General features: G+C 42.1%; 6 protein-coding genes and 1 long non-coding RNA gene across 16 annotated transcripts in view; 2 read left to right on the top strand and 5 right to left on the bottom strand.

The window, feature by feature from the left end:
- Window positions 1-15,863: 15,863 nt before the first annotated feature.
- LOC118780993 (protein phosphatase 1 regulatory subunit 12B) lies at window positions 15,864-35,735 on the top strand. Of its 4 annotated transcripts, none has more exons than XM_036533816.1 (7): window positions 15,864-16,471; window positions 26,646-26,662; window positions 27,096-27,234; window positions 27,653-27,757; window positions 28,173-28,223; window positions 28,904-28,954; window positions 34,665-35,735. In XM_036533816.1, exons 1-7 carry the CDS (start codon window positions 16,370-16,372, stop codon window positions 34,749-34,751), a joined length of 552 nt encoding a protein of 183 aa, XP_036389709.1. In that variant the 5' UTR covers window positions 15,864-16,369; the 3' UTR covers window positions 34,752-35,735. The 4 variants fall into 4 exon arrangements, with proteins under 4 accessions (XP_036389709.1, XP_036389708.1, XP_036389711.1 ...); XM_036533815.1 differs by lacking the exon at window positions 34,665-35,735 and adding an exon at window positions 32,658-32,817; XM_036533818.1 differs by lacking the exon at window positions 34,665-35,735 and adding an exon at window positions 30,478-31,480.
- A 3,883-nt stretch (window positions 35,736-39,618) lies between these two features.
- On the bottom strand, window positions 39,619-132,751 carry LOC118780474 (synaptotagmin-2-like). Of its 3 annotated transcripts, XM_036532978.1 has the most exons (10): window positions 132,380-132,751; window positions 82,385-82,421; window positions 53,924-54,152; window positions 53,386-53,546; window positions 48,997-49,131; window positions 47,701-47,868; window positions 45,158-45,325; window positions 44,082-44,199; window positions 43,097-43,230; window positions 39,619-42,616 (listed from the first exon to the last, which is right to left on the bottom strand). In XM_036532978.1, exons 3-10 carry the CDS (start codon window positions 54,123-54,125, stop codon window positions 42,401-42,403), a joined length of 1,302 nt encoding a protein of 433 aa, XP_036388871.1. In that variant the 5' UTR covers window positions 54,126-54,152; window positions 82,385-82,421; window positions 132,380-132,751; the 3' UTR covers window positions 39,619-42,400. The 3 variants fall into 3 exon arrangements, with proteins under 3 accessions (XP_036388871.1, XP_036388870.1, XP_036388872.1); XM_036532977.1 differs by lacking the exons at window positions 82,385-82,421; window positions 132,380-132,751 and adding an exon at window positions 72,235-72,420; XM_036532979.1 differs by lacking the exons at window positions 82,385-82,421; window positions 132,380-132,751 and adding an exon at window positions 72,235-72,420 and having other exon boundaries at window positions 48,997-49,122.
- Window positions 132,752-151,657: 18,906 nt separating this feature from the next.
- Window positions 151,658-154,025, bottom strand: LOC118780180. Its single transcript, XR_005005072.1, has 5 exons — window positions 153,781-154,025; window positions 152,749-152,844; window positions 152,390-152,458; window positions 151,829-151,888; window positions 151,658-151,677 (listed from the first exon to the last, which is right to left on the bottom strand). It is a non-coding gene; the product is annotated as an uncharacterized LOC118780180 (long non-coding RNA).
- Window positions 154,026-154,162: 137 nt separating this feature from the next.
- LOC118780405 lies at window positions 154,163-169,562 on the bottom strand. The gene is made up of 11 exons (XM_036532866.1): window positions 169,535-169,562; window positions 169,158-169,235; window positions 168,484-168,759; window positions 167,843-167,938; window positions 167,465-167,533; window positions 166,900-166,959; window positions 166,750-166,806; window positions 157,729-157,821; window positions 157,462-157,601; window positions 157,031-157,168; window positions 154,163-154,444 (listed from the first exon to the last, which is right to left on the bottom strand). The coding sequence occupies exons 1-11, from the start codon at window positions 169,560-169,562 to the stop codon at window positions 154,163-154,165; spliced, it is 1,317 nt and encodes a 438-aa protein (XP_036388759.1).
- Window positions 169,563-181,395: 11,833 nt separating this feature from the next.
- On the top strand, window positions 181,396-193,735 carry LOC118780404. Its single transcript, XM_036532865.1, has 11 exons — window positions 181,396-181,411; window positions 181,542-181,681; window positions 181,977-182,132; window positions 182,848-182,940; window positions 183,031-183,127; window positions 186,492-186,586; window positions 192,086-192,167; window positions 192,305-192,598; window positions 192,695-192,795; window positions 193,008-193,383; window positions 193,531-193,735. The coding sequence occupies exons 1-11, from the start codon at window positions 181,396-181,398 to the stop codon at window positions 193,692-193,694; spliced, it is 1,614 nt and encodes a 537-aa protein (XP_036388758.1). The 3' UTR covers window positions 193,695-193,735.
- Window positions 193,736-221,525: 27,790 nt separating this feature from the next.
- mybpha (myosin binding protein Ha) lies at window positions 221,526-242,388 on the bottom strand. 3 transcript variants are annotated; one of them, XM_036533798.1, is made up of 13 exons: window positions 242,039-242,388; window positions 238,315-238,377; window positions 238,025-238,159; window positions 236,469-236,636; window positions 233,402-233,490; window positions 233,028-233,223; window positions 232,459-232,598; window positions 230,543-230,702; window positions 229,471-229,607; window positions 225,436-225,622; window positions 224,813-224,865; window positions 222,097-222,144; window positions 221,526-221,895 (listed from the first exon to the last, which is right to left on the bottom strand). In XM_036533798.1, exons 1-11 carry the CDS (start codon window positions 242,289-242,291, stop codon window positions 224,834-224,836), a joined length of 1,560 nt encoding a protein of 519 aa, XP_036389691.1. In that variant the 5' UTR covers window positions 242,292-242,388; the 3' UTR covers window positions 221,526-221,895; window positions 222,097-222,144; window positions 224,813-224,833. The 3 variants fall into 3 exon arrangements, with proteins under 3 accessions (XP_036389691.1, XP_036389692.1, XP_036389693.1); XM_036533799.1 differs by having other exon boundaries at window positions 222,097-222,141; XM_036533800.1 differs by lacking the exon at window positions 238,315-238,377.
- A 9,035-nt stretch (window positions 242,389-251,423) lies between these two features.
- LOC118780533 (neuron navigator 1-like) overlaps window positions 251,424-282,336 on the bottom strand; it is a 125,770-nt gene continuing 94,857 nt past the window's right edge. Inside the window, exons 5-30 of one of the 3 annotated variants that reach the window (XM_036533079.1) lie at window positions 281,638-281,944; window positions 274,762-275,527; window positions 272,681-273,109; window positions 269,996-270,037; window positions 269,737-269,891; window positions 269,263-269,436; window positions 268,297-268,349; window positions 267,567-267,590; window positions 266,825-266,902; window positions 263,127-263,210; window positions 261,964-262,075; window positions 261,429-261,550; window positions 260,386-260,394; window positions 258,628-258,812; window positions 257,925-258,087; window positions 257,380-257,575; window positions 256,995-257,092; window positions 256,539-256,634; window positions 256,231-256,399; window positions 254,424-254,659; window positions 254,112-254,266; window positions 253,947-254,018; window positions 253,295-253,491; window positions 252,817-252,935; window positions 252,314-252,511; window positions 251,424-252,090 (exon numbers count right to left, since the gene is read on the bottom strand). In XM_036533079.1, the coding sequence (XP_036388972.1) occupies window positions 251,995-252,090; window positions 252,314-252,511; window positions 252,817-252,935; window positions 253,295-253,491; window positions 253,947-254,018; window positions 254,112-254,266; window positions 254,424-254,659; window positions 256,231-256,399; window positions 256,539-256,634; window positions 256,995-257,092; window positions 257,380-257,575; window positions 257,925-258,087; window positions 258,628-258,812; window positions 260,386-260,394; window positions 261,429-261,550; window positions 261,964-262,075; window positions 263,127-263,210; window positions 266,825-266,902; window positions 267,567-267,590; window positions 268,297-268,349; window positions 269,263-269,436; window positions 269,737-269,891; window positions 269,996-270,037; window positions 272,681-273,109; window positions 274,762-275,527; window positions 281,638-281,944 (4,335 nt within the window). In that variant the 3' untranslated portion in view covers window positions 251,424-251,994. The remainder of the gene's footprint in view (window positions 252,091-252,313; window positions 252,512-252,816; window positions 252,936-253,294; window positions 253,492-253,946; window positions 254,019-254,111; window positions 254,267-254,423; window positions 254,660-256,230; window positions 256,400-256,538; window positions 256,635-256,994; window positions 257,093-257,379; window positions 257,576-257,924; window positions 258,088-258,627; window positions 258,813-260,385; window positions 260,395-261,428; window positions 261,551-261,963; window positions 262,076-263,126; window positions 263,211-266,824; window positions 266,903-267,566; window positions 267,591-268,296; window positions 268,350-269,262; window positions 269,437-269,736; window positions 269,892-269,995; window positions 270,038-272,680; window positions 273,110-274,761; window positions 275,528-281,637; window positions 281,945-282,336) is intronic. The other 2 variants (XM_036533078.1, XM_036533081.1) reach the window with 2 other exon arrangements.

Genomic DNA, 282,336 nt, shown 5'->3' with positions numbered 1-282,336 from the left:
ATTTGTCTTAACCCACTTTTTTCTCCCCAATACCTCTGCAAACTGTACCGATTAAATTCCATTGCAGAGACTTTGCCAGCATGGGACATAAATGGCAAACGTACACGTATAAAAATGTCTGTTCTTGCGACCTAAAAGAGCTTGAAAAGTGTGCTGTTTTACAAGAGTGGATAGACTCTTATTTCCCAAGGGAGACAGATTCTCCATCTACAAGAGGTATGAAAGGACCAGAGGCTAAAAGAAGCAAAAGGAAACTCGAGACGAAGATGGATATCAAGGGAAGAGAGCCACGAGAAGGACGAAGTGCTTCTCAGAATCCTTTATCAATATCTGAAAAAGTGCGGTCTTATCCCTTGATATTTCACCCCATTCACATCTGAGTTTTGAAAGTATTTTATTTGTCATTCTTCATATTCCTCTCCACTTTGTGTCTGCTCTGTTCTGTTCCTGTGATTCTGAGGCAGCGAGTTGGTACAGTTGAGAACAAGGGGTAAAAGTGTCTCCAGAAGCCGGAGGGGGGAGCTAAGCCTGGCGGCTGTCAGAGTGCTGATCTGCCCTCCGGAGAGTATTAAATAGGCTGAAACACTTAGCGCTCCCCTGCGAGGAGAAGCTTACTTGACAGGGCTTTAATTCCGAGGAAGGGTGGAGAAGGAGGAGCAGGAGGAGCTGACGAGTGGCCCCTTTAAATACGCACAGGGCAGTGTGCATGGGACACTCGAAGATAGCGTATCAGTGCCCGGCGTCCCGTTCGCCAGTCTGGCTGTTGACTGCCTATGGAGGGGAGGGGAGGGGTGGGGCGGGGTGCTATGGGATGGGACAGGAGGTCCTTCTCCTTCTCTTCCTCCTCCCCGGGCGTCCCGCGCACACACACGGCCGCTCCCTCCTGCCGCTGCAGTCTCTCCCCGGCGCTCCTTCCTCAGCCCCCCCAGCCGCTGACCTTCAGCTGCGACCATGCAAGCCTGCCTGCCCAGGTACAGTGCTTCTCGCTGCCGCTCTTCCCTGCTCCCGCTGCATCGCTGCGCCCCGCAGCGGGGCCGGGAGCCGCGCAGCGCTCGGCCGTCGCATCTGGGGCGCTGAAGAACTCGCGCCTGGGTTTGCCAGGGCCCCCTGATGTACAGCGAGTGCTCGTCTGGGCTGTGCTAATTAATCAGGCCGGTACAGCGCTTATGTGTGTGTGACTGTGAGGTCTGTAACCGCACCTCTCTGCTGGAACAGTTGAGACAGTTAACAGAGGGTATGGGTTTGCTTTGTACCTTTGTTTCACCTGTTGTAATACCTGTTTGGGAGGATGGTATGGGGTCTTGCTTTACTTGTGGTGTGGGTCATTTGTAACTGACCTGTGCTTGTGACTGAAATAAAGGTGTCGGCATCGCACTGTTCTAAGTGGGGAATTATTGTTGCAGCACAGTTGTTCTCTTGCCTAGCTGAATTATTTTAGTGTTTTCTTCAGAGCAGCCTTAATGGATATTGAAGAAACTAAAATGCAAAGGGGGGGGGTCCATTTTTGATGGGATATTTTTTGGGGGAAAAAAAAACATGAGCTATAAGTCAGGATATTTTTTTTTTTACTTTTATAGGATTTATTTACAGTCCAAAGGATATAACTTTTAAGTATTTTCTCTTCCATTCAGGAGGTTGATTTTAAAAGATGAGAATGAGGAAATGTGTTTTCACTGTTATTTAGATTATTTGGTTTGGCATTTGTGTACATATGCAATATGACTTTGGAATTTAGACCAAATCTCAGTCAGCTTTGAGCAATTAAAGTTTCAGTTAAATTGTTCAAAGCCAACTGAGATTTGATCTAAATTCCTAAAGTTGTCAGTTATTAATAAAGAACTGTTTCCGCCATATTACTAATACTTCTTAAACATTGTTATTGTATACTCAGATGATTGTTTACAACTGTAGTATTATTAACACGTTTGCAGTAATAAATTGATTGTAATTTCATATTGTATCCCCTGATCCTTAGAAACGTTAGCAGCAAGTACCTTTATATGATCCCCCCCATTACTTATTATTGTCCTGTAGTATATTTTTTGTTTTATTTTGTATGTGTTTCTGCTGATTTCATTATTTGTGTGTGAGATACAAAAGTGTTCTGTTCTGATGTGTGTTGAGGGTGATAATCCGGAAGCTGTCCTTGAGATAAATGTGCCTTTGAAGTGATGCTTGCAGAGTGATATGGAGGAGGAAATGCACCTCGGGTCTCCTAAGCATGAATAATGCAGGAGAGTGATGGGCTGATTGTCAGCCGAGGCTCTCTTCTGGGAGGCCGGGTGCTGCGCTCCCAGCAGACGATCGATACCCCTGTAAAAGCCCGTCCGCGAGGAGAGCCACGCTAAGGACTTACAGGTGCCATTGGACTGAGTGCTCTAGCAGCCATTTCCTGTGTTCCAAGAGCCGACCGTTCCAACTGCAGGGGGCCGTCATCGAATATCTATTGATTATGTGCTGCGTTTGCTGATGAGGGGAATATCCAATTGGTCATAATGGAAAAATATGATTTCCGGTCCCACCGTAGGACCCGGTTTTAACTCTTAATATGCTGTGAAAGACTAGACCGTACATCATCTGTGATGTAATGGGGGGAATGTGCTGTGTTGTTAACGAATAGTTTGTCAAAAGCTGTTTTTGCTCAAATTTATGAGCTAGCTCCTAATAGAATTTTGGGATTTGTATTCAGTACGTACTGTAGCTAACTGTGACAGCAAGAGATCTATTCATTGAAAGAAACATGCAAAACTGCATCAGCCACTTTTGCCACGGCCAAACCTTATTTGAGAAAGGTATATCAGTAATGTTATTTCTGTGTTAAAAACAAAGGAAGAAGACAGAATAATATTGAGCTACCAATTCCCAACCTGATTGGATGTTTCCAGCCCTACTAGCTGATGTCACAGTCCTCATAGTTATTCACTATAATCTTGATCTGACTGGACTGCCATCCTGTCTATCACATTTGAAAATAAACTGCAGGGGAAGTTGTGGTCTCGCCTTCTGTTCGCTATAGAACTGAGCACTGGTGCATCCTCTTCGTGCTGCACACAGCAATACATTTTGTCAGAGCAAATTTGCACAGGATCAGCGGGGAGTATGCCTATTGTGGCATTTCTTTTCAAATGACAACCATAAGCTGATGCCTATATCAATATGAATGTCAATATCAGATCTTAGTATGAAAAACCAGTCTGCAAAAGAACAATGTCTGTATAACTTGATTTTATGGCAAATGTCAAATATCAGTCTGTTCAAACTTAATGTGAAGAATTTTGTTAATAGTTCTGTTAGGACCTTCATTCGAGGGGGAGAAAAAAAAACGTAAATGGGTGAAGTTTGTTGCTGCATATCAAACATTACTGATGCAATCTTGAAGGGAAACAATATCACATTAAAGCATTTTTTTCTACTTTCATGTAAAAACATTGATTCAGCAATATGCAGGTATCTTCAAAATATACATTACTATTTTGCAATTTCCAGAGTAAGTCATTAAATCCCACACACCTGCTGTACATGCATTACTTCAATATGCAATATTTTGTGAAATTCAGGCCTTTATAGGATAGTTAAGATGTACAAATCACTGCTTCCTTCTCTCATAGTTGACCTCAGCTTTTGCCAGTTATTGTCTTAGATCCAGTCAGGAAGCCTCTGTAGCAGAAAGCCTATAATCACAGTAGCATTGCTGGTTGTGCAGGTTTGTGTTCAATTGGTCTCGTTCTGCAGGGATCCCACCCTATAAGGGCATGACCTGGAGGCAGCATATCTGCCCTTTGGTCATGCTCCTGTCTACATACTTGCTTCACAGGGAACAAGAATCTCTGTGTTACATATAGACAGTTGCAATTTACTTTGAAGAAGTGATGTAAGAGATTCAAAGCTTACAATTTGATTGCATATTCTCATAAACCCAGAAAACATTCTTGTAAGTATACACCTGCACAGAATGACTTTTAAGTAATTGAAATGGTAGTCATTTTGTGATATGTGTATGGGTGGAACACTGTGTTCCAAAGGTTCGCTGTGCATAATCTGTTGATATGTGTTATTTGAAAGTACTAATGTTTTGAGGGGAAAAAATCACCAAATGTAGAAGTGCATACAGTGTCCAGATCCTGACATAAAAGCATTTTCTTTTTCCTTGAAGGGAAAAGACCTTAAAACAAATTCAGTTCCAGTTCAATTATGTATAACACTAGTTAAGAGATCTGTAATAACCCGGTCAACTAAATGACCATGGTTTAGAAACTGCTTTACCCATTGCCAAATTCATACAATAAATATAGTTGGGCTTTCATATATAGCAAGCAGGCTATGTGTTCAACTCTGAATTGGAAACGGTTGTGACCTCTGCAGACTCTGATACGCATTTGTCAGTTGTGTGAAATCAGTTATGTTTGAAAGACGAGATGGCTGTGTGTTTAGCGGAGTTGTGGCACGTATGCAGCTTCCTTTCAGAGCTCCGCCTCGTTCCAGTGGCCCTTTTGCCTCATCAGGCGCGCCTGACATTGCCTCGTGCCGCGGGTCATGTGTCATTCATGTGTCATCGCCTCAGCCAGTGCTGTGTAGAGGAGGTGTCAGGACCAGGCTGTCTGTGTCCAAACGGATATGCGCTCTAATCATATTTGCGATATGCCCTCTCCGTGCCATGAGCAAACTGCCAGGTCCTGGCAGCTAATTGTAAACCTTTACAGACGGTTCTGATTTGGGAAAGCTCTGTTGTTTGTGATGTCATGCTCAATAGCTCTGCCAAGACCCTCCTCTCTTGTCACCAGGTCATACCTAACGCCGGTGAGGGACGAGGAGGCTGAGTCTCTGAGAAAGGCGCGGTCTCGACAGGCGAGGCAGACCCGGCGATCCACGCAGGTAAAAGACCAGGGCTGACAGGAGGACATGGAGCATCAAAGCATAAGTAATGTGCAGGTGTAATGTACAATCCTTTTAGCAAAAGTCAAAGGACAAATGGGTCTAATGCAGATCAACAGTGTGCCGTGTGGGACGGCCCTGAAGCCTGGGGGTCACAGGGTGTCCGAGGGGTCGGTTCATTGTGAAACAGGCCACTGCATTACTGCCATGCAGTCTTACAACGCCTCGCTAAGCCCAGAACAAAAGACACTTATCAGTTAAACACAGCACAGAAGTGAATGGATATACTGATTCAAACTGACGCACACCAATAACAGTGCAGTTTTCGCTAATAAAAATAGACAGTGTGGATAGTTGTCTTCTACAAAAAGAGTGGTCTAAGTCTATGATGCATGGCTGCTTTTTTTTGTAAACAAAAATTCTTGTATTGAGACCATTTATCTTAATTAATTGTACACATTATTTTTTTTCTGATCATTATAAGAACTTTCCTTTATGACTCATTTGTCAAACACAGCATTTCTTAAAATTAATTTAGGAATATCTTAATGAGGAAAAAAATGGAACTGTGTTAAAAAGCACTCCATTGGAAATGCCCTCTTCATTTAATCAGGAAAATTATGAAAAGTCATGAAAAGATTTCCCCCACTAATGAAAAATAGCCTCTATGAGGCAAATTGCATTTTTACAGCACTCACATTGGACTGAATGGCTTTGAATTCCTGGTACTATTTTTGGGCAGCGCTTGAAGTGGTGCAGCAGTGAATAACTACATTATCGGCATTTAGCAACGCTCTCATCCAAAATAACTTGCATAGGTTATAGTTTTTACATGTTATCCATTTATACAGCTGGATATTTACTGAGGCATCTCTGGGAAGCTTAAGGGTATAGCAGCAGTGCTGCAGCAGGTAATCGAGCCAGCAGCCTTTCAGTTACAAGCTCCTCTGCTTACCGCTGTGCTACACTGCCACCCCGGAATCACTGGGATGTCTTACAGGGAGTGACGCTCGCTGAGCTGAAGGAGGCCCAGAGGACGTTCAGCCTGTCTCCCGCGGACAGACAGACACCCGAGACGCTGAGACAGCCAGACAGGACGGGCCTTGACAGAGGGGAGGTGAGAGGTGCCCCCGTCTGCTCGAGGGAGACGGAGGAGCGCAGCGCTCTGTGGAGCGGCGACATTGATGAGGTGAGCAGACAGACACTGGGTTTACCACACTAAAACCAAGGATGTTTAAAGAGGTAACTCTACATAAATGTGTCTGTTGAGCAAACGTTTAGTGTAATACTACAACTGAACCAAGGCACTATCATATTCCCATCTTATCTTCAGTAAGGTGCACTGATTCAATAATGAATACATAGGTGTCAGTGCAGTAAGCAGGATTGCCTCCAGCATTGCACTGACGCCATTCATTTATTTGAGCACAGATGCTAATTTGATCAAAGCTCTGTTTTTATGTTTCAAGCTTGGAAACCAAAGGCCCAGATCGGGGAGCCAGGCGGAGAGCCTCGCCACACCCCTCACGTCTCCCTCCGCCAGTGGTCCGGTCCTTTTTCCCTCCAGCGGCCTGACCAATCGGTTGTCCTCCAGGGGGCTTGACCGAAATGGTGAGGCCTCTTTTGAGCAATGATGTCCTGTACGAATGTTCTTGACATCTAAACCATTTGAAAAAATGGAAAATTTAAATAGGGTAGCAGGACATGTTATACATTACAAACTTTGTTTTATCAGAATTGTTGTCATTCATACAAAATAACAGCACCGTTCATATCTGTCAGAATCCTTTCTGCTGCTCCCTAACAAAAAGACGAACTCTCAATAACATTCTGTTCAGGTTTCAGACTGGCTCTAGATTGGTTCGGGATCCTGACAAAACACTGAAACACAAAAAAGGATTCAGAAGACCCACACTGAGCTATTTCATGATTCCTCCCCAGTGTTGCTAGCAATGTAGTATCATGGCTTCCACAGTTTCCTGCCCGGGGGAAGTGTTCAGGAGAATGCCAGGCAAAGACCCATACTGATCTGACATTTCTTTGCCATTTCCTTGCCATTTTGACACAGCAACTTCTCCCAGTATCCAGTGCATCATCAGAAAAGGAACCAATGTTTTTGAGTCTACTAAACTACTTTAGTAGTTTACTAGCTAAACTGCTAAGTTTTAAGGTCTGTTTACGTGTACTTAAATATTTCCTTGGAGTAAGGGTGTCCTGAAGGTACTGATATGGCAGCAACTCCCACAAAGCATCACTGTCCCTTGCTGTTCCTTTCTAGCTAATGAATGGAGAAATGAAAACCAAAGCACTCTTGACAATCCTTCCGAACTTGTCCTTGCTTTGAGGGAACGACGACAAGCACGAGACAGCACCCGAGGGCCAAGCACCTCCTACTGGACACAAGAGGTAACTGCATTTGTACTCTATCCTCAGTGCTGTGTATGAAAGTGTAATTTTAAAGATTAATTTTTGTGACAGGCACAAAAACAATGATGATTATATTGTTTGTTGATGATTATATGATTTTCTCAAGGTAGGAACACTTCCTTTTGAAAGAAGGAAGTTAGGAACATTTTGTTCCATTCTTAACAGTAACATCTTTGCATAAGAAAAATGACATTTTTAATCACAGAATTAATATAATTATTAGAATATTATTATTAGAAGACCACATAAGGTTCCAGAGCCACAGTTTGGCCACCACCGCTTTACAGAGACAGAACAATTACCTGATCTCCATAACTATTCATAATAGACTGGTACTTAACCGCACGCAGAGTGAGAGTTTTGAACCTCCATTCTTATTGCTGTCACCTTTGTGAGTCTGTCACTGAGTCTCCCATGGTGACAACGACGTTTAAGGCCGTTTCCGTTTCAGCTGAGCTCCACTGTAATTACGTGTGATTGAACTGCTAATTGAACACTGATATCATTTGACATCTGACATCATTTAGTAAGCATCTGCTCTTAGTGATTTGTTACAGATATGGTTTTATGAAATTGTTTTTTTTTTTCCTTTCTCAAAAGAGTGATTGTGTCTGTGATTTATCTGAAACTATTTGAGCTGCTCAAACAAATTGGCAATGCAGGCAGATACTCAACTTCAGTAAAGGTTATTAGTTACACAGTGCCTGTGATTATTGAACGACTAATTTATGGTGACAGCTGCCACATATTTGTTCATGAGGCAGACGTTATCAAGTATGGTGGGCTAAAAACGAGAGGTTTATCTTCACATTAGCACACACATACCTGCAAAAATGCATTTTTTCACCAAAAATTTGAAAGTGAAAGTGTTCACTACACTACATTAAAAGCAAGTGTTTTGTAGCTGATCAGCACTGACTGAGCAACAATGTAATGTGAATGCATAAAATGTTCAAAAACAAACAAAAAGAGCTGTTATTTGCATGCAGACTCTTGTAGATGTCCCAATATGGTTGATGTTTGTATTTGTCCAGAGTGAAGATAAATCCCTCTTCTCTGCACATGGGTGTCAGTTTATTTTGGAAAGTGCTGGGGACAACGACGGGTTGGACGTGTTCACACCTAGCTAATGGGCCACGACATGTCCCCAGCGTCCCCAGCGTCCCCAGCGTCCCCAGCGTAAAGACGTCTATGTCTCTGCATTTCTACCTTTAGCACCCATTTTGGGTCTTTTTTGCTTTCCCATGTAATTCAATGCAGTTGAAGATTTCAGATTTGTCCATTTGCCAGCAGATAGATGTCATTAAGAGTTTTCATTCCATATTTAATAATTATTTTTCCCAAAATGTCACTTATTCCCCTCTATTTCTCAACCCTCAGACATCCCAGCTCAGCTGTAATGTCAGCATGCGTGATGTGGCCCAAGGACACACTGGTCTGAAGAGTCAGGGTGTGATTGTGACCACATAGCCTATAGCACTTCCAGATCATACCACTAGATGGTGCTGACAGATAACGTTTGACTTCGAGGTCCGATTCACTCCACTCTATCCAAAAAAGATAATGTTTGGTAATATCAGTAGTTTCTGCACAGAGGAAATGATGGTACTTATCTGGTACCTTATCTGGTGGTAATATCTCACCAGAGAGTGCTTCACTGACACAATAGCAGTTGATAATTGCAGTGATATTATCACTTGTGGTAACATATTTGTGTGATTACAGCATACTCCTTTGATGTAGTTCACATTTTTTTCCAATAATAATTGACTTTTATTAGTATAGCATTTTCCTTAGGTTATTCCTAAGAGGTTCAATAAATGTTGGCAATATATTGCTTTCCGCAGTGATTCTTATCAGTAGAGTGCTATCTGCTGATAGAGGAAGCTCATTCGGATTTAACAAAAAACTAGATACAGATAAACCACAGATGATATTAGTAACACACAAGGCAAATAGCAAAGTAAAATAAACCACTTTAATTGTGTGCAGATCACTAGATTAGTATTGATTAGAGGTCCATGCAGGCTTGATCAGTAGTGACTGTACAGCTGCAGGTTCTGTGGCATTGTTTGCTAAAGAAAGTGGTGCTATGCATTATTTTGTGATGGAGGCAACTGACATTCACAAATGCACACAGACACACACACACACACACACACACACACACACACACTATATACACACAAGCATATGCACATACACAAATATAAACACACATGGAAATGTACGCACACAGGCACACATGCAAATACACGCAAGCATGAACGCACGCAAACACACACACACACATCCCCTGTGGTCTGGGTGTCCGTATGGATGAGCAGCCTGTTGCGGGGAGGCCTTGCTTGGGCATTCTGAGAGGCGTGTGGAGCCGGCGCTGTAACATCAAGCTTCTGTGGTCCCGCGTGCCGCGTTGTTCTGTGCTCTGTGTTCTGGGTCTCAGCGCCTGAACGGGCTGCCCTCCGCCTACACATTCCTCCAAGGGCAGAGCGGCCCGGCCCCTCGCAGGAGAATGTGTGGAATGGGCCGCCCGGGCCCGCGGTCTCTCCAGCTGAAATATCCAAAAAGAGTTTCCTTTAGGCTTACGCTGGGAGCTGCGGACGCTGTGGGAGCATGTGGGTTTATCTAACGATGGAGGTGGGAGTCAGGCTGGCGATGGTGCGGAGCTCCCATACTTGTTCTGCAATTTGTCTCAGTATCCGGTGCATCATCATCAGAAAAGGAACCAATGTTTTTGAATCTACTAAACTACTTTTTACTAGCAGTTTACTAGCTGAACTACTAAATTTAAAATTCTGTTTATATATACTTAAAGCTTTCCTTGGCGTGAGGGTGTACTGAAAGTACTGAAATGACAGCAACTCCCACACTACATCAATGTCCCTTGCTCCCACACTGTTCTGCATCAGAGCGAAGGGGTTAACCCTGTGTTTACCAAACACCACCGTGACACGCGTGGCAACCCAGGAACAGGTGCACAGGTGGCACAGGGAGAGGGTGCAGGAATAGACTGAATCCAGCTGTATGCATGTATCCGTGTGTGTGTTTGTGTTTGTGTGTATGCGGGTCTGTGTGTGTATGCGCATGTGCATGTGCGTGTGTGTGTGTGCGGTAGCGTGGTTCGCAGGGGCCGCGGAGGTCGCAGGTTGGGCTCAGCATGCCTGGGATGCCGTCTGGATGGTATAAGCTGGCTGTGCCTGGGTTTACGCTCTCAGCTGTGGAATTTCTGCCGCGGCTGTAACATGAGTGAGCCCCTAAGCCGCCTCGGCCTATATCTGTCCGCGATAATCTCTGTCTCCAGCTCCGCTTCCCCAGGAGGTCATTCGCCCGTTATCAGCAACGTCCTCAAAGTGTCAACAGCAGCCTAAGACAGGCTGTTTATTCAACAATAGAGGCGTTACGCTCTGTGATGTCGATTACAAGCGTTCACACGTCTCATCACCGCAGTAATATTTACCCTGGGTTTTCCTCTGTGTACCATTACAAGTTATTTAGACATGGTCTGTACGAGTGGTCTTTTCAGTATAGTTTCAGACTTCTCAAAACCTCAGTAATACTTAAGTTAGGGACATTTTGAACATTTTCGAACATTTTGAAATGTACTTAGAAACATACTTTTTTTCCTTCGCTCATAATGAGCTGAAATATAAATGCTGGAATAATTCATTCCCAATCCATCTATGTGTGTGTGTGTGTGTGTGTGTGTGTGTGTGTGTGTGTGTGTGTGTGTGTGTGTGTAATGAAACTAACAACAAAAAAATCAATTTAGAAATTTGGCCGTATGCCCAGTGACTGCGTGAAAGAAACTAAACTGAACTTAAACAGAAAGTCTAAACGTAAGTCGTCCGTCCACCTATTATCCCAGCAGATCTCGCTGTTTGAGGGCTGTAACAGCACTTCAGCAAGCATGCACACTGAAGTGCATGATTAGATTTTAGGCCGAGGGTCACAGCTTTGCAGGGGCCTACCCTGAGCGAATATCACCGATGCATGCACAGTAAATGATTGCAGATGTGCAAGAGTCCAGTGGAAAAATGAGTCCCTCTGCTCTTCTGAAATAAGTGTAAAAGCAGGTAATCTTTGGCCTTAGCCCGCTTGTGGATCCTTCAGAATGAACAGAATGCCAGTGTATTTTTTGTTGGTTCTGAGCTGAAAATGTTTTTTTTTCTCATTAAAATATATTGCGTGAAAATTCAGGAATTTCTCATTTTCCAGAAGTTCCTCAACATTGCTATTTTGTATTAGTGAATGTATTTTCAAATCCCTTTCTTATCTGCTGATATGATGTGAATCCATTTTTATTAAGAATTACTGACTCAGAATAAGATGGAGAGAGGGAGAGATGTGTCTGCGAGTTTGTGTGTGTCTGTGTGTGCGTGTGTGTGTGTGTGTGTGTGTGTGTGTGTGTGTGTGTGTGTGTGAGAGAGAGAGACTGTGAAAAGAGAGCATTTTTAGAGTGAGAGAGTGAGTGTGCCTGTGTTCCCCAAAAGCACTTGTGTGTGTGCGTGTGTTTGTGTGTGTGTGTGTGACGGAGTGCCATCACTACGGTTGAGTATGCGCTCTGACTACCATACCAAAGAGCCTGGCAAAGGTCGCATGTTTGGTACCCCCGTAGACCCGGGTTCGAGGCCGGGTGGTGTGACTGTGCTCACCCTTCGCTACAAATGGTGTCAGCAGTGGGATGGCTTGCCCCGAGGCCATCAGAGGCATGCCCGGTGTGTGAGCTGTACGAGGGACCCCCAGTTTCGGTTGACCCCGGTGTGTGAGGGACCCCAGAGATGGGTGAAGCACTGGTGAGTGGGGCACCCTGGGATGGGAGAAGTATGGCAAGGGAATGCGTGAGGGATGCCTTGGTGCGTGAAGCGCATGGGCGTGCTTCCTGAAGGGTAGGGCAGTATGACGGGAGTGCCGTCACTGCAGTTGAGTATGCGCTCTGACTGCCATACCAATGAGCCAAGCTCTTTGGCGTCGTGGTCAAAGTGGCATGGTTGGTACCCTGTAGACCCGGGTTCGAGGCCAGGTGGGGTGACTGCTCTCGCGCTTCGCTACAGTGTGTGTGTGTGTGTGCGTGTGTGGCATACAAGTATGAATGAAAGACAGAGTGTGTGTGCATTTGCGTGTGCATATGCAAGTTCTGTTTACACCTTGATAATTGTGTGCAGTCAGCAGCAGGTGTCAGCAGTCTATCTGTGCTGGCCTGGAAGTTCACGGCTCAGTGCGACAGATTCACGTGGTGAGAAGAGTGACTGATATTCCCCCTGACAGGGCAGCAGAGGCTGGGACATCAGAGTCCACCCTGCCTCAGCCAGGCCTCTGTGCTGAATTTACAGGGGGGTGACAGTTGATGAATCAGGGGTCGAGCACCTCCCGTCTCCTCTGACCTGACAGTTTGGCCCTGTTTATTTTTTCTCACTGCTGATAAGATTTAGAAGTCAAAGCTAACTTCCTGTCGCCTTTACTTCTGTCTTGACAAACCCACGCAAATGCGAACCCACTCTGTCTCTTGTTCACACTTGCACAACACACACACACTCACACACACACACACACACAGAAGGGCTCTTTCCACACAGGCACACTCTCTCAATCTCTTTCTCTCTCTCTCTCTCTCTCTCTCTCTCTCTCACACTCTCACACACACACACACACACACACACACACACACACACACACTTGCACACTTTTTTTCAGTCATTATCGCAGGCGTGAGTAAATGGATGGAAATGGAAATGCACTCAGTGTTGCAGAGACAGACGAGGGTGCTGGGGAGCCAGAACTGGGCCTGGACGCTGGGTCAGGGGCGTGTTGCAGAGTCCTGTCGGGCTGCAGTGAATCACACTTGAGCCCGTGGAGTTTACTGTCCTGGCCGGAGGCTTTGGGCCACGACGCCACCGGTACCTGTAAACGCATCAGACCGCTGGTCTCCCAGCCGAAACCCCCTGACAGGCACAGCTCATCCCCGTAAAGACGCTAAAGACCTTGACAGACCGGGAGAAGCAGGAAAAACAGATGGAGGAGCATTAGGGGGAGTTTAGGGCGTAACCTTCGGGAAAGAGGCCGTGCCAGCGAGCTTTCAGATGTTACTGTTGTCTATCTCACACACACCGGTGCGAGGCGTGTGCTGGCTATTCATTTAGGTGTGCCTGCTATCAGGAGCCGTGAGGAAGAGGTCCCTATAGACCCCCCCCACACTTTTGCAATAAATCAGCACAACTGGAGGACCACATATGTCTTTTCACAACATGTGTTCGATGTGAACATGTGGATGTCCTAACACGGTCTGTCCAGTTCATATCTTCTGAGGTATTCTGATAGTGGGGAGGAGCACTTTCAGACCACAGTCCATTCTGACTATGCCTATAGGAAAAGCACAAGATTTCTTTTTCACCCCTATTTTGTGCTGGATTCCCCTTTTCTCTGTCTGAACGAAGATGCACACTGGCTGTGATCAGAGCCGATCTGTAGCGTGCTCCAAGCTTAAGAGTTTCAACTTTGATTCTGTCATCAAAAAGCTGTTACTGTCTTTGGCCTTAGAGGGCCACTTGGTATCGTAGCTGTGTGTTTTTTTCTCATTGGCTGTCTGTGCTAAAAGAGTGAATGGAGTTTATTTTAAAGAGTCAGAGGAGAAGAGGCGCACGCCAAGCAATGTATAAAAATGTTCCATATGGAAAGTCATAAAAGAGGAACGATCCCTTCAAACTAACCCCCAGATGTGGTGTCGGAGAGGTCTGCTGAAAACCTCCCATTGACCCCGTCTCCCAAGGCCTGTCTTCGGAAGGGGGGTCACTGCCGGTCACCGCAAGAGAGAAGGCACTACTGGCCTGATGAAGTCTGAAAATATTAAAAAAGGAAAATGGTAAACAGACTTCTCATCAAAAAAAACACCTTGAGCAGAAGGGGAAAGGCTTTGATCATGCTATGAGGGCCATACTGGACCAGGGAGGAACCTCTTTTTAAAAACGCGCCCTTTTTACAGAGGAAACGGTATTTTTGTGGGTGTCATCCCTGTCATAGCACCATCGCACCTGGACCCAGGGCCACCGGCGCTGGCCTGGCATGCTTGCACAAGGTGTGTCGGCCACTGCGTCTGCTCGTGGAAGAATTGTCCATCTTTTGGCTGGAGCACCCCGTGACACAGCTCTTGGGGAGAACGCCAAGGCTCTTTTTTTTATTTGCGCTTCCACTGAGCAGATCTGAGCGGATAAGGGGTTTTCAGAGTGAGCACCGCGCAGAAAAACCTCACTATATAAGGCAGCGATCGCGGCCGACTCCGGGGGAGGAAGAGGGGGCGGGGGAGCGGGCCTCGCAGAAACAGGCGCATCACAGAGCCTTCTCTTTATTTTCGGCAGTATTTTTAACCTCCTTCCTCCACAGGTTGAGGTACTTTAGGCGGGATGGGTCCCACGCAGCGCTGGAAGCGGCCCAGGCTTCGGCAGAAGTGCTGTTGAAGCCCAACTAATGCGGCGAAGGCCTCAGTTTGGACTGGATGATGTCACCGCTGGCGTTTCACAGCTGCAACGCTTGAAAAAGGACTTGCCGGTTTGCCTGGAGAGTGGACAGAGAGTTCGCTCCTTTTTTAAATATCTGGTTTCACCGTTCCCTGACCCGGTGCGGCCAATGGAAAAGCCTGTTTCTGTGAGAGCTACAGACCTATTCAGTGATCCCGGCCAGCTCTCAGCCGACAGGGCAGGCTGGATTCTGCGTTAGTTATGAAACACTCTGCTGTCCGTTTCAATTTACAGACACATTGACTGCCGAGCTCCCTGACATTCTTCCCCTGTGCAATCTGCAACAGCGGCTTGTTAAAGTGACAGGTCAGAAACGGATTGCTCGGAGGGGGGACGAAGGCAGTGACAATGGGCACCCAATCAAAATCCCTGCACACAGAGAGATAGCGCAGCTCCCGAAGCATCATGGGTAGATGGGGCCAGTTAGGGAGGGCGCAGCCCATCTTAACCCCTGGAGTTAACCTCCAGCCCCCGAGGCAGCCGTTTCAGCCTCCTACATCTGCCTGTGGACATATAAGGCATTGTCCTTCCCCCTCCCCTCTCATTCCTATCAGTGGACAGCTTCAGCCTAGAGCCCAAGCGCTGCAAAAGCCCTGGCAACCTGCCATATAGAACTGCCAGAGTTGGAGCAGGGTTCCACTTAGCAGGGAGAGAGAGTGAGAGAGAGAGAGAGGAAGGAGAGAGAGAGAGAGAGAGAGAGAGAGAGAGAGAGAGAGAGAGGGAGAGAGAGAGGGAGAGAGAGAGGGAGAGAGAGAGGGAGAGAGAGGGAGAGAGAGAGAGAGAGAGAGAGAGAGGGAGAGAGAGAGGGAGAGAGAGAGAAAGGCAGCAACTGAGAGAGAGACAGCGAACAAGAGAGGGTGAGACAGTGTGAGTGAAGCAGAGAGAGAGAGAGAGAGAGGAAGAGAGACAAAGTGTTTGGGAGGAGCTTGTGTGCATTTGTTGATATGTAGAAAAAGCACTGAAGTCTTAGGGGGAGGGGGGGGGGGGGGGGAAGAAATCAACCCTCCCCTCTGTACGTGCGTGCGTGCGTGCATGTGTGTGTGTGTGTGTGTGTGTGTCTGTGCTTGCATGTGCGTGTGCGGGAGGGAGGTCTCGGAGTTTGGGGAAGGGAAGGGGTTAGAATACCTCAGAGGCTAAAACAGCCGATTCTTCTCATTTCCTCTCAGAGTAATGAACGCGTGAGCGGGTGTTTGTGGGAAAGTCAGAGAGAGAGAGAGAGTCATAGACGCAGGAGGACAGCAGCTTCGATTGTTTTTGCCTCCCGTTTAACGGCCAGACCAGCTGTCAGGAAGGAGCGCTCCTCGACCCGCCGTCCTCCCCATCGCTGCGGCCTCCCGCGGCTCTCCCTCCCTCCCTCCCTCTCTCTCCAGTGTGTAGTGGGACCGCGGTCTCCACTCACCTGTCGTTCGCGCTCAAAGTGACGGAGGGGTAGGGGGGCCACCTGCCCCGGCTCGCGCCGCCATGGGATCCCGCTCGGCCGCAGCCTAGCGCGCGTCAGGACCGCACACGCCCCAGCTGTCACCACCGCGGGGGGGGGGGACAGAGACAGAGAGAGAGCGATGTCATCTCTGTACCCCAGGACCAAGGAGCTCTCCCGTGCTCGGAAGTCGCTGTCCGACTCGCCGCCGTCCTCTCCCTCCCCGACCGCCAAGAGCTTCAGAGTAAGGCATGCTTTTTTCCTTCCCCAAACTCTCTGCACGTGCGGCTTTTAAAGAGCACAGCTGTGGCAGCTCTGGTCTGTCCGCTAGGTAGCCGGCTGGTAACGCAATGCATGTAAACATAGCCATGTGTCCGCGCTAAAGAGGCTGCAGAAATGTGGAACTGGGTAACTCCAACTCGAAATGTCATTCCTGTGAATGGCGATTACTTAGTGATTAGGCATAGTTAGGACTGCGGAGGTTAGTCAGTCAGCGCAGTCAGTAACTGTTGGTATACCGGACGCGCAAAGTTGCTCACAGCTGGCTCTGTTGATACAGATGCAAATGGCAGGATGTAACTGTACATGCCAAGAGAATAAGTTAAGGAGAGGGAGCTTTTCACAGTAGCCTGCGATGGGTTTTCAGCATGGTTTTCAGCATCTGCGAAGAAACAAGCTTTACTCCCTTTTGGTACTTTTTTAAATCAGTCACACAGAGGAGGTCGTCCAGAGAAGTGTGATTTGTGGATTTTGACGGTAGCCAGTGCCCGTTTTTCATTCTCGGCAAAGGCAAGGCACAGACATGACTCATAACATTTAGAGGACATAAAAGAGTTCCTAAAAGTCTGTGCAGAACTGAGCTCTCCATTAAAAAATGAATAAAAGCTGTGGAAAAAAGAGAACAGGGCAGAGTATAAATTTTGTCGATCATGAGTGAACAGTGCATTTTGGTGGCTGTGTTGTAACCATGGGGGTGGCTGTGTGTGATAAATATGATATGAGCCGAAATGAGCAAAAGAAGAAACCTGTTGTGTACACCTGTTTGACAGGAGTGAAGTAAAGAGCAAAGTTCTGTGTCTCAGGTGCAATTAGCATTTCTCTGCAGTATTACATACCCTTCAACCCTCTTTAACAATGTAATTTTTCCATTTTTTAATGCATGAATTACCATGCATCAAAGAGATGGCTTTAGCAAAGCCCTCTGAGGCACTGATATAAAAATAAATCCACTTCAATGATTTCAGTGGGAGGTGAAATTGTGGAGGAAATTGACTTGATGATCCTGAGATCATAACTTAAATCTCGCATCAGCGAGTGAGGCCTCTACTCTGTTAGTAACATTGAATGAAATTAGTGCTCCAAGGGTCACTTTGCACAGGTTAGGTTCAACCCATATTCTCAGTTCATCCCTTTTGTGGTAATGGCGGAGTATCCCTCCTCTTCTGCATTAAAATGTCAAGAACAGGACTGTCTCAACTTCATATCTCATGCTTTCCTAACAAGCACTCATACTGATGTATGACTTATGAGATTTATTATTAAAATACGTTATAAACGGCTGTAAGTGAATTGCGGGGCACTGACGTATATCTCAAGTGTGTTTGTATCATTCCTCTTCTCCTCTCACTTTAAAGATAAACTCAACTCAAAACTATTTCTAAACACGTTACATAACAAGGAAAACTATTTAAAGTGACGAAAGTACAAGACTTCAACCCCAATCATTCCATTTTCAGCTCCAAGGGCACAGAGAGTAGCTCTCTTAAAGCTGTAATGTTTTAAACGGTCATCTTTCAAAATATTATTGAGCGAGCTGTCTCCTTACTATTAATACTCATGTACTTGAAGAACAAAATTCAATTTGTCTAATAAAAATGTTACTTATTTGAGAATGGGAGAACCCAGGGAAAGCTTAAACCAAGTGCTTGTTTCTTAGACCAGTAAAAGATGGTCCTGAGCACTGGCTTTGTTTTGTTAGAGATCAGGCTCTTTAAAAATAAATGAAAGTATCAGCAGCTGTGTGCCATGGAGGTTAGAGTGGTAAACTCTCAGCCAGAAGGTCACAGGTTTAAATCCTTGGAAGTAAACTTACACATAGCTCAAGCTCTGTAAGATGTCCTTCATGAGGGCATAACATTAATAATAATAATAATAATAATAACTCAAACTAAGAATTACTGGGTTGAAGCCAGGCATTTTCCCCCTTACTGCTGTGTTTTTTTTTGTTGCTGTCAGACATGACACATGTACAACTGTCATTCCAGGAAATGATGCGACTGTCTGTGCTTTGGAGAATTCAGTGGTGAAGTTATGATAAGGAGTCTGCAGTCTTAAAAGACCCACAATTGTATTTGATTAAGCGTCCTGAGTCTTTGTGTTGAATTGAATGTATGGTTAAATGCTACCTAAAGACAACTGATATGCAGGTTTTTGTATTGAATGACCTTTCCCAGCACTCAACACAGATGCTTAAGATTAGTTTCTGAGTAGAACTACATTTCCCACAGCCCAAAGTGCTGCTCAGGATTGTGTAGTTCCTGCAATCAGCTCACAACAGTGTGCTTATTGTGTTAAAAAATGTTGCCACCACAACCCCAAAAAGTGTTACCACTAGGTCTTATTATAATCCTACATAAGCTAAGACAACTGTTGGGAGCCATAAACTAGTTCGATAGTGGCAAATCGTTTGAGACAACTGGAAAATATTGTAAAAATTGCCTATAGCTCTGACACAAAACTTGACAACTGTATGTATGTATGGATGGATGGATGTAGGTATGCATGAGCAAAATTGTTTTCAGGAAAGTATTTGAAAACAAATCCCAGCAGCAGTATTTTATTTGGACAAGCAAACCACACATACAGGCCCCTGATTTAAGCCCAAGTTTGTCTTGGACGTCGATTCGCAATATAAATGAAAGTTTAACTTTTGTCAAATCAAACACAATACTTTTTAAATGAACGTTGGCGACTGCTGAACTCAGTGAGCTGTGTTTCAAGATAAAAAGCAACACTTGTGTTTAGTTGTGAATAAAAGTCAAATGTTTATTGAATCCAGGCTATAACAGACCCTCACAAAACTGAATTATATATAGGCCTGGTACATTCAGCTGATATTTATTGGGTCATAGAATAGCTCTCATGCCTTTTAAACCGTGGACATCGGCATCAAGGCTTGTAGTCTGTTTAAGAATATTTGCAAAATGGTTTGTCTGGTTTTGCTAATTAGAGATTTGTATGTACGGAGCAAAACGTGTCCGAAGCTGGCATTGCCATTCTGTGGTAATCCAATATTTCTCCTGATTAATACCGAACAATACACCTTGTGTCTGCAAAAGTAGCAGATTTGCGGGCAGATTAATTTGATCTGTTTCCAATAAATGAAAGCCCCTCTGCCGTTTGGAAAAAGTCCTTTCCATTTCAAGAGCTCCCGTGGCTCCTAAGCACATGACTAGGCGCATTATTTGCCAAGCACCTAGGTGTCGGACTTGGAGTGACACAAAATACCTGGTTTAAAGCTCTTCTCAGCTCCTTTGCGTGACATTTTAATTGAATAAGCTGCTTGGATCAGCACTGACATTCCGTTACTGATTTCCTGTTTTTCTGGGTTTATCAACCACTGTATTTCAGGTGGTTTTTGATTTATTTATTTATTTTTTTGTACAGATTACTTGCCAGATTACTTGAGGATGGTTCTGTGTGCTGGGATTTTCCTGGACCTTAGCTATGTCACAGATAAATGCATACAGAGCTTTAGTTACGCACTGCGTGATAGTATACAGTGCCTCAGTTATGTAAAGGATACATGCATGCAGGGCCTTGGTCATGTACAGGATACGTGCACACCTGACACAGTCCTGGGAAGCCCAAAGGAAAGTAGAATTAAGAGCCTCAGTGAAAAACGTGGAGACCTCAGCCTGCAGACAGGTGGTGACCTTGTCGCTTGTTTATGCTCTCAAGAGCTGGCGGCTCCGGGAGCCATGGCGATGTGAGAGGGGGTAAAAGTGCTGGAAAGCCATCCCACTTTTCTCTCACAGAGCGTCCTTTTCCTGCGTCTCACTTACATCCACGCTTGAACTCGGGCGTGGAGTTTCCATGACGAAAGCGCTCCCATGGTGACTCTTTTTTTTTTTTCCTTCTCTTCTTAAGAACAGAGAGTCTACAATTGGATTATTTTTAGTCATTTCCTCATTGTTTAGAAAAGGGGACACGCAATCTCGGTTTAAAGGGACAGAGCGCTCAACTGCAGTAATGCACCAAAACAAAAGCAGCAGGGTTTTAACATCCTATGGCAGAATGCAGCGGCCAGCCGGTTCTTGCTGCACAGTCATGTACGTGCCGGGGATGACTGGATAACTGCACCAGAAAGGAGGGGGGGGGGGAGTTAATGAGAGGTTAATTTAGGCTGTTTACACTAGCGGCGATGCTCAAAAAAATAGGAGACAATGAAAATAGAAAAAAAAGAGCCAGAGCAGGAGTTGCCTGGGAAAGGAGCAGTGGCTTTTATGGTTATGTTTATCGACAGTCATTCCGGTGTGCTCATATTTTCCATTGGGGAGAGCTGGCAAGGAGGCCGGCCGGCTCCCGAGGGGGGGGCGGGGGGGGGGAGAGGGGAAACATGCCATTAAGCAGCCGGTTCACAAGCGTAACACTTCGCAGAGCTCAATAAAGCTTGGCCCATCGGACCTCGGAGTGGGGTTCCCACTGACCCAGAACCAGAGGGCAGAGGTGCGGGGGGGGGGGGGGGGGAGTCATTAATAGGGGGCCTGCTACTTGTTAACATGCCAAGGGCTTGCCCCTGTCACAAAACTGGAGCCCAGGCCAAACCCATTCGGCCTCAGAGGGGAGCTTGCTGTGACCATTGATTGATAATCCATTGTACGGGGCTTTTTTTGGCACCGGTGTCCACGCAGTAGAAGAACGTAGATTGAGGCCCACATCCAATTCAGGCATCGTTTTTTCTGTCGCTCTGATTCACTGTTATTTTTTTAACCACCACAGAACGTGCCGCTGTTCCACCACAACGCCTTACATGGCTTACTGAGCCTCAAGCTGAGGGCTGAGGTTTTTAATGGAGGAACGTCGGTCCGGGAGCAGAGCCAGCAGGTGCCAGTTTCTCAGCCTTGCTCCTCAAATGCTCTCAGAGGCCCTGAAACCGTGGAGAGGCCTGCCAGTTATTCCCAGCACTGAACCCAACTCTTCACCAGCCCGGTCTCTATTGGATTGGGTGTTGACAAACAATGTTCTGGCTTAAAAAAGGTTAGAAATTGACACTGCCCGCTGATGAAACAGACCCTTCTGTAGCCTGTCAGGGAAGGCCTCTCGGTTGATATCTTTAGATATTAATTATTGCAAAGGCTTCAGATGATCCTCAGCTGCTTTGCGGCTCATGTTGTTAGCGGAGTCAGCTGACTGAGGTGGTAGGGGGGCGTAGATGTGTGAGTTGGTCACGGGTAACGCCGTCCTTAGAGGTGGCGCTGAAAGGAGTTGCGTTTTTACAGAGGGAGGCCTGGACGACCGTTGTGGTGAGGGGGTTGTTCGGGCGCATGGACAGAATGGGAGGATAATTCGGAACAGCTGTGACCCGCTGCCACACCCGCCTGCCGCAAGCCACGAGGACCAGGAGGAAGGTGGGAGGAAGAAGTGAGGGAGCAAGGGAGAGACGAAAGGACAAGAAAGAGGGAGTGATGAAGGACGAGGGGGAGTGGGAGTGTCAGGAATGAGGGAGCTGGCGGGATAACGAAGTGCAGCAGCCAGTGAAGGGAATGCTAGGCCTCGGAGCTGCAAGCTCTCATCAAGACAAGCACCTCAGAGCGGGAAGGCGGAACGCACAACGATCGCTCTCAAGGCTGTGACCTCGGAAGGAGGTCGAGGGGGCGCGCTTACGCTTTCGGTTCCTGGGAGTGGGATCAATTACCCCGACTCAGGAGAGTGGAGATGGCCGGTTTGCTCGGAGCGCAGCGGACCACACACGGGCAGATATAAATAGTGCTGTGTCTTCATCAGAGGGGTCCCCAGCTGCAGCACTGAGCCAGACTCCAGCTCCCATGTATTGGGGGTGACAGGGGCGAGCGCTGGCGGGTGACTGGAAGCTGGAGTCTGGAGTATGACCACATAAGGGCAGGCAGCCCCAGAGGCCAGGCATAAATATTTAGAGAGGAGCAGCTCACTAGGTGCGGCTGCCTGAACTCAGGCCTGCCTCTCTCTCGCACTCAGTTAGGGGCTCTGAGCCACTGCACAACTGGACACACACACACACACACACACACACAGAGACACACACGCAGACATGCACATACTCTTGACAGACACACAAGAACACACGTCGTGCTCATACACACGCACGCACACACACACACACACACACACACACACACACACACACACACACACACACACACACAGAGCTCACATGCACATACACACAAACATAGAGAGCTCAGACGTGCACACACACGTGCATACAGACACGCAGACAGATATACACATGCTCGCACATATACACACACACACATTACAATATAAAATTTACACACATACACAATCATGTGTGTAAACATATACACACACACGCACACACACGCACACAGCTCTCGGCTCAGGCAGCGTAGCCCAGAACAGGGCCAGCAGTTCTGCGCTGGGTTTGGAGACTTAGGTGATTGTGGCGTGTTTAGGCGAGGATGACGACAAGGCTTTGAATTCCTGCTCAGTGAGACATCGGAGAGCGGCCTCTGAACTGGTGCTGCAACGGCAGCTGTGCTCTGTCATTTACACAGACGGACAACTGCTCCGTCACTTTCAATTAGACCCGGCCAAATACTTTCAGTCACGCTGGCGTGTGTGTGGGTCAGTTATATAAGAAGCTGATTGTTTTAAACCCTCTCCTACGCTGCAAGCGAGCCAATCAGTGTATTTCTTTTTCCATCCTGCACACACAGATATGTAAAACATGAATATGAAACAGCAGATTGATTTGATTGATCATCCACATTCACCATATTGATGGAGGTTTTTTTTTTTTTGTTTTTAAATTCATGACTAATCAGGACAGTTACCATTTATATGGAATACATCAGTCTTTCATTAACTAGTCTAACAATAGTACTCCCGTTGTGTGTAGTAATCTATCATTTTAATGAACAACAGTCTCCCAGAAGGCCATGCAGCCCAGTTCTAAAGTTCTAACCCCTATATATATATATATGGCTGTTAATATGCACAATGTCGGTCAGGCAAGGAAAGAGACATTGGTCCTGTGATTTAAAGCTCTTGACAGTGGATGAAACACTTAGCAAGCTTTTGTGCTGAGGCCTGTTTAGTAAAGAAATTAAAGAAAAACTGAATCGCAGCTTCAGATTATTTTTGGATGCGTTCCCTTCCCTTTTTGTAGTTTTTGGAGAAAGGTTTAGTCCTGTGAGAATTGCAGCTGAAGGGCTTTCCCAGTACAACACGTCATGGCGTTTCGGTGGGACGGAGCCGGGACCGGCATTAACGTATATTTCCTTCATAGTCAGGAACACACTGACTCATGTTATTTCAGTGACTTGGTAGTATTTCTGAAGCCTTACCACCTGAGAAAGTTTGAGAATTAGGCAATAAGGCCATAGAACCTATAGTTCAAGTTGTAAGAACCCAAAAAGAATTATGTTAAAATCAACCAATTCATGTCATTATATTGCATGTTTATAACTCCACTTTCTCTAATACACTCACATAATATATTGGATACTGTGTATGAGCTGTAGATGTATACACACACACTGTATATGGTATTCCCGCTGGACTGTTATATCTAGAGAGCAAAACTTTGCCATGCATTGCCATGCATGTCCTAGTTAATCCTGTTATCTTAGAAAAAAAACCAAACCAGTCCTGGGAAGCAGTGACCGTGTGACTAGGGGAATCATTCCAGAAGATTTCGCCTTTTTCGGTGTTGTTTTCTCAACTCTGATTTGAGTTTGTACATCCGACCGTTCCCCCCCCCCATTTTTGGACCGGAGTGAGCCGGGGGTCAGATTTCATCCAAAGCTCTTCCAGGATGAGTGCAATCTTTTTGGTGAGGAACGGGGGCGTCCCCCTGTATGTGTTTAGGACAGTAATCTCCTGGAATGTGGGGAACATTTGATCAGGACAGGCGGACGCGACGGAGAAACTCTCGCCCCCCTCACAAGCCCTGCCAGAGGTCACACCTTGGCCAGCTCTGGCTCCTGCTCGTGGGTACTTGGCCTGGCCCCAGTGCCACGCGCTCTCTGCAGACACAGGCCAGTTTATAGCCTGAGCAGGGCTGGACACCTGACTAGGCTTTCTGTGGAAAGAGTATAGAGCTGACTATGCCAGAAAAAACCTGGAGACTGGGGTCATATTTCTCCTCTGAAAACACTGTCTGGCTGCCTAAATGGGAACCTGCAACACTGCGGCACCTAACCACAGTGATGAAGTACTGATGTCTCTTAATTCCGATAAGGTGTCCCATTCTATAGTACTATGGCCTGCGTGTTGAGTAACTAGAAATGTGTTACTAGAAAACTGCTGATTCAGCTCCACCCTCTGGCAGCATATCTGAATCTCTTAAAAACTGTAACCTATTCAAGCTGCTCTGCGTAAGAGTGTCTGCTAAATGACAATAATGTAATTTAATGTAGGTTTTTCATATCATTCTCAGTCAATGTGAGTATGGTAGTGTCCCAACTTGAGCATGTGAGATAAGATGACCCAGAACCCACTAACCCCTGCCCCTATATTCAACTACAATGGATAATATGTAAACATGTATCGCATGTAAATAAATATAAATATAGATTCATGTGAATACATGCATGTAAACAAATAAATGAGATTATATAGCCAGCCGTGTAATGTCTTGCCTCATTGGTTATGAAGGTAAGGATCATATCTCTGATGTTTTCCTACTCAGAGCCAGACATTAGAGCTTCCAGAATGTGGCTTCTGCTTTTACTGAAAGTCATAACACAGTTCACTGTAATCTAGAAGGGGTTGGAAAACACACAGCTTTGTATAAACACAGATATAAGGAAAGTGTAAATGAGTTAATAAGTTGTAAATAAGTTACAGTTACAATCATAATGGGGAAGCCGCTGTTTTGTGCACCTTGGCATCGTTCGTATGGAGACTTTGCTGGGTTTGAAAGGTGGATGGCTTCCCCTGCAAAGCGAAGGCTCTTTCCTTTGTTTATGTGGATGGTGGTGACAGAGAGGAGTGGGGGTTTCCGTTCTGCGCTGGAGACAGGATGCCTGTCGCGGTGCAAGCAGGATTCGGGCTGCCGCAGTGGAGGAGAGGGATCCCATGTGCGGGGGGGGGCACCAGGGTCAGGATCGAAATAAACGCCAGTCAGAAAGCCACACGTTGTTGTTGCAGCCGAAGGGCAGACTCCTTCTGCAGGGAAAAAAAAACATCTCTGTGGGCAAAAAAATGCAGAGAGCAGAGGGGCACGCTGGCAGCAGTGTGGTGTCGTGCTGAGGAGCAGCACTTGTGGCACAGGAGGTCGTAGGGTTAATTTCAGTTTGGGGCTCTGCCATTGTGCCCTTTTACAAGGTTCTCTTCTTGTATTGCTTCAGTAAATATCCAGCTGTATAAATGGGTGATATGTAAGCATTATAAATCACTCTGGAGAAGGGCAGCTGCTAAGCAAATAATGTAATCTGACTTAACCATGCTCGGTTAGTCCCATCTGGGCCCCAACGAGAACCTAAAAGTCAGTCATAGTCAGTCAGCCATCCAGTTGTAGTCACGCAGAATTACTTAGACAGGGCCAGTGTGAGGCAGTTTGGGCGCAGTTGGCAAAACCGTTCTGTCTCAACGGGGGAACAGAAATGGCCAGGGTCCACACGCTTTGGGGCAGGATCAGTTTCCACATCTACTGAGAGCTCTGAAGTCACGCCGGTTCAGGCTGTCAAACAGAACAGTAGACATGGGGAGCGTTAAGTTCTTGCATAAACACAGCCTTTGAGCTCCATGATGTCATCTCCACACTGTTGGCTCATAGATGGCAAACACACAAAAAGACTAACGGGGCCTTACTGTGAAGGCTTGACCTGCTTGAACCCTGTCAGTCCTAGGCATGTGTGAAGTACATCACAAGGTCACTGGTGCGTACACGATTCCTTCTGCTGGGACACAAGTCGCCTGGATGCAATTTGGGTTGTCACATAAAGTTTTTTTACCATGATTTCCTTTTGGGAATAAAGTTCAGACCAGAACCTCCCATAAATACTTTCAACTTTGCATTCTTGTTGAGCCACTGCAACGGTATTGAAGAAGACTTCTAATACTTTTGTATTAAAATGTACTTAGATTGTATGGAGTCTTCATCATGTGTTATTTCTTGAATCTTAAATCTTTCTTGAATCATCTTGAATCGTGTTATTTCAGTGACATGGCATTTCTCTTTTTGTTTGCAGCATGACAGGGTGTCTAGGTAAGTGAATTTCCTGCCCTTTTTAACTCACTACCATCACCCCTTAAGTATTGTATTTAGCTTGATGTGTCTGTATGTCTGTCTGTTAGTCTGTCTGCATGTAAATCTCAGGGGGGCATTTTTACCTGAAGAGGTCATGATGATTGGAATAAGGACAAAGATTGCAGTCTGTGATTACGCTTCTGCACCTGTTTGAGTGTTTCCTCATTAGAAAAAAATCTGTTTGTTGTGCAGTCTTGCAATTCTCTTCATTCTAAGCATAACTGAAGACGCAATTCCTTGAGTGTGGCTGTTCTTATGAAAGTACGGCTTGACAGCGTACCCTGTATTTCAGTTATGCACTGATGATGCCGGGTTGATGCTATGTAGGAAACCTGGTCTGCACACGCAGTCAGGTCAATAACAGTTGCACTGCTTTCCTCCTGTCCCATAGGCTGGACTCTGGTTCTGGTTCAGGGGACAGTACTACAGACAGGCTTCTGGGCCGAACCAGTGCCTACACCCGCCGGGAGAACCGCCTTGCATCTCTGAACAAGTTGGACGATGAGTTCGGCTCTAGGGACTACAAGAAGGTAACCTTCTGATGCCTTCTGGTGCCTTCTGACATTCCTGTTGTGTTCCACATTAAATCTTCACTCCCTGCCCCCATCTCACATCCACCAATCAGATTGGACTGGCAGGCATGTTAAAGTTGAGGTTAAAATGCATGGCATGGGACCGTAGAGGATCCCTCGTCTACGTTTCATACACCTCCCAAGCTTGCTGGTTCTCTTTAAAGTGCAGGAACCTTACTTCCCAGGCAGAGGTCTCAAATAGAATAGAGTGCCTGTCTCAGAGAGTCTGGAAAGGCTGCTATGTACAGAGTATGTTGAAAAGCTCCCCTCGCAGTATTTTTAACGTCCCTGAGCTCTGCTCCAGTATGTGCTTTTCCTGTTTTCTGGTCGCCAGCAATCGTTCCCCCCCCAAGAGATTGCATTTGTTTTTTTGCAGATGTACGAGGACGCCTTGGCCGAGAATGAGAAGCTCAAGTCCAGGCTGGAAGACAGCAAGCAGGAGCTGGCCAAGATCCGGACGCAGCTGGAGAGAGTCACACAGGTGCCTCCCACCCACTGCGGGCTGGCTCTGATTTCTGACCCCCCTTGGCACCCCCTCTCCACCACCACCTGATACAACCAATCCCCTCCCCATGGTTTAACAGGCTACCAATGAGCCCAGCACTTGTGAGGCCCACTAACTGAGTCTGAGAGATCGAGAGAGAGAGAGAGAGCAAGAGACTCTGCCAAAAATGAGATCAGTGAATGACTTGATTGTCCATGCTGACTTATGGTTTAGGTATAGAGAGAAGCAGTATGACAACTGAATTTAGAGGTTTTCCTTTCTTTTTGTAAATAGGATTTGGATTATTTTACTCTCTACAGTACAACAATGCTGCATGCCTGTGTCAAGCTAGCAGGGCAAATGTCCTTTAAAGTGATTCTTTGTGTGATACCTGTGCACCTCTGTGTTTCAGAAACAGGATCGAATATCTGAAAGGTCCAGTGTGCTTGAGACAGAGAAAAGGGTACCCTTTACTCATTGTTAATATCTTCATGCTTTATATACCTTAAGAGAATTCTGTCTCTCGTGGTTAGCATGCATTCTCATCCCTTTTGGCATTGCCTCTATTAACTCTCAAATCATCACTTTCTTTACTTTTCTAACTCCTTCGCCTCTCATTCCATCCTTCCTTGAATAGCTTTCACTGTACATGTAGATTGTGCATCTCTCCCTTTCTCCTCCTACTTCCACCAGCTCATCGTATGTGTCCTTCAACAGACTTCATGATGTAGTTATTTATCCATCTCGGATGGATGCTTGGATTGTATCTCTGAAATAAGATACCACACCCCAGATTCAATCAAAACTGTCAAGTCATCTTTAAAGGAAAGTGCCAAAGTAGAAGAACAAACAAGCGAAAAAAATATCTAAAGAGTAACATGCACTTTATTGCAAGCAACTTGACTTTTTCCCTTAAACTCCAGGGGCAGCTTCACTGTAATACATTATCAGACTCATCTGGGAGATTTACAGAATACCATTTTCCCTTACCATGACTTGGCAGTTTTGATTGAACTCACGGGTTAGTTTCTTAAATCCAATTTGACATTGGCTGAGTCAGCCTGACTTTCTCTGGTGTAGCACTTATTTCGCTAAACACAGCATAGACTGACCCTTTTCCTCCTCTCTCCCCACTCTCTGAAGGAAAAGCGAGTCCTGGAGAAAAAGGTCTCAGAAATGGAGGAAGAACTCAAGGTAAGGTCCAATTAAATTTAACAAGCACCCTTGAGGCTGGCACTGGTAGCTGAGCGCTGGGGAGTTAAACGCCAGGTTCATTAAACCCCAGCCATGCTTATCCAACCCCCCTCTTGTTTCTCCAAAAAAAGGCAGTCCATAGCTGAGCTGCTGGACGCAGTGACCTACTTCTTGGCTCTCACCAGCTAGCTGTGCGTCTGACACTTCGTCTCAGAGTAAAGACAGGCCTGTCTTGAGGAGGAAGGGTAGAGGCTTGGAGTTTGTGTTAAGAGAGTACAGCCACAAACAAATTGAACATGAAGCGAGCCTTAGTTTGGACGGTCTCAGAAGTTGTGAGGTTTTTAGTACTGAATGAATAAATCAAAAGCTGTTGTCGTTGCCACAATGACCTGCTGCGCTGTGCTGAAATTTGGGGAGTAATTTGAGAGCTGTGAGGTGCTTTTGTACCAAAATCAGAATCCTTCTATCTTTAACACTTTATGGAACTGTGAGAAGCCTGTACCTCACCACTTTACCTAAGCTAATGCATTTCAGTCTCCATTCACATAAATATGACTAATCTACTCAAAGCCTCCTGGAGTTCCTCACATTTGGTGACTGCCAGGCTAAACTTAATTTATATGGAAGTCAAAAGCGCTTTAATTCCAGGTGTGTATAACCTACTTAAAAACTGTTAGAAACAGAATCATTCCTTGCCTGGTCAAGAAATTTTTAGACAGCGGCATGGATTCTTTTATGTTCTTTTAACAGATTCAGAAAAGTGCTACAGCTCTTTACTTTTGTAGAACAATGTATTGACAAACTCAGTGGAGTGCATGCATAAGCTTCCTGAGATGTTAAACCTGATGAAAACTCAGGTATGGTTATACGATAATGCATGTACTTGTATCACAGGAGTTTTTTCAACAGGGTGGCATTTGCCTACAAAGATGAAGGAAACACAGACCCAAATACCCCAGGACTGCGATTGCTCAGTACTGTAGTTGGCCTTCGTTTTGGATATTATTGAGCAATGAGAAAATGATGAGAAAAGGTTTAAAAAAAGAAATGAAAAATGATCATATTGCTGTGTAGTGTCTAGATAATAGCTTTGCTCCTGTAATATAACATGGGGCAGATGAGACTGTAGACTTTCTTTGAGTCCCTCTCCCCTTAACAGCATCTCCAAGCTGGTGCATGTCACTTAAATGACCATGACTTAAACTGACCATGTCATTTAAATTCTCCCTTTAATTGCAAACATCACTAAGTCCAGATGCCCCCATCGGATCTGGGATTTATGTATAGCTTTTTAATAAAGCAACCTCAAATTACAATTTAGACTGCATGTAGTTTTACACCTATACCCCAGAATTTCATGTATCAAAACACTAGCACAAAATTAGCACTGGTTAAAATGTCTACTTAAAGTTAAGCACGTTGCAGTTAGATGGAAATCAGGCTGATCTGGGGACAGCCCGCAGGGAAATGGGCACTGGGGAGGGACAGTGAGTGTTTGACCTGTGTTGTCACCGTTACCCCAGCAGGACGGCCCAGTGAGATTTCGCTGTGGCTATCAGCCCTGAGGGCGGGGCGGGGCAAGGCAGGCTGGAGAGGTGCAGGGCTCTGGTGAGTGGGCAAAGGGGGTGGGGCGCTGCGCCCCACAGCCAGGTCCCTCTGAAACACATGTGCCTCCTCACACATTTCTGTAAACACTGGGCACCGGGTACCCTCACGGCTTTCTTCCCACAGCTGCAGGTGCTGTTTTTTTTTCCTTTGCTCTGCCACTGTCCGGCATCTGGGACCTCTGCCCGCTCTGTCCATGGTGTCCTGATCTCACCCAGGCTTGGAGAACCAGGGGAGGGATCCTCACAAAAGAGGGATGTCACGAGGCAAATCATGGCACAGATTAGCCAGCAAACAGGAAAACAACAAGCTGCCTGGTCGAATTCTAAAATGCGGAGCTCCAGATTGACTAGAGCATAGTGCTAGGGGTGGATCCTCCAAGCAGAGTCACAGAGGTGGCTGCATGGTCTTTGGAGTTTCAGAAGCAGGATTATAGAGTCTGTATTTTTCCTGCAGGGCTGTCTGTTAAAATAGTAGTCACAATCATCATTGTCACCATCACAACCATTATAATCATCATCATCATCCTTTATTATTGCTATAATTATAAGTAATACTACTGCTACTACTATATTAAAAGTTGATTCAGAGGTGAATGTTATTGAACATATGTATTCATAAGCTGTACCCAAAAATGGTCAAATTACTTTCAAGTAGTAGGTTAGGCTGAATTGAGGAGCGTTTTTGTCCCTGCGCACAGAAGTATAAAAGAACAGAAGAGCACTTACTTTTTTTCCTCAGAATGGCAGGTTCATTCAAGTTTTCAGTTTTACTTGTTTGGCACTGGGTTTTTACCAAACAAAACGTCCGTCTGTGTTTCTGCATCTGCTTGCGTTTTACATGCTGAATCATTAGTGAATTCTTGCCAGCCCGGCTGAAACGGCTCATGCCCTCTTGCAAACCTTACATCTCGTTTATCCATCTCCCCTCTACGTGGCAGGGTTAGGGTGTTCTGCAGAGGTGTAATGATTCAGGTGATGTAAATTACCGCTAAGAGCAAACAGATGGAGCTGGCTCTCTTTCAGTCTTGTGGGCCGGGTCTATCTGATGTGGTTTCCTTCAGTAAGTGTGTCAAACCGCAGGGCTTTTGCATGTTGGTAAACCGCCCTTGGCTCAGGAGGTCTACCACAAAACCCTTCCTGTATGGTGTGCTGAGGCAGCCTGTTGCCGAAGAGGCATACTGCTTCGGTTGAATGCAACAAGCAGGCCGTAGTACGGAACCATCTCTTTCTCACTCACGCGAGTCACCTGCCGGATTAGTTCTGAGTGTATCCTCACGTGTGCTGTGGGTTGCAACATCTGGTCACTGATTACCGCAGTTGCACAAATTGATCTGTCTGGAGCCAATGTGAGGACATCAGTAAGTGTTTCTGTGGCCGCTCTTTAATGGGTATAAATGGAGTATAAGTGGAGGCTGAGCATGAGCCAATGGGCTGTACGAATTTCACAGAACACTGCAATCATGCCAGCCTGGAACTGTGGACATTCACATCACGCTGAGGGACAGTGCGTCCATTCCCTGAGCTTCACACTGCCACTGCTGGCCTTTCCTTCCTGTCTGCTTCTGTCTCTGTGTGGGCTGGTCTGTGTGTCTGCTGATCCACCCACACATTTTTTTGTGTGTTTGTGTGTGTGCGTGTGTTTTAATGTGTCATCAGTAGTTTCTTTTCTCCATTCCTCTGTTGTGTCTGTGCAGTGTACTGCTGTGAGCTGAGTAGACTGCACAGCCACTTTGCTGTGTGTGTGTGTGTGTGTGTGTGTGTGTGTGTGTGTGCACATGTGTGCGCGTGTGTGCGCGTGTGTGTGTGTGCGTGTGTGTGGGTGCATGTACTCTCCTCTCTGCTCTAGACTGTATATATATGCATGTGTGTGTGTGCATGTGCGTGTATACGTGTGTGCATATGCGTATATGAATGCCTGTTTTCTCCTCTTTGTTCTGGACTGTGTTTATATCTCTGTATGTACTCTGTGTGCGTGCATGCGTGTGTGCGTGTGTGTGTGTATGTGTGTATATGTGTGCGTGCGTGCGTGTGTGTGTGCGTGCGCCTGCTCTCTCCTCTCCGCTCTGTACTGTCCCCTCCCTGCACTCTCTCTGCAGGCCCTCCCTCAGCTGGCTCAGCTCCAGTCCCTGCGTTGGAGGAACGAGCGGCTGCTGGCTGAGAACAGGGCCATGCTGCGGGTCCTCGCTCGCCTCTCGGAGGTGGCCTCCATGCCCGAGACGGAGGACCTCTAACCCCCAACCCCCCCTCCCCGCCTCCACCTCCACCTCCACCTCTCTCTCCACCTTTTCCTCCTTCCACCTGTCTGCTCTCTGCTCTTCTGCTTCCAGGCAGGTCCCTCCCCCTCGTCTCTCACTCTCCCTCCCACTCCCTCACCGCACTGCGCACTCTCTCACTCCCCCTCGCCCTCCACCACCTCACACAGCTACTGTACACAGACCGCCTTTGATTCCGTTCACAGTGGGAGCCTTAGTGTAAGGATGTGGGCCCCAGCTTCTTAATCCAGGATTGTGGGTACTGTGTTATGAGGAGGGCTTTCTTCCTCTTCAGCGTTTAGCTGCCATCATGACCGTACCAACGTGAAGTCTGAGAGTTATAGTGGCTGTAGGAATGTTTAAGAAATAGTGGATTATAAAGGTAAAGCTCAGGGGAACCGGTGTGGAGAAAAATAACAGAACTGATTCCAATGTAAATGATGGATGGGATCACAGGGAAATGCATTTTAAAGTGAACGGATCCTCTTCAGTGATCTGACTGTGTGACTTCTACAGGTCTGTTTTTGGTGACCTTTTGGTGTTTTTCTCAGTTGGATGACTTTCCATTGGGTGTTGTCTGGTAGTACAGGACGGCATGTGCCTTTCCCTCATAAAATCAGTAAAACAATGTTTTTGCTCAATCCATCATTTAAAGAGTGTAGGCCTTACTAAAGGATCTGTTGCAAATACTGGCCTATAGCCAAATGTGCCCCTCAAGGATCTAAATCTCCACTGAAGGGAACGAGCATTCAGGGATATTAGGAATAGAGAAGCTGTAGTGTTGTTATCATAATATTCTAGCACTGTTTCCCCCGGTCTGTTTTGATTAACGCCATCGGTAGGCTGATGGCGAACGCAGTGGTGGCGCTCTCCCAGCGACCGGCAGTGTTCGTCTCGACTGCGCTCGAGTGGGCGAGGTATGCGGGCCGTTCCTGGTCTCCGGCAAGTGAGCGAGCCTCCACCACTGGCTCCAGGCCAAATCAGCTGTGAGGGCCCGGTCCGACCGACAGGAGGGAAGCGGAGACAAGCGGCCATTGTGCATTTCCCTGGGAGACGAGTCCCTCGGAAAGGCCCATCAGCCGTCACGCGGCCCATTTTCATCGGAACGGGGGGAGAGGCCTATAAGAAGGCATTGTGCCGTGTCCGATGCGGATCGGCGGAGGGGCACACGGGCGGTTAATAAGGGGAGCTGTCCACAGCGCCACGGGGTCCAACGGGGGCCGACCGGACAGAAGGCCGCTGTTATTTTTAATGGAGGCTCATCTCGGCAGAAACGACCCAGATTCTGGAAATAGATGCACGGTTTGGCCGTCTCGCTCACTGCTGTCCCCGCGCTCTCACGGCCCGCCGCGCTCTCTCCAGCATGCTGTCATCACTTCCCACCATCTGCAGCCACGCTCAGCCCCGCCCTGCGGTTGCTCATGCTCCTAAATGAAACGATTGTCCTCTCCATTGCTTTTGACATCACTTTGGTGCTCAGGCTTTTCCATTGTGAGTCACATTGGACGTACAGATACAGAAAAGTTTTGTATGAATCCGGAATGAAACAGGTGTCAGAGAGGAATCTCTGTGCACAGAGCCATCCGGCTTTCAAAGTCTGTGCAGACAAGGCCATTCTCCTGTCTGTAGTGTAATCCACAGAATTGAAATGCTGAGCCCATGTCCACTTGATTGATGCATTTAGGCACAGTAGTTCACCCTTCTTTCTGACCAAAAGCCAAGGAAAGAGAACCACTGCACGTGATATCAGTTTTATCAGTTTTCCTTTTTTTTTTTTCCCTCGGAGTGATGGTCCTAGAGGCAAGGGATCTGTTTGTATCTTGACTACATGTCCCATTTCCACCTCCTCAGGTACTGACAGAGCTCAAGTCTGACAACCAGAGGCTGAAGGACGAGAATGGAGCCTTGATCCGTGTCATCAGCAAGCTGTCCAAGTGAGGGAGCAGGGCGGGGGCTTCCCTTCCTGTACCCCCTCTCCTCTCCAAATACAGTGCTCCTCCCTGCATCCGCCCTCACCACGCCTGCCCTCTCACGCTGGGGAATTCTGGGAAGCCAGCAAGCCAACCTACTGAAAGGGTGTTTTTTGAGCAGACGAGCAGAGTCGCAGAGAGTCCCCTTTCCCACCTGCATGCTCTGCCACGCCCACACATTTAACATTCACCAACCTGCAGAACTTAGGTGCCGCTTTGTCTCTGTGTACAACGCCATAGTCCTTACCTTGGTTTGGAGAATCATTTGTGACAATCTCCCGCAAGGACAAAGCCATGGGGGAGGGTGGGATGATGTCAGCGTATCTACCGTCCAATGCACCAGCACTGGCCCTTAACACACCACTACACCATAGCCAATTATCTCCACTCCCCTGCATATTCAGCACTTCCTGTGTGAGGCATTGCAGGGACTTTGGGGAGGTGTAAAGACAATTTCTAACCACCACGTTTAGTGAATGTTTTATTTATTATCTTTTTTGGGGGGTTTTAGAAGTTGTGTATGTTTTCAGTATGTATTGTTTTCTGTATTTATCATTCAGAACTGTTCACCTGCACACTCTAAAAGAGTGCCCCTTTTAATGGGGCACGCAGCTTTGAAATGAAACATATTTTCACCTTTTGCATGGCTGATGTATGTTTTATATCATACATGTCGTAAATGCACCGCTGTCACTGAATCATGTTTGACATACGGTATATATTATTCTTTACATCAGTTAAGTGTGCTTTTCGTGTGGTCTCATTTTGTTAAATCGGTGCCCTGTAAACCCTACGTGCCTTCATTTGCAGATGGAGACCAATATGCCTCTGCAATATGAATATAGCTAAAAGTGACAATTACACCTCAGCACATTATATGAAGTGGGATTTATCTTTACTATTTGAAAGAATATGTGTTCCAAAAATATATTATATATATATATATAAGCATCAGGCCTTTTGAGTGCATTTTACAGTTTTAAATTTGACAGGAGTCCTGTATTATTCATTACAGTGGAGCTGTTTTAATTGAATGCCTAATAAATTACAAAGGTTTAAGATGTCGACAAGTGATTGTCCTCAGGGTTTTTTTCCTTTTTCAATTTTCAGCAGTGTGATATTGTAGTAAACTTGGCATACAGCACTATCTAGTGGTCATCCTAGGTAATGTATCCCAGATTCTGCTTGCAGGGGAAAAAAGTGATAGTGTGCCAGAGTGTTACTGTGGCTGAGTGTAAAATAGCTGCTTGTCTTTTAATGAATGTGTCAACATTTGACAAGTTTGGCAGAGCCGGTTTCATTGGCTGAATAGCCAAACAGACTTGACACATAATTTGCTGTCGTTACTGTGTTTAATTTGTGTATTTATAGCATGATGTCAGACACAGCCCTCGGCTCCAAATACGCCGACTCCCTCACCCAGCACTGTAATTATGGAAACACGAACAAATACTACTACAATTAATCAAAGCATAATTGATCTTGTCAAAAAAATATCATTACATCTTTGTTAGTCAGGGACTGTTAAAACTGAGCTGTTGAAAAGAACACGAAAGACAGAGATAGTTAAAAGGCCTTTATTTCCTATTGGTTTATTACAGAGATGGTAACAGGTATGATGTATTTGCATTGAGATATTCCATGATTGGTTCCCTTTGAAGTCTTAACCGGGATTGTCAGGGTGGGAGGAGTTGAGAGCAACGTCCCCTCAGGGGCCAAAGCATGCGATCCACAGAAGATACGATTACTGACATGAAAACACGCACCACAACACTGACACAGGAAGTAACCCAAGTAGAGGAAGGAAAGATGTCCTTTCAGTCATTTAAAAGAGGGTAAGCTGAAGGGAGCAGTTCTTTGGAATATTGATCTGTGGTGGCGGTGAGGGGGGGGGGGGGGGGGGCAGTGGGGCAGGATTGGAATGCCACTGGTGATTGGCAGAGAAGCCAGATTGCTCACCAGTGGCGTTGGCGGTATTGCATTGATGATGCAGCAATTCGATGCTCGAGAGTCAATAGCTGGGCGCTGGCGACGTCAAAGAAGCATACCAGGTGAGCCGGCCTCCCGCAGAGACTGTTCAAGTCTGCGCGTCAAGACAGAATCTGACCGTGTTCTTTTTGTGAGCGCGCATCAAAAGTTCAGACACCCTTTCCGTTAGTCCCGGTGCGCTCTGCACTCCAAGAATTAACACGAAAATGCTAACAGAATGAGACACAGACCGACCAAGAACAAGGACATGGATAATAAATCACAAACAGAAAAGCAAGGTCGAGCCACACCCCCATGCAGGATAGTGAAGAAATGCATATTTAATTAACTATGAGTTTGTAACAGCATGGGGGTCTTGATTTCCCTTTTCAAATCCCTGTTACTCTTATTATAATGATTGTATATTTGAAAAAAGAAAATGAAGATATGAGAAAGGAAATACTTTTAAGTTAGTCTTATGTAGCATTCCTTATACCTTACAAAGCTCTAAATAATGTGTCATAACTGCTGTCATAAGCATACATATGTATTATAAACAGCTTTTAACAACTTCATACCACACGATGTCAATAGTGTCATAATAGTTATCATTACATGCTTCATAATCTCATGTTGGTTGTTACAAGCTTGTCGTAATGATTATGTGTACTCATGACTGGGGATATGGCCACTATCTAGCCCTGATAAAGGCATTATGAGTGCTTCAGGAGAGCCAACAATACTGAAATATCACACTCAACACATTTAACCAGTGTACATGGTTTCTGATATACATGCATCAACTACTTGTTCTGATAATAATAATACTTCCATACAGCATGTATTGTTACCTCTTATATCAGAACATCCATTTAAAATGACACAAAACAAACATCTTCCAATTCACCCAACATAGAATTGAGAAATAAAAATGCTTGCATCAATGTCTGTGTACTGTAATTAGTCGCTGTAGGCTGCAAAATTCCAGCCTGTCTCTGTATGTACCTCGTAAAGGGCCTATGCATTTTATCTCCCAGCAAACACACCACACACTCCTTCCCTGGCACAGCTGTGTATGTTTACTCTCATAGCTGAAATAATCAACCTTGTGTATATTGAAATTGGTCTGTGGAACGTCAGACTCCATGTCATATCATTCAGTGCACATTCCACTTTACATTGAGATATCCACTGTGGAGGATATCTCAATGTAAACCTTTGGTATGCAAAAACATTGACCTCTGCTCATATGAATCATATACATATATACTTACACAGTGTATCATTGAAAAGCTCCTACCGGGTTATTCAAACTTGAACAAGTTCTCAGTGATTATTGTTGTTATAACGAGTAAATATTTCCTATTATTATTTTTCAATATCAAACTCTCCACATCTTAAATTATCGTTCTCATTGCCTCCCTACTTTTTTACTTAGAGGGTTGATTATTCTAGCTAAACATGTCCCAGTTCATAATAAAAACAGTGTACTGTGAAGAGGACATGAACATGAATTTGATCAAAACAATATTGCACTTGCAGAACAATTTTGCATTGTCATACAGTCACACTCATGAAGCCGGAGATTCGTTACCATCCCAGTAATTCTATTCCCACATGTGAACATTCATGGTGTCGCTCAACATTAAAAAGACCTGCCAAAAGAAAACTAACAGATCTGCATTGCTCTGTCTCTTTCTATTTCAACTTAAGCATCAAAAAAGGCATTTGCAAATTACAAAATTAATAACACAAGGAACAAATAATAAAGAATGAAGAAAGAAATTGTTAGATATCTTGATAAATGAGTAAAGCAAAAGGATGACTTTTACTGAAGACAAAACAGAATACAAAATGACTTTTACTGCAAATTAGCTTGCTTGGTTTTAGTTACCCTGATGATATGAAAGTGGATTAAGAAGGGACTCTTAATGCACTATGCTGAAGCTATTCACAGGGTTAAGCAAACAGAGTGATGTTCTTAGGAAATCACTCTCTACACTGCTGAGCTCTAAGGTGTTAGCGCTCGAGTCATATGGCTTTTTGAATTCGTTTAACAATCTGTATCCACGCATACACACATAGTTAATCTAGCCTGTAAAATTTGACTTTTAGCATAAGAAATATTGGAATACAGACAAAAATACAACTTTAAAAATGGTACAGAGAGGGAGCTCCAAGTTTTGAGGAAGTTAGTGTAGTGTTTTATTACTTTCAGCACTATTGTGTTCATATACATATATTATGTTCGTATCATCCAGGCTAGCTGACTGTGACGCTAAAAACATTAATATAATACATATATTTATCGCTGTGAATGACAAATATAAAGCATACTATTTTGTTCAGTTTCTCGAGCAAGAAGTTGTCCAGACAGCACTGAATGAAAATTGCCATTTAAATGGCGGAAAGTATGGCACTATCCTCGAGTCAAAGTTAGAGACAAACTATCCACTTAATGCTAGCATATACTTTGAATCATGAATTTATGAGAAGCAAGACATAAGACATAAGATGATTAAAGTTATATCTTCCTACTTTTCCTTGGAGCCCCCCCGTGTACAAGTGCATTTATGTGTTACGTGACCTCTACTGAAATAGGAGAACCAAACATTAAATCAAATGTACTTTAAAGAAAGAAATAAAATTAAAAAGACAACAAAATTTCACAAAAATACAGCAAGCATGCGGAAACATCATCATCCTACACAGATTCACACACAGCACTAACTGACACTCTTGTTCACATGTATTTCAGGCAGGGATAGAGTTTGAATATATTACTATTATTATTTTTGTACATTCTTTCCCGTACCCATTCATGGAAAATACATATTTATTTTATTTAGAAAATATACAGTCGGTGCATCTTTTTTTGTCCTCGTTTTATTATTAAAATGACAAATGACACGCACATACACAATAGATTTCTGCTTTGTTTCCAAAACATGCTGCTATTTACAGTATTGTATAGAAACATGCAGTATTAACAAATATGAACTATGTATATATAGGCAAAACTACACACCAATGGTTTGTTTGAATGCTTGCATGTTGTCTTTTATTGTTTAGTGTTGCTTTCCTGGGTCAACAGAGGTATGAGGTGACATGGAAATGTAATAACAAGCTCCAGAGCTTTGATGTGTTATTTTTGTGTCAGAACTTATCATATGTAGCAAGTGTTGGTGAAGTTACAGGGCAAAGCTCATGTTACATTTCATCAGCTATTAAAAAGAGGAGAAACATCCACCAATCATTAAGCTCAAGGGATAGCAAGGAAAATGTGAATATCTAAAGACCTTGATGAACCAATTTTAAAAGTCTGACAAACTTTTGGCCATTACAATCAAATCACAGTCTCCCATTATCCATTCTTGTGGTACTTTGCATTTGTGTGCAATGCCAGAAAGAATCCAAATGTGTTATATGAGAAGACATGCAGGCTTTTTAAGAAAATCAATGGGTATCAATTCACTGGCTTAAATTTTGATCTAGTTTGGTACGTGCATGGAGCAAAAATACCAAACGCACTTTGTTTTGCAATATCCATCCATATTTACATGGGAATGAAGCTTTTATTGCCAATTCATTTTCAAGGGCAATTCACATGAATCAAAGTAGCCTGTAACATTCTGCAGACAAGGTCTTTACAAACGTGTTACATGAATCAATTGTGTCAGTACAGTTCCTTGAACAGATCTTGTGTTCTGATCATGTGTTCTGTAATCATTATACAGAAGTATACAATCTGTGGAAAAGCTTCTTGCAAACAGATGGATTAAACAGTAGGGTCAATTGCAGTGTGGACGTGGACCAGGAAACAAACAAACAAACAAACAAACGAATAAATAAATAAATAAATAAATAATTTAAAAAGGGGTTTCAGCATGGAGGTGATATTTAGCTCTCTGTGAAATGCAAGGTGAGGTGAGCAGGAGCCTTTTACACTTTAAGCCCCCGTGACATTAAAGGGAGAATGAAATGTCCTATTCAGACCCAGACCAGTGCTCCCTGCGCGTAGTGAGTCCATTTAGCTGGTCGTTTAGCCACCTTGGGGGGGGGGTTTCGCATTCAAGGAGATGGCTGCTTTCATGCTGCAGGGCAGGTTTTGCTTGGTCCTCCAATGTAAATGCCATCACGTCCTGGGCTAGCTCTGGATTTTACATAACAGCACAAATTCAACCTGCTCCTGGATATTAAACAGCATATTGTATGCTATTACACCTCTTCCCTGAAACCCCAGATCTCAAATGGCTGCTGCACAGACCAGTGTGAATTAAGTCACAGGTCTGTAGAGAGGCATTTAAATGCATGTTCTAAAGGCAAAGGCATACATATGTCTCTGGCATCCTTTTGGTACACATTCGAAATAGATCAGGGATCTGTCGCTGGACCATTATTGGGTCCAGCCAACATAGATTAAAAATACTACAGTGCAAAACCAGGCAGACCAAGGAATAATGGCAATGCTGATCAAATAAAAATATCATCTAGTGCAATTTAATTCAGCAGTTTGGTAATTTATGCTTGAAACAAAGTTCACATAGCCAGGTGTACAGACTTAAAGCAGGGAAATACCCTGACAAACATCACATTTGCACTGTTCCTGAAATCCAGTCTTTAACACAGAGGTTATGATTGGCCGGAAGACATGGTTCTCCATAAAACATACCAAATCATAAACAATTCAGGCTATACAGTGGAAGCCTATGGGCTGATCAGTTGATCCACCTCAGGCTTTCATTTTGGCCAGTCTGGCTCAGCTGAATCCACTTAAAGAAACTGGAATCATGAAGTTTTACGCTTTGCAAACTTAGCGTTTTACAGTGCGCAGCCCCTACATCTATCACAAGCCACTCCTCTAGAGTGAGGGATTGGGGTTTCACTCCCAATCTTTCCCCCCAGACTGTACAGAACGCTCTGTTACTCTTCAGAAAGAATGGCATTTCTGAGCCCAGAGACATTTTCTCAACATTGTAGCTGAGATAGGTTGGATAGAAGAAACATAATAGAAAAAAAGTGACTGATTTATTGGTGGAATATTTTTCCCCTATCCCTCCTCTTTGCCCAGCCCTTGTAATGGACTGCAGTCATGAACCAGGTCTGCACAACAGCTGATTTATGTGTGGAGTTTGGGCAGGCACTTCATGAGTGAACCTGTCCTGACCAGGTCAAGCCCCAGACAGCAGTGTTGGCATGCTATTTCGGAAGGAAACAGAGCACACAGGCGAAGATGACACACGCACTGCTATACCCAGATCAATGCATGTTTTTCTCACTTTTCGGGCTGCAACCACATCCCCTATTTCCAAGCTTCAGTGCACCAGATCAGTTTCCCACCTCAGCTGCAAACAAACAATAATGTGACTTTCTACTTCCGAAGCAACATGCATTTTAAAGGATTACGAGTTGACCGGTACAGCCGCCTCCCCCCCTACTCTACACTCATTCTATGAATGGAAGTCGCTGAAGTCTATATAAAAAGGTTGTTCTTGTTAGTTGCTTAACATTTTTTTTGTTGTCATTTTTTTGTTCAGCTTTTACTTGAACATGTTTGCAGTGTTGGTAGCCCATGAATTTCATGCAGTGTAGGATATCGAGTAGGTTAGTCGGGGTGGGGGGCAGGGTGGGGGCGGGAGATGGGCGGGGTTACTTCTTGCCGGCCAGTGCTGCCAGGGTGGCGTCCACTTCCTCCTCTGGCTTGAGCGGGTGCCACTGGGCGATGGGGCGGCGCGGATTGGCCAGCATGTCGGACCAGTGCCTGAGCTCCGTGCCCGTCGCCTTGCTGCCCACAAAGATCTTCCCGATGGCGTCGTTCTTGCCGATCTTATCATAGTCCAGTACTGTGATCACGGCTTGGATTTTCTAGAGGGAAATTCGCATCAAAAACACATTTATCCTCAACCTCCCAGAACTAAGCAAAAGGAGCATATCATATCCTGTGGGAGCACATATGATGGCACATATCATTTCTGCCATGGCACCTGCTTTTATGATTCAGAAGACATAAGAAAATGACATTCTCTTTCCCAATGCTGGTGAATCTTTTATTGATGAGGCAAACTTTCTGATGCTCTAATGCATGGCTCCACTGGGAAAATGTCTTTGAAGTCTCTTTGAAAAAGGTATGATACTTCTGTATTGTACTGTACTATAGCTACAACTCTCAGTCTCCTTGGGGGGGGGGGGGTCTGTGTGTTCCATGTATGTATTTTCAGTCTGGTGTTTAAAATAGAATGAAATATAAATCTATCAATGTATGTATACAGTCTGTCAGATGGTGCTTAGGAGTGCCATAAGCATATAAACATGCAAGAGTTCACATTTGGCAGGAATGTGCTTTACCTGCATCTGCTCCAGAGGGATCTCAAAGCTGAACGATTCGTTGTAGTAGGGGTTCAGAGTGTTTTTCTTCACTGTGGTCTTCTTCTTCTTCAGCCTTTTGCCGTTCTGCAGAAGGTGGATCTTCACGTATGGATCTGCACAAAGGCAAGCCGACAAACACATTTACTGAAACAGCGTGAGAAGAATATGAAGGGTTAAAAGGTAATATTTAACTGACTAGAGCCAGTGTTTTTGATGGCCCCATGCAGACTCATTACATGAAAACAGTCCTTTTATCTTGCAAAGACAAGCATGTGCTGGCGACAGTTTGACTCAGTACCCTCCACTTAAAATGCAACTTCGTTATGTGCTTCATCTACGTTTAGTTCTGGCACTGTATATGATTCAGTTGAAAGCAATTCCCATTAACGGGTTTGCTGGAGTAGGCCATAGCTGGAATTTGCATAAAAAAATGTAGTCTAGACACAAAACACACAAGGCTAATTAGGCAAGTGTGTGGGGAGTGTTGGAACTTCACTGGTTTCAGTGAGGCAGTTTTGTTTTATTTATTTATTTATTTCCCTAAGCAACCAGCAGGTGGCGCCCAAAGGAAGCCTGCAGGGATTGCCTGTGGGAAGGACACAATGGAGGAAAGTGCTTGCAAAGCTACGCAGGCACCAGAACCACAGGGCAATCTGAGCATCCTTAGGGACATTATAATGCACACCGGCACACAAATCCTAACCAGTCAGTCTAATCATTTCCCTGCTCGCATCCGCCATTCATCTGAGGCAGCATTTTGAATTAGACACCCAGCAAAGCCCGCAATGATCCTCTCGGTGTAATTGGCTGCCTGCATGTCGGTAAGTGACGCTGTCGGTCTGTGTGTGTAGCATGTGTGATTGCGCTCGCTGCTCCTCACTCACTCTGTCTCCTGCGGCGCGGTGCAGTGTGCCCCAGCCTACCGCTTGTGTGGTTATGTACCTTGAAGCGAGCATTTGTTTACCTGACAGTCCACCCACGTCCATCTTCTTGAGATTTTTGGCTTCCAGAATGCAGATGGTGAGCTTCCCGGCGGTGGGGACGTAGCGGAGAGAGATGCAGATGTCCCCCAGCTTCTCGGGCTATTTCAATACAGTAGCACAGAGTGAGGGCGATACACACACATGCACACATGCGTATGCACATGTATAGCACCACCTACTCATAGAAGGGTTTTTGCTTTGTTTTTACTATCTTCCACATAGAAGAAAAATAGTAAATGTAGAGTAAAGACATCAAAACTATGAAATAACACAAATGGAATTATGCGTTGGCAAAAAAAAGTGTTGAACAAATCAAAACTATCTTATAAACAATTTGGAAAGAAATTCTTACACAGGCATCAACTTCAGTATTTATATTTGTCTAAGACACAAATTTCAAGCTTTTAAGCACAAGTCTTTAGATCAAATGTCTTTGAATGCATGCTTCTTATTATCTTAATCAGGCATGTCCAGACTATTTACTAGTACTGTACACACATGCACACATAGATGCAGCCATCATATAAACACACACACACACACACACACACACACACACACACACACACACACACACACACACACACACACACACACTTTTAGTTCCCCTGAAATTCCTTTTTTTGCCAGTGCTACCACTTCCATAAGTATTGTGGTAATATTTGTATTCATCATTTTCAGAGAAGGAGCTCATTAGAATGGGAATTGTTTATAAATTTGATGAAAGTGTTATGAGCAGAAGATCAATAGGAAACTCTCACCATGAATATTTGTATTTACCAAATCAATTTTAAACATCTAAATGGGTTTATAAACATAATGCAACAAAGGAGTTGAGACATACATTTGTCAATAATCAAATTAAGGTTCTTAATTTAGTTTAACTGGTTATTCATTATTGCAGAACAGTCATTATGTATTTCAGTTGCCTATAAACCATCTGGCTATCTTATCACTTCTTAATAAATCCATTAAATCCTCTAATTTGTTGCTCATTTTTCTAAATATTTGCAATCTGCTCTGATGATGGGAAATGAGAATGGGACTCAGGGTGTACCTCCTCTTTCTCTGCGCTTTCCAGGTCTCTCCACTCCTCGATGGGCTGACCGAGATCCACGGTGTTCATGGGCAGCTTCACCTCACCGATGATGTCGTGTTTGGAGAAGCGGTCAAAGTCATAGACAGACATCACAAGGGTCTTCCCACCAAGCTCCTGGTAGGGAACCTGGACGACAGCCAATCATAAGCAGTTAGATATGAGTATTATGAGTGAGTGCTATTTCTGAGTTTCACAGAATTATTAATGAATATATTTCTGACACAACAACATACAGCATATAACAAAAATGGCTAATCTAATGCTACCTCTCTAACCAAAATGTTTCGTTAGTCTGTTCATACTTTGTAATGATATTTAAGGTATCTTTTCTAGAAGAAATGAAGCATGGGTATTTCAGTGTTCAGCAGTTTGTTTAATTATGAGGAATCCTTGTCAGTTTAGTTCGCTAGTTAACAGTCTGTCAATGGTGCTTTATTGGTAAATAGCCAGCTGACTAGCAAACCACTAGCCACCTGAATAACTGGTCCATAAAGGGAAAACAATCTTGACAGCCATTGAATTTGTGGGGATCATTTACAATATTTAAGGATATTTGCCTTTGACTTGTTTCCCACAGTCCGCTCCTCTGCATTGTTCTTCTTCTTCAGATTAGAAGAGTTGTTGCTGGACTGGGATGATAGGTCATTCTGTTCCATGCAGAACAGTGGCTTTCTGCCCATGCATCTGCACCAGTGGGAGTTAGCAGGGCCAAGCTGAGCGCTCCACAGACAGTCGCCCCGGATGGCTGCTGGAAGGGGCTGCCCTGCGCCCCTCTGCCAGAGCTCTCCTGGCCGCCTGTCTGCAATCTGAATGGTGTGCTCAGCCTAAAGACCATCTCCCAGAGAATAGGGCTGCTTGATCTCCTCCTGATAGAAGGGCTGCATCAGCACACAGTTGTAGAGGGGGGTGGGGGGTGTTGGGGGAGGGTGTTTTGCAGCATTCTCCTCTAACTGGATTCCTTCTCCCCGGCACGAGCTTGAAAGGCATCGTTTTATTGCTGGCCAAGCATAGCTTTTCAATCAGACGTCGCTGCCAGCACCCGGCTGGACCTCAGCAATAATGAGCCCGGGAAACAGCCGCTTGCACACGCTTCGAAAAAGCTGCCAAGCCGGCCGCCTGCGGCTCATGTGTCCCCGCCACACACCGCAATCATATTAAAGTGAGCGTATGTATTATTCAGTCGCAAAATCAGCTATATGAAAGCTGTGGAGTTGCCCTAGAAGTGGTAGGGTTCCAAAGCAAACAAACAGGGATATATGTAGTTTCCTTCCTAATGGAGTGGTCTACTTCATTTTCAGGTCTGCAGGACAGGAATCATGCAGGCTGGAGGGTTCCGTACATCCAGACTGAAAAGGAAGCTTTTTATTCTATGATTTTTATGTTTTAAGTACGGGCATGCATGATTGAAAATTCCATCCTCCAGTTAAAGACATAAGCCAGCCCCAGCTTTTTTACCAGCCAGAGCAAATAAACAAAAAACAACCCAAGACCCTGTAGGCAAGGCTATACACTACACCATTATGTTACGCCATGTATACTGCATACATGTGTTGCACAATAAAATATTAGTTGATTTATTGCAATATGAATCATTGTACATTATGAAAATCCAGTTTGCCATAACACAATCTATATTATTCTTTAAAATATCACCTTACGTAAGAGGGGTGCTGCAGTGGTGAAATGGACAGTGCTGATGCATTAAATCTCATCATGGATATCAAATGTCACTTTTTTTCCCTTTTCGGAACATCTGATATTGACACATGATACAGTCCGGAATGTTTCATATTGATATTTCCCTCGACCAGGGAAAATGTGGGACCAGAAGAGAATTTTGTTAGCTGTTGTTGCACGGTGAGAAATTGAGGGAGATGTTCTTGGCTTACAGGATGCACTTCATAACGATCAACCATGCATGTAAGTGTGTGATATTTAGCCTATAATATGTTATTGAAATATATCACTTTTGTCAGGTATTCTCCTCTAAGAGAAAAGTTATTTCCTGAATTTACGTGACTGAACTTAAGAACCTCATCAAAACAGTTTCTTGACTTAATTTGGTCACAACTGAAGAGCAGCGATACCATATGACTATCGAAATGCAAGCATCCTGGGAGGGTGCAGAGGCCTGGGCTGTGATGTAATTGCAAGCTCACTATTCAGAGAGGTCCTTCCTGTGGTGGTATCGGTGACTCCCCAAGACAGATGGGAATCTCCGGTCAAATGTGTTATCTGAGCCTGTGGCTGAACAGGCTGTCGGAAGAATCGTAACGACGTAGCAGTGTAGCACACACAGACATGTGACACCTGTACAGGATGCTTCCCCTCCCATCAAGAAACATGGCCTCCTGACCCACAGGAGCCACCAGACTGGGTAGGATTGTATGGATTTTATAAGCACCAGACCAATGAAAAGGAAATAAAAGCTTATAAAAGGCTTTTTTACTGCACATGAAATACATGTTATAACACCCAGGCCAGTGAGTGAATTGGCTTACCTTGAAAACGAAGGACTCATTGAAGACAGGATTGAGGGTTTTCTTGTGCACCTTGGTGTCAAACTTTTTCTTCTTGTCGGGCAGGAGGAAGACCTTGACGTACGGGTCCGAGGTGCCGCCTGTATCCATGGAGATAAGGTCAGCCGCCTGAAGGATGCCCACCGTGAGCTGGAGAGAGAGGGGACAGAGGGGACATGGGTCAGTGCGCAGTCACACAGAAGACACGCAGCTGCTGTCTTGGACCACATCACGCACACAGGAGGCGTGGGGCATCTGTTGCCCTCAGATGCACTGTTACAATCTTTACGAATGACAGAGCCAACCTCCACTCATTCTCCCAGGCTGAAGTATGCATCTCGTAAACTGATAGATATAAATATAAAGGATTGTTTATAGCTCAGATTACTTGAGATACGCCTCTAAGCATTCACTTAGTGACAGTGTCATCATTCTTCCATCCCATTTATTTTTGTAAGCAAGGCTCACTATCAACTCCTTCTGCACAGATTTTACAGATTATCTCCAGTGCAAAATGCATTATCTTATTTTCATATTTGCTGAGATGTTTTATTGAGCAAGACTCACTGTTCCCCCATTCTATTAAAAGTTTATGCAAGTATTCATTCAACTAAATTCAATACTGTTTATCTGTATTGTGGTTAAATTCGTATTTGTATATGAATTTACTTTAGGTCTGTGGCCTTAAATTAGCCTTGATTTTCTTCTCCTTTCTTTAACTGCACCTCCAGTGTCCACAAATTATGGTCCATATAGATAACTATGGGTCTGTGGGAGTGTGTTTAAGGCAGAATTTCATTGCAATCTTGCTGTCTTTCCTCAATTTTACATGCAAATGTCCAGGTTTACGTTTCCTGTTAAAATGACTTACATACACACACACACACACACACACACATACACACACATATATATATATATATATATATATATATATATATATATATATATATATATATATATATATATATATATATATATATATATATATATATATATTCTCCTATATACACACACATATATAATTATATACATATAACATATATAATCGATTTTCAACCCGAATCGATTTTCAACCTGTCACTTGTAAAGTTTAGGACAGTCTCCACATTCCCTTTTTGTTGTTAGCTTTATCTCTAATGGCCTGGCATTCATAATAATTCATTCATCACATACCTGAAATAATATTTTAGCCTTCACACAATAACACTGAGGATGACAGACTTTCCCACACTTCAGGTTCATATGTAAACAAGGGTGATATTTCTTGGGACTGACCTTGTTGTCCTGGAAATCATAATCCAGTGAGTACTGCAGCTTTCCTAGCTTCTCCACCTCTTTCTCCTCTTCCTCCTTCTCGTCTCCAGTGAGGCCCGTCTCTGCATCATCATCATCGTCGTCATCCTGTTGTTTCTGCAGCGGAAAACCAGAGAGACGGAGCGTGGCGTCAGGACCGCACTTTGTCACGGCGCACTGAAGGAGCTCCTCTCCCTGATTAGACGCGCGGCGCCTTACCTGACTCCCACCCTGCTCGCCCGGTGCTAAAGCACCTGCTCATTGTCGCTAGCGCAATCATTCAGCAATGGATGTTTCAACATGACTTGATTTCACACTTTCCTCAGGTGACACATTTTTCGATACACACTGTGTGTAGGCTTTTTGTTAGGGCAGTGTGGAAAATATGTTTTGTGTAATATGGTAAAATGCTGATTGCTTTGATTTTTACACTGTGGTAGCAGCAACCAATTTTATTTTGTCACTGACTTGTATTCTCAGTATGCTAATGAAATCACCAACTTGAATTTCATTGGATGAGCCGTGCTTGGTGGGGAATCGACTATTGAAACAGCTGTAGCCTGTTGTATAACACTGCCTGGACTGAAGGGCCCATTTCATATTGATCAGATGGAGGCATTTCGATACGTAGGCAGGCACAAACGCACAACACAAGGCAGTGGACGGTTATGACCAGCCCTTCTGAGATCTGTCTCCACCGATCAGAAAACACATGACTAAAAGCAAAGACAAAGCACCAAGCCTGAACTCCATCTGTCTATAGAATATTAATCTCCCTCAGAGACTCTGGCTCAGACAGTTTGAGTTCAGAATGTACCAAAAAATCTCACACTCAGCTCTTCTAGCATGCTGGGAAGATATGGTGTAAAGCTGGCAGCAGTTTTGGCTGATCAAGGTGATAAAGTATAGAGGTTCATTTCTGAGCAGTTCAAACACCCTGGCAGAAGAGATATGTTTCCTCACCCTGTCCTCAATCATCTGAAACAATCTGCCACTTTACCACAGTCACAGCTTCAACATTAAATTTTGATTATTCTCATTGTTATTTGTTGCACATCTACTATATATATATATATATATATATATATATATATGCATAAAATGCGCATAGTGTACAGTATTTAACAAAATGCGGTACAAAAAAATTCCCATTACAGCCAATATTTAAATTGTTCACACTGACAAGAATGTTATCAATGCATAGCCTGCCTGAGCCATTTTTTCATCATTGTTACATCAGTATGCAAATTAAATTCAGGGACTGATTTGAGCCTGGATATACTAAATTCCAATATGTCTTCAATAAATTACATCCCACTGCAAAATATCAAATAGGCAAAGTCCAGCTGATAAGGCTCTCTTATTCTCCGACCTAGCTCGACTACCCTTGGGACATGAAACAAAACGAAACGTGCCATGACTGCAAGAGTCAGCAAAACATCGGGTGCTTGCCTCTCAATGCCTTTCTCAAAAACTATAATTTTTTTCTTTAAATAAAGGATTTCACAAAAACACAGGGGTCAATGACAATAACATTTTCAACCACAGTGTCAACCACAGCCACAGCCTCAAACAATACCTTGACTAAGGCGATATCCAACAGGATGAGCAATAGCTATTCTTTATGATAGTAGCAGCTACCTTCCTATCCAAATTTTGCACAACCATAGTACAGCAGCCGTTCACAGGCTTCTGATGACCAAAAAAGATGCCTGCATCTCAAAGCCACATCAGAAGAAAGGAGGAGCTAAGCATGCAAACTGAAAGTGAAATCTTCCTAATCAAGCCCCGACTCTCTTTAGTCAGCCACTTTTGTCCTTCTGTCCAACACTCTTGGCCACAGGTTCATAGACAGTCAGCTGTCTTACTGAATTCATTGGAGAGGACAGGAATGATGTCAGTGCCATAACCTATATCCTTAAACACAGTTCACTCACAGGCCATACTCACTGTGATACTGTACCTCATCCCGACAGCCATTTTCCTCATTGGCACATGCCAAGCTGCTGTACATTGAAATTAGAGCACTTCAGATATTTTGAAAATTCCCCTTTATCATGAAGCCATTCACAGAACTATCAGGCCAAATATACCGCTTTCCTTGATTTCTGAAGAAAGGAAGGCACAATGGTTCTCACTGGAGATATTGTACTTATTATAGTGTCAAACCTAAAAATATAAAGACCGTCTTATTAGTATGAAAACCATCACATCAGGCAGCATCTCTGATTTTGTTGCCTGTTTGTTGTTCCTTTACTAGCAGTTGGTAAATGCAGTGCACAAAAGCCTTAGAAAATTTGAAAGACATTAAAAATACTGTATTCACGTATGAGGCCTTTTTACATCATGGGTCAGCCAGGAAAGTTACTCTCAAGTCAGGTTGTGGTCATTCCTCAGCATCTACTTAAAGGGCAGATCTTGGGTTTTGTCAAGAGCATGGATGACTTTATCTGGCTGTGATCTCCAGACATGTGTCCAGCTGAGCTCACAGCTAATTTAATTTGTGAAAGAGAGATGCCAGCATTACTTTAACATATTCGCGACTTTAAAATATATCCACGGTATTTATAAATACCATTTTTTCTTCACAAAATGGTTTTACTGCTAAAACAACTTTCATCTTGTCATCCAGTTGCTGAAGAATTAAATTGCATCTGGCACATATTCCACAGATTGTTAAATAAGGTCATAAACATATGCCAGCAACATGTTCAGAGATCATTGTTAGGGTAGTACACCACAATTCTTGACAAACAGCCAATTGTGTCCTTTAAACATGCAGGTTAGTGAACACTCATGAGTTGCTTCTGTGCACTTTCATCCAAACCTTCAACGTCAGCATGACCTTAATGATTGACATTGTTTTGCATGTCTTTCAAAAAAAAAAAAAAAAGCTCAGAGTAAGGCATGTTTCCCCTGCCTTCAAGAGTCTCATTGTTCTCACAGCCCAAACTGTAGCCCAAACGGTCCTGGGAGACATGGCAATTTGTGCGGCATATCAGTCAGGTGGAATGAGAGGCAGTGTATTGCTCCTCTTGGTCCTGAGGAACCAGCAGTGGGTAAAGCTTGCAGGCGTAAAAAAGGAAGCCGTGGCTTTCATTCCCATCCAACCCCTTGCCTGAGCTTACACCCCCGCCGCCAGAGAGGGGCGCCGTGAGCTGTTCACCTACCGTAGAGCGGAGAGGTCCACGACAGTCAAGATACACGGCGCACACAAAAGACACAAAGCAGAAGGAGGGAGAACAGAGAGAGAGGGAGAGATTGAACTCACAGACACCAGCGAAGGAAAATTCCACAGAGACAGTCAGCGACATTGCGGGCCGCAGCTGAGAAACGACACACCGTTATGCCACCAGTACGAAGTACCCCCATTTGCTGCCTTTAAAAGCACTCTTTAAGTACTTGAGTCTCTGCCAAATAGTCAGTGTTTATTGTGATAAACTGTAGGGCTGATGCAGAAGATTGTTAATGATATCAGCAACAAAGAGCTGCAGCATTCAGGGCATTTTTTTTTCTTTTTTCAAGGGCAAGGACTTTAATTTTTTTCCTGCTGTCTACAAAATTACTTCATTTTACATTGTGTCAATGGTTTCTTTCTGATTCACTGGCATGGGGATGAGCTATTGTTCTAAGAGCAGTGCTCAGCTCACCAGAGCAATCTGACTTAATTGGTAAAAGTCCATTTGAAAGACATGTTATTTCCCCTCCATGCAGGAGTGTGTCATTTCTCTAACAGGTCCCAAAGCACATGGACATCCAGCGCTCACATTTCTCCAAATACGAGATTTCAGAGCAGAAGAAATTAACAGGGAAAAGCAGGGGGGAGAAGGAGATGGGGGGGGGGGGGGGCTTCCTTCCCTGAGCTCTCCTACTGAACCAAGTTTCAAATGACCTATTAAATCTTTTATATCACATGAGTTGTAAATCACTAAAAAAAAGCTTTGGTTCATGTACAGTGAATGCCAGGTGGAGGCCTATACCTACTCCAGTGAAGCTGCGGATGAACACGGCACCTCTACTGATACTCCAGCATATATACGAAGGCAAAGAGGTCCAGATCCAGCTGATTCAGCGTGGTGCTATTCACTTTGCTGTCCCTTTCTCCTTAACTACGCTCTGCTGGGTCATCTTATCTATCCATCATCATGTCAGGTTCAGCCACAGCTTTTCAGTCCAAACCCAGGTTACTGTTTCTGAGAGTAGGATTAAACTAAGTTTTGATTACTTTCTGTACGAGAGTTATGTAACCTCAGTCAGCTTTAAGATCTTTCTTAAGTTGGTGGCTATGCAAAGTGAGTAACTCAGAACGAGTCTGGAGGGACGCCCTACGGGGAGAGTGAGAGTGAGGGGATGGCCCCGGGTGTGCCATACCTCGCCCCCCTTCATGTTCTTCATGCTCATGTCGCCCTTGCCCTTCTTGCCCTTTTTGTTCTTCTTCTTCTTACAGCAGCACTTCTTGATAATGCAGAAACAGCAGGTGAGGATGAGGAGGCCGGCTACCACGGCGATGGCGATGAGGGCCCAGGGAGGTACTGACACACAAGGGAGACAAAGGGTTAAAAACCTCAGTGCAAAGGAGTCGCCCCACTGCATTGCAGAACGTGATCAGAGGAAGGATGCTAGGTGCCTCCAGGACAGAACAGACCTTTTTATTTGTACCAGGTGCTCCTTTCCTAAATAATGTTAGCACTGATTACAGAGGAAAACACAATCTTGTTATTTCGCCTGCCAAAGATCGATAGAAAAATCAGTGTGTATAATTTGAAAGTGACAGGTTCACAGCTGTGGGCAAATCATGCCATTTCTTCCATAAGGTCTCCGTGATCTTGACATGAGGGTACAACCTTTCAGTCCGGGGGCTATTCGCACCATGCAGAGTGAGATTAGTGAAAGCTAGCCAGGAACTCACGTGGGATCTTGTCGATCTCATTTAGGAACTTGTTTTTGATCTCCTCGAAGACGTCGTTCTTGTTGACGGGCCCCTCGGACTCGGTGGAGTTGTCGGCCACGGTGGAGACGGCAGGTGCCGGGGCCATCGTCATAGTGCTGGTGCCAGTGGGCTCAGGGCCCATAATGGCTGCCGGCTTGTTCTTGAATATGTTCCACTTCATCCTCGATGGCTAGGCCACACGTAGTCCCTGCAAGCAATGAGCACATACACAAAGCTGCTTTAAATGTCCACATATATTGTGTTATACACACTGTTACTCACTATTTATAAAGAGTGCTATTTAAGTAAGAAGTGTTAATGATTATATAATAACATATTACAGTGGAAAAAAGTCCTTCACACCCATGACTGTCTGTCTGAACTGAGCTCCAAAAGGCCAGATACCAAGCTGAAACTATTAGAAGTTTGACAATATGCATTCCATTGTGAAGGCTAAACTTTAAACTTTAGCTAAGTACACTCCCATGTCAAGGTTAACACTGATCAAAGCAAAGGGGAATTCAGTGTTCACGCTGAGACGCGGAGATTCTTCTGTAATTTTGGGAGTAGAGTGGACAGACAAAAGGATGTGTCATTGCTCTTCCTTTGATGTGACGGAGATCTGGCTTTTGTCTAATGAGGGGCATGAGTGAATAATTTAGGAAGTGGTGTTACACATAGATAATCTTTTTATCACTCACTTGGTGAGAGTGGTTATAGATGTACTGCCTTAGAATAACTTTAGACTGTGTTGTGCAAGCCCGGGATGCACAACACAAATGGCACATTGAAAATAACTGTAGTACAGGGAAAAACAAGAATGAAAACAATTTCAGGGAATGGAGCCTGTCTCTCACAGGCACACTAAATATTGGGGACACTCATAGGCACTTGCTCTCTAATGCTTTTTGTTTTCCTCCACCTTGCTCTGACCACTGTGAAACTCTCCCTCTTTCAGTTTGTCAAACTGAATAAAAGTTAACTTCCACATATTGTGAGCAGCATACACTTGTCCTAGTCTTGAAAAATGTTCAATGTTCATGTGAACAGTTAATACCCTGTTCACATGTTTTTTTTTTTTTTTTTCCAATTAGTGAACTGATTGCTGTGGACATTCCCCTGCTTGGCTGTTTTTGAAGCTGGAAGAAAATTTTGTCCCACTTGCTCTGATTACTAAGCTTTTATCCCGGTCTGAAGGCTGTTCTGCAGTGTCTCTTCACGGGGGTGTGGTTAAAGCATTGAGAGGATTCTGGTTTTAACCTGCCCAAATGATTTCTCCTGTCTGGAAGGGGTCATGCTTTTTTGTTTGTCCTTCCTCACGCCGCACTTACATTTACAGAAAGTGTCTAACTGGTTGCTGTCCTATCAGTCACATGCACCTCTTGGCAAGGGCATAGGTAGGCAGAAGCACAATGAAACTGCCGTTATGGTTGAGTTGAGCCTCAAAAAGGTGAGGTTATCATGACTTTTTTCCTGGGAATTCATGACACAATTGGCCTATTGAAGATAGGGCTAGACATTTCCACTCTCTATTCAATCCATTGTTAAATCCTTAAATTGAGCATTATTATTATTATTATTATGTATTCCCTGATAAGGTACCTGCACAAGAAAAAAGCTTTCTCATATACTGAGTAGATTTCAAATTAAGACAATTGCTTTGTCTTCTTTTGTTGTCCTTTTTTTCCTTCAGATATGGCAGCTACAGTCAATTATGCATGCCAAAGTAAAACAATGTTCATGTTGAGACAATTACTTCAACAACCATTCCCTTCAGGAGGGTTCACTGAATTGCCTACATTACAGCAATAATTGCTGCTTTGATTAATAGCATGTTAAGATTTTGTGGGCTGGGAATTTGCATGGGTTTAACAGGTGACATTATACCCCTACACATTATACCTCTGTTTGTTTGCTGCTGAAGTGCGAACCACTAGTGTCTACATATGTGCTCATTTGAGTTCAGCAGCTCTGTTGTGTGGGGGTCAAGCTGAGGGCTATAGCCTAATGATCAGATGTGATACTCACATTGCACAAGCAAAAAGAAAGCTCCATTTCAGAGAGAACAGGTCTCTTAGGCTGTTAGCCCCGGCACAAATTGCATTATGAGTTTTGTTTTTGTTTTTTTTTTGTTTTTTTTACAGAAAAAGTTCAATAGTTACATAAAAGACTTATTTACGTAAACACTTGTCTCATCCTCATTAAGACCCACAGCACAGAAGGGATATGCAGATATGTCTGAATTTTATCACATACGTTTCATAACTGTGAGGAGTACACGGAAGCTTTTAAAAATAGATAGGGGCATTAACACATCCCAACATCAAGCCAGGAAACATTTATGATTATTCCAGTTTCAGTTATGTCTTATTTATTCATTTTTAATCAGTCTCCCTTCACCGGTCAGGAAGGAAACAGCTTGTTGGTTCTGTTCTGATGTTCTGCACTGTCTGTTCAGAGACCTGCTGGGATATTTTGGTCACTGAAAATTGTTTTTTTTTTTTATTATTTTTTTTCCAGAGATAACCTGAAAGACCTTGAATCACATGGCCTGATGCGAAAGCGCTCGTCACGGCTGGACAGAGAAGTGCTCACCGCAGTGTAAAGCGAATGCTGGCCAGTGAAGCACGGATCACCGTCCCCTGCCGAGCATTGACAGCTGGGCCTATGGCTAATGTACGGTGTCACCAAAGCACTTTAGCAGAGGTTATGGCTGTCCTCATCTGCATTGGTGCATGTGTGAGTAGGGGTGAGTACCGGGGAACCACCTAGGTTCAATGTGATGGATATGTCCGGTAGAGTGCTCCATTCAACACATCCTACACAGTTTCTGTCTTTTCCTCAGAGACTACAAAGATCGAATAGCTTCCTTTAAAATCAATGACTGAATGCAAGCCTCAGACTTGCGCAGGGGTAGGTGTGCGTCACAGTATGTTAAACAACCGTGCTATGATTGCAGGGCTCTCTGGTGAGAGATTTATTTCTCTCTGCGACGCCCTACGTGAAAAGAGTGGGGGGGGGGGAATTGAATTGAAGTTTAGAGAGTTGTTGTGGCCACGCTTTTGATTTAATCTGCTTTCGGGTTGGCCGGTGGGTCCCCCGGACAAGAGGTGTTTGTGTTGCTTTATGGCCGCTATTATCCAGGCTTTTACGAGCTGCTCTTTCAGTTACTCTTAAAGAATTTTAAACAAAAAGGGAAGAATAGGCTATTAAATCGCATGAATAAAATACGCTGTTGTTTTTTTTTCCCTCCTGCCACTAGTCTTTGGCTTCCCTCTGTTTGTTGGGGACGCATTATCTCTGAGGCCACAAAAAAGTCCAGGATTGGTCAGCTTACAGACAATCCCGTCTGTTGAGCCTGACAATGCGAGAGAAGTTTGTAAAAGCCTCTGTTTTTGTTGGGCTCTGAGGGACATGGGTATGGAACGGTTCCTGGCTTCTGGATTTTTCATTATTTTCGCCGTCCCTTGCAAATCGTGGGATGGGAATCGTAGCCAGGATCCGGTGGTCATTAGTCAACATCATCTAACTGCTCTCTGCCGCGAGGGGCTACTCTGCCTCAGAATGTGCTGTGGAATTGGAAGCCACTGAAGTGTGTCTGTGGCTCAATTTGCTGAAAACAGCACACGAGCAAAGTGTTATTCATCCCTCTCAAGGAGTAAGTACACAAGAAAATGTGCTTGCAGTGACTCAATGGTGCAACAAAACAGTCCCTTAAAGAGAAATAAGTACACGGTTATCTCTACATAATGATGCGGTGTCCAGTCCCTTGGATAGAGAATCATTGAGCAAGCAAGGCCAACAAGGTGTTCTTTAACAAGCTCAGCTGATGACACTACCATGTATGGAATATATACTTCGTTTTTATAAACCCAACAAACACCATGACAAAGAGACACGTATAACCTACATTATAAGGCTCTCAGGAAGTAGTGTAGTTTTACTGAAGCTGATCACGAAGAGCATGAAATATTAATGGATGTGAATAATGTGAAATACTGATGGCCCAGACATCCAATCCGTTGAGGGGCGCCTTTTGGGCAGCCTCGGGTGGTGGGGACTGATTATGCGGCAGCACAAATCAATGTTCAATGAACGGCTGAGGCAGGGCCGAGTAACTGCGGGCTTGTAGGATGAGTTGTGCCGCAATGAGCGCTGGCTTCCTGAATGGTGCAGTGTGAGATCTGGGGATTTAATAGGCTCGTATATCCCCCGAGCTGTTTCTCACAGTGCCTGCATACACTGCTATTGCTCAAGGTGAGGCTGAGGCTGATTTTGGCTTCTCCTCTATACAGGCATAAGAAGATTTCACAAGCACACAAACACACACACACACACACACACAATGACTCAGATCTGTGAATCCTTAATAATATGTAAATATGCTCGAATTAATGATATTTTTCATCAAAGCCTTTATCTCGATCATCAGCGCGTAGGGTGCTGCGTATTGAGTCTCAGGATGCCAAGGTCATATTTGCATAGTTATAAACTGCTTTAAAAAAGGGGGGAGGCATATTTAATCAAACCTGAGTGCAGAACACTCTGTCCCAAAGTGGTGCTGCAAAACATTAGAGGGGACTGCCTTTCAACCCTGCCACTAAGTGGGGCCCAGGCGCCCCACCTGGCAGTCTTCAGAGGCGCCAGGTGAAATTAGGCCCGTTCCATAAAATATGCGTGGAGGTAAAATGAACAGGATCGGCTCTGGCTTAAGTGTGTGTGTGTGTGTGTGTGTGTGTGAGAGAGAGAGAATGAGTAGGAGAGAGAGGGGAGAAGATGTTGCAGTGTCTTGTGCTCAGCTGGACAAGGAGGTGATAGGAATCCTGAAAAGGATGTCTGATTTATTCATATGGAACAGAGGGAGCAGCTGGGAAGCCTGTGTAGAGTCATTGGGAACTGCGTGCTTTGTTTATTCGGGACAACCCCGTAGCAGTTTCTGCCACTAAATCAATATTGGCGTCTATTACGTACGACACAGGGCTGTCGAGCATGTCTGTCCAAACACCCAGGGCATTGTAGCGCCCGGGGCTGGATGTACTGTTGAACAGACAGCCCCAGTGACTCAGAGAGTTCCTCTGCCGTTTCCCCTTGCTGTGATGTCACAGTAAAACTACACGCAGGTTCTCCTGTCAATCATCCAGATATGCATAACAGACAGCACTGCTCATTTTGTCATAACTCAAAATTACTGATATGCATAATATGCATGTTCTCACTCGTGACAACCAATATTACATAGCCAGGATTTGAGAAAACTTCAATTTTACAAATTTGATTAAAGTATATTCCTTGAGAAAGGATATTGTTTCTATGGTTTATACAGAAAATGAGATATGCAGCTAAGAACAGTGAAGTACGGAAGGATGCAGATGTGTGATCCAACCATAAAGTCAATAGGACATTAGAAAAGAACAATGTAAATATTAAAAAGCAAAACAAATTTGCCTTCAGAATGTTTATGATAACTGTGATACCTGTCTTACAAGAGCATGCCTTTTTCAGCTCAAGATGATGTAAATGAAAACACTGTCATACCATATGATTGATTAATTTATTGATTAATTGTTTGCTTGACCTGAATGGCTTTGTTTTTGGTAGTGTGCCCAGCTTAAAACAGCAATGTCAGATGTCACTAATGACCAAACATGTGCCAATGTCTGACTATTTCATTGTTGAGAGGGGCTACCTGAGGCCCTTACTACAGTAATGGAAGATCATTGCTTTTTTTATCTGTTCTTTATGTGATTTATGGTGCTGAATACTTCCTTTTCAAAGGTGTACATTTGGGAGTACTTGACTGCTCCAATAAACTAAACATGCTCCTCCCTCCCCCAAAGTCTTTCACTCTCACTCTCCCTCTGTCTCACTGTCACTCTTTCTCATGCATTAGTAAGCAAACAGAAAAGACAATCTTGGCTCTACTGAATCAACAGAACACAAGTAGTCCAGCAATTCTGGAACTGTGTGACATTGTGCAAATACAACCAGTACTTACAAGACTTCTACATGTGAGTGAAATACAACTACTGCCACAGCCATCACTACTACTACTACTATTACTACTACTACTACTACTACTACTACTACTACTACTACTACTAATAATAATAATAATAATAATAATAATAATAATTCATTGTTTTGCGCTCAGTTATCAGCTATTACTGAGAGGTATGTGCTACTGCTACTGAATTTTGAACAAAAGCAGATGAGTTATTCTTGAAGGATTTCAGAAATGTATGAACAGCAACATAGACGATGAATATTAATAAAACCAAACTTACAGTAACTGCATTATTTTTCCCAGCACATAATAAATAGAAATATAAATATGATTGAAATGAGTAACTGATGTCACTGGCCTGGTTTATAGCTATTCAGAGGTATATTCAGAAGTATACTGCCTGCATCAATATGCTACGTTACCCGTATTTTTAAAACAAATTCAGTCCTAGAGATGCTAATAATCTAACCGATTTCATTTATCTATGTTATTTTAGTATTGAAATGGGGATGTCTTTTCTTTTGTATGCCCCTGGGTATATACCAAAAAGTAGTAAAACAAAGACATTTTTACTTGACAACAAATTCACTTCATTTGCCAGATTCAATCAGATGAGGCTGGTTGGTTCTAAAAGAAATGAATAAGGCATGAGAATGAGAATGGGTGTTTTTCCTCATTCTTTGCTTTTTAATGACCAAAGAAACTCTCCTCAGAATTTCCTAAGGTAAGAATTTACCAAATTCATAGCACCAACAGGAAGATAATAGAGTTGCTAATCATCAGAATGGGATTGGTTATAGCTGCTGACCTTCTTGTTCATTTTCCAAGGTGAAAGGAATGCATGTGATCCCCCCCCCGCACTGCAGGAGGCTTCTGTCCAGACCACCGCCGAACGTCAAACTTCACTATCAATGCAATCAAGCAGAATTTGAATCTCCTAATTAACCACGCTATGCTGGTCGAGGATGAGGAATTCACGAGAGAACTTTGAGAAGCCACTTGAAGATGCCTGTGGGTTGAACAAGCTTCCATAATTACTTTGCCACTGTCAGACAATCTCTGGCAAACTTGCTTATGGCTGCATACTGGATAATTGCATACTTCCTTTTATTAGGAGTCATTTGTCTAAAAAAAAAAAAAAGCCCATGCGCACACACACAGAAAAATGACACATTCTAGCAAAAAGCACAAAACTTTAAGAAATATAATATAATGAAAATAGAAGATAATAATATTGCAGGAGATGACAACCACTTTGCATGCCCTTGCACACTGGGTAATTGACAGCATGGAAGAAGGGAGCGTGGGTCGAAAAGAGATTTCCAATAACGGAGGTGCCGCTGCCTGGCAACTTTTCCGCAGTGCATTGTGGGAGGGGGGTCCTTTGGCCTGATTAGTACGCTGGTTAGTCTTTCCCGTTAATAAGCTTAGGAGAATGAACAATCACAGTGCAGCTGTTCCATTTCGCCACAACAAGTATCCTGACAATAGATAATTAAGGGGTCTGTGACCGATTGGCCAAGTCCTTTGTTTCTATCCATGGCCAGACAAACTTGCCTCCCCTTCCACTTGGTGCAGCTGTTCGCAGGGCCACTGCCAGCGATCCAGCGGCATCCAGACAAGCAGATTATTTCAATTCCCAGATTTCCTTCTGCGCTTTCTGTGAATCTCTGCTGCCAGAAGCCATGATTTAACTTAGCAAAGGGGGGACGATTGTTTACCCTCTATCTGTGCATCGATCGCACAACGCTCTGGCGCTTTGATGAAGAAACTGGTGACGTGCTTACATTGGCAGGGGGTTTAGCCAATTTGGCCGCGAGTATCCAGGCGGCAAATGAAAGAACTGGACCGTGCAGGCTGAGCAAAAAAGATTCCGCCCGATCCACTCGAGCTGTGCAGGGCCAGAAGAGGTAATGGGCTGCTGGGTTATGTGGCCAACTGGACTTCCATTTCAAGGGGTGACTCAGTTGATTTAATATGACCTTATGGAAGGGAGACTCCCTTAATGTCTACAGTTTAAATTAATGAGGGACAGGGGTATGTACTGGTGTTAGCTAGGACACTGTGGCCCAGACAGTGCTAAGCGCCAGCCAACAAGAGCATCTCTGGGGACGTGCGTGTGGCGGTGACTGTTTCTGAGTCACAGGAATAAAAGCAGGTAGCATGACATAAACTAACTTGGAACTGGCACATAAAATCAGAACAGCAGCAACCCAAGAAAGCATGTCAGGGCTTTATATTACCAAGTGAAAGCATGATATTGCTGGAAAATCTATTAATTGAGTTCAAGGGGCATCAGAAATTAAAAAAAAAATAAAAAATAGTCTTCAAATACCAAGCTGATCTGCAGGCAAATTAGTCTTGGGACACGTCCTTTGGTTGGAGCGCTTATCTTCTCTTCCAAAACTTTTTTGCAAATGATATATTATGTATTATAAGCTATCATTCTGAGTAGAAAACACATAGTGCTTAGTCACATCATCTTGCTTGGAAAACACGATGAGTGTGAATGTGTGATGTGAACTGTCAAAAGCAAACACAACTCCCGGGCTCAGCTTCTTGTACAGTGTTTATAACACCCCACTAAGTGTACGCTCAAGGTCTGCTGACACAGAAGTTAATTAAAAAACAAATAGCAATTATTTTGAGGTGTGACATTATGCATTTTACTACTCACAAACATTTTAAAAAGCTCAAACACAATGCACAAAGCACAATGGAAAACAACACAGTTCCTGTTTTTGAAAACTGGAATTCAAAGAGACCTTTCCACGAAGTTAGCCTTTAGCTATTGGTAATACGGTCATTGATAGAGCCACATTAGATTTCATTACAGGGCCAAAAGAGAGAGGCTGAACAGGTAAGATGCAGTCAAACATGATTCAGTAGTGTCATGAACTCCAAGCTGACCAAGGCAGATACCTGTAACTATGGGAACTCGTTAAATCTACAGAATGCAAAGGGGGTAAGAAGACACCATGTATCAACCGGTTCTCCTCCAAACTGTCATCAGAGAAAAAACATTTTCAATGAAACATTTTTTCCTCAATGAGGAGCCAAGCTATAGGTTTTCTGTCAGCTTTTCCTCTCAGAAAAAAATAATTGGATAATTTTTTTTTTATAATGGGATAAAAATAATAAAATGGGAAGCTCTTGTGTAGAGCTGTAATAGGATTACCATGGATATTACAGGTAAACGTTTTTCCCGTTTAACCTTTGAAGGTAAGATAGAGAGGCCGAGTTAGATTTGCCAATTTTATGTGCATGTAACTTTAAACGGAGTGGTTATGATTATTATTAAATATTGCTTGACATTGTATCAGGTGATTATTTTGGAAAATCTTTAATGTGTTTCTTGGCAGCAGTAATGTGCCTGAACAAATGCTCTGAGTGTTAAGTCAGCTTACAACTGCAGAGATGGCATTTTCACCAAATGCACAATGTCAATACCAGGAACAGTGTTGCGTGTGGCAAAAACTCTAGTGCAAAGGCTTTGCAGTTGGTTGTGGTTGTTTAAAATGTCAAACAATCTGCAATGCAAAATGACCCCATGCACGTAACACAACAGCTCCAAGACTACCCATCAGCCATGAGGATCATTAGCTCCATTGTGAGATTTCCTGTTTTACATAAGATCTAACAATCTGGCCATGATCAATGGCCTGAAAAACTGAAACACATTAAAGCACTATGCCTCCAACATTTGATTTCTGTCTGCAAATCCAATAGCTTGCCTGAGGCAAACCGGGTCCATTTCCCAGCCAGGCCTTTGCTTCCAGTTTGCGCTTGGTCCATGGTTACAATGTTCTTTGAATGAAGACAAACACATACAAATACAGACACACAGACACACACACACACACACATACACACACACACACACACACAGACATACACACACACACAGACAAACACTGTGGCAGAAAGTGCTGAGCAGTAGAGAGGTGAGAGGCATTGATGCCGAATGTGCTCTCCTTCAGTACTCTTCCTTTGTAACAGGACTGAAGGGTCATGCACTGTACGGCTGTTTGAACGATAGGAGGAATTGTGGCTTTTGAAGTTGAAAGTCCTCTTTGCGCATTGTTCCACATGAGGGGAGCGCAGCCAGGCTTTGGCTAATCCCTTCAGGCACCTGCACAACCCGAACTGGGGGGATTGCCTCTCTGGGTGGGGACAAATGTGGTCACTTGCCGGGATGTGAAAACACTGAACTGGCTATCACATCACCCATGGGGTGGGGGGGGTGGGGGGGGGCTGATGAAGAGAGCCAGGAAGGCATGCAATCGATCTGTCCAAATCCATCTCAACAATGAGGCACAAAGGAATCCACCCCCCACCCACCCCGCAACAGACTTTTTTTGACAAGGAGTTATAACCATGACTCAGGTTGCCCTCTCCTCACAAATCTAATGTTCCCATGGCAACACATGACAGCCACAGGGAAGAGGGCAGGCAGGGCCAATCAGAGACAGACAACCTCAAGAAGAGAGAGACTTTAGAGACCTGGGTCAATGAAGGCTATCATTTTCCAGGTTGACTGCATAATGACAGAATGGTTATATGTGAGAATCAATTTTCAGCATGTTTCTTTTTTTTTGTAAATGCATATAGCTTGCCAGTCTCATCCTTGAAAGTCTTTGATGTTTTGGAATCTAACACCAACTTTCACTGATTCTCATAACTATCACATTTGAGGGGTAATAGATATTATTTGTGTAGGTCACACACTAGGCTAAAGTTAATGAGGAGTGCTGAGAGCATGGTGACTCCCAGCCAGCCATGTTTAACGTCTTTATTTTGTGAAATGATTGATGAAAATGTGCAGATAGGTATTGCAGCACACACTGCAATATTTGCAAATGGTAAAAAAAGGACAAATGACAAGGATGATTGCAGATAATAAAGCCATAAGGGTTGAGAAGTAGAGTAAGAATGAAGTGCTGGCCTGAGAGCAGGAGTTTGATTCACAGTGCTGCTTTTTTTGGATCAAAAAGCAACCACATGATTATAATTTCTGCTAAAAAGACAAACAAAATGAATGGTCAATCTGTGGAGATTGGCTGGCAGATAAAATAATGCATTCATCTATCCAAAAAAAAAAAGAGTGGTCTATACAAACATGCTTGATGTGACAAAGGCAGGCTTTGGAACACTTGACCAAGGAGGAGGGCTGGAACAGTGCTTGTCCCCACACCATCGATGCAGGCATCATTTAAGTAAAAGCATTTGTTTAATCATGAAAGCACTTTCAGTTCATGGGGCGAGCTTTGACCTAGCTTAGATGTAGCCCCAAATGACAGGGATGTAGCAATGAGATGGAGTGCATCGCCTGACTAAGGCCTTTGCATCTTCTGCCACATGACAGCATGGGGCCTGGCTCACTGCTGCAGTCTCATAATTCTGTTTCATTAATTAAAGTCTGTAATTGAATTAATAGGCAGCCTCCAGCTGTCTCAGAGTAGTCACTGAGAGCAGTCCTTGCTCCGCCACCCAAACTAGTCGCCGCTCTGTCTGCTGTTGCGGGGCTGGCAATGACCTGGCCATGGCAGAACCAATTCTTTTCCGAAGGAGACGAAAGGCATAAAGAGAAATGATACACAGAAGATTATGCCATGGATCCTCATTTTGACATGTGTCAGACTACACAGTGGAGATCAGCAGACAAATCAGGTGGTAGGTTTGGACAGCCTGCCTGACTCACCTATGAAAACAGTGGATCAAACCCTTTCAGCTTACACTATTTCACACTCTGAGGCATTTGTCACAAAGTCCAGTCCGAGCCTACCACTAGCTCCATCCACCCGAACTGCCAAGTGAACTTCAGTGATGCAGAGCTGGTGAAATGTTTTTATTTTTCCCTTTGGTGTTGGACAACTTTTTCTGCCACCATTTATAAGTTTCCCAGCAATGTAGTAAAGGCCCTGTGACAGGGACTTGAGCAATGAATCTCTGGAATGCCTTAGGATGACTTTGCAGAGTTGTTACTCTCCAGTGTCCCACTGCAAACCCCTGCACCCCCATCATTACAGTGTCCACCTGCGTGACGCCTCGGGCGGGGCCAAGGTGACATTTGCACAGTCACAGAGCCATTGATCGACACCGCTCTGCCATTATCTCTGCTCCAGTGGCTCCCCCCGGGAGGGGACATTTGCAGTAACACAAGCACATATCCCCCCCCCCCCCCCCCCCAGCACTTTGTGTACACAGACTGCTAAGCCTTCACAAACACCGGCGACAAAAATCAATGCCCTGAGAGTGATGTGGCAGAAACCGATAGCCGACAGGAACAATGACAACCCATGTCTGAACTTTCATCAGACTTGTAATACAGTGAAATCCATTAATTAAGAGACATTCCTCACCAAAGTTGAAGTGATGATGTAATATGATCCTTAAAAATGCAACATGTGTTTCTGGAATGATCCTGTCATTCAAGGCATGGAGACCTAATTTATGTTGGGTAATAGAGAGAGGAATTATCCAAGATTTTACTTGGGGGGGGGTTGGGGCTGGGTGGAGGGCCTGATATCCCCAAAACATCACATCATGTCTCCAGCATAGCTCCAGATAGCAGACATATAAAGTTACTGGTTTTGTGAAAACTGTTATTTGGCCATTATCAGTGGAGCAAAGGCTTGGCATTAACATTGGAGGTGAAGGCTGAGGTGAGGTACAGTACGATCCATTTCAGCGTTAAATATGCTATCCACACCTTGTGGATCACACACTTGCAAAAAAAAAAAAAACAGTTGGGACTGTCTGAGTCTGAGTACCAACTCCATTATTATAAGATGTCAGCAGAGATTCTGAAGTAGACACAACTAGAATAGGAGCCCAGATGTTCTAATGGCTTCTGTTTCAATTCGGCTGACTAACAAGATCTGAAATCACGACTGTGTAACTAGACCTTCTCACGTTGTTGGCTAATGTCCCAAATCTTGGAGTTTTAGATGGGCATCAAGTTCTACTTTTCGTCTGTGGACCATAGATCCTTTTATATCCATTTTTGGCATTCTATCAGGAAATGTAACCCTCACTTTGGGAGTCTTGCCTTTGAATGTGGCACATCAAGTTTCACAACACTCAAGATATTAGACTGTGGTGACACATTGAGAAGGAATACCTCATTGCACACAAACTCCAATTTTTAACTCCAAAGATCAACCCCAAAAAACACATGTCTGTAATACATTCTAGTTTATTACAGCAACAGAATGTGTTACTGTACTTTCACTGCATTGTCCGGAGAACAACAGCACTGCGACCCATAACAACACGTCTCCACTATGGAGACCAATTGCCATGGTTTCTCTTGAAACAAGAAAAATGAAATTTGTAAAAATGTGCACATTTTTCTATTCTTAATTGCAATGGATTCTGGCCTCCTCATCCTGCTATGTCATCTGTTGACATTAACTGGTGTGATTGGGTGGTAAGCACAGAATATGTATGCTCAGATGTTTGATTTGTATGGGTTATGAGGATTGATGATATATTAGAACACAGGGCATATGCAGTCTCCCCTTTCGTGATGTATACTGTATCAGCCTGGAGTGGAACCGCATTCATTTAGAACCATTGTGGACAAAGAAGGTGACTTTCCTTCCCAGTAACTCTTTGCAGAAGTACTGTAGACAATTAATACAATTGTCATGTAGATGCAATTCGATGGAAGTGTGTCTCTTGGCCAAAGACTCTAGGACAAATCACGGTGCTCTACTACATAATAAATCTGGACTCAAGCCCTGTGCACTTTCCAAATGGTGAAGGAGACAAAGAAATATATATCCAGCTCCCTGTTAATGTCAGCAATGATGTTCTACATTATAAATAGAGAGACTTAAAATTCACCAAAATAACTTGGCATGGTTGAGTGGATGAAATACTGGATCTTTTTTCCACAAAGAGAACAAACACCGCTGGCATGTCTGTAGAACATTGCCGAGTCACATCTTGAATGCAGCTGCAATTGCTAAGCTCTCCAAACAAGCCTTTGTTTTTAGACTTAAATTATGACAAATGTGTACTGTCAACAGAGTGCTGCAGGACACAGTGGCTGACACCCCTGTCTGGCAGCTTGCAGAGGTTTCAGAGGGCGTAAAGTTTACTCACACTGACTAAACTTTGTGGTTTAAACTTTCTTTCAGTCCCAACTGCAAGCATACAATCAAAGGAAATAATCTACTCTAATCCCAGATAATAAAGACTGTTATGTAACCTCATAACTAGTATATGATCTGCAATATAATTATGATCCCAGCAGATAATGCACAAAAACTAAATCTGGTTTCCCACTTCATAAAGCTATCTCATTTCCCTTCAACGTGTCTAAAGTATCACCCAGGAGAATCAGATATCTTAAAATGTCAAAAAAAGAGAATGAATCTTTTGTTTTTTTTTGTTAGGTATTCTTGCTTTGATTTTCAGCATTACTTCTATCATGTTCAGCCAAAATACCTTTTAAGAAAGCATTTTAACAGTACAGTGCACTAATTTTTCACAGAATTACTCTGCATAGTAGCATGCAATTACACTGAATTGTATGCTTCATGAAGTTGTTCTCACAAGGATAAATGCAGGGAGAAACTAAACGAGTACTAAGGCGTCACAGACTTCATGGAAAAACAACAATATCCAAAAACAACCGGGCACAAGAGGACATGTGGCCACTGTCGGCAGGCTAGGCAGGGGGCAGTTGTTTACACACTGTTAAACTGCAGTTCCTGGAGCAGGCTGTGGAAAGCCTGCTCTCATCTACTGACACAGAGATGGAATATGACAAATGTACAGGAGCCAGTTCTTTAAAGGCTTGCGAAATAAATGCAGCGGGCTTTAAATCGCAGGCCGGGAGAAAGAAACCATCTGTCTCAGTTTAGAAGACAGGCAATTTTCAAGGTACCAATAGAATGGGCAGGCAAGACAATTGGACAGAATTGGGTTACATGGCTGGCGAAGGGCCGGCTTCACCTCAGTTTCATATGTATGCGCCAGAGGCCCGGGGCAGTCGCGTAATCCATTTCACTGGTCGATGGACAAACCGGACGTTTTGTACATTTTGAAACAGCAGTTCAAAGCCCTTTCAGAAACAGTGTTGAGCTCATAAAATAGGATAGTGTCATTTGTGTAGCTGTGGAACCAAGCAACTTCACACAGACCTATTTCTGCATATATTTTCTGGTCAAGTTACACCAAAAGATTAAAACTCTCCTGGTTATTTATTGTGTGCCAGCAATCCCATTGCAGTACACAGGACAAGTTGCATTAAATAAGTCATGTGGCTGTCAGTGACAGCCATTGAGTGCTGCTATGTTGTAGCTATACCCTCACTGGCCAGTGAGGTAGTGTTTTTCCTGGAATGACTCACCTGATACAGCACGCACCCATGTGAGTCACCATCAAGTTTTTTTGTTGACTAGCAGGTCACTTTAACCACTGTGACTCGAAAGGCCCAAAATTCTTCCTCTTTTCCCAGCATGCTTTGCCTCTGGCACCCAACTGATTTCCAAAGGCTTTGATTTCCCTTGTGCTTTCCCCCAATCCCAAAGCGCAGCAACACCAACTAGGTTGTTGGTCTCAGAGGCCCTTGTGTTCCTCCCCGCTTTGGCGATCGCATCAACCTTGAGGATTAATGTTATTAAACTGCTGTTATTAAAACTGTTATATTTTTCTCTTCCTCCGGGGATGGCAATTGTAGTCTCTCCATCTGATCCCTTTATCATGAAACAACTTGTGTGTAATTTTCTAAGCTGTGATAAGAAGCAGTTTTCATGTAGGCATATGACCAACAACCTGTGCATGAACATGGCAGGTAGTGATACTGTCACACATTATCTTGGACAGATTGATGATAGACAATGCAATCTGTTACTTTCTGTATGAGCTCACCAGAGCAACCAATGAAAAAAGGCAAGAATTGATATTTCAGCCTATCACATCCATTTTCCAAAGAGTGACACCTGCCTTTAAACCACATACAAATTTGGAAATTAGAAATGACAAGTACACAGTAATCCATATTGCCTTGCTTTTCTTCTCAACAAATTTGTCCTTAAGAAAAGCTTCACGAAACATTTAACAATAAGACTTAAAACACTCACTGCCATTTTATAGAACTGAAAGAGAAGGGGAGATGCTATTGAAAGCTCACCTAGCTGGACACTGTTTGGTTTAAACCTACACTGATGAAGTCACATGACCACCCACTGCTGGTGATTGATCGGCTCTGATTGCGCAACACAATGGGCAAGCTTCCCCAGGGACTGTGGCAGCCTGGATTCAATCTGCTTCCACTGCAAATTAATGTGTCACTTCAGCAAACAATGCCTGTTTCGCAAAAGCAAGTCATGCAAAACAGTTCATTTCAAATGGAAATGGATGTGGAAAGTACCTTGTCCACGAAAGAGCAATGAAACAAAAATGAGAAAATGATGGAATGTACATATCCGAAGGTGCAAAAATGTTTATGTTGCCCCATGCAGACGCAGAGCCATTAGTTCTCTCAGTTTTATGGGATCGCTAATCAAACAAATAATACCTGCCTCATTACTTACTAATTTGTTATTATGATAAGCCAATAGCTGGTAGTTAATAAGCAGAGAGTAATATTTCCATTTTGAAATAAGCAAGGTTGCAAAGTGAATTAATTACATTCATTCAGCAACATATATAAGTTATCCAATAATTCAGAACAACAAATTAAAGCATGAGACACCTATTTAAAAATGGTGATCAGGAAGCCTGTTGCAAGTTATGAATAGTACCCTTGTTTTAATTAAGCGCTTACTCTTTCATGATAGTTAGTATTTGCTATAGTGCTTAGAATGTATGGACCACAGATTACAGCCAATGACGGTTCATAGTTCATACTGAAGGTGTCTGTATGCCAATGGGGGCTCGTAAACTGGCAGTAAGAGGGGCTAAAACCTCTAAACTGTCTTGAACCTTAAAAGAGTGACAAGTCAAATCATTATCAGCAAATCAATACTGTAGATGAGTCACTCTGGATTTTCATCTAAAGTGGAGGTTTCACATCTGTAACCTATGCTCACTGCAAATGAAATTGTTCATTATAAATAAAGATCTCTTCCTCACAGTCACAATAATTTAATGTAACCCTGACCTCTTTGTTATAATTAGAATTATTTCTAACTTTTTGTTATAATAAATTGATTCAATCAAACGATACGGGGGCAACTCTTATATACATCGACATGCTTGCCTTTCAAATAAGACTGTCATAAAACAGGGTTTGGATGATAGACACTTCAAAGGTACACTCACTCACCCACTGCGCAGTGTTGTAAACACAACTCTATTAATAGTGTGTCAATTCTGTAAAGACGCCCTACCAGCATACGCTTCACTGTGTGACCCTCGCTCTCTTCGTGTCAAAAGGTGAGAGCAGCCTGAAACAATTTTGTCCTTGGACATGTCCTCGCAACCCCCTGTCAGAAGTGCAACTCCGATGAGTATCACAGAGAGGAGCTCCCCGAGTGTCGCTGCGCTTGAGTTTCTTTCCAAAGAGCCAGCTGTCTGTCGTCTATCCAACAGAGGAAATCCTACCAAAAGACACAGGAAACAGCTCTGCTTTCCTACAAGAGGGTTGAGCATTTTCCCTCTCAGATCATAAAGGGAGTCGATACGGGGAAACCCAGTGGGTGAGCATAGTGGCTGCTAACATGACAGGGGGAATAACTAAAGCACAATCACAGAACAAGCCAGTGTTAAACCCAAATAGAAGTGGCCATTCAGTAGCAACTCTTTCTTCCTCCCATATAAACTGATGGAAATTTACCTCATTGAAACAATTCTCAGTGATTTTTCTTTTCCCAGAGTTAAAAAAAAAGAAATAATCTTACCCAATATGCGTAGAAGGCCATAAAAATAAACCATTGGAACTCAGAGCTGGTACTTAAAGTAACTGACGACTGACAACAGTGTCCACCTACCCAAACCAATTAAAATCATATCCACCATCAAATCTTAACCATCATCCAAAATTAGGCTTCTTAAGCACAACTGCCTTATACATTCTTAATAGGAGCAAAAACCCAAACAAAATAAACCCTCGCATTCACAGAATGTAAAACTTTCTGTATGACCACGCAAATCTGCTGCCTCCGGTTTTGTGCAGTTCAGGACTGGAAAATAGCAATCTGTTACAAACTGCAAACCCACTTAAATTGATTTACCCCACTCAGGTCCTGAAAGAGTTAAATATGAGGGTTGGGAGGGATGGGGGTGGGGGTTTGGGGGGGGGGAGGGGGGTGGGCTGGCTTGGTCTTACCAGTGAGATCTCCTCGGTCCTGTTCTCTGCAATGGGCCAACCCATCCAATAGCGAGGCACTTAGAGTGAACGTTTTAGCGGCGTAGTAATGTCCCTCGATTGCGCTCCCATCAGCCTCACAAACTGCAGTCCTGTCCTTACTCCTCTTCACTGCAGCAGAACTCGCTCTCCCATGCTCTCTCTCTCTCTCTCTCCCTCTCTCTCTCTCTCGCTCTCTCCCACACCCCCTCCCTTTCTCCGTCCCTCAATCCCCTCCTCCCTTCCCCTGTCTCCCCTCTCTCTCTTCCACTCTGTCCCCTCACACAACCCCCCCTTGCCTCTCTCTCTCTCTCTTTCCCTCCCTCTCTCTCCTGATTTGGGATGCTGTTCACACACTGCAGCATGCAGCACTTTATGCCCCAAACCAAAATTCAAGGGCAATATCCTAAAGGATCAATATGCAAAACAGCCCCCCACCACCACCAGCACCACCACCTTACTCAAGGGAACTCACACTGGCTATATCCAAAACCTGTGTCAGAAAGCAGCAGAGTTAGGGGGGGGAGCAAAGATACACAAACATAAAGAAACACAACATGTAAAAAAAAAGCAAGCAGGAGAGTAGCACAACAGCTGCAAACACTGCAGCAAGCAGAGCTGTACTACCCTCAGGAAGTCAGTGCTCGAGCCGAACCGACGCACTTGTTTTCTGCTCAGTTCTGTGTGCTGCATGAAAACTGGGCTGGCCCACCTCTGTTTGGTTGCTCGTTTTCTACCTTACCAAGTGCCGCTTGCTGCACGCTCTCTGCAAACCTGGCGCAGGGCTGCATGGTTACTACATGTACATCTCCGGACATTGATGCTGTTGTTTATCACACCAGAAGCACGCCGGAGGAAGCTATTTGCTACACATGTATGGAAATAATCATTTAAGGCAATCTGAGGCCAAGGTGGTGCAATAAAATTGAGAACAGGAAAATAAAGGTCGCTCCTCACAACATGGAAACCTTGTTAAAAAAAGTCCCTGAAGTAGGTGGGAAAAGGTTGAGAAAAGCATCATCTTCAGCATTTTCCAGTCACATTATAAACACTGCCGAAACAATGTTGAGCACATTAGGCTGCTAGGTCAAGTTATTTTATGCACCCGCTACAAAATAATAAGAGGTTGAGGCCCTATTTCCTGTGATCTTGTTACAAACTAGACCTCTCTCCCTGACCCAATCCCGTTTATATTACCATGGCACCAAAAGCTGTTAACACACAAATGATCATATAACATAAGGTGCTAGAAGGTTGTCTCTGCATTGCATGGTTCCTTCTGGCACGCCGAGGAAGGGCAAAAGGCCGAAATATATTTGTGTCTTTCAGTATCTTTGCTCTGAGTCATAAAACAAGCACCATAATATGCTGAAGAAGTCACATCATCGCTACCCTTCATTCATGTGTGGGCAAAGAACTGATGTCATTTATCTACACATATTCATGCATGGTCTGCATACCAAGAAGACCAAGACAGTAAAACGGTTTTAAATGAAGAGCCAGTGAAAAACTGATCAACAAATCAAAAAGCTTTTTTCAACTTAATTATATTTTAAAATGGAAAAACATTCTATTTACATGCTGTTTTTCATCAACAAACCAACCAATCTCACTGATATTTGTGACCACCGTATTCTGACATACATCATGCTATCATGAAAAAAAGCACGGTTAAGCAGAACAATAAACTGACGTGGTTGCTTGGAGGTTCTCTCAGCACATTACTGCTGGGATCAGTCACACCCCCTCCCAACAGCACCCGCGGGCGTGTCAGTGCTTTATCCACTACCTGTCAGCGGCCCAGGTACACAGGAGATGGTATCAGCCCTGCAGGCTGGATGCAAAAGGCCAGGCCAGGCAGCTTGAAGCAAGAGCATTGCAAACTGCACATTAATCTTAGGCCAGCATCACTGGCATAACACATCATGGCATGTCCTGAGCGGAGGGCGGGCCCATTCAGACTCACATAAACACACACAAACACACACACACACACACACACACACACGCAAACTGCCGCCTACAACAAACACAGATGCTCGAGTCAATATTCCCTCTAGGAGACAATGCGTTTTTTAAGTGAAATTGAACTTGGACCACTGAGGTGGAAAAAGTGCTAGTTTGGTGTAAAACTGGGGTGGAGGAGGAAACACAAGATTCTGATTTAGTTCTTTTAAAAACTTTCCAGACCTTTCCCATCATTCTTTTCTGCACAGCAGTTGCAGACCTTTGGTTCAGCTAACTTTTCAGTAGTCCATACTGCAACCATTTCAATAGCGATTACACTAATCCAAGTCAGTGCTCATTGTCACTGACGAGGCAACATAGGGAAATCTTTGCTAATCCCTCTACTGTAACAGATTGGGAACGCAATAAGAAACAACCTATGTTGATGTTTGGAATTATTTTATTTCTTCACTTAGCATTGACTGAAAAAGCAAAAAGGCACACTAGCATCACCCCAGTAACACAAATTTACTTTTTTGTTACAGGAAACAGGATTAACTCATTTTCCTCAGATGCACATTTTTATCATTTTTGTGGTTTTTTCACTGTCGCTCAATAAATCTGACAAGTGTGTTTTTGGGAATTTTTTTTTACAAATTCCTCTCATTGATTCCAATAATGACAATAAAAAGGAAAATAAGTACAGTTGTTAGTTGTATTGTAGTATCCCCATTGTTATTAGTATTGGTATTGGTATTACAGTTAGCCATCGTGGTGATAATAATAGCAATAGAGGTAACTGGTTTTGCTCTTGCTTGAAATATCTGATGGATTAAATTTCATAGCTTTTACGTTCAAAGCTCTTATTCATCTTTCGTTGCTATTACGATGCCAAGGGGAAAAAAAGAAATAAAGTAGGAAATGGAGGAACACAATCTAAAAAAGCAACATTTTTTTCTTTAGGATGTTTTCACTCATACATCAGTTGTTCTATGAATCCCAAGGTAGAGAGCTGTGGGCCGCTTGGCTTTAACAGCATGTCACGACAAATGATCATCTTCCCTTAAGTGAAGCTGCCTCTTAAGTTCCTAGCAATGAGCACTTGAAAATGAAATCAATAGAACTTCAATCACTGTAAAGCGAAAGGGAAAGGGGTGGCCTTTTCGATTTCACAATCAGAACAATCTCTGGAAAACAACCACAGCAACAAAACAGAAACAATATATTTAACGTTTATACACTGGGTGTGTTGGTCATTTGTATAAGCGTGTAGAATTTTTGAATGCATATGCTTACAAGAGGATCACTTTCATAATTTGAATATGAACTATATAGTATATTAGTATCGACTCATTTATTTCAACACCATAGGCAATTGCTCCAGCGCTTTATCATGTTGCAGATTCATGCTGCATGTTATTGCAGGGCTGAAGCAGAAAAAAAAACATGTTAATGTTAGCGTATCAATTTCCCCAGTATTGGTGGTGCAAGACCTCTGTCAGACCCCATTCTGAGCAAGTAAACAGGCAGTTAGAATGAGTGACCCATGCTGATTTCTTAGTGAAAGCATACCATCACCACTGCCCTGACACGCCAAATGCAATTTTACACATTTGTGACTTTCCTAATGCCAGCCTTCTGAATAATGCATGTTGTGGTCTTTGTTAAGTGTACACATCAGTATCTGCACCTTCTAGCAATTTGTTCAGCCATTTGCATCATAGCCAATAATATTGTCCAGACAGGCAGTGTAAATGAAGAGCCTGCCTGATCAATGCATGCAAGTAAAGCAAACACCTTTTCTTTGAACGCAAAGGGAATACAAAATGAATAGAAACAGCGCCATATTTTCTTTTAATCTTTTATTTATTTCTTTTTATCTTCTTCCTTATTATTCTTTTAAACAGTAATAATAGCGGCTTCACAGGCCTCTGGTGCGGCACCATACGCGAATGTGACAGGCGGTGACATAGTGCCCCGATAAACGAGAGTGAATCAGCATCTCGTTGGCCCAGGCAATATTGATCACGCTGATATTTATGGTACACGTGGGGTGACCTCTGGTGTGCGTTAAAATGACATTTGTCCCTGTAGCGGAGAAATGAGGGAGGGGGCGATGTCGTGTCTGGTGCTTGACCTTTCCCCCGCCATAAGGGGTTTGACAAAGCAGAGAGGTTTTATGGAGCAGAGTCCCCCAACAACGTAGCTGCTGCCGCACTAAGAGCAAAGTGTCCGGTGGCGCATTCTTCAGCTGTTGTCACCATTGTAATAACGGAAGAACAGAGCATGGATGCCAGTCTTGGAATGCACTTTAACACTAGAAACAAAAACAAGGATGAGTCAATGATATATCTGTGTGTGTGTGTGTGTGTGTGTGTGTGTGTGTGTGTGGAGGGGGGGGGGGGGGGGGGGGGGGACAGACGGACGGACGGACTTCAAAGCAATGAAATTCTAATCATTATCTTGCAGCAATGCTACATATTCCAATACAATTCCTGTAGGTTTCTGAGACTTTTTTACACACAGATTTTTTTAATAATGAATAGCATGCCTTGGTATTCAATTATTTTTAAATGAGGCTGATAAACCCAAGTGATTCTACACTTTCAGCTCAAGCTCTAGTTTTAAAAGATAGGGCTTTATTGAACCAATGGACTTGAAAGTTAATTAGGCAGGACTATGTACATGGTATGTAGAACGATCAGGCCTTCTGCATCTCTAAAGGGAGAGATTCTGAGGCATGCCGGGAATGATTACTGCTCAAGCACGTCAAATTACTTCAATTTAGTAAAGTTAAACTGAACTAATGAGAGTCCACTTCTTTCAATTTTCCTAAATAGCTTACTTTCAGCTTATGTCTATAGAACTTAGAACATTATGGTGCCCTGAATGCTCACCCAAGGTGACAGACACCCATCGGTAACACAGCAAAGGTAAAACATTTAAAACAAACTACTACTAGTCTGGGTATACTCGTCTCTCCTTTCTTTGCATTTTTTGGCTCGCGTTAGTATCTAGGATGTGTGTTTGGGGCACAGATGGATGGCAAGGAACAGTGTGTTACTTTTCAGCTGTGTGCCGGCACTAGGGTGAATTCTGCAATAAGCTGTTTGACAAGCAGAATCCATTCAGTAAGGTGACAGCCATAACTCATACAAGCTGCTTGCGTCTGTGAAGTCAGGAGAGGACCAAACATTCCAAATGCATGCTGTTATGAATTGTAATTTTGAAAAAAAAAAAAAAAGACTGCGAGAGGAAAAGATTTCTATTGCCTGCAATCCATCCAACACCATCCTACCACTATTCACACACACACAGACACGCACGCACACACACACACACACCAAGCTGAGTACCACCATTCCGTATTTATTACAAAGTGCTCTGGAAAGTGCAAACAGCTCTGAATGCAGGCAGACAGCAGACAGACACCCACATGCAACTGAAATTCTAACAACAGAATCCTTCCTATTACGCTGACAGAATGGCTAAGTTGATGCTCAGATTGTTGAGGCTTGTTTAAACAGTACAGGTTCAGTACAGGTTTACACAAATCTGTGTGACTAGTCCCTCTAAATTTTCACACTGCATGTTTACGTCACAAAGAGTGGCATTGTGCAAGCCAGATCAAGTGGAAGATCCAACTGCTCTGTCTAGTTCACAGCATCAATACTGTTAGTCAATTGACAATTGTATAACTTCTTACAACATGTATGTGGCACATATGTGTACACCAACATATACATATACACGCACACACATACATTCACAAACAGACACACACACACAGACACATAAACACACACACGCACTCACACACACACATACACACACATACACACACTCAGACTGTGCATCCTGCACAATGTGAGATGAATTTCAGTTAGAATTGCAGTGAAGGCCTGCAATGTGTCTCTGCAGAGCAGTGTTTCAATTCTCCAGTCCAGCAATCTTTCATCAATCTGTGCAGGGAATACCTCCAGACAGGGCACCCAGCAAACAGCTTGTAGTCTGTAGGGGGGTGGGGGGGTGCACCACAAGGCTGTGACTGCAAAACAGGCATTTCCTGCTGTGGAGCGGTGCTGTCATGCCAGGGAAAACCTGGCTTTTTAGTCCCCATTGCGAACAGTACAGGTGTCCCAGTCACATTGTGTGGCTATGAAAGGTGGAGGGATAGTGACCCAGTGGTCATTTTCAGACTCAGGGAGGTGGGGAGCAGATATGTATGACCATGCCCATATGTAAATGAAGGAGCAGTAGACACTGGCAATGATGAGGAAGATGATGATGGTAAAATGCTGATTGTGATGATTGCAGTAATGAAGAATACAGGGTCAGGGAAAGTACCAGCCCTTTTCAGTACAATAAATATAATGGTGAAACAGTGAAAGCAGCTGCAAGCCGCATGAGCAATGTCTGCTAAGACTCCCCCACACTTTTAAACAATGTATTCAGCTTCAAAGTAAAGCGCTGTGCATAAGCACATACACAACAAAAGCACTGCAACTGGAAATGCAGTTCATGTTTGTCAAGCTGTTAAGCAAGCTGATCTTTTCATTAACAGCGCTTGATTCTTTTCATTTTATAATAAATGATTTAATGATAAATTCAGTGGTATCCATTTGCAGTCAGTAAGCACCTGCATGCCGCACTTGTTCTGAGAGCTCTGCGTAGGGCACTGGGTTTGGGGCAGGAACTCCCCCCACCCCAAACCCCCCACCCCCCCCCCCCCCCCCCACCCTGACGGTGCTGTTCCCTGAGTTTTATTGGTCTGGTTCCTGCCTGAGAGTTCCCAGCCCGTGATCAATCAGGGAAATTACTTAAATGAATCAGGTGAGCACTGGGGATCGGAGACTGGCTGCCGTTGGTGCCTGGCGCATAAAAAAGCCCCACTCCACGATAAATCAAGCTTTAGCATCGAGCTCAGGATCATTACTCCTGCCCACAGCTTGAGCTACTGCCTGGCTTCCCCCTTCCCCAGCAAGCCCCCCACACAAACACATACACACACACACACACACACACAAACACCCTGCACCATCCCATTGCCACCACTGGCATCCTACATTACATTATTATCATTTACCAGATCCTCTTATCCAGAGTGACTTACACAGTCTACAATTTTTGCATGTAATCAATACATACAGATGGATGTTTACTGAAGCTATTGTGTGTGTCTGTAGAAACAGTGCCCAAGGATACAACAGCAGTGTGCAACATACTAAGGATACCAATTTTTGCCCACAATTACACAGCCATTTCAACATCTCAAATGTATCAAACCTCAGCAAGTCTGTACTTCCACATGTAAACTAAAATACTTAGAGAACACTCTTTTATGGTTGCATCAGCCTGTGTCCGGAGGACGGTTGTTTTTCTCCTTAAAAGATTAAAAGAACTGAGATGGTGGAGCTGCAACACAACCAGGTACGCTGAGCCCAGACCAAATTAAAAGTGCTTTCAAATCAGTAAGTATGACTAGGTGTTGTCAGCCACAAAAACTCACAAATAATTCTTTGTGGCTCATCATTTAGTGTTAATTAGGCAACGACCACATTGATTTTATAGGGCAACCAACCAGGGTGTTTCTGTGCCATGCGTGCAACATGAACAGGCGTGTGACTTTTTTTTGTTTCCATTATGATTTTTTGGTTCCTGGTTGGAGCACATCAAGACAAGCAGTCTTATTGGTTGCCTGATGTGGCTAAGTGACAGAAGCAATATAGTCCAAAGGAAAGCAATTCCTAGTCTGATAACCATAAAAGTGGGTGGTCCAGAAATTGTCTGCACACTATGATTTTTGTTAGATGGTCAGGTGGTCAGTATATTCCTCTGGGGTTTGTACAGGATGCAAAATGACAGATGTCCTTTCATCACAGATGTTGTCCATGCAGCTCTTCTGAGAACCACTGAGAATGATCAAAACAAATGACCAGTCACACCACCCTTCATTCACATTTCACACAGAAACCCTAACCCAAGCCCTTTTCTCTCTCTCTGTCTCTCTCTCTCTCTCTAAAATGGAAGTTGGACTACTGTAGCATGTAGTGAGTAACTTATAAAATGAAAATGTATGATATTGTATTGTGTAAAGATTTTGCCTGAATGTGTAATGGACATGTGTGGTGGCTTGTCAAACAAAGATGCAATTAATGACCAAATCACAAAGGAGAAAAGTACTGTGAGCTAGAAACAGAAAACCTAACCTATCTAAAACTACTATGATGCGGGCATAGCTTTTGGGGTACAGTCAGAAGAACATTAGTGTCAAGTCTAATTAAAATCAATGCACAACTGGTTGAGTTAAACAGAAGATTAAAAGTTAATATGAGCTTGACCTCTGACTTTGTGTCCTGAAAATGGATAAGGGTTTGCAAAACTATGATATTTTATGAAAACCTATGCACAGTGAGCCAACTTGTGATGGATAATCTGTAAAAAATTATCAGGATCCTCTGTGATCTTGACCTTTGATCCTGTTACCAAACAAGTGATGGCGTCCTGGAACCAGTGAGAACAATGTTCAATACAATCAAATGTATTCAACCCCCATTAATAAAAATGGCAACTTAGAGACTGGAAACCACTTTTGACACAGAACCATAACAGCAGCATGACGGTCAAACAGCCTTTTCCACATCATCATAGAGGCAGAATGAAAGCAATCAGGACCAGAAAGACTCTGGATGCATGTGTTGAGCGCAAAAGGAGAGGAGAAAACTCAATGGAAGTGCATATTATTCTGTCCATTTCATGGGAACAAACAACACTATCTTTTTTTTTAACTTATGAAAAGGAGCCTTTGTAAATTTCAAAGGAGCACGGAAACTCGTTGGGATGCATTATGGATTTATTGATTCCCTGCATTTCAGATGATTCGCTTGGAATAGATTCGCAGGAGAAACATCTGCATTGAATACTAAGGATCCACACAGCTCTTGGAAGCCCCATATGTGTCCCGGCACCATTGATTTTGCGAATTAATGAGCTTTTCAATATGGAATCCCTGTAGAGTAAAAGCATTTTGAATCTGTTCATAGGCATAAAATACTACATGCAATAAAACTGTCCAATAATTCTCATAGGAAAAATGCATATTCATAGCAATAATAACAATAATAATAATAATAATAATAGTAATAATAGCCTAAGTGATAAAAGGACCCAGCAGGATTTTGAATTGCATTGAGCTTGTTATCTGCTCCCTTTTAAAAAAACCCTCCCATCTAGTGCAACTGCTACTTAATATACCAGACACATCTCTTAGTAACTATTAGCCAGTCCTGTGGAAACAAGCAGGCTGGGCCCTAGAGGGGTTTGGCTGTCCTTTCATGTGACACTGAGAATGAGAGAATAATAAGGAGAGGCAACTGCAAAAGCAAAGCCATGTGCTGTGGCTGATATATCTCTGTTTTTTAATCAATACTAAAAACTTACCTCATCCAGTTGGTAATTTAATGCACTTCTCCAAAGTGTGTGTGTGTGTGTGTGTGGAGGGGTAGCATTGTTTCAGAGGTTGGTTAGAAAATGCTGTAAGATAAGGACCCCTTGTTTTTTTTTTCCTTTTAGCCAATTGTGATGGGTGCAGTGGGGGTATAAAATGTGAGGTTAGACCACTAGACTACTGAAACCCCATTAGAGTTTAACTCTGTGGTCTTGTGCTCTAAACTTCAACTCTAACATCTTGCTAACCCTTGCTAACACTTTGGCATTTTTGTTATTAAAAAATCCTGTCAATTGGGATGAACCTACAATTTGCATGTCTTCATTGTATTTCTGAATAATAAGATGCAGTATCCAACAATAATGATTAAAATACTCATATCCCAAGCAGAGGGAATACAAATATCTGACATTTCCCCCATCAATAAACATGTTATTTTCGGATTAGTCCTCACTGTCAACATATGTGTAACATACATAATTTTACACTCTGAGAGTATTACTTAAGTATGCGAATAACGAATAACAGATTCACCTGATTTGGCCTGATCTAACAATACCCTTAGCCCTTTTACAAATGGCGAGCTCATTTAATTGCAATGTCCATTCTGGTAACATTTAGAAACCAAGAAAATCATAACATCAAATGTGACTACTGTAACTATAGGCATTATGAATAATATATTTTCAACAATGTAGCTGTGAAATAAGAGAGAGAACAGAGTTACAAAGTACTCACAGGAATGTCTTCTGGTCCGTGGTAATCACAGTGGTATCTGGAAAAGACCAACCAAACGTTTACCTCATGCAAATCACATAAGAACATATGATGACGAGAACGGGCCATTCGGCCCAACTAAGCTCGCCATTTCTTAATTAAAGAGTATCCAAAACTGCATCAAGTCTAGACTTGAACACAGCAAGGGTCTCTGCCTCAACTACATGACCTGGCAACCTATTCCATGTATTGATAACTCTTTGTGTAAAATAATATTTCCTTATATCAGTGCGGAACTTACTCTTAACTAGTTTCCATTTATGTCCTCTTGTTTTACAGACTGAACTCACCCTAAAGAATCTATTATAGTTAACATCACAATCAATCGCGCTTGCTTTTTTGCCCCATGGAATTAATTTATTTTGCTTGATGGAATTTTACACTGTACACTATATAAGATTTTAACATGAAAGATGATTGAGTATTAGATGTCAAACAACAGCTTGCCATTACACAGTCGATTTATAACTCAAAGCAGTTATGGGAAAATGATGCATATTATCCCAGATGCTTCAAAAACAATCTGGCCAAAAACACTTTTGAGCCAAAATGCAAGAGATTTTTCTTTTTTTCCCCAAAGTCATAGCCAGCAGTCCAGTACATAACATTGTCAAAACATCTCAGCAATGTTGTGATAATGTTGTGTGTTGTTTTCAACACAATGCATTTGTCTTACTGCAGCGTAGGACTTTTAATCACCAGTCTGAGGCCAGACATCACAGAGCCATGGTCACCCTTGAGTTGATGTCAAATGAACATCAGGCCCTGTGTTCTACAGAGAAAATATTGCTGGGGTACAGATTGTTACCTTCAACACTAATATGAAAGACACATCAAAGGCAAAAACATTGTTCTCAGTGGAGACTGTTTTTAAGGTCTTCCGCTTTATTAAAATGGCTCTTCATTTTTTTAATAATCTCAGATGGGCTCTGAGCCAGAAGAAATTTGCTGGGTCATGTATCTCAAACATGTCGCATTTAATTAGGAAAACACTACACAGACATGTCCAATTATAGAGTGGCCTTAATCTTGAATATTTTGAATCACTCAGACATAATGTGTCTACTTTGCACCCCCTTGTGTGAAACATCAATCACCTGGAGTGCATGGAAAGGTTGCACCACAGGGTAATTTGGTAACAGCATGCCATTTTGGATGAGCCCAAAGATTTTTAAAAATGGAGTCTACATTTACAGACTATTCAAACTGGTATGACAGCTAAGCACCAACTTCTCTTAGTTTAGTTCTGTTGTAGTTTATCCAAGTGTCCTTTGTATTAGAAGTAATGCTAAACAGTAATACCATAGGCCTTTTTGGAAAAAAAAAAATGCTGCGTCTTTGAAGTTGATGAGCAGTGTGACTGTGAGGGTGTGTCCCTGTACAAAAGCTGGCAAATCTGAACGCCGCAGCCAGCATGTCCATCATTAGCCCCACACTGCTTTGGCTTGTTACCCACTCTGTGTGGTATCTGCAAGGATGTCAAATATCTCTCTCTCTCTCTCCCTGTTTCACCTCCACAGCGCAGCCAAACACACCCTACATAGAGGACATCATTTCTGTTAACTGAAGAATTCAGTTTCACAAGTACTGTGGGTATTTACTGTATGTCTAAGTTGTGTGTATAAGCATTATTATCTGCATCTCTCACTTGCTCTCATAATTATTTGCTCATATGTCTATGTAGATGTATCATATGTGTGTAGCCATTTTTACAGGCTGCACAGCTAACTCTTTCACTGTAAAGGTAATGTCAATATGCTTCACTTTCTGCCTCACCCTTATTCTGCCATTGAATCAGCAAATCAGCTATATATATATATATATATGACAGAGGTTTAATGACTATCATAACTTGCATATTCCCAATTTGTAGCACCCAGCATGACAAGACCAAAATTACAAAAGATACAAAATTAATACTATTGAAATTTTAGAATTTTAGAATATTATTGTCGGTTATCGTCAGTGGCAGCACAAAGCAGCTCTTCTATAAGAAATATACTCATACTTTCTACCATTATAATACAAGCTACTGCAACTTTTTGCTAGTATGCATTTTGTCACATGCTACAGGCCAACTGGTATGATGCTACAGCTAAAGTTTTAAATTACTAATTTATTATTCATTTTATTATTTAAAAGCTGAATACATGGGGCATCAACAGATGACACACATCATTTCCTCGTACATGCTGGTCCATGACATTAAAATAAACTATTAAGCAAAGGCCTGTAAACTTTACCACCTATTAAAATTCATCAATTTCAACCAGGGATTTGAGAACATTAGCATCTGTGCAAAAGAGCATTGAATCATGTTTGATGACTTTGGAAAGTGAATGTCATATGTATCATACTGTGTTTGAGACAAACATTCAGACACTGCAAAGTGTTGCAAGCCTACAGGGAAAAGCTAGCAGTGGGAATCAAAAGTCGCAGGGTAGGGAAGTATGTCCCTGTATACGCATTTGTTCTGTAGTCACAGTGGCAAGACTCAATCTGTTAGCACTTTATAAGAGCTGACTCGTTGAGTGCGCATGGCTTAAGAGGCCTTTATCAAAGGCTGGTGTCAGCATTTTCAACTAGCATAGGTTAGGTTCTTATTTCTCTCTCTCCACAGCTTGCCCTCTGAAAGGATTTCCCTTTCCAATGGCTTGGGATTGCACACAGAGAAGAGTAACTAATCACAATATGCAGGACATTTGATGGTAAACAATGTCGATGTCAGCTGTTTATTGCCTTGTGCTTCAGATTGAATAGAAACATCAGCGTAGCCCCATAATAGCAACAAATTATTTATCATTTCTAGAGGGTTTTTTTTTTTTCTGCCAGACCCAATAGCAAGAATTTATATCTCGCAGCAATTATGAATTAAGTTTCTGGTGAATTATCTTTATAGTTATTGTTTTGACCTGTTTACATTGATTTTGTATATCTGAATTATGAATACACTCTTACATTGATTGAAGTTGTGTTTAATGTAATTATTCTCTAATATGTTCGATTGGGCCAGTCATAAAGGCCTGAGCAGAGGACAAGTTAGCCCTTAGCACTCTAAGTTGTGAAATCAAATACTGATAACATAGTGTCTTGTCCCAAGCCACCTATTTACAAATTATCTTCAGCTTCTCTAAGGATTAATAATTCATTTAGGTATAAACAGAAACAGAGAGATCCTTTTGTTGATAGTAATATTTCACAAAGAGTACTGTGTACAGTTTATATTTCACCACTCTTTAGAATCATACTCCCTGAAGAAGTCACTGGCTTTCTTGCCTTAGATACAACACAGATTGCTTTCTTTCACTCTATACCTCCCCTGTCTAATTTTAGAGCCATCGATTGGCTGTTGGACCTCTGCATTTTACATTTTACTTGCTTTAATGAAGGAGGTTTAGTATCCATAACCAACTTCAAAATCCCCAAAGAGCTGTTTGAAGCTCTAGCATGGTCACATATGGCCCTCTTGGCCCCTCTCATCCCTTCAAGCACAGACTTTAATTTACAGGCTGACCGGTGCGACTGCAGCAAATCACCCATGTACAACAAATGGTGTTTGAATGAAGGTTCCCCTTTCAGGTGGATATTTCCCTGAAGTGCCATTTAAAGATCTGCAAATCTATTCTGTGATCACTACGTAACAGTGTACACAGTGAAGCCTACATTATCAGGTAGGTGTGCTGTGATAGATATGGTAGGATAGATTCACACAGTTAATATGTTTAGAAATAAATTCATAGGACCTAATATCAGGCATCCATGTTGAGGACATGAAGTATCAAGTTAAAAGTGGTTTTGAGACAGCGTTCCCAGAGTACTAAAAATTGTCATTTGTGTTTCCAGGAAGGGCAATGGAATCTTGCTCTGTCAAACCGAGATATGAAGTAAATATGTCTGATAAACATATTCATGGCTGATGAACATTAGCATATTGCCCAGCATGCAGTTCTGTCAAAAACTGCAAAATAAGGTTTTCCCTGTTCTGTGTATGACTGAAATTATTCTTCATTACTGTTTTGTTTATTTGCCCACAATAGCCTTTCTGCACAACCTTGAAAGTTTGCTGCAGAGAGATGATTAGGCATAAGTCTGAGGAGTGAACATTCAGAAAAGAAGGTTGATTTAATAGTCTGGCACAATGGCACAGCCACTCCAGGGGAGGAAGGCCCACAGGCAATTAAGGCATTTCCTCCTAAATATTGACAGAAAAGAGAAAAGAAAAATCTATGGTTTAGAGGAAAGAAAACAAATCAAAGTACACTTCAACAGAATTCACTATTGCCTTTGCCTGAGAGATTGTGTAGTCATGTCATTATTGGAAAATCTCACTCAATGTAAGGGAAAATGTATTAGACGTTTCAATTTAACAACAGAAGAATTATTCCAAAGGAAAGTACGGTGAGGCATCTGCATATCTGCAGCTTGGCTTTTACAGCATGTTGACAAAAATAATATTTTGAAACACAGCCATAATCAATGCCACTTAAGAATTCTGAAAACTCCTTTAAATAACAGGAGTTGCTTTTAAGGGGAAAAAAAAACATCTGATAACCATAACCACTCCTGGGAAACTGATGTTTTATTCACTTCCAACACAAATCTTTACATTTTATAAAATCATTTTACAATGGTACATATGCATATGCATACCCAGGTGCAAAACATACAGGAAATGTAAAGACAAATTGCTGACTGTTAGTGAGGCTTTCAAGGAAGTCTTATAGAGGTCAGTAGTACATTGATTTAAGTCTCAACATAACTGTCAGTGTTGGTTTGACATCAAAATTAGAAATCTGGAGAAGCCTACATTGTGATTATTGGTGTGCAATATATTATACTATATATACTATATATAATATATTAGTTCAGTGACTCAGAGGATGAATAGAATATACCAAGTATGACTTAAACAACAGGCACAATGCATTAAGTGAGGTATTGTGTGTTCAGGAAGTGGTGGCCCCCAATCAATGGCCCAGGTCTGAGGGAAACATTGAGCTGAATATCACGTCTCCTGAAATGAGAAACAACCGTCTTATCCCAACAGCCTGCATTTATACCTTTCCAATTGTAGTCCTGTCTCTGGATACAGTTCCAAAATGAGAGAAGATCTTTCTATGTGGCTCACATTTGTAATCAGATGCTCCAGTACAAAATTACATCCACGTTTGATCTTCTGTCTTAACCCTCCTTCTTTATCAATTTTTTTTTGTGTGTTTTAATGCATAAGATTTTTTTTATTATTTCATATTTAAATAGCATTACAATTCAATGCAGATGCCAATTTGCAGATGGAGATTTTGAGTGACAAATATAGCTTTATGGTGCATATTGATAACTGCATTATAATTATTGGCAGCCTCCTCATTTAATCTCTGTGACACAGAGATTAACTGCCCTTGGATGCCTTCTGGATGACATTTGAACTGTTCTGATAGCCACTTTACTATAAACCTCATCAAAAAAAAAAAACAAAAAAAAAACAAACATGGAATGTTATCTTGTCAAGGAGTAGTGTGAACGCTAAACTGTCTAACTCATTATTCATGACAAGATCTCATCTCATTGTATCTGAGCATGGTTCAGTGGCGGCTTTTGAAACAGTATCAAAGTAGCTTTGCCGTTTTGTCTTTTGCAGAAGAGTGCCGCAGAAGCATTCCTCTGGGAGAAGTGAGGCCTGTGATATCAGGAAGCTCAGTGAATGCTGTGGTGAGTTTATTACCTCAATGTCTGCAGGAAATGTATAAATAAATATAGAGCATGGGCCAATTCGCCCAACTGCTGATAGAAAGACTGACCTGGGAAGCTATTTGTTCAGTTTGTTCCCGTTAACTTCTTATCACTTTTTTTTCTTCTGTCTCAATACTACATTTGCCCGAGGCTACAACCAGAGCAGGGTCAGCCAAACACGCCACAGACATAATTGGACTCAGATACTGTAAAAAGTGGTACAACATGAGACTACTTTTTTTTTCTTTCAGTTCAGATATGTTGCAATCTTATTTTTCAATAGCTTGACAACTGGAATTAAGTACCATAAGGATTTTCTTTTCTGGATATCATCCTTGATACTATGTAAATGTCAATCAAGATGAGATGTCTGAATGTTAGATTAGCTGTTAATCTAGGTTAGGTTAGTTGTTTCCTTTGCAATCTGAAAGACGTGGTGCCACTCTCTTTATTCAAGTCAGTGTTCAGATTAAATACGCAGCACCAGAAACATGTTAATGTTGATGTCAGGATTTGTGTCATAAGCTTTCATTAGTCTACAGTACACTCAGCTCATAACATTTCACTTCTTGTTGAGCCATTGCATTTCTGGTGCATGTAATCCAGCACAGCAGCACAGAGAGAGCATATAGCGTCATACTGAGTCTTTCTGTCTGATCTCTGAGGACTGGAATAATGCTGATGGTAATCATACTGTCATTCAGCAGCACATGATGAACATGCGACTTGAGAACATGTGACATGAGATATGCCCTTAACAATGGAAACTTAACAACACATTGTGCTGGTGTGTTTGATCACAGCAGTCACACCCTGGAGGCTTTGATGGTGTAAAGTGACTGATTGTTTCATCATTGACTCTGATGAGTGGGCTGAGCAGTTTCAGACGAGAGCAAAGGGTTAACCTGCATCCTTTCTGCCGCAGCCCTGCTGAGTCGTGACGTGAAGTGTTTCGGCTGCCTGTTCCCCACCTTCAGGAGAGGAGCTGATGGATGTCTAGATGCCATTTTGTGCTTGGGAAGGGGCCTGGCAATGAAACTCTGCCGGAAGCTTTCAATTCCTCTGATTACAGCCAGTCTTGTGCTGCTTAATTGAATTAACTTTAGATTATTTCTTTGCAGCCTCCCTGTGGAATGAACCCCCCCCCCCAACCCACCGCCCCTCCCGCTGACACCACAAGACAGGTGGTGGTGGTGGTGGTGGTGGTGGTGGTGGGGGAATGGGGGGGGGGGTTCCTGAAATGCACAGAATGCCCTGGAGAGGAACCCTATGCTTCCAATTGCAGGGGAGATGAGCCATATCAGAACTGGCATTGTGGAAGTCTGTTGCATCATGCATGTTGCCATGGCTGTTGACATGAGTTGCTCTAATGCATGCTTATCGCCATGCAGTGAACCCCATATTATAGTTCACTGCTCAAAAAATCTATTAATTATGCAATACTAATACAGTATTCTCCATATCCTCCTGCTTAACTTTGAAATCGCACCACAAACTGAACAAGTCAATATTTGCCACAGAAGGAAATTTAATTTACCAGCCAAGGGACCCAGGGACCCACACCGCCTCCTCGACCCAGGTCATGCCTAAGATGAAGACATATTGAGCAGCAATGATTGGATTTTCTGTGTAGAGGTGCACAAGGGTGAAGTGGGCACACCCTCCTCTCTAGACTTGAGCTCACTTCCTTCAGAGAGAAGAGGGGGGATTTTATTCAGCACACTGACCACTCTGCCAGTGGCTTTGCTGCAATGTTCGGAAGCCATTGAGTAATTAATGCCCACCCACTTTAAATGACTGGCCTGTGGGGAGGCTCTGAGTTTCTGCAGAATATGCTGACATTTAGCGTAGCTGGTATTATGCTAGGTATTATGCCTCCTGCAGCCCTTTCTGAGGGGTCAATTTACAGAGCGTTTTCATAATTAAGAACAAAATACATGTTCTCACTCTCCACAATGCTAACATTCGTGTGTACATCTGACTAATGAAAACACAGTGAGAGGAAGTTGTGCCATTAGCAGCCATGTCTTTGCTACATTTAAATTACATTTGTACTCATTAGTCATAACACAAACATACAGCATACCTACAAGACAGAACATATATTAAACATGTAACATATAAGTGGCATTGTTAGGAGTCTGAAATTGTACAGAAATTGTTTTTTTTTTTTTTTCTGCATTGGTATTTATCACCTTAGACAATTTTCCACTAACAATCAAAATAAAATGGTGAAGGCTGCTTACCATTTATTTACAACATATTTATGAATATTTCATAAATAATAATGATTAATCCCATTTAACTCACTTTTTTGTCTGAATGTTCAGAGCATTCATGACTCTAGACTCATTTGCTGACAGTGGTATCAAACCAATTACTGTTAATCGTCCAATATATAGACTTCATTGCTTACAATAAAATTGTATATCTAGTGAGAAAGTATATGTCAATGGAAACTCCTATTATTAAGTTTTTTGGGGAGCATACATGTTTAAGGCTTTTTTGTTCTAAAGCACAAGTTATGTGTGAAGTCAAAATTATACATACAAAAAAAATCCACTCTATTCATCAATGACATGATTTGTTTATTCAATCAATACATAAATGAAACAATGCAGATAGCTTATTATGATAAATTATTGGATGACAAAAATTAAATGAAATCAGTCATGCTTAAATGCATTACAGCTGCCTTGAGACTACGTTATGATGTGCTATGATATTACGTGCAAGGGAAATCCAATTCAGCTCACTGTCTCATTTACTCTGACCTTGGTGCTACCAATATAAAATGTACAAAATTGACTTAGTCACACAGGCTTTGTCACAGGCACAGAGCAATTTGAGAAAGTAAACAGGGGACAAAGGGGGGACAAGGAGACATTGGTTTCCAATTTCTAAATGATCCCTTTTCCATAGTTACTTTCTATCAAAGATATTTTAACCAAATTTTCGGTTCCGTAAATGAGGATTTTTACCTTGTCAGAGACCGACACTCTAGAGAATGTCATTTGAAGTCTATTTCCTTGTTCTTCTTTGGAGGGAACTTTTTTTTCACAGGATGTAATTGCTATCCGTGCATCATAAAGCAGTTTGCAGGGAGGGGAGAGATGTTTTTGGGTACATTCCTTGTTGGACTATAAGACAGAGCTGAAAAAAATTCAGTTCTCATTCAGAGCAGGTCTGTCACTGTTCCCTCATGACACAATGTTGCACTTGATTGATTGTGTGTCTGTGGGTGGACTGAGCTGCCACCGAAATTTACATACCTCGCTGTACTCAACCCAACCCAAGAACCAAGGCAGGACACGTCAAGTCCTAGGCCTCCTAAGGCCTCAGAAAAACACTGCCTGTGGGAACAGATCTAAAAGGCAATATAAAGACAATGGCTTAAAAGAATATTGTTTACTTGCCCTTCATTCCTAGAAATAATTGGATTCCCCCCCCCCACGCGTGCTGCCAAGGGCCTCTGAGGAACAAAAAAACAAAAAACGCGACTGGGACGGTCTGGAAACTTCCCTTAATTGGCTACCGGCAACTGGCGTAAGTTCAGCATGCCCTTGTCCAGTCTGCCTATGATTTACGAACCAATTTAGAAGGTGTAGAGCAAATAGAAACAAAGGGAATGTTGACGAGGAAGACGCTTTGCTTAATGGTCTGTCAAACTGCTGGTTCTACTTATCTTTTTCATTTTGGAAATGGAGTCTCACTGTTCTGTCTTGTTTAATAAGGACATGGGGTCAGAGCAGGTCCCTGAGATCAAATGTGCTGTATATTGCAGACAGACATTACTATTGATTCCTGTAGTGCTGAACTCAGGGATAGTGCAGAGGATCTAGCTTTTATGTGGCACTCTTGGCATCCTCTAGTGCAGAGTTTGTCCCTACAAATTGATGCAATGCGCTGTGGCCTTTGAATCCTTTAGGTGGTCTATAGCCTGTTTCTCCTTTGTTCTGGCCCAGTATGACTCCAGAATACACATCGATCCAGCTGAGAGGCCACTATTGTTGCTCGCACCCAGTGCCTATACACGGGGGAATGAGGTGACTACATATAGACCGCTGAGGACAGTGCATGCGTAAATCCAACAACAGAGGAGAACAACTCCAATGTCAGCATGGTTAACAACACTGTGGAGGTACACTCCAATCCGATGCTTACAGACACCACCTCCAAACATCTGCAACGGCAAAGAAAGCTTGCACCATGATAAGTATATAAAGTATACAAGGGTGACATGAATGCTACAGGAGGCACTCACTGGTAGGTGTTAGAAGTCCCATCAAGCCTTTCTAGGCCACATGAGGTGACCTGCTCCAGCTCAATGGAGCTGCAAAGACAGGGCCATGACATATACTGCTTACTTCTGCTGTCAGTCCCAAGCCTGCTCTCTGTCATGGATCATTCAACTGACCAATATGATCCAGGAGTATCAGTAACAGGCACTTAAAGATGGTTCCGTGAGAAAGCACACCCAAGGCAAAGTGTTTGGTGGTCATTTTACTTTATCATATGAAAATCCTATAAAAGCATGTGCTCTGTACCACTTCAATGATCAGCATGAACAATAAAGCTATGTGACATTCACATATGTCACATCCTCAGTTATGTTAATCTGAGCATCGAGATCAGTTTCATATCACATACAGAGCACTAGGTCAGAATAAAATAGACACAGTTTTCTGCTTCCCCACATGTGCTCATATTTCAAAACATGAGTAATTATATACATCAGGGCGATTCTACATATACCCGCTGTGTTAACTTGATAATGCTTTCCTTCCAGAAGTTCCAACACAATTCAAAGTGATACATACAACAATATGATTGCACCCAACAGGGATTATAGTATAGCAAGATTACCTAATAGGTGGCTTATGTATCACAGGTTTACCAAATATAGTAAGATTCCCACTCTTTTCCTGTTGGGATGGACAGAAAGCCAGATGCTTGACCCTACTAAAATGTGAGATGCCCCCTGGTAATTGCATTCAGCAGCTCCTCGTGGTGTTTGACATGGCACTTAAAACAAGGTCAGGATCCAGATGCAGCACCAGCCTCTAAATTATTGAGCACTGTGGATTCTCACTTCATCATGGGTAGTGCCTCCCCCCCCTGTCTGCCCAGCAGGGCTGCCATTATTACATGCAGTGAGAGGAACCGTAGTCGCCTGGAACAGAACAGGTGCTATTTTCCCACCACAATTTCCAGCTCCGCCTCTGAAATTATCATGGCCAATTGCAAAGGGGATCCCCACTTCCTTTAGCTGAGGGTTTGGGAGAGGGAGAGTAGATCACGGGGAGAGGGAGCTTTATGTTTGGTGCGATTTGGTGAGCAGGGTATTATGCGCAAATTATCTGGGGACCATACCTTATTGTAGATGTCATCTGGGGAGTGGGCTCTTACAGGATTGGATTTAGGGTGGGGGCTGTTCTTGAGAGTGATTTAGCGATTGGGTTTTTACACAGATGTGATACGGGGAGTGGGTTTTTACGGGATTGTGATTTCGGAAGTGAGTTTTACATGGTGGCAATTTGGGGAGTGTGCCTTTTCTCAGATATTATGTTATGTGGCACACTTTTATGTGGGTGTGATTTGGGGTGCAGGCTGTCATGTGGGTGCAATTTCGGGAACAGGCTGTTATGTGGGTATGATTTTGGCCAGGTTTATCCACTCAGTGCAAGAGTGGTGAGGGGCAGAGATGGACTGCAGCTGCTCAGCTCCTACTAACAGTACTGCAATGCAGGGGTTTAACACTGAGAGATGAAGCGAATAAGCATCAGAACCACTCAAGCAGCACCGCCAACCACCAGAACACCCTCACCCACACATAGTGCATGCACACACACACAACCGCACACATACAAACCCACACACACACACACACACACAGACTGGCCACATGAAGAGCTGTTCATTGTGTCCCTCATGACCATATAATTTCTCACGAGTGTATTCCCATGTTTCATTCCTACTGTAAGATTTACTCCGATATGCCTGCTGCCACATTTTATTGAGTAGACTTGTCTGCTACAATCATGTGTGAGAAACTGGATATGCCTGTGAAATGAGGCTGGTAGTAGTACCTGGAACCAGTCCAGGATCAAAACCATAGCTGCCGGGGAAGATGTAAACAACGTTAGGAGAAAACCAAAGACATGGGCCAGCAAATGTGTATGGAGAGATGGACAAAATGGGATGCTGATTGTAAATTCAACTTGACAGAAGAACAGTCTGGGCCAATGTTAAATTCACGCTGGTAAAAATCATATATCATGCTAATAAAGTTCATGCTTAAGATACAACTGGACTTATAAGGGGGTCCTGTACTGGCTAATGTATGGAATAATTACTATTGAAAGTGTCAGTCTCATTTATCGTTTCCTTCCCTCTACAAGAGTCTCACTTATGACCTCAAAATCAGCCTGCATGTTTCAGTGAAGATTGAAAATCATGCTTCAAAGTGAGCCTCACATAAAATATCCAAGAATACACCAGGGGCTGTACACCTGATTGGAACCGTAGCACACACGGTTATGAAGACTTATTATTATTGCTGTAATTATGCTGTTATCACCCTACAATGGAGTGACATTTACAAAATCTACACGACTATTTCATAATTGGAATCTTGCTCATCAATATCTGAAATGCATTGCATCTCTGTTAACCCAGACCCTTCGGGACAAAAGATGTTCGTTACAGGCTTCAAAGCAAAATTTTTAAACATGATTTAATAAGCCCAGTTTTTATTCCAAAGCACGGACAGTTCTTCAGCCTTTTCTTTGATATGAATTCAAAAACGCCTACAGGTGATTGAAGTTTTTTTGCCACAATTATTTTCCTGAACAGACACCTCCTCTCAGGCTACCTTTTCATGGTGATGTAAAAAAAAAATACAGCAGACATTCAGGTAACTTTCCAGTCTATGTACAGCATATAATGCAGCAATGGCACTTTGATTGCTTCGATTTCAGCAGAACTGCATAGTCAGCTGAGGCTAACACAGTAGCTGCCTCTGTCATTGAAATTGCAGGGAACAGGCGGGAAATGATGCGGAGATGTGACGTGGAACGGGCCGAGGGGGTGTTGGTGTGGCAGACCGCCAACCGCGAGGCGTCTGTCACAGTCAGCAGAAAGACTCCTGCACTGTAGGAGGCCCCCGATCAAGCGCTGATTGTCCATCAAGCACCACCAGATGTGGAACGAATAATTTCACATGACCTCCCAGCTGACTAGAGCCACCTGATCTATCCAGGGGCTGTTGGCCCTCAACAAGCAGTGTGGATTGTGGGATGCCTCTTTCTTGGTAGTCTTTTGACACTAACGTCAACGATTTGTTGCAGTTCCAGTTCTTGCATAAAGTGGCCGTTCTGTGATGTCAGGCAAACATTTCACATGAACCACATATCTCACACCTTATATTGTATCAAAATCCTTGATCGCCGCCTTTCAGCTTTTTTTAAATTATCATGCAGTCCATGCAGTGAGGGGAAATAAGCTTGCCTTGCAAGACATGTTTTTCTTACTATACATAAGTTGCCTATTTTTATTACTCATAATTATTTTCAACAGGGTTATTTTCAACAGCCGCACATGATTACATAATGGAAATTTCATAAAAGCTCAAAAATGTAGACTTGCATTTATGAGTAGAGCAGATCCAAGAAAGTGACTGCATTCAATGCATTCTTCACTGCCTTGCATTCAATCTAACATGCTGGCCATGGAAAATATAGTCAATATGCTTTTCTGTAAATGTACAGTGCAATTAGTCAGAATTACTAAAGTATTAGAGGTGTGTCCAATGGAAATACATTTATGTTTACACATTTTATTCATATTTAATAAAAATTGTGAAAATAATATGTTTAAGAATCCTGTGTAGGACTGAAGATACATGGGACCTGATTTTTTACCTACTGTATTTTAAGTCACTTTGAAAAAAAAATTCTAATTGTCTTCCCCTTCTCCATAACATATAATATCTTTATAAAGGGGAAAACGAGTGCATGGACATGTGCAAGGACACCATACAATATGAGCTTTTATTGTCAGGGTGGGTAAAATAAATTGCAAGACAGCAAGAACTCTCAGGATCTTTAAACAGATAGCCTAATCTACTCCCAAAACACTCCCATTGTTTGTTTTAATGAAAGGAAAGTGGCAAAATTTAACACCACCTACTGCAGGCCTTTCAAAATGTAGTCAGGCTCACATTTCAGGGTCCTGTAACAGGGTAAAGATTGAGAGATGACAATAGGGCAAACCTGCAAGCCTTCAGCAACCCACCAGGGTCTCCAATCAGAAAAGGAAGCCTGTGATCTATGTTCCCACTCATCGCAGAGGCTGCTGTCTTCAAGGTGGCATCTCTCTGAGGAGCGACGGTGAGTCACCCAAAATGTGTCACCCAGTGCAGATGACTGGCTGCCCTCCTACACCCCTCCCAGATCCATGCAACTTTTACAGGGGGGTGTGCCATTCTTGACAAATTGCTTGTCTCAGCCATTGTCAGGGATACATTACTAACGTAAGCCTATTTACTTAAGAGTATGGTATAGGTTTTTGATTCAGTAAAACTATGAACCTTTAGGTTTAATGTACTCTTTCCTTACCATTGCATTACACTGCTGTGTAACTGACATCTATCTATCTACCTATCTATCTATCTATCTATCTGTCTAGCTATTGGTCTGTCTGTCTGTCTATCTATCTATCTATCTAGCTATTAGTCTGTCTGTCTATCTGTCTGTTTGAATCCTGGAACAGGAACAATAAAAAAATAGCTCCAAATTACTGTTGATGGGACAGTGGCCAAATTAATTCCATTCATGACTTATTATGCTGAACATTCTTTGCCATGAGCTTTTACAAATGAGGTGAGGGGGGGTGACATTTCTCACAGCTTAATTTAGCTGTTCATTTTTATCCCGGTGACCTTTGATGACTTCAAAAAAGCAAGGAGAACACAACAGAACCCAAACAACAAAAAAGAGTAACTCCCAGGAACTGATGTAATGATCTTTCCAATTTGCATCACCCTCACAGGGGGCAGACCCTCCATCACTCTGAAGTGTGAATAGGTGTATCACTTCTATGAGTGTGCTGTGTATTGTTTTGCCAAGACACAATTAATTTACACATGCAGGTCCCCCCACTGGACAGATAAAAGAGCTCAATAAAAATGGTCTCCAAATGATTTAGTGGGGAGACCAGCTGTCTACCTAGGACAAAGCAAAAACTAAAAAAAGGAATGAAATAGTAAAATAAAACCTGTAATAGCATGGGACTCTAAAACCCAAGGAAAGTGTTTATTTGGACTATGTTTTCCTTCCAGGGAAGAACAAAACAGTAAGTTAGCAATACCTATTAAGAATAATCTTGCAGAATGAATGATGTTTTTCTAGCTAGAAATTTACAAATGTCGATTGCAATTTACAACAGTCAATTGCTAGCTAGAAAGATGTCAGAAGAAGATGTCAATTCTCTGTACAAAAGGGGCATACAGAGCCACATTCACTGCTGTGTGGGAAAGGTTGTGTATGTGTTTTATGGTGTGGCTAACTGGTCTTTTTAAATAGATATTTCCCTGCGCTTCAGCCCTGGAGACTGCAGGCATTTAATAATAACGTAGACTGACGACCCTCATTATCAAAGTGACCTGTCCTAAATGGTTCCAGGGACCCAGGGGGAAAAGACCTTCTCTGGCTCCTCTGGACTATTTTAACACATCTATGTGCCTTTAATGCCATGCATTTTGCAGATGTGCTACTCCATGTTCAGTACTTTTCCAAGGCGATGTTTGCTGTGGAGACAGTTTCTCACACCTGGTCCATTTCAACAGAAGCACTTTGTAGTTTTCAGGTGTGACAGGATGGATAAGTACTGCTGACAATGCCTCCGGCTGTTTAAAATGTCACTCGTCACGATTACATTATCTTGTCCTCTTCTAAAATAGAATATAGAGTTGGACAGATTCTCCACACTACTTCCCCTCTTGGACACTTGGACCTCCTTAACCAGAGAAGGAACAAAGTCTACTCCATGCCTACATTTGGTAGGTTGTATTTCACAATAATCTTCATTTCTGGTGCTGTCTTTTAACTGAATAATACAAGTCTGATCATTAGCATGCACTTTTGAATACAAAGACCCATTTTTCATGGTTTGATAAGAAGTCCAGGTGATAAATCTTCCTTGCCTAGCAACTGTTTCTCTGCACCTGTTTTAGCGACAGAAATGAGGACCTGTTTGTACAGAACTGACCACATCCATCAGCCACCTAGATCGAAATGAGCAATTAGGCACTTGAATTAATAAACATGAAATTCTAATTAATTGCCACACTTAGTCTAGATTGATGATTAATGTACCATACACACCGAGGAGTTGAATTAAACAGAAGTGCAGAAAAATATGAAAAATGAACAATGAAGGTGAATCCTGGTGCAAAATCCCACACCGTTCACATTAATATATCCATTAATAACTCAAATTCAGCTAGATACCTCCCAGACTTTATTGTGATTGAAGTTCCTGCTCCAGTTGGAATATATGACTGGATAGACTCATTACTATATTTGAGCATGTATATTTTTAGAAAAAATAAAGTATTGGATAAAGTATATGGATGTTTGACATTGACTCATCTTTTCTAGAATCTAGAGAATAAAGCTGTCATACAGACCTTCAAACTGTATGGGGGGGTATTCAGTGGATGCCATTGATTACATTAGTAATGCAAGGTCCTGTCATGCAGAGGAATCGATTTGGCCTGAACAATCAAACCAAAGCTGTGCAACAAGATTTAATGCAACAGGGTTATTCTGTAATGAGAAGAAGCACTCTCAACATTCTGAATAGCCCCAGAGATGATTTAAAATAGAGGAAGGCACCTGGAACAGAGGTTTTTTAGGGCAACATCTGATTTCAGAAATCTGATACTCGGTTGCCCACTGAAGGAGGAGAAGCATCCATCTCCTAGCCCCTCCCACTGCAATATCTCCAGGACAGCCCCCTGTCATCCTCTGACCTGCACAGATTGTCAAAACCAATGAAACGTGATTGCACTCCAAAGCCTCCATTGCCACTCCATTGATGGGGGCGGAGTTCTCGAGGTAGAAGGTTTACAGGACACACCAAAATTAGTGATTAATTAGAAGAGAATTTTAGAAACTCCCTCCATGAGTTAGGCACTCAAGATGAACGGGCCTGGCCCCACAAGAAAGAGCCATCGATCTTCTGGACTAATGGAAAAAAAAAAAAAAACATGCAGGAACTGAGCTCACTGATGTAAAGGGCCCTTTTACTCTCGGACATTAGGAAGCGTTCTGCAAATGAGGAAAGACAGCTGCAGCTCCCGTTACTGAGGAGCAGCAAACAAGCAAGACGTGAATTATTACATTTTTAATGAACCAAAGTGTGGTGTTTTGCTCAAGGCTAACTCAAGGCTTGAATAATGATTGCACTTCCTGCTCTCTCCCCTCCCCCAATGCTGAGTAGCCTTTTAAAATCCAGAATAAAGGCTCTTTGAAACAGATGATATGACCTCCTCATTCCTCAGAGAGTTTCCATGTGCATAGTCAGATTGTAACAGCTTTATCAGGCATCTGAGGAGAGTAAGTCTAGTGAGCACAATTAATGTGTATAAGTTAACAACCACGGTTCCACATACATAATAAAAATCCATATTAGGAGAGAACAATTGCACAAACTGACCATAATTGCTGCGCCAAGCTGATGAAATGATCAGTAGTTCAATTGCTAGCCCTGGGCCTCAAAGCATGGTTCTTCTGTGTCTGATTTTTTTCTTTTTCCATTTTCCCCCCAGTTTGGAATGGCAATTTCCCCGAATTCTGAAATGTCCAATTTGTCATCGTCGATGTTCAGTCCCATTGTACAACCCCCACTGTCAATCCAGGAGAGCGTGGACAAGCACGGGCCCTCCTCCGAGACACGTGATGTCAGCCGTTGCTTCTTTTCGCACTGCGGTCCACAAGCTAAGCTAGCACAGAGATGAGTCGGAGGAAGACATTTTGTATGCAGCTTTGGCACATGGACCACAGGTGCCCAATCGACCAGCAGGGGTCGCTGTTGTTAATGGGACCGAAGCCCCTGCCGATGTACCCGCCCCTATCCCCAGTGGAACAAAGCCAATGAGCTCCTGGTCACTGTCGGCTAGTGACACAGTCGGGTGTGAACCCGGGCCGTACTGTGTCTGATTCTTCTAGATGGACTGCACCATGTACAGATACTAAGCCAGGCAGAGGCCATGACTGGCTGCACCGGGGCCCGCTCTGTGGGATGCTGTAACATCCAGTAAAGCCTAATGAAGTGTGAATACATCAAGCTGCTCGGGTTCTCCCAATAAAATGCCCGTGGTTCTGAAAGCTGGTGGAAAACACAGCTTGCGTTTCAACACCGCGCCCCAGGCCCAGCAGTGGTGCCCCTGCTTGGCCAAGAAGAAAGCCACAGAGCCAAGCCGAGCTGAACCAAGCTGAGCCAGGCCTTTCTTTCTCTTCTCCATGCAGGTTACTACCTGCTGGGTGATGGGATAACAACACGTTTCTGACATTCACAACACGTAGCACAATCTCCACGTATGACAAAGGGTGCACAGTATAATCTCTTTAATATGAAACACAGACAGTGTCCTCTCCGACAATGAAAACAAAAATCATTCATCGTGCTACCTTTTGAACAGCAAGGCCAAATGCAGTAAATCACGACTCATAAATAGAGTACTTGGCAGATATCCACCTTTTTTTTTGGTCTGAAAGCCAGCAGTGACTCAGCAGTTCCTTCCTCCAAGGCTGGTTCTGCATACATCAGCGCCTGTGATTTCACCTCAGTAGGGTTTCATTAGGCCCGATTAGACTGAAGTCCGGGAGTCCGCGCTCGAAGGACAAAGACCTGCAGTTTACCAAATAGCTTTCACTCCGACTGGGGCGTAGCTCTGACTCCTTCCTCGCCCTCACCTCGCCATAGTTCACTGCGACAGATATCTGTCTTGAGCAAATGCACAGCCCCCTCACCTCGACTTTCACAACACCAGAGAGGTACGCCGCTCCTCCAACAACAAGGTACCATTTTTTTAAAGTTGCTGCCCCTGTTTTAGAGATGATCGGTGTCGTCTTCATCTCATTAGGTGCAGCATCTCCAGCTGTGATTAAATTTATTGACCTGAGAGCTTTGCGATAATTAACTGAGAGATGAATTGTAAAATAGAGGGAGTCATTTTCAATTACTCTTTCATTAAAACCTAAATTACAAACTGACCCCTGAAATATCCGAGTGATGGGAAGAACAGAGGAAGGTGAGGACGTGTGATTTAATATGCTGACTAATAATTAAAATTAGAACTATCCATACTATCATCAGTGTGCCTTTTTAATTTTTTCTGTGTTCTCTCACTCTCATTATGTATATTGTCCCTTTAATAAAGTAATCACATTAGGCAAAGGCAGCTTTGTATTCAGACTAACGCTAAGAGTGTAATGACAATATGTGCCAAGTTCCATCCAGACTTATGTGCCTCGTGAGACAGGACTGAAAACCATGGCAACACTATGGTTCTCTTACATTTACTTTACAAAGGTGCACCAGTTAATGAACTACAGTAACAATTAGGGAAATGAGACAACATCATTTATAATCACTGATAAATGGATTAACAAGTGCAAAGTAAACAGAGTATGTACACAGAACCAAAATGCAAATGAGAAAATGAAACTGGAATGATATCTGTTGGAATCAGACAAAAAATTGCTTCAAATGAATGAATAAGATGTCAGTGAAGGCAGATGAAGGTTAATGTAAAGATGAACGTACACTGTGTAAGACTTACATCTTTGTGACATGAGATCATTGTACTCATATGTGAGGTTAAAGTTATAAAAATAGGGATTTGTAGCTTTTACACCACTAAAATTCATAAACAGCATTGCATAGCTGCAAGACATTGTCTAGGAGTAATCAGGCCAATGACCTTTATGATGTATTTTATTTAGTTTCTGTGAAGGTTGTATGGATATAATGACAGTGTGCCACTCTACTCTATCAACATCATTTCCTAGCCATAACAAAGATGATATGCAGTAGCATTACTGGAATTCATAATTTTTACGTTATACCTATTTAAGACTGTTTATCTAGCTAGAGTTATGGTACATGGGCTTCTTGAAAAATATTCATCAAAATTTGAGTGAGGACATATTGTGGGTCCCAGTATGAGTCATATACCTGCTTTGAAGGCTGGTCTGAGGGTTGACTGGAGGCAGACAGATTTGCAAGCAGACAGATATCAAACTAGCTAGCTACTAACTGCACATCAGATTCATTGCACAACCCCACCAACATGTTGACTTGTCTAGTGTTGCAAACGTTGATAAATGATAAATGCCCCTTTAATGATTATGTAAATGACAATACAACAAGAATTAACTTTTTTTTGAATACATATTTATTGCAGATCAGTCTCATCTTTAACATAAACATTAAGTTATGATCACTCTAGTTCGAGTCTAATCATTCTAGCCTTAGATTTGTTGTGAGGCTCAGTCTAACCTGTAGATTGTATGATACAGCTGTAGATCTTCAGCTGTTGGACGAGTGAGGGCCTGGAGTGTTGGGGCTGGGTCCTTCGTTTAGCATGGAACCACATGGCCGTGCATTGTTGGATGCTCATGTTGATCACACTGATAAAGAAGCACTGATTGTTACTTTATCCATACAGTTTTTTTTTGTGGAAATGTTTATCATTGAACCTAACTCAGAAAATGCCACTCAGCCCTTGCAAAATGTAAATTCCATTGTGAAAATCCCAATAAAAAAATATATTTGCTTTGTATTCAACTTACTCAGAGCTCCTGCAACTACATTAACAATGAGTTGTTTACGTGTGTAATGTCCTTGAGTCACCATGCAGGTTTTTATTTCAAGTATTTCTTTTTTTTTTCCATAAAAGTATTTCATATAAACATGTACACTACACATTGATGCACATAAATAATAAACATTAGTGTATTAATTCTCTTGCAAACACTGACATTAAACTGATATTATCTTGCTAACTAAATACCCCTTTTAACTGAACATATCTATTCATAATTTGTAATAAATAAATAATAAAACTATTTGGATATTGTGCATCCCATCTTGATAAACATCTGTTCATTATGCGCGAGGAGTCTTACTGTACATTTTACACAAGTTCAGTTTAGTGCGTAAGAAATGTGATCCTGATTCTCTCTCCCTGGGATGGTGATGAAGCCAAATGCCACATAATGCTCTGAGTTGAACACATTGTTCCAAAAGCTGCTTGGTGAGGAATGTGCTGCAAACCCCCAAAAATCAAACAGTGAAACGGCAAATTTCACATTATTTATATTGTATTTCATTACATTGTTGTCATTAAGCTGACGTTCTTAACCAAAATGACTTACACAATGCATGTAATAAAGTGGAATAAAAACTAATAAAGTCATTAAAACGCAAAAAGCCTGGAGTCTGCATTCGAATAATGTTATGAAAGATGAATAGAAACATCACCATATATATATATATATATATATATACACACACACACACACACACACACACACACACACACACACACACACACACACACACACACACACAGGGTGCTGACTGCAGTTCCCCGTTCTTTCGTGGCAGGCTACTGCTCTGCCTCAGCGCCCGCTTTCAGCACCACCGACCGTGGACAGCTCCACAAACCTCAGCCAGCTGTTTGCTGTTGCCTGCCTCGGTGTTTCCCAACAGTGAGATGCGTAAATACCATAATGCGATCCAAGCATAACGACAGACCGTTTAATAATCTCTTTCGCAGGGGATATTCTCTGGCATGCAATCCCATCCAGTCACAAAGTATACAGGAATAACATGGTGCCGATTATCTATGTATTAGCCTGCGCAGGGTGAAGCCATGTTACACACTGTGGGAAAATACGTAACGAACCGTTAGAAGGAACTTGTGCTGCTACTTTTAAATAATATTTCGCTTTCTTGCTGGTAGAGCCCCAAAGCTCCGTAAATATCGGTGGTTTGCTGTTGGATGACCACGGAAGCAAATTGTCTCAGCACACTGCGACAAAACGTATTCCGGTCCGCAGCGGCTGCGATACTGACAGCTTTGATGGACGACGCTAGAAATCTGCATTGCATGCTGCAGTGCCTCGATTTGGCCGGAATTCCTTACCATCTGAATATTGCATGCCGCGTGTAACCCCGTGCCCGTCGCATCAAATCGTTCAGAAACTTTAATTACTGTCCGCTCGCATTGATGTTGATGAGCTGTTCAAATGGGGGAGAAAGGCAGAGGGCGATTTAGTGAGAGACGTTGCGTTTGCCTATGTTATTTTATTTAGTCTCGCTCGTATGCATGTTTTCCTCAACGTCGATTGAAATGGATGTTATAGTATGATCTGGTTGTTCGGACCTGCAGTGCAAATAGCGATTATGGTTCACAGTGATATACAGGTCATATGTTAAAGCTTGTGTATAAGTAGCATAAATTTGTTTTACTGGATTAGTTATCACTCTAGGTTTCATAATCTCCATTTTATGGTTTTAAATAGATACAAAGCATAGACTTCACATAGATCTGAGCCCCTGCTAATCCTAATGGTCATAACATTAACCTGATAAAGGACAAGCCCACGTTACTGATACATAAATTTAGCCATGAATAATTAAAATAGCAGAAGACATCACTGCATTAACTGCTGACATAATGCTCCACTTCTTTGTGAGAGGAGATTTTTTTGTGCAGATGCACAAGGCAGCGCATACAGCAACAAACCATGAGTTATCGCTTTGAGGGCACAGTGCATTCTCTGGTGCCGTATCTGAAATTGATCTCAACCAACCCTGTTGAGATGTGTCAGCTTACTAAGTGCCGGAGTTTCACTTTGGTGACAATGCACCCCTGTGGTGCGTTGGATCAAATCAGCAGCCGTCTCCCAGTGAGGGCTTTCCTTTCAGGAGCACGGCTCCACTGTGTCTGGGTAGCCTGTAGTCTGGAAAGCTTTGACATGATCCGAACATTGTAAAAGTACAGGGGACAGGGTGTAACTTCTGTCAACTCAATAGGAACCGGTGGCTAACCAACTTGGGAAGACGCAGCCAGGACGTAACGTGGCACTTCTAGGTCAGTCAGTCTTCGGGAAAGCTCATTATTTTTGCAAGCCCTGAGCAGCAGGGAATTTGTGTGATCAAAATGAAAGTGATAATGAATCCTGGCACTTCAGCTTTATTTAAAGTTTATTAAAATGTTGCTACATTGAGCTTGAGTTTTTTCAAAATTCATAGTATTTTAAATGTAACATCAATGTTAATATTTTCTCACTAAGTATCTAATTGTAGTATCTAAATATCTAATCTTAATAATAATTCCTGCTTTTTTTCTCAGATGCTTCCTATTGACTGTTAACATTTCTCTGCCTGGTATGACTTTAAAATGTGCAATATCACTGAAGAAGGGTTACACATGGAAATATATGGGAACTATACATGCTAATAATAGCAGTACTGGTGACAATCTCTCTCTCTCTCTCTCTTTCTTTCTCTCTTTCTCTCCCTGTCATACACACACATAATGTGCATACATATGCCGTGCCCAGGTCATAGTTCCAAATCCTTTCACTTTGCAGACTGTGGTTCATTATGGCTGGGCCTCACGCAGCCCCACAATCTCCGTGCCGCATCTAACAATCGATAAGGGCAGGGGGAGAAAAGGCAGGACAGATCAATTCCCAGTAAAGGAATGAACAGTAATTGTGGACTTATCTGCCTCCAGCAGGGAACTGCTGTGAACTTTAAGGTGTGCAAATTGGACAACCCTTTTGGAGACACTGTTGATAGCACTGGAAATCTTTAGATTTCCAGATAGGCTGTTATTAATACCTTGCCATTTGTCAAAGTGAAAAGCTTGTGTGTTCTGTTCAAGTTTACTGGAGACTTTGTTCTTGCACAACCATCACATGACATGTGACTTTAGAGGAAAGGTCATTAAAAATAAAGAGAATTCCAATCAAAATCTTCACAAACATTACGTCATTTAGCAGATGCTCTTACCGAGAGCAACTTACATAGGTTATGCTTTTTTTTTTATAATGTTATCCATTTATACAGCTGGATATTTATTGAGGTAATTGTGGGTTAAGTGCCTTGCCCAAGGGTACAACACCGGTGCCCCAGCAGGGAATTGGCAACCTTTCGTTCACGAGTCCTGCTCCTTAACCACCAACACGTAACAATTTGCTCAAAGTATTTTCCTAAATTCATTGAAAAGATACCTTAGCCAGGAGGAAATGTAGAACATTAGAAGATATAAGAGTAGAATACTGTAGAAAATACAAAGTAATAAGCTGAAGTTTAGCAGCCGGTGTATGTTTGAGAGGAACATAACTTTTTGTGTGTTCAGGTATCCAAACAGTTATTAAGTAATATTCTAAATATTTATATGTATTTTATATGTATATATATATATATATATATATATATATATATATGTATTTTATCATTCTATTGAAGCAATTTTGGTTAAGGACTAGGGTCACATGTGCAGGCTTTATATAAAAATATAAATACACTTGTATATTTGTATAAACTGGGGACTTGAATCTGCAATTTGCAATCACAGAAGCAATTTAGGTGTACATCAATTTGGTGACAATTCAGCCAAAGCCATTCCAAATGAACTAGTGATAAACTCCCTGAAAAAAAAGCTGATTATGTGGCACAAGTGCTATGCATCTAATTACAGTATGTGTTGTGAGTCTCAAAGTCTCAGATCAATTGCATAGTTTCAGACCTGATGCAAGTAAGGGGCCCCAGGAGCACTTTGAAGAGGTCAGTCTTCAAAAGGCGCTGGAAGCTTATAAGTGACTCCACAGGGAACGTAAAGCAAACAGACGACTTTCTCCCTTTAACTCATATGACCCAGCGGTAAAACAGCAGAAGGGTGAACAAAAAAGTGAGTCAGGCTTGTTGTTAAGTACTGCAATAGGAGGTACTGTGATTTTGATAAATGAGTGCTATCAGTTAAGAATGAGTCATAATCATAATGATTTAACCACCTAAACTCCAGGAACTGGCCTGCTGTGTGATCACACAAGGAAGAGCAGTGGCTAATAAACTCCAAATATAATGCAGAGCTTGTGTTGATAAGAACACACTTTCTGAAAGGTACTACTGTCTAAAAATCTCATTCAGTAATCGCACCTGAGGGGGAAAAATCTGGGAACATTTCAGCTGTAGGAATAATGCATTCCTGTGTAAATTTAAAACTGGATTAAGGCCCCATTTATGTGTGTGCTTACACAGCGCTGCTGCACACCGAAAGATTATTACATTTTCTTATGGCCACACTAATTCCATCAATTATTTATTCAATCATCAGAAGTCAAACTGACTAAAATTTCCCACAAGAATTTAGCAGCGTGGAATACGTGACAAAGTTCAGAGATATACTTCAAACAGAATGTTAAAACTTCCCATACTGACATATCAACAGGACCTCTGACATTCTTCATTTATTCCAAGTGCAGCTATCACTTTAGAATTAGACATATGTGTGTGTCAAAATGAATAGGGTAGTAACACACCCCACCCCACTGGAATGAAGCCCATTATGTTCCACTGTTGCGGACCCCCAGTCACTCGGCTAATGACACAGCCCAACTCAAACTTATATCTTGGGCCTTAGGGGCTGTATCCTGCGCTTCTTTCTGACTGAGCTCCTTTGGAGGTAAGAGAGCTCTTTCACTGAGCAAGAAGGCATTCATCCTACTTCAGCAAGCATTCTTTTGTATTTTTTTAACATTCAGCCATTGGGGAAGGCTGTATATGGCACAGCACTTACTGATTGCACATAAGGAGCAAGAAATCTTCACAGCTTAGCAGGAACAGTACAACAAGAGACAGACCCCAGAGATATGATGGAATCTAGATCTGCAGGACATGGGGTCAAAGCTCATGTGAAGGCTTGTTTTGCACTTGTGTGCATCCTGGAAATGTCTGCCCTGCACAATAATGATGATGATGATGATGATGAAAGATAATTGCTTCTGTCACAGAACCTAAGTTAATGCCTGCTGTCCTTTTAAAGAATGGGTCAGCCTGTTGGTCATAAAAAAGTTCAATTTAATCAACTAGAAATAAACATGCAGTAAGTCATCCAGAAGCAAAGGATACCGGAATCTCTGCCACCATCTGTTCAGCTTGTCCTTTTGTTCTGAAGCACAGGATCTGACTCACACAGGAAGGCTCAAGACAAGTACTTCTCTTAAAAAAAGCATTTCCAATTTTTCATGTTTGATCCCATTTTGGCATGGGGCCCGCTTTACTAGACTATAAAAGGCTTTTAAATCTAGAATTGATGTAATTTATTGTGTCCTGATGCTGCTTGCTAAATCATGATTTTTGTCTGACTGGCCAACAAAATACTGAATCAGCTACCCAGTGTCCATCCCAATGGTATTACTCTTACTATACATAACAATAATCTGAATAATCTTTTGCATTCCAAAAATATTTTCAGTATTATGTACAATACATAGTCAAAGCAAGAACATATGCATATCAGGTGAAATTGTGTGTGTGTAAAAATAGGGCTTTGAAATAATATGAATATAATATGAAAAAGATATGGGTCAGTTCATTGTAAAACTATAACATTATACACTGTAAATATATTACATTATGATAATATATGTGAAGAAATGGACATTATAGACATCACCACTATGAGTTCTTGTTTGAGTTTACAACATACTTACTACAAAACTATAACTGTATATAAAGATTACTGATATATAACTGTAGGAGGTGATATGTAGTGTTTGATAATCTGCAGTGCACATCCAGCTGTCTGGTGCACAAGTTGGAGGGAATACTCTGTATTCTTATGCGTCCTATATTATTGATATCGGCAAAGCCCTCTGGCAAGAAACCACTTAGCTTGAGGTTAAAGACCAGCTTCTCTGTGGTTTGTCTGCTCAGAAAGGGTCAGAGCCCAAGACCTTGTGGGTCTCATAAAGAGAAGTGCTCTAATCAGAAGGGCAGTCTTACTTTTTGAGTTTTTATTTTGCCTTAGTTATGCCTCCTGACTGAACTAAATCCTGGAGGTTACTCATGCTTCAGGCAAGCTGAAACAAACAAGATCCATGGACGTCCTGAGGGTTGGTGTGAATATTTTAGGCCCCGGAGAAGCATCTCATATCCTTTTAACCATTCTCAAGAAGGATAAAGAAGCGTATGCTGTCTCACAGTACTTTCTTGGCAATAATGCATTGTATCGCAAAATAATGCACCCACTTATGAATTCTCTATAAGGAAATCAGTGCATGCCCTGTGTGCATGTTTTATCTGTTTTGTTGAGGTCTTTTGAAGGTACCTTTAGAATAAACTGTGTCCAAGTTATTGAGGAAAGGGGTGTTCGCAGCCAGTGGTATCCAGCTGCACTCTAGAAGCAGCCACAATCAGGCAGGTAGCTAAGGTCCACATGATGTCACATCGCAGATGTTGAAGATATGCGCAACAAGGGGCTGTTTCGTGCGCTCAGATTTATCAAGTTAGATGCTGACTTTCATATGCAATATGCTGGAGGATAGGGTAAAAAAAGATTTGCTTCTCTGTTTTACTAAGCAAACTTGAGACAAGCCAGCCCAGTTTCCATGCAAGCACATGAGAAAAAGTTGTCCAGTGGGTAACACGTTTGGTTGAGATAATTATAGAATAAATCTGGGATTTCCTGCCGATTATTTCAAATACTCTTTCCCCTGCAAAAAGAATGTCATCTTAACCCATTGATAGTACAGATGAAGAACAGTGAGGGGAAATTTTAAGTGTGAGAAATATTTAAATATGTGGCTTTATATAAAAAATATAGATGAAGGACATTATTTGGATACTTTTTACAATAATGACACTACAGGCCATTCATATTCATATGTGTTGAGTGCTATGCCTTGCTTTAGGGGTGGGCTGTTTTGACCTTAAGGTCAGTCTCTGGTGAAACAGAAGAAAACATTCCCACTTATAGTGAGTAATAAATATTGACTCAAGTCGTGCAAAAGCTTCTGCTAGAACAAAGTGTGCTTTCCTGTACTGCAAAAGAGGTGCACGTTGAATAATAAACCCTGGAGTCATTTTCAAGGTGAGAACAGAATTTTCTATGGAGAGATGCATGAATTGATATTCAAATAGAAAAAAAAATACTTTGGTACAGTGAATAAGCGTTTATCTAGGAATTAATTCATATATTGGGTATACCTTCCATCAATACCGCAACCATACTGTCATTTCCATTAGGTAGTGTTCATTCATCTATCTGTACATACAGTACATTTACATATGCATCACAGAAAAGTTACCATATTCATTGAGTCATCCTGCTTCTCTTGTTACACTCATGGGTGATTTGGGAATTGCTGACTGAAAAGTCTGCATGACGTCCATGGTAATTTCACTGTTCATTTAACAATTCCCTGTGTAAAAACTCCACTCTGGAAGGCAGTAAAACTGAATACAGTCATAACCCAACTCACAACCTCTTGACGTATGACCACTGATACTTACAACCACCCTAACAAGTGTCTTGAGAACCATTTAAAATCATACATGTGTCCATCACAAACACGCCATGGCTGTAATGTGCAGCACTGTAACAAAGCCAGTCCCCTCCACTCTGCATCAGTGACAATGCAAGTTGTGTCTCCTTGGTTTCTGTTTACTCAACAAGGGCATATGACATTGTGATGTACAATAGTGATGAAAAAAAAAAGCCTTTTTTGATAAATGTTCCCTCTGCTCATACCGCTGGGTGCACAATGGCTGTTCACAATTGCATGCACCAGACAGTGAGCCACACATATATTTATGCAGGCTTAGTGCTGGCTGTATTGCCTCAGCACTTTCTCCTGTATCTAAATAATAGATGTGATGCAGCCATCACCATAGTGATTTCTCTCTATATATACAGTACACAGTAAATCATGTCAAACCATTGCAGATTTCTGATCTCCATCCTATAACAAAGACTTCTTCAAATATATAAAAGATGTAAGGGAACTAACAAACCATGGAGGAGGAGCACATTGCTTTCTAAGAACATATTCAATGTCAAATTCAGAGCGGTAATACAATACCTTTACTCACCACAAACATTGTGAGCCCTACAAGAATATATGCATTCCTGATTTGTAGACAAGCGTAGCTTATCATTGCAACTAACTATATTAACTTATATTAATTTTTTTACAGTGACAAAGGATACCCACGTACATTAGGAAACTCACCACATGTTATCTAATAAAAGTCTTTTAAAGCACACAGCATAAAATCAGCTCTATAAGGGTGCTAAAGTCTTTATTAATGTCAGAAAACACAACACAAAGACCTTTACTTGTTTATGTCAGACTCAAATTACTATTGGAATGTGAGAAATAACTACCTGTCACTTATCCATAAACAAAATATCCCTCAAGCCTGTCTGCCAATGGATATTCATGAGTACAGAGTGAGAGCTGTTTGCACTGGAACTCTTTATCAGAGACAGGAAGAAGCACAGTGCTACATCTTGCTCTGAAAAAATAAAAAAAAATCTTTCCCACAACTCTTCATATGCCTCAAGGGAAATCAGGAGAATGCATTTTAACTCATAGATAAGAATAATTGGGAAGAATAAGGCTGATTGAGCCATGCCAAACGTGAACTTGGATTACCTGCACTGAGAATTTACGAGAGCCATGATGAATTTACCGACAGTGCCATTTAGTGGACCTGACTTGACCTTCCTGTAAGCAAAGCAGTTTTGAAGATGAGCATTATGGTCTGTCAAATTAGGGTATATTCTCAAAGGGTTTATAGTGGAAATTGTATTTTATCTAATAAGTCTGATTTCATTAAAAATGAGGCACTGCTCATGTACTTTAAAGGCAGTTCTTTTGTAGGGCAAGAAATTATGACAGGTTTGCACATCAGCACAGCATTTCAACACTGGGAACAACAAATCCCCATTGGAGAACACTGCCAAATGCCACACGTGTCACTGGGAAAACTTCTGGGCCATGTTTTATTTTCCAACTCAGCAATTACTTTGTTGATGATGGCCCATTGAAGCTGTCATTTCCAATGCCGTCAGCTGCCACTTATTGGGGCAGAGGGAGCGGTGGATGCACTTTTTTAGCGAGAGGGGAGGTGCTGGTGCACCCGGCGCCGCCACGAGGTCGCGGCTTTGTCGTTCTTGATTTCGGTCAGGCGGGAGCCCCCTGGGATCTTCAGCCCCAGCTGATTACCGACTGAGAGGCAGCGCAATTAAATCACTCTGTGCCTGAATCCGTTTACGTCTGATCTTTTGACTTTTAAATCAGTTTGTATGTATAAAATGTCCCTTACAATGACATACTGTTTTATCTGTGAAGTGGAAGAAAAGCGAGGACATAAACCTGTGAAAACATTTCATTTAGACTGTATTTCAATTCTGATGCTTAATACAGTTTCGCCAAGCCAAGACTAGATTATCTAGGTCAGTTTGTACTTGAAAAATGTAAAAATATTTTGAGTGAAAATGTGGAACTGGGTTGTATAGCATCATTGAGTAGCTATTGCTTTAAGGTGCTTGCTAAGTAGTGCACTAGGTTCAGGTTCTGAGTGTCCCAGACACTGTACAAGCCAGCTACAGAAATGGAGACTCAAAACTGATATCCAGAAAATGGTCTGATTTTTCTTTTTTTTTTAGAGCTTTGCGTAAGCTCTAATTTTATGTTTTTTCAGCCAATATTTCTTCTGAAAGATATACACCTGTCCCAGTCCAAAAACAATGCTGCAAGCACCTGCAATGCATGACTAAAGTATAAATTAGTCTCTGTTTCCAATATTCCTAAAAATAGAAGTCCTTACAGGTATTGTACTGCTGGGCTGTATTGTGTAGTTAACAGTTTTGGCATTATTTTTTGGCAGGAGGATTTGGCAGTTATTACAGTCTTGTGATGCAGAATATCAATATCACACATGCTAAATAAATCTCTCATAGCCTTTTCAACTTTTGATCTTTACTAGAAAATCTTTAAGATGTTCTATATGATTCAGCAACCCCTCTGCAGTGAACTGTGGGATTGTAAAATCTGGTGAAGCCAAAAATAAAATAAATGATTGTTCATTGATAAGCTCCATCATATCTTCAGTCCTGAACTAGTATCTTAAGGTAGTTTCTTGTCTTACACTTCCAAAACAAGGTTGAAGTTGTTGGATTTAGTTGTAATCAGGGAACTGTAAGTGGCCAGAGAAGTATTTCATGCATTTAAACAAAAACTAGTGTGACCACCTCTGTCCTTCCTTTACATGTATAATCAAAAATGGGGTGCTTATTTCATACTGGTATTCAAAATTTGACAGGTCCTACGATAGGCAAGTTTGTTGATCAATGAAGAATTGCAGTGCAGTGAAGAAGTGAAGTGCAAACATAGACCACATCCTACATCTACTTAAGAGTCTGAAGTCCAAAAAATAAAGATGTCTGTGCATTAGTGCCCATATGTGTGTGTGTGTGTGTGTGTGTGTGTGCGTGTGTGTGTGTGTATGTGGGGGAGGGAGATGTACAAACATATCCAAATATATACATATGCATGCACTTTCTCGTCGCTCACCCTCTTTCTCACTCTTTATCTGTACCCTGGCACCCAAAATAATCTGTCTATCGAGGGATAGTGGGGCGATGAAATATCTACTGTCCAATTTGGGAGAAAACCAAGCACCTCACTGAACAGATTTGGGTTAGTTTGAAGGAACACCATGGAAACAGGCTGGCTACGAAAATGGGGATTCAGTGACTAATTCAATTAGTCCATCTTTCTTTCCTCTACCCTGACAGATCTAGTTATTTCTCAGCCACCTTGATACAGGAATTAAAGCCCATATCAAAATGCAGAGCAGGACCTGACTCTTATTTGAAACTTCAAGTGCTGAAATTATTGAATCCACTGTGATGAAACACAGAGAAAAATGAAAATGAGACTGAATTCAGATAAAAGGAACAATTTCAAGCGATGTGAAAGTTAAAACTGCGTTAAAAAAGTCCACTGGGGACAACAAGATGCCAGACAGTTCTTTTTTTTTTTCCAAGTTTGAACAAACATTTGGCAAGACACTCAGCACATTTAATTAAATAGTTTTGTTTGTTTTTTTCCTGTTTGACATGTTTTAGAGAACTTAACCATGTTCAATAGTGGGATGACTCCACGTTTGAGATGTCACAGATGTTAATTCAGCAAAGTGGTACCATTTTATCGCATTGCTTGAGGCACATTACACAAGCAACTGATGTTGCAGAACAGTGCAGCGTGCCATGAACTAAGCCGTTGCAATTCTCAGAAGGAGGGGGAACGGCAGGGGGTGAAAAACATTGCACCGTGCTGATTACAAGAGCCAGTGATGGCGTATGCTGCCTTAAGTAACCAGAGTTGGCCTCGTTAGGCCTGCAGAAATACCTCGTTCCTCCGGCAGCCGCATCAATTTCGCTGGATATACACAGCATTAAAACTCAAGTATTCCAAGGGTATGGTGGCGTGCATCGTTGTAGTGTTTTATTATATGGGAGACAGGCAAATAAATTATTCATCTCATTCACGCAGCCGATGCCTGCTACTGTATGTCAATCCGGGTTTCCTGAAAAAAACAAAAAAACAGGAGCAGAAGGGCATGATAGAGGCTGGCCTGGCTTCAAAAGGCCAGCGTCAAGCTTTAGGAATGCAGCTAGGTGACAGTTAGACCAGCATCCTTTCCTCTCCCAGCAGCCATGGGCGGGGGACTTGACTGACAGGGGGTTGATTTAGGTTGTTAAAATTTAAATGTGGCAGAATGTCAGAATGTGGGATGTGGGATTGGGCACAGCATGGCAGGAGACATTCTGATTAGAAATATGAAGGTAACAAACCAATTGGCTGATCCATCCACACAGGCCACGCCCATTTCCATCCACCTCTGGGGGCAGCTGGGCAGAGCCTGTTCAAAGGGAAGGCCATGCTCCAGGGAAGCGGTGTGACTGCAGTGAAATAGGAGGGCAACTAGGCCTCAAAAGCTGTGTGCTTGTTTCATAACATTCTTATATTATATGATGCAGCAGGAAGGTAGGAGTATATCAGCCAAGATGGTCCCTAGGAAGAAACCTGAAGCATGTACTGATGCACAAACATTAAAAGCCCACCAGACATGAATATAACTATATGTTCCCCAAGACAAGGCACCATCCCATAAAAAAAGATCTAAGCAAGGCCCGCATCCATTCCAGCTCTTCTGAACTGAGCCCCCCGCGAACCGACTTTTGCTTGAGATGAGTTACGTTACATAAGAGCCTGCAGTTTCTTTTCACTCGTGGAATGATTCAGCCTCCTCGCTGTGATAAACAAAGCCCTCCGTGCTGTAAACAACTTGACACAAAGTAGATAATGCCACGCTGGAGTGATGTGGGCAAAGCGATGAGACACCCGAGGATTTGTGATTACAGAAATCTGTGTGTAAACAGGCCGGCGTGGCTTCCCAGCGCTGTTCACTTTCCAAAGGCCTTGAAATCAGTTCAAGAATATGCACAAAGGGAGCCATGTGATTATTTGAGTCAATACTTTATGGCAGTATTGACCTGCTCAGTCTTCTCATATCAAGACAGTGTAATCAATACTGGAAGGAGCTGCTTTAGTGGTTTATAAGACAAACACTATTTTTCTTGATATTGCCATTCTTAACCCTGAGGAGAAGCCATTGTGAGAACTGGACTGCCTCAATTAAGAGTGCTGCCTCAATTACACCATATTGGTAACAAGGAAGCAGTTACAGTTCTGTTAATGCAGGGTAAAAGTTATAACATTGCAGTTCTAAGAAATTACTTTCAGCTTCCTTTCAGCATGAACATCCACGTTTAATTGTGTCATACCCATACACCTATAAGCACCCACATATGTGCTCATATGAAAATAAAAAATACATTCATTACATTAAAAATACATTCAATTTTAGACGGCAGAATCTAATTCCAAGAAATACCATCATATTCTACATCAATATGGGTAGAAATCCAGACATACTGAGCATGTGCATGTTCATTATTTTATTGAAGAGTGATACTGAATGCGGTTCTGAGAGCCAAAGGCAAATGTTTTCCTTTTTTATGGCCACAATATTTCTGCCATGCAAGTCATACATTTTTAATTCTGAGTCAAACCAATATCTCATATTTGTATATACTCTATTATTCTCCTTTCTGCCTCAGTGGCAAAAGGAGCCATGCATTATTATATTATATAATATAATATATTATATTACATTACATTATAATATTCTGCTAGTAACAAAGGATCACACTTTGTAATACAAACACAAATTTGGCTCATTTGCCCAAATCAGTGTTATGTAATCACAAATTGCACTGCCTGTAGTGATGGGAGAATGAAGCATCATGCACTGTCATTGGTTGAAGCTACTGCAGTACATGTTGTCAATCAATGACTCAAAAGCAGTAATCAAGACTTGAACATCTAAACTACTGCTAAAATATTGTGAATGATCCTGTGAGTCCAGGATAACAAATGATCATTCAACCCATTTTACAGCCTGTGAAGCCTCTCTCTTCTCGTCAGTTGACGACTTTTACTTAATTTACAATAAAGTTAAGATCCTAGAAAAATTATCTAACACAAAATACATGGACACCAAGTCTTCAACCCCCACACCTTGTAGCTCGGCAGCTGCCACTGCATGGAAGTGATAGATGCCTTATGATCTTTTTTTATTGTCAAAGGAAAGGGTCTGTCCAAATGTTTGCACAGGCCGCAAAACTCTCCCCTCTGTCACACTGGACTGGCCTCAGAGTTTGTGTTTATTGTCATCAATGCCCTAGCAGAAGAGCACTGCTGCTGAATGGCTAAACGAAAAATCAGCCATCCGTCTCCACTCTGCCCTCAGGATAATGTTTTGCTCCATTGATTTCAAAACATCATCTATAATACATTGTTTCAAACACATTTTCTCTCTTGCCCGCTGGTCGATGTGGACACTGCGGAGATTACGTCCTAAAGATCCAGAACCGCGGCAAGTGTCGAGGTTGTGGCAAACGACCCAAGCAGCAGGTTCCGGTTGAACCTGAATTGCTACAGTGCACCCAAAAATAATAGTGCACATATTACCCTTTCAGCAGCTGAGCATTTTAGTGTATACTGACGTAGACATCTTCACATAGATAGATAGACAGATAGATAGATATTTCAGGATTTCAGGAAAGGGCAGCTTAGCCCCATTCCAAAATCCTTAGAAGAAACCTGCTGCTAAGGAAAAAAATCCCAGAATTCCAAGAGGCAGAGATATCTAGCTCACAGTTTACAAATTCATTAGAGGTTTTGCTTAATCCTATAGCAAAGCAGCGCTACACTAAGCTTGTGATGCACCAGTGAGTTTTAGAGGTCGACAGCTCCAAACATTGTCTGCCCCCAGCCTTCTGGGAAGGGGTAGGAGGAAATATTAGACTATCAATCTTTCTTTGACTCTCTCTCCCTCTATCTCTCTTTCTGTCCCATGTAGGACAGGCTTGTCAGAAGTTCTGACAAATCATGTTATGTTCTTTGTTTTGAGCTACTCTGGAGACTTCTTACGTGTTCCAATTTGCACAATTTGCATCCTATTGATACTTCTAAAAAAATAGCACTTTGTACCCATTGCCTCATTGTTCTAATTATTTGGAATTGTGCCTCCTCCTGAATTCATTAAAGCCAAAGCATTGGGCTGAGCAGACTTTGATATGAAACTCCTAATTGCAATGCATGAGCAACCAGAATGTCACAACCATCCTTCCTCATCTGCTCGGTGAAACAGGCAAAACTATTTCCACTTCAGTGTTGAAGCAGAGCATCCTCATCTATCTGTCGCTAATTGACTTGCATAAAATTGATCTTACTTCAGAAAGGTTTTTGATGGTTCTCTGCTCAAAGGACTGAGAGGGGTAGTGGCTTCGAGAGCACATGATAAAAACAATCACTTTACAATAAAATAAATAAATAAATAACCATAGCCCTGTTAATGATGAGTTTTGGGCATCAATTAAATCAACAAAAAAGGAAAGAGGGAAACATGCTTAATTCTGCTTCTCATACATCAGAATGAATCTAGGCATAACTGTAATGACCTCATTTAAGCTACAGAAAAACATGTGTGCACCAAGAGTACTCCTGAGGCTGAAAACAGGAAGTCGGATAACAGGATAGGAGAGAAGGATAATACTGCATACTACATATTTCTGTGCCAGCTATGTGACAGCTTTATGGTTTTGCCTTCACTGTTTGTCATGCCCGTCGTGGGGCACTGTAACAATGTTTAACTCATCTGGGTTCTGATGACTTGACATGGCAGAAGTCACCTCCAAACTGGCCTAAATATTCCTCCATTAGAACAATAGGTATGCATCATGCGAGTAGCTTATGATCCATTTAAAGGTAATAATGATTTTTTTTTTCACACTTTCCCTTTGTTGAATAATATCAGGCCATGGTCATTTTCACATAATGCCTTGAGATGATCAATCACCAATGATTTTTTTGATGATTGTATTTATATTGTGCGGTTATTGGTTTCTTTTGGCAATCACTGACATTGGAATTCGAATGAGAGGTATCCACTGACGGACGCTGAGGATCACAACACAGAAACTCTGTCTGAGGTACAGCAGCAGTGACCTACCTTCAGGATTCAATCCTGCAACCTTCCACTCTCCAACCTTCCATGTTCTCCAACAGCTTCAAACAGCCGCGCAGGCTGAACAATTTCTACTGTCAGTGTGCGGGAGGAGGAATTATGAGGTAAAAACAAAAAAATGCAGACTGGCACCACGGTACAATTTTCAGGTTAGTATTATTGATGCCAATAATTATGCCAGAATACATATGGCCTCCTGAAGGGGTCATAACAGAGATATAAACGGAGCTGGTCCGGAGAGGAGAGAAACAGGATGTGGAATTTAGACTGCATTACGGAGGTGTCACCTGAACGGATGTGAACTTTGCTCTCGGGCCTCCGCTCCATATCCTGACAGATGGACTTTTCAGTGTTCCAGAGGAGTGATGCTGCTCTTATTTTTTGGCAATAGATGTGCCATGGGAATGCAGCTAAATAAGAACAGAAGATTTTCCTCCTAGTGTTTTGGTAAGATGAGCAGCTTTAAACATTGGCGACACACTTGTGCCATGCAGAGCACAAATAGCTGGCTGTAAAACAGCATGGAAATGTACATTTTTCTTTATATTTTTATATTGTGAGTTGTGATTGTGAGTAAATTATATTGTGAGTTACATTTTTTATATTGTGAGTTTTGCACAGTCTGCCCTGCTGCTGACCATCGTTTCACTGTACTGTGCATTGTACCTTGGCATGTGACAAATAGAAAACTTTGAACTTTGACTTTGATTTTATCCCAGTGTCAACGGCATCATTTCTTATTGTATTGAATGTGGTCTGCATGAGTGTTTGAGCTTTAATGTGGAGCTGGAAGGCATGCATCAGACAAAGTGCAGGAAGGATTTAAAAAATAAATTGATCTGTAATGTGGAAACAACCTGCTCAATCACATCGGCATGGCAATGAGACTCCTTGCTTATTAGTATCAGGTGCTGTCATCTTCCTCTGTGACAGAGAGCAGCTCACGCCGCTGTTGTCAGTAACACAGTGCCATTTCTCAAGCCGTTCTCTTCTCCGGCACCGGTCAGAGGCAGATATGATAACAAGCGTCATGGGCAAAGGAGCAGGAGGGATGCCTGGATGCACACTGCCACAGATCACAACGACAGAGGATGTCACTTGTTGTCACCATTGTGGAACAGGTAGGGAGCTCTTCAAGCGATGTGCATTATGTGGTGCACAAGCTGGATTAGATATTGGATAGACACATAGACACTGGATTCTGAACATTTGGGTCATGGTTTTGTATTACAGATGGGACAGTGCTGCAATAAACTTTAATCAGGAGAATTTCCCAGTGACATTGCAGCTTCCTGACATGTTACAGTATCCATCATATGTCAAACTGTAAATTGCCCTCAATAGGGGTGTCTGCTAAACAGCCAAATCAGGCAGCTCAAGCACAACTGATCGTGAGCCGAGTTGATTTTTCATGACTGAAGCTTCAGATCATGCTGAGGCTGGAGTCTGTCAGACGGGGGCAGTGATTTGACTGGGCAAAATGAAAAGTGACCGCGCGACCGCGACTTTCATCTCCAAGAAGCTCTTTGAAGGGAGGCCGGTGACAGCAGCGAAACAGAGCACCGTGACGCCTCTTCCGTGACAGCACGGGCCACCGCTCCGTGACAGCGAAGGGCAGGTGGGAGTGCAGATGCACTCCTACCACATTCACCCTTCTCACCCCTTCATCCCCTCGCTGGTTTAATCTCACCAGCATTCCGCTGCCCGAACATGTAAACACACAGGCTTGGCAGGGCCCCTAGCTCCAGAGAGAGAGCAGTTACAGAATACAACTAAAGAACTTGTCTTGGAAGCTCTCACACCTTCCACAGAGGCTCTCCCAGAGAAACAAAACCCTTCTACTGACAATAGCTCCTCCTCACAGATAATGTGCACTGCTCGTTGCGTAACGGAGTCAAGGTCCCTTCTCTCCTCTTAAGAAAATGAAAATTCAATACAGATCTTAGGGATCAAACCAACACATCTTCCATCCGTTTGTCAAATGGGCAAGTTATGCATAATGCGTCAATACAGAGAAGGGACAGAGGGTAACATCAGATACATGATCCTGTGAATGATGGACCAGTTATCCAAAATCAGCCTGGAGGGGAATGAGACTTGTGACAGAGAAAGCATATTATGAATTGTTATCTACTTGCAGTACTAGAGCTGGGCTAGGGGCTTGAATCTTTGGCTTAACCGACCTTGAACGTGTTTATGAAGTAATAGGATTTAATGCAATTTGAGTGATCACATCAACAGGGAACAACTGAACATGACATGACTTGATACAACAAAAATAATGCAATTCAAAACATAATAATAATTATGGAAACTAATTAAGCAGTCAGTGCACAAAACCTTTAAGTCTTGTGCACATTATAGGCAGCAAAACTGTCAGCATCACTCTGCTCCAGATAAATGCTTAGTGACAAGCAATTGAATTCTGGACCAGACAAACTGAGACCAATTAACCTCCTTTGTTTATGCAACATACAAGAAGATTAGTTGAAATTGTGTCAGTATTCATGCCCTCAAATCAATTGAGATGTACTGTACTGTAAAAAAGTAAACCGATCAATCAATCCTGTTAAGACTCTGACTTAACAGGCTGGGGTTTGACTGGCAGAGGGCAGGATCTTGTTTTGGCAGGGAGAGCAGCAGGAGTTAGTAGATAGGAACTGGACAGAAAGGTCAGCGGTATGCCGCCAGCATATCAATCATACACAGACCTGCTGACAGCCTTCCATACACATCATACACATTTCCTCATCCACATTAAAGGCCATTTGCCACCTAATTCATGCAGAACAACTGCACTCCCTTAATCAGAGATGTATAACTTTATCTAGGGTCCAGGGTTTGTCTACTTCAGGTGGTTCCATCGCTTGTACATCGCATTTACTTTACACAAACAAGTAACCAGGTGTGCAAATGTAACCAAGAGAGGACTCACATGCAACACTGGAGTAACAACAGATACATGGAATAGCATTTCCTCTCTCTCTCTCTCTCTCTCTTTCTCTCTGTCTGTTTCTCGCTCTCTCTCTTTCTCTCTCCCACCCAGTACCGTCCCTCCTCCTTCTGTTTCTTTCCTCCTTCATCTTTCTCCTCACTCCCTCCTGTCCCATCTCTGTTTTTCTCCCTTTGATGCTTTCTCTCTTCCTCCCTATCTCTCACCCACTCTTACTCTTTCCCCCTATCTTTCTCTCTCATGCTCTGCAGGGCTCTGTGTCCAGCTGAAAGCCCCGCCCCTGGCTCCTCCTCTATCCCCTCCGCAGGATTAATTATGCAGCTCAATGCAGCACTCTGGGTCCTGGTTGCAGCATGCTCCGTCTCCCTCTCTCTCTCCCTCCCTCCCGCTCTCCCACTCTCTCTCTCTCCCTCTGCAGCGTGACCGAGACTCGTCTCGTCTCGCTGCCAGCAGCTTCCATGAGCCCCGGCACGCTGCTGTCAGTGGAAAACTACTGCACGCTTGTCTGCGCCACGCATCAAAATTGCCGGGACACTCTCAGATCTTTGTGTCAGGGAGGCGCTAAGTGGTCTCATCAACGTCTCCTCACACACGGGCCTACTTACTGCCACTGCCCAATATTCTATTGTTCTAATCGGCCTCTGTGACACCCTTGTAAATAAGCCTCTTTTGGATGGTACTGGAATAATAATGGTCAACTATCTTTTAAATAAGCCTGTGTTTTCCCAAATTGCCCTGCAGTATGGTCGTGGTATGGGTGCTCAAACAAACAGCTGTCCTCTGAGCTATTGCAAAGGGCAAAATAAACAGGAGCAGGAGTCAATTTAAAGGGCATGAGCCCAGATTTGATATGTGCATATTTTATGCACATCCTTTTTTCTCCACTAACAAGACTTTATTTACCGTACCTAATTAATTTGCTCTAATTAGACCTCATCCGTGAGCTGAGGTGCTTTGTTTACCTCGTTAATTTGTGTTTTAATTTACTTTGGTACTATATCTCAGATTCCTCATGGTGGAAGGCTAAATGTAGATTTCAGATATGTATAATTAATATTGCATTGTTTTTTTAATCTCAGAACACTTACGGCTTAATAATAATGCAGTTCTGACCAAACATTTTAAGGAAGAGAAGTCTTAAAAATCAAGCTAAAGGACATATCAAAACAAAGGTTAGAGCCTCAGCTTCCATCAACAAAATAACCTCGGTAATGAATTTGACCTCAACAAACTAATGACAAACAAAACCTATATGGAGAATAAACACCCAATATAATCGGAATTGTTTTTCAGACAAAAGTTTTGGGTATGTGGGACTGGCTAACTGTTGGCCTGGGTCAATTTACTGTTTCAATGCCTCTGGCTGGCATCAGATACAGCTCGCTCCACAGCTAAGGTGGGTCGGCGGAAAAGCGGCTGTTGGCAGCTTTGTATGTGTATCCAGCTAAGCGTGATGTCCTACTCAATGCAGTGAGCCCAGCATGGAATCCCAAACTAAAGGAACAGTGGCTATAGCAAAAGGCATCCATGATAGGTCTTTAAAACTCTTGACTGCACTGTGAAAGCCATTTCTTTACCCTCCACAGACTGTACACTTTCATCGATGTATAAGGCAGGAGCCTCTGGATTGAGCTGAGCGGCTTAGGCAAGAGAGCTGTGGCAGACAAACTCGCAGTTCAAACACAATCCAGCCTGGCCAGCTACCACTCCACATCTCCACTTTTCCGCAAGGCTGGCCCCTGTTTACCAATCTGATTTCAAAGGATGGATCGCGGGTGTAATTCTTCTCACATCTCTGCGGGAAGAAAGATACTAAAATGTTTTCATCACGTCGGGAAGCTGAGATTGGACAATATGCTGTTGGTGGATCATTTCACAGGAAGCACTGAGGTACCTCGTGATATTGAAAAGGAAGCTGTATTATTCTATACAGTTCGGAGCTCCTGTGGGCTATTGGAACTGTGGTCCTAGTGTGTGCTCCCTAAAAAAAGTACAGTGACCTATGTCATGGTTAGCAATTTTGCTACAGCTATTGGCTAAGGTTATCAATAGCACATTGAAATACCACGACTAATATATTTTGCACAAAGCAGACATGCTAGCAGCATAAAGCGATGAAAGTAATTTTAATTAAATGATAGCTATTTAGATGAGTTGAGATCCTTTTTTAAAAGAAGGATCCACACTGCTAATATACTCAGGCAAGAAATAAACACTCATAGTGGCACTGCGCAATCATGATGACAGTGCACAATGAATCTTGGTTCCTGTGTACAATGATGGTATAAATGCAACACCATAGTGAAAATATGCAAGCGTATTGGTAATGGTGTAAATGTAGCCTAATTATTGTTTAGTAACATCATTACCCCAGTCTTTTTTAATATGCCCCACATTGCATAGAGTGACAATGTACATGCACAATGTGCATATGAGAGCTGTATGATATCAGTATGTGCAATGGGATGCAACTCTTGGAGGGAAATCAAACTTCTAGTATATATCAATAAAAGAATATCACTTTATGCTATATAATAACTCACTAGCTAGAACTACAATAATCCCATCAAAACGTTATGATTACAAATGAGAAAATTTGAAATCTGAAATGCTATTATGACAAGGGGAGCTATTGGTAGGCTTTTTACAGCATCATCTCTCAGAATGTCGTTTCAGCTCCTGTCATCCGGTAAAAGGAGCTGCTTGCCTGCTTTTACCAACAATCATGAGGAGGCAGAAGCAAGATGGATGGCAACAATCAGCCAACCCACCCAGAGACCGCAGAAGAGAGCTCAAAGAAGAGCATTTCATATGAAGCAATGAGCACTGGGTCTTTGTCTGGATCTGTTCTGCAGGGCCCAGGCATAGCAGCAATCTCCTTTGGAAATGTTGTTTTGAATTGCAGCCTCTGTTCGCCCGTGTTGCCACAATCCATTTGGCTGGAGTTTTTTTTTGTATTCCGCAGATACAATGGGGTCATGAAAAAGAAAAGAAAAAGATGCCAGCTGTCAAGATAAACAAACAAAAAAATATATATCAAAATTCCAGTCTGCAAAGTTAGTTATACAGTAAACAAAGCACTCTCCTACTCCAGCAAAATTTTCAGGAAAATAAACTTTGGAGAGCGGCTGGATCCCCTCTGAGCTCCTGCAGCAGCCAGTGTTGTTGAAACATTGACCAATTATTGTCTAATGCAATCCAAACCTCTTTGCAGATGGGTTTGCATTTTTACAGAATGGCGTGCACTGATGTGGTTCAGAGATGATTGGCATGTTAAAACCAATGATCACAGCGCGGTAACGCATCACAACCCAACGGGGAATTGAGCGTGAGTGAGGAGAGGTTTACATCAGTCAGTCTGATCCCGCTTCTATTTGTACTGCTCTGCCTATTGCCTCTGGCTGTGATGCAAGGTACACTGAGCAGGAAAGCCCTTACCTGCCCCACAATAAACGCTGAAGCCCACCAACAGGAAAGAAAAGAAGATACTGATAGTGGGGGGAGAAACACAGAGAAATAGAGAGACAAAAGTGGAGAGGGAGATTGTGGGATGTGAAGCATGGGGGAGAGAGACAGAATGAGGGGAAGAAATGGTGTTTGAGCAGGTGAGAAAGAGCGAGAAAAAGGGAGTGAGACTCTTACTCACTCTTACTATTAAGTCACCTTCATTTAGGCAGCGAAACAAGGAGCTCAACAGACTATTCTGTTCATTAATTAAGATAAGGAGAAAAACCTAAAGAAAGCAAAACCTAAAGAAAACTTATCCAATGAAAAAAAAATAAATGCCACAATGCAAAACAGCCTAAAAGAGGGGGGAGGGGTGTTGGGACAGAGAGAGAGAAAAGGACACAGAGAGAGACAGCTTCTTTGAGGATCCTGCCTTACACTCTATACCACCAAACTGCCATGGAAAATACATTCCCACTCTCTCTCCCTCTCTCCCTCTCTCTTTTGAGGAGCTACAGCCAGTGCGATGTGCCTTCTCTCTGTTTCTCTACATTTATTACAGGGATCTTATTTCCACCGTAAGCACATAACCATATGGCGGTTGCGTTCTTTAACATCATAAATCCCCTACATGCTTCAGCCTTTATGAGATGCAGGTAATTTCTGCTAATTTCTTGAAGAATGGGAATTCCAAAAAATTCACTTCTTTAAGTCCAAGTGCAAAAACAATGGGATACAGTGACCCCACTCCTTACTTTATGTCAGGTTTTGAGAGATGGAGTCTCATCATGAAATGAGTGTCTGTAAATATAACACACAGCCTTGGGCCTACGATCAACTCATATACAGGCAAAAGACAGCAGATCAATGCACCTCAGGAAAGCCTTCTTGTCTTCTTGCAACAGGCCTATGAAAGATATCAACAGCAGCTGGGATATGGAGGCGTGTCAGCGAAGGTGAAGCTCTTCTGAATTCTGTTTCATGCTGTCATACTGCATCAAAGTTTCAATTTGTTTTAGAACTTAACTAAATCAATATGAACTTCAGCGCAGTGTAGGTGTCTTGATCTCATGGGTCAACAGTAACCCTTTGAAAATGTTTGCATTGTCAAGGCAATCCAGGGCCGGGCACAGAACTGCTGTGTGCATACACCATGCGATTTAAGTGTCAACAATACACAAATACACCTTCACAACACTGTTTGATTTTGGGTACTGCAGCAACGAAACAGTGGAAAAAAAAACATGGTTTTTGAGTGTTGGATTTATCCAAGGTATGCTTTGACAAAAGTACTCAAAGCATCGCAAAACTAAAACAAAAATGAAACACCACCAAAACAAAATAAGTTACCCATACAAATTATTAATCCTCGAAGGCTGAGAAATTTCTTATTACTAGCTATCTGGCTCAATGATGCTTTAAATCAGCCATCCCTACAAGCTAGCTATTTCACTGTCCTTTGGTGAATATATTTTCAGATGACTAACTCTTGTGATTTAATAAGCGAACCAACAGTTTGCAGCTATTAAAAGGTTATTATTTCTAACAAAACCAATTGGCTTTATTTTTCATGACAACGTGACATTCAGAGCTGCAAATCTACAGCAATATTGTAGTTAATCTAGATTGTAGTAAATCTGTTTCTAGGGACATTAACAATTTTTTTTTTCCTGGATTAGTTTCTAGTAAACCAGTTAATGAAGCCATGTTAAAACTATCTAAAGCTAAACACAATTAAAATCAAATTAGTAGAGTAAAGATGGCAGACATTGGGCAGTTTGGGTTGTTCTGAGTGGAATAATAGCAAATTGGAAATATGTCACAGGTTGGCCAACCATGTTGAACCATAAAACGCATACCACATCAAGCCTACCATATGTATGTTCCCTACAATATAACATACTGTACTTCTTATTGTGTAACCTAACGCACAATACTACACTCGACTTGATAAATCTGCAATGCTTCTAAAGTGTTTTCACGTTGAATGTTTGTCCTGAAATTCATCAAAAGGGCTCACAAAACCCTTGGAGTCTTACAACCTGAGAAGGTTTGGAAGCCATGCACTAGTGAAGATCTGCTTTTTCCCTTACTGTAGAATTTATAACTGTCCAAAGCATTATACAAAAGAGAGTTAATAGCATATATTTTTGATGGTGGAGGAGTGGATCCAGCTATATATTGTCATAGTTCTGATGTGGATTAAGAACAATGTCACTGATAATTAGCAAAATGTAGCATGAAATCCACACAGGATTCAGGTTTTTCAGATTTCGTATTTGAGAACTGCATTTTGTCAATAGACAAACTGGAATCAATCAATATGGAATCTTACACCTGAATCAGCAGTGAAATTTTAAAAATACATTTTCTCATTGCTGTATCTAAATTGTTCTCTATGTTCATCCCACAGCTGGAACGTAATTTTAAATAATTCAGGTGATATTTGAATTTCATATGTTCAGTTCTGAGTACACAAATTAATTAATTGAATAATTAAATGAAATAGTAATGTCACGTGTTTCATGTTTTATGTGTGCTGTATCACAATGGTCCCTCCCTGGAAATGCCAGGGCTAAATGTTGACTCTGTGTATTTCCTTGGAAAAATTTGTGTTTTCAGCAATGCTGAGCTAAGTGTTAACAGCATGACATCAGGCTTACTGAGTTTCACTTTGAGGCATAGAAAATACTTCCATCTGGTACCAAAACCAAAATGCAGCCATTCTTCAGACGGCAATCTTCAAAAGGCCATCGGCCATCCGTGAGACACAGAGGGGGGTGTCATTAGCCAGACATTAAGAGAGTTGTGCTTTTTCGCATAGCAATCCAACTTCACAGCGTGTCGGCTGTATCCTTCAAAGATCACAGTGGATTATAGAGCCTGGTCACCATCAGCAAAAAAGAAACATCGAGTGTCTCTCACAAGGACAGGTAAATGCCTGACCAATACAACTCAGCACTTTCCTCAGGCGTAGGTAAAACATTACAGTATCACATTACTCCACTCAGTGCCTTGAATCAACGCACATATTGACCTCATCTTGCATAATTGGAAGGTGTCTTAGAATAATCCACCTTTGGTGCTGTTGCCTATTTTTTTTTTCCCAAACAGTTGCTTTAAGTAGTAAAAGCCCTCCTTCAGTGATCTGCAGGCTCCCCATTTATGTAAATTCCTCATTCAATAGCTACCTGTCTGTATACAGTATGTCACTGCTAGCCTTCAGAGCCTCCCTGATGTATCCATCACTCTAATTTTCATATAGGCAGCTGGTAATGTTTTGACAAATTGCACAATTTTTGAAATGCAATTACTTGCACATTCGATATGCGTAGATGAGTAAGTAGCGTATGTAAATTAAGTGGGAAGCAAATGAACACATGTTCTTGGAAAAAGCCTTCTGAAACTAATCAAGAAGTCTGCGAGCACGTACCCTCTGTCTGCAGAGGCCTTGTACTGTGTGTCTTCCTCTTGCGTGCTTTAGGATTCTGGTGAGATTGTGTGTTATTGATCATGTTCCATTATGTCATGCCCTGTGCAGTGTTTTGAAATAAGATCAGGATGCATGTCATCCAGAGAAATGAGGGCATCATCTCACGAGGCAGTTCATGTAAGGGATCATCAGGATGACTTTTAATAGCCTTCATGCTCATCAGTGAGTAGATGATCTGAGGATGTCAAAGGTCTTGACAATGCTTTTGTGGCTTTCCAATTGACTTTGATGACATCAATCTAAGATGAGTGTTATGGTATTCTTCTAATTTTATTCTTTGTTAAATTTAGCATTGATTGACATCTATTGAGTAATCAATTGAGTAATCCAAGGAATCACATACATTTTCCATGCTATCCAAATGTAGGGAATGAAAGGAGGATGGATCTACATTCCCCAGGACTGCACTGCCAATGGTTAGCTCTCATGCTGTTACTTTGGAAGATTATGCAAAAAGAAGGGATTCATTAAAAAGCACAGCATGGAGGTACAAAAATAGTTACCCTTCAGAGCAACTATGCTCCAGAAAAAGTGCATGAATAATGAAAAATAGTTTTTTTCTGGGGCTAACATAGCACAAGAAAAAAATCTATCAGGCAGGACAGTTATGACTTCACTGTGGAATGGTTAGTACATAAAGACTGCCCGAGGGCCTCAGGCTTAATGAGCTTGCAGGAAAAGTAAGTTGTCCATAATTTCATGTCTAGTAATTGTATGCTCCAATATATTGCATTACATGCATCTACTCCTGTTCTTACTCAACATATGTATCTACTTCTGTTAAGCGCATGAAGTAGCATCTGTCCAGTATTTGCAATTATCAACAGTTACCTGCATCAGTAGAGGCATGCCAGTTCAAAAGCACAATGTCAATATATCCTTACATGTGCATGCTTATTTACAGATGAAGAAATGTTTATTGCTTTTCAGGCACTGATTGATGTTTGCAGTATGTTGCATATCATGAAATTTATGAAAGAAACTTTCACATTGATTAATATTGATACCATTGATTGATGGTTTTGTATATATGTGTATATATATATATATATGTATATATATATATATATATATATATATATATATATATATATATATATAAAGCACAGCAGTCAATGTACATGTACAGTATGCACACTCGGCTTTCCCCCGACCCCAGCCACTGTATAACGTTTGGGAATTACTGATTTAATTGAATGCCCTTCGGAGGAGGCCACTCTACACACCAACAGTAATTGTCGTAGAGTACTCCCACCCACCCTCTGCCCCTATTCTCAGCTCCAACACCACCACCTCCAGAGATGCCCGCATCATTTCCTCTAACAACCTCTGTTGGCACAAAGCAGCGCTTCGTGACAGTGATTTATAAGAAGGCTCGCACAACAAAAAGGACAGAATTTTTCCCCTCCTCACAGAGATCCCATGGGTAAAATAGGTGCTCCTTTATTTTAAAGACGCAGTGTTTTAGTGGGATTACAATGCCTTCCGTGAAGCTCCTAGAATATGTGGGAAGGCAGAGCTGCCTTGCGCTCTTAATTGTGCATGAATGATGAATATACACCAATTCTCCACGCGGCTCTCCTCTGTGTCCAAAATAACTGTTTCATTATTTCGCTTCTTGGATGATTAAGCAATCTTGGATGATTGAGCTCTCCAGAAAGCCTTCTTCAGAAATGCTGATTTCTTTTTTTTTTTTACTTAAATTGTTACTTTCTTCAGCAGAGATTCACAATTGTTACACTTTGGTCAGAGTTTGTAAAAAAGGTCCTCTTTGTATACTTGGTCTAACTGTTCAGAACTAAATATTGGAAACATAAAATGTTGTAAAACAAATGCTGTGAAAAGGTAAATAATACCTTATCCTTGTTGCGTCATGTTTCAGGCAGGAAGGAGAAACAGCGCACACTACTGGCAATAGTGATACTTTCTGACAGGCACTTTGCAGGGCATGAAAGGAAACTGCAGAACCTTCACTGAGATTGTCGTATTGAAGGGATCCAAAAAGACCACTGTCAGCGATTCCACCAGCAACTCAGGAAAGTGGGGAGATCCTTACCCTACTACATGATGTATGTAAGTATGTTACATGGTAGGGGTGATCAGACGGGATGGATTTTATCTCTTTTGACTGTTCCTCTTTATGCCATGCAATGTGCCTTTTATACTGCCACATACCCCTGCGGTAGCTCAGAAGACTTGTTTAGCTGCTTATTTTTTAGGTCATGCTGGCGTTTTTGATTTCAGCCAGATACTTTCCTTTACACTGGCTGTACGGGTTTAAGGCACCAAACCAAGGTGTTGAGTACTGCAGTTGCAGACAAAGATTACAACTCCAGGTGGTGTCATATTGAACATTTGACTATTGCACCACTCAGAATCTCATTCACAAATACTGTATTTCGATGTTAAAACCGACACAGAAACTACACATTACAAAGCAAATATGCATAAGTATAAATTCTTGAATGATAAGACTTCCAAAATAATCTATTTATTTGTTGAGTTATTCATTTATTTGATAAATAAATAAATAAATAAATAGGTAATGACGGAATGTATTGATTGTTTTGAAATTTAATTTGGAGGAGTCCCCAATATCAGTTTGCCATATACTACCTCAACTGTATATACCTGCAATGCCACCTCAAGTTTTATCTCAGTGGAAATAAAAATTATGCGATGATGTAAGATAGTAACCTTAGAATGAACTATATGAACTGCGTCATGAGTGGAAAGATACTGAGCATGGTGTATGTACCGTATGCACATCATCACACAAGCGTGCACACTTGCAAAACTGCCAGTTGCCTCCCGTGCGAGGAATGATATCTGCATAAGTTAGTGTGCTAGTATGCCACCGTGCCCCTGACCTCAGCACCAACCGACACTTTCTGAAGACAAATGATAAGAGGAAGTCGGGCATGGTGCACCAGTTTCAATGTAAACAAGTGCTATATATCCTGCCTATCCTCTGCATAAAGGGTTGTTCCCTGAAAGGTGATCGAAAGCCTCGTCTGAATTAATCTCCAACAATCTCACTTTAAAATTCTACTTTCATGAAAATAATGCGCACACCCTTACATAAACACAGATCCCAATGTTACATCCACATGCTGTTAGGACGGCCAAAGGTGACCTTCAGGTGGAAATGTTCACCAGTTCTTAAAAGTGCTGGCTAGTTTTTTTTTTTTTTTTGTTTCAGACCGCAAAGGGTTAATCTCCATCACCCAGCCCCATGCTGAGGAGATAGGGAAACATCCTCTCTTGAAAATGTAACGGGATACTGCAGTACTTTCAGCCCCGTGCGCAGAAACTTGCCTGGGAGCTTGAGGAAGTCCCACTCGGGCTCCCCTTTCGCATGTGACACCTCTATGCAATCAAATGTCAATGTAAAAGGAATCCAGGGAAGACACAGCACATCATCAAACACAATGGCCATTGCACTCTACCACCATCATCTCCTTAAAACAAACTGAGCAGAAGCACACCTCAGATTGAGACTAAAAACTGCTGTGACTGAAACAACAGTCACACAGCAGCAACCAGCTCAGCTTTTAGATGAAAAACTGCAGCTTACCGTGACCAGGGCTGTCTCTCTCCCGGGGGGAACTTCGGCAGTGCGTTCAGGACACTTTGAAAGAGTCTTAAAGAAAAAGAGGCAGCCTGCACTTCAGGATTTCTTCAGTATCACTTTCCCTTATTCCCCTCTTTAAAAGATAAGCCTGGTCTATTTCATCGTCCCAGGTGCGTCTCTGCTCTCTCCCTCTCTCTCTCTCTCTCTCTCTCTCTCTCTCTCTCTCTCTCTCGCTTTCAGCACTGTCATGCACGCACTCACACAAAAAGCAAAACCTTCGGTCTGAAGTGTTAAATTGATTAGATCAGTAGAATAAAAAAAAACTACACACACACATACTGCAGTTTTTCTTTCCCACTAGCCCCTCTGCTGTTACTGCTGTATTTCCCGGCACTGCCACCTGATTGGCTCGGCTGCTGTTCAATAATAAAGGCCCTCATTTTTAATTGGGAGGGGGCCGTTTTATGGTGCATCCTGGGTCCTGCACCACTTGCCTGTCCTGCTCCCCCCCGATACCCCCCCCCCCACCCACCCAGTTTTTTTTTTCTTTTTCTTTTTCTAAGTGGTTGTGGAGAGGAATGCTGAGCTCTGCAAATTCAGAGCAAGCAGGAAGGAGAAAGGGAGGGGAGCTGGCGAGAGGGGGAGAGAGAGCGAAAGAGAGAGTGAGAAGGAGCAAGAGAGAGAGACGCAAGGAAAGAGGTGAGCTGAGGGAGGCCAGGGGAAGCGCGGTGATGCTGCGGGGGGGGGGGGGGGGGGATCAGCGCGACACGGGGGTCAGAGCACGCAGGGAGTGAGCGCTGCCTACGGGGGGTCGTTTGGCCTCCGCTCTGCGCCAGATGGCAGGGGGAAGCAGGGAGGCGTCCAGCGAGGGGCTGCCTGTCTACCGCTGAGCTGGCGAGTCGCTCTGCAGCAGCTCATACAGTAGTACTGCAGGTGCTGGGCGCGGCAACTCCAAATAGACGACTCCCAGTGAGGGTTCCCGAGGCGGCCGCAGCGAATGGGTCCACCTCATAAATTATTAAACCTGCCTCGCAGAGGAGGTTCAGTGGGGAAAGCTGCAGACTCACTCCTGTTAGACACACAGGCAGGGGGGAGACTGGGTGCAGCAGCGCTAGCTTAGCTTGGGTCATTAATTACTCCACTCACGGTGTACAAAAAACCATAGGAGGAGACTAAGACGAGCCTCCACAGTGAACCGAATGATTTGGCCTCGATTTGTGTGAGCAGGGCTTCTGTTTCACGTGTTACTCGAACTCCACGTCCAGATGCATCAGCAGAAAATACCTTTGGGGGTATCATATTTCACCCCCACTGCCCATCTCTTCAATATCTGATGCCTCTGTTCCAATTCAGTGGCTTTAGTGTATAGCACTCTGGGTGGAGATCAATACAACTCAATACACTATCCCCGGGCAGCCGGGACATAATAAGCTACAGTGTGGTCAGTGACACCCGGACTGAGAATGATAGCCTTGAGGTGGTTTCTGGCTCATGGAATCAACCAACATCAAACCGCCTGCCTCAACAAGTTCTGCAAAAATGAAACACTTTGACAGATTCTGAGCACGCTTCTTGCCTCACAAATTCAGACAACAATCTGCCTTCTTTATTGAACCGATTGATCCCTGTTGCTCTTCAGCATCTTTTACCCAACATTATTTAATGCCTAGCAGACACCCTTAAGTAGGGTAAACACATTCTACATTCTATTTGCTTTGGAAAGTCAGAATATATAGGATTCAACCTTCAAACCTAACAATACCCTGGATACAAATGTAATTCTCTAACCACTACACACACCATTGCTCCCAGGTATAAGGTAGGCAATGTAAGTAAAGCAAAATAAGTTCTGAATCAGTGCACTGTATACTGAGCTCATCAGTGCTATGCACGGCCATGTCAATATTACTCTCCAAATCATGGCTTTATCCTGCCCAGCAGGTGAGGCTGTTGCATCTTCTCAGAACACATTCAATTGTCACGTTATAGACAGTCTGTGTTCAATCTGCTTTAAAATGATTGAAAGAGGACATGCCAATGATTAGGAAGAAGGGTCTAGAGCCCCAGTCATAAGGGATGTCACATTTCATTTTCTCCCACAGCTGTGCTTATGAAAGCCACCTGCTGAGGAGCAAAAAGGTTGGTTTTTAAGAAAGTAAAGCAAATGACATGTAATCAAGAGCAACACAATAATCAGCTCATATAAACAGGTCTGTCGTTTTGGCTTTATGCTGTATTTCTGAGAATATAATAACTAATGACCTCATAAGTGGGGTTTAATTAGGAAACCCCCGGTGTAATTATAATGTTCAGCAAAAACGAATGAAGCGAGTGGTAGAAATTGTTTGCTGATGCATAATGAGTCTAAAATGAGCGTTTTGTGCAGTGCCCTGTGCTAATTCAAACACTCTCTTTAAACAGGCATTGTAGGAAGTAACCTTTGTTTGTGGTTTATTGTGGTTAAGTCAGCTAGCTGCAGGCTTAGGGAAAATTGTTGCATTGCATCTTAGAGTTTAAGTAAGTAAGTTTAAGTGATGAAAGTATTTCCTCCCCACTGTTATTGAACTAAACAACAATTAAGCAATTCATTTAAACTGCAAAGGTTTTGCACAAAATTTATAGGCTTGTTTTTACACATCAATCTATTTCAAGGAGATAAGGATTTTTATTTTTTAAATTAATTTATTTATTTACATAAAACTGACTGTGAGTGTGTGAAGGAAGGTTATGACATGGGGGACAAGGGACTAACTTCATTACCAGTACTCTAATCTTAAAAACTATCACTAATGCTAAAACAGTTTTTTTTTATCTATTTTACATTTTTAAGCACCAAAGCAGTATCCACCCTCTTCAGCCAAATGACTATTGATCACTGACAATAGCTAGCAATACTCACCGTTTAAATGAGGAATTAGGAGATTTAACACAAAGTTATATAGATGATTTTTAATCACAATTAATACTGTTTAGACCATGCTGTAAATACACAGCAGTTGCACCATTAAGAACTATGTAAGAAACCAGGCCTAGATCTGGGATTGGTTTTAGTAGTTACAGTGGCTGAGAATATGCGTAATTATAGATATTGCAAGCTCATGTTCAACATCAGTCAGGTTGAGATTTACATTAACATGAATTGCATATTCATTATATCACCATTGCATAAGTAAATGTAATTTAATGGTATCAGTAAGGACTATTGATGGTCTACTGTATATTACAAACACTTCATCAGCTCCATACTGAGTGGAGCTACTATATGTTGTCAGTCACTGAATTGTCTGAGCAATAGACTGTCAACCACTGCAAAACAATAGCACATGATCACCCCATCCATTTTTGTATTGACAAAGCTTTGCTGTCCAACTATTGCTTCATATATGTAAATACAATCGGTGTGCATAACGATATGTACGACTGTGCTATGGTCATTTGGGCACACCTAATGCACAGATCCACCATTTGGGCCCACCTCGTGCACAGATCCACCATGGCCATGAATACAAATCTCCTCTGACTCCCTCACACCTGTCGTCAAAACTAGGACCGCGCATAGCCTCATGAGAGTACAGTGGCAGTGCCACGCTCAGAACGCCCGAGTAAATGCACAGCAATTCCCATTAGCATGTGAAACACTTCTCGCCATTTTACGAGCGTGCACTACGAGGCATCGGTGAACGCGACCTTTCACCAGCTGGGCCTTGGAGACAGCTCTAATAAGCCTGAAACAGCTGCGTGGGCCGGCTCGGAGAGGCACCAATATGGCACGCTTTATTAGGACTCTGCTCACTGATGTAAGCGCCAGCCATCCCCTCCGTCTTCCCTGTCAGGCACGCTGGCTGTCTGTCCTCATCGGGGAGACGGCTAACAGGGCTTTGTTGGAAGCTGTCAGGGATTGCAGAGACAGCAGCGGGCGGCTCCTATCCTTATTCCAGCGACCCAAAGATGCCTTTACAGAAGCAGATGTTGAGAATATTGTCCTGCATTACCTTACAATACCCTGTTGCCCATTTATGGTCTGTGTGTCAGGTGTAAACAGTGAATAAAGTATTGCATAATAGGATCATTTCAAGCAAAGTTTCAGTTGGCCTTGCTCCTTTCCCACCTCAAAGAAGGTATACCCAAGTGTGGTAAACTATGACATAAATATTTAAGCAATATATTGTTTGTGAAATCAGAGCACAGAATGCAAAATAAATTAGTCATGCCTAACAGTGGTAAATGCATTTATTCATTCTGCAATATATTTTATAATACAATTATCTTGGCATCAGCATCGGTTGCCAACCCTGGATGCAATCAATGGTTGCATCAGGGACTAATTTGCTCTGTGGCTTATTCTAATCCAACATTAAGTGCAGGAATACAGGTGGGTAGTGCATTGAGTTGTGTCCTTCAGATAGCTCTTCTCTGCGCTGCACTGCAGGGCTACAGGACTTTAATAGAGGTGTCGTCTGTCTGCCTGCAAAGGTCTGCATCACGCAGAGCAGTGTATCTGAGCTACTGCTGCATGGGATGCACTTGCCAATCACGCCTCGACTCCGACAGCTCGGTGGTAAAGCAAACGTGTTCTTTATTCTCTCCTAAACCGCAGGTCCAGGCAGGACCTCACATCGGCACAGTCGAGGACTGCCACCTAGGCGGAGTCCATCCCAGCGCAGCCGTCCGTAGGGATCCAAAGTAAAACCCGAGCATCAGTCTGCAGAATCACTGCAGCGGGTGAGAGTATCATGAAACATCCGATTGAACCATTATTCTCATGTCAATGGACACTATAGCCAATGCTGAAGATGTTAGATGTGCATCCTTAAATTTGTGCACTTGCCTAAAAAAACCCATCCTCAAAGAGTTCAATTAGCTGTTATTTTGAGCTGCAGATATGGATAAGTACGAAACTGTACAGAATTATTAATGGATGGGAGTGTATTATCCAGCACTGGCTGCAGCAGTTTATTGCCTGCAGAATCATTGATTGGAGAAAGAAATTAAACTGCCTGGAGGAATACAATGAACCAATGTGGTTCGAAAATCCAATCACTGTATATGTAAATACTTGTGCTAATGAATAATGCTAATGGCAGTAAAAACGTACATGCATCCAAGGGATAAAGTTATTTGAGAATTGGCTGTTTTGTGGATAGTAAAAATTAAGTAATTGCACTCCAATCAACTTGATATATCACATCCAATTACATTTGGCAGTTTCAAATTCAGGTGAACACACTAATGATCATATTACCTTAACCAGTTTAGGAACTTCTTCTGCTATCTATCTCTTTAAAAAGGAAAATTCTGCTGTGAAGAATCTTTACTCATCATTTTATACAACATGTAAATAGCAGCAGAACCTTCAGCTTGTGAAAATAAGCTATTATGGCAGGATATTAGTGCACAATTTGTGTGTTGCTTTTCTAATAACTCTGAATACCCACTGGCTTCCAGCAGAATAGGTTAATAAGCTGGGCTTGCTATCGTAATAAGTCTGTGCTATATTATATCAAAGCAGAGACTGGGAATTAAGCCTTGAAGGTCTGGATCATTGAAATTTTGAGTAATGCATTATTCTTTCCAGCCAGTTTTAAAGCTCACATGAATACTTCTATGAAAATTACAGTGTACTCCCAATCAACAAGGCAAAATAATGCCTTTCACAAAAAAAAAAAAAAAACATTGAAAGAGGATGAGTTTTGATTATTTAATTTGCATCTATATCTACTGGAGATTCATTAACAACCAGATGCCCTTACCTTTTAATTAGTTCATGATATTCAAAATAGGTCTTATCCATCAAATCATCACTTTCTTGATTCTGTGTATATATTTCAAGAGAAAAAGGCAAATTAAATATGTGATAACATTTTGGTGATTTCACACAAGATGTGAGATCTCACAAAGTATATCATCAATTTTCATAACCTGCTGATGTTAGGTGCTGTGAAATTGGACAGTCATGGTTTGGAACATCAGAATTAAATGTGATTAGCTGAAAATTCATCTCTGGGGGACTGGTCAGCACCCTTCTTCTATTTTATAGTTTGTATTTATTTACTGATTTAATTATAGTATTCTTTGCTATGACCTATATGCACATCTAAATAGCCATTTAATGCCAACTAGTAATTGAATTGAAGGAGTAGTCCTATGGTGTTTTGCATATTAGCACACACACACACACAGACACAGACACACACACACACACACACACACACACACACACACACACACACACAACACACACACGCACATGCAGACATGCTCACACCCTCACGTACATTCAGAAGGAGTGGATACACACAGTGTACACACATAGGTGATGACTGAGTAGGGTGTCGGGTGCCATTGCTGACAGTGGTCTCCGACTCCAGCTCTGGCTCAATATGCCAGTTCTGAGCTTGACTGTGCTCTGGAAGAACCACCACAGTCACAGAGCCACTGCACCAGTAACTGCGGAGTATGGCCCACAGCTTCTATGTCAACATTGTCATTCCCAGACTCAGCAGCAGAGGGAGAAATGGCAGGGGTTTTTCCTTTCACTTTTCCTCCGGTTGCACATGGAGCTACACAATCACAGTCCCTTTTATTTGTCTGAACCACATTTATTCAAGGATGAAAGAAATGAAAGGACCAAAAGGGCCATGGACTTTAACATGTCTGCGCATATCTGGGCAAGTTGCCAAGGCCTGTGGACGCATGACTGAATCCCAGAATCCACCATTCAGTCACCACAGCAATATCGGTGACACAGCAGCAAAGCCTTTCAGACCAGGATGTCATTATTGGGCTGATGAATTTCACAAAGATTTATGGAACTGAAAAGTCAATTAGCATTATGGCGTATTATCTGCTTTTTTTCTCAGTAGAGGTAATCCTTTTATGTGTGCTGGCTTTGAATTGAAACAATGAAATTAAGCAACTTTTTTTGTTCTCTGTTTTTTAATTCTCCACAACATTAGCAGTTCAGTGGACACTGAAATTAGCAAAAAATGAGCCAGTAACAAAAATATGAATCACTTGCATAATTTCATTCTTCTAAGGCAACAGTAAAGCAGAATGATTTTCGGCCTTAATGACAATTACATTTCAGCAAGCCTGCAGTCGCAGTGCAAAGACTCCAGTCATCAAATCTGAATTTTGAAAAGCAACCATGCTTACACAACATGTGCTTATAAGGAAAAATATAATAATTTACGCAATTGATTACTGAAATTGATTAAATAATATTATGGTTGACATAAAAAATGATTTTTGCAACAAATATCCACTCAACATTTGACTTGACTTGATGTGGTCATGGCTGATGGTTTAAATTGTTTATCAATGAGTTTGGCCACATGTCTGCATTTTAATTAGAACTAACAGAAGACCAGCAATCTTCACACAGCAGGTCTGTTTGGCAGTGGTAGGTTTACTGATTCAATATGGGTGCTGGACTGCTGAATTTTATTCCCTCAAAGAAAATAACCTCCTGCAGAATCTTACAGTGAAGCAGGGTCATATACAGTACCAGTCAAACGTTTGGGCACAACTTTAATTATTTTATTCTCTTTATTTTAATTCTTTTTATTTTCCACATTTTAGAATAATAATAAAGACATCAAAAACATGAAATAACACAAATGGAATAATGCCAACACCAAAAGATTGTCATGTCGAGTTGTGACATGTTGTGTTAAACGCATCAAAACTATTTTTATATTATAGATTCTTAAAAGTAGCCAAAACATATTTTTTAAAAAATATTGTTTTGGAATAAAATCCATACATAGGCATCAACTTTACTAGTCTTTAGACCAAAAAGTCTTTGAATGCATGTTTCCCCTTATCTTAATCAGGTGTCCAGACTTTCTACTGGTACTGTACACACAGCGCAATCATGGTTATATACATGCAGTGCACAAGGGGCCTACACTAGGTGATTATATGCCTGTGTGAAGGCATGAGAGTTGTGTAGGGCCTACTGACACCTAGCCTTGACCCCTGTCAGCAGTTGTGGACATGGGAAAACAATATGTAGTATTTTTCAGCATGACATTTACTGAGACAAATAAGTGTGTAATATCAGAGCTGAGTGTAGTAGCTGACTTTGATATGGGGGAGGGGCAATCCTAATTAGAGTGCTTTCTGTGCCTTTGAACGTGAAGTCCACTATTAAATACTCTTGCTGTGTCGAGGCAGGCAGCTGGATGTAAAGCAATTTGGTGAGAGTGCTGCTTGTTCCCTTCTGTCAAAGTAAATCACCCGCTGTCTCTCCTCTCTCTCTCTCTCTCTGTCTCTCTCTCTCTCTCTCTCTCTCTCTCCTCTCTCTCTCTCTCTCTCTCTCTCTCTCTCTCTCTCTCTCTCTCTCTCCCACACACACACACACACACACACACACACACATGCATGCACACACACATATCCCCTCTTTGTCTGCTTTTCATCTCCCTCAGATTGCTTACCTCTGTGAATTCTTCTCCATTTTGCCTGAAATCCCTTCGTAAATGATAGGCAGGTATTTTCCCCTCATACCTGTCTTTTGTGGTTCCTCACCCCTTGAGAACAGCTCTTTCTGAGCAGTGAATTACAGTATCGGGTATCTTTATGTCTATCCAGCTTAGTTTTGACAGAGCATATGCCTACATTTTTATACTTCTTTTTTTCTTTTGTGTGGCTTTATAAAATGGAATTATTTTTTCCTCCACATCTTCTGCATACTGTATAAAAGTGCACTGACTTTCTGTGATTTTCGGCTATGCAAGTACACATGTGATTTGATTTGGGTTTGCCATCCTTAATACCTACATACAACCAGGGTCTATGCAGTGAAAAGAATGCTATCATGTTATGTAAATAAACTAATGTCACTGGGGCAGCTGGGATATCTCTGTCAGCGGAGGAGGCCAAAAAAAGGCACTGAACATAATTTCTAGGGAGAAGGCAGAGATGTTGAGGAACTGTGATTGAACCATGATGACAAAATGATATGGTATTAAATTTTCAGCTTGGTGTAACTCAAGCAGTGCATAAATAATATATCAGTAAGGGACATGCTAAATAAATCTTGCAGTCACAAACCTAACGAAGCACACAAGACTATTCCAAGCCACTATGGGTTAATATCCACGCTCCAAAAATATTAACATCTACGTTTGGCCCGAAAGCAACATCACTAGCTCTCCTTGTAAGTCATTTACACCAAGAAGCAGAGCAGTGAGCATCCTACAATTGCCGATGGGATAAGAAAGTCGTCCTGTTGGAGGCAGCACTTAAATGCATGGGGAATTAATCTAGTCATCACCATACATGTCATTGAAGTCTGTGCCATCATTGACTACACCATTCACTTTTGCAGGATAATAATGAAAGGGCCCAATCCGAGGGGCTGGGTTTGGCTTCACTGCAAAGATGTTTCAATTGCCGGGAGGTGTTGAGCAGGGAAAAAGCTGTTTGCAAGCAAACTAATATTCTTATAAGGCCTATGTTCTCAGAATAACCTTTAGTTCATGTCATAGTTGTCTTTCATCTTCTGTATGTGGAATGAATAATTTCACTTTAAAATACCAGCCAAGACGAACTGAAGTTCATTTATTTATTTAGTTTTATTTTATGGCTTTTTATGTAGGTCTGTGGCATTAAAAGCAACACTCCTGACAATCGTCTAGTTTTCACATTGCCGTTCTGCATGTACTTGCCTGCTGGACTGTATGTCCAACAGCAATGGACTGCACTGGGACCAGCTGTTACATTCACAGTCTGGCTGTCTGATTTTGTGCCCTGTTTTGCCGTCATTTTTTTCCTCTCTTCCTTCACTTCCCTGTTCAGAATGTTTTGCACTGTGCTTTATTACCACTGAAGGAGTTGCTCATGGCCTTCTGGCATGCCCCAGTAATAATTTGCTGTTAAAGAACTGCTGTCGATGTGTAGCAGCAACAACGCTTTCATATCTGCACAGTCAGTCGGCGCAGCTGAGTTCACATGAAACATCAGTGTCTGAGGAGGAGGAGGAGTGCAACCAAGGTGAACCGAGCTTCAGGATGACTTTGAAATCAAATCAGTGCTGCCACCTATGTTTCACTGTAGGAATCACAATTTCACTCACTGCAGTATTTCAACCCACACAGAATTTTTATTAAATAACAACACTGTTCATTTCAGGAACTGTGTAATATGCTCTGTAACTGTCATTTCTGTAACTGTATATATCTAAAAGCACAAGAATAGATTTATTTAACTTTACAGGTTGTCAAATTAAGCTAATTTCCATTGTATCTAAATAACATAGCTGTAAAGATAAAAAAAAAAGTTTATATGTTAAAAGTGTTATATGTGAAAATGGCAAAATGCAGAATTAATGCTGTCAAAAAAAAGTAACACTGTTCTTTTACAAAGCAAAAAAGTATTCATTTAGATATTAATGCTGTAACACTACCATAAATACATATACATATACAAAACTTCAGCACTCATACTACTCAGAAGGAGAAAGATCACTGGCTTAGGCTGATGATGACTGATGATCTTGTGTTGCTCACAGAAATATGAAAGCAAAAGAAAGGTAGATGTAGGTGAAATAAGCTAGCAGCATTGATGACAATACATAGATAGATCAATGAGTAACAACAGCGTTGCCCCTGGAAACAAAATAGCTCATTCAAGCAGGTGCTTATGACCACTATTATTACTGCTGCTACTAGTACTTACACGAACAGGCCTCAGTTACATTTCCTCTACGTGAGCTTATTACTGCATGATCAGTTTCCAATGAATGGTCTGTAAATGGTGTTTGACATTTGGGAAAGCAGGTTGTATGATAACTTATGCAATAAAAGATGACAGCAATGCACACAAAAGAAAAGGGGTTAGTAATGCATTAGTATTTAATAATTTATTAACATTTAATGGCATACAGAAGAGTACATTGTCCACACTTGACATTCACAGTTTATAAGAGTATCATAATTTGCACAACACCTTGCAAATGCAATGGTTTCTGAATATATAACAAGTTATATATCTCTACCTTTATGAAGGCAATCAAAGACATTTCAACAGGATATTGGGGATGTGTAATAGACCAGACAAGTTTGTGCTGATATCAGAGTGTAAAAAAGGCATTAGAGATGCCACTGAAATTACAACGACAGTACATTCATTCTGGTGTTTCAGGTAGGCAGTAAAATGACAGTTTAAATCACCTGCCTGGACACCATAGTCTATAAAATCCGACCAGGGAGGAAAGACAATGGTGCAATGGGAAAATGTGACAATGAGCATATCATTTACCAAGTTAATCTGTCCGAAAATGGAAAATCACACTGGCAGTTATACAGTAGATTGATATACTGTATTCATAGTATGTATAAATGTGTGTAAGAGGGATGTTCCAGCAGTTTGTGGAGAAATGGAAGTACCTACTCCTCTACACAGGCACCCTCTAGTGACCGCTCATAATTCTGCAAATGAAGCTTCTTAAAGGGGAAACTCACTGATAAACCACTGAAGCACATCCTTGGAATATGTGACACCCACAGACAAGACCTGCATAGGACCCGTGAAGATCCTTGTGTTATCTGGAGGAGCTGAAAGCAGACACAGAGCATGATCAGAACAATCCATGTAATTTAAAGGTCAGTGAATTTACACAACTTTATTCGTTGGTTGCAAAGACTCATTGTAGTCCCAAACTACAGAATTCTACCTGAGAAAGTATAAGAAAGTTCACCAGGATATTCCATTTCTACTGCAGGTAATTGGTGAAAGCACCAAATAACACAGGAAAATCCTCAGGAAATCCTCAGGAAAATAAGGAGCACCGCATGTAGGGTGTCTGTGTTTGTTATCACACGTGTGAATTCTCAAGAACTTGTGCTACAGGCTAATGACAAGCACAGCTGAAAAAATTGTAATGGTAAGCCAGTTGAATTCAGTTTGTCATGTGTTCTGTTGCAGTAAGAACTCTTTAAGAAAACAGCCCTGAATTCAGTTACAATTGAATTTGAGTTTGATTAAATTTGCCTGGACTGGAGCTTCATACCTCAACTGGAAAAAATGGGTACCTGTGTGCTGATAACTCCCCATTCAAATTCCCATCTATAATCTCACCAATTTTCAAAGTAATATGAAGTAGCAGAGGTGATATCCAGCAATTTGAACATGATTGCATCTGCTATCAAAGAACTTACTGCTATGCCTTTACTGTCTGCAGTAACAATTGGTGTAAGGGCAATGGCCTATGACCAATAAGACATATTATATTCCCAAACTTATAAGTGAGGCAGAGCACAACACAAACAAAAAGCCATATAAGGAGTCAACAATATTAGAAGTGCTGCATGACCAGGGTCAATAATTAGCCAGACAAGGTACTGGTTAGAGACATGAGTGCGTTAAACCGTCAGATTTGAATTTATTCATACAGGAAAGAGCCACAGGAGTTGCAGTCTTCTCTGTATGTATCCAGGTCTCAGTCAAAGCCAGGACTTGGAGGAAGGACTGGGTGGCTAAGGCAGGGATGAAATCAGCGTTGTTGACCATGGACTGGCAGATCCAGAGGCCAACAGAGAAGCAGAGGGGTGAACCTCTGAGGCCATCTAGAGGTGTGGGAGTCTCTGCAAAAGAGGAAACAGATGTAGTGAAGATGAAGACATCCGTGACTGAAACAGAGAAAAGGAACACAGTCCCATTCACCTAAATCTGGCCATGCCATGGCGAAAACAGGCCAACTTTAGGTTTTCATTTTTAACTGTCATGGAAGCATGCATTCCATTATTATTGGATTAATAATTCTTGAGGTGCACAGGTACCATTGGAGAAGTACTATTCATGATTGAGGCCTTAATGCTGTGAGCATATTACTTATGTGTGTTGTAGGTAGGTCCATATTGTTCATGAACAAAAGATACAATGATCCACTGCTGTATCTTGTGTGTAAGGATTTTCAACTAAACATTATAAAAGTGATTCAAAAGGAAAAAGAATGAAATGAACCTGGTTTTTAGACTTACAGACCAATACATGTCAATAATACAAAGATGAGACAGCAATGAGACAGCCAGATACAGGCACAAGCACTTTTTGCTTCAGATCTTTTTGCAATGTTTATGTCAAATGGACATAAACATAGCAATGCTCCAGATTCCCAATGCAGCTGTCATGTTTTTCCAATTAAACAGAGAATGGAATAATGATAATAATGGTAATATAATGGATTTCTGTTCTGCAGCTTCTTTCAAACGTCAGTGCACTTGACAGTAAAGGAATGGTTCCCTCTCTGAGCCAGCACTATGTGGAGAATGTTTTGCACTTGCAGTTGCTTCAACCATCAGGCAGGAGAAGGTTGCAGGGTAGTGTCCTTGCTGGCTGTTACATTGATTTCATCAATGCATTCATTTGACGTTGATGAAGTCGTGACCTTGATGAAGAGCGAGGCAGACTGCAGTATGGGGGTCACAGTTTTTAACTATATTGCCATGGAAAATAAAGGCATTTTAATGGGTTTTTGAAGCAACAGTGTGCCTTGGATTTTAAGGAGTGCTCTTCCCAGTGTCTCATCCTAAACATACAGTACACATACATAACATAATTTCAACATAATATTTACACGTGTTGACAAAGGCAGCTGCCCTGATCAGACAGCAGTGCAAAATACCTGAATAAGTATGGACCTATATACACTGTAACATAAAAAAACTCAGACTTCAAAGCCAACTACAAAATGATGAAAGGATATTCTTTTATAGGTCCACAGAGGACAGCATTAGACAACACAACTGCAGTAGACAGACAGACAGATTTATGTGAGAGGCTTTAGATGTTTGCCCCGCCCTCTGCATTCTCCCAGCCACTGTTTTTGAAATGTTGTTGATTTTTTGTTGGCTGTCTGTTTCAAGATTTGCCTCTAGCATTCATCTCACTTAGTCACTGCTAACTAACATCAAGGTATCACCCCACCTCACATGCTTTCCCTGAGGCTCTGGGTAAATTCTTTTTGATTTCATAATTTGCAGGACTTTTCCACATACTGATCACCACTCTTATTGTCAGAGAAATCAGGACAGAGTGTATTGAAACAGTTCTTTCATCAACGTCTCAGGCTCATTCACTTCTTCATAGCATATATTAATTTCAACATTATGTGTGTACATACGTGTATTATGGTGGCTGGGCTGGCAGAGTTGATGATGTTTGGCTGAAATGCTGCCATCTCCTGGCCGCATGTTTCCAATGCGAGTAGCGAAGGAAATGGCTGTCATGCAGCTAAAAGAGTCAATCAGTTTAAGCATTAAAAAGCTCTCTGAATGCACTGATACAAAGGAAAGAGAGTGAACGGTTGGTTGTTGTGGTGAAGAAGCAAAAAGCTTGTGAAGTTAGTAACCAGCCATCTTATGTTACATTCTTATAGAAGCAGTGAGTTCATTTTTTAGTGTTTTATTCTTTTTGCACTCCCTGTTTGAGTTATTTTTTATGATGTGCCCAAACCTCTACCAAAACTAGTCACTGAAAAGCCAAAGCAGACATTAAAAAGTATTATAATAAAATGGGACATCTTCTGTAGCATAAGAGATCAGAGAAATGCATTAGTCCTTGTCAATATAGCTGTTTTGTTGTGGTTTGTTCATTGTTTGACCTACATGGATCTAATGGCCTTGTAGGCACATCCTCTTACTACAGGGGAGGAGGTATGACATTGCAGCTGCCTATCATCTTCCATTGAGCCATCTGTGCTGTGTACCACCATGACATGATACAGAAGTTAGCAGCCAGAAAGTCATGAATGGACCTCGGACCTCGGAGACATCCGTGACACCAGAAGTCTAATGCCAAGAATATTGTCCCTGTTTTAATTTAAATGCATACTCAGTGGTAGCCATTGTTTATCTGATTGACAGAGGCCTTTGTCCAGGGTGATAGCTTACTGTCTTCATATAAATGCTTGATATTTAGTGTAGGGCTGTGGATTGACAGCCTCACACTGAAAGTGTGTGGCTTAGACACACACCTTGGTCTTTGCATTTCTGACGCACTGTGGTCCTGAAAAAGCACACTGTGCCAGCAACCTTTATTACTGCCACACGTCTCTCTATGCAAAAGTCTCAGCTCGAGTCAGTAAGAACTCTTGCTGCTCATGTTCTGCACTTTATATAAAGAAAAGGAAACTTTTATGTAAGTAAACATTAGTAACATTTTCATCAGGATGTCACCTTTAATTGTAAAGAGAACAGGTTTAATAATAATAATCAATTCAAAAACACAAGCATGCCTTGGAGCAAATAAAGCCAACAAAAGGATGGAGACACTGGTATTAAGCAGATTGTATCAACAGGGCAATTGACTCCAAGGGTACAATCAATTAACACCTTTATACAGTGCAGTTAAAATAATAGATGAAAAGATGAAAGTCCATATCAATTGTTTAAAAATGTTATTTTAATTATGACAAAATAAGTTACATTTTTAAATGTGTGAGTGATTGTAATAAGTGTGAGCATAGGGCCTCATAAACATGTTTAATTCACTCAATCACCTTTCAGTCAACAGAACACTCACATGTAAAATGACACAGAAAACACCAATGCAATTCACAGACTTAAAATAGACACTAACGATGAACCATTGAAACTTTTCTCATAAGCTCTATAAGCGGACACGACACAGCATTAAAATTGCATCATTCATTTACACTTACAAACCACTGGCCTTTACCTGCTTCCTGATTTCACAACCAAGAGCTCAGAGTAAAACACGTGGTCAGACTGAAACAGACAGCTACCAAGCTAACACTAGCTATGTGCATGCAGGCATGTATACAGAGGAGGCAGAATCTAAGATGCACAGGCTTGAAGTTCCATCTTTTTTTACATATAAATGTATTTGCACCAAATGCTATCATTTATAAGGGTCTGTTCAACTTAATTTAACATGCTCATGCTTTCATATCATTGACATGTAATACTGTATTACAATAACAGTATATCATGTTCTGTTAATTAATCTCCTCTTATACAAATGTTTTGTTAGAGATATGCAAACATTTACCTTTAAAATAAATTGTATTTTCTGAACAGCTGCAAATTATGAATTACTGCAAATGAGTATATCCATTTGTATTGAATCATATTCATACCTCTGTATACATACAGTATATCTTGGTACAAATTTGAAAATCTCTTTTCTTCTTGTCAGATTTAGTTAGTTAACAACAGCAGTTATAATGATTGATACTAATAAAGATATCATTTATAAAAAGCTTCAGTAATAATGAAACCATGTACTGTCTACTTAGGGGTTAAGAAAAGAAAAACACTTTCTTTTGCTTTAAATGTAGTGCTGGGTTTAAAAGAAGGGCACACATATTATGGTTGTTGGGCAGGCAGAGTTTATAATGTTTGACTGAAATGCTGTTCTCTAGGGAAGGAAATAGCTATCTCATGCAGCTACGAGAAATACTGTAGCAATACGCCAAAGTATAAAAAAGCTCTCTGAGTGCACTTGGGCAAAAGAAGGAGAGTAAGCAGTTGGGCTCTTGTGCTTGCTGTGGTGAAGAAGAAAAACCCTTGTGAATTTGGTAACCAGCTAGGTTATGTTACATTCTTACAGAGGTAGTGAGTTCATTTTTTAGTGTTTTATTCATTCTGCACAGCCTATTATTGTTTAAATTTTTGTGATGTCGCCAAACCTCTACCAAAACTAGTCACTGAAAAGCCAAAGCAGACTTTAAAAAGTATTATAATAAAATGGGACATCTTGCCTGGGATGAGAGATCAGAGAAATACATTAGTCCTCGTAAAATTGGCTCTTTTGTTGAGGTTTGTTCATTTTTTGTCCTGCATGCCTGTAATGGCCTCGTAGGCACTTCCACTTCTTTCAGTGTTTGCGCAGAGGATGTAACTTATCTTTGACCAGGTACTACAGAAAGGGATGTATGACATTCCAGCTGACCACCATCTTCCATTGAGTCATCTGTGCTGTGTACCACCATGATGTGATGCAGAAGTTAGCAGCCAGAAGGTCATGGATGGACCTCTGAAACAGTGCTTCTTGGTCTAAGAGTGACAATAGGAGTCTAATGCCAAGAATCTTGTCCATGTGAACCCATTTGAAGATATACATGTAGTGGCAGCCATTATTTTTACCTGACTGACAGAAGCCTTTGTCCAGAGTGATAGCTTACAGTTTTCATAGCTTTCATATTTAGTGTAACTCTATGGGTTGAAGACTTTACCAGGGTGGACAGGCAGCAATCTCCTAAAAAGTGAATTTACAACCTTCTGATCAGAGTGCCAAGCACCTTAACCACGATGCCATGCTTACACCATATCATTATGCATGTATGCATATTATGAAACTCTGCAAAACTACCGGGCTGAGAATTTTGGGACTTGTGAGCCTTCATTTCTGAAGGGCTGTAACAACTAAATAAGTTCCTCGGCTGTAGCCATATCTGTTTGCTACCCGTGTGAAACCCCACACTGAAAGCATGCGGTTTGGATGTGTACCTTGCTCTTTGCATTTCTGACGCACTGTGGCCCTGAAAAAGCACACTGTGCCACCAATGTTTACCACTTCCATGCGTGTCTCTATGCAAAAGTCTCAACTCAAATCAGAAAGAACTCTGCCTCTCACGTTCAATTCAATTCATTTTTATTTGTATAGCGCACACATAGTCACAATCAGCTTTGTATAGTCACAATCAGCTTTACATTGTTCCCAGGCCTGAAACCCCCTGAGAGCAAGCCTAAGGCAACAGTGGCAAGTAAAAACTCCCTAACAAGAAGAAACCTTGAGCAGAACCCGGCTCAGAGGGGGAGCCCATCTGCTTCTGACCGGCACGTTCAGTGCTTTATGTAAAGAAAAGGAAGCTTTTTTTTTTAAGCAAGTGCACATTAGTGACATTTTCATCCTCACAGGAGCTCACCTTTAATTGTAAAGAGAACAGGTTTATTAGCAATAATCAATAACAAAACACAAGCACACTGTTGGAACAAATAAAGCACACAAAAGGACGGAGAGACTGGTATTATGTACATTGTATCAACAGGGAAATTGACTCAAGGAGTACAATCAAATAACACTGTATGTATATATATATATATATATATATATATATAGGACGTGAACTGAGATGGCATGAGAGATGCATCATTCATTTAACTTACAAACCACTGGCCTTTGCCTTCTTCCTGATTTCACAGAGAAGAGCTCAGAGTAAAACACATGGTCAGACTGAAAACAAACAGCTACCAAGCTAACTTTAGCTGTGTGCATGCAGTTATGCATAAAGATGAGGCAGAATCTAAGAAGCACGGGCTGGAATTAATTCATGCTAACAGAATGTAAGCACTCCAAAAAAATAACTAAATAAATAAATAAATAAATAACTGAAGTAAGCTTTTCATCAACGTACATCATACTTCTTCTTTTGGCCAGTATCATAGGCAGTGTTGATTGAGTTCACTAATATCCAACAATATTTTAACTGAGGAATATATAAAACAAAACCATAAAAATGCCAGTCAATGGGGTGGCTCAAGAGGTGAAAGCACTTGCTGTCATAAGACCAAGGTTCAGCACCATGGCCCAGGTTCAATCCCAGCAGTGTCATCAGCTGACAATAACCGGATGTCCATAGTGGCAGAACAAACAGGCTCTGTTCCACAAAGGGGAAGGGAGGTCACGCAGGGACTTAGCCCCCTCCATTATTCTTCAGCAATCCCCTCTGGTCAAAGGGGCAACCACAGGTCTGCAGTTCTGCATGAAATGCCTTCCTCTGACTAATGTGTCTAAGCACATAATGTAATTAGAAATTCCAAATTGGGAGAAATATGGGGAAGAAAAAAAATGGGCATTCCAAATAAAAAAAAAAATCTCCACCATTTTCACAGCTGGTTCTGTGAAACCATGAAATTATTGCAGGAAATGAACTGACTGACCATCTTTCTTCATAACTTGGATAAGAGTCTAAGCCAAACTCTACTTTACTCTAAAGCATGTACCTAATGTACAAAAGGAGGCACTCTTTTACATCAGTCAAGACAGAATGCATATGGGCCCCTGTGTCCATTTACATGGATGAACCTGTAATTACAGTCCATGAGTTACAAAAAGAACCACTGATGCAATAATAAATTGACATCAATATATTAATCTGAGCAACATCATTTCTTCAACTGTTGATGGTATATCAGATGTTGCATGAACATAATCCACCCCTTCATTAGTCATAATACCCCTTTATAAGAAAGTATTGATTAAAACAAACTTACCTTTGTTTAAGTTTTCTAACTGAATGACAGAGTAAACAGAAGCCTGTGCTTGAGAACCTGCAGACACACAAATCAGTGAATCAGGACACTGTTTCTTAAAAAATAAACACTCTGGGATGAGGCTCTGTAAAACATGGAATGGGAAATGGTCTTGGGCAATTTGTTCAGAAAAGACAGAAATGTGGTTTTGTTGAGGCATGGGATTTACCTTGCTTTTCTGTGATGTCTTCTATTTCCTCATATATGGCCTCAGATAGTAATGTGTGATCTGTAGAAGAGAGATAACCCAAACACAGTGTGAGAAATTTTGCTGCATATTGCCAGCTGAAGGACTTCTAATTATCTTAGACCGCTAAGATAAATTTTCATAGACAGAACTGGTTGAGTATTTTGTTAACTTATTGGTGATAACTGAGAATAGGTGTGGTGCATGGTTGTCTTTGTCAATTAATTACACACACTGGAAGCTCTACATATGACAAAGAGCAAATTTCCTGAGTATGTCAAAGAACAGAAGTTTTGAGAGGCCCTTCAACATAAGCTAAACCATTGCATCTGTTTGCATTCTGCATTCCAGCCACATGACCACACGCTTCCATGCCTAACAAAGAATGGTACCCCAACACTCAACCAGCACCTGGGGTGTCAATGCTGTCTCCAAAACACTGCTAGAACACATTATCATTTAAGACATGAGGGTTCAGTGGTGACCTGTGGGGTCTGCCCTTAAGCTTAAGGAACAATACAGGATTGGGCCACTATTTCTCACCTGAACTTACACGTTCCGGATTCACCTTGGAGTAAAATTTGTCTTTGTTGAGCTGTTTCTTGGTTTGACCTGTTGACACCAAAATGTGACACTGATATACGAGCAGTGATGGCAATAGATGCAAACATTTTGTCTGCTGTCATTAATAGAATTTCTTTTTTTTTTCACAATGAATGAGAATTTACAATTATTTTCACATGATAACAATGTTATTACAAAGGATTATCTGTTGTACATATCCATGGGTTATATGAAACCATTGCATTTGTATTTATTCCTACAATTTTCCTAGATTTATTTGTAATGTCAGCATTATGAAAGTACATGTTTTGGTATGATGCATCACTTCAATTGCTCACCTGATTTCCTGCATTTTTTAACACAAATGACTTCCAGCACCACTATGATTAGGAGAATGACAAGAGCACCAGAAAGCCCCAGAATACAGTAAAACCCTGTAGCAGAAGTAGAACAGAAACTGTTGAGGGTATACTTATGGGACATGAAATGAAATCATTTTAATATAGTTACTAACATTTATGCTAAATATTATTTTATATAAAACCTAACACACTCCATATTAAATGTATTCATTTTTTAAGATAAAAAACTGAATGTTGAATCTGTTGTAAGGAAATTATTATTTAAGATGACAATTTCTTAATGTTGAAATGAAAGATTTTAATTGAATCAATTTAAAGATTTTAATCTTTTGCAGTAAAATTAACATTGTGGTCAAAGAGCAGGACTAGTAGCCGAAAGGTTGCCAGTTCGATTCCCCACTGGAGCACTGCTGCTGTACCCTTGGGCAAGGTAATTAACCCACAGCTGCCTCAGTAAAATATCCAACTGTATAAATCTATAACGTAAAATAAAAATTAAACTAAGTGATGTAAGTTGCTCTGGATAAGAGTGCCTGCCAAAATGCCAAAAATGTAAAATATCTAATTTCACAAGTGTTTTATGATATGAGTAGGCCAATCTCCACACCCTGAAACTGAATTGGGCACCTCTGGGTAACCCAGCATCAGTAGCATCAGCATCACTGTTAATAGAAAATTTGCAGTGTGGAAATAAGCGTGTGAGAAAAGCAAAGAATCACATGCACATTAGCCAGTGCTCCAGAGTGTGCTCAGCTGTTGTGACTGTTGTGGTGATAAGCTTAAATAATGATTACTAAAAGCTTCAATGAAAAAGGGGGAAAATAAGTGTGATTTTAATCATGGCATGATTTTAAATAATCTAATTGTTGCGGTGTGTGTGTGCATACACATTTTTTTTTTATCGCATTTGCGGGTATGAAGTACGAGGGTAACACTGCATGTTAGAATGGACATGGGCCTTTCACAAGACCCCATTGCTTTTTATGATGTCCTTCATGATGAACTTACTGATAGTGTTTGGTGTCAAACCTTCACTGATGTTGGAGAATAAGGGTCTCTTTTTCCTGTTCCCTCTGCACTTATATTCACTCTGATAGGATCCATTCCCAGATCTCACTGTGTATCTGTCTGCAGTGTGATCCAGTGGAATCTGCTCTCCGTCTCTGTACCATGTGTAGTTCCACTCAGCAGAGATTCCCTGAATCTCACAACTCAGTGTCAGACTGTCTGTAGTGAAGATCTCTGTCCATCCAGTCTCCAGGAACAGCACAGCATGAGGACGAGCTGCAAGAACAGATTTTGAGGAATTGCAATATAAATAAATTGAATTGAACACATAAAAACAGGACAATAATGCAATATTATAATACAGTCAGATATACACTATTATCTAGTCAGCCTTACTAGATATGTTTAACATCAGAGAGTCACTGTCCTGAGACTGAAACACTTCTCTCCCTCTTCCAGCTCGACACCAGTACTCTCCACTGTGGGACAGAGCAGCAGAGCTGATGGTGTAACTGGACCCATCAGTCCTGCTGCTGTCAGTGTTGGGCAGTGCTGCTCCCTGTGTGTCTTTGTACCAGAGATACTCCCAGCCAACAGGATCTCCCCCAAACCCACAGCTCAGGGTGACTCCCTCTCCTGTGTAGATCTCTCCAATGGGGGCCTCCTGGGTAATAACAGGCTTTGGGACTTTATCTGAAGAAATAAAATTTATTTAGTAGGACAGTAGAAATGTCAGTTCATAATTTGAGATTAGTTTACACACAATGTGGGCATGATCTTAAACCTCATAAACGATATGTACCATGAAATCTCAGCATAACAGGGATGCTTCGCACAGAGTACACCACTCTTCTTGCGATTTCTCCTCTGCAGGTGTATTTTCCAGTGTGTGATGCATCAGCAGACAGGATTGTGTATGTGTCTTCATTTCCACTGCTGGAGTTGGCCTTGTCTACAGGAAGCTTCTCTCCATCTCTGTACCATTTATACATCCACTCAGTAGAGCTGCTCTGAATCTCACACCTCAGAGTCACTCTTTCAGTGGGGTAGACCTCACTCCATCCAGACTGCAGGCTCAGGTGAGCTTGTGGCATACCTGCACATCAGTAATATGAAGATAATTTGTAGCTAGAAGAAGTATTGTGAGACATTATCTCTGTTATTATGTTAAAAAAAATACAATAATCAATGAGGATTCAAATTGTTCTCACCAATTACTCTCAATATCTGATGATCACTATATTGAGAATAAATGGCCCCTCTCCCTCTCCCAGCTCGACACCAGTACTTTCCACTGTGGGACAGAGCAGCAGAGCTGATGGTGTAACTGGACCCATCAGTGCTGCTGCTGTCAGTGTTGGGCAGTGCTGCTCCCTGTGTGTCTTTGTACCAGAGATACTCCCAGCCAGCAGGATCTCCCCTAAAACCACAGCTCAGGGTGACTCTCTCTCCTGTGTAGATCTCTCCACTTGAAGGCTCCTGGGCAATAACAGGCTTTGGAATATCCCCTGAGAAATAGTTGAATTGAAGGAAAATAATGATTGATATTTTAGGTACAGGTAAACATGAAGAGGTCGTGACTGAAATGTTTTGGAAATAGTTAACAATGGGAAAAAATTAATGACATACCTTTTAGTCTGTTTTAGTCCACACACACACACACACACACACACACACACACACACACACACACACACACACACACACACTCTGATAGCACTTACCGCTCACCACAATGTCTGTCAGATAACACTAGGCTCTGAATGTACATATGACCCAATAATCTTAAACAATGCATCTCCACAGTGAAGTGGATAATCTGTCATGATCTATCAGTGGTAGTATTTTTCTACATTTATCATTGTGTTTAACCAGAGGTGCAGCTACTGAGAGTATGAGGATACAAAATGTCATTGAAAATATAAAAATTTGCAATAGGAGTAGTTACAGTTTTTGCTCACAATTTTTCCAATGTGACATGGCAGTTTTCTTGCCTGTGAGTATCTAACTAGGCGAGCTGCTCACTCATTGAAGCCTGACCTGTATTGCCAGCTTGCTTGGTATTGTTACTTGGATATGAAAACAGGGTGAGCCTCCAAAAGCCTGAGGAGCTTATAAAATTATTTAAGTTCCCTCATAACACAGCTCAGTAACATATTATTTCAGCCAAGACTACAACTTACTATCTTCTCTAAAACTTATTTATCTTATTAACAGGCTGATTACAGCTATCAAGCTTAGAAAATAGGTTGATGCTCATGCCCAGGACAGCTCTCATGAAACACTTACAAGTAACTGGGACAGCTCAATACCATAAGTACATGAAAGAAATTGGTAGTATTTGTCATATGTGCTCTCTAGACGTGGCCTCTTTCTATACATCACAACAAAGCTCACACCCACTATGACAAACCAGGCTCATGAAACCCTCCATTTGGAAGTTAGCCATACCCCTGTACTCGCTGTGGTGACTGACATCACAGAATACAATCAAACAAAGCTACTTAGAACATCACCACAGGTAAATGCAATGCATAGAAACACCATGAAAAGTGACCCAGGGAATGGCACTGGAAAACAAAAAAACTGAACACAATTCATCAAGGACAGGTAATTAGTTTTCCACTCATGATTAAAAATTCCAGAAAAATCTACTCTGACATTATCAACACAATGTACCTAGCACATACATATTGTTTTTGTGCAAAAGCTGAATTGTATTGTAAAGAATGAACCCTAAATAAATAACAACAATGAAAAGTTTTAACACAGATTTAATAATAATTTTCATTTTATAATAATTGTGTCTTCTATGATTCTTTCAGGACAGTTGGCAAACTGGTAATTTTCAATGACTAAATACTGAGAAAAATTTTTTTTGAGGCAACCATGAAGGTACTCGGAAAATTTTTGACATGATTTTTTTAAAAATATTTTTTAAATATGTTTTTTTTTTGAATGGAATGAATGGAAAGTGCTGACATTGAAACCTACTGTAAAACCCAGGGAAAACGCTGAATAGTTTGAATGTTATAGTATAGTAAGTATAGTAAAATAAGTAGTAAGTATACCATAGCGTAGTTTAGTAACAACATTCATACTCACATTCAATGAGCAGTGGAAACAGATTACTTGTTACAGAGTGCACTGCTCTTCTTGTAAGTTCTCCTTTGCAGGTGTATAATCCAGTGTGTGACTGATTAGCAGACAGGATAGTGTATGTGTCTCCATTTCCACTGCTGGAGTGGACCTTGTCTACAGGAAGCTCCTTTCCATTTCTGTACCATTTATACATCCACTCAGTAGAGCTGCCCTCAATCTCACACCTCAGAGTCACTCTTTCAGTGGGGAAGACCTCACTCCATCCAGACTGCAGGATCAACTGGGCCTGAGGTGGACCTGCATAATAGTGATGTCAAGATAATTTAAACATTAACAATGACAAAAGCATGAGACGGTTTCTATCTTATATAGTAATTGTGTTACGTTAAATACAATAATCAATGAGTCTTTACACTTCTCACCAAATACTCTCAATGTTTGAGGATCACTGTACTGTGAATGAATGGCTCCTGTCACTCTTGCACCTCGACACCAGTACTCTCCACTGTGGGACAGAGCAGCAGAGCTGATGGTGTAACTGGACCCATCAGTGCTGCTGCTGTCAGTGTTGGGCAGTGCTGCTCCCTGTGTGTCTTTGTACCAGAGATACTCCCAGCCAGCAGGATCTCCCCCAAACTCACAGCTCAGGGTGACTCTCTCTCCTGTGTAGATCTCTCCACTTGGGGACTCCTGGATAATGATAGGCTTTGGCCTTTTCCCTAATAAAGACAGGATATAGAACCTGAGTATGTTCAAAGGTTCACTGACATTAATATGTATAAGTTGTCTTCATCACATCACATATTTTTAGAATGAAGAAAAACTCACATTGTTTGCAGGACTCACCAGATATGTTGATCCTAAGTGATCCAGAGAAAGACTGGCTTGTAGGGTTCTGACCCCTTTCACCCCAACAGATGTATTCCCCACTGTCTGACTCTGTCACAGAGTGGAGGATGTGCTTTTGTTGGCTTTCAGTGCTACTGGGATACAGACTCTCCTGACTTCCCTGTGTTTTCCTGACCCATGAATATCTCCATCCAGTCCCTGTTATGATGTCACAGCTGAGGGTGACAGTTTCTCCTGTGAACATCACTGAACCTGGGGGATCTGTGACCACAACAGCCTGAGGGCGAACAGCTAAAATATATACAGGAAACAAGCCCCTTTATCAATGAATCAAGTTAAGTTTTATTATTCCATTCCATTCCATCAAAAAAATCTATTTCTTCATTTCAAGAGTAAATGCTTACTATGTTGAAAAAGATAACTTACAAGAAACTGTAAGGCTGTAAACGTTACTGAAAATGTGCTGACTCCTTCTCCACCCTTCACACTGATACAGCCCACTGTCTCTTTTCCTCAATGAGCTCAGGACATATACAGAGCCTCCTTTACCACTGGAGCCTCCAAGACTAGTTATGAATCCCTGATGGTTTCTGGTCCAGGTAAATGTCCAGCCCTCAGAGTCAGTAACCTGACAGGTGAGAGTAACTGTCTCTCCTGGGAACATGATTGACCATGGAGGATCAGCAGTCAGAAGAGCCTCAGGACTGGACTGTGCAGCTGAAACAGTTTGAACAAAACAGAAAATCAAATGTAGTTTTCATGATGTAAATTTTGGTTACAGTGCAGTGGTTCAAGTAAATGAAAGTGTTTCTTTTCAACACAATCCGATGGTTATCCAATTCATGAACCTGCAGCTGATTGGATCATTAACATGTGTACCCAGGATGTTTCACAGAAAAAATATCAGTAATTCATATGAGTATCATTAATTTACATGCCTACAGTATGTTCATGTGATCATATGTAGATTAAATATTCTACAATGTGTTATAGAACAAATAATAAATATTTTTAAATGAAATTCTGGACAGGTGTTTGGTGGTCATTCGATATCTACAGTATTGTAGTGCACAGCTACACAAAGTTCCTGACCAGCACAGCAAGTAATGACAAAAGCTTGTTTTGTGACAGTGGTATGTTTGAGATCAAGACTTTGGAACTGAATAAAGAAAAAAGGAAAAAAAAAAGAGTTTGCATACTTTGCATGCACCAAGATTGCCTTTATTGGTTTATAAATGTTTATTTTACCCCCACATTTGATTTGAATTATAACACATAGAGAATTGCTCTGTTGAGTGAGCGTATAGGTCTTACCTGTTTGCTGACCAAAGTATAGCAATGGTGCTACATCTGTTATAAAGACAGAGGAAATAAATGATATTCAGTTCTAAAGAGGCAACGCATATTCCAGTCTGAAATACCCAAAATGTAGTAAAAAAAAATCACATAGTTGAACCAAGATTTTTGGTTGAAGTGTATTTAGGAGTGTTAATATAATCTCTTTATCAGTGCCCTAAATCATTTTCATGTGCCTTGGTTGATGTTATAGGTCTTATTTTCTACCAGTGTGAACTGGTTCAAATACTCTTCAAGTACTTTTAAATACTTCACAAAGACAACACTGCTTGAATTTAATAGGGAATGAAAAAATGAAAGCGGTACAAGTTAATAAAAATGAGCACTTCCTGGTAATGAATGAGCAAATCAAACAAAGTATTTTTCAACCTGAACTTTTTACCTACCACCCCAAGCACACACACACACACCAACCAACTTATATATATATATATATATATATGTATATATATAGTAGCCATCTATGTGTTTTTGTAGTGACCCTACACCCTTATGCATACATACATATGTAAAATTATAGAATTTTCATGTTAAAATAATCATAAAAGCTGGAGTTTAAAAGCTTGTACTTACAAATCCACACACACATTGTCCCCATCTCCTTTCAGCTTTTAACACTGTGTGACTGTCTCTTCAGATCTCAAAGGCCTCTATAGCTGACCTCAATTTCCTCATTGCTCTTGAGAGAATAAGTACTGTGCACAGATCACACAAGACACTTTATATCATTATGTTGTGTGTGTGTGTGTGCATGCTAAATGCAGAGAAAGATTTAGGATGCATATCTTTAATACAAAAGTATAAATACAAAAGTAGCAGTACAATCATTTTATCTCTCTACACTTTTAATTTTCAAAGTTAAAGTAGCTTATGTAGCATAAGCGAGGCCAGGTTAGTTAGCTAGGCTGGGTACAGATCATAACACTTCCTTGTGCATAAAAGTAAATTAAAAAAAAAAAAAAAACATTTTAAATCATGTTAAGCATGTAATGGTAAGTGAAGGACAATCAACTTCAGACATTTCTGGAAGGGTTAAATAAATGCAGGATGTAGTCTCTGAGATGATGTTTAGGGCCAACAACATTTGAATGTGGCCAATGAGAACACAGCTTGAGAGCATTAGAGAGTCAATAGCTTCCCAGGCAGATGTGTTGCTTAAATCATGTCTTTTGGCTCCCTTAAATGAAGAGTTACATCAAAAACATCCCACCAATATTTACAACAAAATGTTGGTTATTTTACAGTGTTTTACCTTTAATTCCTACCTTTAGTTAATTCTAGCTGTACTGATATCAGGCCCAGGATGCAAACATTGCATGCGACTGCACTGTTAGGTTATAAATGACGTATCATTAGCAGGGACAAAGAATTTCCCTTTTTGTCTCACCCGTTATCAACCTAAAATACCTAGGCATGTGCTAAATAAGCTCTCCATCTCTGTTCTAACACAGTTAATTTATCGTGCTGGCCGTCTGTAGAACCAACCACCAATCATACATGTATCGTTCATAGATACAACAAGCTGTGTTCTGCAACTTTGGAAACTGTGTGACGTGTGTGTACTTTATAATTAAATATTGTTTACATCTATGTGCTTTTGTCCTCAAACCGAAATGTTGATGGATGTAAACTTAATGTTCAATAAATCAGTACTTAGAAATAAAGAAAGTTGGCAATCGAAGTGGAAGACAATGTGTATAATTACTTTCAGGCTGAGTACATACCTGAAACTCAGATGTTCAACACTGTGCTATTTAAAGCCCATCTATATGCAGAGATCTCCGTCTGTTGTCTGACCACACATGTTTTACTCTGAGCTCTTTGTTTCTAAGCAGAGTATAGGCTCAGGCCTAAAGAAAGAATATATGAAATAGCATGGGAACATTGCATCAGGTCATGAGCTTCTGTGCCACTGCTTTGCATGTGGTTTTACAACACAGTAGGCCCAATATATCTTTACAGATAGGCAATTTAGAAGAGTCATTTAAATGTAGACATTACATTTTGCATCATCTTTTTTTATCATTTATTTATTTAATTTTATTTTTAGAAATAAATGTATGTTCAACAAACAACATCATTTATAAGGGTCTGCTCAAATGAAGTTAACATGCTTATAGTTATTTCAGTCACTTATGAATTTAATGCACTATTACAATGATAGTAACTTGTGTGCTATTAGCATTTGATCTTATCAGTCATTTTGTAATAGTTGTGAAGAGAATAATTTGTCTTTTAATAATCTCAACTCATTATTTGAATAGAGGGAGATTATGCACTCATTTCAGTTGAGTATACCCACTGGTCCCAACTGTCTTCTCTTTTCTAGGACCTGGAAGATACCACTGCACCACATGCCTGGACTGTCAAGGGCCTCAGGGTGACAACTGACAATACCAGGCACAAACCACATAGCCTCAGTCAGCAGACCCTGCAGATTCTTCCTATAGAATATCAGAAAATTCCACCTCTTCCTCACCATCTACTCTACCCAACTCCTGGTCCAAGTCACAACCCTCTCCCATCTAGACTACTATAACTATTTGTTTGTTAACCTCCCTGCATGTGCGATGGGACCCCTGCTCATTCAGAATGCTGCTGCTCGATTGGTCCACAATGTCCCAAAATTCTCACACATTTCACCCTTCATTATCTCCCTCCACTGGCAGGTCAGATATAGCTCGCATCAGTTTCAAAATGCTGGCATTAGACTACCAGGCAATGCAGTTCAGTTTACCCTTATCTTCAAGCCAACTTTAGACACTACATACCAGCCAAGCCACTGTACTCAATCTCTTCAGAATTCTTGGGTGCCCCCATGATTGCACATCCCAGTTGTGTCCATCTTAGCTTGGCCCTTATGCTTCCTGTTGTGATCAGAACAGAGGAATCGCTAGCCACATTCCATTACAGACTAAAGACACTCCTCTTCAGGCTGTAGTTCATTTCCCTTACCTTAATATGATCTCTTGTTCCCCTTTAGTGTAACTTTTTATATATTGTTGTTTTGCTACATGGCGTGTGGTAGCTCTCTGTCTGGAATGTTGTATTCCTTCTCTAAAACATAAAGTTATTTGCAAAAACAAAATATTGGAGATATTGTCTTTTATTTAAGTGTTGAAACATTCGCTGTAATGATGTCAGCACTATGTTTGGCACTGACACATGTTTGAATATGCTTAGTTGTGTCCATGTTCTATACATGTTCTGTACAATATCTTGTGCTGCTTTGTGAAATGCATTATCTGCTCACACTTTGGAAGTTGCTCTGGATAGGAGCATTTGCTAAATGATGAAATGTAAATGTATTATGTCATGTATTGGTAATAAACACTCTATAGTGTGCATGTAAATGTCATTGTCTTTTTGTGGTATGGTGACATTTCACTTGATCAATCGGATGCAAAATTGCAAAACTGTAGTGGGTTCTATGTCCTGTGAGTGGTATTGCAAAATGCTGGTAAAGCCCTCAATATTTTGGTGCTGTTTGCTTCAGAAGGATGTGATATGACACTGTTATGTCAACTTTCATCAAATGATTTCAGAACTTTATGCTGAAACAAGACCAAGAAAATTAAGCTTCCAAAAACATTCCAGTCTGTGCTAAATAATACTGTTATAAAACCAGATAATATTTTTGTGTGTTTTCATGCATGTTGGTCCTCATACATGTAGTTTGTAGTGTAGTCAACATACTCCACCCAGAAGCTGAAAAGTTCCTGAAACTACTAAATGATAGCTAGCTTGTGTGTGGTCACAGACCCCACAGAATCACTGATTTACACACTGATTTTATCTGTCACCCTCAGCTGTGACATCATAACAGGGTCTGGATGGAGATATTCATGGGTCAGGAAAACACGGGGAAGACTGGAGGGTCTCTATCCCAGCAGCACTGAAAGCCAACAAATGCACATCCTCCACTCTGTGACAGAGTCACAGATCATAACTGATCCAGAGAGAGACTGGATTTTAGTCTTGCACCCTGACAGACATATTTCCCACTCTCTGACTCTGTCACAGAGTGGGAAGCTAGCTATTATTTAGTAGTTTCAGGAACTTGCACCCTGACAGACATATTTCCCACTCTCTGACTCTGTCACAGAGTGGGAAATATGTCTGTCAGGGTGCAAGACTAAAATCCAGTCTCTCTCTGGATCAATTATGATCGATGTTTCTGCTGAGTCCTGGGAGTCCATGCAAGTTGTTTTTTTTCATACTATGCAACTATGCAATATAATTAAGAAGGGTTATATGTATTAATTTCAGTGAACCCTTCACCAGACTCAGGTCCCATATCCTGTCTTTATTAGGGCAAATGCCAAAGCCTGTCATTAGTCAGGAGTCCCCAAGTAAAGAGATCTACACAGGAGAGAGAGTCACCCTGAGCTGTGGGTTTAGGGGAGATCCTGCTGGCTGGGAGTATCTCTGGTACAAAGACACACAGGGAGCAGCACTGACCAACACTGACAGCAGCAGCACTGATGGGTCCAGTTACACCATCAGCTCTGCTGCTCTGTCCCACAGTGGAGAGTACTGGTGTCGAGGTACAAGAGGGAGAGGGGCCTTTCACTCTCAGTACATATGTTAACCATATCTGGTAAGGCTAGGAAAATACAAGTTTTATTCTACCAGTGTTGTAACAGCTTGGACAATTGTTCTGCTCCATGTTGTTATGTTAGCATAAAGCACAATATGTGATGTTGCAGCTCATCCTCAGGCTGTGCTGATCCTGGAGACTGGATGGATACAGATCTTCACTACAGACAGTTTTACACTGAGGTGTGAGATTCAGGAGATCTCTGCTCAGTAGAACCACACATGGTGAGAGATGGAAAGCAGATTCCCCTGGATCAGACTGCAGACAGATACACAGTGAGATCTGGGAATGGATCCTATCAGAGTGAATATATGTGCAGAGGGAACCAGACCAAGGAACCATATCACTCCACCAACAGTAATGGTTTTAAACCAGCAAAAGAAAGTGAGTCAATTCTATTAATGAGTTAAACATGGCAGTAAAAAATGGGAATCAAGTCTTCTCTCTGTGACATCATTATTGTGATGCAGTCTCTGATTCCTTTGTCAGTTTTGTGGTGTTCCTATACCTCAACTGGTAGAGCATGGCACTCGCTATACCAAGGTTCTGGGTTCAATTCCCCTGTTACACACATGCTAATGGAATGTATGCCTCCAATGTACTGTAAATCGCTTGGGATTAAAGAGTCTGCTAAAACTCTTACTGTAATTGTTCTTTCTGCAGTTATCTGTTTTGTAGAGAGCCTGTTTTGGATTGGCATGGGCGTTGCAGCCAAGCAGATTTTACCTTGTGTCTGATACCTTCAGAAAACGAGGAATTCTCACATGCACATTTTGTTTTATGAGGGTATGCAATTAACATTTTTCACCACTTAACAAGTAATAGTAAATAACAAGTAAATACTCTTCAAACTTTTCCTTAAAAAGTCTTTTGTACTACGTGGCCACTGGGAATAGTTCTCTATCAAGTTACATTTGTGTGCTTTTTACTGCAATATGTGTTATGAATATTACTTAGTCATACCAGTGGTAACTTATCCTTGACCAGGTACTACAGAGAGGGAGATATGACATTCTACTGTCCACCATCTTCCATTGGGCCACCTGGGCTGTGTACCACTATGAAATGATGCAGAAGCAAGCAGCCAGATCATGGTCATGGATAGGCCTCTGAAACAGTGCTTCTTGGACCATCTGTGACACTAGGAGTCTGATGCGGAGAACATTATCCATGTGCAACCATCTGAATACATACTCAGTGGTAGTCATTTTTACCTGATTGACAGAGGTCTTTGTCCAGGGTGAGAGGTTACTGTTGTCATAGCTTTTGTGTATTTATAATACTTGATATTTAGTGCAGCTTTATGGATTGAGGACTTTACCAGGGTACACAGACAGCAATCCCCTGAAAAATGAATGTAGTTTCTGACCAGAGAGGCAGCACCTTAACCATGAAGCGATGCATGCACCATATCATATCATTATGCATGTATGTATGTTGTGAAACTCTGCAAAATACTGTACCTTACAGGATTTTGGGCCACTAGTAAGCTAACAACTTAAATAGTTCCTCGGCTGTAGCCATATCTGTTTGCTACCCGTGTGAAACCCCACACTGAAAGCATGCGGTTTGGACGTGTACCTTGCTCTTTGCATTTCTGACGCACTGTGGCCCTGAAAAAGAACGCTGTGCCAGCACTTTTATCTCACACATGTTTCTGTGCAAAAGTCTCAACTCAAGTCAGTAAGAACTCTGCTTCTCAAGTTCAGCATGTTATGTAAAGAAAGGGAAACATTTTTCTTGATGGACGTTTACATTAGGAACATTTTCATCTTCACAGAAGCTCACCTTTAATTGTAAAGTGAATAGTTTTATTAGCAATAATCAATAACAAAACACAAGCACACTGTTGGAGCAAATAAAGCACACAAAAGGATGGAGAGACTGGTATTATGTACATTGTATCAACAGGGCAATTGACTCAAGGAGTACACTCAATTATCATTGAAACTTTCATACAGGGCAGTTAAAATAGATGAAAAGATCCATATCAGTTATTTTCAAATGCTGACACCACAAAATGAGGCATATTTTTCTTTAATTTGTGAGTGACTGAAATAAGTGTCAGCATGTTGATCTAAATGGGCAATCATAAACATTTTTAGTAGATTAGTTTAATGCACTCAGTCATCTTTCAGTCAAGAGAGCACTCATCTGTAAAGAGAGCTCCAATGCAGTTCACAGACTTAAAACAGAGTAAAAATGAGCCATTGAAACATTTCTCATGCGGTTTATAAGAAGATGTTAACTGAGATAGCCATAAAGATGTATCATTTACTCAATTGACAAACCACTGGCACTTGTCTACTTCCTGTTTTCACAACCAAGAGCTCAGAGTAAAACACATGTGGTCAGACTGAAAACAGCTACCAGGCTGACACTTGCTGTCAAAAGAGAAGGGTCAAGCCCAGGTTCAACCCTAGCAGTATCAGCCTACAATGACTGGGAGTCCACAGCAGAAGAACAAATTGGCTCTGTTCTGCCAGGGGACAAAGGGGAGGGTAGGTCAGTCAGGGACCTAGTCTGCTTCATTCCTCATCAGTGTTCCTCTTCTGGTCAATGGAGGTGGCCGCAGGTCTGACTGTGTACAGTTGCACATGAAATGTCTTCCTCTAACTCAAATCTGTGTCTAAGCACATAGTGTAATTGGGAATTCCAAATTTGGAGAAAAATGGGGAAGAAAAAAAAAAAGGCCATTCCAAATAATACTAATAATAGTCTCTAGAGTTTCCACAGCTGTTTCTGTGAAACCATGAAATGCTTACTGGTCAACTTTCACCTCATCTCACCTCTACTTTACTCTAACCCATGTACTTAATGCACTAAAAGACATCAGTCAAAACAGAATGCATAGAAGTGTCCTTTACACGGATGAACCTGTAATTATAATTTGTGGGTTACAAAAAAGAACCACTGCTGCAATAATACATTGACATCAATATTTTAATCTGAGCAACATCTTTCATCAACTGGTGACGGTTCGTCAGCTGCTCCATAGACAAAATCCTCCCCTTAAGTCATAAGAACCCATTATAAGGAAGTATTGATTAAAACAAACTTACCTTTGTCTAAGTTTTCTAACTGAACGACAGAGTAAACGGAAGCCTGTGCTTGAGAACCTGCAGACACAAAAATCAGTGAATCAGGACACTGTTTTGCGGAGTTTGTTCAGAAAAGACAGAAACATGTTTTTTTTGAGCCATAGAATTTACCTTGTTTTTCTGTGGCATCTTCTATTTCCTCGTATAGGGCCTCAGATAGTAATGTGTGATCTGTAGAAGAGAGATGAGAGAAACTCATTGTGAGAAATTTTGCTGCACATTACCAACTGAAGGACTTTTAAATAGGTAAACTGACCGTTATGGTAAATTTTCATAGACACAACTGGTTGGGTATTGCATTAACTTATTGGTGATAACAGAATAAATGTAGTGCAAGGCTGTTGTTGTCAGTAAATTACACACACTGGAAGCTCTATGTATGACAAAGAGCAAATTTCCTGAGTATGACAAAGAACAGACGTTTTGAGAGGCCCTTCAACATAAGCTAAACAGCTGCAGCCATTTGCTTTCTGCATGCCAACCAATTGACCATATTCGTCCAAGAATAGACTCCCAGCATTCAACCAGCAGCTGGGGAGTCAAGACTGACTCTAAACCATTACTAGAACACATTATCTTTTAAGACATTAGGACGTGTAAGACATGAGTGTCCAGTGGTGACCTGTGGGCTGTACCCCTACGTTTAAGGTACAATATATAACAAACTATTTCTCACCTGAACTTACATATTCTGGATTCACCTTGGAGTAAAATTTGTCTTTGTTGAGCTGTTTCTTCGTTTGACCTGTTGACATAAAAATGTAAATAAACACCGATATATGAGCAGTGATGGCAACAGATAAAACATATTGGCTGCTTTCATCAATAGAATTTCATTTGTTTTTCACAAGCAATGAGAATTTCCAAATAATACAATTTTCAAGTAATTACAATGTTGGAATTTAATTCTGTTGTACATATTTGTGGGATATATGAAACTATTATATTTGTATTTTTTATTCCTACAATTTTCCAAAATTTCCTATAATGTATTTGGAATGTTTGCATGATGAAAATACACATATGGGTATGATGCATCACTTCAATTGCTCACCTGATTTCCTGCATTTTTTAACACAAATGACTTCCAGAACCACTATGGTTATGAGCATGACAAGAGCACCAGAAAGCCCCAGAATATAGTAAAACCCTGTAGCAGAAGTAGAACAGAAACTGTTGAGGGTATACTTATGGGACATGAAATGAATTCATTTTAATATTGTATCTAAAATTTATGCTAATGATTATTTTATACTAAATCTAATACAATCCACAGTAGAAGAGATTTGTGTATGTATTTACGATGATATATTTACGATGAAAACTGAGACTGGACTGAGTTACCCAGCATCAGTAGCATCAGTATAACTGTTAGTGGAAATTTTCAGTGTGAAAGGAGGTGTGTGAGGGAATCAGAGAATCGCATGCACATCTGCCAGTGCTCCAGAGTGGATTCAGCTGTTGTCATTGTTGGGGGGGATTTTAATTGTTGGGGGGGGGGGGGATTTTAATTATTGCATTTTAAACAAATAAATTGTGGTGTACATGCCAGGGTATCAGAGGCATGCACATGCATATGCATATTTTTTCACATGTAAGAGAATGAAGTATGAGGGTAACACTGCATATCAGAATGGACATGGGCCTATCACAGGACCCCGTTGCTTTTTATGATGTACTTCATGATGAACTTACTGATAGTGTTTGGTGTCAAACCTTCACTGATGTTGGAGAATAAGGGTCTCTTTTTCCTATTCCCTCTGCACTTATATTCACTCTGATAGGATCCATTCCCAGATCTCACTGTGTATATGTCTCCAGTGTGATCCAGTGGAATCTGCTCTCCGTCTCTGTACCATGTGTAGTTCCACTCAGCAGAGATCCCCTGAATCTCACACCTCAGTATCAGACTGTCTGTAGTGAAGATCTCTGTCCATCCAGTCTCCAGGATCAGCACAGCCTGAGGACGAGCTACAAGAACAGATACTGAGCATTTTGCATCCAAATATATTAAAGAGCATATATATATATATATATATATATATATATATATATATATATATATATATATATATATATATACATAAAAAAGGGACAATCATGAGATATTATAACACAGTCACATATAAAAATGATCTAGTGAGCCTTACCAGAAATGTTTAACATCAGAGAGTCACTGCACTGGGACTGAAACACTTCTCTCCCTCTTCCAGCTCGACACCAGTACTTTCCACTGTGGGACAGAGCAGCAGAGCTGATGGTGTAACTGGACCCATCAGTCCTGCTGCTGTCAGTGTTGGGCAGTGCTGCTCCCTGTGTGTCTTTGTACCAGAGATACTCCCAGCCAGCAGCATCTGCCCCAAACCCACAGCTCAGGGTGACTCTCTCTCCTGTGTAGATCTCTCCACTGGGGGACTCCTGAGTAATAACAGGCTTTGGAATTTTATCTGAAGAAATAAAATTTAAGCAGGAGATGTAAAATAAAAATTTTGGTAGAAAATTTGGGACCAGTAACTGTAACATAAATCACACAATGGGTACGTGTACACTCAGTATGTAGACGAAATTTAAACCTTATAAAATGAGAAGTACCATGTAGTCTCAATGGCACAGGACTGCTTAACGCAGAGTGCACTGCTCTTCTTGTAAGTTCTCCACTGCAGGTGTATATTCCAGCAGATGACCCTTCAGCAGAGAGGATAGTGTATGTGTCTTCATTTCCACTGCTGGAGTGGACCTTGTCTACAGGAAGCTCCTTTCCATCTCTGTACCATTTATACATCCACTCAGTAGAGCTGCCCTCAATCTCACACCTCAGAGTCACTCTTTCAGTGGGGAAGACCTCATTCCATCCAGACTGCAGGGTCAGCTGGGCTTGAGGTGGACCTGCACGTCAGTAAGATCAAAATAATATATGACTGGAAAATTTACAAAACTGTAAAACATTCTCTATCTGTTATCCTTATTACTTCATATACAATACAGTAATCAATGAGGATTTTAATAGCTCTCACCAATTATTCTCAGTGTTTCAGAATCACTATATTGAGAGTGAAAGGCCACTCTCCCTCTTCTACCTTGACACCAGTACTCTCCACTGTGGGACAGAGCAGCAGAGCTGATGTTGTAACTGGACCCATCAGTGCTGCTGCTGTCAGTGTTGGTCAGTGCTGCTCCCTGTGTGTCTTTGTACCAGAGATACTCCCAGCCAGCAGGATCTCCCCCAAACCCACAGCTCAGGGTGACTCTCTCTCCTGTGTAGATCTCTCCACTGGGGGACTCCTGGGTTATAACAGGCTTTGGAATGTCCCCTGAGAAATAGTTTGAAATAAGGGAAAATAACAATTGGTACAATACCAGTCAAAAGTTTGGACACAACTTTTATTGTTTATTTTTACTGTTTTCCACATTGTAGAATAAAAATACATCAAAACTATGAAGTAACCATATGGAATTTTGAAGTGACCAAAAAAAGAAATGCATACACATTAACGAAATAAAAATGTTTAATCATCAACTTCACTATTTCTGTTTGTCTAAAAAACAATTTTCAAGTATAAGTCTTTTGATTAAAATGTGTTAGACTCCTGAGTAATAACAGGCTTTGGAATTTTATCTGAAGAAATAAAATTTAAGCAGGAGATGCAAAATAAAAATTTTGGTAGAAAATTTGGGACCAGTAACTGTAACATAAATCACACAATGGGTACGTGTACACTCAGTATGTAGACAAAATTTAAACCTTATAAAATGAGAAGTACCATGTAGTCTCAATGGCACAGGACTGCTTAACGCAGAGTGCGTATAAGTCTTTTGATTAAAATGTGTTAGAATACATGTTTCCCATTATCTTAACCAGGTGAGTCCAAACTTCTGGTGATTAAATGTACATATGACCATAAAATTTTAATCAAAGCCTCTACATATTGAAGTGGATAATCTGTTGTGATCCAGTAGTAGTATTATGTATGTGTGTAGTTGAAGAATATCATAGAACTATCATCTGAAGGTACACATAGTAGGAATATCAGGATACAAGATACAGTTGGAAATATAGAAATTAGGGCTTGCAGTAGTTTCATTCGTAGCTAGCTTGCTACTTTTCTAATGTCATTGTGACAGAGGGTCTGACTAGCTGGACTGCTGTCTTACAGAAGCCTGACCTGTTTTACCAGCTTGCTTACTATTGCTACTTGGCTATAAATCCAGTTGTGCCTTCAAAAGCCTATGAATCTCAGGAAATCATTCCAGTGCACACATAGCACAGCTCAGCAACATTTCATATCACGCAAGATTCCAACTGGCCATCTTCTCTAATACTGATTTATCTATCAGGCAATCTACCACAACCCAGCTTGGAAAATAGATTGTTGCTAATGCCTATAATGGGTCTCATGAAACAGTTACAAGTAATTAGGACCGTTCAGTAACATTAGTGCACTAAGAATTTCATGTGCATTTGTCCTGTGTCATGTCATGTGTCCTCTCTACACCTGGCCCCATTCTATACTTCACAATGAAGGTTATACCCAACATGACAAGAAAGGCCCATGAAACCCTCATGCAACCCTCCATTTGGGAGTCAGCTATACCATACCCCCCATTCTGCTATGGTGACTGACATCACAGAATATGCGCAAATCCATTGAAAACATCACCACAGGTGAAGGCAATGCATAGAAACACCATGAGAAGTGATCTGTGGAATGGTACTGGAAAGCAAAGCAACTGAACAGAATTCATCCAGGACTGTTTTTTCTACTCATGCTTTTTACTCGTGATTGAAAATTCCAGAAAAATTTACTCTGACATCATCAACACAACAGAACACTGACAACACTAAAAGAACTTCTGAGTTATGTTTAATTTTCAATAAACAACATAACTTATGCTATATTTTTTTTATGAATTGCAAGCCCCTGAAACAGAAACCTATTGTAGCTTTCTCAGAACCCAAGATAAAAACCCAGCATAGCATGAATGTTATAATATAGTACATATAGTGCAGTAATTGGTACATATACCATATTATAGTTCTAGAAAGGACATTATTACTCACATGCAATGACCAGTGTAAACAGATTGCTTGTTACAGATTGCACTGTTCCTCTTGTAAATATTCCACTGCAGGTGTATATTCCAGCATGTGACTGATTAGCAGAGAGGATTGTGTATGTGTCTCCATTTCCACTGCTGGAGTCAGCCTTGTCTACAGGAAGCTCCTTTCCATCTCTGTACCATTTATACATCCACTCAGTAGAGCTGCCCTGAATCTCACACCTCAGAGTCACTCTTTCAGTGGGGAAGACCTCACTCCATCCAGACTGCAGGGTCAGCTGGGCTCGAGGTGGACCTGCACAATAATGATTTCAAGACAATTTGTAATTAGAAAAATTACTTAAGACATTAAGTAATAATTAAAATTAAGACATTATCTCTGCATTATTCTTATTATAGCATATAAAATATGAATGAGAATTCAAGTTGTTCTCACCAATCATTCTCAGTGTTTGAGGATCACTATATTGAGAATAAAAGGCCCCTCTCCCTCTTCCAGCTCGACACCAGTACTCTCCACTGTGGGACAGAGCAGCAGAGCTGATGGTGTAACTGGACCCATCAGTGCTGCTGCTGTCAGTGTTGGGCAGTGCTGCTCCCTGTGTGTCTTTGTACCAGAGATACTCCCAGCCAGCAGGATCTCCCCCAAACCCACAGCTCAGGGTGACTCTCTCTCCTGTGTAGACCTCTCCACTGGGGGGCTCCTGAGTAATAACAGGCTTTGGTCTTTCCCCTGATGAAGACAACAAATGGATGCGGAGACCAGCCAAATGTTCACTTGCATTAAAACTTATAAATTATGTCCTCATTATGTCATATAGTTTTACATTGAAATAAAATATACATTGTTCCCAGGACTCACCAGATATATTGAGCATAAGTGATCCAGGGAGTGACTGGATTGTAGAGTTTTGTACTCTTTCACCCTGACAGATGTATTCTCCACTGTCTGACTCTGTCACAGAGTGGAGGATGTGCTTTTGTTGGCTTTCAGTGCTGCTGGGATAGAGACTCTCCAGTCTTCCCTGTTTGTTCCTGGCCCATGAATATCTCCAGCCAGTCCCTGGCATGATGTCACAGCTGAGGGTGATGGTGTCTCCTGTGTACATCACTGAACCTGGGGGATCTGTGATCACAACAGCCTGAGGACGAACAGCTGAAATATGCACAGGATACAAACCTCTTGATCAGGAAATGAAGTTATATTTTATCATGTCATTGAATAAATAATAAAATGCAATGTCCTCACTTCAGGAATAAAAGCTCAATATAAATTTGAATTAAAATAACTTACAAGAAACAGTCAGGTTGTAAAAGTTACTGAAAACATGTTGACTTCCTCTCCGCCCTTCACACTGATACAGACCACTGTCTCTCTCTCTCAAAGGGCTCAGGACGTATGCAGAGCCTCCTTCACCACTGGAGCCTCCAAGATTAGTTATGAGCCCCTGATAGTATCTGGTCCAGATAAATTTCAAGCCCTTAGATTCAGTAACCTGACAGGTGAGAGTGATTCTCTCTCCTGGGAACATGAGTGACCATGGAGGATCAGCAGTCAGAAGAACCCCAGGACTGGACTGTGCAGCTGAAACAGTTTGAATAAAATTGTTTAATAAAACATTTAATAAAAATTAAATGCAGTTTTTATGGTGCAATTGTTGGCTACAGTTTACCATAACTAGTAATCCAGTTCGTAAAATTGTTATTGAATCATTTAAAATATGCATCCAGGATGTTTCTCAGAAAAAATATGAAGTGATATGTTAAGTAATATTTAGTGACATTATTATTATTATTATTATTCAGTTACATCCCAACATGACAGGAATGTAATGAGATACCTACAATGAGATGTGTTATATCACAAATGAATACATATTTTCAGTCAGACTCAAAAAAGGTGTTTAGTGGTCTGTACCTACACTATTGAGGTGCACAGATACTATTAAGAGAGCACATCACCAAATCATTTCAAAATGCTGACCAGCAATGCAAAAAAAATGAAAGGTCTTACCATTCTCCTGATTAAAGAAAAGCAATGCTGCTGCATCTGCGATACAGACAGAGGAAGTTAATGATTCAGCTCTAAGCATGTTCCAGTGTGAAATACTGCTGAGACAAAAGCAGTAAAAACATACCATTTTCATTCACACCAAGAAACACCACTGTATTTTGGAGTGACTATGCATTCTCTTTAACAATACACTGGATCATTTTTTGCATGCCTTGGTTGATTTCATAGATTTTATTTTCTACCAGCATAAACATTTTAAATATATTCATTCTGTTCCATTCTGTTTAGGTTCCATTAGTTGCATGATGGGTTGTTCAAATGTTTTCATATGCTTTACGATGACATCACTGCTTGAATTTATTAATTTAATATAGAATTTAAAAATGAAAAAAGGTAATACACCTGAGCAATTTCCATGATGATTGAGCAAAGTAAAGAAAGTATGAGCTCAACCCAATTCAAAACTGAACCTTAACTCTTTACCTCCCCACACACACGCACATGCACACACAGACATATGTATGTACATACCATCTGCAATCTATGTGTTTTTTGTATTGTTCCTACACCAATATACGGTGCACATTGCATATATAGGTAAAAAATCAGGCATCATTGATTTTAAAATTTTAACATCATGAGTTTAAAAGCATAAGTTTAAGAGTTCATACTTACAAATCCACACAAACATTGTGCCCACCTCCTTTCAGCTTTCAACACTGTGTTATTGTCTCCTCAGATACTGACTCAAAGGCCTCTAGAGGTGACCTCAGCTTCCTCATTGGTCTGCAGAGAGGAAGTACTGTGCACATGATCACACAAGACAAGACTTTATATTATCATGTCATCATCTATCATATTATAAAATATATGTAATAAAAAGTAATATGTAAATTACAGTCAGTTTCAAATATGTCATTGCCTGGATATATTATAAATATGACAAAAGCATTTGTGCTCATCCTACAGTATAAAGGCTTGTGTTCTACCTCCTTCAATGTGAACATACTAGAGTGCAGAAAAGAAATGCATTTGCATTTTATTTTATTGCATCTGTGAGCAAAATACTTTCTCAAAATGCAGAGAAAGATACAGGTAATTCAGTGGATAACTGCTATTTTTCAATAAGTCATACTCTAATGACTGGAATTTTGCCAACTGGACAGAAAACAGACAGACAGAGGACCTCCAGACACTGCGCTATTAAATTGCAAGTAACAGCTGTGCTTATTTTCCAAGAAATAGCCATTCATTTAAATTCTGATGTAGCTGGCTTAGAAATTACATCACAGTAAACCTTGGTTTCTTCAAAACTGGCATATGTAACCATTTTCAAACCATGTATGCGTCAAACATTTGACATTTTGACATACTGACTTAACTGGAATTGTATAATTCTAGTACGGCAGCATGAATCACAATAAAAAGAATTTCTAGGCAGCAGACGTTATCAATAACAAAAAAAGTAGTACCACCATTTCATCTCCCCACATTTTTAGCTTCCGTTAATTGTTAAAATAGCTTCTCTAGAATACATGAGGCAGGGTAATAGGTGGCCAGGCTGTGTACAGGTCATAACACTTCCTTGTGCAAAACTGTAAATAATAACTCAGCAAAAAAGTAAAAATAAATACATAAATTTCAATCACTTTCAGTTAAAAGTCAGCATGTAATATCATGTGAAGGAAAATCTACATTTCTGGAAGGGTAAAAGAAATTCAACAATGATAAATGATGTAGCCTATGATATTATGTATGGGTGTATATCTCTATACACCTCTATACCTCTCCATGCCTCCATTCTAACACTCACTTATTTCACTGTGTTGGCCATCTGTAGAACTTCACCAATCATGCATGTATCATTCACAGATACAACAAGCTGTGTTCTGCAACTTTGGAAACGTTTAACAATCATTAACAATGAAAATATTTTTTTACAGCTTATGTGCTTTTATCTTCCAACCAAAACATTGATGGATGCAAACTGAATATTCAGTAAGTAAGTATTGAATAATCAGATATAAAGTCAGCAATGGGAGTTGAAGACAATGTGTATAATTGCTGTCAGGCTGATTCAGGCTGCTGTTTATCTGTTCAAACCTCAGATGTTCAGCCCTGTGCTATTTAAAGCCCATCTATATGCAGAGATCTCTGCCTACTGTCTGACCACACGTGTTTTACTCTGAGCTCTTTGTTTCTAAGCAGAGTATAGGCTCAGGCCTAAAGAAAGAATACAAGAAAAGGCATGGGAACATCACATCAGCTCATGAGCTTCTGTGCCACTGGTCTGTGTGTGGTTTTACATCACAGCAGGTTATTGATAGGCGATTGAAAGGTGTCATTTAAATGATGGCATGACTTCATCATCATCATCATTGCATATTCTTTTTTTATCATTTATATATTTAGCATTTAAAAGTATGTGCACCAAACATCATTTATGAAGGTCACATCATTTATTAATGCACTCTTGCAACTAACTAACTAGTATGCTATTAGTATTTTATCTTTTCCCATATAATCATCTTGTAATAGTTACAAAGAGATTTATCTGCTTTTAATAAATTGAACAGAAGGAGATTGTGCCAACATTTCATGTGTATACCCAGTTACACTGAATGCTGTTAATACCAATATATACCTAGTCTACATCTCATAAGAATCAGTATCTCCATGTTCTTTTCAGATGTATATATTCCAAAACAGTAAGAACTGTTGTTTTAATGATCAATACTAATAAATATGTTTTCGTATTGTCATGCTGATCAATTCTAGTATAAACACAAACATCTACATGGGGGGTGTTTCACTTTAAATAAGTTCTAAACTTCAAAAGCAGGGTTCCCTTGAGTGTCTGTCTAGTAACAAAATGACAAGAGCATGAATGAAAATTGGCTACTTACTTTGCCAGATAAAGCGTACATTAAACATTACTTGATCATTTAGCTATCTACAGTATTTTACATGAAAGACACAGAATGCTGTAGTATAATTCAGTTTTGGTTTCTGTAATTAAAAAATAGTTCTTGCAGGGCCTGGGTCTCTAAGGGAAGCAGTTACTTTCATTTTTTGGTGGTGGGCACCCCCCCTTATGAATAGTGATGATGTGGTTATTTTCATTTGCTCTTTTGTTATTTCAAGTCATACACTAGTCAGTAATATGATTCAATTGCATCATAAGGTGCATTGAAATGTTTGACTGGAATGTGTGCTGCTCTGACTCAGTTTTGATGGCAACTTCAACATTCAACTTGAGACCTCCCAGGCTTCCTTTTCTGCTCTAGTCATTTGATCTCAGCCTTCAGCAATCATCTCTCACCTACTGCTGTAACTTTCTCAATATCTCCACCTGTGAGATCTGATTCCCAATCTGCTGCCCTGATCCTCCTATACCTTTCTGCAGCCTTGGATACAGTAAATCACCATGTCCTCCTGTCTACCTTGGCAGCTATGGGCATCTTAGCCAATGTTCTTAACTGGGTCTCATCTTAGTTCTCCAGCTGTAACTAGCAGGTGTCCTGGAGAGGTGCCAGTTTAATCCCTTGGAGCGTTACTACAGGAATCACAGTCCTCAGCTCCCTCCTATTTTGCAAATACACATGATCGTTTGGTTATGTCTTTTCTTCTCAAGTATTCTCATATCACTTTTAATCTGATGACACTCAACTGCTTCTCTCTTTTCCTCTCATCTGATATACAAGTTTCATCTCAGCTTTCCTGGCTTATGTCTCCTTTTGGATGGCTGATCATCACCTGCGACTTGGGAAAGACAGAGCTTCTGTATATCCCAGCTGTCTTCTCTTTTTGAGGAATATTGCCCTGGTAGATACCACAGAATCACTTGCCTGGACTGTCAAGAACCTTAGGGTGACACTTGGAGTCAGACTACCATGCACAAACCACACAGCCACAGTCAGTAGCTCCTGCAGATTCTTCCTATACATCAGAAGAATCCACCTCTTCCTCACCACCCACTCTGCCCAACTCCTGGTCCAAGTAACAATCCTCTTCCATTTGGACTACTGTAACTCACTGTTCGCGGCACTTCCTGCATGTATGATGGGACCTCTGTAGCTTGTGTAGAATGCTGCTACTCGGTTCATCCGCAATGTCTCCCACATTTCACCCTTCATGATCTCCCTCACCTGGCTACCGGTGATGGCTTGCATTGGTTTCAAAATACTGACATTAGTCTACCAGGCAGCATGAGGTTCAACTCTCCTTTATCTTCAATCCATCATTAGAACCCATATACCAGCTAGGCCACTGCACATGACCTCTTCAGGATGCTTGGTTGCCTACACACCCCCCATGCAATTGTGCATCCCAGTTGCGTCCTTTGTCCATCTTGGCCCTAATGTGGTGGAATGAGCTTCCTGTTGTGATCAGAACAGAGGAATTGCTAGCCATATTTCATTACAGACTAAAGACACTCCTCTTCAGACTGTAGTTCATTTCCCTTACTCTAGCATGATCTCTTGTTCCCCTTTAGTGTAACTTTTTATATATTGTAGTTTTGCTACATGGTGTGTAGTAGGTTTCCATTTGGGATATTGTAGTTCCTCTGTTAAACATGAGATTGTTTGCATGAACAAAACATTGGAGATATTGTGCCTGCAAGAGTGCTGCGCTCTGCTACCTCAGGTCGCCTCCGTTTCCCAAAATACAAGGGCAGCATCTCTCAAACCCGCCTCTTCCCAGTTTTGGCACCACAGTGGTGAAATGAACTTCCTGTCGAGATTCAGAAAACAAACTCCCTGGATGCCTTCAAGAAAAAACTTAAAACTCATCTATTCAAGCTGTATCTGTAGCCTACCTATCCTATCTATCCTATCAATTACTATTTTCATTTGAAAAAAAACTCCACACCAGCCTAGCACTTAACTTTATATCTTACTGACCTCTTGCTACTCTTAGCATACTGATGCAATTATTTGGAAGTCGCTCTGGGTAAGAGCATCTGCTAAATAATGTAGTGTAATGTAACAGTGTATTTTACTTAGATATTGAAATGAAAACTCTCATGATCTCAGCACCGTGACTGGGTTGTGTCCATGTTTTGTACAACATTTAATTCTATTTTGTGTAATGCACTTCCGTGTAACTGTTTGAAAGTTGCACTGGATAGGAGAATTTGCTAAATGACAAAATGTAAATGTATTGTCTTCATAACAGCATTGACAATGATCATGTTATTGTGTGCATGTAAATGCAGTCATTGTCTTTTTGTGGTATGGTGGCATTTCACTTGACCAATCAGATACAGAAGTGCAAAACTGAAGTGGGTTCCGTGTCCTGAATCATGTGACTGGTATTGCAAAATGCTGTTAAAGCCCTCAGTGTTTTGTCTCTGTTGTTTGTCTTCAATCACATGATGTCAGAATGTAATTTTGAAACAATACAAGAACAGTAAGCTTTCAAGAACATTCAAATTTGTGCTATATAACACTATTATAATACCAGACAACATATTGTCCTCATATATGGAGTGTCCACGGCCACCATTTTGATAAAGCCAACAAAAGTTCCCGAAACTACTGAATAATAGCTAGCTAGTTCACTGTTTGACAGGGCAGTAGCTGATCAGCAAGTGTCTACAGTCCTAGAGATCACTGTGCAATGTGCAGCTTTCATAGCCCAGGGATGCAATGCACATGGGGATGGCAAGGACACTTTTTCCACTGTAAAAACCTTGATAGGTTGGATATGTACTTTGAGCTCATTACTCATCTCTGCGTAGGTTGTTGTAGATTGTGCATTTGTGCACATCTGCTACAGAATGTCTATGAAAAGGTAAAACATACTTGACAAGTGGATTGGGAGAGAGGGAATAGTATGGGCTGAACAGGGATATTTGTGAACATATTTTGTGTTACTTGTTTTAAACGATTTTACCTGTTTTAATTTGTTATATTTATCGACAAAGAACTGATTTTTTAATATCTCCATTCCTGTGATTTTAAAGGAAACCTATGTGAGAAACAATCACCCAGCAACACTACTTTGTAGCGCTTCCTCTATGCAGACCACAGAGAAAAGTGAGGTGTGCTGAACAGGCCAGACATTGACAAAGTGCTGTCAAGCAGTGATGGATACATGTGAAACGTGTCTGTGGATTTGTAAGTAAAAACTTTTAATATAATGCTTTACTACCCTCACAAGATTTAAAATTGTCCCTAAATAATTACACATAACTGTATTTTATGTTTAATTATTTGGCAGAGTAAAGTAAGGTGAATATGGTATAATGGATTGAATGCATATTTCAGAAACAAAAACAGCAACAGTAGCATCGCTATAGAACAGACAGAATGACATTGAATAGGCCTACAACCATAAAATATATTATTTTATTTTACATTATTAGTAGTAGTAAATGATATGGGAATCAAAATAGATTACATGTTTATTCTACATTCACTCTAGTATTTTCTCCTGAATTATTGCAAAGAGGTCATGCAGTGTTGTTAAATATTCTCTCAATTGTGTTTATTTTTGTAACAAACTCAATTGTATTTGAGCAGTAGTATGTAGTAGAGTTAAGAGATGAATACCAATGAACAGTGAAAGAATTACATAGCCTGTTAAGAAAAAAAAATTGTAACGATTTTTGAAAAACTCCACTGCCTTTCTGAATGGAATCTCCCTGTTGTCTTGTTCTGTTTCGGTGTTGCTTTGGTTTTCTCTAGTCAACAATCAGGTGAGAATTTTGAACTTCAGTAAAAGGAACATGCTTTAAAAAGCATCTAATATTGTTCTCTAGAAAAAATAGGGGTCACTGTAAGGGTCTGTAAGATTCACTAACGGCTTCATCTCACACAAAATGCATTTCATTCTCTGTTTTATTCAAACTGTTTCAGCTGCACAGTCCAGTCCTGGGGTTCTTCTGACTGCTGATCCTCCATGGTCACTCATGTTCCCAGGAGAGACAGTCACTCTCACCTGTCAGGTTGTTGGATCAAAGGGCTGGACATTTATCTGGACTAGACGGAGACAGGGGGCCATAACTAGTCTTGGAGGCTCCAGTGGTGAAGGAGGCTCTGCATATGTCCTGAGCCCTTTGAGAGAGAGAGACAGTGGTCTGTATCAGTGTGAGGGATGGAGAAGAAGTCAGCATGTTTTCAGTAACTTCCATAACCTTACTGTTTCTTGTAAGTTATTTTCATTCAAAAGTGTATTAAGCATTTATTCCTTAAGTGAAGTTTTTTTTTTGTTCAATGAAATAAAGGGTCTCATTTCCCTTGGCTATTTCAGCTGTTCATCCTCAGGCCGTTGTGGTCACAGATCCCCCAGGTTCACTGATTTACACAGGAGAAACCATCACCCTCAGCTGTGACATCATAACAGAGACTGGGTGGAGATATTCATGGGCCAGGAACAAACAGGGAAGACTGGAGAGTCTCTATCCCAGCAGCACTGAAAGCCAACAAAAGCACATCCTCCACTCTGTGACAGAATCTGACAGTGGAGTGTACATTTGTCAGGGTGAAAGAATACAAAGCTCTACAATCCAGTCTCTTCCTGGATCACTTATGATCAAAGTTTCTGGTGAGTCCAGGGGACAATGTGAGGTTGTTCTTTTCATTCTATAACTATACTGCATAATTATGACAGTTTATATGTATTAATTTCAGTGAACCTTTGAACAGATTCAGGTTCCATATCCTGTTTTTATTAGGGGAAATTCCAAAGCCTGTTATTACCCAGGAGCCCCCCAGTGGAGAGATCTACACAGGAGAGAGAGTCACCCTGAGCTGTGGGTTTGGGGGAGATGCTGCTGGCTGGGAGTATCTCTGGTACAAAGACACACAGGGAGCAGCACTGCCCAACACTGACAGCAGCAGCACTGATGGGTCCAGTTACACCATCAGCTCTGCTGCTCTGTCCCACAGTGGAGAGTACTGGTGTCGAGCTGGAAGAGGGAGAGGGGCCTTTCACTCTCAGTACAGTGACTCTGTCATGTTAACCATATCTGGTGAGGTTGGGTAAATAACAGTTTAATTCTAACTGTGTTATAACAGATTGGATTATTCTTCTGTTCCATTTTGTTATGTTGTAGTTAACATATTCAGAAACCTAAAGTACAATATGTGATGTTGAAGCTCATCCTCAGGCTGTGCTGATCCTGGAGACTGGATGGACAGAGATCTTCACTACAGACAGTCTGACACTGAGGTGTGAGATTCAGGGGATCTCTGCTGAGTGGAACTACACATGGTACAGAGACGGAGAGCAGATTCCACTAGATCACACTGCAGACAGATACAGAGTGAGATCTGGGAATGGATCCTATCAGAGTGAATATAAGTGCAGAGGGAACCGGCATGAGAAGCCATCTAATTCCAGCTTCAGTAATGGTTTAGTACCAGTCAATAGAAGTGAGTTATTTCTATAAAAAACTCAATGAATGGCAGTGAAAATGCAATAACGCTGTAGAATAGTTACAGATGCAAATGAACAGTCTGTAAGCGTAGTTTTATTGTATCTAGGCCAAGTGGCATTTCTTGTGTTTGATTTCTGCCTTTGGCTGTTCTAGGCCACCTTGGTGCTTTTAGAACGTTTAAGCTGGTAATTCTGTCTCGGCAGTAAATCTTTATTTAGGAAAAGCGTGTTTAGTTAGGGGAGAAAAATGTTGCCAAAACTGTGCAAGAGTTGCTGGATGATCGGGTTTCTGGAGGGAGACCCCCAGGATGAGTTCATCTTTGACCGTAGCTGACTCATTGAGCACTTGGAGAACAAGATTCTTGATCTCGAGGCCCAACTAGCTGGATACCACAATAATCCTGAATTGTTAGAGTTCCAGGGACTGATTAATACGCCCTATAGAGAGTGTGCTCACTCTATAGGTAGGGGGGAAGATACAGACCAGATAGGGTGAGAGAGTGGGGTTACAGTAGGGCGTAGGCGTAGAAAGAGATCCACAATTCCAAGAGGGGTGGCATCTCCGGAGATCTTGGTGACCAACCGTTTTCATGCCACTGCAGGATGAGTTGGCCCTCAATCCTGAGAGTGGGAGGACTGAAGAGCCCCAGGGCACACAGGCGGCCTCATCCTCCAAGAAAAGGGAGTTAGTGATAGTGGGGGTCTCAATCATTAGAGGAGTAGATACTAGATAGCATAGTGTGTTCGTGTGACAAGGAGTCTCGCATAGTCTGCCTGGTGCCCAGGTTGGAGACTTCCTGGAGCATGCGGACAAGCTCCTGGCCAGAGCGGGGGAGGATCCAGTGGTCATGGTTCATGTTGAAGCCAATGACGTAGGAAGGGGTAGGTTCAGGGTTCTGCGAGACACATTTATTGAGCTAGCAGGGGAGATTAGGAGCAGAACCTCCACGGTAGTCTTCTCTGGAATTCTATCAGTACCACGTGCAAGCAAAGAGAAGCAAGCCTTTATATGGAGGTTTAACAGGTGGCTATAAACCTGGTGTAGGAAAGAGGGGTACAGGTTTATGGGGCACTGGAACTCCTTTTGGAACAGGGGTGACCTGTACAAGCGGAACGAGTTACACCTGAACCGGAGGGGTACAGCTGCACTGGGACAGCGCATGCTTAGGGTAGCAGAGGGTTATTTAAACTAGGGCTTGGGGGACAAGGAGGTTATGTAGTGAGATGGGTAGGGACAGACAGAGTGCCGGAATAGACTAAATATTTTATTAGCAGTGAGTGAACCATGATTGATGAATCAGTCAGAGCAGCACTGTAATAGAGGTGGTTTTGAGCAGCTGGGAGTGGAAAGGAAGGACAGGAGATACACACGCGGTATCCTAAATTTCCTATGTTTAAATGCTAGAAGCACAAAAAATAAAATTTTGGATCTAGAAACTGTTATGAGTAATAGTAATGATGATGCTGTTGGGATCACAGAGACGTGGCTTGGTGCAGGGGATGGGGATGAGTATAACGTAGAGGGATACAAACTGCTAAGAAAAGATAGAACCAACAGAAGAGGAGGAGGCGTAGCTCTCTTTGTAAAGGATAATCTTAATATTCAGGAAATTCCAGGAATGGAGCCACTTGGTGTTAGTGAAAACACATGGGTTAAAATATTGGGGGAAAATGAAAAGGGTCTGAATGTCAGAGTATGTTACAGGCCACCAGCCTCAGACAGCAGTGTTAACAGTATGCTCTTTGATAACATTAAACTAGCATGTCAGGAGGGTGAGACAATAGTAATGGGGGACTTCAATTACCCTTCAATTAATTGGGAAGCTGTGTCAGGTCAAGGTAAATGTGAGGAAGAGTTTTTGGATGTTGTAAATGACTGTTTTTTGATACAGTCTGTTTCTTAACCAACAAGAGAAAACACAATTCAAGATCTGGTACTGTGTAATAGTCCTGATAGAATTGGCAGTACTGAGGTAGGGAAGCCACTCAGAACAAGTGACCATAGTGCAGTTATATTTGAAGTTTTTTGCAAGTTAAGTCTGCATTCTCCAATGCTAGAGCTTTATAGTCAGGCAATAATTTGTATAATCACGCATCTTAAGCAAGCTGACTTTATTAAGATGTGTGATTATACAAGGAATATAAAATGGGTACCTCTTCTAGATGGCAAAACTGTGAAAGAAATGTGGAGCACATTTAAAACAATTATTCTGGATGTACAGTGTAAATTCATTCCGCAAGTGAGAAAAGGGAAGCTGAAAAAGAAGCATCCACAGTGGATGAATAAGTAGTTACAGGACAGTTTGAAACAAAAAAGGAAATTATTTAGAAAGTACAAGTTGGACAGCTCAGAAAGTAATAAGATTGAATACAGTAATATGCAAGCTCAAATCAAGAACAAAATAAGGGAAGCTAAAAGGCGTTTTGAAAGACAGATTGGACTAGATGCAAAGAGCAACCCTAAATGTTTTTTTTTTTTCAATAATACAATTGAAAAGGATAGTTAAGGATGAAATAAGAGGTATAAAAATAAGAATGGAGTTATGGTTCATGATAACAAAGCTATTGCTGATACCCTAAACAGAGTTTTACTAGTGAAGTGCTTTCACATACGCTTTCACGTGCATAGAGTTCACAGAGTCTAATGGAGGAAATTGATTTAAATGATGCAGGAGTACTAGATAAACTTCAAACACTTAAAACAAATAAGGCAGCAGGCCCCGATGGAATATATCCAAGAGTTCTCAAGGAACTAGCAGAAGTGGTTTACGAGCCTCTGACAGTTATTTTTAAGCAAACCCTTAAAACTGGGGAAATACCAGATGACTGGAAACATGGCAGTGTAGTACTTATCTACAAGAAAGATGACTGGACTGATCCAGGAAATTATAGGCCTGTCAGCTTAACTTGTATCACATGTAAATGACTGGAATCGATCATTAGGGACCATTTGGAATTATTCATTGAACAAAATGGTGTCTTAAATGATAGCCAGCATGGTTTTTGCAGAGGGAGGTCATGCTTAACAAACCTCCTGGACTTTTTTGAGGAAGCTACAGTGTGTTTAGACTCAAACCAAGTTTATGATATTATCTGTTTGGACTTTCAAAAGGCATTTGACAAAGTACCGCATGAGAGGCTCATATTGAAAATGAAATCTGCAGGAATTACAGGAGCTATCACTGAGTGGGTTTGAAGCAGACTGTAACTGTGGGAGGAATTGTATCAGAGCAGGGTCCTGTGCGAAGTAGTCCCACAGGGATTGGTGTTGGGGCCTTTGCTATTCCTTATATGCATATATCTTGATGCAGAGGTTAGTAGTAAAATAGTAAAATTTGCAGATGATACAAAACTAGGGGGTCTAGCCAACAGTATAGAATCAACCAAGGGAATACAGGAAGACCTAAATAGCATCCAAAAGTGGGCAGATACCTGGCAGATGACATTCAATTTAGTTAAATGTAAAGTCTTGCATGTGGGAAATAAGAACCTTAGACAAGACTACTTCATGGGGGGAAAAAAAACTAGAATGTGGTCAATCTGAAAAAGACTTGGGAGTAATAGTTGACCCAAACTTAACAGGATCTAGGCAGTGTGCTGCAGCAGTAAAAAAGGCTAACAGGATGCTGGGATATATAGCCAAAAGTATTGATTATAAATCTAAGGAGGTTATATTGACATTATACAATGCTTTAGTCAGACCTCACTTGGAATATTGTGCGCGGTTCTGAGCACCGCACTATAAGAAAGATATTGAGGTTCTTGAAAAAGTTCAAAGAAGGGCAACTAAATTAGTTCCTGGCATGAAATATAAAAGCTATGAGGAAAGACTCAAGTTACTTAACGTATTTAGTCTTAGCAAGAGGAGACTTAGGGGTGATTTAATAGAGGTTTTTAAATTTATAAAAGGTCTCAATAAGGTTAACTACAATAGACTTTTAAGGGTGAGCTCAGTCTGTAGAACATAAATGGAAACTAGTTAAGAGTAAGTTCCGCACTGATATAAGTATTATTTTACACGGAGTTATCAATACATGGAATAGGTTGCCAGATCATATAGTTGAGGCAGAGACCCTTGCTTTGTTCAAGTCCAGACTTGATGCAGTTTTGGATGCTCTTTAATTGCAATGGCGAGCTTAGTTGGGCCGAATGGCCTTTTCTCATCATAATATGTTCTTATATTCTTTTCTCTATGACACTGTTATTGGGTTTCAGTCTCTGACTTCTGCATCTGTCCCTCCCTCAGTTCACCGTGCCGTGGAGAACAAGGTTCGGATCTGTGTGGGTGTGGCGATCCTGCTCTTTCTGTCTGTCATTATGACCGAGGCCTTCTGGAAGAGAGTAAGACAGGCCAAGATGTGCTGCACAGTTACAATCACAGGAAGGAGACAGGGAGAAGAGGATGACTGAACATCAATCATATATCCTGTCTTAATAGTTGTTATCACTTTGTAAGCTAAAGAGAAATTATCCAAAGTCTCATAAACATATGAATGTAGAATAATAAGGGCAGCATCTAGTGCCAAAGAGAAAACAATATTCAATGAGATGCTTTACAGCAGTGAAGTTCCAATTAAACTTAGCAACTTCCAACTTACAATTGCAGTCCAGAAGGTGTCAGTATAGAGTCAGACAAAAATCTCACAGTGGAAGTATCTGCATGATAACAGATTAGGAAAAAAGATTAAAAATAAAACTGAACAAAGTATTTTTATTGAGAATCAAGGTTTCTATAGTATTTCATCTTAGCACTTAATTTCAAAGGTACTTTGTAGGTGTTTGGGATATTCAGTCAAAATTCTGATTAATTCAGAAGTGAATTCAGAAGTGAAATTTGATGCGCTCTGTACTTTGCATAAGAAATGGAAAATTACCATGGCATGTTCCATGTGGCAATAATATTAACAAAGAGGGTCAACTGAGAACTTATTTCTCATTTGCATTCATTATCTGAATAATCGAGATGGGGATGTAAGAGGTTCTGCTGCCAATCAACAAACCTGCAGGTGATTGTGCATATTATTGCATCGAGCCACAATGGACATTTTTTGTATGTATAGGTCCAATCTCATGAGCATTTGCAACCTCTTTCTAAACACACAAGGAAGCTAATGAAGCATTAGCTTTAGACTACCATTCCACATTATGATATCACTCACTCCCTCCCACACAGCCAATCAGAAGCAGTGAAAGCAGCCTCCAATAAATACTCAGTTATGCAGTAAAGTGCAGTGCACACAAAATGGCTTCCACTGGCAGTGTGCCTACCATCACTATGCCGGTCAGTCCTGGTACACTACACCCAGGAGTACTGTTGTACCCCCTCACTTCTGTACTGTCGTGACCCACTCATGAGAGAATTGAGATATCTGGCATATGATCTCCAGCAGCTTTCTGTTGACTAACTTTCTTGACTTGTCGTATTCTGAAATGAGAAAATTGTGGGTGATATGTCATGTGTGACAGAATATCCTTGAGAGAAGTGCTCTTCCATGGAGATAATGGCCAACTGGATTAATGGCCAATAATGCCCTTATAACATACACAACAGATAGCCATTTACACAGATGCAGACTACACACTACACTATTGCCTTTTACACTGTTTATGTTCAATAATTTTACAGTTGCAGGTAGGCTCCAAACTGAGTTACGATTTTCTTTTTTTTTACTTTTTGTGCCAGTGCATACCTGTGCTACAGTCCTTTTCATTTTACATTGTGTTTCATCCATATTATTGCACATCTGCAAGCTGTGCCTCTGGTCCTGTCACAACATCTGCACAAACATTCAGCAATATAAAACAATAAACACACATTACCAAAATATTAGTAGTGTGAGGGAGAGCATATAGCTCTTCCTTCATGCATGGTTTCACAATAAAAACAATGCTGGATAAGTCCTGTCCAGCCATAGCATTTGTTTTCATACGGTACCAGTGACCACTGCTGAATATTATGAATATGGACATAATCTGTATGACAGACTCATTACGTGGTAAAGACGCCGTCTTATTCCAAAAATGAATCTGCTGCTCACACTGGTATAGCAACTTGTGTGTAGATGGCAGCAGTTGACAGCTTTCATGAATGCATCCCATTTTGATTTGGCACTAAAAACACTTGCAATACATACAATATGCAGAATGTATAAGGCCCACATTAATCTATCATGAAGACCTAAAATAATCGTTTTTCAACCATCTCTCGTGTCCTGCAATTTATTACCATAAATAATTTGATTTCCTTTTTTTTTCAAATGTTTGTTTCTTTAGATCCCAAAGGCATAAAATATTTCTGCATAATATTTTGTATTCAATGAGTTACCTCTTCCTGAAAGACACTCTTATGCGATTATTGCAGAACACTGGAAATAATTGGGACAAATTACACTCCTAATAGAGATTCCTTACAATTTAGAATTCATGTAAGACCTACATACATATAAGTTCCGTGGTTTCATAACACTTAATTCTTTTTTTGATTGAGAGAATAAGGGAAAAGACACCAGGGTGGATGATAAGTGCTGTTGAAACACAGGAAGTGTTGGGGCATGAGACTGACTGTCTCTCTGTGTCTTCTTGATTCTAGTTGTTAACATGTTCAATCATATCATAAGGTACATTGAAATGTTAGACTGGACAATGAGTTGCACTGAGTCAGCTTTTGTACTGATCTTCCAACTAAACCATGTAGACACCTTAATTGTGCTTGTTGATAAAACTGTTGTATAAAACTGCACATGTCTGAGAGAAGCAAAAGGACACAATGACACTTGCTGACATATGTCACACAGGCTGACACACACAAACCACAGAGCAGTAGTCAGTAGATATAGGTTCTTCGTATACACCACCTACTCTATGCAACTCTTGGTCCAAGCCACAGTCCTCTCCCATCTGTACTACGGTATCTCCCTTTTCTCTGTGCTCCCTGTGTGTAATCAGACCCCTGCAGCTTATTCAGAATGTTGCTGCTTGGTTGATCCACAATCTCCCCAAATTCTCCCACATTCTACCTATCCACTGGCTACTGTTGATGGCTCACATTGGTTTCAATATGCTTGCGTTAGACTACCAGGCAGTGCGAGGTTCAGCTCCCTCTTATCTTCAATTCATCATTAGACCCAACATACCAGCCACACCACTGTGCTCAACATCTTCAGGATGGTTGGCTGACTGCACAACTCCCACACAATTGGCCATCCCAGTTGCGTGCTCTTCCTCTCTGTCCATCATGGCCTTTAAGTAGTGGAATGAGCTTCCTTTTGTCATCACAACAGAGGAATCACTAGCCACATTTGGTCACAGACTGTGACCCACCTTTTCAGACTGTAGTACTTTTCCCCTACCTAGGGCAAGCTCTCATTCCCCTTTTATGTAACTTTTTATGTGGTAGTTTTACTACGTGGTGTGTAGTAGCTCTGAGTTTGGAATGGTGCAATCATTGTGTAAAACATGAGGTTATTTGCATAAACATAATAATGGAGACATGGTATTTCATTGCATACTGAAACATGTACATTCAAAATCTCAGCACGGTGTTTGGCACTGACACATGTTTGAATATGGTTCTTTGTGTCCATGTTTTGTACAACATTTTATGCTGTTTTATTAAAGGAAACTTTCTACTAGCACTTCTGAAGTTGCTCTGGATAGGAGTACTGCTAAATGACAAAATGTAAATGTATTGTCTTAATCTCAGTATTGACAATAATCACACTATTGTGTGCGTTTAAACATAATCATTGTCTTTTTGTGGTATGGTGACATTTTGCTTGACCAATCGGATGCAGAAGTGCAACACTGAAGTGGGTTCCATGTCCTGAATTACATAACTGGTATTGTAAAATGCTGGTAAAGCCTTCAATGTTTTGGTGGTGTTTGTTTCAGAAAGTAGTCAATGCCACTTTTACATCAACTTCCATCAAATGATGTCAGAACTTTATGCTGAAACAAGAGCAAGAAAACTAGCTTCCAAGAACATTCCAATCTGTGCTATATGTTACTGTTATAATATAATATTGTAAATGTTTTCATGCATATTGGTCTTAATATATTTTGTGTATGGTATAGTCAACATTTAAAGGAAACCTATGTGAGAAACAATCACCCAGCAACACTACTTTGTAGCGCTTCCTCTATGCAGACCACAGAGAAAAGTGAGGTGTGCTGAACAGGCCAGACATTGACAAAGTGCTGTCAAGCAGTGATGGATACATGTGAAACGTGTCTGTGGATTTGTAAGTAAAAACTTTTAATATAATGCATTACTACCCTCACAAGATTTAAAATTGTCCATAAATAGTTACACATAACTATATTTTATGTTTAATTATTTGGCAGAGTAAAGTAAAAGTGAATATGGTATAATGGATTGAATACATAATTCAGAAACAAAAACAGCAACAGTAGCATCGCTATAGAACAGACAGAATGACATTGAACAGGCCTACAGCTATAAAATAGGTTTTGTTTTATATTTGTAGTAGCAGTAGTAGTGGTAAATAATATCAGATTCAAAATAGATTACATTTTTATGTTATGTTCACTATAGATGGTCCTCCTGATTCATTGCAAAGAGGTTATGCAGTGTTTTCATATATTCTCTCATTTATTCTGTAACAAGCTCAATTTTATTTGGCCAGTAGTATTTGTAGGTGTGATACATTTGAGATTTCAAAAGTTTCAAAAGTTGTGTCTGCCAGCTTTCAAAGGTATAGTTAAGGAATGGATATTAATGAATACTACAGGAATTACATAGCCTGTTGAGAATAAAAGCTTAAACGATTTTTGAAAAACTCCAATGCCTTTCTGAATGGAATCTCCCTGTTGTCTTGTTCTGTTTAGGTGTTGCATTGGTTTGCTCTAGTGTACAATCAGGTGAGAGTGTTGCACTTCATGAAAGGAACATGTGTTAAAGAGCATCTAGTGTTCTTCTAAATTAAAATAAATAACCAGGGAATCTAAAATAAATAACTGAATAAACGTGCCAACTATTATGGCGGATGCCAAGAAATTCTAAATTCTGTGAAGCTCTGCTTGTATATACTAATATAAAAGCTTTACATCATGCAAACTGCATTTCATTCTGTGTTTTGATCAATGATCCAGTGTATTGTTAAAGAGAAGGCATAGTCACTCCAAAACACTGCATTACTGCATTTGTCTCAGCAGTATTTCACACTGGAACATGCTTTACATCTGTAGAGCTGAATATCATTAACTTCCTCTGTCTGTATTGCAGATGCAGCAGCATTGCTTTTCTTTAATCAGGAGACTGGTATGACCTTTCGTTTTTTTTCTTTACTGGTCATGGTCATCAAATGATTTGGTGATGTGCTCTCTTAATAGTATCTGTGCACCACAATAGTGTAGGTAAAGCATGACCACCAAACACCTATTCTGAGTTTCACTGGAAATGTGTATTCATTTGTGATATAACACATCTCATTGTAGGTATCTCATTACATTCCTGACATGTTGGGATTCATATTTTAAATGATTCAATGACAATTTTATGAACTAAATTGTTGAAAAGAAACACCTAAATGTAATTGAACCATAGCACTGTAACCAACAATTGTATCATAAAAACTACATTTGATTCTCTGTTTCATTCAAACTCTTTCAGCTGTTCAGTCCAGTCCTGGGGTTCTTCTGACTGCTGATCCTTCATGGTCACTCATGTTCCCAGGAAAGACAGTTACTCTCACCTGTCAGGTTGCTGGATCTAAGGGCTGGACATTTACCTGGACCAGACGGAGACAGGGGGGGATTTCACAGCTTTTAGGCTCCAGTGGTGAAGGAGGCTCTGTATATGTCCTGAGCCCTTTGAGAAAGAGAGACAGTGGTCTGTATCAGTGTGAAGGCACGAAAGGAAGTCAGCATATTTTCAGTAACTTCCATAACCTTACTGTCTCTGGTATGTTATTTTAATTCAAAATAGTATTGAGCTTCTTTCCTGAAATGAGGACATTGCATTTTATGTTTTACTCAATGACATGATGAAACATAAGTTGATTCATTGATAAAGAGGTTTTGTTCCTGTGCATATTTCAGCTGTTCGTCCTCAGGCTGCTGTGGTCACAGATCCCCCAGACTCACTGATGTACACAGGAGAAACTGTCACCCTCAGCTGTGACATCATAACAGGGTCTGGATGGAGATATTCATGGGTCAGGAACAAACAGGAAAGACTGGAGAGTCTCTATCCCAGCAGCACTGAAAGCCAACAAAAGCACATCCTCCACTCTGTGACAGAGTCAGACAGTGGGGAATACATCTGTCAGGGTGAGAGAGGACAAAATCCTACAATCCAGTCTCTCCCTGGATCACTTATTCTCAACGTATCTGGTGAGCACGGGACACTTTTCTTCAGTTCAAATACATGACTAAGTAGATTGTGATGAAGTTTTACTGAAAAGACTGAGGACCTTCTTCTGTCTTTAGCAGGGGAAAGGCCAAAGCCTGTTATTATCCAGGAGCCCCCCAGTGGAGAGATCTACACAGGAGAGAGAGTCACCCTGAGCTGTGGGTTTAGGGGAGATCCTGTTGGCTGGGAGTATCTCTGGTACAAAGACACACAGGGAGCAGCACTCTCCAACACTGACAGCAGCAGGACTGATGGGTCCAGTTACACCATCAGCTCTGCTGCTCTGTCCCACAGTGGAGAGTACTGGTGTCGAGGTGCAAGAGAGAGAGGGGCCTTATACTCTCAGTTCAGTGACTCTATCATGTTGGACATGTTTGGTATGGTTTATAGAATAATACTTTAAATCTACATCTGTCACACGTGCTCTATTGTCCTGTTTTCTTGTATATTATATTTAACACGTTTAGATGCAAAATATGTGATGTTGCAGCTCGTCCTCAGGCTGTGCTGATCCTGGAGACTGGATGGACAGAGATCTTCACTACAGACAGTCTGATACTGAGGTGTGAGATTCAGGGGATCTCTGCTGAGTGGAACTACACATGGTACAGAGACGAAGAGCAGATTCCACTGGATCACACTGGAGACAGATACAGAGTGAGATCTGGGAATGGATCCTATCACAGTGAATATAAGTGCAGGGGGAACCGGCCTGAGAAGCCATCTAATTCCATCTTCAGTGATGGTTTAGTACCAGTCAATAGAAGTGAGTTATTTCTATTAAAATCTCTACAAATGGCAGTGAAAATGCAGTAATGCTGTAGAATTGTCCCAGGTGCAAATGGACAGTCTTTTCTCTATGACATTATTATTGGTTTTCAGTCTCTGACTCCTTTATCTGTCCCTCCCTCAGTTCACTGTGCTGTGGAGAACATGGTTAGGATCTGTGTGGGCGTGGCAATCCTGCTCTTCCTGTCTGCCATTATGACCGAGGCCTTCTGGAAGAGACTAAGACAGGCCAAGATGTGCTGCACAGTTACAATCACAGGAGGGAGACAAGGAGAAGAGGATGACTGAACATCAATCATATATCCTGTCTTACTGACTGTTCAGCACAGTATGGCCCTCACAACCTTTTATATTTCTCACATAAAAATAAACCTTGTGTCTGAAGCAAATAGAAATATGTGCATTGTGCCTTATTTAAGCTTAAACAGGCTGCATTTAATAATTGTTATCACTTTGTAAGCTAGAGAGAAATTCTCCAAAGTCTTACAAACATATGAATGTAAAATAGTAAGAGCAGCATCTAGTGCCAAAGAGAAAACAAAATTCAATCAGAGCCTTTACAGTAGTGAAAGTGTCAGACAAAAATCTCACAGCAGAAGTATCTGCATGATCACAGATTAGAAAAAAGATGAAAAATACAACAGAACAAATTATTTTTTTCTTGACAACCAATGTTGCTATATTATTACATCTTAGCATTTCAAAAATACTTTGTAGATGTTTTGGATATTCAGTTTTTAAAATTCTGATTGACTCCAAAGCAAATTCAGAAGTGACATTTGATGGGCCCTGCACCTTACATGCTAATGTAAGGAATGGAAAATTACCATGGCATGTTCCATGTAGCAATAATATTAACAAAGAGGCTCAACTGAGAACTCATTTCTCATTTGCCTTCATTATGTGGGGAAATAAGCTGAGATGGGGATGCAAGAGATTGACATCATTGTGCTAATATACCCCTATTGCTGCATTGTACCCATTGTGTTGCTCTTTTGCTTCTAATAATAAAAACATAACAATAATAGTTGAAACTGAGGGCAGATTCATCCGTTCGCTGAGTTTAGGGTAACGTTATTGTCACAGTGAGGTGTCAGTAAGACCTCAGGGGTTGGGAATCCATTTCAGTGCTTTGAGGGACACAAACCAACCAAGGAACACTGTCTGGACTGAGGTCAGATGAGGGGGTTCAAGATTTGTGAGCTATATAGGAGGGACTGTGTAGGAAGATGTAGCCACATTGGCTACAACGCAATCTGTCCCAAGGAGCTTGGTGTCTCCAGCTCTTTGCCCCACAGGAATTGGTACAGCACTGAAACGGGGAAGGTCACTCAAATTTGTATAATGTCCAAAATCCTTGGCTCTGTTGGGGTTCCTATTGATGACCACTGGATACTGACAGGTCGGACGGTAAATGGTGTTCTGGGGGTTGTTCTTGGAGTGCACCTATGCTTCTGTTTACCTGTGGGGGTGCTGCTAATAAGGGGGAGCAGCATGACAGGTTACAACAGGTGAGAGCTCTTTTTAAACAAAGGCCTGTGAGAGGTGGGGTGGTGTACACAAACTGAGGCAGAGCAGGAATGTGGCCCTTTGCAACAATTCTAATAATTGGAAAAAATATTGATGCTGTATTGCTGGAGAAGACATATGACAGGACGCAGATAAAATCTTATTTAAATGGGCAACAACTGAAAATATTCAATTTTTTTTTTTTAAATGTCCATGCAAATCTATACAATCACTGTCATATAATGTCCATGTGACTTCATGCACTTGGTTTCAGCTACTTGTTCCATAGTCTGTCACTTGCTGCAGTAGAGGTCAGAGTCAGAAATAACATTTTTGAAGAAAATATCCTTGTTCCATCTTAATTCAGTGTTTGACATTTGGTGTCTAATGGAGTGGAGTTTTCTGGCAAGAAAGGGGGCAACTTAAAGTATCTCTTCTAATGGGTGCGTACCAGCTGCATTGCAGTTCATCTCTTTCAGAATGATTATAATTTTCTGTTCATCTACTCATAACTTTTGAGACAAATATTAACATACAGCACTGTTTAATGTTAGTGTGAAGTAGTTCCGCCCTGCACTTTTAAAAGCTACTCCCTGTGCATATGTGCAGTGATGTGTCAGTCTGTTGTTTGACCGCATGTGCTTTTCCTCAGAGCTCCTGGTTTAAAAGTAGAATGTAGGTAAAGGTCAGTGGTTTATAAGTGACCTGAACAATGTGTATCTCATACCACCTCAACTCATCTCCTCATATATGAAACCCATGAAAAATGTTTCAGTAGTTCATTGGAGCCCTTTTTTTTATTCAAGCTTGTAAAGTTGCCTATGTGGTTTTATTATAGAGTAACTGCAGTTTTCACCTTTACCAACCGGTGATTTAATGATGTCATGTGCAAAGACACAAAATCTTTATCTTTTCTATGTATTAGTTTATGTATACAACACTGAAATTACTTTCTATTCAGTTATCTTGTTCCTGCTTACCGCTGTCGCTCACAAATACTATAATGCAATATTACTTTAATACATCAGCATTTCATCTTGATTTATACATTTTTTTGAGTTCCCAGTTTGGAATGCTCAGTTGTCACGAAGGTAAAGGAAGCCGTCCAGAGGAGCGTCCCTTCCTCACTGTGAAGTGATGAGTAGGACCTTAGTACTGTCTGACAGAAGGGGCAAGCAGGTGCTGTTGTTTTCATTGACCACAGCACTTTATACCCACAGAGACAGGAGTATGTGGCTCCGTCACATGCATTCAGATGGGTGTAGGTCAGTGCATATTTATAGATGCAGGAAATAGCTGTGAGCAGAGTGGAGGAGCTGTGTTTCACAGTTTTCTTTGAATATGTATGAGACTCACACAGTTCCAGCAGGACCACTAGTTTTGTCAAATTTTGATTAAAGTAGAGAATGCATAACCAAAATGCAAAGGGATGTAACTAAAAGTCCTACTTACATAGATGTTTCCCCTCTAATTTGGGGACATTATTCTCCCTGAAAAGCTCCTATTTATATTAAATTCACCATTTTATATTTCACTGAAAATCAAGCTCAGCGAAGTAGAGGCTGTAGAGCAGATTTTAAAACATGCATTACATGGTATATTAATGACAGCTTGCAACAACAGCCTTATGAATTTATCAGTTGGCTAGGTACTTGGTTCCAGAATGAAACCTGTCATCACCCAGTCACTCAAACTGGGCCCTGAGGAATCAAACAACCTATCTTGCATGTTGACAAACTGTACTCACAAATGCATCAGCTTTTACCTTAAGCTAACCTATTTGCAATAATATCATATAGCTGTCTTGCTATAATATTTTACAGACAGACTATTGACCTCTTAAACCTATATGGCTATATGCTAGAAAGCCAACTTTATTAAGTATATTGCATTTTCATGCTCCTCACAACTTCATCTTACTGGACTGATGCTGTGTTGCTCATTGCCTGCTAGATAGGCAGCTACAAGCTACTAGACATTAAATTAGCTTGCCACCTAGTTACATTGCCATGGCTATCTGTTTTAACATTTAACATTTCACTAATAAACATTTTAAGTAAAGCTAGTATGGTTTATCTCTGTCACATATAGCAATGCTCAACTCAATAAGAACATCGTTTTTCAGGATCAGGACTTTATTTCAAAACAAGGAAACAGTTTTCCAATACAAGTTTACATTGGCAACATATTTTCATCCTTGAAAGAATTCTCTTTTGACAGTAAAGACAGTGGGTTTATAAGGATGAGTCAATAACAAAACACAAGCATTCCAACTAATCTACAATACAGAGTGCTGTTGAGCCATTGAAATGTTTCTCAAGGGATTTCTAAAAGGAGGCCATGAGCTGACATGGAATTAGGAATAGATGTATTACACTGTCCAACATCCTGCTTTTACAACAAAGAGCTTTGAATAAAACACTTGGCCAGACTGCAGACAAACAGCTGCCTTGCTAACTTCTGCTATCTACACAGGAATATATGCACAGGAGGTAGTACCTAAAAAGCACTCTGTTAAAGTACTAAATACAATTCCTAATAGAAACAAAGCATTTACAAATAGCATCACTGCAAAGTTTGATTACATTAAGAGATACCGTTAAAAATAATCTACAGTACGCCTACACATACAGTATTCATTAATATACACTGCTGTTTTCCTTTGTGAACTTCCATAATTAGCCACATTTGATGTTCACTTTGTATCCATTGTTACTATATTGCTTCATGTGGCATCCATCAACATTTGACGAGGGATTAATAGAACATAAAAATTTATACTGTACATGCCAGTTGATTATGAAGTTGTTCCCACAGTTTTCACAGCTGTAGACCACATGACATAAAACTCCTAGTCATACTATAAAGAGTTGTGTCACATTAAAAGGTGCATGCAGCAATTCTACAACCAGCCAGAGACTGAAAACTACTGACCGGTGAAATCTCACGTTGCTGTACTGTGTACTGTACTATAACATTGTAAGTTGTTTTCTGCTTTACTTTGAAGTATGTACTCAATTCATGAAAACAAGTTTCAGTCTATGACCATAAACCTAACTGTGGGACACATTCCTTTAGTGAAGACAGAATGCATATGGATGCCTGTGTCACTTACACAGATGGACCTGTAATTAGAGCACAAGGAGTACAAAAAAGATAAACACTATATTGTTAATAAATTAATATGTGTATATTAATCTGAGTAACATCCTTCTATTATAGTCCAACAATGATGCATTGACAAAATCATCCAGTTAAATCATAAGAACTAATTGTAAGAAAACATTGATTTAAAATAACCCTACCTTGATCTGAGTTTTGAACAAGAGAGTAAACAGAAGCCTTTGTTTGAGACCCTGTAGAAGTAAGAATCAGTGAATCTGTATATTAACACATGATAATCTGATGTTAGGTTGATCTTTGGCAGGTTCTTTTTAAATGGAAGATATTGAGACACAAAAAGTGCTGCAGCATGGGACTGACCTTGATTCTCTGTTTTGTTGGGAATTTCCTCATACGTTGCAACAGGGAGTAACGTGTGATCTGGAGAAGAGCAAGGACAGAGGCATTGCGGTAAAAAACTGTATTGCAGAATGAAGTCCTTCCATAGGTCTAGCAGAAGACAGGCCCAGCCATTTTGATGAGGCTGACAACCAACCAAAAGTAAACAATGGTCTTGCAGGCTATGAGATTATCTTGGGCACCACTGCAGGAGATTTGATGCAACACAAAGGATTTTTAAATCAGTGAGATAATATGCTAACATAGATGTTAAGTGACATTCAGAACAATGGGATGGGTATTGAGTTAACCCAATGGTGACAAATAAGAAAAAAGTTCAGAGCAAAACTTGTTTTGTCAGTCAAACACTTGCAGTGGAAGACTCTAAACATGACACATGGCGGCAGTGAAGCATAGTGGTTAAGGAGCAGGACTTGTAATCGAAAGGTTGCCGGTTCGATCCCCGTTGATCCACTGCTGCTGTACCCTTAGGCAAGGTACTTAACCCACAATTGCCTCAATAAATATCCAGCTGTGTAAATGGATTACATTGTAAAGAACTGTAACCTATGTAAGTCGCTTTGGATAAAAGCGTCTGCTAAATGAGTAAATGTAAATGTAATGCAAATGTCATTGACCAGATGTTTGTAGAGTCTCCTCACCTAAACCATTATACCACATTCCAACTACATGACCAAGTCCAACTACATGATTTCATGAAGAATGGAACCTCAGCAGCTGGGGAGTTAAGACTGTCTCTAGAACACGTTATCATTCAAGACATAAAAGTCCAGTGGTGATCTGTGGGGTCTTATGTTGAATAAGACAGAGGAATAGACAATTATTTCTCACCTGTGCTTATGTATTCTAGATTCGCCTTAGAATAAAACTCATCCTTGTTGTGCTGTTTCTTGCATTGACCTGTTAACAACAAAATGTAAACATTGACGCATAAGAAATTATGACAACAGATACAAACACTGTCTACTTTCTTTAATAGATTTTTGATATTTTTATTAATAGATTATTGTATGTTTTATGGGTTATATTAAGCCATTGTGTATGTGGAAGTATTTATTATTTAATATTTATTAAAATATATCTATGGCTAAGATACATCATGTTGCTCACCTGATTTCCCGCATTTTTTAACACATAAGACTGCGAGCACCACCATGGTTATGAGAATGACAAGAGCACCAGAAAGCCCCAAAATATAGTACAATCCTGCAGTGAAGGTAGAATATAAAGATTTAATTTTAAGACATGATTATTTTTTTATAACCATTGTTTTAGACATTTTTTTCATAATTATTACTTTTTGAACTAAGTGTAAAGTATACGATTGTACTGTACATTCCACTCCTAGTACACTCCACATTAAAATAATTCAATGTTTTCCAATGAAACCTGTGAATGTTGAACACGTTGCCTGGAAAGTATGTATTTAAAACAAAAATACATACTGTAGGCAAATATTTCATTGTTTTCTGTTGAAGTTAAATAGATGATTCTTTTTTTGATAAATATTTTAAACACTATGAGTGTTTTATGTATGTGTACTGCTCTCCACACCCTGAGACCTATTTGGGAACCTCTGAGTTGTTCAGCATCAGTAGCATCAGCATCAATGTCATATTTGTAGTATGAAAAATTGTTGTGTGCATGGGTATCAGAGAATTGCATGCGCACCGGCACAGCCTGCACATGAACATTTTTTTTTATTTATTTATGATTGTGAAGTATGGGTACACTGTATGTTAGAGTGTACATGGGCCTTTCAGAACCCCTCTGCTCTTTAAGATGTTCTTGATGAGGAACTTACTGACAACGTTTGGTGTAAAACCTTGACTGATGTTGGAGAAAAACGGTCTCTCTGTCTGGCTGCCTCTGCACGTATATTCACTCTGAAAGGATGCATTCCCAGATCTCACTGTGTATTTGTCACCAGTGCGATCCAGTGGAATCTGCTCTCTGTCTCTGTACCATGTGTAGTTCCACTCAGCAGAGATCCCCTGAATCTCACACCTCAGCATCAGACTGTCTGTAGTGAAGATCTTTGTCCATCCAGTCTCCAGGATCAGCACAGCCTGAGGACGAGCTGCAACATCACATATTGTACTTTATGCTTCTGAACATGTTAAATACAAATTATGAAAAGTAAATAGAATAATCATGACTTACTATAACACATGCAAATATAATCCGTTATTTAGTCAGCCTTACCTGATATGTTTAATATCAGAGGGTGCAGTGAGAGTGAAAGGTCAAAAGCCTCAACCAAAGCTTCTGTAACATTGAAATGCATAATTGTTCATCTACCTGGCTACAAAAACAAGTTGAGCCTGCAAAATGGGGTCTTAGAAAATGTTTACAGTTCACAAATAGCACAGCTCAGTAACAAATAGCAATAGCTCAGTAACATATTATTTTGTGTAAGACTCCAACTTCCTATCTTGTGTAAAAGGTATTTAATTATTAGGCTCACTAAAGTTTTCAAGCTTGGAAAATAGGATGTTGGTAATGCCTAGGATAGCTCTCACAAAAGTAACTAGGACAGCTCAATAGCATAAGTATATGGAAATATTCAGTAGCATCTATTCCTGTGTCCTGTGGTCCTGGCCTCATTTTATACACCACAATAAAGCTCACGCTCTACATGCCCAAAAGGGACCATGAAACCCTCATGTAAGCCTCCATTTGGGTGCCAGCCATACCCCCATACCTGCTGTGGTGACTGACAGCACAGAATGTATGCAAACAAAGCTATTTAAAACATCACCTCAGGTGAAACCAATGCAAAGAAAATGGCACTGGAAATTAAAACAGCTTAACACAATTCATCAAGCACAGGTTAGTAGTTTTCTACCCATGATTAAAAATTACTGAAAAATCAACTCTGACATCATCAACACAATATGCTGAGCACATGCATACTGTTTTTGTGCAAACTTTGAATTCTATTATAGAAAAAAATACACCCCAAATAATAACAAAAATTAAATGGTTTAACAAAGACGTGATAGTTTTTATTTAATATTAATTGTGTCTTCTGTGAATATTTGGGGACAGTATGCAAACTGGTAATTTTATTACACATTATAAACCTATTGCGTAGCAGTAGTAAGTATACCATTATAGTATAGTGTAGAAAGAACATTTATACTCACATACAACAACCAGTGTAAATAGATTGCTTAACAAAGAGGACACTGCTCTTCTTGTAAGTTCTCCTCTGCAGGTGTATATTCCACCAGATGACCCATCAGCAGAGAGGATTGTGTATGTGTCTCCATTTCCACTGCTGGAGTGAGCCTTGTCTACAGGAAGCTCCTTTCCATCTCTGTACCATTTATACATCCACACAGTCGAGCTGCCCTGAATCTCACAACTCAGAGTCACTCTTTCAGTGGGGAAGACTTCAGTCCATCCAGACTGCAGGCTCAGCTGGACTTGAGGTGGACCTGCACATCAATAATAATACTATCATTTATACCTGAAAAATAACAGCATCACATAATATTTTCTCTCTATTATAATCCACGAGGAGAGGATTCTAATTGTTCTCACCAATTATTCTCAGTATTTTGGGATCACTATATTGAGAATACAAGGCCTCTCTCTCTCTTCCAGCTCGACAGCAGTACTCTCCACTGTGGGACAGAGCAGCAGAGCTGATGGTGTAACTGGACCCATCAGTCCTGCTGCTGTCAGTGTTGGGCAGTGCTGCTCCCTGTGTGTCTTTGTACCAGAGATATTCCCAGCCAGCAGCATCTCCCCCAAACCCACAGCTCAGGGTGACTCTCTCTCCTGTGTAGATCTCTCCACTGGGGGGCTCCTGGGTAATAACAGGCTTTTTGACTGACTCGGAGAAAATAAAATTGAAGTAGTACATCAAATAAAATGTTGGTTCATGCTTTAAAAGAAGGATGTATGATTTAAAGTCACAATATCTGTGAGCTTAGGCACAATATTTTGATGATATTAAAACCTTGGAATGATACACACCATGTAGTGTTAAAATAAAAGGGCTGCTTGACACAGATTGCACTGCTCTTCTTCTCATTTCTCCTCTGCAGGTGTATATTCCAGCAGATGACCCATCAGCAGAGAGGATTGTGTATGTGTCTCCATTTCCACTGCTGGTGTTGGCCTTGTCTACAGGAAGCTCCTCTCCATCTCTGTACCATTTATACATCCACTCAGTAGAGCTGCCCTGAATCTCACACCTCAGAGTCACTCTTTCAGTGGGGTAGACCTCACTCCATCCAGACTGCAGGCTCAGGTGAGCTTGAGGCAGACCTGTACATCAGTAATATCAATATAATTTATTATTAGAAAAATGATAGAATTGGAAGCCATTCTGTCTGTATTATACTTATTATGTTATAAAAACTACAATAACCAACGAGAATTTAAATTGTTCTCACCCATTATTCTCAGAGTGTGTGAATTGCTATATTGAGAGTGAAAGGCCCCTCTCCCTCTTCCAGCTCGACAGCAGTACTCTCCACTGTGGGACAGAGCAGCAGAGCTGATGGTGTAACTGGACCCATCAGTGCTGCTGCTGTCAGTGTTGGGCAGTGCTGCTCCCTGTGTGTCTTTGTACCAGAGATACTCCCAGCCAGCAGCATCTCCCCCAAACCCACAGCTCAGGGTGACTCTCTCTCCTGTGTAGATCTCTCCACTGGAGGGGTTCTGGGTAATAACAGGTTTTGGAATATCCCCTGGGAAATAGTTTCATTTAATGGAAAATAACAGGTGATGTTTTTTTTTTTTTTTTTTTTTTTTCGATGGTTAAATATCAAAAATTCATGACTGAAATGCTTTGGCAAGAATAAAAAACAATGGGAAAATTAACGTGACATGAGTTTTAGTCTGTAGTTAGAAAATACATTTACAGCACTAACCTACTTTGATCAGATAACATTGGGTGACTAAATGCACATATCACTCAAAAATCTTAACCAAAGCCTCTATAACATTGAAATGCATAATCGTTTATGATCCAGTACTAGTATAATTTTTCAGAATACTTGAAATTTACGACAGTTTTTAGTACATCTACTGAGATGATGAGGATACAAGATCTTCCTAGTTTTATAATGCAACGTGACAGTTTTATTGCATACTGATTACCAGGACTGCTAGCTCATCAAAGCCTGACTTGATTTGCCAGATTGCTTGCTATTGCTACCTGGCTACAAAACATTTTCAGCCTGCAAAAGCCTAAGAGTCTTAGAAAATGTTTACAGTTCACAAATAGCACAGCTCAGTAACATATTATTTTGTGTAAGACTCCAACTTCCTATCTTGTGTAAAAGTTATTTAATTATCAGGCTCACTACAGTTATCAAGTTTGGAAAATAGGATGTTGGTAATGCCTAGGATAGCTCTCACAAAAGTAACTAGGACAGCTCAATAGCATATGTATGTGGAAATATTCAGTAGCATCTATTCCTGTGTCCTGTGGACATGGCCTCATTTTATACACCACAATAAAGCTCACGCTCTACATGCCCAAAAGGGACCATGAAACCCTCATGTAAGCCTCCATTTGGATGCCAGCCATACCCCCATACCTGCTGTGGTGACTGACAGCACAGAATGTATGCAAACAAAGCTATTTAAAACATCACCTCAGGTGAAACCAATGCAAAGAAAATGGCACTGGAAATTAAAACAGCTTAACACAATTCATCAAGCACAGGTTAGTAGTTTTCTACCCATGATTAAAAATTACTGAAAAATCAACTCTGACATCATCAACACAATATGCTGAGCACATGCATACTGTTTTTGTGCAAACTTTGAATTCTATTATAGAAAAAAATACACCCCAAATAATAACAACAATTAAATGGTTTAACAAAGACGTGATAGTTTTTATTTAATATTAATTGTGTCTTCTGTGAATATTTGGGGACAGTATGCAAACTGGTAATTTTATTGCACATTATAAACCTATTGCGTAGCAGTAGTAAGTATACCATTATAGTATAGTGTAGAAAGAACATTTATACTCACATACAACAACCAGTGTAAATAGATTGCTTAACAAAGAGGACACTGCTCTTCTTGTAAGTTCTCCTCTGCAGGTGTATATTCCACCAGATGACCCATCAGCAGAGAGGATTGTGTATGTGTCTCCATTTCCACTGCTGGAGTGAGCCTTGTCTACAGGAAGCTCCTCTCCATCTCTGTACCATTTATACATCCACACAGTAGAGTTGCCCTGAATCTCACACCTCAGAGTCACTCTTTCAGTGGGGAAGACCTCACTCCATCCAGACTGCAGGCTCAGCTGGACTTGAGGTAGACCTTCACATCAATAATAAGAGCATTTATAGCTGAAAAATAGCAGCATCACACAATATTCTCTCATTATAATCCATGAAGATTCTAATTGTTCTCACCAATTATTCCCAGTGTTAGAGGATTGCTATATTGAGAATAAAAGGCCCCGCTCCTCCTTCCTGTTCGACACCAGTACTCTCCACTGTGGGACAGAGCAGCAGAGCTGATGGTGTAACTGGACCCATCAGTCCTGCTGCTGTCAGTGTTGGGCAGTGCTGCTCCCTGTGTGTCTTTGTACCAGAGATACTCCCAGCCAGCAGGATCTCCACCAAACCCACAGCTCAGGGTGACTCTCTCTCCTGTGTAGATCTCTTCACTGGGGGGCTCCAGGGTAATAACAGGCTTTGGCATTTCCCCTGATGAAGACAGAAAATGCATACAGAGACCAGTCAAAGTTCACTTGCTTTAAAACATATAAATCTTCACTATGTCATAGAGTTTTAAAATAAAGAAAAACACACTTGTTCCCAACACTCACCTGATATGTTGATCATGAGTGATCCAGGAAGAGACTGGATTGTAGAGCTTTGTATTCTTTCACCCTGACAAGTGTACACTCCACTGTCAGACTCTGTCACAGAGCGGAGGGTGTGCTTTTGTTGGCTTTCAGTGCTGCTGGGATAGAGACTCTCCAGTCTTCCCTGTTTGTTCCTGGCCCATGAATATCTCCAGCCAGTCCCTGGCGTGATGTCACAGCTGAGGGTGATGGTTTCTCCTGTGAACATCAGTGAACCTGCAGGATCTGTGACCACAACAGCCTGAGGACGAACATCTGAAATATACACAGGAAATATCAATAAATCAAATTATGTTAAGTTATAATTTTCAATTCAATATGCTCATTTCAGAAATAAAAGCTAAATATAATTTTGAGTACATCAGTGAGTCTGGGGGATCCGTGACCACAACATCCTGAGGACGAACAACTGAAATATTAACAGGAAACAACCCACTTGATCCATAAATCGCCTTTCATTTTATCACGTCTTTGAGTAAAACATCAAATGCAATATCTTCACTTCAGGAAAAAGCTCAATATAAATTTGAATTAAAACAACATACCAGAGATAGTAATGTTATGGAGGTTACTAAAAACATGCTGACTTCCTCTCCACCCTTCACATTGATACAGACCACTGTCTGTCTCCCTCAAAGGGCTCAGGACATACGCAGAGCCTCCTTCACCAGTAGAGTGTACAAGGTTAGTTGTGACCCTCTGTCCCTGTATAGTCCAGGTAAATGTCCAGCCCTTAGATTCAGTAACCTGACAGGTGAGAGTAACTGTCTCTCCTGAGAACATGAGTGACCATGGAGGATCAGCAGTCAGAAGAGCCCCAGGACTAGATTGCGCAGCTGAAACAATTTGAACAAAACACAATCAATCATCATTTAAAATCCAGATTGTCTGAGACAAATTTTCAGAAGTGTGATTAATTTACATTATCATCTTAGTAGGAGCTTTTTAAAACTAAACAATCAATTTATTTCCTCTTCATTCTGTAGAGCAAAAGAATAAGTATTTGTGGTGGACTTCAGGAAAGGTGTTTTGTAGGACATGCTGTACTCACAGCGCTGTCGTATGCAGGTACATTGTAGGAGGAGGCATACCCACAGTGGGTCAAAGTGTTGACCCATGAGATTCAACAGAATTGTTAAAATGATGAAGTATGACATGTGCAAAGCAAAAGAAATATAGAGACAGCACAGATTGCATGTACCTAGTAGATGCCCTTTTCTGTTTTATAAAAGCCATGTATGGTCAGCAAAACAATTTCCCTGCATTCAATTTAAATTATGTTACTTACAGAGCTGCTCTGTGTTCAGGAGTCTTACCTGCCTCCTGACTAAAGTCAAGCAATACTGCAACATCTGCAATAAAGACAGAGGAAGTAAATTATATGCAGCTCTATAGATGCAAAACATGTTCCAGTGTGAAAAACTGTTGATATACATGTCTGCAAAAAAATCTTATTATTAAATATTTTATGCATTTTGGTTGTATTCATTATTATTATTATTATTATTATTATTATTATTATTATTGTTATTATTATTAATATTATCATCACATCTTCTACCAATGTGAATAGCTTAGTTCTGTTATCAGCACACCAATATGTTGGTTCGTTAAAGTTTGCAAATAATTGGCAAAGCCAGCAAACCATATTTCAAATTATACATTTTAAACGCTGGGTAATGATAACACTGTATTCATTCAATGGAGAGTAAGCATAAATGTAAGTCATGTGAATAAACCAGGTTGCTCCCTAAAGATTAAACAGCAAAGTGATAATAACAAAGTTCAAATAACAAAGAACAAATTTACACCTGATAAAAAAACATAAACCATTCCATCCATAGCAATAATGATCAACACATTATAACATTACTTTGTTCAAATTTTCAGAAAGCAAAATGTAAAAGAGAAAAAGCTTCTACTTACAAATCCACACAGATATTGTGTCCAGCTCCATTCTGACTTTTTGCACTGTGTGATTTGCTCACTAAATACGTAGTCAATGATCTATATAGCTAACCTCAGTTTCCTCATTGGTCTGCACAGAGGAAGTACAGTGAACATGATCATACAAGGCAAAGCAAAAAGCAATGGTAATAAAATGTAATAAAAACAGAAATATGTAAATCACTGTCAAATTTAAATCTATATTTGCATCCATATATTGCACACATATCCATTTGTGTTCATCCTACCAGTGTTTCTCAGTCCTGCTCCTGGAGGCCCACTGTCCTGCATATCTTCTATCTATCCTTGCTCCAAACACACCTGATTAGTGTGATTAACATGCTCTTGATTAAATCAGGTGTGCTCAGCTAATCAAAAGTGCCACTGATGAGTTCAGTCAAGTAGGTAGAGCAGGGAAAGATGGAAAACGTGCAGGACAGTGGGCCTCCAGGAGCAGGATTGAGGAACCTTGTATCCTACCATACAAAGGCTTGCACTCTTCTAATATGAGTAATAACCTGTGCAACATTAGCATGAACCTGTGCAATGCTAAGAACACTATAGAAGTGGTGTTGCATGTCTGCAAAAGACATTTGGTCCGAAATGGAGGGAGAAAATTTTGGATGCTTGCTGGTCTTAATGAGTTGTATTGTCAGAGAATTCCTCTTGACTCATGAATGCTGAAAGTTCCAGCTAGTGGTGTTCGCAGTGATGAAATAGTCTGTTTTATGGAAGTGCTCATTGGTTCGTAGACAGAGGAGGCTGTTTGGCATATATTTTTCATACAATCAGGCGGTGTTCATTAAGTAAACATCAGACACAGCTAAGGAATTACCAAGCCGTCCATTTCTTAATACTTTACAACACTGCTTTGGCTTTAATGCCTTTCTGAGCAGCAGCTGTGCTCATGTACTAGGCCCAGGACACACATATTGCCGTAATGCAGTTTAAACTTCTGGTTGCTCACAGCAGACTGACAGGTTCTGTGGTCAGGCGCTGCCCTATCAGGATGTAACTGAACGTTTGTTGACAGGTATGAAAGAAAAGAAAAAAAATTTTGGCTGACATATTATCAACCTAAAATACAAAAGAATATGCTAAATGAGCTCTCCATTTCATTAGCATGTTTGGTACACTCAATTAACTCACTGTGACCTTTGGAAACTGTGTGAACATTTCATTTGCCTTCCTAATACATAATACAATACTAATACAACTACTTAAGTGTTTTTTATCTACTCAAAAGTCAGAAGTTGAGCTCTGTGTTTTTTAAAGGCTACTTCTTGCGCATACATACAGAGAGCTCTCTCTGCTCCCTGACTACATTTGTGTTACTCCGAGGTCTTGGTTTCCAAACAGAATGTAGGCTAAAGTCAGTGGTCTGTAAGCCTTAGTGTAGCATAGCTCACTTATTATTTCCCTTTAAAATAAATTGAATTTATTTCCTGAAAAGCTGTAAATAATGCATGAATTCAAATGAGTATGCCCACTTTCTTTGAATCATATTTATGCCTCTCTTGGCATTTATCTTAATAAAATAATGAGAATCACCTTCTTACATTGTCAGATGTATTTACTTGCAAACACCAGGTATCTTTGTTTTACTGATTGATTGACACGCATAACATTTCTGTAACATAGGGAGAAACATCGGAATAAATTACACTGAACTGAAGTAACAATAACAATTAAAATATGTGCTGTATATTTATGTCCAAGAAAAAATTCTATTGCTGGAAAAGAAGTGTTAGACTTTGAAAGGGTTTCAAAAAAGGTTTTTTTTGTGTGTGTATGTGCATAACTGCCCAAAATACGATACCAAATGCTCACTGATTTATTTGAGACTGTTGCATTCAGATGTGTGCAAAAGTAACTGCTGCTGTTCTTTTCCATGACCACAGCACTTTGCACCCACAGAGCCAAGAATATGTGCCTCTGCCACATGTATTCAAAAGAGTATAGGTCAGTGCATATTTATAGGTGCAGGAAACGGTCGCGAGCAGCGTTTGCTTTGAAAACAACAAGAGTCAAAGGTTTGGATAGAAATTTTATTATTGATTTCTACTATTTTACACATTTTGTAATAATAGTAAAGGCATCCAAACTATAAAATAACACAAATGTGTAGCTGTACATCATAAAACTGTAGATACACTATGACCACCAATCACTTGTCCTGAATTTCATGAAAAATATTCATTCATTTGTTTAACAGCACAATACAGGTTACTTTATTTAGTTATGCTTCTACTCTGTTATGTATGTATATGTATATGAAAATATTTAATGAATTTATTTATTTAATTTATTTAATTTCAGAAAGAGTACCATGAGTATTTTTTTATTATTATTTTATTTTTCTTTAATAATTCTTGATAATTTTCTCAATGCAGACATTTTAGGGGCTTTGCAATTTAAATGCTAGTGTTACTAAATGGAAAATTGCCATGAAGTCTTCCAAGTTCATAATAACTAGTGAATGCACGTGATTGTGCTGCCAGTCAACAGTATGGAGGATGATTAGGTGGACAAATATAGACATATAAATCTATGGCTCCAGCTTAATTAGCATTTCAGACTTTAAAACCAAATAAGACAATAATATATAGGCATAATAAAGGCAATTTGCTCCACACTACCATTTCACATTATGACATCACTCCCTGCCTCCCACACAGCCAATCAGAAGCAATGAGGACAGCCAAGCATCATGTTATAGCTGAGGTCCTTGGAGGCTCACACTTTGCTTCCAATAACGGCTCAGTTATGCAGCACAGTGCAGTGCACACAAGATGGCTTCGACTGGCAGTGTGCCCACTATCACCATGCCACTCAGCCCTGGTACCCATTCTATTATACCCCCTCATTTCTGTACTGTCCTGACCCACTTGTGACAGGATTGAGATATCTGGCAGATGATCTGCAGCAGCTTTCAGTTGACTAACTTTCTTGACTTGAAACGAAAAAATTGTGGGTGATATTTCATGTGTAACAGAGCACCCTTAGGAGAAGTGCACTGCCATGGAGATAAGGGACAACTGAATTAATGACCAGTAATGCCCTCATAACATGCACTGCAGATGCCCATTTATGCTGACACAGACTATGCACCACACCATTGCCTTTTACATCGTTTATGTTAAATGCATGTTGACTGCATCTCAGTTTGATTTAGCACTAAAAACACTTGTAAAACATACAATATGCAGAGAGTATAAGGCACACACAAATCTAAAATCTGTATTATTGTTAATAATTTGATTTCTCATTTTGTTTTTTTAGATCCTAAAAACATAATATTTCTTGACAATATTTTTCTTTTCAATAAGTTACCTCTTCCTGAAAAATATTCTTAAGTTTTGCTTCTGAATAATCTAAATAAAAAGGACTCCTAATATTGATTCAAATAAAAGATACAAGTGAGAGTGTTAATTGGATCATGCATGACAGTATGAGTTCAGGGGCTGGTTTCATAAAACTTTTTTTTTCCTTCACTTTTTTAAAGCGCTTTGTTGTTTTACTGAATCTGGGCCTAAGTGTGGATTTGAAATGGACTAACAGGTAATATTCTGAAGAGGGGTTGGTTTAAAGGTTTAAACAGCTGTGTTGCCAGAGAGGACACACACATACCATAGAGAAACTTTACACAGAAAATGAGTATATACATTTTAATAAATATTCATACAGTTCCATAAATCAATGCCATGTATTATCCATGTGATTCACTCACGTATTGGTTACAGCTATGAATTCAGCTGCAGTCGAGGACAGAGTCAGGAATACCATTTCTGCAGATAACCTTGTTCCATAATAATTCAGTAATTTACACATGGTTATAAAGAAGTGTTTTTTCTAGCAAGAGAAAGGGAAATTTCATAACTTCACATCCTGGCCTTCCGTGTGTCTTCGCCCCTATGTGGTGCAATGGGCTTCCTGCCAAGGTCATTGTCTGTTGCTGATTGCAGACCCACCTCTTCAGTCAACACTTCAGCCCCCTTTCGTCTTTCGTCCCTCTTTTGTGTAATTATATGTGAGGAAGTGTACATCAGGGTTTAATATGATCATGTTTGTGGCGATTTAGGGTTAACATTGTATTTTGAATGGTATACTCCTTCTGTTGTGCATATTACACTGCACTTATATGTCAATCTAGGCACTCACTTGTGATCTCAGGATCTCTTTATTATTGCACATAATAAGTCGTTCAAGAGAAATTATGATAAATTATGATAATGTAATGTAATGGCATGTAATGTAAACTTCAAGGGTCTCATTTGTTGGATGCAGACTCCAACTTAACTCATTTAGAATGATTTATATTATTTTCTGTTTGTCTACTAAGAACTTTTGAAAAGAAACTGACATATGCCATGTCTTTTTAACATTACACTAACATGTAGTAATTCAGCCCTACACTTTTAAAACCTACACTCTGTGCATATGTGCAGTGATGCAAAGTAGGCAAAGGTCAGTGGTTTGTAAGTGATATAGATAAACTTGTCACACATCATCCCAGCTCATCTCCTTTTGTAAATCACACATTTAAATGGCTCACTGACCCCCTTTTTATTTTAAATGTGTGAACTGCACTGTTGCCGTCTATGTGGTTCTTATTATACAGCAGCTTCAGTCAATAACAAAATCAACAACAAAACAGGTGTACCTTTAGAGTAAATAAGAAAGGAGGAGCAAAAGTCATGAAATTTCATATTTTTAGAAAGAAACATCAGTGATGAGACTGATTCAGAGTGCATTGAGACAATTCTGCATTTATTCTTGAGCCCCCCAGGGAAAACGTCACCCAACAACTCACATTGAGAAGTCAAAGAAATTCCAACTTGCATCAAGAGTACATCACACTTTGCAGTGGCAGGGTGTGCAACTGTCAGAATAGGCTCAAACGTAATTTCTGAGGCAGAGTTCAGGCAGAAAAGTTATAATTGTTCTTTGAAACATTCTGGCTTTCAGCCAGATGAAAGCATTTCTATTTCTGACCAGGCACGGTCTGTGTACTCATTAGACCCACACAGAGCAGAAACCACTCAAGGCCGTTTCAACAGATAATCTGCTCCGCTCAGGAAAGATACATCATCCTTGACATTTCAGCAGAGAAACACAGTGTGCTTTGTGAAGAGTAACACATTGGTGTATGACTTGCATACAGGTAGAAACAAAGAGCACACAACGATCAGGCAGAAGACACTCTGCTCTCACAGTCCTCCCTTTTGTCACTATGTGACAACACATTCAAAGTCGAGTGTCTTCTGGAAAATGTATTTCTATATCAAAGGAATCGCGTAACAGTTGTTCTTCTTCCTTGATCACTTCTACAGCTTGCTGAACATACATTTGAGTAACAGCAGTGGATACCAAGCGACCAATTAAAGCTCTAACACATGATGAGGGTACATACATAAAACATGAGAAGGCAAATTATCACATTGACAACAGGCAGTAATATTTTAGCAATATATGCCCCCACTCTCTGCACCAACTGACACAACAAAAGGGGACAGAATCATTGTTACTGTGGGCCGCAACAAGTTTCTTTTTTAGATCTCATAAGTGACCAGTACCATCATTTAGATTGCCATCTGTATCGGGTACGTATATGCAACAGTGGTATTGCCACTGGGGGGCCACGTCAACAGGGCCACGTCCTCTTATTGCTTCTAAGCGAGGTCTGTCGAGGTGGCTCTCTCACAGCTGACTTTCCTGCAGTGAGTGGCATGTTTCCAGGCGTTTCACTCAGCCACCTGGTTTGCTTGCTCCACTGCACCTCCACTGGCCGGGTGGTAAACGCAGTGGGGTCTCAGGTCAATTCAAAGGCTTTCAGAAAGGCTCTGTATTACTGTATTTACAAAATGCAAACCATTGTCACTTGTCAACTTTGTGAGAAGCCTCCATCTGGGTATGATTTCTCTCATCAGTGCTTTGGCCACAGACAGAGCTGTAGCTCTTTAACACAGGAAACACTCTACCCACTTGGAGAACATGTCTATTATTACCAAACAATAACAGTATCCCTGGCATGGTGCCAGCTATATAAAGGCTATCATTAAGTGTTCAAAAGACATGTCAGGCCTTGAATGAGCTGACAGAGGTACAGAGATGCCCTTTCCACATTGTTAGTCAACATATAATACATTGTGAGCAATGATTTTCAGCGTATTTTGAAAATCCTGGTGCATACAAATGCATATTTACAATATTATATATCCCCACTTTTCACACATGGTCCTGATTGTGCATCAACTTGGCAAGCAAAACAGGTTTGCCATTTGGGCCAAGCCAGAGCTTATGGCCCTCATCCCAGGTACGGGCCCTTCACTACAAGGTCTTTCCTTGTACTTCAGCTGCCATCTGCAGAATGGAAACATCATTAAGAGAAAAGGGGTTGAGTGGTTCAGGAAGAGACACCATCTGTAAGAGTGGGGAGGCTGGAGTGGTTGTGGTCACTTTCGCAGCTTCATCTGGCATTGCATTACCTGTGGAAACACAATCAATATTTCATGTGAGAGCTTGACATTCCACAATAGAGACAGCTTTGGGTAACAGAATAGCATCCAATAAGTTAAGCACAAGTGTCTGGTTCGCAATAGGTTTGCCGGAGGAAGTGAGAAACCCCCCTCTGGCACCACAGAGCTCCAAAATCATGACAACACCAAATGCATACTTACAGTCAGTATAGATATTGACTGAGGCAAATGTGGCAGGCTCTTGTCAGTGCAAATAGTTCAGCTGCCTGAGCCGACAGATGAGAGGGAAGATTAGCACTTTGTGTTTGGTACAGACAGAACAGGCTAAGAGACAGCGCTGAGCAGCAGAGCCATGCACAAACAGGTTAATTTTCACGGGGCACAATAGCTCCTTTTTCACTTTTACTATGCCATTCTCTGCCTCTTTGCTTAAGGGACTTTGTACTTTATATGACCTATATGTACTTTTTGGTGTAACAACCACTGGCTTTGCGTCCTTCATGCGACCAATATCACCGCTTGCATGTTTTTAACCCAAGAACCTACATCTTTCCATGGTTGATTCCCCGAACGTCCCAATGAGACATGCGGAATTTAGTCATCCACTGCAGGTTGTTCGAATGATTTTAACAGCTGCTGCTGTGAAAATCGGCCGTACCTAAACTGTTGATATTGGGAAGTTTTCAGCCTGTCACGCTCAAATTCAATGAGTTCTTTTGAGGGGTCAGTATAAAGCAATGCAAACGCATCGGTCCTGTCTGTTCAGAGGGCACTAAATAGCGCAATTGTTCGATTATTTTGGAGTTATCAAGATCCCACAAATAATACCAGTCTGTGGGTTTACCCTCGTTTAAACTTACAACAAAAATAGTCACTGTCGGAGCAGAGACGGTTATCCCGTTATTCGTACATTCAATAGTCATGCCCAGTATACAAAGTAGGTCTCTGCCTAATATGTTTACAAGGTAATGAGACGTCATCAGAACACTATGCTGTAAATTAGTGCCATTGTGAGTAATTTGGAGAGGTTCTGACAATACTTCAATACACGGTACGCCTGACGCACCAACAGTCTTCAATGTTTCGTTCGAAAGTTTAGATGATGGCAACAGTTCCTTTCTTATTAAAGACAGTGACGCACTGGAATCAACAACAAATGGAACAGACTCACCCACCACTCATGTACGTTTGGAGGGACTGTATCATTTGTTGATATCTTCAGAAAAACTTTTCCTGCCGTCACCGTCCAGTGCAGTCCCCGCCTCGCCCCATGGTGTATATCCACCCGGTCTGTTCACTGAGGTTCCAGGAGGGGGAGCCGAAGACCACTGATTGTGGTCATCGTTTCCCTGTTGTGGACAGTCGCGTATGACATGTCCTGGTTGCCTGCATCCGTAGCATCTACGGTTTTTTGGAGTTTGCTGATCTTGCCATTGTTTAGGTTGGCTGGATCGGCGTCGGCCTCTTCCTTCTCCCCTTTTGTTGTCTTGTCCGCCTCGGTAGTACGTGAGTTGCGCTTGCTGTAATTTCTCCTGCCGCTTCTGAATCTTTGAGGCGTTTTGTCGTTCGGCGTGTTTTATGTGTCGCCAGACTTCATCTATGTCCGAGGACTCCCAGCCTATGCAGGTCATAGTCGCTTTATTTTGCAGTTCTGGCAAAAGCCCATCGACGAGATGACTCTTAAGTACTGACTTAGCTGCTGCCGACCCCCGTTCTAGACCTGAGTGCTGGTCGAATATGTTTTCCAACCGAGCCCTGTAATCATCACAAGACTCTCGGGCGTTTTGTTGTGTATGTGATATCTTTGTCCAGTCAGTGTGCTTGGGGTAAGATTCTCTAATTCGCTCCATCAGGGCATCGAACTGGACAGTCCATTGGCCGTCGTTGCGGTCCATGTTAGGGTTAAAATTGCTCTTCAAATGTATCCATTTCAGTTTAAAAAATTTGCGGCACACAGTCTCAAGCTCCTGACCTGTAGGTCGGTACATTTTGTCCATGTTAACAAAATCCCGTATCCACTGGTTTACATTTTGTCCGGGGTCGGGCAGTTCTTTTACAATGTCCGCAATTTCACCTGGTGTCCAACTTCTCTGAACATATACAACGCCATCCGCGCGTGGGTTTGGAAAAGCCATGAGTGGGGCTTGGGAAGTCTTCTGTAGAACCCCAGAGCCAGACCCGCCGTGGGTCTGACTTCTCGTGTGTCGCACAGGGCAGTCATCCAGGTACAGTTCTTCCAACCAGCCACCTAGGTCACCAAGGGGCACACCTCCGGAGGGAGGCTGCTGCGATGTTGAAGGCTGTGGTGCCGATGGTCTTGTAGTGCCGCCCTCATACCGAGTGGAGCCCCCAGTGGACAGGGGACCGGGTGGCTGGTCTGGCAGTGGTCCGTAGGGACTATAGGGCGGCGGCTCCTCATTTAGCTTTGGTCTCCGTCTCTTGCCCTTACCTATCTCTTCTGACATCCTTTCTTTAACAATGACATGTTTAGCCTGCGCTTTTTCTTCACTACTTTCAGCTTCTCTCTCCCATTTTCTATATTTATCCCATGCCATTTTATGTCTGACTGTCTTCTCACGTTGCTCTAACTCTTCTAACTTGTCCCTACATCCTCTTAACTTTCTTACGCTAAGGGTACCTGTTAACGGAAATTTCCCTCCTGTCCATTTATGCCAACTTGGAACTTGTTCTAACACTGAAGTGCCCCATTCTTCATACATGAATTTTACAGGTCCAGTCAGTGGATCAGGTAGGCGGCCCTCTTTACTCGAACTGCTGCCCATTTCACCTGTAACGTATACACACAGAATTATTGCAAACATAAACCAATCTCAATTATGAATGCATTTTTAAATAACGTGCAAAACCAATTAAGTGCGATCGGTTTTAAAAGTAAAGAGCTGTCTTCGATGTAACGCGTCTCATTTCGGAGACTAGCGGGCGAAATTACAGTATACAGTAGGGGTTCCCCTTGGACTCACACAGTGTCCCTGTCGACGGTTTTAACCCACGTCTTCTCAGTCAGGAACCGACAGTGGAGTTTACCATGCCATCCTCGTCACTATGGAATGTCGTGGAATTTCATCTTATAGAAAGAAACTTGAGTGATGAGATTCAGAGTTCATTGAGATAATTCTAAATTTATTCTGGAGCCCCCCAGGGAAAAAGTCATCCAACAACTCACACAGAGAAGTTTGAACAATTCCAACTTGCATTAGAGAATATCACACTTTTTATTAAGTGATAAGGGATGCAACTTTCACAATAGGCTCTTCTAAGGCAGAGTTCAGGCACAAAAGTTATAATTGTTTTTTGAAACATTCTGTGGTTAGCAGTTGATAAAAAAAAAAGAAAAGAAAAACGGAAAACTCCCTAAACATTCTTTTCAACTTCAGCCGGATGAAAGCATTTCTGTTTCTGACCAGGCACGGTCTGTGTACTCATTAGACCCACACAGAGCAGAAACCACTCAAGGCCGTTTCAACAGATAATCTGCTCCGCTCAGGAAAGATACATCATCCTTGACATTTCAGCAGAGAAACACAGTGTGCTTTGTGAAGAATAACACATTGGTGTATGACTTGCATACAGGTAGAAACAAAGAGCGCACAACGATCAGGCAGAAGACACTCAGGACGCAAGACACCAATTTTAACTTTAACCACTTAACAGTTGACTCAAGGGCTACAATCATTTAACACTGACACTTTGGCTGAATGTTCATATAAATTGTTTAAAAATATTATTTTAGTCAAGACAAAATGAAATACTGCATTCATTCAACTTTATAGTGGTTGAAATCAGTGTAAGCATAATAATCTTGCCTGTATATGTACTCATAAATGTTTTCTTTTTTTGAGTGTATGTGAACTTTAATGAGGAAAACACAGTCAACCAACTTTCAGTAAACAGAACACTCATTCCTAAAACGACACAGAGAGCGATGGTGCAGTTACAAGGCTTAAAATATAGAGTGCCAGTGAGCCATTGAAACGTTTCTCATGAGATTTATAAATGGAAATGTGCTGAGATGGTATTAGAGGTACGTTATTCTTACCACTTACAATGGCCTTTACTGACATGCTGCTTTCACTATGAAAAGCTCTGAATAAAACACATGTGGCTAGACTGCAGACAGCTGGCTACATAACTTCAGCTGTGTGCAGGCATATACAGCATGCAAAGGAATTAGAAATGGGTGAGCGTTGAGGTGCTTCGCGTTAATACTAGCTCAACCTAAGCATTGACGAATAATGTCACTTCAAGGTTTGATTACATTAGCAGCTACCCGTTTTACAAAACAAATGAATCTAAAGTAGGCCAACACATATAGTATTCTATTCACCAAAGAGCACAGCTGATTTCCTGCATTAACCCACATAAACCTACAGATTTACTATTTAATATTGATTCATTTTGACTGAGGATTAATAGAATAGAAAACATTAAACATGGCAAGTAATTACAAAGTAATTGTTCCCACAGCTTCCACAGCTGCAGAGCAAATGACATACAACTTACAGTCATAGTGTGAAGAGTCCTTTCACATTTCACAATTAAAGTAATATAAATAATATATAAAATAATATAATTGGTTTTACAAAAAAAGCTGCTCCAGTATATGTTTACTGATAGGCAAGCTAAAGGTGTCATTTAATGACATGACAGTACACATGCCATCTTTTATATCTCATACACATGTATGTTCGCTAATTAATTTTAACATGCTCATGCTTAATTCAGTCACTGACAAATTTATTGCAGTATCACAATAATTGAAACTCATATACTATTAGTATTGTATCTTTTCTCATACCACTGATTTCTTAAAGATATTTAGAGCAGAGGAGCTGCATAATTTTGTACACAACTTGCCCAATCCAACAAATATCGTATATACAAATATATAATACAAATACAAATAAAAATATAAATACAAGTTTTTGTTTTGTTTTTTTTAATGAGATATGTGGATAATGTTGTGCATAATGCATTCTCTTGATCACAACCTGAAAGAATTAAGATTTTTAATAAGACCCAAGTTCGTGAAAACAAAAACACTATAGAAATATTGTTGACATGAAACTGAGTTGGCTCTGTAACAACTGCAACGGGCCATACTTGTGACACGTGCACAAACTTGAAGCTAAAAGGGAACTATTAGAGCTACCACAACATAAATGAAACCACTGCGAAATAGCTATCTATGTTAAACATATTCGTTACAGCTGCAGCACAGAAATGCCTTAATTTGTACAGCTGCAGTTTGAATAAAAGACAAGGTGAGCAACAAGTAGTGTGCTTTTCCACTGTAAATACTTTTATTCAACGGACATGTTTAAATGTACTTGTTTAATACACTTTGAGCTTATTATATATTTACTCATAGGAGTCTGTTATGAGTAAATTTGTGTACATCTGCTGTAGAGCTTTTATGAGGCTCTTGTCCAGAGCAACTTAAAAAGTAAGAGTCCAATAAGAGCATCTAATAAGGTTGCAGGTTATTAAACTACATTTAGTATAATATATCAGGTTGACATACCTTGAGTTGTCTATCAGTTCACACTTGCAGAGATGCCACGTGTTGGCTTTCTCCTCAAACTCTTTGCTTCTACCTCAGCTCTCTGTGAATCCCCTTTGCAAGCCGCTACAAAGCATACTGATTTGCTGCTTTAATGTGGGTCTGGGTGGAGATATTCATGGGCCAGGAACAAACAGGGAAGACTGGAGAGTCTCTACCCAGCAGCACTGAAAGCCAACAAAAGCACATCCTCCACTCTGTGACAGAGTCAGACAGTGGAGAATACATCTGTCAGGGTGAGAGAGAAAAAAATCTTACATTTAAGCCTTGGCCTGGATCACTGGTGATCAAAGTGTCAGATGAGTAGGGGCAATATATTTGAGATTTGGGACACAATGGGCTTTCCACAGTCTAAAACTATATGGCCATACAGTTATAATGCATGAGGACTGTATATGTATTAATGCAAGCAACTTACTGAATGGAATGTGGTCCATTTCATATCTTCAGCAGGGGAAAGGCTAAAACCTGTTATTACCCAGGAGCCCCCCAGTGGAGAGATCTACACAGGAGAGAGAGTCACCCTGAGCTGTGGGTTTGGGGGAGATGCTGCTGGCTGGGAGTATCTCTGGTACAAAGACACACAGGGAGCAGCACTGCCCAACACTGACAGCAGCCTGCTTTGTTCTAAACATCCACTAGGAAGAGTTTTATGTCAAATGGCATTTTTGTGGTTTGTAATTATGAATGTATTTTACTAATTTTAGTAATTTGCAATACCAGTTGTTGGAAACAGGAAGCTTCTAGTGCAAAAGAGAATTAAAATCAATCAGATACTTTACAACAGTGTAAGTGTTATTCTGTATGTACAACAGCTAGGAAACATGAGCTTGAAACTGTAAGCTACAACCAAACATACCAACTTGTGCAGCTGTAGTGTAGATGGTGTGAGAGTGTACAAAATCACAAATCTGTGCATCCACAGAAAAGAACTAATTAAAACTAAAAGGAACAAATTTGTTTAAATTCCTTTACCTCATAATACCTCATACTGAAGGAAAATGGTTTTCATCTTTTTTCAATCAATTTTACAGTTACATTAGATTTTAGCATGCTATTTGATGAGCACTTCACAAAAGTATAGGACATTCAATTAAAAATAAAAAGTTACTAACTCCAAACTGAAAAATTTAGTGAAATTTGATGGCACTTAAGTGATAATGTAACATGAAAAATTATTGGAATGTGTGCCAGGAAGGTCAACTGAGAGCTCCTTTCTTATTTACAGACATCACCTGGGGAAGTGATGTGGATAGAGAATGCAAGGTTCTGTGTAGCCAATTAACAGTATGGGCATGGCCAAATGTAAACACCCATTTTGGGAATTGTCCTGTTTATGTATGTAAAACTGCAATTACATGTGCATTTTAAGCTTCTTTAAAACCCACAAGGCACAATATTGTACAATAAACAAGGCAACCAATCAAGCACTAGCCTTAGATGTCACATTATGACATCACTCCCTCTAGCTTTACAATACAAACAGTGATGGATAAGCCTTGTCCAGCTGTAGCATTTGCTTTCATACAATCCCAGAGACCACTCCTGAATGTTAACGCTTTACAGACCTAATCTATATGGTAGGTTCATTAGGTGTTAATGACATGGGTTTTATTTCAAAAGTGATTCTGCTACTCATGTTGGTATAGTAACTCATGTGTAGTTGGCAACAGGTCACAGCTTTCAAGAATGAACTTGATTTTCTTTTGGTACCAAACTGTTTGTGGAATATGTAGAAAGAGTAGGTGTCTGTCTAACAACGGATGTTTTTTTTTTTTTTTTTTTTATCCCTGTTACTGTAAATGCTTCCTCAACCCCAGTGGTTAATGTTTCATTAGATTGTTTTAAACTACAATAGTTTTGTGCTCAGTGAACTAGCTCTGAACTAAGTAAATGGAACAAATGGATACATTCCTTATAATTTATTCAAAGAAAACCTACCTTTTTACAATGAGATGCAGAAGTTTTTTCAACCCTACTTTTAATAATGTGCACATGAGAGTGTTAATTGGTTCATGCACAAGAGTATGAGTTCAATTGATTCTAACGGACAGTTAAGGTTAAAGTTCCTTGCTATTAGACTGAATCTGGGTATAAGTGTGGTTATATACAGTAATGCCAGACAAAGAAGCAGAGCTTTGTACAAAGGTGGACATTTCTGGTCAACATCTGTACTGGTGAAGAGAGGACATACGCACAGAACACAAAGACTATTTTATTAAACTGGGTAGAGAATGAAGATATCCATTTTAATAAATGTTCATGCAATTCCATACAATCAATGCCATATAGTGTCCATGTGTTTCACTCACAGATATTAACTGTTTACAGATTTGTTCAGCTGCAATAGAGGACACAGTCAGGAATACCATTTCTGCAGATAAGTACATTGTTCCATCTTAATTGTTAAATCTAAATTCTAAATTTATATTTGGTTTGCAATGAAGTGGGTTTTTTCTTACAAGAAAAGGGAAAATTCAAGGCCCTCATGGGATCTCTTGGATGCAGAACAACTTGCCTCCAGTTTAACTCATTAAACTGTCTTTCTCTTAATATTTACACGATTCACTTCAGCTTTCAACCACCTTCACAATCTTCCTGGAAGATAGAAATAAGAAACAGATAAAGATCAGAAATGACAATGACAATGGCAATTAAGTATTTCATTTTCTCTCTCTCTCTCTCTCTCTCTCTCTCTCTCTCTCTCTCTTTCTCTCACACACATGCACACACACAATATATGTAGGTGTGTGTGTGTATAATTTCCATAAAAATTTTGAGCCGCTGTGATTTCCTCACCTTCTTTATTTCTTGGGTGAGGCTCCTGCTGGTCATAATTTGCAACTGCTAGACATTGGTTAAAGAATTATAACACAGAACAAAAGGCAATTGTGAGTTATAACAATCAAGAAAATACCTTAGCACCTCATGAAATGTTGAGACTTAATCCATTACTGTAAAATTTGAAAATGCTAAATTTTGTCTGCTGTGCTCTTTGCTCAATAATTCTTATCTGGTTGTAAATACATACACAAAAAACTATAACTGCGTTTGAAGAGACAACATTTGGGCATAACATTAAAACAGACTTGTTCCTAAAACAGGTAATGACCACATGCAGCCTCAATGCACTAATTAACATTGTCATTACATGCAAAACATCCCTCCCCTGCTGCAGCACACAGTAAAGAAAATTCCTCCTTCACTGATCTTGTGTAGCTTAGCTGATCTGTTTTCACAAGAATCTGGCAGCTTGGATATGTGTGACTGGAAGGTTTTATCACATGTTCGCTAACTATTAACCAAACAATCAGCTCTGTGTGTTTCACTATGAAAGCTGTGTCTCTGCTGTTGTTGAAGCTAAAAGTGATCTGATTTGCTGGTTCGTTCTGAACATTTATGACAGTGAACCAATGCCATCTACAGCAGAACATCCACAGCCAGCACAGGAATGCCAACAGCACTGGAACCTCCTGTTACCAACTGGAGCCTCTTAGACGGAGAACAGAAGGAACGCAGGAGCTGGATAACATAACAGAATGTCTATGGTAAGATCTGCTGTGTTTTTAGCACTGCCTGGACATAAAAGCAGCCTTTATTCTGCAGTGTTCAGGCAGCGGTAGCCTCGCCTGCTGCTGCTGTCGAGTCAGGGAAATGTGAAGAAGTTGTGCGGGCAAATCGTATGGAGTCTTTATGGGGTCATTTTTAGAACACTGCCATCGAGAGTATTTCAATGGGAGAGGCCACATTCTTCCTGTTTGCTCAGCTACCATGTATGGCCCCACACGGAGGGGGGACACAGCTGACCCCTCTGTAGCGGGACCCAAATAGACAAACAAATATGAGAGCAAAGTGTTCAAATGCAGAGGCAGGCCCCTGCCTCGCTGTTTCCTCCTCCGAGCCCTGGCCCGAGGCTGGCTCTCGTTACTTTGTAACAGGAGCAGGATGAGATCACATGGTTTCAAATGCGCCAGAGTCCAAACGTACAGCCATGCCAACATTGTAAACAATCAGTGTTCAGGTCTTAGAATGTGATGTCCCCATATGACAACAAAGACTCATTTGCTTTCATTTTTCAATATATACATATTTTTTTTCCACTGACTCCTTTCTCCAAAAGTGAGAAACTATGTGAGACTTTGAAAAGCAAGTCAGCTTGCTGAGTGGTGCTATATTACGAGAGGTCAGGTGCTGGGAGCGAGATGCATTCCTTCTTTATGTTTCCCATGAAAAACTTGCCAGCTGCTCTTTAAAGTCCAAGTGACAACACAAACCCCGGTACTCACTTACATGGTACATACACAAAATGCAATAAGTACATACTCATTTGCGAGTCACACATATTCTTATCAATGTGGGCTTCTGATATGTTACTATTTGGCATTGAAATCTGGATCACAAGAATCTCCACCACATTATCACCTCCAAATGTGGCTCCTCTCGCTACGCAAAAGAAAGGCGAACCGCTCTGGAATTTTTCCAAATAATTTGATCAATTTGCTGTTTTGAGTCTGTAGCCAACAGCATAACAGGCAGTCGGCATTTCGGATCTCTGACTCAAGGTGCATCCTTTTAAATGATCCCTCCGACCCCTGTTAAACTCCACCTTTTCAGAACCCATCTCCAGCCACGTTTGAGGAGAGGCCAACGGGTCGGGCCGCCTGTCAGTAACGTCGTAGAGCTGCCAAATTCAATGTTTTAATGCCACAGCAGTTGTGGTCACTTCACGCGGTACCTACTCCCTTTGGATAGGTTCACACTTTGTGACATTTGCCATCATGGCATCAGAGCACCACAGCACACTAAGATTTATGCACGCTTGCATGAAACTAAATTCTGAGGTCAGGCGACCTTTACGGCACACGTGTAACCATTTCAGACATCGGCTGATGGTGCAGATTTGCAACGATCAGAGAAAACATGATGGCAATAAAGCAGCTATTGCTGTATCCTGCTGAGGAGGCAAGGCAATTTGCAAACAGGGGGAGCAGAAAACTTACCTTTGAACACATACGGACTTATGGTGTTAATAGTCACAAAAAACATGCTTAGTATTTTTACTGGTTCTTTTTTCCAGTATTGTTTTTAAATCATTTGAGAACAAATAGACTGAAAAGATGTATCAGTGCACACTGAAAGATACTGCGGCAGTAGAACAACAGAGGGAAATGAAACAAACTACACAGTCTCAGTCATGTGTAGCTTTTAATGTGTTCTTATGCTTTGATTATTATTATTGTTGTTGTTGCTGTTGTAATCCTTTCACTGCATCATCCAGGTGTGCAATCAGTCAAAATCATATAGTGTTAGCCAGCCTTAGGTCACACTGCTATATGGGGTTAATTTATCATTTCCATTCACAGTTTAGCCACAAATCAGACAAGCAAGGCATCAAAAATCTTTGCACATTACATTCAACACTTTTCAATTACCAACAGTCATAAAGAAATGACACAAGTATTTTAACTAAACGTACAAAACGTAACTATACAGATATCACTGATATCACACTGACCTGTATGCATGTGATGTGGGTCTATTTCTTGTCAGCTTCTGGAAGAAGGACCTCTGTTGAGAAAAGCCAGATTAGTAGAGTCATTCTCAGCATACAACAACATTAATTCAAAATGAATAATATTTGAATATCAAAGCTACTGCTCCTCTATAAAGCTCAGTGGTTATCTATTTAAAGCATGGTTTTAATAGTTTAACGTTACATATGACAACTCAAAAAGCCCACCTGGCCCCACACTGCCACAGTTCCAACACATTTTTACTTAAAAGCTAGGCAGATTCATCATTTAACTACACCTCATATGTTTTTCAGACAAGACGGAAAAGATAATGGCTACATGGTGGAGCCATAACCATGTTTCACTCTAACTGGTAGTTGGAGAACACTTCCGCCCTCAAGCTTCTGGAAGCATGTATCCATTCTGTTTTCTGCTGACACCTCAAGACAGGAAATGTTCACGATTTTGAACCTCCGCTACAGATTGTCATTTTGCACGGCCAGCATATTCAGTCCCAACTCAAATACAAGCATTGGGAGGCAACGCTTATGTTCATATCGGTGGACTTCCGCCCTGTTTCAGCCTGACGCCCACCCCCAGGCCCTGTCCCTGTCCTCTGACTCACGTTTAACCTCCAGCTTGCAGGCGACGGTGGCCTCTCCGTGGGCGTTGCGCGCCCTGCAGGTGTAGATGCCGCCGTCGAAGCTGCAGGGCTTGCGGATCTCCAGGGAGCACACGCCCTGGTTGCTGATCTGTCGGAACTTGGGGTCGTCGCCGATGATCATCTGGTTCTTCATCCACTCGATCTTGGGCTGCGGACAGGACAGCAGCAGACCGTCACTTGTCACAGTGAACACCGACTATGTTTTAGACTGGTTCACTGACTAGGCCCTTCTTATGCTACTCAACTGCTGTGCATTTTAAAAAAGCAGTTTGAAGGACGGTATCCATTACTGACCTGGGTGAACTGATTATTTCTTATTAATTATTATTATATAGTTTTATTCATTATCCTTTTTAAATTATTATAGGTTACTGGTAACTTTGATTTGACTTGATTTAGACAGATCTCACTATTAAGTTCACACACTTAACAAGTTAGCAAAAATAATCATTAGTTTTGGAGACAGGTGAAGGCTCCTCCTTTATGGTTGTGTCCAGGATGTCTTGCTTATCTGGGTATAGCTGCAGATAGTACTCTCCAATTATATAGCTGGATAATTTACTGAAGCTCTGTTAAGTTACCCTACAGAAGGGCAGAACAGCAGTGTCACCACCTGAGATTTGACCCCACAGACTTCTTAGTGAGTGAAGTTCCCTTGCCATTATTTCCCATTACCGTCCCTGTTTACTCTTTGTTACTGATTAGTTTCCAGCACCAACTGTCTTTTTGGATTAGCCCCTTTGAGACACATTTTATTTGATGAAGGTATTATATGTTGTGTAACTGAGAATTGTCTCACACATTAATTATTGCTGCTTTGTGTTATCTGCTTCTGAATGACGGCTATGAAATTATGATTGCTCAACACTATGTAATTCATTCAAATCGTGGTTCTACTTTTTAGCAAACCGTGTGGACCACCAAGGGTGACAAATAAACAAAAGCACATCATGATATCCCCCATGCTAACTCCAGCCATTCCCCACTAATGCAAGGGCATGTTCTCCTTGTGGGGGGCATCCGGTTGGACTGACATGCCCAGGGCAGGGGTGTCCTGTCAACCCCCTCGGGGGGCGGGAATTTCACACATCCGAAACCGGCACCTTTCACCCCCCCCCCCCCCCCCCCGTGGCACACCACACATTCAACAGAGCGGTGACCCGGTGGTGTCAGTGTGTACTTTAGCACTCCCTCCCAACCTGCCTGCAGTGACGGGGCACTGTGTCTCCTCGCCCAAGGAGACCTGAGATTCTTTTACAGTAGCTGCAGTGGACCAGGTGGGGTGCTAACAAGAGCCCTGTAGTCACCTCAATCCCGACCAACTGAGAGTAAACACACACAGGGACGAACGCTCTGACACCTGGCGATGTGTCATCACTCCGCGTGCTCGGCGCCTCCGGAAAACTGAAGAGCAGCTGCTTCGTGCAAGGCCTTTCCTAAACGGTGCCCTTTTGCATTGCGCTGGAGTCGCGCTGCGTCATTTGGGCAGCGGCCCTCACAGAAAAGGCGCTGAAGCGATAACAAGGTTGACGCCTGAAAATTTTGCACTGGTCAGCTTTAGGTTCCAGGAATGACGGTGGCAACTCTCACTCTACACACAATCCATGACCCCGGAGTGCCCTGCCACCTGCGCAGCAAATTCCAAGTGTTTAAAAACAGAGCCAAGATAAGGGCACTGCATGTTACACAAGAGACATTGACTGCAAAGGAATTGCCAACATCCCTATGAAGTCATGTTAAACACATCGAAGTGAAGGAGGGACTGCGCTGATAAACGCTGATAATGAGGCATCTAGCACTGGAAGCGAGTGGCTAAAATAGGCCTTGGATGACAGACCCAGATGGACACTTTGCAGTGGGAGACAGAGCCAGGGGAGCCATTTTGAGCCTGTGCCATTCCCGGTTATCACTCCCGGTTCTCTGTGAGAACCCTTATCGGCTTTCTGAGTGGAGTCCCTCTCTTGTTCTCATCTGTTTCATATTGTGTCACAGGGGGCCTCCTGACACATGCCCTGATAGGGTTTCCCAAAGCGGACCAAGTCTGGTGGGCCTCCTTTCTTGGCAGGGCACAAGTATCCCTTCTCAGCTCATGCTGTCAGTTTAGCCACAGGAAGTGATCCCATACTACAAAACAGCCAGGGAGGGTCCCACACCGGCGTTTGGGTGTGGCAGACGATTCAGAAACTCTTGTCTCATTTTGTCTCATCACGAGACCCTCTTGCATAGTCTAAGACTTTTAGAGACAAAATCAAATCAATCCAAGCCATCAAACTGTATACAGTGAGGCCAGTTTTGGAACATCCTATTCAACTGCCTTTGGTTTAAGCCTTGTGCATTAAAACTTGCTCTCTGAGGCCTTTTAGTGTCATTTTGAACATACATTTCAAAGGGTTTATTGTGAGATGACATGGTTTAAGCAGAACATATGCATTCACAAAATCAGGCGTAAATTGAAAATTGAAAATTGGCAGTATCTGTGCTGGATAAATTCATATACATTTCTGAGTAAATTTAGCTGTATTCATACAGTACACTCATGTCAAGTGCACGCAGTCGATTAACAAGATGGAGATGAGTTATTATTACAGGGGTACTTTGCAACATGCAAGGGGAGCTAGGCAACTCCAGCACTACTCAGTTACTCAGTTACTGTTTATGGTATTAGACCACTCTGACTATCCACGGCGCTTAGTTAAGATTAGCGTTCGACTTTCAGACGCTTCAGTCATTTAGCACAGTATCCAGTGCCCCTGTCACTCATGGGAGGAGACCCACAGTCGAAGAGCAGGACGCAGCGCTGCGGTCCTGATGGAAAATGTCGCGCCAGGCACACAGCCGGTGACGGCGAAGGGCTTTGCAGTGTATTTGGTCATCGCACTTATTCAGCGAGTTCTCCGGTTCAGCTGTCGTGAAATCTGACACTGTGCCTGCTTTGGCAGGGCAGATGCTGCAACCCTTGTAGTGGCCTCTAGAGGGAACACAGCTGGTCTTGTGGTTGACATAAAGAAAAAGCAGCCAGTTCCCCCACCCGTTCAACAACTGCAGTGCCTATTTTGAGGTAGCGGTAGCGTTCTGCTACAATTGCCTGTTTGTTTATTGAGTGTGGAGCCAAGGGCAACACGGTCACATAAACATGATGTCCCCACCATTAACCATGACCTCCTGTCCAAGGCTGCACACGCTGTTTGTTTAGCTAATGCTCATCCTGAACTGCCACATATGGCACTGCCAAACCTCCATAATTATCAGCAAGTATGACTTCAGGTATCGATATCAAAACCACATAACCACAGCTGTGACAAACTGTGGTAGCTGAGAAAGTATGTTTAATATTAGCAAGACAACATAAGTTGTGTGCATTGAAAAATGAAGACATATACGGACAAGACTAAATAATCTGGAAAAAAAACATAATTTTCAGAAAAGGAACCAAATGTTCGGTAAATATGGCATATCAACTAGTCATCGGTACAGATATTTTCTAATTCCTACAAACTGTACCGTGTATAATGTTTGCATAAACAGATCTTCTTGCCATAAATCAGCAACATAATTTCACGAGCATTTAAGTAAAATAGATGGAGGCTGTGGGGATTGTTTTTGTTTTGTTTATTAAGATGTCTTGACGTGTGTACGAGTGACACTGCCGAGTGCTAACTCTTCACATCTGCTGATGTGATTTAAGGCACTATGTGGCTTGAAAGCAGGCCAGACAGCAGACAGATGGATACCACCATGATGAAAGGCCTTTGAGGTGTGCATCATTTCAACAACACCATGTGATGGATTGTGAACCTTCCGTCAACGCTTTGCAATCCTGATTTCATGTCGTTATTTTTATCGAGTCCGAAGCGTCACAACAGGTGATATTCAGCGAAACTGGATTGGGAACATGCAGTTAAAAAAAAAATGATAGCCTGCTATCTCTGTTGGAGGAGGACGACAACATTTTGCTTTCAGGAAGTGATGTAGAGGAAGTGCTGGAGAAGACTTTACCTTGGGGCACCCGCGCACGGCGCACAGGAGCTTGGTGGTGTAACCCACGGTCGCGGCCCGGTCGCTCAGGGGAGTCGTGAACTTGGGAGCCTCGCTGAAGTCGTGCTCCTTGTATTCCATAGGCTTGTAGACAATACCTGTGGGACATTTGACCGTCAGAGTCAGGACAGATAGAGGAAGAGGAGCGGCATTCCCTTGCTTTAACATTCATCAGCCCATGAATTAGGCTACTTTGAATGGAAGCCTTTTACAGACTTTTATCTTTATGCATGTTGACAGATGAACATCTAACATTTTTATGTGTAGTATCATAATGAGTTCTGGATTCTGTGATATAGTGACTGATGTATGATACTATACTCAGCTTCCCTTTGTCTAGTCAGGTTGCACAAGGTAACCTGTGGTTGGGCTTGAACAGTGTTATGCTCACACTCACTGGTCTGGGAGTGTTGTTTGCCTGGTCTGACATTGTTACTCATTCAACTTGAACAGACACACTTCTGTTCCTTTGTGGTGGAAGTCACTCTGGATAAGAGCATCTGCTAAGTGAATGTAATGTAATGTAATGTAAAAGGCTCCTTCAATTCACCCCCTCAAATGAAATCAATGACATCTTTCCATGCTTTAAGTGATATTAGCTAGAAGCCTTGCTTCCAATGATGTGTGAACTGAGTTCAGACCCAGGGCTTATTTCATTCAGCTTTATTTGGAAGTGCATTAGTCCCTGTGTCCAACACCGCTGGAACACAACTCCTACTCCCTAATTGCTTCCATAAATAAATTCTCAAGTAACACATGCCATTCTCAGAAAGTACCTGTAATCGCATGGCAATATGATAACTTTGTCACAACGCCGCAGGAACGTTGTGAAAACATTATGTGCTGGCTGGGGTATCGCCCCTGTCGTTCTGGAAATCCCATGTCCCTGCAGTGGGGACATCCAACCCGCCCTGGCCCACATAGCTTTTGGTTTTGTCTCTGAGCGGCACAGGAAATGATCAGCGGTGCCCTAAATCCATGCCTTCCACGAGCACACAGTGAAGTCCCAGGGCTACAGAGAGCAGCACCTCACCTGTCTTCTGGATGGTGGCTAATGTCTTTGTTACAGCAGCTTCCTCACTCCTTCCACACTTGTTCTCTGCAAAGGCCCTGAAGGAGTAGGAGTTGCCCATGATGAGGTCGGAGATGGTGGCGGTGAGTCGGTGGTAGTGCTCCAAGACAGTGAACCACTCCTGCAACAAGAACACAGCAACGGCAACATGGGCTGGGGCGCAAAAAGAAAATACGACTTTAACAGGATCTAAGGCATAGACCAGGAAGATGAGTTTAACCAGAACGTGACTAAAACATTTTAATAAGAAAATCCATCAACCAATCAATCAATCAATCAATCAAACATTCAAGGAGTCATTTCCATCTGCTAAGTGCACATACTTTTTTCCAATCTAGGACTACTAATCCAGCTGCTTGATGACTTTTCCAGAGGACACATGATTCGTTTCAGGAATCCATTTGATACACAGAGTTCCAATAACATGTCATGTTTTCCTGTCATATATTTCTTTCCAAGATCAGCCTTGGGAACACTTTGACCTCATTATCGAGTATCACAATTTTCATTTCAGTCACTCAGGCACTGCCGTGCATTTTTTCCCTTCCCTGGGTTTCTGCGAAACCGCCGCCGTCTCTCAAAGGACCAAAATGGCCATACAAGCTGATGGGCCAGCTTGTGTCCAAGGCCTTATACAGAGGCCGAACTCTGCCATCCGGATTAGATTTACACGCCTGGCAAATGGCTAAATTAGTCCTCGCTTCACCTTATGACAGCATACATACCCCCCCCCCACCCCCCAAACACTAACCCCCCCTCGTCAGCACCGTGTCCCCTCCTGTCACTTGCTCTGACTGTATAATGCGTCAACGGGGAGCCACGTCGGGCTTCCTTGTCCCTCTCAAGCCAGGCTTCTGTCAAAGCCCTGGAGAAAGCCATCACTCATGGCCTTAAAAAGCTCCTTCGTCACCCCTCAGACTCTCAGACCCTAATTTTAACGCAAAGGCAGGGCCAGAGCTGGACAGGGCTCTCGGTTCAGGCTGAGAAGAAGCCACTCAGCAATATTAGGATCAGAAATAGGGGGCAGTGTAACCACACTGTGTACCAGAAAGGTCTCGTCACCCTGAGTCCTCTTCTTGTGGCTCCTCTGACTCATAATGCAGCGCACATCTCCTACCTACTCCCTCACTATCTTCAAGAAACATCTGAAGACACAGCTCTTCCTCACTCACCTAAACACCTGAATCACTACCATCTAAAGCATTTATGTCTTAATCTTTGTTTTCCTTAAAAAAATCAAATCTATGGTTTCATGCACTTGTATCTCTACTAGATAGCTTGTACCTTTACTGGCTAACTATTGAAACTTGGTCATGCAGCGCTTCTAATATTATTGACTCCTTATATGGCTTTTTGCTTGTGTTGTAGTCTGCTTCACTTGTAAGTTGCTTTGGATAATAGCATCTGCCAAATTACAAAATGTAAATGTCAATGTAAATGACACCTTCTTGGTGAAACGTCACTCAGTAAATACCCCCTCTCCCAAAAATCATGATTTCATGAAGAAGGAAACTCTTTGACTTAGCAATAAGCATGACAGAAAGCATGTGAGCTGCCTTTTATGACAGCACTTATATATATATATTTGCAATGAACTATGATCAGCTTGGAGCATCAACAGAGATCACCCATGATCTCTGTTGATGCACCCTCTGTTTCAAGAATCCCTACACACAAATATTCAGTGAATCCAGCCATTTTTTCCAATATGGGGAGGCCTGAATCGGGGGTCGATTTTCTTCAACTTTGAATATTAGCATTGATTGCTCTAAGTGTCATGCCATGACTGACTATATTCATAGATTGTGCAAGACTTGCCTAACTACCCACAACCGTAACTTATAAGTTCAGCCATTCTTGATGCCGAAGTTGCTCACCCCAGTCTTCTTGTCAGCCTTCTGGATGGTGTATCCTGTAATTTCTGTGTTGCCAGTGTCCTTGGGTGGGGTCCACTCCAGTGCAGCGTTGAAACCCCAGCTGTCCACAAGCTTGATGCTAGTGGGTGGACCGGGCGGCTCTGCAGGCCAGAAAGCAGACAAAGACCTCCAGGAATCAGCACTCAGGAAGGCTGTACAGAAAACTGATTTCAGGAGAGATGTTAAACTGAGGTCCTTTAAGGGTAGGGCGGTTTCCTGGTGTTGTGGCTAAAATTCCATTCAGGCTCTTTCCATGTGATCATGGAACAATTCAATTGTCTGAATGATTCCTTCTCTCCCCGCCACAAGTGTGGTGAGTTTGTAGTATCCAGCTCCCCAATGAGAAGCTGGACACTACAAATCAGTGGTAGCTGAGGTGAGTTACCCCTTTCCTGTAAAATGCTTTGTTATCCTTGGAAAGGAATATACAGACCATCCATTTGTATTCTTGCTCTTATTCCCACATACTTTGACTAAACCAATGTCATGGTCTAGCCTCTGTCACTGTCACTGGTAATGATGGTACTCACCGACAACCTGAATGACGATGGTGGCTTTGTCTTCAAAGCTCTCCACCTTCACGGTCATCTCGTAATTGCCCGAGTGGTCCCTTTCAGCCGTGCGGATGAACAGGATGCTGTCCTTGTCACTGTTCCGCACACTGACCTTCTTGGGATCCAAAGGCTGACCATCCTTTGTCCAAGTCACCACAGGTTTGGGTTTGCCCTAAACGAAAACAACAGGAATGGGGATTGGCTGAAAACAGGCTACTTCCTGCTAAAAATTGTTCACATGAGGAAAAAAAAACATTTTGCTGGAATCTCGGCACGCTCCATGCTCATAATGGCAGACATATACATTCACGGGATGCTGACAGGTCTAGCTCTTTTCCAGACCAACTCACCACAAAGGGAATGACAATATTGATCTGCTGTCCGTTCTTCTTGACGAGCCTCGATCTGAGGAAGCGGGGCAGGCGGATTTTGGGACGATCTGCACGTAAAGGAGCAATTAATAACTCACGTACTGCTGAATATTATTTTTTCCAGTCTGCTTTGGCAGAGAGAGTACGAAGGGTTTGAAACCCTTGACCCTTTAGCCCAGTGATTTGACCCCAACACCATCCGCTGCTCCCAATCCATCACAGACATTATCTGTGAGCATGACACTTCAGATACACATCTAATGTGAAAGGTCACAAACGCTGAGAATGACAGGTCACCCAGACCCTAAATAGATGAACCACTCCCTGGGAAAAGACATGTCAAGGAGTTAAAATTAAACTTGCCACTGAAATGGATTTTTATGTGAAACACTGTACCACCTCTGACAGTACACTTTCCCAACCCTCTGACATCAATTGTTAATTGAGGGGTAACATCATAAACTCTTATGGCTGCTTGTGGGCACACCTCAGTTCTGAAATGTTCGAACTGGAATGAAAGTTGGACGTGGAAAAGTTAGTTGCTACAGTTTTGGAAAGGAGTGATCAATTTATGAGGTGGATGCTTTCATCTTCGTTGATGCAGGACCTTCAAAGGTGAAATGTGAAAACCAACACCTGCTGAAGACGTCACATGGCAGACATGACAGGTTTACTGCTGATCTGAAGCAACTGGAAACTCCAACATAATTGGGTATATTGATTCCCCCCAACCTGAGAAGACACCACACTCTTTCACAAACTTCAAACCTTTTTCTTTTTGATTTTTTTGGAACATTCAACCTGTGAGAATCACTCCATTTGAGAGAAGAGTTCAATGTTTTCAAGCTTCCAGCTGTTAGCATTGGCAGACTAGCGTTGTGAACATTTTGCGGATGAGAGGACGAGTGTCCAGCAGATTAAAGAAACGCATGTGGACATGAATAGTTTTCACGGTGTCCTGACTTGACACACTTTGCAGGATAGTTTTGGTTTAAGCAGAATACCGTGTGCCAGATTCAGAGTCCCTGGCAAATCTCCTCAGGACTCAGACAGCCTACAGGACACATGAGATCCAGAGCCTTCCCCTACTGTGCCTCCCATCACCCTTCCAGCAAGAATTCAACCCCCGCCCCCTCACACACACTCACTTGTCACTGTCACTCTGCTAGGACTACAGCAACCCAACCCTGCTCCAGTAAGCACTCCATCCGAGGGCTCAGCGTGGCCCAAAAACCCTCGTTCTTAATCCTCGCTAATAGCTTCACTTCCCAGTTATTTTGCAGGCATTCGCGGGCAACCTGGTTGTTTTCACTGGGGCGATGTGTGTGTGGTGGGGATGGTTCATATCATTCCTTTATCTGCAGGCTAACATAAAGCAGATGCAGCTGACAGAACTGCATGGCGTCTGATGTTTCCGTTAGAGGGCGCTAATCAATATGTGCCAGTCAAGCTCAAGTTACGGATCCCCTGCCCGCCTGTAGTCCATGACAGACTTGATGATTTCTGCCCTTGGTGGCCTGTTTACAAACACCATCTCCTTAATTTAGAAACCACACCGAGGACTGTGGCATATTAGCCGATGTGTGATTTTTTTAAATGACTATTCACCACATCAAAACCGGATGAAAAGAGGACTAGGCAGGCTTAGGAATTCTAAATTCAATTTTCAGATAAAAGAGATGAACGCAAATTATAATGTTTACCTACCTCCAAGTGAGGGAAATTATGATCTAATAGTGATGAGGTCTCTGCTGTCCTAATCTCTGATTTGTATGTCAATGGTGGGTTAAACCTCTGAACTGATTTAAACTTATAAACTTAAACTTTTATTGATTTAATATGTGTGTTTTTTCATGGTTGAGTCATTTCTATTGGGTCAAGAAATCAGTTGTCTAGTCTCAGGACATGTCCTAACTGTGGCATAACATGAGCTAAAATAATATTAATAATACACTAACTGTTAATTCAAACATAACCATACGTTTACTGTACCTTGATGCTAAAACCACATGTAGAAATGCCCCTATCTAACCCTTTTGTTAAACGTGGCTACCAGTTGACAGTCACAAGGTAAAAACCTGCCCTGAGTTGTGAGTGACAAATGGACTAGGCACACATCGTACGGCCGTGGGGTTCAGCTTTTACCCCAAAGGTGGTGACACTGCATTATTGGAGAGTATTCCGCTGAAGCGACCAGTCGGAGACCAAGAATTTTACCTTGCTCAGCTTCTTACAAGTAACTCTATTCAGCATGGCCTCTGCAGCTGACCTATTTATGTAACAGATCTCCGTTCATACGCCAGCTTGTGTTTCAGGAACGGGGTGGAAAAAAAAAACCCTTCTGAATTGGCACAGCTCGGAGAAACAGACAAACAGCGGGGACAAAAATGAGCACTGGCAGCCATCTTTGTTTTTGAAGAGAGTGACAACACTTACTTTTTATGTTTATAATTTAATGCCAATGAAAGCACTTGTCAGCGCAGGATACTGGATTTATGTTTCCACATCTGCAGAGTCCATTCAGTGGGAGGGGCCTGGCGGAAGGCCATGTTACTCCACCCCTCCATACTCCGAGCCAACTTGCCATCAACACGGGGGCAGTTTGGCTGGTTACCCCAAGAAACCACCTGCACCTGCACTTGCCAGCTCAGTCACCAACATGTCCAAAAAAAAAAACATTTGTATCTGGATAAAAGATAACTTCAACCATACCACATCACTGTTAACTGCTTAACGTTACTGTTAACTGCTTAACAACAAAGCCTATGTCGATATGGCTGTGGAAATCCAAGCACAAGCTGTTTCCCTGCAGCAACATTCAGAGACCTTCTTGGGAGCTAATTCAGCAAGACAGACTGAGGGACAAGCATGGTAATCTAAGCAGAGGGCAGGGGTCAAGTCCTGCAAAATCGGCAAGCTAAGCCTGCATTCAGGCCAGAAGAATGGAACTCGGCCCAGCTGGTTTGGGGAGTAATGTGTGCATGAGTCAGGAGTACGGAGGGAGGGGGGGTGTGACTGGACCCCGTCCTGAGAGTCCCCAACTCACCCACAACCTCGGTCACTTTGACAGGCTCGGCCAGGACACCGGGCTCGCTGCGGCCTCCAGGGTTGACCGCGACCACACGGATGTGCAGGACGTCCCCTTTCGTCAGGTCCTTGATCACTAAGCGGTTGGACTCTGTTGGCTCTGCATTTACCACCACCCAGTCAGTTGCTGTGGAGCACCAGAAAAATGAGAGCATAACATCAACACAATGAACATAGACTTATGGTTTCAATAGTGCCTGGGTTCACCAAACACTTCTCCCTGGGTATAGAAAAATGTGTGAGATATGCGAAATGCTTTATGTAAAAAAGTTCAACATTTTTTTTCTTAAAAGTAGGGGTAATATAAAGAAAATGACCAGCACTTATTTCTGGATTATATGATATTATTATTTTAGAATCACTGGTATCATGGAGGGATTATCCAGTTAGACCTTAAATTAGCATCTGTGTCAGTCTGCTAAGCAACTGTAGACCACTGTTCTTATTATAGCCAGCCAAACTTCAGATATATGTGGTGTTCTATCATTTTTACTACTCACAACTATAATTACAAACTGCACCTAAGTGTTTTGTCATAAACTTGTTTCAGTCTGGATTATGTAATTTCAGAGGTAGCTCCTTTCTGACCTCAGCATAAATCCAGGTTCTAAATGTGGGCTTTGAAGATAGAGTGACGACTCTTGACATAGAGTCTGCCTAATAGGGGCAGGAGAAAGTTACGAATCAATCTACTGGTGACACTTCTGAGACAGGTGCAACCAATGGGCCTGACATGCTAGTACAATTTTTGACAAATTTCCATGTTAAATTTATGTCACATCACAGATGGCTTCCTAATCACATACTTAAGACCAAGTTTAAATGAGCTTGACAGCATAATCAAATTCACCATTAAAAATGGGGATAAAGATAAACATCTTTTTGACTCCAGATTTATCTGTGCATTGTTTTTTTTTTTTGTAAAATACTGAATACATGCTAAGCAACATTCCAAGAACCTTTTGAGGTTAGGGTTGTGCTTGTGGGAGATTATCAAGTAATGTAAACTTCCAGTTGTGATCCAACAGTTATTTCCCATGTTGATTGATATTTACTAAACACACACTTTATGAAAGCACATTTTAATAGTATGACCCAAGTCTCACATTGGACAAATTGAGAAAAGTGTGTTTGCACAGAATGTATTGTTAAGTATTGCAGTTAATATGCAATAAAATGACAGTGCTTTAATGATTAATGAATATTCATGGATTTTTCCAAATTGAGCCAGCTGCTGTGAGGAATCATAATTGGAGTTCAAGCTAAGTGCTGTTCTGCTCAGAAGCACATCTTGTGTGAGGTCACCAGGCAAAACATCACACCATGATTCACAGAGGTGCTGATGGGACGTGTGGCTCAGGACTGATTTAAAAGATCCCTATGACCTCTGTCTCAAAAGCTCAGCTCCCATATGCACCATAGGAAAATGAGGCTCATTACACTAACCACAAAACTTCACCCAAATAGCAACGATGGCCCTCCAACAGCCATGAGTATTCATTGGCAAGGACTTACTTTGGTCTTTACAGTACTCCACAGTGTACCCATCCAAGCCTGAGTCACCAATGGTCTCAGGTGGCCTCCATTTGATTGTGACTGAGGAGTCATTGACATCCTCAACAGTCACGTTCAGAGGTGCACTAGTAGGAACTGAATGACAAAAAAGCACAGGTAAGTTAATCTTGTACTGGCCAATGCTATGCGAAATATTACATTTATAATCAATTTACTTTTAAAACAAAAACAAATAAACAGATTCCAAGAGATGTAGGCCAACAAGGCTTTCCTCTGGACCGCATTTTTACCTGCTGGGGGAGGGGGCGTTGGGGGTTTGGGTTCCTCTGCAGGGGGCACTTCGGCAGCTGGGGCTATGTTAAATGTGCATTTAAATGAGATTAATGAAAAAGAGCGTATAATAAAGACAGCGTTGGGGTCAATTGCTCTTCGTTCTCAATTCCATTCCATTCTCAAAATTCCAGCCCCATCCTTATCCAGTTTTGTCCCTTGCAACCAGGATAAAATTCTGTGTGACACCAAACTGAATTGTATGCTTGAAGATTTCACCTCCCTTTCCATTGCAAAATGGAACTGGAATTAGAATTAGAACTGAAAAAAAATCATCGACAAAGATGTAATTGACTCCAACCCAGCAAAGAGCATAAATGGCGTTTTGGTGTCTTTTTGAATGCTAAATTACCCTTTGCGGGTGCTTCTTCAGCGGCGGGAGCAGCGGATTCTTCGGCGGCAGGGGCAGCGGCAGCGGCAGCTAATGTTAAATATTAGGCTATATGTTATTAGAGAAGCACACTTGACTCGATTCAGTAACACTTGATAAACAGTTTAGAAACTTAAGTATGGGAGACTGGGTGTCTTGGAATAGTTAGTGTTGTTAACAATTGTTAGGTTAAAGTTTGTCCAATCTCCAGAGACTTCCAAGCCTAGGGCAGACCCCATACTTATAGTGACTAACGGTTTTCCTTCGTTTTCCTTGAAACGTTGGTTTACCGTCGGCGGGGGCTTCTGGCGCAGCGGGAGCGGCAGCCTCCTCAGCGACCGGAGCGGCGGCGGCGGCTAATGTTAAATGTTAGATGTTAAATGACAGTTCTTGTCCGTTGCAAAGCAAACTGGTTCAGTTAAATGTGTAGATAGACAGCACCCAATTGAAACCATTCAGCTATTAGCCTCAACGTGAAGTTATCTTAACAACACTTTGGCGTGGTATCAAGATTTGAATTCAGTAGGATGACATTGGTGGCAAGATAAGTGGGAGAGAGTTTCTTTTGTCTCCGTCCTCAGTGCGCCTCTGGTATAAATGCAGCACATGGAGCTTCTAAGCCAATAAAGGCTCAGCTCGCGTTGTGTACGATGAGAAAAGAAACTCGTCAATCCTTGACATTATTTTACCATCCGCTGGTGCCTCGGCTTCAGGTGCAGCGGCAGGAGCAGCAGCGGGTTCTTCTGCGGCAGGGGCAGCGGCTGATGTTAAATTTTAGACGTTAATCGCTGTATAATCGCTGTATAATGTTAATACGTACTATTTGGTCGTAAATATCAACATATGGGGCACAAAACTGGAACCATATGGACATATTTATGACTAATTAGTAGTGATGTTACATCGTTAGTTGTGCCATTGTAAGAATTAAAAAGGAAAAAAGTACAACAGAGAGTTTCTTTTATATCCTCAGACACTGCACGATTATCGTTGATCTAAACGAATCACAGCATGCCTCTGGGTCAATCAACAGTTTATGTGTTTTGTACAGAGGAAAAAAAAGAAACTCTTCCTTTCTCCTTTCGTGTTCAAGAGCATCACTTGTGAGCAGATGTTGCAGAGATTGACTGCATCGGTGGTAGATGGGATTTCACCGATTATTGAGAATTCGATGGATCTGCGAAGCGTCTGCTCTAAACTGATGCCCGTGGACACGCAGTTTAAGTGTTATTTTACCACCTGCTGGCGTCTCACCATCTGGTGCAGCGGCTGGCTCCGCGGCGGCAGGTACTTCGGCAGCAGGAGCAGCGGCTGATGTTAAATTTTAGATGTGAAATGGTAACTGTAAAGTGTTAATACTTAATAATTGTTAGTAAATATCAATATGTGAGCAAAAGAACCGGAACCATACGGATATGATTTTGTATAATTATTTGCGCTGTAACATTGTTAGTTCATGAATGATCAGGTACAGCAACATCTATATAAGAATCTTGATTATTAAAATGCAGTTGTTACCATCAGCTGGTTTTTCAGCTTCCGGCGCAGCAGGAGCGGCGGGTTCTTCAGCGGCGGCGGCGGCTGATGTTAAATGTTATATGTTCAATTGCAGCTGTTAATGCTCTTGGATGACAAGTTACAGCATGCGGGTCTATAGAATAGTTAGAAGGTTTTATGCATAAATATTAGCGGTTTTAAGGTCTATAAAGTTACTGAATTTTCAGGTAACAAAGCTTGGTGAGGCGTGATGCATTTTGACAAGATTATTATTATTTTACCGTCAGCTGGTTTCTCAGCTTCTGGTGCAGCGGGAGCAGCGGGTTCTTCTGCGGCAGGAGCTGCGGCGGCTGGCGTTAAATGTTAGATGTTAAATGGCGACCGGTGCCTGTTAATGCTTATGCTGGATAATAAATGTTAGCATACAGTCTCTACATTACGGACGGTATGTCTAGTTGATAGCTAGTCGTTAGTGCGGTGCGTTTACATGCAACTGGCAGGTAATAAAACACTAGAAAGCCTAGCACCTCAATTTGTAAATGATTACTATTTTTAATTGTTAATTTGTTTACCATCAGCTGGTTTTTCAGCGTCCGGTACAGCGGTAGCAGCAGGCTTTTCTGCAGCGATGGCAGGGGCGGCTGACGTTAAATGTTAGATACGAAGTTAGAGGACACCTGTTGCAGGTAAACTGCACTAGTAGGCTACATGGTGAATGGCGACATAAACATAGTGCGCGCCATATGTATATACTGTAGCCCACGTTTAGTCCAGCCATTAGTACTGTACAAGTAGCAAACGAGAGCGCACCGTAAGCAAAGCGTCTTGTATTGTGGTAATAGGCTGTTACTGCAATTATGTTACCATCAGCTTCCGGTGCAGCGGGAGCAGCGGGTTCCTCTGCAGCAGGGGCGGCAGCAGCGGCTGTCGTTAAATGTTAGATGTTAAAAGATAGCTGTGTACTGTTAATGTTCAAAAAGGTAAATGTTCAAATGGAGAAAATGAAAAATATAAACAAAACGGGTAGGCCTACTGTGTGTTAAAGGTTAAGAGAACGATCGCGAGCAGCTATGTTAGACGTGCAATCAGATCGTGACAGCGTGTCTTATTACCATCAGCGGGAGCAGCGGCTGCTGGCTCTTCTGTTGCGGGTGCGTCGGCGGGGGCAGCCTCGGCGGGCGCAGCTTCAGCGGGGGCAGCCTCGGCGGGCGCAGCTTCAGCGGGGGCAGCTTCAGCGGGGGCAGCCTCGGCGGGCGCAGCTTCAGCGGGGGCAGCTGATGTTAAATGTTAGATGTTAATAAGCAGCTGTTGCATTGCAGCCAAATTGTAAATGTCATGCGTAAAATAAAAAAGTGGGCTAGTCTCATAGACTAGTGATTAATATTTCTTAATAAAAGCACAGCTGTTGAAAGCATGCTGCTAAACGAGTAATACAAGAAATCTTAAGAGATTATTAAGCATGGTGGGGAAAAAATGAAAATTTGAAAGATTCACATGCGCAAAGTTATCTCTTGGTTGATAGGTTACCGTCAGCGGGTGCCTCGGGTACTACGGCAGCGGCAGGTTCCTCCGCAGCAGGAGCGGCAGCAGCTAATGTTAAATGTTTATTTTTAGTAGTTAAAGGTTAGATGTTACTTGTCCAAAATAAAGCAGGTTCCATATAGTGAGTATTAAACAATAAAATAAAATATGAGCTTGATATACGACAGTTATTGCAGTTAATATAATAAAGTTAGGCGTATTAGCGCTTTAAAAGAAATTGCATATAAGTAAGCTTGATGAGGCAATAGGCTTTCTTCTTCCGAACCAGACAGTACCTTCTGGAGGGGGTGCAGGTGCGGCTTCCGCAGGAGGGGCCTCTGGGGCAGCCTCTGCCGGGGCAGGAGCTGCCTCGGCTGGAGCAGGTGCCACCTCAGCAGGGGCAGGAGCGGCCTCGGCGGGTGCGGGCGCAGCTGGTGCGGGCTCGGGGGCAGGCTCTGGAGCGGGCGCGGGTTCGGCCTTCTTTTCCGCTGTCTTAGGGGCCGCCTTCTTGGAAGGGGCTTTCTTGATAGGAGCTGGTTTGGCTGGCATGGTGCTGGAGTACCCCGAGGGACGGCCAGTCCTTTGAATGAAGCGTCCCAAGAGAGGACCGTCAAATATATATATAGCGCGACTTTGAAGTCAAGGAACTCCACCCCATGACAGCTTTATATATAGCTAGCTGCACGCGCAATGTCATCCCCTCTCCTTTCTCAAGGCGCCCGTATAAGCAATGCACAGGGGGCTTATGCATTGACTAGTGGCTGTTTCTGTGCATATGCAAGTTCTCACCTTGTTGGTTCAACTTACAGACTAAGGGCAGTTACAACGAAAAGTTCATATCTAATGCGTGCAGATTTTGTATTAAGATAAGGAGCTGAGGACCTATGCAAAGGTATGCCTTAAACGACACAAATAATAAAAAAAAAATCATTACGGATGTGGAATTATTCTTATTCTTATTCTTATTCTTATTCTTATTCTTATTCTTATCTTACTACATCTCCATAAAGTTTCAAGTACAGTTACTCTTGTGGTCGCTTGTGTACTGTGTTGACACAATAAGAAATGTCGCCCTCTCCTGGGATATCAGAGATGTATGTGAATAGAAATTCATCCCTTGTCATGAGTTTTTAAATAATAAGCCCGTTTAACGATTCACGCAAAATGCTGCACTGAATATTAATAAACAACATAAAAAGGGAATTTATACTTATACAGTTTAAGTGTATTTTCCCTCTGTTATACACAGGATGCATTTGATATGAAATTGCTCATTGCTAATTCCAGTCCTATGAATGTCATCGCTTTCTGTATATAGAAGATCTATATATGTATATGCAATTGCACAGACCCAACAGTCCAGTAATTAATAAATGTTACTCCATCTATCATGTTGCGGAATATTCTTGCTCAAGTTTATAGAATAAAACAGTGACAGTGTGAGCAGGCTCAGGTGTGTGGAATTTCAGACGAGATCGCCTTATTTTCCCATTCACATGAAAGGTCCTACCGGAGAAAACCTCTTCAATGAAAAAGAAGACTGTCACTTTCCAGACAGACAGAGACAACTGCAGGAACTCCGCTCTGTCTGGTGTGAAACCACACCACCATGACAACCTGCCTGCGGCATGTCGCACAGGGCCAGACAACAGCATCGGCTGGAGTGGTGTTCTTAAAGACAAATTACCACACGCAACTTTAGCAAGCACCTACACTGATAAACACAGGCTGAAATTGAGGTCCCAGTGTAGCTAAGAGGCCATATCGCATTGGAAGAGGCAAATCCAGTTTTAGAAGCAGTCCTGGCAAGGCCCACTGCATTCAAGTGGTTTGTGGTAGATTTATGAGAACGGCAGCGGTGATTTATGAAATGTTAATGCTTTAGGTCTATCGGACCCTGTTGAAGCCTCATCTGAGATGGCGTCAAGACACGAACCCACCATCAACCCCTCATTTCAAAATCGTTAACAAGTTAGAAATTAGTCCCCTGGAGCAACTCTTTTACAGAAACAGGGGGCCACTGACCAGTCACTCAGCTGTACACATTACATTACATTACATTACATTATTGTCATTTAGCAGACGCTCTTATCCAGAGTGACTTACACAAGTTACAGTTTTTACATGTTTTCCATTTATATAGCTAGATATTTAGTGAGGCAATTACGGTCTATGTACCTTGCCCAAGGATAAACCAGCAGTGCCCTGCCGGCAGGCTCGGCGCCAGGAGAAAATCCAGAAGGGTGCATCTGCAATCGGTGGGGGTGCACAAAAGGTCATAAATACTATGTAGACATCATGATATAACAGGGCAATGCACCCTTAACCACCCCCATAGCGCCAGTCTGTCTGGGAGGGAATTGAACCAGCAACCTTTCAGTTACAAGCCACACTACTTACCACTATGCTACACTGCTCACATGAAAAAAAATGCGCCAATTGTGACTCTTAGGTGCAGTTTGTGTAATCCCTGTACAAAAACTATCTTCTCATTTCAATTAAGGTTGTATTCAAATTAACCTCAATGCACTATGTTGTTACGAGTGAGTATCAATTCTAGCAGGCACCAAATTTCAGTTTGTACACAACAGTATGATATTTCAGGCTTTTGAACTTCATGAAGAGCTTTGCGCAGTATAAGAAATTAAATAGGATCATTTTTCCTTAAGTCAAGGGCTATGTCCATTTGTAAGGATGTTCCCAGTCTAAGATTCTGCCTTCATTCTTAAATGAGAGCTCTGCTAATTTATCCGGACTTAAATAATTTAAATAATTTAAATAATTCATTACTATGCATCTAACAGGAAAGCTGAAATGTATTACTAATGAATAGAAGTGCTGCAGTAATTGAATCAAGATCGGCAAGATTACAGTTGAAAACAGCATGTAAAATGCAGTGCAATGTATTCCTCTACACTTTTTGAAATGTTATTTTATGTTGGCCTTAAACAGCTTACAGTGGCTATCATCTTACATTTACTGAAATATTTTGTGCAAAACAATGTGCATCAGAGCTCTACCTGGGACCCAAACCTGCATCCACCCATTATTATCAGCATGCTACTCTGAACAGTCTGCCCTGCTGCACACTGTTGGCGCTTCATTATGTTCTGTTCATACATTTTCCATGCATATCCCATACGTACATACAGTATACAGTACATTACAGTGTTTTAGATAGGAAGACATTATAATAATTATTTAACAAAGAAGCAGTCAGTACCTGCTGATTTTTTTTTAATTAGTCAAATGAAAATTATAGGGTATTTGGGAAGACATGCATAACTCTGCAAGTCAGAGCAGAGGAACATCACTATGATTCACATATCTGTTGTGTATTTTTTCTCCAAAATAGAAATTTATCTTCACTGATGGGTTAGGCAGCAGAAGGAATTGTTTATCTTATTGAGTATTCAAAATTATTCCAGCACTGTGCTCTCTTCAGACTTCAACACCTTGTTATACTGTATGTTTCAATGACACCATTTGGCCTACTTAGCTGACTGACTGTCAGCAGCATTATGCACTGGTTTAATGTGAGACTGGATCGATTACTTGTGTCTTTTTTCAGCAGCTCGTTAGATTTATTTAGTCTGTTATGCTGACGTCTGTGTCTTTTCAGTAATTAAAAACATTTTAGCTTACTGTATGGCATGACTTTATTGAAACAATGAACAAGGTTAGACAGATGAATTTGCTGCAGTTTTGAAAAAAGAACATGCCTTCATGTACCCTTTTCTGCAGAGGGCTACATAGTAAAGTAATACAAAAGGCTTCCTGGTCGCCCTACCCCCAGACAATTGTCTTTTTATTTCCCAAATGACTTTTTAGTGATTGTTGTCGCAGATGCGTTAACTATTTACAATGTTTACAATTGTAACGTCCTGTACAAAATAGAAAGAATGTTTACAAAGGATTGCTTAGGAAAAAAGAAAGATTTGTTTCATAAAATAAAAAAGGAGACAAACCAAAGGAAATACATCATCGTTAAAAAAACCCCTCCAAAATATAGGTAGGTCCTAGACAAGGCCCCACAAACACACCAATGCGACATGCATTAACATTTAGTATTCCATCAAACTCGCACATCAGTTACACTGTATATCATCATTACACAGCAGTTTTTTTTTTGTTTTGTTTTGTTTTTCAAGATCAAGCTTTACACGATTAGACTTAAGTGCGACTATTCAGCAACCTACACACAGTTTGGGGGCAGACAGTGGTTTATGCCAAAATCTTGGAGCTCGATTGGCATTGTCATTCATTTCATGAGGTTGAATTGAGTCTTGCTGTGATGTTCTCAGATTTTTAGAGGGTGACACTGCATATACTGAATGACTAGTTTCAGGTTTTGCACTTAAGGAAGAACGAGGAGGTAATGAATGCCAAAAGAGAGCCTTTTTCCCCAATAGGTCCTCAGAATCCATGCTTCATCAACTACTTCTTGAGAATACAGAGGCTTGAAGATGATCCAAAGCAGTTAAAAATTGCTCTTTTGACAGCACACCTGAAACGGAACACATCCCACGCCACATCTCCAGTCAAACAGACCTCTTTTTGCACTGTAAAACCTGTTGAGAGATGGCACTAATGCCTCGCCACATGTAATGGACCAGAGTCTTTGGCTCACCAACCCAAACTGTTTAAAGGAACATTAACAGTTGGGTCGACAGACATTTGAACCACTGTAGCTTTAGAGGAGGATTGAGCAGAGCTGCTGAAAGCTGTGCTCAAATATGGTGAAATAAGGCCACAGGTCCAAGACATGTTGGTCTGATTTTGACAGACTACAACTTCTCTTTACATTAAGGCTTGAGAGCAGCACCCCCATCTAGTATCAGTTTTTCAACCTCACAACTTCTTCATAGCATATGGAGACTATGAAGAGCTCCAAGCAATGTACAGCCCACAAGACTGGAATAAGACATATTCGTATGAATCTGCTCAGTTGGGTCTGGTTAATTTACTTTCTGGGCAACCACTTGTTTGGATTTGCCAAAGCCATTTAAGGTTGCTGCATAGTCTCTAGAACACAGGATAACTGCTCCAGCACGACATGTGAGCCTAAACAGAAAAACAGGCAGAAGAGTCAGCAGGATTTTGCAGAGGGAAAGCGATGCCGACGAGACAGTAGAAAAAAAATGGCTTTTCACACCTGCATGCTCAGGGAAGTGATAAGCTTCGTAAGAACACAGGTGACACAACCTACTCCCGTTCCAGTTATTTTCACTGCAACCATTTTAGACATTAGCTTAAATAACAGGATATTTTGTAAATCGTCACTAATCAGAAAAATCTTTCAATTTCAGCTGATTGGTGGCTGTACTCTGTATTAATTTAGTCAGAATGTGCTTGACTTAAGGACAAGCATAAGAACTCCTGTTCCTTTCATATTCCTATTAATTAAGGAATTTTTTTTTAGTGCAGGATTTTATCTGCATTGCTATCGAGGCCATATCAAAAATCGTACTTATTTTTTCTACGCCAGAACCCTTATGAATGAAAAGAATACAATGCTGAGAAACTGCATACTCAGTTAGGGAACAGATTACAGCTACTGCATGGTGTACTGTATGTGTCATCCCAAGCAAAGCCACAAAAGCCACTTTTGTTCCCTGTCTGAGGCTGCAAAGAAACATAATATAAAGTAAGCATTTCAAAAGAAAAAAAAAGCAATGCACAAGAATCCAAAGTCATACAGAACTCTATTTCGCAAAAAAAAAAAAAACACCCTTAATTCTCACTATTACTTCTATTCAATTGGGGGGCAGTTTACTAAACTGGGTAAAAAAGTTCCAGTTGTTTGGGATTGCCTACATTGCATGTTTGACTGTAAATTTTGAGATTCTACAACACAATGGGAATCAATGAGCATGACTTCACTGGCTTTGCTAAAAGGAAATTAGTTTTAGGAGTCGACTCACATGGTACATTTTCCCATTCTGTTCTTCTTTTGCAGTCTGTTAGCTATTAATAAAGCACTGATATTCATATATACAGATGGTTGTGATATTAGAAAGCATTCATTGGTTGGTATAAAGTCCAAAAGACACATATAGAAAAAAAATATCCTTTAGACTGTTTTAGAGGACACCTTCAGAGAATTATAAGAAAACAATTCATTCACGAGCATTATCTGGAAAAGGGGTCTTCTGTCCCGTGACAACATTTTTTTTCTTTTGTTGCAGTTGTTCCCCCTCGAACCTGACCTGGTACACAAAGATTTTCATGCATTTTAGGTTCACACCCTTGGAAATTGATTCTCTTCACTTTCAAAATGGGAATTTACTGGTCCACGACTGCAAATTATGGCCTCTACACCGTAGTACTTAGTCAAATGTGTGTATGCCCTGATGTTCCTAAGTTGCTTATCACCCTTCTCAACTACTGTATGTGTCATGAAGAGTCTAACTTTGATCCCCCTTTTGATTTAATGGTGTCTGCCTAGTGGTGAAGTATTGTTGCTGTGCCCCTTTAATGCTGGCAAACTGACAGAAAGACATACTGAGACAAAATCTACAACCTAACAATGAAAGTAATAAGTGAGTGTCCGGTAGGCTGACTGAGAAAACACAGCCCTATTGGACTCTCCGGCCAATCAGGCTTTCCTTGACAATGTGCTTGTATTTTGTGTTGTTTCAGTATTCCAATTCAGAGTACCGAATAGCCTAATTGCATGCTTTAATCACAAAGATATATGAGACAGACTTGTCTGATAATCAAATGAGATGAAATAAAATAAAGTCATTATCATATCTAGTGAAATTATCAAGACAATCAAGAACTGAAAAGGTGCCCTTCATGAGGCTGTGAAAACTTTCTCTTTGCCATTTTGCCATCTAGTGGTGAAGAGAGATACTGTTCTCCACTATCAAGAGGGCTGTTCTCTGTCAGTGTCTCTGTTACTGAATGCAGAACACTACTGTTTCTATGGCTGCTTGCTTCAGCCAAAAACTACAGCATATCAAAAATGTCTTAGGTATTCTACAAAATTATTGATTCAGTTATTTCAAGATTAATTGAAAATGATTTTACATGTGATTGATTTTATATGGTTGTGTAGGTCTGATAAAATGTTTAATTGAAGTATAGCCACACAAAAAATAAGTGCATTCTGAGGGAAACAAAGATCTTATGAATATAAAAGTAAAAGACCATTAACACTGCAATGCTTGTGCATATTGAAATGTTACAATACTGAATTTTAAGCCAGATCTACAAAAACTGCCTTTTTTTTAGATATACACTGGTCTGCCATAGAGAAAATCTTAAGCCACTGGGACAGACAGAACATGGGAGATGCTAGCACCCAGAAATCACCATAGTACTGTGCTATGGCTAACAAAGATATGACTGCTTAAGGAGTTCTGAACCAGAAATAGCAGATATTTTATCAAATGGTCATTTCTTTAGAGTTTGTGAACTCATTTCAACCCTGCATGATCACCACACAAGAATACTGCCAAAGTATTATTTTGGTTAAGCATACAGATATTTTGCACCATAGGCTATGATGGTGGTTCATAGGAAGCCAACTCTAAGTGCTCAAGATCTTTCCTGTTATTACAATGAAACCAGCATCAATAATTACAATGAATAACAATGAAGATAATGATTATCACAATCGTCATCATTATTCACTTTTCCAGTGCAATAGCTGGTTTATGTTACGTTAAATGCTTATTATGTAAATGATCTCAATTTAGTACCTTCCAGCACTACACCATGTTAGTTGTTGCTTTGTTGTCATATGATCACAATCCTCCAATGCTTTTGTAGACTCAGCTAGTGACATGGGAAACCATAGGCAGTCTAGGCACAGCTGCTGAGAAGTATGTCAGGATCTCTCCAGCTATTGCTGCTTGCCACGCCACACTCCAGCAGCTGAATATTTTCAACAGAAAAGGTGTAAATACAGAATTGAATAAATCTGGGTATGTTGCAGTGTTTTCTGCTGTTAAAGTGAGCTGACACACTGTGGGACTTAATGTGTGATGGGCACTTGAACTGATACAAAAAGTACAGTACAAAAAAGCAGAGCTACAGTACGGACAAAAGAGTGAATACTGCCCCCGCAGGACATGCAGGTGAATTTCACCTCCAAGGCATTCTGATATTCATATGGGAGAGCATTTCTTCAGATCTCCTCTAAGGTATGCATACTCACAAAGCAGTGCTATAGTATGGACAAAAGAGCAAACACTATCCCTGCAGGACCGGCCAGGGAATTGCACCTCTAGGTCATTTTAATGGCATGGATGGCGTTTTCTTCAGATCTCCTCTAAGGTACACTTACTAACACCCCCCCCCCCCCCCCCCCAAAAAAAAAAGGGAAAGGAAATAAAGTGCATACTACTGAACAAGAAGATCATCAAGGAGAAAGCAGCTAAAGTTCATGTGCGACACTATGTCCTTCTGAGATTCGTCTCAAAGAGTAATTCATCCTGCTACCTGCTGAGGGCAGTGTGCACTTGCTGTTTAACAGACTACATAGGTCATTTATATAGGTATTAGTTGTATACAGTACAATTTGTTAATTAATTATAGAGGAAGATAATTTGCTTTTCGGAAACACTAAAGTGAATTTCTGCATTAAGGCGTTTGTTCTGAGCACCATTCGTTTAAATGTGTGGTCATGAAAAATTGCATATGTGTTAAAGGTTTGGTCTCCACAGCTTGGGCCTCAGAGTCCTCCAGGCCCCATGCAATGCTTGCAAATAAACAAGACGCACACCCACACCGCACAATCAGCATATGGTCATATAAAAGGTCTGATCGCCACATTTGAAATTTGAAGGAGGAGGAACTTGGGATGGGGGGGGACAGGAAGAACTATGCTGTGACTGCCATTGCCCAGCCTCCAGAATTTGAGCACAACAGATAGTGGTATCAGTGTAGCATGTAGGTAGCTACCCTTATAGACTACCAGCTCAGTTAGCTAAAAATTCCCAGTACCTGAAATTACACCAAAAGCACCAGATATTTGCACATTCGGCAGGTCTATCTGAGCTTCTGACCAGTTAGTTGATTTGAATGCCAATCAAGCATAGTTTTTCCATTACAGACTCCAGAAAAAAAAAATACAAAAAACCATTCTGCATCAGATTTGTGCACACAGACACCAGAATGCACCACATGTAATCCATCTGTTGGGTGGGAGTCAGTTACTCAAGGATCCAAGAGCAAAATGTATTTAATAATATGTATATATATAGAGATTTTTTTTCATTAATGTGCCATGTACACAGAGGTCATACCCAGCAAACACATAACATCCAGATGATAGTATTGTAATGCTGTAGCACCAAAAAGATTTTGCTAAAAAAAATCAGAAATGTTGTGGGAATATCAGGTTTTAGCTGGGTAATTATTTTGAATGAACTACAAACAGGTTGAATATATAATGTGAACATGTTTGGGATGTGGCAAGGCTCAACAATCAGCTTGAGGATGGAGATGGAATAGGAGCATTTTGGAGAAACAGTAACAATTACATAGACCTGTCATTAGCCATTTTTAATGACTGGAATCACTCCGGTCCTAGAAGTCAATTCTGAATAGGACTGCACACTTCGCAATATTGTCAAGATTTAGAAATCACTCACTGGACCATTTTGTTCATCAATCAATTAATAAAAAAATGACTGGTCTAGACAATTCATATCATATGGTGGACTGGGGATACAACATTAGCAATGTCACAAGAAAGTGTTTGCTGTTGCTGCCTCTATGTGCCTTTGTCTCTGACCACAAGCTGTGAGGACCAATGAGGTGTAAGAATACTTGTAAGTTTTCCAATCAGCAGCAGCTTCCTTGAGTGGTGTGTAGGGCAGCAGTGGAACAGTAATGGCTCCCAATCAGAGGATTTATTATCTTTTAGTAAATATAACTTCATAACATTTTCTTTGAGAAAAACAAAAATTAAAAAATAATCTGAAACTTATAATTCCATTTTATATCTGTTGCAATGATTGCCATGCACTTGTAGAATTAATAAAACTTAAAAAGGACGGTACAAACAGTTGTCTTCTGTTCTTTTAGAGTTATAGGTGACATCCTGGTAGATCTTTGTTTTTAATAGTAGTATATTTGAGTTCTAGTACATACAGGACAGACTACGTCTGAAAGTTCTTTTTTTGTCTCTGCAAAACCCACATGAAAGACAAAATGCGAAGCCTAAAGGCCCAACGACGAAAAAGGAATAACAGCACTAGCCATCCAAAGTATTCAGTCTTTAGTTTCCTTGTGGTGTTCAAAGCGTGGATTGGAGACTTGGGTCCACCACTGTTTCATGGTCTGGAGATTCAATGTAATTGGCTGCCTCCTGTAGCTTCAGAAGCATGGCCATCTGGGTTGGAGGGAGAAAGCAAGGGTAAATAACACAACACTTGGCATAATCAGGTATATATATATTTCAGTCAGCCTAACAGATTACAAAATAATTACTTTGGGTTGGTAACAGCGAAAAGCAAAGAGCACTGTATGCATGATAGAACATGAAAACCCTATCACCCTAGGTTAAGAGGTACAGGCTATCAGACGGTAGCAGTACAGATGGAGTGGAGACTGACCAGTGGATCTGAGTCTATGGAGCTTGGCGGGGTCTCCTTGACAACCCTCTCCTCGGCAGGCTGCCCCGTGCTGCCAGGGCCCACACTGGGAGGTGGCAGGTGGAAGAGTTTCGCCTGGTCTTGCTGGGCGGAGGGCCAGGGTAAAGTGCCCCTCACCCACTCTACGGGGTCTTCCCAATCGGCCTTCTGACCGTGGACCTACAATGCAAAGCAGCAACGGCACCCACAGGGCCTTCAGAACCACACCATCCCACACCTTCACCAGTAAGATCCATCTTAGAACCACACCATCACAAATTTTGACCATTACAACCTTCCAAACAACATATTTACCTACCTCATCAAAGAACATATGAGAACACATTGAGGACATACACATTCCTTTCACACATTTCGTCATGTAAGACCTCTGAAATGACATGTTAATGCACTTTGTCCTGGAATATCTCCAGAACGACATGTTCACACACCCCAGAGCTATGTCAGAGGTTGCCTAGAGGTACCTTGATGCCATCTTTGGCGCCCTCCTGCAGGTAGGGGATGATGGAGTGGTTCCAGAGGTCAATGAACCAGGAGCGGAACTCTTCCACAGTGACCGGGCAGGAGAGGAAGAAGCAGGGACCTGCAGATGGATTCAGAGCCAATCAAATCACTCGGGTGTCCTTTCAATACATTCGCCTCCCTCCAGCTAACCAGTACATGTGGCTTACATATCTAAACCCCACCTTCTGGGTTAGGGCTCAAATCAAAACACGAAAATGCCTAGCACTAGGTACACATGTGGGTACGTTCTTATCTCTCTCTTATCTCTCTTAGAAACATTTCTGCAACAAATAACAGGCTTAAACCTTGCAGTGCCAATCATCTGAGGCCTGGATGTGAGATACATCAACAAAGTCTGGGGCCTCTGGATGTGGAATGAGACAGGCACCCAGACTGTAACAGCCCCTCAGAAGCCACGCCCTCTGTTCCGCGGCGTACCGATGAGGAAGTCAGAGGTGCTGTGCTTCTCCAGGAAGGTGTGCAGGTGGTACCAGAGCTTGGGCACCCAGTCCAGGACCTGCAGGACTTCCTCACTGCCCGCGCTGCTCTTGCTCTCCGCCTCGATCAGCTTCCTGTGCAGGTAGCGCACCAGGAACCCGTTGGCCGGCTCCACGTTATTGGAGAAGGTCACCATCCTGGGAGGGAGGGGAGAAGGCAAGAGACATGGGACAGAGTTATTTTTAGAATGTAAGTTTAATGACTAAAACAGGCTATTGAGCTGATTTAGGCCTGCCAGTGTGCCAGTAGCCTAAAGTGTACCCAACACTATGTCAAGCCATAAGCACAAAGGGTCTCTGTCCACTGCGAATAATGTTGTTGTTTCATGCATTGATACAGTATCTCTCTGAGGGGAAACACACTATTATAGATGTGAGATATACTGGATTCAACAGCCTTCTCTCTTTTTTATGATGTCCTTATTGTCTCTGCAAAATGAAACATGTATTTCCTGGTTTGTCATACTGAGAGGTCTTTAGCTCTGTTTGCTTTGAAAAAGGCAGAAAAGAGAGCCCTGAGCTGGTGTCTGAAAGCTGTGGCACATCGTTACTCTTTCTGCCACTGGGTATTATTGACTGTGTGACACACACACCTGAAGCTGAGGTGGAGGCCATGGTTGGAGGTCATCTTCACAGGCTGATTGGTCGTTCCGATGATGTACGGGCTGGAAAGGAGGAGGAAACAAAGCCAATGCTTGAATGAAAGTCTCAATGCTGCGTGGATAACTTTTTAGTGTGTACACTGCTGGAGGCCTCACCATTTATGATATTTGCAGGTCAGGGCGCCGTTGACCAGGTCACTGATAGAGGCGGCGTCGCTGAGGTCGTCCAGGATGACGACTAAGGGAACGTCTCCTGTGCCGGTCTCCCGATCGATCTGATTGGCCAGGTTGGATAGGTACAGCTGAAGGTCCTGTGAAGAGAGGGAAAAACATGGGTCTTCCTCATGGCAAAACCCCAAGGCTGAGGTCAAGGAAGGTCCCTATCTCTCCTGAAAGGCCGATGCTAGGGGAAGCCTAAGATCTTGTCCTTGCCTTGTAGATCCCTAGGCGCTGAGGCGTGTCCCTCACCTTGCAGGACTGGCGGTGCATGTTGTAGATGACGGCGATGCCCTCGGTGACCTCGCGCCCGCTGCGGTCCACCAGGTACTCGGCCAGCCGGTAGGTGAGGTAGGTCTTGCCGGTGCCGCTGGGCCCGGAGAGGACGAGGCGCCGGTGCTTGAGCAGGAGGCTGATGTAGTGCTGTATCATGGGCTTGGGGATGAGCGTCTCGAACACCAGGCTGTCCACGCACTTCTCCTTCAGGCCTGGACACATGGCGAGAGAGGGGAGGCACAAGCATGAAAAGGGGAGCTTTACATACATACTCAAACCAGGCTGTCCACACAGAAGACAGACATGGGTTTATATTATGGGTATATCTATATGTGCTAATACTGGGCAAGCAGCACACTTAACCACCAGGGCTGGACTGAAAAGAGATCAAGATGGTGCACCATGGGTCAGGGTTACACCATATTAACACATACCCACACATGTCCCTCAAACACAGAGACTCAAAAAACAGGGAAGAGAGACTGCTAATTTTATATTGTAATTTTATAAACAGGTACGCAGCTCCTTTACACGCAATAACACCCAATACATTTTATTTTCGAGCTTCGGGAACCGAAGGATCTGAATTTTATGCCGATTCCCCTACAAGTACGCCTCCCTTCTCTAGCTCAGAGGATATAAAAATAGATCCAGACTCCAGGTTGCATAACTACCCTCCTGTTACATTTCTCCGCAGCCCGGCTGACATTGGTGTAAGTGGACTATAAGCTCATCTCTCAGACAGTCTGGCTTGGTATCTCTGTTCCTTCGTCCTCATCTCTGCCTCGGCATCCAACAGCACGCAGCGGGCCGCCTCTCTCACCCGTCTCTCAGGGTCCTGCGGGCGTACAGAGCCGCTGAATACATGCGGCGCGGGAACAAAGCGGGTCCGACAGCGCCGCTGCGCTCCTCTGTGAAAAAGCCACAGTAAGTGGGCTATTCACAAAGGGAGGGGAGCCGAAGCAATAAAATTAGAGCAAGTCAGACAGCCGAGCGCTGCCCTCTAGCCCGGCGGGGGAGGCAGGAGAGGTGCACCCACAGAGGGGTTCATTTTGAGAGGGTGTCTGGAGAGGACGTGGCCTAGTTATCAAGCGAGGGGACACGCCCAGCCTTGGTGTATTACCCACATTATAGACGTCCTTCTTGGCCCAGAAGCCCAATCACGCTCACTTAAAAAAAAAGGGTAGCGAACGGTCAAAGGGAAGGTGTGTCTGTGCAGGCATGGCTGTACGGAACACATGGCTAAAGATACACAGATAACTGCAGAAAGGAGTGCAGGAAGTAGCCAAAGGGGTGCGACTGGACATCTTGCATCTGGATTTTCTCAGCGAGGCAACAGGCACACTCAGTACCCCAATAGAGAGATGGACACTGAGGTATTTAGATACTACAGAAGCAATTTCCCTGAGGAGGCTGAGGAAAAACCAGATGTCTCACCTGGAAAATCAACATGCAATCTACTCTTGAACATTTCAAGAGTTTAAAAGTTTCGGCAGTCAGTTACCTGTATCCTATAGAACACACCTGTGTTGTCTACACTGTCAATCACTGACTTGTATGAACTAAAATTGGTATGAATCATTACATTCACTTGTAATGTAATGCAATGAATCAAAAGACTTTTATAAGCACGACAAAAAACTACTATAAGTTGAAATAAGTGAATCGCCCAGAACACATGACACCATAGAGTGACGAGGTGAGGTTATTACAGTCGACCACTACTTTAATATATAGAATGGTCTTGGGAAATACGGTTCAAATGGGGTCAACCATTAGTCACCTTTAAGGGCCACGGTGATGTTGCTGGGACCCTTGCCCATGCAATGGGAGGGCGAGACATCGGGGGCCTCGGCGCCCAGCACCCTCTTGCCCTGGTTGATGCTATAGCTGTAGATGGAGTCTGTGGAGAGGCCAAGGCTCGAGGTCGGGTCCACCTTGGTGATGTAATCCTGATGAAATAAGGAGAAAGATGTCACAGGTCACAAAAACAACCCAGGAAAGGACCTACCTCTTTGAACAGGGAGTCCTGAAATGGCACAGGGGTAGCAGGGTGGCACTGCAATGGCAGGCAGGTGGCACAGAACTCACCTTGAAAACCTGGCCGATGGCTGCATCCAGCACAGCCCAGTCAGTTTTCCCATGAAGCTTCACCGAGCCGATGAAGAAATCCTGCTGCTTCACCTCCTGAATGAAGACAAACAGACAAGATGAGGCAACAGCAGCAGCTGGCTGACAACGGTCATTTCAAAATGACATCTCAAAAGGCATGTTGGATCAGTAATACAGTGCTGCAGAAACGATGCTGCAAAGAACATTACTGCCTTCTTGAGAATGCAGTGTAGTAAGCCAGCTTTACCTTTTCATGTGACTGTGGACATAAGCCGGCAAACAAGAAGTAAAGCAATGTAAACTATCTGAACATACCAAGTTGCTGGGCGGCAAATATTTACATTTTACAGCATGAAACTGCAGAGAGCAGCCGTGTGTGATGCAAAGTGTTAAACCAGCTGCCCATGAGATTTTGAAAGACGCAGGAATACTAACGTCTTTGAAGACCCGCTGGTCAGGCACGCGAATGACCACCCGTAGGCACACTTCATCCTTCTGGGACGAGAGACTCAGGACCTCCATCGGAGAGACGTCTGGACAGACAAAGGAAGAGAGAAGGAATATGAGGGAAAGGTTAGGAAAAACCAAGTATGCTGAGTACTTCCAATGGTTCAATTCATTTTGCTTTATATCCAATTGTATAGTACTAATCCCTACAAAGTAGACATGGGTTACCAGTAACATAGGGCCTACTTTAAATACTAAATCTAAGAACCAGAACTTTAGTCAGTAGTTGTTTCCAAAATAGTACCAGTAATCTTATAATCAGGCTCTCTGGTTCCACAGAGGTAGTAACACTAGTTACTCATATCAGACTCACCCGGATCATTGCACTCGTTCAGGCTCAGGCTGAAGGACTTGGTGAGGGACATGGTCAATGACTGCCGTGGCGATGAGCCCAACAGCGATGTCAGGCCGGATGGCTGGGAAGTGGAGGAGGTGGGGCCCGTGCCTGGCTGGAGGCCCGTTCCAGTCTTCAGCTGGTCGTTCTCTGCCTTCAGGTTCTCCACAGTTTCCTGGAGGTGACAGAGAGTGGCAATTTTCACAGTTTCATCAATGCACGCTTAGAACCTGTAGTGAAATACAGGCTTACAGATAATGGAATTTAACAGAGAACAGCATTTAAAGCTACTAGCAAAAGGACAAAGAAAAAGCTTCATAATTTCAGAAATGTATCCAAAACAGCAGCATCTATACAGATATGATGTGAAAGGAAAGTGGAGGCAAAAAAGTGACGTTTAAAAAAAGACAAATTAAATAAAATTAAATTAGTAGTCACGGATTGGTCATTTGCAACCTCAGCAGAGAGGGTATTCCACAATGGTGGAGCATAGCACAAGCCCATCTCAGGTTCGCTGGGCACACCTGCATGTTGTTCATGGCCTCCCGCAGCTGTTCCAGCTGGTGGGCGGAGCTCAGGGCCTCCAGGCGGATGTCCGTCAGTTTCATCTCTTTCTCCCATAGCTCTGAGCGCAGCTCTGAGACCGCTTTCTCCTCGCTCTCTGTCTCCTCGGACCCCTCGAAAATTCTGCAGAGAGGTCCAAAAACAACCCTAAACACCTTCACCCAAACATACAACTAACTACGACACAAAAGTGGCACCTGCCTCTACACTAACCCTATACAAAGTGAACACTAACACAGGGATCCTCCACCTTACCTGCCCTCCTCCCACGACAACAGAATGCAGCCAAAACTGAGACACAATCCACAATCGAAACCAGAAAACGAAGCAAAGTCAAACAGGGTACAGCAAGTTTGTAAATAGTGAATCACAAGAAAAAAACACAAAGGATCGAAATAGCGAGATCCACTCTAAAAATCTGGCATCTTTAAATTGTGGCGCTCCGTCTCTGGTTGATCGGGCCGGAACGGGGAGGTGGGACGCAGCGCAGTGGGATACCTGCGTCAGGAGAGCAGCGAGAGAGGAGAGAGGGAGAAAAACCAAGACGCAGGGGACCCAGACCCCACAAATGCATAGTGTGCCGCACGTAACAGCGAGTCAGAGCTGGATGTACGGCTTGCTACCAAGTGCTACAAGAGGTTCGCAGAGCAATGGGAGACTTACACTGAGGAGGAGGCGGAGGCAGAGGGCTTCAGGGCAACTGGAGGGTTGTCCCCTCCCTCGTGCGAGAGTTTCGGGGAAGAAGGGGCAGAAGAATCGGGGGTGGCGATCTCCTCGATGTCGGAGTATGAGGTGGTGGATTTGGGCCCCTTCTTAATGCTGAAGGCCTTGTTGAAGGAACTCCTCAACTGGTTGGAGGGAAAGAGAGAAAAGGAGGAGGAGGAGGAGAGAATGAGAGAAAGAGAGAGATACGCATTATACTCCACAGACGTGGGACAAGGTCCAGGTAGAGTACACAAATCCAACTGTTGGGACACCTCTCTGCCATCTAGTGAAAATGTTCTTGCTCGTTACTTTGGCTATAATGCACACCTGTAAAGCTTTCTATGTTACAGCTACAACAATTCAAGCTACCACAATGCATGCTGTTTGTTACTTAGCGCAGTGCTAATCTCAAACCCTCTGTAACCTATTTGTATTCTCCTCATTTCCACTTTCGGTGATGAAGTGAGATATATATATTCAAAAGGGAAAGCCTTGGGCTTATCGGTCGGAATATTTTAGTGAAGTCAAGTAGTTCAAATCGATGCCTTCAAAGAGGCAGGGCGAAAGAAAGAATGGCTTAATTGGCAGGAGGCGGAGAAAGCAGGAGCTTGAGCGCTGAGGGGCTGCAGACCAAGGGTAATTACAGCATCCGTCTCTGGCACAGGCAGTCTGGCCAGCCTGCCTGCATGAGCGGGAAGCGGTGAGAGGGAAGCGCAGCATTAACCTTGGGTGACCGATTTATCCCCCCCTCCCAGCTCAGTCCACGGTGGAGTCACCTTGAATTCACGCAGCAAACTTGGCAGAAATTTCCCGGACTGTGTGTGTGTGTGTGTGTGTGTGTGCGCAAATTCAAGTGAGTCTTTGAGCCACGGCCCTCAGACAGCTTAACCACTCTTTTTCAGATGGTGCTTTCTGATGATCGATGCAATTGTTCAACCCAGTGACACAGAATTTAAAGAAGGAGGGATATCTGTGGCTGCCATTTTGAAGCTACTACTAGTCTACTACTCTATTCTCTGCAATGCAAAATGTCACTCTGCCAAACAATGATGGCTAATGGTAAGTTACATATAATAACAACACAATAACTATGTAATAACAAAATCACTAGGGAAGGTGTTAGTCCACATGCCCTGGTTAGTTGGAGTGAGAGATCTGCCTTTCAACACAATGCAAGTTAACAAAACAATTAAGAGGGCCAAAGAGGAAACAAGGTAGTCTGCCATATGGAACAATGTCCTGAAGAACAAAAACAGCAGATGACTTAGTTAACGGGTAGAATTCATTCTAACCACAGAGCAGTCTGTCCATAACTTAAGAGTTGCAAATTTAGGCGAATGCTCCCTATTTCATAAAACCTGCAACATTATGAACTTGGCTGAGTTTGAAATGTAAGGCAAGTGCTTGTAGCACTTTCTTCCATTTATTCTTGAAAGCTGATTTTGGAGTTAAACTGAATTCTACCCAAACTTCATCAAATGAAGCTGTGCGGGGCAGGGGGTGTCATCCTCTGATGACAGTGTGACACTAAGGGACTCTTTCTTTCAGATAGCCTGAGTGGGATGGGGTTAGGGGTGTATTTGGGGGGGGGGGGGGGGGGGGTACTGCCATTGCAGGACATTCACATGAGGTTGCACACATATGCCATTCCCACATGTCAATGTAAGACACAATGGGACACACGGGTTTCACTGGGCCCAGCAAACAGATACTCACCTCAAACACCTGCAACAAATTGCAAAGAGACAGAGGGGAAAGAGATTCATACTTAGTGGAGAGCTGGCATTCACAGGGGAGATACGAGGACACAGAGACAAGGACAAGTGTTTGGGGAGATCTAATCTTAATATCAGACCCAGAGAGCTGGATTCACAGGGCAGACAAGAGCATATAGAGACAAGGACAAATATTTGGGGAGATCTAATCTTGAGGTGAAGTGGTGTTGGCAAGGCAGAGAGGTAACTTGGATGATCCTGGGTCAGTGATTTATGGTTCAGCAGTTTCAGGTTGCTATTTTAAGACTAAATTTCACAGATGCGCGTAGGGTCACAGCATCACACTGAAAACACAGTAAAATCTGTGCTCTTACTCTAAAATCTGTGATCTTATACCACAATACTGCATGCAGAAGGCATCTCATGGTTCAACTCATGAAATAATTTTTGCTACTACTGTACATGTTTCAGTTACGCACATTTACATTTCACAAAAGCTCAGGTGAGCTTACAGGTCAGGGAATGAGGCTTGAGGCTACCTATTTTTTCTGCAGTTCTGATATACGCAGGCTAAATGGCTGAAATGTTTTATTCTGAATCCAGAATCGATTTCACTCCTGAGTTGATCGTCAATTTGCAGATTTCAAAGAATTTGGGTGGGTTTCTAATTAATTTTTGAGTGGCAGGATAAGAGAAATCTCAATGAATCATGATAGATTTTATCATGCTAATTCACCAGACAAGATAGCCTTCATTATCGAGGTCTTTCAGTATCTGCATATCTCACCACTCCGCAGAATGGGTCCGCTAGTTAATTACAGCAGCTTCACTCTTTACGATCCAGTTTATGACTGCGTCAGCAGCTTTTACCACTACTGTAAACCTAACTGGACCACAAATCACATTCACCTGGGAATGTGTTAAGTAGTGGGACATCCTGATTGGGAGTCAGTTACTGTTGAAGGGGGCTGCAATGTTTTTACTGGGTGCTGTGTGTGAGGGCCCACTGCGTTTCTGAATGGGTGCTCGGTCCTCCTCTCTTACCCAGCTCTTCTTCTTCTTTTTCTTGGCGTCAGCGTCCTTGCAGCTGCCGATGCTTGAGTGGCTAGTGATGCTGTTGAGGCTGGAGATGCTTTCTGAGGAGTTCTGCCTTTTGATCCGCAGCTCTGAGGGAGAGAGGGAGCCAGTGAGAAACCACGAACGGCTTGTATGCAGGGCGGGGTCGTCATTGTCACCGCCATCATCATAATCATGACACTGGTCTGCTCATCTTGAATGGACGTACTTATGTTCTCTTGTGCTGGAAGTTGCTCTGGATAAGACCGTCTGCTAAACGAATGTAATGTTCTGTATTGTAATGTAATCATCATCCCCAAAGAACCATTTGTCTGTACAATCTTTTGCACCATGCCAATCTGAATACATATGAGAGATAGTGCCCCCCAGCACTGATCACAGAACAGGTTAAGGTTTTTTAAAAAAGGGTTTAGATTAGGATTAGGGTCAGAATAGGTTAGCATTTGGGTTTTGATCCTGGACCATCTTGGATGGTAGATGACGCATGGACCCTCCCGCCTACCTTTGGGGGCGATGTCGGGGTTGTTGAGCGCCCCGTGAATGATGTCGTGGGCCTCGGCGTTCTTTGCCTTCAGCATCTCGATGGTCTCGCGCAGGTCCATCAGTTCCGTGTCCTGCAGGGGGCGAGAGGCCTGAGGTCAGAGCGCTGTTTCCCCCGGGGACCGCGTGAACCCGTCCCTGATACCCCTTCAGCGCAGCAGGGAGGCTGTGGGGGGCAGGAGGACTCTGCACCCTTCACCTCCTGTGCGTAATCATTCACGACAGCGTGAACCCCGGCGTTGCGCATTTGAACGTGCTTAACAAGCCCACGGGGGGAGGGGGGAGCGTTAGCGGGTCGCTGAGCAGGGTTTGTGCCCAGACAAAGACCACCTCTCTCGACGTCTAGACAATTCCCTTGCCCTGGGAGCAGTGGGGCGGTAATGATGGCGGAGAGAGAAAGGCACTCACAAGCTAATTAACCCAAGCAATGGAGATGAGGAGACTGGAGCACTGGAATGCATAACCACACAGTCACAACCACCCCCCCTCCCATAGCAAACCCTGATCTCTCCTCACACCACCGCCTGTCAAAGAGTCTCCAGCCACTGCTGAAAAAAGCAACCCCCATCATTTAGGGTTGCTGGGTTTTGACCCACATAGGGTTCCCATCAAACTTAATTTCTGAGACTTCCACATCCCTCCCACCCCCATCACCCTCTTCCAGCCCAAAGCGCTCCTTCACATCCAGTATAATAGCGTTGGAATGTGGGTCACCTCTGATTATAAGAGGCATTAACTCAGAGCGCTGAGGGGGACGTCTGCTTAGCTGACGCTCTGCAGAACGCTCAGGGGTATTCAGGTGTCTTCCATTCTGCCGACAGAATGGACTCCTTCAGCCTCCCTCATAGTCTCCAGAGACGATCAAATGCATATGTGCCAGCTGTCTGTTTGTCCCGGGGGCACACACCACGTTACATGTGAGGAATCCGTGGCTGAGTGTGGATGAGGTCATACACCTCTTATCATCCAACCTCTAATTGGCTCTTTCATTTTCATCTTGTTGATCAAGTGAAATTGGTGTCTTGTTTCTATGTGGATATTGTTGCCTGGAGATGTGCGAGTAAGTAAGAGTGCCGCACCCCCATCTGATGGCTGTGCGCAGGAAAAGGTGGGAAATAGATGTACCTTCTGCTCCGCGCTGACGGACAGGGTCTGCAGCCGTGTGGTCATGAGGGCCAGGCTCTGCTCGAAGGCGGCCACCAAGTTCGCCTGCACAAAAATAGAAAAAGAGCGTGGGTCAGTCACAGCACAGGAGAGGGAATGCTATCAGGCAGACAAGTTTTCCTAAATTAACAGGAGCATCTGTTGTAGGATTCTGTAGGTGGATAGTGAAAACAATAATGGATGACTTGTATACAGCACCCTTTTAGCATCTCAATGCCCCTTACAGTGAAGGCGGGGATATGACTCATTTAAACCAGCAGCAATATGTTGCACCCACCCGCGTGATGTGTGACAGCCACTTTGTGCCACAACACCTACCACACACCAGTTGAGGTGGAGAGGGAGAGAAAATTACTAAAGTGATTTAACTGGGGGATGATTAGGTGGCCAGAGTGAAAGAACCTGATTGGGAGTTTAGCCAGGGCGGGAATTAACCAGGAGGAGGGGGGAGGAGGAGAGATGGGACAGTACCAATTACACTAGTCAATTTTCAAGCTTGTTATGAGAGGTGGGGGGGCAGGAACTGGCTTTGATGCAAGAGGAATAAAAACATGAGGCTGAGTTTCAGAGACCAGGCCTGTTAGATAAAAAAGTCGCCATTCTGGGATCAGTGTCTCCCTTTTTGTCTGGCTCATAATACAGTTAAAGCTCGGTCTTCCACGTTGGAAAACACTCAAGTCCCACACTAGAGCTGCAGTATAATGCGGTCCATTCCTAAGACCATCAACTATTCACCCTCTTTTGAAGACTGTAGGGCTTATGAAAAATAGGCAAGCTAATATTCTATTCCACAATTTAGATTTACCACCATGACGCAAATAACCTTGTCAAAATGCCTGCATAAATGCCGCTGGCATGTAAACGGGATGTATGCTCAAGACAGGAACCGTAATCACTGCCTATTGTGGCTCCCCTATCTCAGCTAAGCTACTGAAAAAGAACACCACAAATCATGACCAAATTATTTTTTGGAATGAAGAGTTGCCTCCCTTATGAAAAGCATACAGCGTACTTGTTCTGAGGATATAGATTGCTCTCTTGAGTTATGGAGGTAATTAATATTATCTCCCATATTTCAATGACGCTCTCCTGCCCACTACAACAAGGCTTTTTGTCATTTTTGTCTCCCCTGACAAATTAGTAGGCTGCATCGAAGAAATTCGCACACACTGAACTATTCCAGGTAATACATTTGCCCTTTCCACAACATAAAGCCTGCCACTGTAATGAGAGAGCATGGTGTTCGAGAAGGACACAAACTTAGCTAGCCCTCTGCTCAAAAAACACCACTGTGACTGCGGTCACCTTACATTACATCATTGCTTTGTCGACATCATTATCCAGAGCAACATTGGCAGCTGAAATGTTGTCCATTTATACACCTGTGAGTCAAACCCGCAGCCGCTGGGTTAGCAGCCCTGCTCCTTACTGCCACACCGCTGCCCCCGATCCGGGCGCATCACCGCGGAGCTCACAACAGCGGGGAGGGCATACAGGGGCAGACAGCGTGTCGGGGCGGGGCCAGCCCGTTACTCAGCAGTGTCTGGGTTAACGAGGCACGGGGAAGAGGCGACGGGGTCTGGGAGCACAGACGCTCTCAGAGTTATAAATCTCTGGCCGCCTCTGCGCCAGGCCCAGGCAAGGTGACTGCATCCTCCGCAGTGCGTACGGACGGGGGATTAATCATGTCTGGGGAGGGGCGTATGTAGGTCAGTGGGGGGGTGGTTCTGCACCCAGAGGGATAACTGCTACCTCCTACGCTACCCTCAGCTGCCGATAAGACTGAGCGCACTGTGTTGGAGTACTGTAGTCTGTGGTTAACAGTACTCTGTATTCTGAGCATATCTTCTCTTTATTTCACTCCTTCGGAAACCTCCAATCAATCTGGATAGAGTGCACTTTTCTCTATTTTTTGTAACCAAAGTTACCAGACTTTTATTTTGTGGATAGTGTATCTGCTTTTTGTTCATTTCAACAAGGCACACTCATAATAACATGTAATAAATAAGAAAAAGGTTCTCCTAGAACAGATCCACTAATAGTCCTATAACAGCAATTTGTTTATTTTGTATGGCCCAAGAAGCCAGCAGATTGGTGCATAACTGTATTCAATAGTTCCAGTCAGCAGGAACAACTGTCTTGGGCTTTATGGGCAATGCAGTCCATACTTAGGGAAGAGAAATCCACCGCACTCTACCTGTCCCCTTTCCCAACAGATGGGAAAAGGCGGGGGAGAAAGTTTATTTTATCTTTAAATCGAGTCTCACACACTCACAGTCTCGCAAACACTCATCCAGGGAGTCTCACACATACTCACACAGTAAGTCTCTGCTTGACTTTGTAACTTTCCTTCCTCTTTAAAGGATGCTGCACTGGTCATGAATCAGAGAAATTGCTTCTGTGGCAGGACATTTATCTTTCCTTACAACCTTTCCTTCTGTCCAGGACCTCAATAACCCAAAATACTTTTCTGCAGGGACCCACCCATCACCAGAGCTGAGAGCTCTTTGGATACCACACAGCCCTTGTGGCACCACAGTTATAGACAGCAATACTATTTTCCCTGCTTCTGTTATGAAAGCATTTACCAGACTAAGCCTCTAACTGTAGAAGCAAACAAATCAGAGCGAACGCGAACACTTTAAATATTGCATGAGAGAGGGTGCCCTCAGGTTGCGCTCTAAGTTTGCGTGACTGTCTGGATGATAGGCTCCTGCACATTTCCACAGTAATGGGTGGCAACGCGATGCTCATCACTTTGCTGCTATTAATGACTGGGGCCTCTGACATGACCGTGGCGTCCTCTTTCCGTCGGGATATAAAGCACTTCACTGTTGCTCATGCATTGCTAAGTCTTTCGTTTCCACATGCTGCAGGCCCAAATCTGACCTGAACAGAGGTTACAGTAAGAAAACACGGAGAAATGGGCAAAATGTAATGAAATAAGCTGAAACGCCTTTAATCTTCCTCAGTAGCACAAACATCACAAACCTGCTCCTATGTTCAAGCGCTTAAACTAGCTGAGTGACAAGTCAGTATGTCCGTGTCAAATCCTTCTGAAAATTTCAAGTCAAGCAGGATTAAAGTAGAGCTCAGCTGGGATGAGGATGAGCCAACCCAGTGAGCTCATATGCGGGACCAGAGCTGGAAAACATCACATGCAACATAATACAGAGCAGGCAGCTCGTCTGGAGCTTCGTCATCATCATCGCATACATCATCACCACTCCCGGGCCTGGGCTGTAATCACCGCTGAAGCCCTGGAGTCAGAAACCGGGCTGCGCAGATCTGATCTGACTCCTGTGGGTTTATAAGACTGGATACGCTCTCCTTCGACCTGAGCAAGACTCTGCTGGGGCTCCGTGCTTTCAGAACCAGCTGGTTTGCTTCATCCAAATGAGCTGGAAGTGTTTGCTCTGTCAGGTGGGTGAGACTGCTTACCACCGGGAGCAGCTGCTGCGCGTTCTGGTGAGAAATGTCACCCTCTTTGTGTGATACCTCTGATTGTGTGAGTGCGACAAAGCAGACTTGGACAGAGCGCATCCGACAATGGCAGGCTGAGGACCTTTGCCTCCTCTTATACACATACATATAGCGTATTTGTCTTTGCTGCCATCACAGGGACACACAAAAGAACAAAAAAAAAAAAGGGTACGTACGTTGGCAGACAGCTGCGTGGTCAGGCATTTCACCTTCTCCTGGGAAGACTCCAGCTCCCTCCTCAGTTTGCGGATTTGCTGCAGAGAGCACCAAACACGAGTCTGTTAGCTGCTTACGGTCTGAGAAAAAGGCTTTCAGCATGCAGCTGCACTGAGCTGCACAGAGACATCCTTCCCACTGGCAGAGCTTTGAGTCAGTATCGATTCGATCAAAAGCTAATGAGTTATCACTTGCACTTAGCTAGAGACTTTACCATTGTCTGCCGCAACACAGATAGACATGTCCAGTCTCCTATTTAAGGCAGAAATGAAAGAGGACAACGACAGAGCGGATGAGATGAACTGATGTGGAGCGCTGGATGGCCGTGTCCCAGCTGTGCACCACACACACTGACTCAACAAAACTCAACACTCTTTGGAGTTTAAGAGCTGGCAGGAGGGAGAGGGCCGCAGCTCCCTGCACTGCGGGAGATAATGGCTGATCCATGGAAGATGGAATGCAAGATGGAGCGTGTAGATGGAACATAGACCGAGAGACGCCCGGTGATGTCACAAAGCTGCCCCAAGGACAGCTCGGCATGGGGGAAGCATGACTGAAATGAGTAAAGCAGACAGCTGAGCGGGGGTCCATACGCGTCCCCCACCGACACCCTGGAACAGCGGAAAAAGGGGCAGTGGCAGGAGAGTGATGGACAGGTGGGACAGCTACACGGGGGAAAGGGGTGGGGGCAGGACGACTTACCTCTCCCTGCATCCTTTCTTCAGCCTGAGAGAGCGTGAGGGACAAAGAGAGACAGAATAAGGTACTACAGCTAGAGCAGAGGGCAGTCAGAGCTCTACAGGAGTAGCATAAGGGTAAAGGTTAAAGGTTAAAGGGTAAAGCACAGGGTAAAGGCAGGCAGGGGGTTGTGTTACTTGTCCCAGCAGGGTTTTTTTGGAGGGTGGGGGGTTCTGCTGAGAATATTTTTAGTGCACCATATCCTGGTACACAAATATTGCATGATACCCCTGCGTGTTTAATGTACATGTATGTGTGCACATTTGGCATACATGTATGTGTATATATGTATGTGTGTGTGAGCAATTACTGTATGAGTGCAAGTGTTTCCAGGAAAAACCGTTGCATTCACTCCTATTCTGAAAAGCTTCCAAATCGTTTTCAGTGCAGGCAAGTGGTTTATAAATTTTAAATACATTTCTGCAGATCAATCTAAACTTTGGGTCGATGACTCAAAAGTGCTTTGAGGAGCACAGTGAGGAGCAAATCATGATAGCTCAAGGAAATCAGATCCTGCACGCTAATTGCCTTGGCTGTATTAAGTGAATAAATCCATCGAGGGCAGCCCGTGTTTGGCACCGTCCGCAGAAGCGCACAGCACTGCATTATTCTGATAGAGCCGGTAATCACGGCGCCCAGGCGAGCGGAACCTTCCGGGCCACAATCTGCTGGAGTCTGCAGGTTTTCTACTCACCGAGGAATAGCTTGACGAAGCGCTGGACGCCAGCGAGAGAACGGAGCCGTGGACTGCGGGGGGAGGGAGAGAGAGAAAGAGAGAGAGGGACAGAGACAGACAGAGAAAGAGGGAGGGAGTGAGTGGTTAAAAAAGATTTTTTAAATTGTGCAGTTCTTTAACATCGCTCTGCCTCTGAATGGAGCTTTCTGGAACATTCCTTCCCTACAAAGGCCGCAGGCTTAACAAGGGGAAAAGTTTGCTTGTTGTGTGTGTGTTTACGGCTGTGGCTTTGTAACACTGCCTCCTTTTCCGGCCATTTTTACTGGTTCAGGATTAGCAACACACAAACTGTGGTTGCACGCTGCAGATGCAACAATCAGAACCTTTTAAACAAGTGACGCAACATCTGCTTAAGCTGAGTGGCAAGAAAACTGGGTCACTTCCAACAGGGCACTTGATAATGGCATCCCATAAAGGAGACCTGCTAAAAAATGCTCCGTCAGGGGGGCCTCTCTGCTTACTGCAGCTGGAGAGACTGTAAAAGTATCAGGTAGTTTTGGCCAAACCGGGGGCCCTGGTTGTATAGTTTACAGTTACAATATTACTCATTTTACAGCTGGATATTTAATAAAGCTCTTCAGGTTAAGTGCCTTTCTCCAGGGTATAACAGCAGTGTCCCACCCAGAGCTCAGATCTGACCCGCTGGCCTTTGCGCTAAACCATTACAGCACACTACCACTAAATACTGAATGTTTTTGCTCTCAGAGCCTGGGAAAGATTGACTCAACTGACATACAATAAAAAAGCTTGAAAGAAGAAACTCTGTGATTGGATGGATGGCAGTCCAGCAGACATGCGGGCTCCCACTGGAGACAGGCACTGCCCTGAGCCCAGAGCCCTGTCTCACCATCATCTAGCTGTAACCCTAACCGTAATCCTAAACCTAACCCTAACCCTAAATCTGAGACCAGAACCCTGTCTCACCGTCGTCCCCGGGCTCGCGGAATGAGCCGGACCGGATCATGCTCTTGGGCCGGTCAGCCAGCGAGAGGGTGCTGCCCAGAGGGGAGGCGCCGTACAGCTCGATCCCGGAATCATGGGTGGGGATGCTGTTGGAGCGGGTCATTCGCGGGGGGGCTCCGTTGGGGGTGGGGGCCACTGTGGCAGGGAGAGGCACACCAGGAGTGAGAGAGGGGGGTCTGACAGGGCAGAATTTCCCCCCAAATCCCCCCAACCCCTGTGAGAAGTAGGTTTGCGCTAAAAAATGTACGAATAATCATGCAAAATGATGAAATGCGTTGCTTATGCAACAAGCTGCGATAATGAGTTTCATGACCATCAGCGTTTACACGCTCTTTGTACAGTTTACGTGTTATATAGTTACCACCTGCAAAGAAGAATCATTTTCCCCTCCATTTCCTTCCTTAGCCAACAGGGGGCGCTGAGTGAGTGACTCACCCACGTTGGTGAAGGGGCCCTTGATGGAGGACGATAGGGAGATGGAGGTGGGCGAGGGGAGCTGCGGGGGGCTCTCAGACTCCGTCAGGCTCACGATGGTGTGGGAGTGGCGTCTCTCCTTGGCATCTTCCTCTGATTGGCTGGTACTGTAGCGGCTGGGAGGGGAGGGACAAGCAGTCACATCATCAAACTGACATGAAAAGAACTGCAATTAAATGTGAGATCAATGGAATGTGCCGCAGAAGGTAATTCAAGTCACCTTAATCCTTTCTTAGGCAGGGTGTTCCTATCCCTTTGTGAACTGCAAAAGCAAAACAAAAAAAAAACATTATTAAATGCTTGACTGCAGATTCCCAGAGATTAACCTACCACCCTCACACTGTATAAAGCAAGGGGTCACAGCAATTGCACCGGCAAGATTTAATCCAGGTGCAATTAAGACTTCTGTCACCGAGCCTATTACAACAAACACTTCGAGCCAACTCTACAATCTCAACTGCACGATATCTACAGTCTCAATCTCTGTGAATATTGCTTTACTGTTTGCATTGCTTAACCTGCAATAGTACTGCACAGCCAAAGATAACCTTCTGGGAGACAGCCTGTGTTTGCCTTATCCTCACTGCGGTCCTATATCACAAACCCACCACGATGTTCAGAACAATTAAGCACCATGCAATGTGAATGTAAGGGTTTAAAATATGCAGCTGACATTCTCTCCCATCATTGTTATAAATCACTTTCACAATACAATGCATAATCATGTGCACAGTAAACTTGCCCGGTTAACAACAAATTTGTGCATACATGTATAGAATGAAATCGTCTTATTTAATTTACTCAGCAGGACAGTTCTAAATAAATGACACTTAATTTACTGAATCTGCTGGAAAGAATGGTAGCGGTGCAATGCATGCTGGTTCAGAGTGGTGTCGGGGCCACTTTCCCATGGAGCTCCCGGGTGATGATGCCCTTGGTATGCTCTTGCCTGTTGGAGCACGGAGTGTGACTGACGGCCAGGCAGCAGTGCTGCTGGTACTCTCGCTCCCACGCCCAGGCGCTGACTCATGCCTTTCCCACAAAGTTCACCCTCATCCAGGGCTCCCTGGATCTGTTCTATTGTGCTGGAAGTGGCTCTGGATAAGAGCGTCTGCTAAATGCATGTAATGTAATGTAATGTCATGCATCCGCCATGCCTAACACTGGGCTTGTCATCCAGCTGCACGCCACCCGTTTCTAACAAAGTGAGGTCAGCAAATCTGGGCGACCTGGGCTTTGAACCTAAAACCCTCTGGAGCGCTCTGACCAGAACACCAAACAGTGCTGGTGCACTCTCTCTCATGCCCGGCCAGCAACCAGCCGTGTTGGCACAGGTCACCCTACTGAAGCATGCTGGGTAAATCTGCAGGACATGGAATTAGAACCAGCAGCCCTCTCCAGCACCCTAACCACATCTCCACACCATGCACGCTGGCTGTGACATCACAACAGCATGGAGGAATCTGGGCACATTTGTGTTATTCTCGCACTTGAGTTTATAGTGACACCACTGCAGCGCATCCAGGCTGTTTTGTGTTCAGCCAGATGCAGCAGGGCGAGGACTCTGTCTGGTTTTCACAGCTGCTGTCCGTCTGCTGTTGTGACCAGAGAAACAGAATTCCTGCATTCTTTTAAGTCTGGGTTTGGTGCTGGGTGTTTTGTCATCTGTTGGCCATTACAGATGGTGGTGCTAGGGTGCACAAACCGAGTGGATGTGTTGACTTATTAACAGCTATTAAAACTTTGATCATTTGAAAATGAAAAAAAAAAAAAAACTACTGCCATTTCTAATGAATGCAGCATTGTTGCCTTAGGACCAATGAACTTTGACAGACCATCAATAAACTCACATGGAAGCATCTTAGCAGTTTCTGACATGTCTGTAAACAAACTGAAAACAGACATCTGTCCTTCCTGCCACAATCACAGTGTGAGAGTAAAATGTGATGCCTCTTCTGGGCAATAGATGGAGCTGTCTGTACTCTGAGGATGTAAGAAACTCTCTCCCGGAAAAGGTCTGGACCAGGCCATTGGAGCAATCAAAGCGCTAAAGCCCTGGGACTGGAGCCGTCACCACCAGCTGACATGGGGGACAGGGGAGCCAGTGGCGTGCGCCTGAAGGCGTTACTCAGCCTGTGTCAAAGGCAGGCCACTTTTTATTGCTGAAATGAATCATGGGAGTGAAAATTCTGACCTCTGCGGTGACTGGTGACTGGAGTGGGCTGTGCCATTATTCAGCAGCCACCAGCACAGGAAGGAGATCGGATGGAAGGGAATTGGGGGTGTTTGGGGGGGTCCAACTCAGGCCCCCACAGCCCAGAGAGAGGTTACTAACCTCGTGACGGTAATTCAACCTGACAGCCTGTAAAGACCACTCAATCACAGCCATAGAGGGGCACAGGACAACTTTAGGGGCAGCAGAGCAGAGTTCTGCAGACCTGACTCTGCAACACACTGCACACATAACATCTCTGCAATGTTTTTTGTGACGTTTCTGTCACAAACAAAATTAGAGCTGAGGAGTTCACACTCTTTTCTTTTACACTATATTTTTATGACACTTCCACTCACAGCAGCCATTGAACTTCTTAGCTAAGACTTTAACTAGCTGTACTGTTAACACTAATACAAGCCATGTAACTGCAAATGTAGTTACTAATGCAACTGTTATCTGCCTTGCCCTAATCAATTTGTGACCTTGTGGTGTAACCTCACACTGTGAGTCTCTATGTATGTATGTACCATGATGTTGTGGTAATCCACCACCAGCTAACAGTCATTACAACTTTGGGAGGATGTTTCAGGCCATCAGTGTACCGCTTTAAAGCTTAGTCCTGCGAAAGCAGTTATTGGTTGAGGGAAGCTGTAAAAATAGGGTTTCAGAAGGGGCGAGCGGAGCACCCACCTGTCTAGCAGAGTGAGGGAGGTCCTGCTGCCGGCGCTCCACCCCGACGGAGCCCTCTCCTCCTCTCTGTCCCGGGGCTCGGCCGCGGGGTACCCTGTGCCCGGCGGCACACTCATCTGGAGGGACAGGGACTCCATGCTGCGGTGCAGGCCCGAGAGGCGGGGGTAGAGCAGAGGGGAGCCGCTCGGCCCCACATCCTGCTCCGGGAAGCAGCCGGCCGAGTTGACGTTGAGGATGGGGGCGGGGCTGGGCGTCAGGCAGGGCGTGGCGCCGCCCGACCCCGCCAGGTCCTGGAGCTTGGAGTAGGGTGGCACCTTCGGTGACAGCTCGTCCTGACCACCTGCCATTGTGGAGTCCAGGCTGTTGGAGTTCACCTTGTCCAGGTGGGCCAGGCTGGGCGGCTTGCCCAGAGACTTGCTGCCCGGCGCCCTGAGGTAAAACCAACAAACCACACGAGGGGAGAATATAAAAGACTGCAGCAGAGAGAGTGTCAAACGTCCCGGGCCAAACAAAAGGGCCCAAAGTGTGCTGTTACTGCTGTCTGTCCTGCTGAGTTTACTACAGCTTAATAGAAGAATTCAGTGAAACCAGCCTTGGATTAGGAATCCCTCAGAGGCATCATAAAACATTGAAACCTTTTCTGCTGTGCTGTAAAAACCCATTTCCTCACTAACCATGTTCTGTTTGTACTGACTGCTCACAGCCCCTGTACACTTCCCTGCATTACAACTGCCAAAGGCATTGTCTAAGGGGCTAATGGTGTCTGCGAAACAGCACTGAGTCATAGTAAAATTCAAACGATGCATGTAGCTGGAACACAGAGCTTGGCTCTTTCGAACCTGCATCCTCAGAATGCACGGGAGAATGAAGGCTTCGCCATTTGAGACACGGGCATTGCGTCACAGTGTGGGAAAGCAGCTGCCCTAACGACCCTGGGCGTCTCCTCTACTAAATCCCTGGCCTGCTCCTTACTGACCGTGCTCACAGGGGGGGGACTGAGGGCTTCTGGGACGTGGGAAAGGCGAACCTCAGCTGAACCTGACCGCACCTGTTGACCAGATTCTGACACCGGACTCGCAGGAAGTCTGTGTGATCTCACCCAAGAGGAGGAGGTACTTCAAGAGCACCTAGATCTGATCTATGAAAAATGCTTTAGCTGTTCATCTTACGGCTATCATTTAGCAGGCATGTCTAATTGGAATTTGAACCAAATCGATGAAAAGGCAACAGGAAATCAGTTATTTAGATGACCAAACATCCTGTGAGGCAGAGACAATGGCTTTTTTAGGTTGCCTTGTAAATACTGTCCTTCTTAACAGTTAGAGCACAGATAAAAACTTTGGCCTACCTGCAAAAGAAAAAAAAATGACAGAAGAATACATAAGCATATAGATTCTAACCTGTCCTGATCATTAGCTTCATTGTATATTCAGTATTGCATTGATGATTGGCTTTGTGACAGATATGCAGTGGCTGCATGATGTCACGTCTTTGAGGCTGCAGTGAAATCTGCACCAATGAGCAATCACACTGGGGATCGGCAGCGGTGAGCCGCTCACGGCCGTCCGGTAAGCACAAATCCCTATGCCCAATCGTTACCGGTGCACAGCTCCACAGAATCGCAGTAGCATACAATGCAGGGAAAAGAAATCCTTTCCTGAAATCCAATTTAGTGTTTTCCAATGAGCTGTCCCTGTGTGGTCTTCTCCAGTGCATTTCAGCGCAGGCTTCCTCAACACTCAAGAATGTGAGGAGTCTCTGCAGCAATAACTGGAGGGCGGGGGAGTAAATCACCCACTGAGCAAGCTGCTGGTGCATATACGTTTACCTTCCAGCACTCACACCTGACGGAAAGACAAGTTTACCAAGGGTAAATCTCAAAACTGCTCAGAGTCAAGAACTGCAGTTACAGCAGTTAACTGGAGAGTTCCCTTGGGAATGTCTGAGGACCCATCTTGATCAGAACGTTCTAACAGTATACCCATAAAATGTAGCTATTACACACCATGCAGTAAAGTTCTGATGGCATAAACACAACAGTGGCCGTTTTGGAGGACAGGATGGACAGCGGAGGACTTTACCTGTGAGAGGTCGGAGACGATAGCTCGGAGAATTTTCCCGCGCTGGACGGCCGTAGCCCCTGCAGCTTGGAGCCCGCCTCCCCAGGGGTCTGGGAGGAAAGGGCAGGACCTGGTTTCAGGGGGCCGGCTTCTGAGTCTGACGCCACAGCCTTGGCCTTGGCCTTCTCCTTCTCGCGGTCGGTCTGGTTGACAGGGCCCATGCTGGCCCGGCCGCCCAGCTTGCCAGCGCCCGGCTCCTTCAGCCGGGATCCCCCGGTGCCCGCGGCGAAGGCGGCGTTGGGCACGGGCTTGAGGCTGAGCAGGCTGGCGTCGATGTTGCTGCTGACGGGCCTGACGCCGCCGCGGCTCGTCAGGCTCATGGCGCTGGACTTGGCGGGGCGCGGCAGGCTGCGGTACTGGATGTTGTTGCGGGCGTTTGGGGACAGGAAGCCCTGGTCGCAGTTGGACACGTCCAGGCTGGTCTTCCGCCCACCCCCGCCCCCGCCTGCCGGCTTCACGGGGATGCCGGAGGATTTGGGCGTCTTGCCCACTGTGGCTGAACCACTGGAGATGGCAGTGCCCCCCGCGGTCATGACCGTCGCCGTGCCGGTCGCCGGGGCGGGCTTCTTGTAGCCAAAGGAGCTGCGGGTGGAGGGGCGAACCAGGCCCGAAGGGGGCTTGTGGTGCTCCCCACGGTCCTTTCCCGCGTCCGAGCAGGACCGCTGCAGCCCCGACGCCTTGACCGCCAGCTTGGCCTTGTCCACCGCCTTCTGGTCGCTCTTTGGTCCTGGAGACAGAGCAGACACGGCAGCTTCGGTCATTCCGTTAATAGACGATGAGTCACTCAGTCACGTCTCTCAGCGCTATCACTCCACAGTTTGTGGGTTTTCCAGACCCTGCGAGCTAAAACAGACATTTCCTGGGCTTCCAGGAAGTGAGGGAAGCGGCCACCGAGGGCAACGTGGACCGCGCCCAACGGGAAATCCAGCTGCGATGCCGGACTGGGTTTTCCACTACGTCTCGACACGCTGCCTCTCTGATGGCCACGCGCCTTCACCGCAGAGATGAGCTCAGTGTCTTCCACCGCCGCGAACAGCGGGAGAAACGCATTAACCGGCTATGTGACCGAACCGACGGTACAGCGCTTATGACTCACAGCCCACTCTGATTAGCTAAATCAAGTGGGAAGGACCATTCTGGGCCAAGGACAATGCAGCAGCCCATGTTCGTTGTGGTCGTACTGAAAAAATCCAGATGTGCCTGGCCGGTTGGACAATCAGGACTGCTGGCTGATTTAATGCACAGTATCAGCACAGGCCCTGTCATTTAAGTCTAAGAGGTTTAGTTAAACACAGTCATATACAACACATTAACACAGTATTTTGGGCCTATAAATGCCGCTCAAATACGATTTACATTTTAAGTGAGCTGCCATCAGACACGCCAGAGACATCTGCATCGACTCGGGAGTATTTCTAAACATGCTCGTGAGGCAGCGTGACTAAACGTCAAAAGGAGTTATGATCCCAGGGGAACACAGCAACACAGGCCTCTGCCCTGCATACAAAGACCCCGGACATCTGAAAACTGGGCTTACCGCAATCCGTTAAATTCACCGCATCTGACAACCGCAAACACCTTGGCCTTCAAAAGCTGCATAGAGGACAGGCTGAGTGAGAAAGCCATGACTCACGCATCACCATCCGCTCTCTATTAAAATGGATATGCACTTTTTAATGCCTCTGAATGCTGCTGCTGCTGCTATAAGCTGTGGATGATGGGGGAAAGGAAGACCCCATTCCCAGCTACCCTCAGAGTCTAATGTAATCCTGGATAACTTTGATCAAAAAAAGCCATGCTTCTGCCCTCAAAATCTTCATCTGTCCATTGTCGCAAGGTATGATTTAACAAATCCATTACGCAGGGGAGCTAAGGCTAAACATGTCACTCGTTTTATATTGTCCAACTGATCTGACTTGATGCCAAGATGCACTGCGATAGCCAGTGTGGGACACATCCAACATGTAGGATACCAGGGCTGTGAATGAAATAGACTACAGCATTACTTAGAGCCATAAGAAAAAGTCAGAGAGAGAGACAAGAAGAGACCAAGAGGAAGAAAGCGAAAGGGAGATAGTGAGAGACTGACAGAGAGTGAAAAACTGACAGAGAAACACGTAAACAGATAGAAAGAGAGAGACAGGGACCAGAAGAGAGTGAGGGTGTAAGAGATGGCAAGACAAAGCTAGTTTTGAGAGAGAGAAAAAGAGAGAGAGAGAGAGAGAGAGAGAGAGAGAGAGCGAGAGAGAACCAGCCCCTTACAGAGACAAAAAATTCTCATTAATGGTTCTGGAGCAGTAATAAGTTCCCCAATAAGAGTGGCCACAATGAAAATGAGAATATTTCCTAAATTCCCATAAAACTGAATACAAGTGAATTTTGGGCTAGGTTTTCCTTGGGTAAGACTATATTATTAACTGTGCTGCATGTTTTTCATTTTCTTATTTCATTCAATTAAACCTCTCTTTTGAACTTGAGTCTACATTTTTAATCTACTAATCTATTGCAAGTGATATGTAAATAGGAAAAAATGAAAAAAAAAAAAAAGATTTAGTTTTAAAGATGGTTTAGCACAGTTTAGTACACTAGAGTATAGTATTGTAGTGTAGTGTTGTATAGTGCAGCGTAGTAATCTGCACTGGCAGTGGAATAGCAGATCCCAAATACAACTACAATGTTTCTGACAGTGAAGCCCTCCGTACTTGTTATTTTATCATTCTCATAACTCTAGAAACCATATACCTTTCAGCACACACTCTCATATACTTTAAACTTAATGATACATGCACACAAAAAACCTGACATGATTTAAATAACAGACTTTTAACAGGGAAGTCAACATGAGAATTTTACCACTGAATGTAACTCAGTCCCAAACATCTAATGGCAGAAACAACCTCCAAATTACAGCCGGCCGTGTCCACAGGCACGTGCTGAAAACGTCCACATTCTTCACCGGTGGGCTAATGCCCCGAGTGTCGGTGCTGAGCAGCTTTTCTCGGAAAAAAACGCGCACGCTCGGAGACGCACCGATTGCTCGGGCCGGGATTATGCTGACACAGGTTTTCATCGCGCCAGTGGACGGGGTTTTGGATTCGCTGAAAGCATAATGAGCACTTCTTCAGTCCTCCAGTGACGGACTGTTTCATTATCATTTTTGAGGCTTTTCCCCGTCAGCGCTGGCCCTCAGCTCCCCCCCCATCCAGGCTTCCACGACACTCTCCTAGCTGGGCTTTTGGAGGTGGGGGGCAGGGGGCAGGGGACATGAGTTTCCGAAGGTGTCCTGCGGTCCTTAGTATTGACATCTGTTTTTTCCCATCCATGGAGATATCACTTCTGTCATCCTCAATTAGGAATGGTAATTCATCCTAATCACTCTGAGTGTGAAAAATTCCGTAATTCAGATCTACATCAGTCATTAGTCACGGAAGTTTTAATATTTAAATTCAAATTAAAATAGCACTGGCTTATTATAGATTTAGCGCTCTACGACGCTGATAACAAATGAACTGCGCTAATATTCTACTTAAAGGACACGAAGCGCTGCTCTGCGAGCTTCACCCCTCTCCTTTCACACGCAGGTAGTTCTGTTATTACCATCACTTATTTGCTTAGCAGATGCTCACCCAGCGATTTTCATGGTTTCCTTTTTCACAAATTATTCATTTACACAGCTGGATATGCAAACACATTTACTGAGGCAATTTTGGAGCGATTTAGTACCTAGCTCAAGGGTACAACAACAGCGTACCCTCTCTGGGGATCTGATCCTTCAGCTCTGTTTACAGGTACATTTCCTCAGCCTTTACTTTATGAACATCAGTGCTTTGCAGTTTGTTTAACATATGCCAATTGCCTATAACTAAATGTCTACGTATCGGCCTCTACCATTTCACCAGTTTCCCATCTATCTACATCTATCTATCCAACTATCTGAACCCAGCTTTAAAATATAAAGCTATTATTATAAAATAATAAGCCATAAAATAACTCTAGCCGATCAGCTTGATTATTAATTTGGTAGTTGATAGTTGATAGCGACAGCAGTCGTTTTGTTCATGTTTGTTTCCCACCATGTGGAGAGAAAAAATACTGCTCACATTCTACTTGCCACATTCCACATTAAAACACTCCACATTCTGTGTTAAAGCATTCCAGATTCCATGTCTGAGTGCTGCTGAGAGACGACTCTGTTACATGTGTGCCTCTCAGACCTGGAGCCTGCGGAGGCAGGTATTGCTGTACATTCTCCCTGAGCTTAAAGGTTTATCTAATCTCCACTTACACTCTTTGCTTTACTATGAATCCAAGGCACGAGAAGATGAGAAATCGCGGCTGAAAGACTCCGCTAGAGCTGGGGAAATGGCAGGTTGATTTTATACCAAAGTCTTCAGAAAGATTGATTCTTTTCAATTATTAATATGTTTTCTTGATTTCATTTTATGCAGCTGGGGGGAAGAACATGTTTTTTTTTTTCAAACACCACTGACAGTGTAACATATGTACTTGCAACCTAAAGATGGAGCATCCCCATAGTTCTTTCTTAAAGGAAGGGAGGGGGGGGATTAGCCTTACACCTCAAAGACTTTTTTATTCATGAAGAGCTCGGCTTTTGGTGCTTTTGGCTCACAGTTCAGTCCAACTCAACGCTTCAGAATTTTCTCATCGTTGAGAATACTCTTGGCCAGTTGTAAGCAAAATACATTTAGGGTGCATTTGTAAAGAAAGCTGCTTTTGTAAAGGAAACAGTGTCCAACACAGATCATTTTCTAACATTCATTCTGGCACACACTATTTCAGTGAACTGTTGTAGTTTTCTATTGTGTTCACATTTCTTGCTTCACAATGCTTGCACAGCATTTTATTTTCTGAGCGCATGCCATTCGTCACAGATATAGAAGCAAGTCGCCAATCATTTATGCACAAATAAACCCTCTGAGGATTCTATTTTAATACAAAGCATGTTTCTTTTATGATGTCTCACATTTGATATTAATGAATAATCTGGACAAAGAAAAACTACCGCTGTTATGCTCGATATTGTCAACGACGCAGTAGAATACCTCAAGTCTTCTAGCGCCTATAACAAAGTGTCACTCAGTGGCGTTCTGCGCCGGAATGCATACATGACAACCCGTAAACTGCCAAACAATGAGCACTTATGAAACGCCTCTGCGGCAGACATGCTTTGGAGCCGCACCGCCACACAAACCATTTAAAATGCCATCGGCGCTCTCTCACCCAGTCTCTGTGCATTCTGATCGTCTGTGACATTTAGATGGCATTTTAGAGGCAATCGTGCTGACCAGAAAGGTTGGCAAAATAGCACGAAATGACAGATAAATGCAAGGTACATAGCTATAAATAAAGATACAGACGGTACAATGAGACACTCAGAAACCTTTTCATTTCTAAGCGGTGTTTACCTTTAATGATAAAAGAACTCAGTGGTGATAAGAGGGAGTCACACTGAAAGGAAGAAAGGCCTTAAAGCGCGGTAGTCAGCCATGTTGAGCCACAGGCCGTTGATCACCGATGCTCTGTGTGTCAGTGACAGGCATCAGGACAGTGATGCTATCACAACTTTCCTTTGGTAACCAGAACGTGGGTTCCAAACTACCAATATGCCGTGTGCCTGACTGCACAAGCGCAGGTGCTCCTGTTTGCGTTGAGACTGTGCAGAAAACGATAAGCGCCGAGGTTACGAACAACCGCCGTAACTCGCAAAACAAGCAAACGGACGTTTTTGTTTTTTTCCCCTGGCCGAGGCTTTCATTTTGGCGCTATAAATTCCCTGCCATAAATACACGTTCCGTGGGAAAAGAGGGGACACTTTTTTGTGTTTCAGCTGGCAGGAAGCGGCGAGGGGTGGAGATGGCAGATTATACACGGCAGTGTTTTCACAGTGCCAGAGTGCCGCAGTCAACAGCTCTCTGGGTGCCCCGCCAAATCCGAGTGCCACCAGCCATTCAAACGCCTTTGTGAATTGGATTCAGCCAATGAGGATACTTTTTGAGTAATTGAGTGGCCTGGTAAGCCAATCAAAGGCATTCATGGCAAAAAAAAAACACAATAGAGAAAATACTTCTCATACTCTCGACTAGATTGTTTGTATTGAACTAACTATGCTGGAGACTAATTTCTTGTATTACAGTATCATTTCTTAGTAGTGTAAAATATTAATATTGCACTAGAACAATTATTATGTCAGTTTGTATGAGCTCCAAGCATGTCTGCTGTGTATGCTGCCCGTTGTGTGTGTGTGTGTGTGTGTGTGTGTGTGTGTGTGTGTGTGTGTGTGTGTGTGTGTGTTTTTTTTTGTGTGAGCCCGCGCGAAACTGATATTGTCCAGTTTTAGTCCTGTCTGGCACCAGTGATGAATACTGCATGACCAATTCTGCATTTGTGGATGATAAACATATTCAGCAGAGGGGGTATTCAAGCTGTCTTATTGGTTTTGACAATTCAAAGATGATGCTGTTTTAAATGTCCCGGGTCTGCATATTCTACGGCTCTACATGTATCTAGGAGACATGAAAGAATGCAAAAATAGGTTTAAAAGGAAGCTTTTCTGACAGCCTGACATCACAAGGCCAAATGCTGTTCATAACTGAGAGAACACAATTCAGATACCCATAGGCCTTCTCATCCATATCAAGCAGGAAAGGAGGCCCAGGACAAAAAGCAAGATTTGTGTGTGTGTGTGTGTGTGTGTGTGTGTGTGTGTGTGTGTGTGTGTGTGTGTGAGGCAGCAAGAGAGAGAGAATTAGAGAGAGAGTAAGAATATGAGGGAGAGGAACAGAGAAAGAAAGAGAGGGTGATAAAGAAGACCCTCACCCGCCACTTTGAGCATGCTCTGGGATGTGTGCGTGATGGGGGAGGTGACCCCCACAGGTGGGTTGCGGACTTTCTTGAGGGTGTTGGGTTGGCCCAGGCTCTGCGGCTTCCTAAGCTCCCCTTTGACCCCCGTGTCATCGCCGCCGCTCTCCTGGGGGCGAGACTTCCTCCACTTGCTGGAGGACTCGGTCTTGAGGCTGCCCGTGTCGTAGCCCCCATCCTCTCCCTTGCGATGTGCCTTCCCATCCTCACTGTACCAGGACAGGCCGCTCTCCACAAGGGAGCGCTTCTCCGCGTCTGTGCGCAGCTGGGAAAAGGGGACACAAGAGAGGGATGGTCAAGCCGGGGTCACCTCTACACCCCCCCAATTCATGAAGAAACTAATATCACCTTACGAGTCCCTAGTCTTACATCAAAGTAGGATTGTGCAGTAACTAATACATGAGGCTTTGTCTTTGTTAGGCATTCTTACCAGCTTACACAATGCTCAATGCTCTCGTGATGGTGTTGAAAGCGATGGCAGAACGTTATATATATGTTATTATATGTAGGTTACATAGTGATTTGTCAGCATGATATACATTCCTGCATTCCAGCGCTATAAACCCAAACACAGGCAACCCATATTATAAACTGCCTTAACACCCAAGTCTCAAGTCATCTTCTCGCTTCTGCATCATGCCTTAGGAACTCTTATGC

This window comes from Megalops cyprinoides, chromosome 7, assembly GCF_013368585.1.
Source record: "Megalops cyprinoides isolate fMegCyp1 chromosome 7, fMegCyp1.pri, whole genome shotgun sequence".
NCBI lineage: Eukaryota > Metazoa > Chordata > Actinopteri > Elopiformes > Megalopidae > Megalops > Megalops cyprinoides.
Note: the sequence above shows the minus strand (reverse complement) of the source record. Positions and strands in the feature narration are given on the sequence as shown.

Bases quoted from the DNA above. Each gene is read 5' to 3' on its own strand.
- LOC118780993 (XM_036533815.1), top strand. From the start codon at position 16,370: ATGTCATCTCTGTACCCCAGGACCAAGGAGCTCTCCCGTGCTCGGAAG. The intron at 27,235-27,652 runs GTAACCTTCTGA...GTTTTTTTGCAG, and splicing joins GCTCTAGGGACTACAAGAAG to ATGTACGAGGACGCCTTGGC. The intron at 28,224-28,903 runs GTACCCTTTACT...CACTCTCTGAAG, and splicing joins TGCTTGAGACAGAGAAAAGG to GAAAAGCGAGTCCTGGAGAA.
- LOC118780474 (XM_036532978.1), bottom strand. From the start codon at position 54,125: ATGAAGTGGAACATATTCAAGAACAAGCCGGCAGCCATTATGGGCCCT. The intron at 53,547-53,923 runs GTGAGTTCCTGG...CTTGTGTGTCAG, and splicing joins TGAGATCGACAAGATCCCAC to TACCTCCCTGGGCCCTCATC. The intron at 43,231-44,081 runs GTAAACAAATGC...GCCTTTGTGCAG, and splicing joins GGACGTGGGTGGACTGTCAG to ATCCATACGTGAAGATCCAC.
- LOC118780405 (XM_036532866.1), bottom strand. From the start codon at position 169,562: ATGGTACAGAGATGGAAAGGAGCTTCCT. The intron at 167,939-168,483 runs GTAAGTTCATCA...CTTCTGCTACAG, and splicing joins TTTGACACCAAACACTATCA to GGTTTTACTATATTCTGGGG. The intron at 167,534-167,842 runs GTGAGCAATTGA...TTATGTCAACAG, and splicing joins TAAAAAATGCAGGAAATCAG to GTCAAACGAAGAAACAGCTC.
- LOC118780404 (XM_036532865.1), top strand. The intron at 181,682-181,976 runs GCACTGCCCAAC...GCTCATCCTCAG, and splicing joins ACAAAGACACACAGGGAGCA to GCTGTGCTGATCCTGGAGAC. The intron at 182,941-183,030 runs GTGGGGGTCTCA...CCTGGTGCCCAG, and splicing joins AGAAAAGGGAGTTAGTGATA to GTTGGAGACTTCCTGGAGCA.
- mybpha (XM_036533798.1), bottom strand. From the start codon at position 242,291: ATGCCAGCCAAACCAGCTCCTATCAAGAAAGCCCCTTCCAAGAAGGCG. The intron at 230,703-232,458 runs GTGAGCAACTTC...TTCTTGTTGCAG, and splicing joins AGGCTGACAAGAAGACTGGG to GAGTGGTTCACTGTCTTGGA. The intron at 229,608-230,542 runs GTGAGGTGCTGC...AATGTCCCACAG, and splicing joins AGCCACCATCCAGAAGACAG to GTATTGTCTACAAGCCTATG.